A 288,358-nucleotide genomic window follows, 5' to 3' on the forward strand; every position below is an offset into this window, starting at 1 on the left:
GCCCTTTCTTTTTCCCCTCAATGCCACATGTTCCATGATTTTATTTAAATATTAGTGGATGGAGGGGATCTTAGCTAGTGAGTAATGGCCTACTATGTCGATGTGAAAATCTTCACCGAGGGCCTAGGATTATTACTGGCTGGCTAAGAACCTCCCTATGGCCATTAACAATATTAGCCCCCGAATTGAAAATCTGTGGTGTAAATGAGTTTTTATGGAGGGAAATTGGCGTCACAGTGATTGTGTGTGCCAAATTCCCTTAACAATGACAAATAAGTTGGTCACTAAGAACAAAGTAAAGGGAGCTTACAGAATAGTTCATTTTCTAATGCCATAGCATGCTGTAGCAGATGATGGTGGCCTTGGGGGAAAAAACGGTGGACAATGTGAGGAAAGTGGTTCTGAGAGGTCATTCGGTGGGTAGCAAGTGGGCACAGTGGGAGTGGTGTGGGCAGATTTGCCTGGCATGCATTCTCTTCCTGGAATCCACTCCATGAGGTTGTGCTACCAATGCCAGTCTCTTTAACACTCCAGGCCTGGCATATTCCACTCTGCTGAGTTGTTGCTTAGGAAAATGCCTTCAGTTTCTGAAACTGAATGTAGAAGGCCAAGCGGAGCATGGCATGTTTAAACTGGCCCTCATTCATGTCCCATGTCCCCACAAGCATTCTGAATGCTAACCTTCATATTCTATGGTCAACCATATGCTCAAGTAGCTCCCAAATGGCAGTGTGGGGATTATGTGAGTATTGTTGCTGCACAGAAAACCTCTGCGTTATGTGATGAATCTGATGGTGTTATCACTCCTTTCTCAATGGTTACCTCTCCCCATGTGGCCAGGGGATGGCAGCCCCTACCTGATCCTGACCCTGAGGCGGCTATATGAGGGAGGATCACATGGGGGAAGGCAACCTCTGGGAGAATATCATGGCATCATCGGATGAGACATGGTATTCCCCTTTTCCTTTTCAGGATACCACCTCCATACCCAATGCCTTAATGGCATATTGTTACACTTCCGCTCATCCTTTTAAGAAGGCAGAAGACATTTACTCAAAATCTGTATGGCAGTCTCATGAAAATACTTTTCCAAACTCTACCTGCAAGTCACACAGAGCTGACCTGCCCTTAAATAACACTTACCCAGACTCTGTATGTAAAACCTCAAGAATGGACTACCATTCCCATAACTACAAGGATACTGGGGCGAGGAAGAGGAGCTGAGTAATGCAGGAAGAAAAAGACCAAGATTACAGGCTATGCTCTAGTTGTTCAGCAGGCATACCTTAAACAGCATCCAAAGCTGACTGTGGCACACTGCTGGGAGGAAAAGAAACCGTGGGGCTGGAGAAGATGCTGCAGAGCCATCCGGCTAAAGGAGGCAGAAAAGGAATTTCATCGGCAAAGGAAGACATGCTGCAGGAATGCCAAAAGCCAACCCAGGGTTCATGGGTGTTTGCATCTTTTGGGCGACAACGCTTACTTGATTGAAGCCTGACACAGAACAGAAGAGCACAGCTGAGACTGCAGGAGGCAAAGAAACCAAAGAGCGAGGATAGCAGGATGAGAACAGATGTCAATCTCCCATTACTGGTTTGCCACAGGAAGAAGGAAATGCACTAGGAAGAACTGGTGAGTCCCTAGAAGGGAAATAGGGACAGCAGGGCATATGGGTGGCCACGCCGCATGCAAATAAACATTGAAAAAGCAAGTGAAGTGTTGAAAAGAGACAGAACCAGTGGGCATTTTTTTAAATGGGAAAACAGAAGAGAAGTAAATGACTTATTGGTCTGTGAGTATATACAATACATTCTGAAAACAAGCCCTGGCAGGATGAGAAGAGATGCCAATCTCCCATTACTGGTTTGCCACAGGAAGAAGGAAATGCACTAGGAAGAACTGGTGAGTCCCTAGAAGGGAAATAGGGACAGCAGGGCATATGGGTGGCCACGCCGCATGCAAATAAACATTGAAAAAGCAAGTGAAGTGTTGAAAAGAGACAGAACCAGTGGGCATTTTTTTTAATGGGAAAACAGAAGAGAAGTAAATGATTTATTGGTCTGTGAGTATATACAATACATTCTGAAAACAAGCCCTGGCAGGATAGTATACCAGGCAGACTGAATATTAGATACAGCAAAGACACACGAGAAAAGCCTTGACAGGAGGGTAAACCAGACAACGTAAAGCTGTAAGTGTTTTTATGAGAACGTCTTGTCAAGAGATTGTACCAGGCAATTTCAAGTGTGTGTAAGAAAGCCCTGGCAGGAGAGTGCACCAGGCAGTTACAAATGTGTTCAAGAAAGCCCTGGCAGGAAAGTATACCAGGAAATTGAAAATGTGTTCAAGAAAGCCCTGGTAAAAGAAGCATACCAGGCAGTTACAAGTGTGTATAAGAAAACCCTGGTAAGGAAACACACCAGACAAGGACAAAGTGAACAGTGCATAAGAAATACATTGCCACAAAAGGGGGTCCTGAAAAGGATATATCTGGACTAACCAAAGGCTGTGTATAACAGCAGAGAAACGGAGTTAAAACCTGGCAGGAGAGTACCGCAGTTATTCTATCAAGATAAAGATAAAGAAGTATATTGTTTTATATATCAGTTCTGTTGTGAAGGAGGGAAATCTTAAGGAACCAATATCTCTTGAATATACAACAGAGGGAAGACAAATCCAGGGGAAGGGAATCACCCTCTGGAACAAGGAACTCTATCCTTGAACTTTTGCATTGGAGTTATAAATGTTTTCTTCTGAACATTTATTAATCACTCAATGCCAAAGAAATTTCCCTATCCACCATCAAGTTTATTTTGTTAGGGCCATAATAGTACTTTGGACATGGGACGGTTTTGTTTTAGACATTCTGACATCAACAGACCCCTTAGTTTTGGTTTTAGGTAGGGAAACACCTCCAGTGCAGGGAAAGAAAGGCATTTCCCCACCCCCTTTGACTTTAATAAAAACAAGTTGCTTCCTAAGTCGCTGTTACGCTGTGACTACGTTGCTGGATTTCTACCGGATTGCTGCTGCGGAAAGGACTCCTTTGCCTCCATATGTGCTATAAATCACGCTTTACTTTCTTCTTCTTTAAAGAAACAATGAAAACTACAGGCACTAACTACAGGCACTAAAATATTACATTTTATCATCTTTTAGGTGCTTCCCGCCCTAATTACCCAGAAGCCCCATAAAAAGCGACGTCCGCGCGCTTCTGCGCGCGCGCTTCTAACAAGTCGCTTCCTAAGTCGCTGTTACGCTGATAAGCTGATAAGCTGTTCAGCTGAGTAGCCTGGCGCGAAACGCGACTTCTGGACATACATATTGGTGTCCTATTCCACTTTTTTCTGCCTTTTTTGCTAATATATTGTGCCTTCCTTCTATCTGACCAAATGTTACGCAAAGATCCGATTTTCACTTTGAAATCTGGAATGCCTTTGAACCTCATGACTTCATGCACCTCACTTCAACTGAAAGCATCTCCCATGAGACGGTCACCGAACATTGCGATTAAAAGGAAAATTTGTGGCCAGCCTCTAAAATCTGCGGAAAATAGAACTCCTACAACAGACATTCTTGAGTTTTATTTCCCATGTATTGCTACTAATGTTACCTCAGAAGACAGCTCTGCTATAACTGTACCTACACCTGCTACAATCATGAATATCATCCCTGTTGCTAATGCTTTGATACCTGAAATAACGGCAAAAAACAGTATTGCAGAAGTGCCGTTAGCACAAATTTCTGGGATAACGATTTCTGATACTCAAATTATGGCTGCTATTTCGAACGAAAATGTTGACTCTATTATTATTGACTTAACCTCACAAGTCAAATCACACAATGTTGAAAAAAGCTCCTCTACGACCTTGAACATGACATGCCTTACAAAGAAAGACGATTCTGTGGTCGAGGATGACATCTCAATAGAAAGTGTTCGTATGAACAATAGTCGATCTAACAAGTTACCTCCATGTAACAAAACTCAGTTACCAATGTTGACTTCATCCCCGACTCATGCTGATGAAATAAGCCTATACCAGTCCCCGAGCTTATTTAATCACTCAAATGACTGCTTGCCTAGCAGCCCAATTTCTTTTGTTCAGCCAACTCCGAGAAAGAAACAAATTAGTAGTCCTAATACTCACTCACCCGTAAAGCAGATTGATTTACCGGAGAAACAAAACCGTTATTAGAAAAAACTCTTAACGCTATGAGTACTACTATAATGTCATTGATGAAGCTATTTGAGTCCTTAGAAACCAAGATCACACAACAATCTATAAAAATTGATAAGATTGTTAAATGGATGAACGAGTGGGACAAAACATCTAAAGCTAAAAAAGAAGGAGATATTGTTGAAAAGTTGTGTTGCAAGTTGCAAACTAATGGAAAGTATGAAAAACCGATAACTAAAAGTGTGAATCTTACCCTTAAAACATTGGAATGTAATCCAACACCATATGTTTGTCCACTCCCAACTGTTGATAACATCATAGGTCATATGGCCTGTGGAAACATGGAAGACCTTACAAAAAAAAACCCTCCATCTACTACCTTACTTCCATCGATACCACCGGCTGAGAAGACAGGCGTTGTTTACAACTTGTTTGACCCCTCTATAAAAAAAATTGGCAATGATTTAGAGCAAATTTCTATCGTTGAAAATTCTTTGAAAAAAACGAAAAACCAAAAAAATCTGCGCCCTCTTGGTTCTACCAATGTCAAGCAATTTGTTCAACGGCTGACTTCGGTTAAAAGTTCAAAAACCATGGTAAGGAAATCTTTACAAAACAAATATAAACCACTAAACAAAAAAGAATCTCTTGTCCTTAACAAAAATGATGCCCCTCTAAATGATCTCGGAGCAATAATCACGTCTCCGAGTACCTCGCAAACCTTGATTATGAAAAACAATCGAGACAACAAAGAACCCGCTTTAGTGGCTGATGGCACTGTAAACCATTGCTCTGCTGTAGACAACATCACGCCTTGCCCAGTTGAATGTGATAATGTCTTGGTACAAACTCCTGAGGTAACAAGCAAATCCATCGGTCCCATCAAAAATGACAAATTACTACACCCGAGAATTGTGAACGAATCCCAACAATATGCAAACAAATCTCTTTTTTCAAACGAAATCCTGAAAGACATTCAAGCAGAAATTCGCAGAACGCTTGAGGAATACAAACAATTTCAAGAATCCAAAGTTACATCTGCTTGTTTAGAACCTGTATTACCTCCCAAATCGGTTGTTCCTCCAAACGTAAATATACTAGAGATGAGGAAAGACTCTAAAAAAGTAGACAAGTTTTGTCAATCTTGCCTTTTCACCAACCTTAATCCTCCCTTGACTAACTTGGTTCGTCATTTAGACATGCTAGAAGAGACCAAACATAAAGGGAGAGAAAACCCACACTCTACTATTAGGTCAGAAGTCCATCAAGCAATGGACGAATATTTTCAAAATAAAGGTTTGTTAATAAATACCCTCGAACCTAATAATGACCTGATGACCCCACACCCAAGAGAATACCAAAATAACCCTCCTTCAGATTATACCTCAGAATGTAAAAAGACACTTCATTCAAATACCCCAATTGTAACCAATAAATTGTCAAGACACACACTCGACCAAAGTGACAACCATCGGTTTATACTGAAATGCCGAGATGCTCCATTTGGCGCATCTGATTTATGTCGAGCTAGTGTATTGGCCATTTTTGAAGATATCCCTGCCTTGAGTGACATCACTTCAAAGGATTTAGTTGAATTTATAAGTGATGTAACTCTAACTATAGTGAGACTGTGGCTGAGCTCAAATGTGGTACGCAATGTTCTTTGGCAAGCTCGTATGGACCTGTTTGCGTGTGGATTTATTTTAGCAATTGATCCTACTCTTAAAACCATGGAAAAACCTCAGAATACCCAAAACATTCCATTTGTCCCGACCCGAGAACTAAAGCTTTATAATGCGCACGATAAACATTCCCAAGGAGACACACAAATAAATAACCCACGTTCAAATATCCATGATCACCCTCTATAACTAAATCCAACAAAAAATGATACAATTCTTACTATTGCAAGTTGGAATACTTGTGGGCACTTACATTTGCTGGAGGATAGTTCTCATCTCCTATCATTTAATGTAATTGCCCTTCAGGAAACATGGTTCATGTCTGCCCCGGTTTGGAATGGATATGAAATTATACTTTCTCCAGCGACCAAGGGGCTGAAGGGAAGACCCACTTCAGGGCTACTGGTTGCTGTCAAACTCGAATCAGGTTTCAGAATCTTCACCTGGGTCCATCCGAATCCCTATTTACAGTTGGTCAGAATAACCATACAAGATAACATCATTGCTCTACTGAATATCTATCGAAACCCTATTGGTCTAGCTGATAATTAGAAAAATTGTTGAACATTGAACATCATACACCTGTCTGTTGAAATAACGAACATTATTATTGCAGGTGATTTGAATCTTCATTGTATGTCGACATCTGTATCTAAAAAAAATCAATCTTGTAGTAAATGGGAAGAGATAATGAAAAACCGTAACTTTTTAATGTTAAATGGTTCCATGAAGAAAGACATTCCAGCTCATTATACTTGGCAACGAGGTCCAAATTCATCGATCATTGACTACATCTATGTTGATAGTGCCACATATAATTTAGTTTCTAACTTCGAAGTGATCCACTCTACATATAGCGACCATGAAATACTCACTGCATGCTGTCAACTCAATGGTATTTCTAGTACCTTAGATACCATACGTTATGACACTCAACTTTCGGTAAATAACAGCGGAATTAGATTCTGCTGGAATGAGGAAATGTTGGAAAATTTACATGAAGATTTTGAGAAAATTAAAACAGCTGCAAATTGGGAAGAAAAATCGTATATTTCAACATTACATTACTATAAATCGCAACCTAGCTTTACTACCCATGACAAAAAAATCTTACGATATTCTTATGACAATATAATACAACAACGCAAGACGCAATTTCGCCAAGAAAAAAGAACTGCTTTACAACTCCCTGCTTCTCAAAGATATGAAGTTTTAAGAGCTTTAAAAAATAAATATAGAAATTGGACCCGAAGCCATAAATCTTGGCTATATCAACAAAATGGTGAAACCATGTTAGCCGCCATTAATTCCAAAAATTCATCCAAAATTTGGAATCTTCTGAATGCTTCAAACAAAATTACACAATATCCAATACAGGTAAATGGAGTCCTCGAAGCTGACTGGGTGACGCACTTTACAACCCTGTATGCGAATACTTCTCTAGAAGAGAATGATATTCAAAAACGAAGCCCAAATACGAATCAGATGCAGATCCGGGAAGAGGATATTCTATACTTCATGAATCGATCAAGTAATTCTCGGGCTCCTGGACCAGATAGTCTTAGTAACTATACTCTTAAACAACATCCCTTGCTATGGTCTAGGATTCTGTGTAATGTCTTCTCCCAGTGTCATGATGCCTACCCCCGGAGCACCAGGCCAGGCCCAGCACCCCCGGGAGCAGGCATCACGCCCCCGGGTAAAAGCCCAGCGGCCCTTTATAGGGGCTCTTTGGACTCTGTCCTGGCGCCGTTGGCGCCAGGCTCATGTTGGACATCAGTCCTGGCACCATAGGCGCCAGGCTCATAAGGGGAAGTGTTTGGTGCACTTACCTGAAGCAGACCATGCTGCACACTCACCTTATTCAGACCATGCTGCATGAAGAACCAAGCCAAATGAGGCTTAGGAGGGACTATTTTTCTGAAGGAACTATTTTGTTACTTGGGTGGGGCTGTGGAAGAATACTCACCTGGAACTTCTCCCAAAGCTATTTAAGCCACGCCCGGACAGCCACACGTGCTTCGCGTTGTTCTGCATCCCAGCAGCTGAACGCTCACCGTGTCTGCTCCTGCTCCTGGACTCCAGCCACGCCTGCCTCGAACCTGGAACACCTGTAAGGGAATAAGAGAAGAGAAAGGTGAAAACCAAGAACTTATTCAACCTTCTTACCTGCATCCGGAATCTTCACGCCAGCATTCCTGAAGGAAGACTTCCATTTAAAAGCACCGTGTTGCTCGCTGCAGCGCCGCGCTTCACTCACCTGTTCCCGAGACGCCGCCCGGCTCCATCGCGGCTCTCAGCACCGGTCGCCACATCTCTGCACCTAGGGGAGAGAAGAAGAGACAAAAGGTGAGCAAGGGAACACAAGAGGAAAGCTGAATTTTCAGCCATATTACTTACCGGCTTTTCTTGGTGAAACATTCCACATCTCGGGTCGGCGCCGCATCTTTGGCAGGTACCGCACCCCGGCCCCTATGGGGAAAGGACAAAAGACATTACTGGGGAATTATAAAGACATTTAGAGGAGTCGCCCTCATCACTAACTCACCTGATTTTTACCACCGGCAATTTAACCCCTCAACGCATCGCCTTTGTTCTGCACCTGAAATAAAGGACAGAAAAGACAACATAAAAGGAGGCTCACACTTGAACTTTTGCATCTTCATACTTACGGAGTATCGCTCAGAAAAGTCAAGTGGATGTTCCAGCTCCATTCTGAAAACCAGTGAAGTAACTGGACGAACGCGCGCCCCTGCACCAGAAGCAGGATGGAGAGTTCATCCTTCCAAACCATAAGAAGGATATTCCTACGGGCCAGACAAGCAAGATTTGGGGGTCCTGTTCAATCGGTGGTCTGAATTCTGCGCATCACGCTTGAAGAGGCCACAGCAACCCAGACCAGCGCCTCCGTGGGAGCCAGGTGAGCGTTACAGAATGCAAAGACTTCCTACAAATTCCCACCCAGGCGCTATGGAAACTTCCGAGACTGACCAGTTGGCCCAACTACTGGGGGAATTACGGGCCGAAGTACACGCCGCTCGTCAAGAGACTAATGCTCTCAGGAGGGAAGTGATTGTAACAAAGGAAAGAGCTCATGACCTGGCTAGACAGCTTTTGCAAGGTCAAGCTGGACAAACTCCTTTACCCGGTTCCGGAGGGAACCCCGCTCCTATGCTTTCCAGTAACCCGGTGCAGATTAATCAACCTGGAAACATGCCGCTGGCCCCACCCGAACGCTTTGCTGGGGACCCCAAACGATTCGCCGTATTCATGAATCAGTGTCGTTTGCATTTCCTGTGCATACCTGGGGCCTTCCCTAATGACCAGACCAAGGTAGCCTTTGTATTGTCATATCTCAGCGGCAGTGCTGCTGATTGGTCAGTTCCACTGGTAACTCAAGATGACCCGATTCTTTGTGATTTTCAAGGATTTCAAGCAAGCATGGAAAGGTTATTTGCTCGTCATTCCCAGGGGCAGGCTCTAGATGACGAACTTCTATCTCTGTGACAGGGCAATCAAGACCTCCTTTTCTACATTGCAACCTTTAATAGACTAATTGTGGAAACTGGGTGGCCAGAGGATAAAAGAATCACGTTATTTTATCGAGGTCTACGCGGAGAACTTAAAGATGTCCTGGCCCAAGTTGTAAATCCGCCCCAAGAATGCTCAGAATATATAGACTTAGTGGTCCAATTGAATCACAGACTGCAAAACAGAAAAGCAGATCGGTCCAAGTTTGAGACCCGGGTGTTAGTCAAGATCCACGCTAACCTCAAGGGGGCTGAAGCCTCTGAGCCAATGCAAATCGGAGGAGTTAAAGGACCTTTAACGCAAAAGGAACGTGAAAGAAGATGGCAGATGCACTTATGTCTTTATTGTGGATCCTCTGGACACTTTCTACGAGATTGCCCGGCAAGGCCGCCCAGGCAGGTGGTAGGAGCCGCTGATAAAATCCATGAAACCTCTGTATCGGGAAACGACCCCGCCCGACAAGCGTAGGGGTCCGCTTGCCGAGCTTGAAAACGAACTCTCAGACCTCGCATTTCACTGTGCCAATGGTCCTCGTAGATCCGGAACAGCCTAAGCAGTTACATGCAATAAAGGCATACATCGATAGTGGGGCTATAGGAAACTACGTGGATCGTGAATTGGTCTCCAGGATTAACCTTCCCCTGCGTCCTAAAACCAGCAAAGATGTCATCACCACAGTTGATGGAACCGAAATTGCCTCGGGACCGGTAACACATTCCACAGCTGAGGTGACACTTGTAGGTCCGGACGGCCATCGGGAGGCAGTTGTGTTTGATGTAATCAAGGCTCCACAGTTTCAGGTTATTCTCGCAATCCCTTGGTTAGAGACACATAATCCTCGAATTGATTGGCGAGCGAAGAGAATAACCTTTCCGGAGTGTGCACGAACCTGCTACCCAGAAAATCTGAAGATCAGTCTAGCATCAGTAACCTCTGTCTCCATGCAACTACCTCCGGAATACGAAGACTTTCAGGACGTCTTCCAAAAGGAACAGGCCAACACGTTACCTCCTCACAGATCGTACGATTGCCAAATCGATCTGGTGCCCGGTGCACAACCCCCTTGTAGCAGGATTTATGCCCTTACTGAGCCGGAGAATCTGCATTTGAGACAATATTTAGATCAATACCTAGCCAATGGTTTCATTCGCCCGTCAAAGTCTCCGGCATCCTCGGCTTTGTTCTTCGTGCCAAAAAAAGAAGGTGACCTTAGAACGTGTATCGATTACCGCGCATTGAACCAGATAATTGTTAAAAATTGTTACCCTCTGCCTTTGATCCCTGAACTCCTTGACCAGGTGAAGGATGCTTGCATATACACCAAGTTAGATCTCCGGGGGGCTTATCATCTGGTACGAGTAAAAGAAGGCGACGAATGGAAAACGGCCTTCCGTACAAAATATGGACTATTCGAATACCAGGTGATGCCTTTCGGGTTGTGCAACGCGCCTGCTGCCTTCCAATTCTTCATGAACGATGTCCTTCGGGAACTCATCGATGTCTGTGCTGTCGTGTATATCGATGACATTCTGGTGTACTCCTCTTCGGAATCTGATCACAGAAAACATGTCAGGGCCGTCCTTGAGAAATTGCGCCAGCACAAACTGTTTGCAAAGCTGGAAAAATGCGTTTTCCATACCACCGAGGTTGAGTTTCTTGGATTCATCCCGACACCTAAAGGGGTCCGAATGGACTCACGGAAAGTGGATGCCATCCTCAAATGGCCATCACCTAGATCGGTGAAAGGTGTCCAAAGCATGCTTGGTTTTGCCAATTTTTATCGCAGGTTTATCCCAGAATTTTCACGGGTGGTGCAACCCATCACTGCACTCTTGCGGAAGAACAAACGTTTTGAATGGACCGAGGAAGCTGAACAGGCCTTTCAGGAATTAAAAGCTAAATTTACATCCGCACCTATTTTGAAACACCCACGTCCTGATCTCCCATATATAGTCGAAACCGACGCATCCAGCTTAGCCATGGGAGCTGTACTGTCTCAGAGAGACGCCGAAACCAACCAACTGCACCCCGTAGCATTTTGGTCCAGAAAGTTTCCGGCCGCCGGAGATAAATTATGCAATCACCGATAAGGAATTATTAGCCATTAAGTCCGCCTTTAAGGCTTGGCGGCATTATCTTCTTGGCGTCAGGCATACCATTACCGTGATCACTGATCACCGAAATTTACAATATTTAAAAACTGCCAAGGCTCAGTCTTCACGACAGCTCCGATGGGCTTTATTCTTTGCTGAGTTCGATTTTGTAATCACCTACCGTCCCGGCTGTAAGAATGGAATGGGAGAAATGGACACAAACTCAGAACCTGTGCCGATAATTCCCGAACAAAGAATCTTGGGGATAACCACTTTACAAACCCTGGAAGACATTCAAGCACGGGTAAAACTATTCCTGAACTCTTCAGCCTTGGAGGATTGGATCAAAAGGGGGTCTGCCTTTTCAATCAACGATGGCTTACCTTACTTCCAAGGACGTTTATTTTTGCCAGAAAAGGAATTGCAAGAAGTGGTTATTTCCCGTCATCACGATACTCTGATGGAAGGACATCCTGGCATTGCCAAAACAGAGGAAAAAATTAAACGACAATTCTGGTGGCCGTCCTGGCGAAAGGATATTAAATCTTTTGTGATGTCCTGTGGAGTTTGCACCCAAAACAAAGGTCAAAAAACAAAACCCGCCGGTCTTCTTCAACCCTTAGACATTCCACCAGCACCTTGGCACACCTTGTCACTAGATTTTATCACGGACCTGCCCTCTTGTAATGAATACAATCCTATTCTGGTTGTGGTGGATTTATGTTCCAAGATGGCCCATTTTATTCTGTTGAAAGGATTACCTTCAGCTTTTGTTCTTGCCAAGGAATTCCTAGAAAATATCATCCGTCTGTATGGATTCCCGTCCATACTAATCTCCGATCGGGGAAGCCAGTTTATTTCTCATTTTTGGAAAAAGTGTTGTCAACTGGCACAAATCGACGTAAGACTCTCAACCAGCCACCACCCACAGACCGATGGTCAGACGGAGAGAACGAACCAGACCCTTGAACAATATCTACGATGTATGTTGCACCAATCGGAGGGTAATTGGAAGGATATTTTATGGGTGACTGAATATGCATACAATAACTCGATACACTCTGGAACTGGTCAGAGCCCCTTTTATACCCTATATGGACATCACCCTCGTACTTCAGACTTGGTCTCAACTTTGAGCCTCCAAATGCCCGCAGTGGACCATTTGCATTCTACGATTACTCAAGCCTTCAAGGATGCTACTTCACACTTACAACATGCGAAAGGGAAATACAAAAAGAATGTGGATCTGCATCCATACCAAATAGGGGATCAAGTATGGTTGGCTACCAAACACTTATCTCTCAAGGGACCTCGGACTTTTAATCCAAGGTATTTAGGCCCTTACTCGATCAAAGCTATAATTAACCCAGTGGCAGTCAAGCTAGATCTACCAGCTAACATGCGGATTCACCCCGTTTTTCATGTGTCGCTTTTGAAACCAGTGCAACCAGGAACCAGATTAATAAAGCCACCAGAACCAATCCAGATAGATGGGGAGCCTGAATTTGAGGTGAAGAACATTTTGGACTCTAAGATCTCAAAATCAAAACTTTTCTATCTAATTGATTGGAAGGGGTACGGGCCTCAGGAAATATCTTGGGAACCCAGCGACCACGTACATGCACCTCGGCTAGTAAAAAGGTTCCATCGGAATTTCCCGAACAAACCGAAACCTCCTGGGGAAACGACCTTGGGAGTGGCCTTGGGGGGGAGTGCTGTCATGATGCCTACCCCTGGAGCACCAGGCCAGGCCCAGCAGGCATCACGCCCCCGGGTAAAAGCCCAGCAGCCCTTTATAGGGGCTCTTTGGACTCTGTCCTGGCGCCGTTGGCGCCAGGCTCATGTTGGACATCAGTCCTGGCGCCATAGGTGCCAGGCTCATAAGGGGAAGTGTTTGGTGCACTTACCTGAAGCAGACCGTGCTGCACACTCACCTGATGCAGACCATGCTGCAAGAAGAACCAAGCCAAATGAGGCTTAGGAGGGACTATTTTTCTGAAGGAACTATTTTGTTACTTGGGTGGGGCTGTGGAAGAATACTCACCTGGAACTTCTCCCAAAGCTATTTAAGCCACGCCCGGACAGCCACACGTGCTTCGCGTTGTTCTGCATCCCAGCAGCTGAACGCTCACCGTGTCTGCTCCTGCACCTGGACTCCAGCCACGCCTGCCTCGAACCTGGAACACCTGTAAGGGAATAAGAGAAGAGAAAGGTGAAAACCAAGAACTTATTCAACCTTCTTACCTGCATCCGGAATATTCACGCCAGCATTCCTGAAGGAAGACTTCCATTTAAAAGCACTGCGTTGCTCGCGGCAGCGCCGCGCTTCACTCACCTGTTCCCGAGACGCCGCCCGCCTCCATCGCGGCTCTCAGCACCGGTCGCCACATCTCTGTACCTAGGGGAGAGAAGAAGAGACAAAAGGTGAGCAAGGGAAAACAAGAGGAAAGCCGAATTTTCAGCCATATTACTTACCGGCTTTTCTTGGTGAACCATTCCACATCTCGGGTCGGCGCCGCATCTTTGGCAGGTACCGCACCCCGGCCCCTATGGGGAAAGGACAAAAGACATTACTGGGGAATTATAAAGACATTTAGAGGAGTCGCCCTCATCACTAACTCACCTGATTTTTACCACCGGCAATTTAACCCCTCAACGCATCGCCTTTGTTCTGCACCTGAAATAAAGGACAGAAAAGACAACATAAAAGGAGGCTCACACTTGAACTTTTGCATCTTCATACTTACGGCGTATCGCTCAGAGAAGTCAAGTGGATGTGCCAGCGCCATTCTGAAAACCAGTGAAGTAACTGGACGAACGCGCGCCCCTGCACCAGAAGCAGGATGGAGAGTTCATCCTTCCAAACCATAAGAAGGATATTCCTACGGGCCAGACAAGCAAGATTTGGGGGTCCTGTTCAATCGGTGGTCCGAATTCTGTGCATCACGCTTGAAGAGGCCACAGCAACCCAGACCAGACCAGCGCCTCCGTGGGAGCCAGGTGAGCGTTACACCCAGGTTCATTTGACTGATACTATTCCTCCATCTTGGCTCCAATCGGTAATCATTCCTATTTTCAAAAAGGGCAATCGATCTAAAACAACAAACTATTGACCGATCGCCCTTTTGGACGTTCCCAGGAAATTGTTTGCTCGATTTGTCTTGAGGGACTTTAACGATTGGCTAAGTTCCAGCTCACTGAGAGACCCATTCCAAACAGGGTTTGTTCCGGGTTTGGGAACCTCAATTAATTTAACAACCTTGATGGCCCTTATGAACCACCATTCAGAAAAGAAACAACCACTCTATATGGTGTTTGTTGATTTAAGAGCCGCTTTTGACTCTGTATCTAGAAAGCTCCTCTTTAAAAAACTGACAAAAACCAATTGTCCTACTTATATTATTGCTCTTATCTATGCCCTTCATAACAGAACAAACATCACAGTGAGACTGAATCTAGAAGGGCTTTTGTCGAGATCAATAAACACCTACAGAGGTTTGCGCCAGGGCTGTATTTTAGATGCTGCACTTTTTAGCTTCTTCAAAGCAGACATCTGTAAGGTTTTCATTGAGATTGAATCAGACGCACCGAAAATTGAATCGCGAAAGATTCCAGCTCTGCTTTATGCAGACGACCTGATTCTAATATCTAAAACTCCATTGGGACTACAAAGACTTCTTGATGCCTTGTCCATATATGTTGACAATAATTTGTTAACAATTAATCTTGAAAAAACTAAAGTAGTGTCGACTAATCTACTTAAGAACTCTAAATGTAAAAACTATATTTGGTCCCTACAAGGTACACATCTTGAGAAGGTCTGCGAATATATCTATCTCGGTATAGCCATCTCAGATGCTGGAGTTGGTGCTCAGTTGTCCAGGTGGACGACTAAGTTAAATACAATGATTTCACAATCTATTATAATCCAAGCGAAATTTGGGAAATTTTCAGTGACACCAGTCCTGATATATTACAAACAAAAAGTCACCTCGATTCTTCTATATGGTGCTGAGACTCTACCTATCATATCAGAATCAGTCTGGGAACAATTTGAAGCAAAATTTTTGGAAACATAATTTATGTTTACCTAGATGTACACCAATTGCACTTATTTGCAATGAACTAGGGTTGACAACATTGTACAGTCGTTCTTTATGGCAAATACTATCCTTGTTCCGTAAATGCATTTTAGAATATAACTCAAATATGCTATTAGGAATTCTAGCCTGTTATCTTTTAAAATCTAAAGATATTTTCCCGGAAAAATGGCGTCAAGAGGCTATTAACGCACTCTCCTATGCTGATGCCTCAATTGAATTGCTTTTACAAAATCCAATACGTGTAAAAACTAAGCTGTTCCAATGGGACTGGTCAAGGAACAGACTTGTTTTAAATACAAAGATTTTGATGGAAACGTCTTTTTAGATAAAAAATATAGTCTTGCTGAATCCTATATGATCAAGTCACCATCAATGCAACACAGATCTGACTTCTTAAGAATAAGATTAAATCTTTGGCCAACCCAAGAGGTACAAGTAAAACGCAAAATAGCTTTACCAAACCAAAAATTCTGTCGGTTATGTAAAAGTGACACTGAAGTTGAAACCTTAAAACATATACTGACTGAATGCAATGCGACATGTGATAAAAGATTATTACATCTAAAACCCCCACTTAAAGAACACCATGATGTCTCTAAAGAGACCCTCTGGCTCATGATTATGTCAGGTCTTTCTGTATCCTTAAGAATTGGAACTATTCGATTCTTGAGAAGTATCCCAGAGCTGAATAGACACATGGAGAACTGAAATTGCGAAATCGAATTTCAATTACAAATATGCCTTTTTGATCATATAAGATGATTTGATCAAATTTTCGATTGTTTTGGTTTGCCTTTCTTGTTGTTTTGGTTTGCCTTTCTTGTTTTGTTTTATTAATTATTTAACTAATCTGATTGTCTTGTTTTAATCCGATTGTCTAACTTGTTTTAACTCATTTGATTGATTCAAATCATTGTAGAAGTATGTATTTCTTCTTTGATGTATTTTGTACTTATGTAATAAGAATTAACAACAATTGTAAAGTTGACTTGTTTCAGCTAAAACAATACAAAAACTTTTTAAAAAATAAAAGTCTTTGACCAAAACCATGAGCCCCTTGTGTCCGATTCCTATTCCTGGTTCATCATGCTTGTGACTTCAGTTCTTCCCATACACATCCACATTCTGGCAAGATGTAAAAAACATGATGCTTAACCTCAATGTGTTAGTATTTCAGACATTGAGAAATGGTTAGTGCATCCATGTGTAAAGTTGAAAATAGCTGCCTTAAAAAATAATCTTTATAAGGAATAAACAGTGCCAAAAATAGGACAGAGGGGCAACAAGTATGATATTCCTCAAGCATAAGGACTAACACTTTGTCAAACACAAATCAGTAACTATTTAACCAGAAAACAAAGATATGTTATTTAGGCTAGCAAAATGCACCATTTAGTAACAGCACACAGTGCAGAGTGAGGGGTGGTAATGTGTCTTTACGTTAGGATTTGGGCAATTTTATTTATAATAGTTCCTTAAAAAACAAAAAGGTTCTGGAAACACTTCTGTTGTTTTGTCATAAAAGGCTGTCCTCAAGATGAAGCAACATTGACTTTATTAGGTTTTCCCTTAAGGGCAGGTTCTTTCTTTAAAAGACCCCCACTTATCCCTGATTAATGTATTTTCTGGGAGGTGGGTATATTTCGTATATCTGGGACCTACAGTCCTCGCGTCAACTTCTTTTTTAATTTCTGTTTTGTTTTTTTCTTTTGTCTTGCTGTTGTTGATATAGAACATTTTGCCTATATTTCTGTGTGTTTTATACACAGTAATGATCCTTGATCAGTCCTTATCTTCATTATGGTTGATTGTACTGTATTCTGACATATTGCGTTCAAGTATGCAGGTACAGTGTTGTGATGAGCCGACCGGTTTCAGTGGTAGGAGACCACTTTCATCAGGGCTGAAAACAGCTTAACCATTTATGTTGCTGTTGGTGTTTTTAGGGCTAGAAATAGCTTCCTTACATGCATGCGGACCAGTCTGTATGGATACAGAATGGGGAGGGGACGGAGGGGAGAAAAGTGGAGGGGAAGGAGAGAGAAGACACAACACGACGATGAGTGATATTGTGGCTACATCATTTGTCTGTTTTTCACCTGGTGTGATGAGTGTCTTACCACCCAATTATTTGGTGTCTTCTCTTCTTGGGAGGGTCCGAGATGTATGGATATAGGCTTCAGTCCTACTGCAGATGCCGCTGTGAATCAGACTTCTGCACAGGGTACCTAGATGTGGAACGAAATATGATTATGGTCATTAACTAGGTCAGGGTATCAATTTTTTGACATAACTTAAGCAGCCTCTTCAATTGCTTCAGGCAGAGTTCCCAGGGAACAGGAAGTACCAACACATGTGTGTTTATAAGGTACAGATATACCATACCCGGTAAGTGGCAGACACAGGGGTATTTTACCCTAATGCAAGTCTATACAATGAACACAACCTGCTAAACTGGTGAGTGACTGTTGATGACACTAAAAATTAAAAATGAGTGACAGCTTAACAAATGCTTTTAAGATGTGGGGCTGAACTAACCTGTTGGCCCCTTAGTTGTGCGTGCGAGTCATTTGAAAATGTTTTCGCGGCTTAGTTCAGGCGAAGAAATTCAAAAGGGGCACCACACTAGATGGAATACAATAGAAAACTGCAATAAGTATGCACACGTCAACAATGCGTTATGGGTAAGCAGGCTCTTCCTAGCCGCACAATATCCAAGGGAAGATTTGGGTATTTGACCAGCCTTATGGTCCAGTACTGAGAGGGTTACAAGGAGAGAAGCGACCTTGCCCTTTCCGATCAAGGCCCGCAAACCTTCACAGACGGTAACATAAGACCATAAAGAAAAACCAGCGTGTGTTGCAGCAGATGTCAATGGTACACAAGACCCTCCTCCGCTGATTACCAAGCCGAGGAGAGATGCTTGTCTCAGTGGTACCAACCTTGACTCCAAAGAGAAGGAAAGCCAAGTGGTTCATCACAGCCAGTGAGTCGAAAAGTTTAAAGAAACTATTGATGAAGGAGAAGATTAATGGTCTGTGCACCGTGCATAACCCATCAGATTCTCTACTGGAGAAAAATAATGTATAACCAATTGTTAACGTAATCTACAAATTGCTGGGTAACCACTAATTGGTATCAATCAAACACTTTTTCAATTGTCCTATATTATAGGTTTCATGTTTATTCCATTCTGGTGATTTTCATACTTCTGCCAACACGTGGTTCGACCTCACAATGCATAGGTCTTCATCAGGGCTGGTGAATCACCCTTATACATATCACTATTGTATTATATTTCATCACAACAATATATCAAACATTAGTTACAATTCATACACCAATGAAAAAAAATATTAAAAAACAAACACAAATAGGTATTGAATACCGACCAGGTCATGTACCAGGGGTTTGTTCCACATCAGGGGGAAGCAGAAATAAAACTAAAAAAATATAGAAGCATTGAGCAATTGGTCATCAAATTCAACTTATTTCATATTACATTATAACCTCCCAGAGCCAGTGCCATACACTTATCATTATGCACATTGTGGGTAAGTTCCTCTTAACCTGTAAACTTTATCTAGTTTGTGGGTTGACAAAGCTCACCATCTGTGCATTGGTGTGTCTGCCACCACCTTAAATGCCAGTAGTACTTCTGTCCACTTAACAGTTATACCAAACCTACCTATTCACCATATAAAATCCAATTTATATGACACCAAATCATGCGTTGATCAACCATTTCCTAATCATCATGCATTAATAATCATGCATATATCCCAAACTCTCTAATCATCTTACTCCTCTTCTTCGCAATGAGGTGCCGCCTCTGATACTGTTCTAGTATTAAGTTTATTGACTTGCTGAGCCAGTGTGCTAATCAAATAGTCTACAACAAAATATGAGTGTCAATCTACTTTCATTCAAACACCTAGAGGTGTTAGATCTATATATATACACTGGTCCTTACCTCTGCAGAAGCATTAATCGACCATAGCACAATAACCATGACTGAATCACTTCTCTTCAGTCTTTCCCGAACGATCTTCACTAGTTAGTCTGTAATTAATGATTGTATAATCACACAAAAAGTAATGTTGTGTGTTATTAACAATCGGTCTAATAGAATGACTCATAAGTCAGATTCAACATATCCAACGTATTCCCTCTACTTGTCATCAAGGTTTCCCTAATGTATTATCTTTCATAATATTCATGAGTTATATTGCGAAAGGTAAATGAAAATTCATATTCGTGTTTATCGTCTCCTTACGCTTGTGGCCATTAACTAACCTATATAGTTCTCTTGTTAGCACTATTGAACATCTCCTTCTGTTCTAAATCAACGGAAGAGCAGCAGCGCCTCTCAAATGTGTATGTAGTTGCTAAGCTACCCGTGCTGGTATGTAAAGACGTCATATGTTGTACAACTAATCACAGTGGTTATCTACCACGCGTGTGTATCTTTCTAACACTAGCTCTTAGCGCATGCGCCTCTTCAAAGTACTACCTCTTAAGTATTCTAATTCCTCATTTGCATTGTTTCTTCTTCTTCTTCTTAATTATGCCACCAGACTCCCCACATGCGCATGCGCATCGTGTCTATGCTATTATGACGGTCGTTACCATAGCTACTACTCACTCCTTACTCATTTACTTATCGTAAATATCACCCATGTCTTACCATGTTTATGTGCAAAGCAATAATCTTTAATTAAGTGCCTCAGTTGGGAAACAGTATTAATTATAACACCATTCGAGACTAAGATAACACTACTCAAGTACATTAGTAAATCAATTGAAGTCCATGCATAAAATAATATAAGGCCACACTGCTAACTGGCTATGCCAAAATGTACGACTATCTCTACCAATTTACAAAACTCATATTCACTGGTTATGGAAACACCGATGGACACGCTTCCAGATACATCTAATCATTCTCCAAATAGATTTGTTACAAAACAATGTTAATGCAATAATTTCTGAAATCATTCTACATCATGCCACGTGTCTGTTTGTCAACCAGACATCTTATATCGGCTAATATAAAGCAGTTTTTTGTTGTTAAGTGCTGATGCATAACTGTTCTTGGCATATTATTTCAAACTTTGATAGTTTGTTCAAACACTTTGTAGAGAGCAGTCAATTAAGAACATTAGTGCAATTTTAGGAACCCCCCCCATCTCGTGATCTGACCCACTGACTTTCAAAGTATTTTAGAACTTTCCCAGTACTGCAACGCAACTGGTAATGCTTTAGTGGTTTGTTAGCAGTATAAATACATTTCCCATTATTTTTTGTTCATATTTACATTTCAAAGTGGCCAGATAACTAAATACTGCAGGCTCATGTGAGTACAGTTCTCTTACATTTCTCACCATTTCACAGTGTTACATTCATCTGTTGCCTTTTGTCCTGACAGGTTCATATAAGGTTTAAAGGTTTTGTACCATGGCCGTTGAAAATGCAAAAAAGTGATCCTAGGAATAAGAGGGTGTGTGTGATATGCAGAATAATAATTCTGAAAATGGATTGCATCAGATTCGAACACCCAATTATAAGTGCAGCTGGTGGGATGGCAATGGATTGTAGGAAATCACTGTGAAGACAGGACAATGAAAACACCACAAATGAATTGATCACAGGGGCACCGCAATATGAACATGACTTGAGTGGTTCTGTTGATTCCTAGTTATGGTCTCAGCCATGAAAAATGGGAGACCGACAGAAATATTGGCTGATCTTGTGAATTCCATTTCAGAATATAAAAACACCTCTTATGCAGGGAGATTTTGTAGGAATAATCTTTGATTTTGATAATCTACTCTCTCATGAGATGTGGGCTCTTGTAAATTGTGAGATTAACGCATTTGCCAATTATGGTGCCAATTGTTGCTTAAAGTGTGACAGCCCCACTACTGAACACAAACAGGGCAGAATAACCAGTTCTATGGGTTGGTGCCCTGTGAGAAACCAGAAGGTGTCACACTCGCTAGTCCCCGGGATTTGTCATCCAGGTGGTCAGGACACAGCCATCGCTTTTGGATCCAGTTCCTGGGGGTGGACCAGTGCGGGAGGATCACCTGGGTGGGGGTCTTTGGGGAGTGGGACACCGATAGTGAGCTGCAGTATCACCTTTGCTATAACACCTTTTCCCCATCCTACCAGGTAGGACATTTACGAACATAACCCACTGCCCCCTTTCAGACATGAACACTTTCTCACTGACAGCTCACTGTGAGAGAAAATTGACTAATACCCGAGCCATATACCTGACATTTCCCAACACAAGGGTCAGGCAGAGTCAGGTAATAACTGATAATTACACACACCTGACTTCCATAACACTTCCCCACATGGATAAAAGGCAGAGGACGAAAGCACATTCTGAGCCAGGCAAAACACTGGAGGAAGCAGCAGTTCCAAGATGGCAGTTCAATACGAGGAGAAAGACGGCAAGACCAGAGATGGTTGCAAGGAGGGAAGTGCCCTTGACCTTTTTAGAGAAAAACTACTACTTTCATGAGCCCTCGAGAGTAAGAAACATAAGACCGGGAATTAAAGCTGAAGAAAGATGCATTGCGTCGAAGGTACCCGGGGCTCTCCTGCATCGATAGCCAAGGCAGGGAGGAGTGATTGCTACCATGGTACTGTCCTTGGCTCCTACAACAAAGCAGCGCCAGTAAAGTCAGCACAGCCGGTGAGTCTGGGAGACTGATAGCACACCAGTCTGTGTTGGGACCAAGATTGCAAGCAGCAACTTTGTATAAAGCGATCTGAAGAAGCAGTGTGTGAAGTGTATATGATGAGTGATGCGAATATAATTGAACATCCAAGGTGTGACTGAACTTTTGAAACCAAGCTACCACATACACAGGTCCGGTGCCATGTGTGTGCTCATTCGAAGGTCTCTGTTAGGTATCCAACTGAGATGGCAAATTGTGAAATCGAAGTGGTCCTGTAATGGGTCAAGCTAAACCCTGTGCACATGCGCAAGTCTTTGATAGCTAAAACGAACTGAAATTGGTCTGTGCCTGGCTGAGGGAGACTAATTGTGTACAAGGAAGGATCTGAGCCTGGCTGAGGGGATCCGGGGTGAACCGCGAGTCACCTGAGAAAAGATATCTATAAACATTAAAGAAGAGGATCTGAGTCCAGAGGAGGGGGGTCCAAAGTAAAGATTGTGGTATAAAAAGGATCTGAGCCTAGATGAGGGGGATCCAGGGTGAAGAGTGAATCACCTGACTTGAGTACTTGTAAAGGAACTTTTCGTTTGTTTTCATAAATCAGGCCCTCTGAATCAACAGACTTTGATAACTTAAGAGACTTGGGCACAGAAGCCCCTGATGTTGGTAATTGAACTGTGTCCTCGTGCCGAAGAAGCCAGAGAGTGTGCTATGCTCAAGTGAACTGCCTTGTCCCATGCGGAAAATGTGGGGAAGGGAGGCCAACAGCCTGAACTTCCTGATTTATCATTTTGTGAACACTTCTTTCTTTTTCATGAACACTACCCCACACTATTTGTATTTAGAGGTAGGGATTGGGAATCATTTTTTTAGTATAGGCCCTTTTATTTGTATGCGACTCCACTAGGACTGCATTATTATTATTTGATGGTCGTAGCTTGCTCCCATCTGTAGATTTAGGATTAGATAGGTGTTTATCACACCCTTGGTCAAGTTCAATAATCACCCTTGAATTGAGGTCACTTGTGTCTGTCTTACTTTGAAACCATACCATCCTTACATGCCCACACTCAAGGGTCTACACTAATGTTCTAGCTTCTTCTGTCTCAGGGGAGAAAAGTAGTCACTTGCATACAAGGCATGTTTGCACACACAAGAACAGTCCAGCAATAAATTGCCAAGGATGATTTGATTCGGACTCCAGGCTGTACATGCCGAGAGAGTCCCTGACTCACTGACATCACTGAATATGCAAAGCAAGGGAGAAATGTGTGTCTGCGGTTGCTATTGGTACTGTTGTTCAGAGAGTACATTGCTTGGCATTATGGTGCTGGTCCAATCTTGTCAGTGGGACCAGACTGATACATAAATGGCCATCTCTGATTTCGTAAGACACTGAGAGCTAAAATGTGATTGTAGGCCTTTGTGAGTGATCCTCATCCAATAGAACATGTTATACAACCTGGCTTGTTGTCAGCAGGGGAGTCTCACACATTTGGCAGATACAGTGCTAAAGCCAAACTAATTGCTGGCAGGCCTAAAGATGACTAGTGATAGTTTACTCAATACAAATAGAATAGTGGCTGTACACAAGAACAATGAAAATATTTTGCATATTGGCTTTACAATATGAAGAATGGAAACAAAAAGAATAATCTCTAACCTGCCAATCCCATACAATAAGAATACCTTCTGGCTTGAAGTAGATCAATTCCTCGTATATGTATCTCCAGTTTTACTAGCTAAGGACATTATTTTACGGCGGGGGGGTTGAATGTCAATTGCCATGGCAGTCAATATGAATTTAATCTATCATTTCCTAGAGCCTAGCATACCAAATGGAAAGTGGAACTTAAAGAGACTAGATGGACATTAAACGGGTGGTGCATGGGTGACCAAAAATGACATGTATATTTCTAATAACTATAAAACATTAATTGACTAGGGTTGTGTTATATTGGGATTTTTCCCAATCTCTATTCAGCTGAAATTTATCATGACCCAATATGTGTATGTTTTGTGGAGGATGATGATCCCCAATTTGAGGGAATCATACAAAGGATGTATAGTCTGAGCAATTAAACAAGAATTGTCTGGTCTGACAGAGTGATTAGTGTTCAGGGACAATTTCTGGAGGGCGAAACCTCATCAACAAATACATATTAAAATTAAAGGCCAGGGTGTCCTACAGGAGACTGTAAAGACTATTTAGTTTGTAGATTTGGAAAGTCTTATAGCGTTTATAGTTGCCAGGAAGGAAAGCACAGGGAAGAAGGGAGAGGCTTCTCTTAGGAGTAGAAGTGCCCTGTTGCTTGACTAAAGGTTAATGGAGCAAATATAGGGAATTTAGTAGACAATGGTGAACAATTAGGAAATCTAAGGCTCTGCCAAAGACGAAAAACATATGTGGCTAAGAATAATAAATTAAAAAAAATATATAAGACACATTTTATGGCAGCTAAGAGATGTTGGGATGCCCATAAAGCGTCCAAGCCAGGCTAAAAGGTTCAGGTTGAAGAAAAGAAAACCTATTTGAATGTAACATTGGAGGAGCAGAGTGACGTTTGTGCCACAGACAGCGCATATGTTGTTTTAGTTTGGTTTGACATATATTAGATACGCACATATAGTAACACAGAAAAAGCAACACCTGTATTAATGTTGTGAGAGGTCATAGATGGGAAGCATTATAGGCCTAGTGTTTAGGTGATGCAACTGTAGTCACATAGGGTAGCCTGATGTGTGGACAAGGATTGAAATAAGTAGAAGATGGAGTCAGTAACACAGTGTGGTAGAAGCGAGGTTGGTTTGTAAACTTGGCAGAAGTATCGCCATTTCGATGTTAAGGCCTAGCGCACGATGAGCAGAACAGAACGCAGGCCTTGGTGTGGAGCTGCGGCTCTAGTATTTAGCTCCAAAAACAAATCCCTTTTTCCATTCCCCAGGAGAGAAGCCGAGGTCAGATGCATCCATGGCTGCGCAAATAAGCACTAACTGTAATCAGCTGCTGGGTCTGAACGAGGTGGTAACGGAATGTCAGTTGGTAAAGGAGAAGTAAGGGACGCGGCCTTTGAAAATAAAATTCCTGAGCATAGGCCACAAAGTTCTGTGATGCCAATGAGCCAGGCGAAGATTTAGAACACCACTGCCCTTACAGTTGGTCGGTCACCCCATATGAATTACACCTAGACACAATCCTCAAGCAAACCAATCCTCGAAATTCAAACTTGAGACCGGTGCCCTGGTCACGTCATTCCTGGGCACCTTGGGTTTGGAGAAGATAAAGTGGGAGCTATGTCTGGAGCACCTTGTGATTTGGGACAGGAGGAGCGGAGGTGAAACCAATAAATTTAGTAAAGTTCGGGATGCAGCTCGGGTGTTCCATGGCGTCTGGGTCAATGAGGAAACCTATTGTTTTATCGAAACAGAGTTGGCCTTGCCAAATTACTTTGATCACGTCTGGAACAAGAGGGTGCACATTACGTGATGGTCCCAAATTTATGAACCTATTGATAAGAACCCACCAATCAGGTACCTGGATTTGATTGTGACGATGTAGGGGACCACGTGTTTAGCAGAAGGGGTTTAGATTAGATGTGGCCAATCGGTAAAGGGACTATAGGGGAGCATAGCAGGTTCTCTAGGTGGTAACAAATGAGGGTGCATGGATTATGCTGCACTCATTATTATGCATAGTATTGTTAATTTGTGCTTTCTCTTCTACAAAAATGTAACATCTTGAGATAAGACAAGCTCTGTGTTAGTTTGGTTCTACAAAACCGCCTGGGTCCCGTTTTGCATGTAATAAACCTTGTTTTTCTTTGTAAGGGGTGCAATGATTATTTTGCCTCCTGGAATGTTTTTATATCTTTTTTTTTAGGGTACCATCCTTTCAATTTGGTGACCCCGACGTGATCCCAGACTCTCCATAAAGTCGAGGGTGTCTCGGCCACACATTCCTGGGGTGCAACACCCATCTGCAGTGACCAGCCCCAGTGCACGATCTGAAGAGGTTTGCAGGCGCTGTGTTGACCAGAAGGCCTGCCTACTCCTTGGAGAGGGGCGATTCTCCCAGATTGTGCAGGCTGTTGATGGGACTCCGTATCAGAGGAACTCGGGAGAGCGTATAGATGTATGTGCACCATTGTGGGAGAAAAGCAATGATGGAAAAGTATATGTGTGTGGAGTGAGGTGTTGGTGAATGCGTGGATTGTAAAGACCACGTGGCAATATATAATAGGCATATATTTGTAGTGGTGGCCAGAGGGATCTTCTTTGTGACAGAAAAGATGACATCACAATATAATTGCATCCGTAAAAGAGAAGAAAGAGACCGGGACCTCCTCCATTGTGGAGGAAAGGCAGTGCTGAAAAATAAGAGGGAAAGTCCGGTAGATAGAGGACTTGGGAGCCCTCCACTCGGCACAAGGAAGTGCAAGGGGGTAAATTCCTTCTTCCTGGGGCAAGAGGAATGAGGAAGGGTCTACACCTTTGTGTAAATAGGTGTAATTTAATTGTGTATGCCCATTATATTGCGGACCTGGAATCCCTTTGGCTGGCAGAAGGGGGCATAAGGAGGTGCATGCCCTCATCTCAAGGTGGATAGTGAGGAGAGATCTAAACCATTGTGTATATATTTGTGTTCTTATTGATTCTTGGTTTAAGGTTTTATTGAATTGTGGTGTGATTGTTGAATTGTGTTTGAAGTTGTGTGTGGTGTTTAGTGTGTGTGGTTTGCTGGGTGACAAGGGAAGGGAGGGCTAATGGGAAGGGTGGGAACGGTGGAGGGTTAGGAGGATTGATACTGCTGGATCAGTGTCTAGGAAGTGGAGTTACGAGAATAGGCTTGGTTACAACAGGAGTTCCCTGTCGCCACTGAAATATATCTGTACTGCACTTCTGCCGTCCCAGGAAAAAATAATGAAGTATCACAATAAGTGGGTTTTTGATATGGGAGGGGCAATGTATAAGCCCTGGCCCAAAGAAGGAACAAATAACAGAGAGAATTTGGGTCATGACTGACCTTGACCATCACCCCCTCCAGATATATACTACGCTATCAGTGGTGCCCATTTACGCCAATCCCCTCCCCGAAGCACTTTACTACACTTTTCTCTCCACTGACCTGGACTACGGTCCCCGAGTGCATTCAACCCACAGCACTTTGGAATCATATCAATGGTAAAAGGCGCTTTACAAATGCCCAATAACATAACATGACATATGTATAATTATTTGGCAGCAAAATATAAGGGGAATAAGTTATGGAATAGGAAGCACATTTTCGAGCTTTGGAGAATGGTAGAGGATCTGGAAGATGTCCCTCAGGACTCAAAGAGTGGAGAAATAGTAGTACAAGCACCTTGTGTCACTCCTGTATCTAGTGTGCAACCCACAACACCCATAACACCCACAACCCTCACAGCCCCACCACCCCCACATGGGTGTTACCCATGCAAGCAACTGCAGGGTATTGTGAGTGGTCGGAAATGAGAGATGGACACAAGGCTGAAGTTGTTTCAAAGTTTGCCATATTTATAAAAAATAAAAAAGGGGTTGAGATAAGCACATTTCTGGTCCTATCCTAATGAGAATGTCACTACCTAGCAAAACTAAAACTAAAGAAACACAACGTTAGGTCGAAATGTATCTGACCCCCTACACTTAACATACACAATCAAAATACAAAAAGGTAAATATATTGGCTTTCAGTTCAAAACAATGTAAAAGTTCAAACTTCAGTTTCCCACAAAGTAATCCTTGTGACCAGGGTTTGTCTCCCTTCCCCTGAATGAATCCAGGAAGCCTTTTACCAAAGTTGTGTGCCAAGAATGTTCTATTCAGCTCCAGGAAAAAGGCTTCCCTCATTGAACCCTACTTCCAAATGGATAAAGAAAAGAAAATGTCTCTTCCATCAAATGGACAAAGAAAAAAATGTCTATTCCATGAAACACTTCTTTCGAAACCAAAACACATCTTTCTTCCAGCAAATGTTCTTTTCCTGTGGTAGAATGATCACTTAGTAAATTGATCACTTAGGAAATTGTCACAACCTTTCCTTTCCATACAATGGGCCTCATTACACGGTAGGCGCTAAGGGATTACCGGCACCGGTAAGGTCACCGGTGCCGGTAATCCCTTCGCGCCTTACTACGAGGTCCCTCAGCGGGTCCCATCCTTAATGCCTGGTCTGACCAGGCGTTAAGGACGGGACCCGCAGATGGACTTCAGAGATAATAACGGTACCGTAAATTGCGGTACGGTTATTAGCTCCTTCCCCATTACCATTGAGCCCTGTGGTGGCTCAAATGGGAATGGGTAATGGTATTTGGAATGGGGACTTACCGGGTCCTCCAGGGTTGGAATGACCCGGTAAGTCCCCATACCGCCTATCCGGACCCGGAATGTGGTAAGGGAGTAGCCATGCCGCTAATAGCGGCATGGTTACCTCTTACTGTGTAATGAGGCCCAATGTGTTTGTTAGAATAGCCTACCAAAGGTCTCTTGTTGCATAGTAAATTGTCAAAAGCATAAAGCAATTATAAAGTAAATATCTTCTTCCTCCAGAATTTCTTATAACAACCATGTTTTCTACTTGAAGGCAAATGTTCCCTTCCCATTTCACTTGCCTGCCAGCAATGGAATCAACTTCATTTTCTCTCTTCTTTATAACTGCAATGTTTTCTATTTAGAAATAACTTTAACTATTCCTTTCGTGGTTTACTCTCCTGCCAGGACTGTACTTCAACTTCATGCAACTGGTTTCCCTCCTGGGTTACTCACCTGCCAGGAATGGGGTTTAATTTAATACAACTCTCAAAGGTTTTCTCTCGTTGTTGTATTGGCAAAGTGGGTTCCAGGTTTCCAAACTGATGTCTCAGATGAGATTAGCAACCTTCTTGCCCTTCTTTCCATGCTTTATATGTTCTTGGCTGTTGGCAATGCAGGCTCCATGTTTCTCAAAACTGATGTCCCGGGTAAGAGGAATTGTACTCTGGTCACTGTTCTCTCTCTTGACCCTTATGGAGTGCCCCGGGGTTACCTCTCACTTCAGGTAAACTCAGCGGCTTCTTTAGGCATCTCCAGGTGATGTTACGGGTCTTCAGGGCTTATCTTCTGCAGTTGGGACCGTGGGTCACGTTCAGACACTCTCTGGTCTGCCACTCCCTAGAGAGCTGCCACTTCTCCCAGACAATCATCTCCTACCATGTCATCCTCCTGCATAATTCCACCTCAGGGTAGGGATCAGGTAGAGGCTGCCTTCCCCTCAACACATCGGAGGAGACTTTAGGCTGGGGATAAGTGATGATGCTGCAGGATTCATCGCAGTATACTGACCCGAGTATGTGCCCCATGCAACTCTGTGACAACAATTCCTCATGATCTATGAACCCACTGGTGATGGAAACAGAAAAAAGGGCACAAAGGGATTTAGAAACAGCGCTCTAAATTACAGCGAGCAATGCAGGAGAGGGGAGAAGAGGAGATGGGCAACAAATTGACAACAGTGCAATTAGAGATGTACATTTTAAAAATGAGGGATGATGGTTTCAATGACAAGAGATACGGGGAGGGTGAACGCGAACAGATAGTTTAGATTATGAATACATCAGATCAGTTGCTGATGTAGGAGTAGAGTAGGAGGAGGAAGACTGGGGAACAGATGAGGAGCAGGCAGAGGAGGTGCTGCCTAGAGCAGAACATTTGTAGCGTCCAAGTTTAAGAGAGTGAAGTTTGTATTGCAGTGGTAAAATGGAAGCAGGGGTGGAGGAAGTCACCAGCGAAGCAGGTAGGAACACAATTCCCATTACGACATAAAGGTCCCGGCAGAGCACACTATGTATAAGAATAATTTGATTAAGGCGTTGCCCTCACTCACCGCAGGAGCAGGCAAGTGGATACGTCCAATCGAGAAATAGACTTCAGGCCGTACATTGGCAGTAGGAGACATGAAAAGCTTGTTCGTCACAGTATTGGGGGACCAAGCAGATGACATTTGGAAAAAGGGACGATATCCAGGGGTAAAGATGGGTGATGACAAACATGTTTGGGGAAAATGTAATTATTGTCCGGCCGGAGTGTGGACTACATCAAGAACAGCATATGCAACACACCGGACATACATTCCATAATGGCACGTACTATGATGCAAGGTGAAGATCCAGCGCAGTACATATTACAGATTCAGGAGATGTGGAGTGCTGAGCCAGGGGAATCATGGGACAAAACAATAGCAATATTTTATCACCAAAGGAGGTGCAAAAGGATTTTGATAAGGTAGTAGGGATCGAAGCCAAGGGCTGGGCAGAGATTCAGGTGTTTATATTGCACCATTGTAAAAGGTGGCAGGAGAAGGTAAAGGAAGTAGCAGATAACGTGCAGAAGGGTGAGGAGAAGTGAGTGCAAAATTGTCAAAAATGAGTATAGAGAATGCTGTAATTATGGATTCACCCGTACAGCAGGTGGAGCAAAGGTTGGCTCCGGTAGAAGCAAGAATGGCACCGGAGTGGACCAAGTGGCTACCAAAGGTATCCAGACAACCAAATGTAACAGGGTGGGTTCCAGGGTTACCCATGGGAAAGAGGAGGGTTTAAGGGGGTCAGGAGGCAGAGGAGGATGATTTGGCAGGATGGGGCATCGATTTGGTGGGCCAGGACCGTATTGGTCATGTGGGAAAATGGGTCATTATGGGTGAGAATGTAGAAGCAGGCATGCATGTGTATAGATTCCCGAAGTGTATCCTAGTTGACTGGCAGCCCCATCTACGTATCAACAGTAGTGTGCGATGATGCCCCCAAGTATTCCATTTGGTGCGATGCCCGCACAAGCATGAAAAACAGCCCTAGTATCAATATCAAGAAGCCATACCCCAGCAGATGCATCCCCCACACCCAATAATGCATTAGTGCATGGAGAGAAGCAGACCCAACCACCAGCCCCACAAGGTTAGGACAAAAAGGCTTTTGTGCATGGTACATTGACACCATACACAGAGGCAAGTGTGTTGGATGGCAACTCTTTTGTATTCCCAGGGTCGAAAACATATCCCTATTAGGACATCCCACAGAGAACCCTGACATGCCTGGTGCTGTCAGTACTGCCGACCCGGAAGAGGAACCCCTGGCAGGTGGGGAGATAGGCAACAAATCATTCATTTTTATGCTTGACACAGGTGCAGCAAATTCATGCATAATGGAAGGGCACTTCCGCTCATCAGGTAGATTAATGGACATCCAGGGATTCTCCGGGGCAATACATTTGGTTCCATTCACAGAAGACTTAACCATCAAAGTTGGTAACCAAGAGGTATTAGCACCACTATTGTTCTCAAAGTCGACAACGGTAAACTTGTTGGGAAGGGATTTGTTAAGTAAATTGAACGTGATCATTTCATTTTCAGAAGTAGGGGTAATGCGTTCCACACCAGGAACTTGTTATTAAAGGATCTTGACGATAACAAGAGCATTGTTCAGTGATGGCGCTACTAGGGGAGTACCTGTGCACCTGGATTTGTTTATGTATGGAGTAATAGTGCTGTTGAGTTGGGTGCCAGGCGTTCAAAACAAGCCATGGAGAGTGCTGCCAGTACTTTTGTTTAGACCAGCAGTGCCACAAGACCTTGTCCCAAGTACTACTATTAGATTGGTAGGGGGTGGTGATCGCTGATTCCAAAATAGTGCTCATAGGAACTGATGAAGAGGGAGGTGAGTTGTGAACAGTTTTGTAAATTGACCGTGCTCAGCCACTGAGTGGGGTGTCTGACGGACAATTGTTTGAAGATGCTGACAACAATGGTGAAATGATCTTGGAGGTGTGCGTTTCCTGTCAAATAATGATACAGCATAGGAATGTTCCATGTCCTGTACTTATTGCTAAAAGGATGACTGCACATTTACAAGATGACCAGATACAGGTCACAAGCACTTTATGGATGGATAACCCCCATGACATAGGGCTGCTGAAGGTTATGGTAGCAGTACGTATTAAGTTGAAACAGGGAGCAGTTTTACCTATAGTGCATCAGTACCCATTGTCGAGAGAAGCAAGTCCCCTCATTTATTTTAACAGAATACTACACATGGATTTGGGTAATAAACATGTACCAAGCACGATCATCAAATATGTGGACAACCTTTTAGTATATAGTACAACAGAAGAAATGTGCGTAGCAGATTCAATCATACTATTGACATTTCATGCAGACAAAGGATGCAAAGTAGACAAGGGAAAAATGCAATATTGTCAGGTTGTGTATTTGAGGCAGATAATATCATCAGGAGGGGAAAGATTAACACTGGAAAGTGCTGATGCAGTACAGATTATACACAACCAACTACAGTTAAAGAAATGCAACAATTTCTGGCTTTGTCTAATTACTGTAGAGCATGGATTTTTTTGACTATTGTAGTTACACAAATCCTCTCCTGCATGGACTAAAAAAAGCACAGAAGAGGAATGTGTCACTGACGTGGACAGGCGAAATGGTGACATGTTTCGCAGAAATGAAAATGTTTATAAGTAATGTTCCTGTACTAGCAATCCTTGATTACATAATTTTTTTAATATATTCGAATGGACAAGTAATGACTGCTGTATTGGCCCAGCAAAATCCCTGGGACGCAAGCCCCTAGCAAATTACGGTGGGCAATTTCCCTGTGAACAGACATTGCCCGCTGCAGTTTTTGCTATCGCGAAAAGCTCAATAATCACTTTGGGATGCTCAGTGATATTATATGTAGAGCATGCTGTGTTTGCAATACTCGAATGCTCAAAATCCACATTGATCATACAGAAGGCCTGTGCGTATGAAGTGATTTTGTCCAGCCCAGCCATTCACATTGTAAGATGTTGTGTAGTAAACCCTGCCACATTTATTGCAATACCTGTTGAGAAAGCAGAGGATGCGCACGATTGCGTTACTTATGAAGGTCCTGAAGATGATTTAGTGTGGGCATGGGAGGATGCACTGGAGGAGGTGGAAGTGGGGAATAGGGTCCTGGTTTTGGGGAATACTGCGTTCTTGGGGATGTAAGTTGATCTCGATATTAGTAGTGCTGTTTGGAATATTCATAACATGCTGTTGTTGCATACACTGCCTACCGTTAGTTTGCACTGAGGTAACTGAGGGATGTACGAAGGGATGTATGCATATGATAACAAAAAGAAAACAAACTTATGGTCGGGATGACAGAGACACACATGAAATGAAAACAGTGAAAGAATTAATGGCTATAGATATTAATGAAGATGATGATGCTTATAATAGCATGCAAGATTCAGACACAAGTGCTTCAGACTTATCGTCATCAGAGGAGGATACATTAAATGAATGAGACGTTTGGCATACGGCCAAAGGAGGGTTTGTCAGTCTAGAAAAATGGATACCTCTGTTGATTGACAGCAAATGTATTTTGGTGGCCGTGGGCTAACCGTCTCATGCACGATACGATAGAAATACAAGTTTCCGAGTTTACCAATGAACGGCCATTTTGATGTAACAAGGCTCGTTATTTTGTTTTCTAACAATTGCTCATTGCTTTCTGTTCAAATTTCTACGCAGCACATTTTCTGCTTACACTGCTCGACTGTTAATATTGTTGTCTGAATGTGACAGGACAAGGCCGGAGGGCCGCAAGGCTAATCAGAGTTTGTTGAAACACAACGTAGGCAGCGCCGGGAAGGAATGCCCGGCTCCCTCCCGAATGTAGCCTTGAAGCAGAGCCGCAGGGCATTTAATCATTTCACAGCTGCCAGCCAGTCTCATTAGATGGTAGAATATGTTAGAATAAAGCAGCTAAACGCTTGAATTATGCTCTTCTTTCGGCCCCCCTTTACCGAGCCCTGTAGAGCGTGTCGGCTCCCAGAACACGAATAGCACCTCATAGATAGCAAGGTCTGGAATGTGACTCTTCCCCCGTATGTAGCTTGCTTCCAAGAACAGAAGCACTGTGTTCTGTTCAACAAGTAAAAGATGTCTCTGCACTTGCAAAATTGCATATTTTTACTAGAATAGATATTTGAAGGTTTCATATTCGTCGAAAGTGTCCATCATCAAACCGAGTTCAAAGAAACCCAATAAAGGGGGATGTTAAACATGTTACAGCTGATTGTATGATACGCATTTTGTATATATGTAACTGATGTACGTAATTCGCTCTCTTGCATCCCTCGAGGTCTAGAGATGCACGTTGCGGGGCGTGAGACCGTGTTGGCCAACTGAGACTCTTTTGCTTTGCAATAAACCCTAGCTTTGGGAATACAACCTCGTGTCTGGCGTATCTATCATGTGTGGTGACTTGCCTTGTTTCCATAGACGTGAGGGACCCTTGGGGCCCCTTTCATCACAGGTATTTGCGTGAATTACCAAGGTGTATTAAAGTTCTGTCTCGCCAGATTGCTCCTAGACAAGAGGATATGGCTGCAGCGACAGATGAACTGAATTTACCGCCGCCTCAGCTTACCACAGGGACAAAATCTGTGTGAGGAACTTTGTGCATCCTTGGAAGTAGCTGAAGCTTCAGGGTCCATACACAGTTATTTTTTTAACCCCCTTTGCTGTTCGGGTGAAGGAGTTCCAGTATTGGGTTCACCTATCCGATGTTCGCAATGCACCAGACTCCGCTCCACCTTCCCATGATACTGACCCACTTATGCATCAAAATCTAAAGGGTATCTTCCTCCTCCCCATGACAGTGATGCACTTGCTGATTAACATTAAAGTATATTTTTCACCTTCCCATGACACTGACCAGCCTAACGCTTGAAATTAAGAGAATATTTTTCAGTATGTTTTTACTACATTTTTCAGTTGTTCCATCCCTTAAAAAAGATGATGGATTTGCGGCTGTTGGCATGGATGTCTGTATTTGCTCTCCCTCTGCAAGTGCAACACCACAGACGCCATGTAATATGTATGTTATGTTGTATATGTTGTTTTTTTCTTTGCAGGCTTTATATAGTTTTATGTGATTTTTTTACATGGTGGGTGAATATAAAGGGGATAGGGTGATTAAGGAATGTTTTCGAGAACAACAACTTGGGGATAACACAAATTATATTTGACATTGTGGTCAATGTACACCATCCCAAATCAGACATTATACAATCACGTGCGTGAAGTGGGAAGAGAGACATCAAACCAGAGCTGCTATATATGCTCTTTGATACATCATGCGACGGTTACACCCAAGTTGTTTATTCCCCATGAAATGCTACCTCATATAGCCCAGTGCCTGGTACACTTAGCCCTGTGTGGAGTACAAGTCTTTTCCAAGGGCACACTGACCAAGCAGTAATTATGCACAGGGATGATGAAGAATGTGCCATGAAGAAAGAACAGGCATGCTGCAAGATGCGACCATTGTTAAATTGTTTTCCAAAAATAGATGGGTGGCAGGAGTAGTGAGCTGTGCAGCGGGGGCTTATTGTGGTTTCCTGAACACGTGGTGGCATGCGTGAATCAGAAATGTGGCAAAATATGTGTTAACTACATGCCGAAATTGACATGGATTGAGCTAAATGAAACACCAGCCAAAGTGCAAGGCCAGCAGAGTACTCTTTTTGCTTTTGGGGAAATGGCACTGTACCCACAGGAAGAAACAGTCATTGAAACAAGACCTTGTTTATCCCTGACCTAACTGAGGGCACAGCAGCGATAATCGATGTATGCTTAATGTGTGGATGATATGCCTATTCATACCTGCCACCATCATGGAGGGGTGTGTACTTGCTGACCATCCTACACTTTGCAGTTCTAGTAGCTCCTGATTCTCATCCATCAGTTATAAAAGTGCCGGCCCCAGACCCAACTAAGCCCCCAACAGTTAAACGTGTTTGTCACTCACTAAGAGGTTGTCATCAAAAGAGATCTAACAATGTGTCCAAAGACTCCTCTGAGAAACTAAAGGAGATTCTGGACCACTACTAGTTGTTCACCAAGACAGAAACTTGATCTGCCTCCCTTCTGGTCCCAGGTATCCAGACTGCAGCCACCGCAAAGTGGCTACAGATAACTAGATGGGAGAGTGCATCAGATGGAGAACCAGACAGAGGAGGGTCTCAATTCAATAAAGAGTGAGTTGAGAGCATTTAGGCTCATGACCATCCAGAACCAATATGATCTGGATTTTCTCACAGCTATGGAAGGGGCGCCTGGAAGAACATTGGACTGCCCTGCTTCACGTATATTCTCCGAAATGATGCAGACAATGCATCGTTATCCCATGCGATAGGGGCCCTTTCCAATTTGAGGATTGCTATGGAGAAAGAAGCTGGAGTGAATGCAGGTGACTGGTTTGCCTTCATGTTTTTATGGGCCCCATCGTGGTTAGTGCTAGCTGTAAAAATGCTGGTTCACACCATAGTATTTTTGATCGTCATTTTTTGTTCGCATCAGATGGTACTGAGGTGCTGCACGAAGACCTTGCCGAAGAGCGCCATGATGAGGATTTTCATAGGGGCGGGTAAAGCTCCTCCTCTCACAAAACACAAGTACACCCAGACTGATATGTGGGATGGGGTTGTCAGGCCAAGAATTTTAATAATAGAGCAGTCTTTGGAACCCCTGGGGATGGTGACCACACCCACACTAGACTTGGAGAATTAAATTGAGTGTTGGGTCGATTTGAAGGAGATGGAGGGTGATGTTCTATAATGGGCACCCCGTAAGAATATACCTGTCGGGGGGTGGGAGTTTATGTCATGTGTGTAGAGCATGGGTACCTTAGGACGACGAGTATAGAAGGAAGGAAGTAGAAGGGTTAGTTAATAGAGTATTAACTAAAGGAGGGAATGTTGGGATGCACGTACAGGGTCCCATCCAGGCAAACATTTTCAGGTTGAGGAAAATCTATCAGAATGTAACATCGGAGGAGCAGAGTGAAATTTGCGCCATAGACAGCACATGTGATGTTTTAGTTAGGTTTGAAACATATTTGATATGCACATATAGTAACACAGAAAGAGCTAGAGAATGTATTCATGTTCTGGTTGCAGAGGTCATAGATAGGACAACATTTCAGGTCTGGTGCTTAGTTGATACAACTGTAGTGACGAAGGGTAGTGCGATGTGTGGGAAGGATTGAAATAAGTAGAAGATGGAGTCAGCAAGGCAATGTGGTAGAAGTGAGCTCGATGTGTTAACTTGGCAGAAGTGTCGCCATTTTGATATTAAGGCCTGGTGCACAATGAACAGAATAGAACTGTTAGTTGGAAAAGGAGCAGGAAGGGACGTGCCCTTTGAAGGACAAATTCATGAGAATAGGGCACAAGTGTCAAGATCACGAGGGTTAAGCCCAAGAATAACCCCATAATTGTCTCTGTGGCTCCTATAGAGGTTTGTGTCAATTGCAAGGGTAAGGATAGCTGTAACACTGGGGAGGGCTGGACTATGCTGCTGGATCATGGAGACAAGACACCTTACAAGATGGCCACTATACTCTTGGTCCAACCAAGAACCCATCATGACAGCCGGACATCCCTCAACCCACTATGTGTGCATCACACTAGAGTCTACCAGGGAGTGGCCCAGGGCTATAAAATCTACCCTCTGAGGGCCACTCCCTGCTTCCGGTTTATTCAGGTCCACAGAACAGCAGCATCATGGTTACTGAGTTACTGTAGCACATTCTCCAGACCCAGGACTTTCAACACGCATCAGAAAGAAAGAAAATCATCATAGACAGTCAGAGCAAACTGGCACTCCTGCTCGAGAACACTCACCAGGTGCTCCATCCCAATTGCCAGCACTTCTTCACCACTCTGTTCAGCATCCGCTTGGCTTGGCATGCGTTCCGGGAACCAGCGCCTGTGAAAGGAAGAGGAGACACATGCTAATACCCTGGAAACCGCAAAACATTGGAAGGAGAAACAGCACAACACCAAGGACATAGCAGAAAGGTAACAAACTGTGAATCGTAGGAAGAGTCTACAAGGACAACAACATTAAGAACAAAAACACTAACAAAGGCAAGGAACTTTTGGGGAGAGGAATGCTAGTTCCGGCACCAAGCATGTCGCAGCAGGTCTGGACAAGCAACTACCAGTGAAGGAACTGGTCACTGACGAAAACCACAGCAGAACACAACAAAGCATCAATCACACAAAAAATGTGAGCCTAGCCTCCCCCAGTTGCATGTAGTAGTAAGAGAATAGTGGGGAGGGGCAGTTCCCTTTCTCCTATGAACTTGCAGTCACTGCAAAGACCCTCCATTTGGGGAACTTTTACTACATCACATCCAGCGCATCCAGCTTCTCCTTCCCTAAACATGACAGTGTTTATACATATTATTCTGTACGGTTTTAGGGTAAGAGAGGTGTGGAACACACAACCCTACTTCCGGTCCAAGCACTTCCGCAGGGCATCAGGTAAGCGTTACACCGAGGTTCTGTGATGACACCATTGCACTCATTGCGGACACCCCATATGAATTACAGAAAGGTGCACAAATCCTCGAAATTCAGACTCAAGGGCAGAGAGCTGTGTCCTGGTCACATCATCTCTGGGCACCTGTGGTCAGGAGGAGATAATGAGGGAGCTGTGTTTGGACCATCTCGTGATTTGCCACTGGAGGAACGGAGGTGATGCCAATACATTTAGTACAATGTCAGGTACAGCTTGTGTGCACCATGGTATCTGGGTTAATGAAGAAGCCTGTTGTACTATTAAAGCAGAGTTGGCCTCACCAACTTAATTTGATCATATCTGCAACAGGAGGGTGCACTTCACGTGACAGTTTCATATTTACAAATCTATTGATAAGAACCCACCAATCAGATACCTGATTTTGATTGTGACGATGTAGGGGACCAGGTCTTTAGTGGAATTAATTTATATTAGATGTGGCCAATCGGTCCAGGGACCATAGGGGTGGATTATCATGTTCTATTGGATTATTCTGTACTCCTCATTTTGCATAGTATTGTTAATTTGCAGTTTTTTCTGCTATAAAAGATGTAATGTCTTCAGAGATGAGCTTTGTGTCAGTTTGGTTCTACTGGACTGTCAGAGACCCTTTTTGCATGTAATAAACCTGGTTTGTCTTTGGAAAGAGTTGCAGTGATTATTTTGACTCCTGGAGTGTTTTTATCTCTAAGTTTTTGGGCTACCATCCTTTCAGAGACTGCCATCATATAATCACATGGAGATGAAATGATACAGAATATGGGTGTTATAGGTTTCTGGTGGTTAGTGTTGGTATTGGATGAGAGAAAATCAGCCTAAATTCAAGTGGGAAATATTGAAGTAGATTTGCTAATGAATATAATCCTGTAAAATAAGAATAAGGAGTTTTATTAGGGAGCAGCCAGCATGGGGTGTTAGATAAAATCATCTTTGAAGACGATAAGTTTACTTTATACATTGCAATGTTCAAAATCTCATAATTTGTGGGTCTGGGTGGCCTTTTCCATGAAATCTGAAGAACATAGCCACAATGGTTGACAAATGTGTTAATCACAGTGTTCACTGCAAAACAGCTTAAGTGAAAAGGCTACAGCCCAGTAAACTCAAGGGTATTAAAGTGGTTCGTATTCGTGAAGTCCCCATCCGAATGTAACAAGCAATTTGTTGAATATTCCAGGCAAATCCTTTTGCTAGGCACATGCTCTCCCATCTGACTAGATGTATGAAATAACAATAATCTCTATAGCACAGTCCAATTTGCAAAAGAGTCTTTCATATTTTCTGAGGGGTCTAGCTTTTTTCTTTGCAGGCCACTATGCCACAGATAGAAGGGGATGACTCGTCGTATATTGCATTCATTGATTTGCAAAATGAACGATGCTGTGAAAAACCAAAATGCATGGGGAAGCCCTCTCTGTTTCATTAAATTAATGAAACGCCTGCATACCAATAATTGGGTGCAAATAAGATTCAATACTGGATGCAATCCTCATAGAAGGTTGAAAAATGTGGAGGATTAAACCAAGGTTAGCTCCTGGCAGCTATAGTTTCTTATTTATATAAACGTGGGCCTTCTGTTAGCGCTACAAAAAGGTCAGATAATTTCCACAGTAGTTGAGAACTAGCAGAATCTACAGATTCTCTAATTCAGATGCTCCAATAATGTTTTATCCCTCTGCAATTTATTTCCAAAGATCTTTTGGTATCACAGAATATCTTTTTTTAAAGTAAAAAACAACAAAGGATCTTTCATAGGTGATCCCTTTATTATGCTAACTCATATTTTTCACTGCTACCATTCAGTAACACTTAGGCCTCTTCCTCAAGCAGCACACTGCCTGAAGAAGATACCCATTGTCAGCTTGCCCACATCGTTGTGTGGGCGGACCCCCGTTGGGTCCCACAGGACATGAGGTCCCAGACGTGACGTCAAGGGAAGGGGAGGGACGAGGGAGGTTCGGCAGTTCCGCCGATGCGTTTAATAAAAGAGGTTGCATCACACCCCGGCTCCCGCGTATCATTCCTGCGCAAGCAGGGCCTTCTCCGAGGGGACGCTTCGGGAAGAAGCGGCACCTCAACACTGGTGACGAGCGGGCACGGACTCCCGCTGGCACCGTGCCGAGGTCTGCGGTCGAGCAGTTCAGCGCGTCAGCGCGCCTTGGGCACGACGGCCGACTCTACACGGCCCCGCCTCCCACATGACAAAGGCCTGGATTCCGCACACGGACGCCCCAGAATTATGGGAGCACTGACTACGGGCGGCCCCGCCTCCCGCGTGACAAAGCCCACGGGCGCCCCAAAATTACGAGAGCACTGACTACGGGCGGCCCCGCCTCCCGCGTGACAAAAGCACAAACTCTTCGCACGGCGCCCGCGAGAAGCTGTGCAGGCACGCCAAGGGGCAGCAAGAAACAGGAGAGTGGCGCCAGAGGATACCTTCCTCTCGCGCCAATCACGACCTCCCTCCCACGTGCGGCGTGTGGCTGCGCAGGCCAAGACATAAGGCCACACCGCAAGGAAGCTGTGAGGTGGGGAATATAATTCACCACACACAGCAGAAGGGCTGCTGCAGCTGCCCAAGCACAGCCCCAGGTGCCACAGCATATCGACACACGAACTCTCCACTGCAACGCAGTCATGTCGGACACGGCGACCACGCCGGCATCCTCCTCGGGAGGGGTAGGATCGGCGCCTGGAAATGCTGACACAGCACAGGACAACAGCCAGCATGCACACCAGGAGGGAGCAGCCCAAGTCATGCACATGCCCAACCCATTCGAAATCAGAGATACCTCTAATCTGGGGCCCAGATGGAACATATGGCTACGGGACTTCAAGTTCTACACAGGTGCCATAGGATTGACGGACGACACGAGGCTGAAAAACACACTGTTCATGGCAGTGGGACCAGCGGTAAAAGACATTGCGGGGAGCTGCTGAATGTAGAAACAGTTACATACGGGGAGCTACACGCCAAGCTGTCTGAATACTTTGCACCACATACAAACGTGGATTATGAGCGCCACATGTTCCACACAACAAGACAGGAAAAAGGGGAATCAATAGACAATTTAGTGATGCGCCTACGCATCAAACTGAAACATTGCGAATTCCATAGATACTCCAATGAAGAGGCGCTCAAGTCCCAAGTAATAGCCGGATGCCTCTCACAGCCTTTTCGTAAGCAGCTCCCACAGAAACAACGATCGCTAGAAGAAATCCTGGTGCTGGCCCGCACGGAAGCAGCGGTGGACTCGCAATTGGACAGCCTAGGAAAAGTGTCCATACAACAACACAGCGACAACACCGAGTTGATCAATAAACTATATACCCACCCGAATCAAGGCAACAAACATCCCGATGCCACATGTTTTAAATGTGGTTATGAATACCCACACACAGGGACATGCCCGGCTGTAGGGCAAAAGTGCGCCGCATGTGGGGGAATGGACCACTACAGGGCCATGTGTAAGAACGCCCCAACCCACACAACTCCCAAACATCGCTACCAAGAAAGGCGCCGGCCCACCCCACAGAGCCCGCCCAGACCTGCAGTGGACAGCGAAAGACGGTGCGCCAGGAACGAAGACAGCGACCGCAGAAGCCGTTACACACGTGAAGACAAACGCTCGTCAGAGGACACGAGACGATCACACAGGCGGCATTTTGTAAGATACGTTGAGACCAGATCCCCCACCAGTACTGACACTCCCTCGTCAGAAGAGGATCAGAGGAGGAAAGGGTACGTGTGGGCCCTACAGGACAACACGGCGGCCACCCAACACGGCCCCATTTTGACACTTCAAGTGAATGACACCCCACTGAAGTTTCTCATGGATACCGGAGCGACGGTCAACATTATTAGTGAAAGCGCTTATCAGTCTTTGACCACACAGCCGAAGATCAGAAAGGCCCCGGTAAACATATACCCCTATGGCTCCACGACACCCCTGCCATGCAAAGGCATGATCACCGCCAGATGCACACATAAAGGGCACTCCGCAAAGATCCCGCTGTACATCCTAGACACAGAAGCTAACAGCGGATGTATACTGAGCTTCCGGACAGCAGTAGACATGGGACTAGTACACATCTTGTACCAGCTGATGGCCCACAAGTACTTTACAAAACCGGACTCAATCGAACAATCATTCCCAAAACTCTTCACCGGCCTAGGCAAGCTGCGAAACCGGAAAGTACACCTCCACATTAACCCTCAGGTCAAACCAGTGGCCCAACACTATCGAGGCATTCCGTTTAATATCCAGAGACAGGTGGAAGAGGAGTTGGACAAACTCATCAAAATGAACGTTATAGAACCTGTATCGGGCCCGACGCCATGGGTATCGCCCATTGTCCCCGTCCCCAAGGAGTCACCAGAAGGATCCATACGTTTATGCGTAGATATGCGCAGAGCCAACACAGCCATCGAAAGGGAAAGGCATCAAGCGCCCAGGATCACGGACATGATTCACCTTCTTCATGGGGCGAGAGTCTTCTCCAAGTTAGACCTCACAAAAGGATACCACCAAATTGAAATTGCACCGGAATCCCGCTACATCACCACATTCGTCACTCATCTCGGCCTGTTTCAATAGAAAAGACTCGGCATATCCTCGGCCGCCGAGATCTTTCAGGAGGAGATTCACAAGGTCATCAGACACGTCCCCAACTGTCTGAACTATTCGGACGACGTCCTAGTCTACGGCAAATCACAAGAAGAACATGACCTAGCACTACACAGGGTATGCCAAGCACTGGACGACGCAGGGCTAACCTTAAACAAATCCAAGTGCGAGTTCTCGAAAGGATCTCTGAGGTTTTTCGGGCACATCTTCTCGGATAAAGGCATGAGACCCGACCTGGAAAAAGTAGAGGCCCTTAACTCGGCCACGTCCCCCGTGAACACCACCGACCTCAGGTCGTTTCTAGGACTGGCCAGCTATTGCTCCAGATACCTGAAAGACTACGCCACAGTCAGTAATCCCCTGCGCCTACTCACCCGGAAGGACACACCATTCACATGGTCGAAGGAGTGTCAAGCAGCGTTCGAAGCGATAAGGAAGGTCATCGCACAGGCAGAACACATGGCATACTTTGACGCCAGCCACGACACCGAACTAATAGTGGATGCCAGCCCGGTGGGACTCGGCGCCATATTGACCCAGAAAGATCCCAGGGAGCCACACATCACACACGTGGTGGCATACGCCAGCCTGACGGCCACGGAACAGGCATACTCACAGGCCGAAAAAGAGAGCCTCGCGGTCGTCTGGGCTTGTGAATACTTTCATCTCTTCCTGTTTGGCAAGGAGTTCACCATCATCACGGACCACCAGGCACTACTTACCATATACGGCAGCCCGAAGGCCAGGATGCCACCGAGAATTGCCAGATGGGGCCTACGCTTACAGGACTACAGTTTCCAAATACAGCACCGGCCAGGAAAGGAAGAAAACCCAGCGGATTACCTCTCCCGGCATCCCATGTCCACGACAGCGTCTCAACCGTCCATAGCGGACGCATACATAAATTACATCATACATCACCTGCAACCACTCCCAGTAGGGTGGCTGGAACTATCGATACAATCAGAGGCAGACCCAGCGCTGCGAATCGCCCGACACTGCCTACAGATGGACAAGACGACCCTCATGAAACATCAAGCCAGAGGTGAATCGGACACTACGAGGGAAGACATCAAGTGGCTGGACCAAGTCCGGGAAGAGCTGACCGTGGTAGAGGACAACATCATACTAAAGGGTTGCAAGGTCATCATCCCGAGAACGCTCCGGGAGAGGATAGTACACCTAGCGCATGAAGGACACAGAGGCGTAGTCGCCACAAAGCGCCTCCTCCGCCAGAAAGTCTGGTTCCCTCAACTTGATCGCTTGGTAGAAACCATCGTGGGAAGTTGCCACGTGTGTGCGCAAGTGGCACCCCCGCCACACCCAAACCCATTACAATCTTCACCGTTGCCAAACAAAGTGTGGGAAGAGCTAGCAGTAGACCTATTCGGACCACTGAACAACGGGACACATGTGGTCGTACTTATGGACGAACATTCAAGATACCCGGACGCTCAAATAGTAGAGAGCAGTGCCACATCATGCGTCATTCCAGCTCTTGACAGGATGCTCTCTGCCTATGGCATCCCAAAGATCATAAAGTCCGACAACGGTCCCACATTTATAAGTCAAGACTTTCAGCAATTCGCAAAGTACATGGGGTTTCAACATCGACGCATAACCCCCCGATGGCCACAGGCCAACGGTATGGTCGAGAGGTTCATGGCCAACATAAAGAGGACCCTCCAAATAGCCCATGTGCAAAACAAGCCATTCGAACAGGCCCTCAATCAGTTACTACGAGAATACAGGCACACGCCTCACAGCACGACGGGAGTGTGCCCCGCAGACCTGATGTTCCGAAGACCGATCACCACGCGACTTCCTGAAGACCCGAGACCACAAGATCTGACACCGCTAGAACAAGAAGCGCAAGCAAATGACACCGCGAGGAAAGCAAAGACGAAAGAGATCACAGACAGGAAAAGAAGAGCTCGGGAGAACATAATGCAACCAGGAGACGAAGTATGGCTCAGGCAACCCAAAAACCGGAAAGAAGAAGCCACCTTTGCACCCACGCCTCTGGTCGTGACACACAAGAAGGGCTCCATGGTCACAACACAAAGGGATGACCGCTCAACGGTAACCAGGAACAACTCGCATTTCAAACGAGTCATACTAACTCCAGCAGGTCAATGGACCTGGGACAGAGATAGCGATGAGGACAGACCACGCGAAGAAGCGTACCAAGGAGACGGGGAACAGTCAGAAGGCGAGGCGCCACTCCCCATACTCGCCAGGGACGGACCGACCCCGATCAAGACAACACGACCGCAGAGGAGTCGCATGAAGCCGACGCGACTCATCGAGGAGATAGGGTAAGAAGGGAGCCCCTCAACTCACATGTTAAAAAGGGGGGAGATGTCAGGTTGCCCACATCGTTGTGTGGGCGGATCCCCGTTGGGTCCCACAGGACATGACGTCCCGGACGTGACGTCAGGGGAAGGGGAGGGACAAGGGAGGTTCGGCAGTTCCGCCGATGCGTTTAATAAAAGAGGTTGCATCACACCCAGGCTCCGGCGTATCATTCCTGCGCAAGCAGGGCCTTCTCCAAGGGGACGCTTCGGGAAGAAGCGGCACCTCAACACCCATATGTTTATGAAAACTAGCAGACAGAAATGTATTTGTTTTATTCTGAGGTATGTTGCTTTTTCGACTTCAGTCCAATATGCCAGTGACACAAGCGGCTGCCTTGTAGTATTTACAGGTGCTGTAGGAAAATCTGGATGCATGAGGAATTCCTCCTGGTGTATTGAAATAAATGCACGGGTTGTACTGCAATATGTGGCTATGAATAAGATTAAACACGGGGGGCAACCCATCATGGACAAATGAAATATTTGGGGGATTAAAATATGGATGTGCCCTGAAGCTATATTATGAAATCTTTAATCTCATGACCTTCCATTAGCCCTGAAAAATATAGATGATTCCCACTGAGATTGTGAACACACATACTTTCCAATGCAGATGATCCAACAATATTTGATCATACTGCAATTTTGCACCAAAGACCATTTGTATGCCTTAGGAAATTATTGCTGTTTATTAAAGATAAAAAACACACAAAATGTTGCACTTAAAATCCATGTATTATGCCAACTCCTATTCTTAACTTCCAGCTTTCAAGACCATACTGGTTTCCTCTTCAGGCAGTGTACTGCCAAGGGAAAGACCCATGTGCTTTGGAAAGCTAGCAAACATAAAATAGTCAAGCTAACAAAGGCATCAACTCCATAAGATCGTGTGTTATTTTTAGATTTTCTTTTAAAAAAAACAATAACCTGCACTATTTGTTTGACTATTTCAACTTCTCTTTTAGATAATCATATGGAATGGAACAACCTATTCATTAATACAAATCAAACCTACAAAAGAGTGGACAAGGCCAAAATGCATTTTGCATGGATTCTGGCTATGACCATGTTGTAATGCAAAAGGGATTAGCTATATCTGGGGTTCTTATTTGATAACAGGACAACATGCAGAACTCCATGGAAAGCAAAGGTGTCTCAAGCAAAATCTCCAACAAGAACCCTGATCAAATTTGCTAATAAGAATTGAGTCATGGCAGATGAATAGTTAGTGAAGCATATTAGGGTAGGGATGCTGCTCCTATCTTGCCTGAAGCTGAAGCAAATTGCCTGGAGAAATATTCTAGACGAGATGGAAGAAACATTTCAGATAAAGGCTTGGGCATTGAGATAGTTAGCATCCATTCTCTTACTATTTCAGTATAAAGGGTTTCATTTTCTGAAACTGTGTGCCATGCAAATATATCTGAATTTTATGAGAAGGTTAGAAACAATCATAGTAGAATAAATATTAGTGTATTAAGCCTAGTGTTACCTGATAGGCTAGAATTTAATTGTTGAAGCATCCTCCTTATAAGTATGATATGATATGATATGAAATTTATAATGCGCCTATACACAGGTGTTGGATTGCAAACACAATTCCGGTCTCGTATATTGATGGGAGAAATGTAGCACAAGGTAGTCTAGTATGTGCTTAAGAAGAGGGTGAAGTTGATGTTGTGACAGGAAGAAGCAGCACTTGATTTAACTTATTGAGCTAAATAAAGTTTCTTTTAAGGAGTATGTGAGGTGCCTAAAGGCAATACAGCCGTACCTAAAAAAAAAAGTGCACATAGAGACATAAGACGATCCTGTAAAGTAATTGGATTTCACCACCAGCTTCCTTTGCTGGAAATTGAAGTCGCCTGGATGTAGATGTAAAGGTGTCTGAGGCGTTGTTGGTTGTGTTGAACTGATAGTTTGGCCCTCTGATGGGGTAACATCAAATGAAGGTATGCAGCTACTAATGAATGCATCTCATGTATCTACTGGTAATACTGAGTGATTATAATTATAATTGTACTTTTCTTTTAATAGTAGTAGTAATTACACGTACTAGTAATTCAATGTACTAATGCTGTAATAGAAACACTGGGCAGAATTCATTATTGATAACAAAGAAAATTATGAAAAATCTGAATGTAATATACATGATTCATATTATTGGACCTATTGTAAATACACATGTTGTATGGATATTGTAAGGAATATCTTGAGCAATAGTGTCTAAAGTGTTATAGTTTGTGAAGTGTTAATGGTTGAGTGTGAATTGAAATACATTTGAAAAACTAACAAGTCATCCTGGGAAACCAAAGTAAATTGACGCAGTGACTGGACAGATTGCCTATCAACGGTATGATTTGATGAACATATTGCTTTTTATACATCAACTAGAGATTCTGCAAAGAAATATCCATGTTTTTGATTATTTACACAGTGCAAATGAACTATAGCAGACATGTATGGATACTAAAATGAAACCAGGTCTCCCTTATCATATTGGACATAGAGTGATGTTTAGTGCACAGGACCTCTACTGTTCTATAAGAAATTGTAACCTTGCATTGTGTCTTTTTCCATAATGAAAATTGTTAACTGTGGGGGCATGGTAATTTAGATGCTTCACCATGTGCCTCTGATGTGCGGAAGATTTGAGATTCCTAAATATGTCAGGATGTTTTGTACTAAGTGAAAAATGAATGTTTGGTATGTTATGAATGATCATTCTTGTATAATAAAATGTAACCTTTGGCATCATGACAAGGTCAGAGAATAAGGGCCTGATTTACAAAAAATGTTTTAACATGGGAACGTCCCATCGAAAATGTTTTTGTAAATTAGACCCCAAGTATTTCACCGGGACCCCATGATGCTGGAAGATAGACAGCGGGAGGAAGGCCCCTTTTCTGTAGCATGAAGGTTTTGGGGTTGTATCCGGTAAGAAGTGTGAGTTGTATTGCATCTGCATTATCCTATGATAGTATGCTCTTCTTCTTATTATTCGTGCTGGAGTTTTAGCGATGCACCTGGCATGACTGGCTGTGCTGAAAGTCCCACAGGGCTTTCTGTATTAAGGGTAGGGTGGCAGCCCTGATGCATGCTTGACTGGATGTGTCCGAATTGTAGCTTGACAGTTCTGTGGCATGAGGGGCAAACCCCACCCACATTACTCCAGGGTTTAACCTGCCTTTCTGGTCACTGCATAGCTTGTGTTCACAGCTGTTCCTGGAGCTTATGGAGGGTACATATTTATATGAAAAATATCTTCAAGCATGTGGCTTTATCGCACAGGCTCTTCTGGGAGGGTGTCTAAATCTTGAAATGTGTATAATTCGTTGGGCAGCATCTAAAGTTGTTACATGTCAGGTGCGAAATAGTCAAACATCATATTGGATTCTGGTTTTCGTATTTCTGTATGTATAAATTGTGCAGAAATGAAAAATGGCATTTGCTAAAACTGCCCAGAAATACAACAGATGGGTTGAGAGCATTGTTTGAGCATATATTAGTAGGTGGGTGAGAAATGTGGCCAGTAGCATACTAACCTTTGAATTTTCACACTGATCAGTGATTTGTTATACAGATTGTTGTTATGTGGAAGAGGAAAACGAATGTACTTATGCTCGTCTTTATGTATATAAATGCAAAACTAGCCACTGAGTATTGGAGCAGTGAGCAGAATAGGAGAATAATAGATAGGGAAAGCCCCAGTAAGTTCCAGGGGAGGGGTTGCCAATTAAAAGGTTAATTCCATTGCACCAGGTTCACTTATTAGATCTCTGGAGATCCTTTCAGAATCGGGACACACATGCTCAAATTCTGGAAGAGTTCCCTCTTTCTTTCATCCACATACAGTTGATATGATTTGCAGCATTTTAATACTCCTCCGTTATATTATGGGGAGACCTGTCCCAGGACTCAACATGGTGCAGGGCCAACATGTAGTGAAAGTCTGGCAGTGTAATCAAGTGGCGTATGCAGCTTGCTAGGCAACAAGCAGATAATTGATGTTGGCTCACACATGTAGGAATTAAACACTTGTGGTTGTCAATGAAGCAATGATTCGTTTATGACAAATCTTCTGTATTTTTTCAGTGTCATATTGTGGAAGTACTTTTGAAAAACTTGTATAACGTTTATAAAAACTTTAAGTATCAAATTACATTGCACATAAACATGTTCAATAGAATTTCCCAAATATTTCCTAATATGTGATAAAAAAGGCACATGATATTAAAAAAGTAAACACTAAGATAGAGGAGAGCATTGCTCATATCCTCAAACAACAATTTTACAATCAAACATCATGCCTTGACAGCCTCAATGGTTATTGTATTATGGTGCCTAAATACAAAAGGTAAAACACTCAGTTGTAAAAACTATTTCAGGGCCGTATTTATTTTCAGCCAAGGCCTGTGCAAATATTGCTCGGTTGCAAAGACAACACAGGAAGACACTGGTTGTCTAAGAAACCGTACTGTTTCCGCTACACAACTGACTCCTGCAGCCATAAGAGTTGGTCTCAAAATACAATTTTCTCACGGTTATTTTGCTGGGACAGATCAATAAAAAATGTGTCAGGGTTTTGCAATCTGACCCACACATGGGACACTACCCCCACCCCACCTGCATTGTTCCAAAATTTTGTGAATGAGGCTACTGGGAATATTCCCAGCCTCATTCATAAATACAGGGATCTTTCATACGCTGGGTGAATTAAATCTAGGTACCTCTGGGCCTTTGATTTGTCTCTGGCAGATTTTTTTAGATCCATAACAGACCGTTGTGAACAGGCGATAGGGTTTTCCCAGAGTTTGTTGGCTTCAAGGGCATGCAAAGTGTTCTTAACATGGACCACCCAGCTCAATCTTTTACCTCCCTCCATGGCCATTAGGTACGACAACACGCCCTGATAACTCTCCAGCCTCTCGTTCTGCCACAATTTTAACCAATACAGAACAGGTTTGAGGGCCAACTGGGATGACACTGGATCAAGATCAAGCTCTAAATATACCAGCAGTGATGGAGCACTTTCAGGAAGTATAAGCAGTTTTTTCAAAAACGTGGGTTCGCAAAGTTCCAGTTTCACAGGGGCAGCATGACCCCATTTATCCGAACCATAAAGAGCTGCGGGAAGGGCTTAGTTTTATAAAGGTTAAGGGCTGGTGAAACTGTTCCACTCTCATGCCATATGTGGAAAGATCTAATGACCCCACTATATTTCCCCAGTGTTATTCCTGACTTTTCCACCTCGGAATTCCAGCCACAAGTCTTGTGGAAGCGGACTCCCAAGTAGTCGAAGAACCTGACCTGCTGCATAGGAACACCATTCACCTCTATAGTCAAGGCACTAGTGTTTGCAAACCATGGTTTAAAAAACATTACTTTGGATTTTTCTGTATTTACCTCAAAACACAGCTCTTTGAATTTTGATAAGCAAACATTCAATAATTTGTTCAGGCCCTCGGGTGTAGTGGAAACAAGAACCGCATCATCTGCATAAACCATTGCAGGACATTTCTGATAGTTAATTTTGGGGCTGTCCTGGAATTCTCTCATCAAAACATCTTTAATTTCCTGTATATATACATTAAAAAGTAGACGAGCAAGCACAAACCCCTGTCTGGCACCTTTATTAGCCTTAAACGAGTGCGTCTCCTCACCCCCAAGGCCATAACGTATGGTTGCCAATGAGTTTGTATATAGTGTCCTAACTATCGAGACCAAGGGAGAGGGAGCTTTTCTAGCTAGCAAAAACTTCCATTAGGCTTCTCTAGAAACAGAATCGAAAGTCATACGTAGATATAAAAAAGCTGTATATAATTTTCAATTTTGCAAAACTAGGTGCTTTTGAATCAACAAATATAACATAAAACACTGATCAATCATCCTCCGATTTTTCCTGAAGCCCGCCCTGAGATCGATAATCACATTATTTAAGTCTGCCCATTCCTGGAGGTGGCTAAAATGATCTTGCTAAGCGTTTTCCGTGCTCTATCCAGCAACGATATTGGATGGTAATTGGCAAGGCTTTCCCTGCTACCCTTCTTATACACTGGTATAAAGACCACGAGGGGGGCACTGAAATAAACACAATAATTGAGTTAAAGAGTTTACAGAGGGTCAGTGACCACCCTCCTACCTAATCTTTAAACAAGTCTGATGGGATCCAGGTGCCTTCACACTTCTTTGTGCCCTAAGATATTTCTCTACTTCTTGAACAGATATAATCAGAGTTCCCTGGGATAGAGCTAAGGCCTCATCAATCTTCGGCCCCATTGTTAGATTCTCTTGTACCATTTTATACAAGTTTGAGAAGTGGAGATGCCAGTCATCTGCGCTGATACTACAGTGGGGCATTAGTTCTCCCTTAAACTCCCAGTCTGTGACCAGCTTCCAGAATAATATATTATCCCCACTCTCAAGTGTGTTGCAGCAAGCCCACCATTGGTCCTGGACAAATGCTCTTTCCTAGACTTTTATATTCTGATTTTAAAGTGCACAATTTGTATCTATCTACTCCCAGGACTGCACGGTCACAAATCATAATTTTTGTCTTTGCTTCCCTGCATGAGTGATCATACCAGCCTGATCATACCCAGCCTATCTGAATAAGTGTCTTCCTCTTTACTACCAGTGCTGGGAGTGTTATATGTGGGATCAGGTTACCCTTAAGCTTCTCAAATTCACTAAGGATCTCATTATCCAAGGTTCCTTCTCTGCTGAGGGTTGCCAAATTGGCCAAGATAGCATTATAAATAGGCTTGAGTTCCTGATCCATCTGATTGGTTTATGGGCATGACCCAAAATACTAATTGGCTGGGCATTATTAGGCTCCTGGTTATTTCCTGAACCTAACTAGCCAACTTGAATTTTTATTACTAGAGGATAATGGTCACTTTCAATTCACACCCAGACCTTAAAATCACTCACCCATGCCCAATCATTCCCCTAAATCAAGATGCAATCTATTAGAGAATCTCTGTTAATTACCCTAAATGTTTTAGACATGGGATGGTCATTCTGAAGCCACCTGTTACATGCCCTAAAATTTAAATTATACAGAGACCAGGCCATGTCTATCGCTAGAGGATGGGCCTTCCTAGTGGGGTCTGCCATTAAGACAGCAATGTCCCAGGATGTGTCCTGGTCTGCCCAGGGTCCCTCTAATGCACCTAATGGCTCAATTTGAAGATTAAGATCCCATGACAAGATAATGCTATTTTCCTCCAGGCTTCCAAAGGACCTGGAGTCAATTATTCCCTGCAGCTTCTCCAACAGTTCCATTATGCGTGGGCCTGTTGTAAACATTAAACAAATACAAGGCTTTTCTCTCTCCGGTTTTCACTGATTGGAGCTGTAGGCCCATCCAATGAATTGGCTGATTAGTGATCTTTCACCCTAGATAAACATCCACCCGTGCCAAGAGTCACCCACTTGGCCTTCCCTTGGGCCACTTTATTGCAGGGACACAAAAGGTTTTGTAGCCCTGGAGTGGAACTGAAGTGCATTCCCATGTCTCTTGTAATAGAATCACCTGGTGCCCGCGTAGATAGGAGCACTAGTCTGTATCTTCCAAGAGTCTAACCAATCCCGCTACATCCATGATAGAAGGGTGAAGTCAGACATCCTGGCTGGGATACTCAGATCTCCAGCCAGTCATCAAGCAGCCATCTTTAAAATTAAGCCCTCCCTTCTACGACCCAAAGCCATTCCCCTGGTCCTCTCCTCTTCACTTGGCCTGCCCAAAGTGTCCTGCACCCACCACTCTGAACTGTTTTGAAATGTTTCAACAGACTTCAGGGCTATCCTTATATTGTCAGGTAGGTCCTAAGGTCAATTCCTAAACTCCCCTCCACCAGATCCCAGGAACGCAAGCATACCCGGATCTAATCTAATCCAGTCAGGAGGATAGAGCCTCTGGAACACTTCACAATGTAATCTCTTATTATGTATAAACATCCCCCTACTATGCCGGAACTAATGGGTACATTTGTTTATCAAAGCCTCCTGATCTTCGTATGTTCTAAGGGTTAGTCGAGAGGCATTAACCATAACAACGGAATGACAACCTTTGCAGGCCATACCACTTCCTCCAGCCCTTTCAGACTGATGTAACAGAGAGGCTCCTAAATGGGTGAGATTTGAACCTGCCAGTGGAGGGAAATGTTCATTGTACAGCCTCCTGTCAAGAAGGGAAGGGCCCATGGGGATTCTGACACTTGGGAACAACTGCCCTGTATAGATGTTATATCCTGGTATTGGGATAGGTGTGGGGCCCCTAATGTTCTCCTTTGTCCTGTCTTTTCATTCATAAAAGGGTCTAAGTTTAAAAGCTTCTATATCCCCACCAATTTTTTGAACTTTTTCCTGCATGCTTATTGAGTCTATCCCTTCCTTAATCTCTCTGATCTCTTTTATGCTCTCTATAAAATCTTTTATGTCGGAGAACATTTCTTCTGAGGCTGGCGTCACTCTACTAGATGCAGAGCCCCAATCAATGTGAGCTGGTGGAAGAAGTCTGTGTCCCTCAGTCTCTGTATTTTTTCACAGTTAAATTGTATGTTTTTAAGGATTTGTGTCCAGGAGCTGATGATCATATTGGACCTTTACATTTTTCTTGGCTCCATTTTGCTCCCCCTGACTGGGGGAGCCTTCCCCTGTTTATATCCCAGCCCTTCTGATACAAGAGGGTCAAATCTATTTGCACGGAACAAATGGGGTTAATTTCCATTGTCCCTTTATCCTGTATATGGCCAATTTCACTTTATCTTTCTGCTTCCCCTTCATTGCCTCTTATATTCACTTTATTTGATCCCTGCTGTGATACTAATTTCGGGCCCACTGATCATACTGTGGATGGAGCTCCTGTCAGTTAGGAGTAGATCTCCACTATACTGCCACAGAACACCCTCCTCCCCTTGACCTAGGGTCCACTGCAGGGAACACATCATTTTCCCCCTCCTCACGCCCCTGTTTTTGACTGCTTTCAAAGGGTGCCAACTGGTCCTCCTTTGGGCCTCGTTATTCCCAGTTCTACCTTCTGGTACTGACAAGTCACAGGGCTCGATAAAATCTATCAAGTCCCTTTCCCCATGTGTGACAGAATCTATAACACAGTTCGAGACATTGGGTTCAATTTTAACATGTACTGCTTTTGTCGCAGTCCATACAATTCCCTCTTGGCTCCCACCTGTTATTGGTGGCACATTCTTTTTTGATTTTTTTTACCATCAATGTCAAAAGGAAAACCTTGTATTTCGGTGATCCGAGAATTCACCTTATGGATTGGTTTAAGCATCCTACCTACCTTATTTCTGCTAGACCCTGGCGACAAGGCTGTTTCTGCTTTCCGCTTTACCAAAATGAGATATAGTCAATACTGACTAAGAAAACAGTGGGCCCTACTACATCAATCAAGTCACAGAATAACAAAATGCTAAAGACAGATAGTGGCCAAAATACCTAGGCAGGCCTAGTCCCCCACTAAGCGCGGTTAATAGATTCTGTGACAAAAATATCAAAATATGGTGAGAATTGTTAAAATCAATACAGGGTTATTAAATATCCCACAAGCAGTGAACTACAAATATACAAATAACCAGCATATAAAATCCCTATATATGAATATATCGAGCATGTGGTGTAAAATGTCAAGTGCAAAAAGCATCCACAATATATCCACGTTAATTTCTAGGTGGTTTTTCAATCACCACCAGAGTCATATGGACCGTTTCTTGAAAGCACAATTTGTGGGTGGCACACCCGACCGGTTCAAGGGGCACCCCGGAGTCTGATTATCCTGAACAGAGACTCTGTTGCCCTGTTAAGAAATGCTGTCCAGACAAGCATAACTCTTTAGTGAGGTTTATTTAGTCAGCGACATGGTGACAGCAGGCACTGCCTTGAGCAGCAGGCACCAACTGACTCCATATGGAATCTCCTTAAGAAAACAACACTCTAAGAAGAACCATGACATCATAAAGGAACAGCACACACATTTGACAGTATGTAAATGATTGTACACCAAACTGGATTAATAAACCTTGTCATAGCCTGGCGCATATTAACAGAAGTAAATAGATTAATTAACTGAGTGAGACAATACCCCAACATGCCCCTAAATATACAAGAAAAACAAATAAAATTACAGAGGCGCATGCAGTTTTTGCTACGTTGGGCTGGATATTACAGAGGTTCCTCAAGCCCTCACATCAGTACCTCCTTTTTAAATTACAGGCGCCTTCACCCAAATACCAGGAGATATCCACTGTCTGCAGCAGTGTCTCAGGCTATGGCCAGCTGGCGCGTCTCCAAATGGCTGTTCAGTACGAACACCCAACGAACAGCAACAAACAGCAACTTCTGAGGCCAGATTATGCAAGATTTGCACTGGTGCTAAAAACTGAGCAAACGCTTTGATAATGCAAACAGATTTTGCCACAATCCATATTATCTAAAAACGTTTGCACTAGGGCAAAAATTAATCAGGCTATTTTTTGCAGAATACTTGCTGCATAGCATACAACAAAAGGCGTCTACTACATTTCTTTTCATGTTAAGCGGCAAACATAGCAAATAAGACCGCCTGATCCAATTTCCCCGGTGAGAACATAACGATTTGGGGCTAAACTTGTTCTCGCCATTCACTATTAGCAGAGCGGCAAAATTGGTGCTAAATTCATTTGCTCCACTTTTTTTGCGCCAGGGCAAAGCTTTGATAATCTGGCCCCAGGCTCTTCCTGCGGCACTTTGTTCTCGACACAGAGCTCGCAGAAAACCTACTCTCCGTTCAACACAACAGCCACAGGACAGCTGCAGCCCTTTCCCTGCAGAAGTATTTGGAAAGGAAGCGTGCTCAGGGCACTGCAATTTGAGACACCGTGCTGGTACAGGAACATTACATTATCTGGAATAGAACATCTTGTTGGTTATATTTGCATATCACTGTGGGCATCACAGATCCGTTGGATTGATACCCTGCTCACCCTGTGGGTGAGTTTACTGCAGATGACACATGAGTTTATTTAGCTGGAAGCTTTGCTCTGAAATTCATAAATACGTTGTAGGTTCAACTCAGGCCACAGTAACCTTCTCTTGGGTATAATTGTTTGATTTGAATTTGTGATTTGTAGTTATTTGCTGGGTTAGCCAGATTCATTGTTTTTTTCCACACGAAGTCCCTTAAGCCCCATCGTGAATGAACAAAGCCAGTGTACCAAAAAAAGGAGTGGAACTGTGACCCCAGCGGGGAACATAGTAGGCAGGAAGGGAGCCCCGTGCATCACATTTTTCAAGGGTTGCAGTCTTGAGTTGAAACAGATTTCAATTTAGATGTAACTGCCATTCGGTAGTACAATGGAGAAGTGTGCTTTAATTTCACAAAGAACATTTCCGAAATGGTGAAAATGGTTGCAAAAAGTAGTGGAACTGTTAACAGTAAAAAAATAAAAGTAGTGGAACACCGCTCCCGACCATTCCCACTCACTTCTACCACTGAACAAAGCTCTTGAAGTGTGTATTCTAGATGCCAGCTTTGGGGGGTCACCTTTAAGCTATCTGTGCATGAGCTCTGACACCAAATGGCACCCGCCTTTCATCACTACAGTAGGATTCAGCTGAAGGGGAAATACAGCTGTGCCAGGTCAGGCACCAAGGCTATGGATGCAGGGATTGTGTGGGGGCTGTGGGGGACAGAAGGGGCGGACTAACTGCTCAGGGTCCTTCTGGCTGATCGCTGGGGAATACAGCCCACATCTGCCTTCTTGATAGACACCTTGGGCAAAGTTTGCACCAGCAGACGAAGAGATGGCCTCTATTGCTTCCTGCAAAGAGGCTAACACGCTAATCAGGCCTGGAATAATAGTTGTGCACCTGACTGAGCAAAGGTGCAATATCTATGGCACTATTTCTAGCACATATCTGAGGTAATTCATTGAATTATCCAGTACATTGAAGTTTGTAATTTAAATGAAGGTATCATTGTGAAGAGTACTTTACAGAGTATGGAAGCAGAATACATGCATACATTTAACACATAAACAACTGTGAAAAACCTGAGAATGGCAGGCAATGATTTTATAACATGTTTATGCGAACATAGTGCTACTGTCTCCAGAATACAATTCTAAATGCAGGTGTTATCGTAGGTAAATGTTGCAGATGTGTTAATGGCATGCTATGCCATGCATGATTCTAGCTTTATACATTGGATAGATAGTTGCTGGTATATGCTGAAGTATTGATTTTCATTGAATTAATATAGTGATTTATGATTGACTTTGCCGAAGCTCTGAATAAGGCCATGTTCTTTGTATAGTATTTCAATGTAGACTAGTTAATGGCCAATTTGTAGCAGCGCAGACTCGTACCCCCCACCTACACCAAACATCAGTAGATTCGGCTTGAGTGTGGAAACTCATTCTAGCCTTATTTATCAATAGTTTGCTGGCCATGCATACTCTTCAAATATTCTCAGGCAGATGGTAACTGTTGAAAACGAATTGAGTTATTGATGAGTACCAGTCAACATTTTGATAAAGACACAGAACTGAGACCATCTTATTGGCTGTTTGGGATGCCACCCTTTCAAATGATGCCTGATCTCTCTGAAGCATTTTATACACTGGATCATGATGTCCCCCACTCTTGGCTTTACAACATAGTGACTGTCTCTGATTGTGCCATTGAATGGTTGTAATCATTCCTAAAGGGGAGAACTCAACAGGTGAGGCAGAGCCCTTTTTTTGTCCCCAAAGAAAATGGTGAACTGCAGAGTTCACCAGGGTTCACCACTGTCACCCTAGCTTTTTATCATTTATAGTTTACTTCTGTTGGTCATTTTGGTCAAATATGGTTCATTTTATCCTTCATATGCAGATGAACTCAGGTGATTTTAAAGTAAACAGTTCCGGCATTGATCCAAAGAATGGTATCTGCTGTGTGGGTGAAGTTGAACACTGAATGCTGGAAAATGGTCTCCAACAGAATCCAAGTAAGGCCGAGGTCATACTTCTAGGCACTAAACACAAACTACAGAAATGTGCACAAGCTTTACTCCTCCCCACCCCGCCTTCCTTCCGCTGTTCTTTTGTCATTCATCAACTTATGCAAAGAGTATTAAAAATGTGGCTTTTTTGGTAATCTTATTTGCCAAATAGTTGGTGACCAAATCGCCGTTATATACATTTTCAATTCTTTATTGTATTCTTCCATATCTTAAGAAAGGATTTTATGCTACTTTAGTTGGCTCTTTATAAATTCTAAAATTGGAAATTAGGCTTCCTGAGTATCAGCTGTTGTGCCTTCAGAAAGTACAGACTGCTGTGGTTCACCTTCTTTTGGAGATACCACCGCAAAACCCCATTTCCCCAGCTTCACAATCCGTGCATTGGCTTCTGGTCAAATGCAGATCATTTTAAAAACTCTCAACTTGGTGTTCATGTGTCTGCATGAATTGCCCCATATTATTTTGATTTAAAGATTTGCCATTATAGACAGGGTTGAGCATTACAATCTGGCACGCTGCATGTGGAATGAGCTGCCCTTTGCCTTACATTAAATGGCAAATGCCTACCTTTTTGCAAGGCACTAACATGTTTCTGTTTTGCTAATCTGGGGTTGTGACTTTTTGAATCTTGATAATTTCCTCATGACTGATCATCGCATCTTGAGGGAGTTTAGTCTACTTAATAGCATGTTACAAATCACATCAGAAATCAGAAACCAAATGGTCTGCCATTCAACACCATTGGCACTTCTGAAGAGGCAGTCCCAAGACCACCCCTCTGTGCCCCCAAGTTCTTCTCAGGGTGAAGAGCTAGAAATGCTTGCCGCCATACATTTTATGTTAGAGTAATCCAGAGTGCACCAATGATCGATGAATTCACTGAAATATATAATCTCAGTCAGCCATACAGATCAAATACAATGCAAGTCTTCCCATGTGTGGGAGAAGAGCCAGTGATTGTGGACAGGGAAACCTATATGGACAGCTTCGATTGAGCACCATGAAGCCATGGTGCTGACGTCATTAGTGACACCGCGACATAGCATTGTTGGACATGAAGCACATGTGCAGGCCGCACTGCACCACATAAAGATACACACACATACATGAAGAACATGAGAATACAGGTCTATAGCTAGAGGACAGAGATGAAAACATAATGTCAATGCTTTTATTATTTTTTCATTAGCCAAATGCAGTAATGCAGAACCGTAAGGCAAAAGAGATCCTGAGCAGGCTTGCTGATGCATGAAGATTGTGTTTGTGTGGACAAACAGGAATATATATGGAACCTGATTGAACCATGTACAGGTAACCCATAGGGAACGTAGCATAACATGGACAATGTAGAAACTGCATTATAAGGTTTAGGAAAATTACAGCAGGCCTCAAGCCATGGAGACCAGCAGAGCTGAATCAGGATGCACAGAGACCCGAACGCGTGAGACAGGCCCACAACCAAGGTCAGAGATATGACGATGCATTCCAATCCCCAGACAACAAAGGGACCAGCTGCAGAGAAACCGAATAAATCCTCATAATTAGGAGCTGCAGAGCTTGATTTTGTGGTCTCTAAACACGTGGTACAGCCGAAGAGGACAATGGATAGTCTTCCTTGGTGGGAAATGGGAGCCGATCCCAGCAAAATCAGACACGGACTGCAACACTCTCTTGTGCACCCTCTTCTCAAGAAACCCTCAGCCATCCCCTCCCTTCCGGCTAATTATCACCCAATCTCATTCACTCCTTTCCTGGGAAAACTCCTGGAAAATATGGCCATCTCCCAGCTTAATCTACACGCTGAATCTGTCTGCTGTCTTCTCCATTACTATCAGTCTGTCTTCAAAGCAGCTAGAAGTACGGAACCTGCTCTCCTCAACATCTGTGAAGACCTGCTTTCTAACCTTGATTCTAATCTCCCCTGTGTCCTCATCCTAGTTGATCTCTCCTCTGCATTTGACACAGTCAATCATGCCATCCTGCTCAACCGGCTCTGTGATAACCTAGGTATCACTGATCAGGCTCTGTCCTGGCGGACTTCTTCCATCTCTGATCGTCCCTCCCAGTTCCAACTTGAGTCCTTCCTCTCCTCTATCTATCACTCCACCTGTGGTGTTCCCCAGGGGTCTAACCTTTCTCCCTGGTTGTTCAACCAATACCTGGCACCTCTGGTCCACCGCATTGCTGCTCTCTGCTCCAACTTCCAGTGTTATGCGGTTGACAACCAGGTCATCTTCAGGCTCCCCTCTGCCGCCTCTTTGCTTTCTCTTATCCCATATTGTCTGTCTGCTATGCAAGAGTGGTGCCCCGCCAATGATCTCTGCCTGAATGCCAGCAAGACGGAGATCGTCCTCATCGGCACACCTGCACCCCTCTTTACCTCCACTTTCTGGCTGGCCTCCCTTGGCCCTCTTCCTGCTCCCACCTGTGAGGCTAAGAGCCTCTTGGTTAGTCAACTCTTCTCTCCTCACATTTGTGATGTCTCTAAGAAGTCAAACTACCAACTGAACCTCCTCAGTGGTATTCTCCCTTTACTCTCCTTCCCCCAGAAGCTCACTGTCTCTAGAGCTCTGGTTCTCTCTAGGCTTAACTCCTGTAACAGCCTCTTTCTAAATCTGCCTATCAATACTCTCTGTCCTCTGCAACTCATCCAGAACAGGACTGCGAGCCTTGTCCTTGGCCTCAAGCCCAGGGATCGTATGTTTCAAGCACTGAAATCTCCCCATTGGCTCCCAGTGGCAGCAAGGCTCAAGTTCAAGGCCCTTTGTATTGTCCACAAGGCCTTCTGGGGCCTGGGACCAAAATATCTCCAGCTTTCACTTCTGAAGTATCTTCCTACTCAAGCTCTTTGCTCCTCCTCCTCCTCTAACTCCTTGAAGGTCATTCGCTTTTCCAAGCATCAAGTTGGTGGCAGATCTCTCTCTTTGGCTGGTGCCTCCTTCTGGAACAGCCTCCATGCCTCTCTGAAACTTGAGCAGAACCATCTCCGGTTCCGGAAGCAGCTCAAGACTTTCATCTTTGCTTCGGCCTTCTCTCTTCCTCTCCTATGCTGATCTCCTGTCTGATACTGCACTGGTTACCTGGGTATCCTTTTGAACCACAGGCCTAGGTCCCTGCCCTCCCAGTTGCACACCTGCACTGCCTCCTGGCAACCCTGCACTTGGGACTGTATCTGCAACCCTACAGTCCCCCTACCTGCACTATATAACACTTGCTGCTTGCACCTAACACCTGCACTGCCACTTGCTGGCTGCACTTCTTTTTTTGATGTTTTGATGTATTATCCTATGTCTTGCACTGGCTCCTCCACCCCTCCACCCCTCCCACCAGCACTTTTTCCCCTCTCCTCTCCCCTGCAATTGCGCGATCTCAAAGTCACAGGGCCTAGTAAGATGGTTGTCTTGTCCCCCCTTTGTTCCCCTCCCCTTCCTCATCGTGCCTTGAAACATCTGTGTATAGACGCTATATAAATAAAATATCATATCAACAAGTGTTGCCACAGATGGAGAATATTCTCATAGGCAAAGGTGGTGTACACAATTTACAATACAGACATATAATATTTCACATCACCTTAAAAAGGTGCACAGCGAGCTGAGAGCACATTTGAGTCCCAGGTCTGGGGCCAGCCGCTCTGACCAATCATAGTTTAGTATTCCAGGGGTGATGGCAAGGGGCATGAACCAATGGTAAGCCCACTACTCTGCAGCGATGTAATAGTTAGTTCTCAGGGATGGGACAGGCCAGCCACCTGACATGCGAGGATCAGTAGAATAACACCTATAGGTGCTAGAGATTCTCAGTGGCCAATTCTGCACGAGGATAGGTTTTCTGGAGAAGGGCCTAAGTGATTATGCAATTTTGAAGTAAAACTGACCTGCGAGCCAGGAGACATTGAGCTGTACCTGACTCTTGCTGCGTTTGTGTACTGATCCCTGTTGATTTTATCTGTAATAAACTGCAGTTTGTATTTGCCGTCTGACTGAGTCCTCTGTTTAAGCTGGGGAGGGTGTTGTGCCCTTCGAGTCTGCGGACTTCCAACATTGTTCTGGCATACCTGGAAGTCCTTCCCAACAAGTTGGTAGCAGAGCTGATGTTGGCTACGTCAGCCTGGCACAAAGTCGTCTCTTCCGCCGCGGAACCTGAAAGACTGCAGGACCCTTGCATATTTCGGGAAAGATGAGGAACGCGTACCTGTGGAAAGGCCATCAGAAGCCAGCTTGGAGAGTATCCTGCACGAAGTCAGCGAGGAGTCCAGGCAGACCAGGACAGGGAAGTGGCAGTTTCTGGAGGACATGGCAGCCGAGCAGTGCCAGCAGACCACGAAGTGTAAGTATTTGGGTTGGGCGTTTTAGCTCAGGTCATAGATGACGGTATCCCCGTAAGGTTTAGCAAGGAGAGCTGGCCTAGATTGTGGAAGGTGAGTCGACTGGTTAAGTCTACTGGAGTGAGACATTTTGCATGTGAGGCAACGCAGCGGGTACAGTGTGACCACAAGAGAATATTGGTATACTCTGCCTGGAGGCGGGAAGATAGCTGTGGGGTTTGTGCATTGTTGGGTGTAACAGGCTGTAGCATTGTGCACGTGGTATTAGATTTCCAGCACTACAACATTAGTAAAGTGGTGATGTCACCCAAAGGTTTGTGCATAGGACACAGAGAGCACAAGACGTTGAGGAGCTAGCATTGGAAACTTGGGATTGGCAGGTGAGGTGAACAAGTGGCGGTGTGTGGAAGAAGCATGCGCAGGATTGTGGGTGAAACTGAGGAGGCAGCAAACTTGTAAGGAGGGCAGTGCGTGGAGCACGCCTGGTAAGGTGTGGAGCCAGAGAGGCGCGTACTAAAGTAACAACATTGTGATTGCAATGTGTTCCTCCCTTAACACCGGATGATCAAAACCCTCAATTTGAGGTCTGGTAAACGCAAGAGCAATATACCAAGGGAAGTGCGGTGGGGACGGACATGCCCCTCCAGAACCTGTGTAAGATGCTCCCACTGTATAAAGAAAAAATATAGTATAGAATGGTCTGAAGCATGGAAGGGAAGATAACTAAACCATGGCCACCTTGCAGAAGTTTCTCCCAGGATGTGCAGCAATCCATGCTGACACACATAGCGGGCACCTAAAACGGGAAGAAGCAAACAAGCAGCATGGCGATATTCAAATTGTGTTCGAATGTTTCAAGAGGGCAAGGGGGATGCAAAGAGGAGTCAGCAGATGCTGAGCCAGCAGGAGGCACCAGGGTCTGTGACCCCGCCTTCCGCTCCCCCACATGTACCTCTGAGTGTGGTCTCTGATGACAAAGACAATGAGCAAGGGATGTACACCACACGAGAATTAAGAGCAGCAGACGGGTATTTAAATTCGGCATTAAAACCACCACCACATACTCTGGAAGAATGGCCGAGAGGCACAGGGCAGCTGATCGCTGACAGGGGAACGAACAGTGAGGTGCAGAAGGGTGAAAAGGAGGGGCTAGGGGGAATATCAACCAGCAAATGGATATGGGACAGATCCTCCTAAAGGGAAGACAGATGGGGAAGGAGAAGGGGTACTAAGGCAATGGAAGGCTTGAAGGGGAGCGGGGAAGCTTTGGATTGGGCTTAAATAATGGGGAAAGGGACCGAAAGGAGAAGGAAAGAGAAGAGAGAATGGAAAGAGGACAGGGAGAGGAGAAGAGAGGAAGAGAAGGAACAGGTGCAGAGAGAAAGAAAAGAGAGGATAGAAAGGGATCACAGAGAAAGGAAGAGAGAAACGGGAGCAGTGGGAGAGAAGGATAAGGAAAGTAGAAGAGATGGAGAGATGGAGGGAGATAGCAGAGCTGGAAAAATGCAATCTGATGGAGAGGGAACAAAGGAAGTTGCAGGGGGACAGATTGGCAAGGGAAAACATACGCAAGGAGGCAGATGAGGAAGCAATAAGGGCGGTAAGACACAAGGGACAGCGTATAAGGGAAGCACCAGCATTGAGGGGGCAGACGAGTAGAGCCAGACGGCACAACATCATGGGACAGGAGTGCAACGGACCAGAATAGAACAGGCCTAGTGGCCTGGGGGTCGAGGCAGCAGATACAACTTGAGAGACGTAGGCATTGACTTAAAGCCTAGCATGGATACAACTACTAGGAGACTGAGCTTCATAGATGACTTTTTTAGTAACATGGGCTTGGTGTCCGACAACAAGGGCAAAACAGTGGATCTGCGAGGGGGAGCAGAGAAGGCCTCAAGCAACAGGGACAAGCACAGACAAGCGAGAGACATGGGAAATGTGCACAGGTACAGACGGCAAGGACAAGCGCATACCAAGATCATTGGGCGAGCTACGTAACATCGATGACTTAGGACCATATGTAGACAGGCTTAGGGAACTCACAGGACGAAGGAAGAGGGAGACAGCTATAGTGTGCTCAAGGGGAAGGATCCTGGAAGGACACAATGATGACCTTCGACTACCCATAACGAAACCAATAAACATATACACCGACATTAGGAACACAGACAGGCAGGTTAGGCTGATCAGGAGCATGCATGGGGAGGTTGGATTCACACAGATGCCCATGCTAGAAAATGGAGCGGGCGACCTCAGTATATACCATGGAAACACACTTACAAAGAGAACGTGAGGTGCAGGCTACCCTCGTTGAGCATGGGTGCAGAACAATTGATTTATGAGATGGAACGAATGACAGCAGGACACAGGTTAGCAGTGGGAGTCATAAAGGGACTGCTAGTGGTGATCCTCAGAGATGCTGCTAATGACGTATGGAAGAGGATGGGGTTCCCCGGACTGACAACACAGAACAGGGCACACAATGGTTCACCATTTGTAACCTGCAGAGCTGCCATATGGTGAGCACTGAGGACACAATACCCAGAATTATCTGACAATGGGGCAATTATGTCTCAGAAGATGAAGTGGGACGAAGACCCCATAGAACACTTTCAGGCAATCCAAGAGCTTTGGCCCCTTGAAACTCGAGAACCGTGGGATAAAACAGTAGCAGTGTTCTACTATATACTATGCTAGGGGCTGCCAGAACCAGTACAGAAGCAACTAAATAAGTCAACAGGTATGAAGCAAGGACTTGGCCAGAAATACAGCTCATGATCTTTCACTACTGTAGGCTGTTGCAAGAAAAAGGAGGAAGACAGAAAGATAGACGAGGCGAAGCTAGTGCAGAAAAAATGATCAATGTATGCTATAGAAGGGGCGTTGCTGATGAGTGAAAGCAAACAGGAGACACAGCAACTGCAGCAGCAGTATACACAGCCACCCATGGGGGGTTTCATAGGGCAGGGTAACATGCAGCAAGGGTTTAGGGGGAGAGAGGGGCCATCGAGAGGCCTTGGGCATGGACCACAGACACACCACAACCAAGGGGGATTTCCAGGAGGGTTTCAAGGGTACGCACAACAGGGCCCACAGGATTATGGTGTGGTTTCCAAAGTCAATGGAGGGAACCACCACAGTGTGGGTCATGTGGGCAGCTGGGACACATTTTGAGAGGGTCCAGAAACGGGGGATGGAGCAGAATTGGGGAGGACCATATCAGCTGACATGTTAGGGGGATCAGGGTGATTACTATTCACAGGACCAATCACAGATACAGCATGGACAGAGACAGGGGGGGCCCCAGCAGGCACACTAGCCCATGACACAGATACCACAGATACAAGCACCCACAGCACAGATGCAAGCACCTGTACCACAGTATTTGCAAGCATCACAGATTCAAGGAAGCACACAGCGGGTGCCACAAATACAGGACAATGTACAGCAAAACGATATCACAGGCCCACTGATTGACTCCATGGGCACCGTACCCATTAGGAAACTGGGAGGGGTCACAATGATAGGGAACAACCGATTTACGGGAAACAAAATGTCCATGTAACCTCAATAGGACAGCCTACAGACGGACTTGATGTGTTCCATCCTGTTGATCACACCCAATCCTATGGAGGAACCCTGCATAGAGGTAGCGATAGGTGACAACACTTTATCCTTTCTTGTAGACACGGGGCGACTAGGTCCTGCATTCGGGAAGGAGCATTTACATTGTCAGGCGATGCCATGAATTCTCAAGGATTCTCTAGGGCTAGGGAAGGGGTTCCTTTTACAGACGACATCTCTCTTTCTATAGGAGAACACAATTTATCTCTGCCTTTACTGTACTCTCGACAGGCACCTGTAAGTACATTGGGACGAGACATTATGAGGAGACTGAACATGACAATTTCATTCACAGACAAGGGAATAGTGTGCGCTATATGAGAAATACAAATGCTCAATGTAAGAGATATCATTCAAGCCTACTTGGGCGGAAGGTACATAGGGTGGTGCCAGTGGATGAGGATGTGTTTCAATATGGAACTGACATGGCAATTGCATGCCTCCCAGGGATTGCAGGGAAGATGTGGCGGATGCCAAATTAGTATTTGTTCAGACCAGAGATACCTATGGATGAGAAGGAAGGGACAATCGTGCCGACAGAGATCAAGGCAGTAATTCTGAGTGACGAGTGGATAGCAATATATGGGATGGATGACACAGGTCGGTCATGGTGAGCAGTGATTGTGGTGGCAGAAGGGTGCAGGCTGACCACAGTGACAGATGAGGAAGCGATCAGAACACCAGATGGTGTTTGAGATGAATGTGACATACTGGGGGAGAATACACTACAGGGAGGTGCCACAGAGGATGGCAATGGTGCTGGAAGCACCACCATCCTTCTATGAGGAGGATATGACCAAGGTACCCAGCACCCTATGGACCACAAGCCCCTATGATGTGAGGCTTCTGAAAGGAATAGTGGGAGTGAAGCTAAGGTTGAAGCCAGGGGCAATTCTACCCAGAGTAAAACAGTATCCACTTTCAAAGGAGGCAGATGAGGGCATTTATGAAACGATTGCAGCACTAGTGAAGCGAGGCATCCTAGTACCATCAAAGTTCCCATGCAACACGGCTGTGTACCCTGTCAATAAAGCAAAGGGGGGTGTTGTGGCATGTTATCCAGGACTTGAGGCCTCTTAACCACATTGTAGAAACAAAGTATCCATTGGTTTCAAACCCAGCCGCAATTTTATGCACCATTTTGGTGTAAGTCGCCTGCTTCACTGTCATAGACTTGAAAAATGCATTTTTCTCAGTACCACTACACCCAGGCTCACAATAATTCACTTCCTTTATGTATAGAAACCAGAAGTGGAAACATGCAAGGTTCCCTCCCACAGTGGATTCTGCGTGTCAACCTCTATATTCAACAGGGTCCTCCAGATGGACTTAGGCAATGTACAGATGGAAAGCATGATTTTGCAGTCTGTAGATGACATTTTGATTTGCAGCACAAGACATATGTAATGGCTCAGTGCACATACCCACAGTGTTAGCAGAAAAGGGGCACAAGCTAAACAAGGCCAAACTACAGCATTGTCAGAAAGAAGCACTATACATTGAACAGACAATTTCCCAAAATGGCTGACAGATCATGCCAAAGAGGGCATAGACAATATGCAGGACAGCCAGGCCCAAGACAGTAAGAGAAATGCGGAAGTTCTTAGGGTTGTGCAAATACTGCAGAGCATTGGTATTCAACTACAGCACATACACAAGGCCATTACCGGACGCTCTGAGGGAAGCATAGAAGGAACACAAGACAATGAACTGCATGGATGAGATGACTGAGGCATTTGATACAGTAAAGGAAGCAATATGCACAGCTCCAGTGTTAGGAATCCCAGACTACAAAAGGGAATTGTTCCTGTTCTCACACACTGACGGGATACTGATGAAGACAGTACTGACACAGAGGATGAGTTTGGGGCACAAGCCCATAGCTTACTACAGTGGAAAGATCGACCCGGTAATGAGAGGACACTATCAGTATGAACAAGCTTTGGCTGCTGCCGCATTTGCAGTAGAAAAATCAGCAGGGACTACAAAGGAGTGCACTACCAAGCTTTACGTGGAGCACACACTCTTCATGATACTGCAGAAGCCAAAGAGCACCTTGACAACTGAGAGCGAGCATCAGGATATGTGGTGATACTATCAAAAGCCTCACTTAAGATAGTGAGGTGTAGACTTGTCAATCCAGCAACTTTTCTCACAGATTTTCTGCAGGTAGGAGACTATGTACATGACTGTCCAGCAAACATACACTCGCAAAGTTTGTGAGGACGCACTTGAGGAGGGTGACGTGCTATACATTGATGGGTCTTGAACAATTGACCAGACGGATGGGATCAGGAGGATGGAACAAGCAAAGTAGTGGCGAGTGCGCGATTACCATCACATTACTCAGCACAGGCAACAGAACTAATAGCCTTAATACTAGCATTAGAAAACAGCAGGGGGAAAGAAGTGACAGTATATTCAGACTCAGCATGCGTGACATATACAGTACATTCAGGACTGTCACGATGGATCAGGAGAGGATTCAGGATGGCAGATGGGATACCAGTACAGCATGCACTTTTATTGGGCAAACTGATCAAAGTAATTGATTATCCTGCCCAGATAGCCATAGTGAAGTGCCAGGCACGTACACGAGGAGAAGATGCGATTTCAAGTGGAAGCGAAGCAGCAGACTCAGAAGCAAAGCGCGCAGCATGTTTTGGAGAGTTATTAGAGATGGCGGCAGCATCAACCATCCACCCTGCAAGAACAATGATACTAGAGGAAAGGTACAATGTACTCCCAACAGCACAGATTATGGAGTTGCAGGGAGCTGCACTCAGTGAAGAGAAGGACTTATGGACAAAAAGAGGATGCACAGTATCTCCAACAGATACACTATGGCGGAAAAACAACAAAGGGAAGGTGGTGCATGATAAAAGTTGTATGCCCATTCTCTCAGTGGATTGAGGCAGGCCCCTGCTCTCATCCTGGTGCCCTCAGGGCAGCCAGGTTTCTGATCAGGGAAGTATTCCCGTGATGGGGAGTATGTGAGGGCCTGCGGTCTCACAATGGCCCTCACTTCGCCAATGAAATGTTCAAGCACATCACCACATTGCTGGTCATTCGAACACAAGTACTCCTGTGTGTGCCACCCGCAAGTAAACGGAGGGTCTGAACGCCTGAACAGCCTCTTGAAGGAGGCCATAGCTAAAAAAAAAGCAGAGCACAAAGGAAAATTGGCTGTGCCACCTACCGCTAGCATCGTTTGTATTGCGCAACAAGCCTGGGTCCGACCACCATTTAACGCCCCATGAGCTGGTGACAGGACAGCGCATGCAACTCCCACTGGCTCCTCCCACTAGGGCATTGAAAGATGCTGAGAGGCTCAGGAGATGTATGATTACATTACTTCCTTCATTGCTAGTGCCTCTTTTATCTCTGGCCACATACAACAGTTCTGGGCAGGCCCAGAAGACAAAGGAGGAAGCAACTGCGACCATGGACAAAAAGACTATGGAGTAAAAAAAGGCCCAATGATCAGTAACAAGAAAAGCAACTGAATGATTCTGAATTTACACTGCTGAGTGGAGGACACCCAATGGTTACTCTCTCGAGGACAGCAGAGTTAGGGACTGAACTTTTGATTTATTTAGAGTGAGGATGCACTGTCTGTTATTTTATTTTCTACATACATTTGTTGAGCAAGCCGACTGTAATAATTGATGATTGTTCATGTTACCCACTGACTACGATGCAAATACTTTCTCGAACCAATTTGTCCACACTTTGAGATGACCCAATAGTTTCCGAGCACAATCACCCAGAGTGTATTATCTCACCTTCTTAGAATATTTTGCCCAAGCTTACCCACAACTCGAACAAGACGACCCTCCTATTCTTGCCACACTGAGAGACCCTGTGTCAGAATTCTGGCTGTGGAGCACTGGGCAAAGGCTATATCTCCCAGTATGCACTGTAGATTGGGGAGATTCCTGAGGCAATGCTAGCATACAACAGAAACAGGGTACACACCAAGCTGATCTGAGATGAAACAGGTTTTCACAAGAACTGAAGGGGCATAAGCTGGCTGTAAGCAAAGAGACAGAGAGAAAGCAAAGACAAGCAAATATACTGGGCAACACAGATTGATCAGAATAAAGGGTGTACTGGAATATGGTAATGGGTCTCCAGTGATTAGGGAAAGGCCTTGGGATCAGTACCAGCAGATTACTCTTAGCAGTCATACAGCAGTGTCATAAGTTAAGCATGCCGAAGAGACAGTTGTACTCAGTGGAAGGGTAAAACTGGAGACCATATACTGAGACAGGTAAGACTTCAATAGACTAGGCAAAGGCAACAGAAGTCTTTCACTTATCTGATCTGAACCCAGGGGTCACACTGTTAACAGATGCAGAGCAGAGGCACAACAGTGGACCGAGATGTAATACAGGTAGAAATCAGCTTTGAAAGAAATAACCAGGTACAGGACAGGATAGAGAAACAAAGTATAAAGCAGAAGCTGGAATATCAGAATAAACAAGTTCAAGGACTCAGACAAGACAGGTTGCTTACCAACACAGCAAATACGAGGGATTCAAGAAACTCAGAGTACTGAAAAAGAGGCACTAGGACTATGGAGTGAAGTCAGGAAAAATCGCAGGCAAGCAACAAACAGCAAAACTTCAAAAGGCTGGGTTTGCAGAAGGAAAGAGGGAAAAGCAAGGCAGAAACAAGATAAGTCTGTGAAGCAGAAATGCTTACAGAAAACAGGGTGGTTACAGAAAGTCAGAAAGGCAGAAAAGATATCAGTTAAGAACTGAATGACTAACAGCAAAACAGGACAAGGTTACAGAAGTCAAAAGTTGGAAATCAAGAAAAGGTTGAATAACAGGCAGGCTGGAAAGGTTGCTGCAAGCAGCAATCGCACACAGGATTCAAAAGCCAAAATTAGGATTTTCAGGAAAGATCAAAAACTGGTAACAGGAGCACAAACTCCCAGTGGAAGCAGTTGACTGACAACTGCTTCTGTTCAAAGTGAGCTTATAAAGGCCCTCCCAGCCAACAGACCAACAGGATGATTGCAGTCACAGGCAGCTGTGTTCAATTAAGCCCAGCCCTGGATTCAGTAGCTTGCATCAGTCGTTTCTAATGAAGGGTTACCCAGCTCTCTGCGGCCTAACCTGCGGAAGCTTGGAACAGGTGAATGCAATCAGGGCCTCTCCAGCTCTTAGTAGCTTGCTGGAAACAAGTGGACTTAGTATGCCTCCTCCAGCCCTCTTCTTTTTGGAGAGCATACATGTATCAGAATGCAGTACAAAAAAGAAGGTGGGTGAGGCGCGCACTCCCGGTCCTGGTCAATTGAACCTGTTGCAAAAAATAAGTAGCTGGGTCACATCCCAAAATGGACAAATATTCACAGGGTTAGATCCCTTCTGCTGCAAATCAGGTACTCGGTATTAACAGGGTTAGATCCCTTGCTGCAAATCAGGTACTCAGTATTAACAGGGTTAGATCCCATGCTGCAAATCAGGTACTCAGTAATAACAGGGTTAAATCCCTCAGCTGCAGTTCTGTGGTCTGTAGTTGTTCTCCTCCTAGCGCTTTCTTATCTCAAATAATCATCAGGGAGGCTGTTGAGCAGGTGTGTCTAATTAGACTCAAAGGATTCTGGTAGCTGTAGTGAAAACGTTTTTTTCTGTTCAGGTGACCAGCAACCGACACCCCTCCAAAGCACAAGTCCTTCCCAAATTTGGGGGAGGGGAGAGAACCATCTTTATGATTCTCCAAAGTGGGGCACAGTCACCCCGTGGCGCTGCCTCTGGAGCCCGGGACTCCCATATCATTCAGTACAAAAAAGAAGGTGGGTGAGGCGCGCACTCCCGGTCCTGGTCAATTGAACCTGTTGCAAAAAATAAGTAGCTGGGTCACATCCCAAAATGGACAAATATTCACAGGGTTAGATCCCTTCTGCTGCAAATCAGGTACTCGGTATTAACAGGGTTAGATCCCTTGCTGCAAATCAGGTACTCAGTATTAACAGGGTTAGATCCCATGCTGCAAATCAGGTACTCAGTAATAACAGGGTTAAATCCCTCAGCTGCAGTTCTGTGGTCTGTAGTTGTTCTCCTCCTAGCGCTTTCTTATCTCAAATAATCATCAGGGAGGCTGTTGAGCAGGTGTGTCTAATTAGACTCAAAGTATTCTGGTAGCTGTAGTGAAAACGTTTTTTTCTGTTCAGGTGACCAGCAAACGACACCCCTCCAAAGCACAAGTCCTTCCCAAATTTGGGGGAGCTCAACAGCCTCCCTGATGATTATTTGAGATAAGAAAGCGCTAGGAGGAGAAGAACTACAGACCACAGAACTGCAGCTGAGGGATCTAACCCTGTTAATACTGAGTACCTGATTTGCAGCAAGGGATCTAACCCTGTTAATACTGAGTACCTGATTTGCAGCAGAAGGGATCTAACCCTGTGAATATTTGTCCATTTTGGGATCTGACCCAGCTACTTATTTTTTGCAACAGGTTTAATTGACCAGGACCGGGAGTGCACGCCTCACCCACCTTCTTTTTTGTATTGAATGCTATGGGAGTCCCGGGCTCCAGAGGCAGCGCCACGGGGTGCCTGTGCCCCACTTTGGAGAATCATAAAGATGGTTCTCTCCCCTCCCCCAAATTTGGGAAGGACTTGTGCTTTGGAGGGGTGTCGGTTGCTGGTCACCTGAACTGAAAGAATCTTTTTCACTACAGCTACCAGAATCCTTTGAGTCTAATTAGACACACATGCTCAACAGCCTCCCTGATGATTATTTGAGATAAGAAAGCGCTAGGAGGAGAAGAACTACAGACCACAGAACTGCAGCTGAGGGATCTAACCCTGTTAATACTGAGTACCTGATTTGCAGCAAGGGATCTAACCCTGTTAATACTGAGTACCTGATTTGCAGCAGAAGGGATCTAACCCTGTGAATATTTGTCCATTTTGGGATCTGACCCAGCTACTTATTTTTTGCAACAGGTTTAATTGACCAGGACCGGGAGTGCGCGCCTCACCCACCTTCTTTTTTGTATGTATCAGAATGCATCTTCTGGTTTAACCCAAAACCCGGAAGGAAACGTGAAATTAGATTGGACCAAATATTCGGCGGTAAACCAAGTAAATGAATGCAGAGGCAGTTTGCAGGTTTTAACTTTGTAAGTATACCATAAATCGAGTCTCTGAATGTGCGTTTGTAGCAGTGATGGGTGGTAGTTGAGTAGGATTGTGACACACAGCAGTAAGGGCAGTGTGGGAGGAAGTGTTAATTTTTGCTGTCAATGATTATCTAGTTCACAGGGCTTAAAGAATGAACTAGATGCTAACCAATAACGCAGACATTTCATGCATTTTAGGTGGGCAGCTATATCTTCAAGCTACACAAGGATCAAGCAGCACAGGTAAAGATGGGTGAAATAATAAAAAATGTGATTATATTGTTGTGTCTCTTTATTCCCAGTGGAGTATTTGCCTTTATATTTTGGAGACTTTTGCTTGTTGCTAGTGCTACCGCTGTATCCTCTGCTAACATTCCTCTGACCCAAGCAGGTGGAACGACCATGTCAGGTGGAAAGGAGAGCACTGCAGACACTGTAAGGAGAGGTAAGTGCAGTACTGACACAGACATGAAAGGGGTAAATCTCTATCTCACCGACACTGCTTGAGTGTCTAACAACATGTGGTACAAACACATGACAAAGGTAGGTAAGGAAAACAACAGAGAGAGCTGTTATGTCTGTTCATTAATCCCCTATGCCATAAGTGCCTCCAGAACATACATAGCAACTGAAATACCAGCAGGAAGAGCTCAATGTTGGATGTACCTTTCGATGGTAACAACTCAAGGGAGGATTCAGGGGAAAATAGCAACGCTCCCATATGAAGATAATTACATAAAGACACTAGATATGATGAACAATTACTGGAAGTTAGATTAAGCAATACAATACATAACTGATGGGCGTGAGATGGGAGAGACAAAGACAGTAACATTGAAGGAACTGCCTGCCCAGGGATGAGAGTGAAAGAGATAGGCGAGCCTGGGTGCTGGGAGAGCCACAGATGCTCGGATATGGCCAACTCTACACAGAAGATGGATGGAAGGATGGGGTGGTGGAAAGCAAGGCCTGACACTAGCGCAATCTCCAGTGAACTAAGTATAGGAAGAAAGTGTGAAGTTGCTCACATGGGTGGAAAATGAAGCTGGACCGATGCCAATAATACTCATGAAGACACCTGCACTGTGTTACCAAAATGACGGTGACATGTCAGTGGGGGAAAACACAGTATGAAGAAGCATAGAAAAGCATGCGATGATGAAGATAGGCACTGCAGTTCTGATGGATCACTACTGTTCCTGCGGATAAAAGGCATACAAGAAGCTGCCAGCCAAATGGGGAGGAGGTTGCTCATTGTTACACATCAATATGCCATCATTGGTTGCACCGCCAAAGGACGTGAAGCTCAATGAGTTTCCAAAAATGGACACCAACAGAAGGAAGAAGAGGTCTGTAGACAAGGAACAGATAAGCAAGAGCGAAAAGCCAGCAGAATTGAAGAGAGTAAAGAGAGGAGGCAATTACTTCTCAGAAGCATAAGAAACAGCACTGGATGAAGTACCAGCCGAACACCGGCTGTTCAGCAGAACACAGATGTTCTTCGCATCATTTATCCCATTTGTACAGACATATACAAATGTAAAATGGCTGCAGACAACTTGTTGGGAACTGATGGTGACAATCAACTCCACAGTGAATGGGTTCAACACAATAAAGGAAGAGCTCTGAGCAGTGTAGTTGGTGGTGCTCCAGAACAGATGTGTTCTGGATTTACTGACTGCAATGGAAGGAGGAGTTTGTGCAAAAAATGGGAGTTCCTGTTGCACATTCATAACTGCCAATGACGAAGATTACGGGACGCTAACAGAGGTGGTAACACAGCTATTGCAAAATGGAGAAAGAGGCAGAGGGGACAGGAAAGGATCAGAGTTGAATAGCATACATATTTTCATGGATGCAGGCATGGCTATCCGATGTACTGAAGGTGATACTGGGAGTGCTGATATTGGGAGGAGTGACAATGTGCACAGTAAAGATTTGCCCCACCCAGTGCTGAAAGAGCGGAGTCGAATCTATTGGAATGAAGGTTTTGATGGATGTGAATATTGGAGGACCAAGAGACTTGCTTGTGGAAGAAACAGACAGGTTACTGGAACGTATAGTGAACTGACAATTATTTCCACACTAGGCAATGAAGTTAGACAACCTGTTCGATGTGAAGTACTATGAAGGAAAATGGTTGTGGTGCTAACCCGGAAGGAGTGTGCAGTTATATGGAATGGACGTTCGACGATCATGTGAATTACTATAGACACCTCAGAGGGATTACGAAGATATGGCAGCCAAGAGCAAAGGATTGACATATAAGGATGTGGTTGACAGGTTGATCAGAGGGTGGACCTTAGAGAGAGTCCCAAGACCACCCCTCCATGCAAGCAAGTTCTTCTCAGGACAAAAAGCTCGAAACTGTCACTGTAATTCATCCTATGTTGGGGGAATCCCCAGTGCACCAATGATTGATACGTACACTGAAAGATATCTTCTCAGCCAGCCATACAGACCGAATACAATGCAAGTGTTCCCGTGTGTGGGAAAAGAGCCAGTGATCATGGACAAGGAAACCTATATGGACAGCCTTGACTGAGCATCAAGAAGCCATGGTGCTGATGTCATTAGTGACACCACGACATAGCACTGTTAGACATGAAGCACATGTGCAGGCCGCACTATACCACATAAACACACACTTGTATACATGAAGAACATGAGTGTACAGTTCTATAGCAAGAGGACAGATACACATACATACTTTCAATGCTTTTATTATTTTGTCATTAGCCAAATGCAGTCATGCAGACCTGCAGGGCACAAAAGATTCTGAGCAAGTAGCTAACCCATAGGGAATGTAGCATAACATGGACAATTTAGAAACTGCATTATACAGTTTAGGAAAATTACAGAAAGCCTCAAGCCAAGGAGACAAGCAAAGCTGACTCAGGCTGTACAAAGAGCAAGACACGTGAGACAGACCCACAGCCAAGGTCAGAGATATGAAGACACATTGCAATCCCCAGACGACAAAGGGACCAGCTGTAGCGAAATGGAGTAAAACCTCATAATTAGGAGCTGCAGAACTTGATTTTGCAGTCTCTAAACACGTGGTACAGCCAAAGAGGACAATGGATAGTCTTCCTAGTGGGAAAGGGGAGCCGATCCCAGCAAAATCAGACACGGACTGCAACAATTGTAGGGTGGTGTAGACGCTGCTCAAATACACCTCTCTGTGGCCAAAAAACTATGAATCTGCCTCATCACACGATGAATGCATCTACACCTTCACGCGAGCATGGACATTGGGGGTCATTACGAGTTTGGAGGCAGCCATGGTGCTATTAGCGCCATGACTGCCTCCAAACTCGTGTCCGGGTAGTCGGAATGGGGACTTACCGGGTTATTCCAACCTTGGAGGACCTGGTAAATCCCCATTCCGAAAACCATTCCCCATTCCCATTCAAGCCCCCATAGGGCTCAATGAGAATGGGGAAGGAGCTAATAACGGGCCCGCAAATAGCGGGCCTGTTATTAGCTCCCTGGTCCCTTAGCGGCTCTCGCTAAGGGCGGCTGGTAAAACCAGCCGGCCTTAGTGGGACCCGCTAAGGGACCTCGGAATGTGGTGGTAGGGGGTATTCGGCACTGGCATCCTTACCAGTGCCATTAACTCCTTACCGCCGTACTCGTAATAAGGCCCATTCTCACGGTAAGTAATTGACATGACTGTTACGATTCCTCCCATCAATATATATTAATCCACCCAGTCTCTGGATATGCTCGATGGTCGCCTGCTTTACCCAAATGTCCATATGCATGCATTTTATATACCGCTCTCTGCACATGCACAAACCCATCTCAGGCCATGTAGCCCAGCCTCCACTGTTTTAGCTCATTGTGTCCTACTGGCCCACTGTGCCCATCTTGAACTAGCCTGCTGCAGCCCACTGTGCCTATCTTGAACTAGCATGCTGTAGCCCACTGTGCCTATTTTGAACTAGCCTGCTGTAGCCCACTGTGCCTATTTTGAACTTGCCTGCTGTAGCCCACTGTGCCTATTTTGAACTAGCCTGCTGTAGCCCACTGTGCCTATTTTGAACTTGCCTGCTGTAGCCCACTGTATCTATTTTGAAATAGCCTATCCCCCACCCACCTGCTGTACCCACACCCCACACTGTATACTGTGACTAAAACTATACTAGCCTATGCCTCCTAATCAAACTAGCCCACTGTGCCCAACCTATCTGTTCCTGATTGTACTAATCTACTGTGTCAGAGCAAACCACAGTGAACACCGGACCCAAACAGTCTGTTCATGGCAATCGGTTACCTAACCACTTTGACCTTGACAGCAATTCTATCCCTACTCCACCGCAACAACACATCCCTCTCCCCCAGGAACCTATTACCTCTTTCACCTCAGCCACAACGCCTCACATACGCCATAACTATGGGGTATGTCAACACTAAACAATGACCAGCCTAACTGCACTATCAGTCCATCAGAATGGATCCGCCGATTTGCTGCTCCCCCTTCACTATGGCACCCCTGCCCAGTGAAGGACAGAAACCTGAGACTTGCCACCCGGTTCTTACCTCCCAGGTCCTTTCCCAAAAAATACCCCTCTCATTCTCAACATAACCAAGTTCATGTCAGCTCCTCGCAAATCAGGGACAACACCCAAAAGGCCTCCACCTGCATACTTGAACACCCTCTGATCAAAGGTGCTCTCATCAATGCTCGATCACTGGTCGCCCATGCGCTGGACACCGCTGACCTCATATCCACTAACAACTTGCCCTTCCTGGCCATTACTGAAACCTGGCTGCATCAGGCAGTATGCCCAGCTCTATCCCTGACCATCCCAGAGGGCTATTCAATACTAAGGAACGACAGAAACTCAGGTAAAGGAGGAGGAGTCGCCTTTATCACCATGACTTCCCTTGGCCTCAGAATGACCCCTCTGTCTAGCTTCTGGTCCACTGAACTCCTGTCCGTTAAGTTCCAACTCTCTGCTTCACAAACCATCATGATGCATCTCATACACAGACCTCCAGGCCCCATCTCCTCATTTGAGGAAGAAATAGCACTCTCCCTGGAAAGCACCATTTCCCAACTAGGGCCCAAGCACAGGATCACAGCCCCAACTCATAAAGGCAGAACCCTGGACTGGCTGGCGGAGCACAATTGTTCCACCTCCATCCTCGAAAAAGAACCAATCGCATGGTCAGACCACCACGCCATCTCCTTCTCCATCCAAGGGAAGACGCAACCAAACACCCCTCCAGCTACCATCCCGCAAACCTCCACCAGGAATAACCGTAACATCACCTTGCAGAGCCTTCGCCCTCTAATCCACAACATCCTTGCTCCCTCAAACTACTCCAACCTAGATGTGGATAAACTCACTGAACTCTATAATAAAACACTCAAATCTGCAGTAGAAATATTGCTCCTATCAAACTCTCTAAAGCTAAACCAGCAGCCCACTTGAACAAATGGTTCACCCCAGAGCTTAAAATCCTGCGGAATGCTAAATGAGCGGCAGAAGCAACTTGGAGAAAAACACCCAACCAGGCCAACAAAATACTATACACGTTAGCGGCCACTACCTACAAAACCTCTATCCTCAAGGCCAAAAAAGAGACCAATGATAACAGAATTGAGAAGGCCAAATCTAGAACAAAAGAACTCTTCATCATCCTCAGGGATCTCGAGTCCCCCTCCCCATCCTCAGAAACCTGCGTGAAAGATGCAGAATGGTGTGAAAGGATCCAAAAAGCCTTGGCAGATAAAATTGCCATGCTACAATCGAAAATTGAAATGAAAAAGCTCAGCCTAGCCAAAAAAGGAAACGCTCCTCTACCACCCACCTCTAAAACTCTATCATGCCCCCTCTTCTCTTTCACCCCGGTATCCACAAAAGAAGTGGAAGGCATCATCAAAGTCCTCAAGCCATCCAGATGCCAAGGGCACTCCTGCCCAGCTCCCATTATCCAGGAAGGCGCCAACGACCTGGCTCCCTTCATAGCAACCCTATTCAATGCATCCTTCAAAACGAGCTCAGTCCCCAGCAGCCTCAAGGAGGCTCCCTGCTAAAAAAACCTGCTAAAAAAACCTAACCTAGACCCTAACATCCCACCCAACTACAGGCCAATTACCACTGTCCCTTATATCCTAGAGATTTTAGACAGAGTGGCCTGCCTGCAAATCCAGAAGCATATGGAAGGAAACAACCTCCTGGGCCTTAGACAATCTGGCATCAGAACAAAGCATAGAACAGAGACAGCCCTCCTGGAATTAAAAATCCAGATGGATGAGGCAAAGGAAAAGGGCAACCTAGCCATTCTCCTGCTGCTTGACCTCTCGGCAGCCTTTGACCTCGTCGACCATCAGATCCTCACAGAACATCTGGCGGCCTCAGCTGCCTTCTCGAGCCAGGCGACCGCCTGGGTCCAATCCTTCCTAGTCGACCAAACAACCCGGGTCTTTTCACCGGGGGCTTCATCCCACCCCATCCCCATCCTCTGTGGCGTCCCTCAAGGCGTGTGCATCTCGCTGACCTTATACAATATCTTCACATAGCTATTGTTCGACCACCTTGATAACCTGGGTGTCAGATACACCAACTATGCTGACGATAGCCTGGTTCTCATCACCCTATCAGGTTGCTATGAAGAGGATGGCATACCGATCAACAGCCTCTACTTGGAGATCCAAGCCTGGATGGCAGAACATGGCTTATGCCTCAACAATGAGAAAACTGAGCTCCTTCTCTTCGGCTCCCAACCGCGGCTAAACAAACTGGATCTCCGTTGCACATCTATCAAAATAGATGGTAACCAAATCACTATAGCCAAACAAATTAAAACCATAGGGGTCTATCTGGATTCCACACTCTTGCTCCAAAAACAGGTGAACGCTACAGCCTTCTCCACAGCTTATACAAATAAGTTAATTAATGCCTGCAAACCCTTCCTTTCGCCTTCCAGCTGCATTGCACTAGCCAGAGCACTAGTACTCTCAAAATTTGACTATTGCAGTACCCTCTTTCTTGGCACATCAGAACATAACTTGAACAAACTGCAGGTTCTGCAGAATAATGCACTCAGAGCGGCTCTGAGCATCCCACGGCACTCACACATCTCCAGCTTCAGACAAGATGCCCATTGACTCCCGGTACAAGACAGAATCATCCTTAGATCCCTCGTCATTGTCCACAAATGCCTATCTAATGAAGCCCCCAAAGATTTGGCAGACAAGTTCAACAAACACACCTCAACCAGACCAATCAGACCAACCAGAACGTTGTATTCTCACTGTCTTTCCATCCCCACATTTTCACAAAAAAAGCAGGTGGATCCAGCTTCCCGGTCCTAGCCGCCAAACAATGGAATGCCATACCACTGAACCTTAGAGCAGAACCCTCCTTTTGGACCTTCAGAGTGAAAGCGAAGGCCTGGCTCTCCAACAAGAACTCCACCTCTGTCTGACTCACCAACTAATGTACTTTTATCCTGTGTCTGCCTATCAACCACCATGTAACCCGGTCATCTGCACTTATTGTCATTATCTTGTATGTCTATTTTCTGCCTGTATGTATTTACTCTGCTGTAATCACCTTTAAGTATCCGGCGCCCAGTTCCTCAGGGTTCGACGCGTGGTATAAATAAAGAAACTAAACTAAACTAAACAAGTTACAATACAGACACATAATCATTCACACCCCCTTGGAAAGTTGCACAGCAAGCTGAGAACTTATTTGAATTCCAAGCCTGGGGGAAGCCGCTCTAACCAATCACAGTATAGTATTCCAGGGGTGGATGCATGAACCAATGGTAAGCCCACTACTCTGCAACAATGCAATAATTAGTTCTCTGGGATGGGACAGGCCAGCCACCTGACATGCGAGGACCAGGAGAATAACACCTAGAGGGTCCACTATAGGTGGTGGAGACTCAGTGGCCAATCCCTCATGAGGATAGGTTTTCCGGAGAAGGGCCCAAGTGATGATGGAGTAATGATGCAATTTTTGAGTACAACTGGCCTGCGAGCCAGGAGACGTTGAGCTGTACTTGGCTATTGCTGTGTTCGTGTACTGATCCCTTTTGGTTTTATCTGTAATAAACTACAGTTTGTATTTGCTGTCTGACTGAGTCCTCCGTTTATACTGGGGAGGGTTTTGGGCCCTCCAAGTCCACGGACTTCCAACATCGCTCTGGCATACCTGGGATTCCCTCCAAACACTTCATGTTTCATTGACCCTTGCTAATGGATGATGTGTCTGCTGTTACCACCAGCAGTGGTAGCACTTTGAAGGTAGCAGATGACGAGTACGATGACAGGAGCAAGGAAAGCAGTAGGAATACAACAACCACAGTGACAGATAAGTGTTGCAGGTAATGCATGATCAAACAAAGAAACGCAAGCAATGAATAAGTGGAAGAGAGCAGATCGAGAACTGTTTCCAGCCATTTTAGTTGATTGGTTGCTTTTTGTGTCCACAGGATTTTCCACTGAATAATGCAAATGTCGCCAGATGCAGCTGGTGAAATTGCAAAGTAATGAAAGGATCTTAGATAGAGGTACTCAATATAGATGACCTTTCTTACTATTCTTCCGCGAGGAGGAAGTAGTATTAGTAGTTAGGGATGTGTTACGATTAATAAAGGGGCAAGAAACTGGTATAGAAGTTAGCTGTAGTCTTCAAAACACATTTATTTTTATGTGCTTTTCCTCTCCCCTCCTACCCCTTGGAATAAAGCTAGTTGGGCTGTTTGTTTAGAGAAAAGGTCACAAAAAGCACGATGGAAGACAGGAAAGAATGGTTAGGACAGACTGAAGAAAAGACCCATTTGGTGATGTTCTTCTGAATTGAAAAGATCTTCTGACCAGTCTACTGTTCAAGGCACACATGTCTCACTTTTTCTCTCTCCCCATTTGTTGTAGGACTAGTGGTCTTGCTCTGCCAAAGAGAAGGAATTTCAACACAGGCCCCTTGACAAATGGGGAGGGGCAGGTGGGAGGAGTTGTGCATTTTGGGGTGGGATGGGGCCACGTGGAAGGAAAGGCCAGCAAGTATTGGCCCTGCAATTTGGTTTACTGTTCTTTTCTGCACAGTACTGGTTGCGTGCAACACACGGATGTGGGGAGTTTGAGGGGTACATTTATTTCATTTTGGTTTGCGGATGGTGCTTGCGAAGAGCATAACTGATTTGTAAGGTACACTGGGCTATTGACAGTGTGAGTAGCCTGTTGGAAAAAACTAGGCAGAGTGTTCACAACAGTTTGATGTCGAAGATGGTACACAGAACACATCTTGAATGGGTTCTGGTACAAATATGAATGCCTTTGATTTCTCCACACCTTTTATAGAATTTCAGGACCTGAACAAATTGCTACAGAAATGAAACAAAGTGCATGTGTATAGCTCAAGGTCCGCATAGCAAATACCTGCCAATTACCGATCCCACAAAACATGACCCTTTGTGCCTATCCCTGAAATCTACACGCATTTAAATCTAAAATATCCTCCTTTCAATGCTAAGGTACAGTGTCTTGCTGCATTGAGAAGCAGGAGCAAGGCTAATCTTTATGAATTCATGTATTGTATGTAAAACATTTCAGCAAAAATGCTCTTGCTTCTTACCTTGATTATAATAGCATGACCTGTCCTAATGAGTCTTAACCTAAAAGCATCTTGAAGCAGGATTGATGGCGGCATTACCATAGCCAACAGGGACCAGATTATCAAAGCTTTGCACTTGTAAAAAAAAAAAAAAGTGGCGCGAACGTATTTAGCACCAGCTGTTTCGATAATACAGAATGGAGCAAACAGGTGTAGCTCCAATCGGTATTATCAAAAAACCTTATCACAAAATTGAAGCAGGTTGTTTTATTAACTGTGTTTGCTGCATAACATGAAGAGAAATGCAGTAAACATCTTTTTGTTTTTTGTTATGCAACACGCATTGTACAAAAAGCAGTCTGGAGTGTTACAACACTAGTTTGCTCCAATTTGTATTATCAAAGCATTTGCTCACTTTTCTGCACTGGTGCAAATGTAAAATAATCTTGCCGCAAAAACTGTAGCAAATCCATTTAGAAGTGTTTTTTCTGCTTAGATAATTGGGAATGGAGCTAACAGATGTAGCTTCTGTTTGTATCATCTAAAAAAGAAAATCACAAGGGCAAAAAGGAAGCAGACTGTTTTATTTAGTATGTTTGATGAGTAACATGAAAAGAAATGCAGCAAACAGATTTATTTGTATGTTATGCAGCAAACATAGTACAAAAAACGTGTATGATTTATTTTTGCACCAGTACAAATATTTTCAGATAATACAGATTGTGCCAAAACCTGTGCGCTCCTTTCAATATTATCAAAGCATTTGCTCACTTTTTAGAACGTGTGCAAATGTTTGATAATCTGGTTCCAGGCAGGCATTCTGAAAGTGCCCACGCTAAGGTTAATTGCATGTGTTCTCCTCCAATACCTTCCAGTTTGTATTTATTCCACTTGCTAACAGGGCTCAAGTCAAGGATACACTCGGCGGGATGGAGTACACCCAGCTTTTTCAGAGGGTGGACTCAGTCCCCCTCAGCTAAAATGAGAAACATTGAATATCTTCTTAGAATTTATGCATTAAAGCCGATCACCGGGATACTGTGGTTCTATTCCTGTGAACGCCTTTAACCACAGTCGTCAGGTTTATAGGCCGGACACTTCACCACTGCAATATAACCTGATGAAAAATAACAAACTACTAAAGGTGAAATGTTCCATTTCGGTATTGCAAGTCCCAGGGAAAACATTTGTATTGGTTCTTGGAGTTTAAAACATGCACACCTTTTAACGTTTTCAAAAACACTATTAGAAGAAAATATCCTGTCTTGGTTTTGTGTGTGTTGATTTTCTGAAAGGCAATGTGGTTCGTCCTGTGCAATTTGGGTGGTTATGCAAAGCCAATTTAACAAAATGTGCATATTTCACCTTGATGTGCTAATTTCTGGTGAGGTCACATCCCATTGCATTTGTTGATGAGTCCCCCCAACTTTAATTTTTAGGACTTGACCCCTGTAAACACCGTAGCATGAAACCTCCGAGGAGGGAATACATCTTGTTCACTGGGACAGGCAACTGCGTGTGCCAAGGGGATTTAGTGATATCTGTTGCATGAGGGAGGCAGCAGTATACAACAGCAGTTTCCCAGCAGAGTAGTAGAAGATGGGGTGGCAACTGCAAGTGGATCATCGGATGGGCAGTGAAGACTGAAAGGCAGGGATGGACTGGGAAACGATGGTGCTTTTTGGAATGTTTTTCAAAGTGGCCCTATATTGAACCATGACAGCACGTCCAGAGATTGGGGTGTTCTCCCACCAGGACATTTTGGGAAATTGCTTCAAAATATGAATTTTGAAGCACATGGTCTCCTATATATGGATTCAAAAAGATTGGCATAGAACATTAGAATAAAATACTGTAAGCTGTATAACAAATCCTTTACTTCAAAGTTATGTGGGAGAGGAGGGGAGAATCTAAGGTGGGGAATGGGATGCATAGGAGAGAGGATAAGAGGAGCAGAAAATCATGTTACCCACACAAAAGGTACCCATGGTGCAGAGGCAACTGCAAAATCTCCAGAGGTCCCTGTAGGCCAGTCCTCCGTTGCTGAGAGGCGATTGAAATGCAGAAGAGCTGAGACACTGAAGTTAAAAAGCCACCATCTGAGAGCAACCGAGGACATAGTGTATAGGACAACTGGTCGGGTCTGGATTTGGCATGTATCTGAGAAATACATGCTAGCTAAGATTTTGAAGGCTTAGAAAGCAAACAGCACGCTCAAAGTGTTTACATGGGAGCAACCATTTTATGATTTCAGGCAGCCTCCTCAGCTCTGCCCTGGCGGCACTAAACAAGCAGCAAAAGCCCCATACTGGGAGCTTTTGCTTACTGCAGCCAGAGCAGACCTGAGGAGGCTGTCTTCACTTTCATTTTACGTTTTTCGGTGCTCCCCAAGCCCAGGGAAGCACAGAAAACATAAAATGAAGGCAAAAAGCTGAGGCGCACCAATTAAAAATACAACGTTGTATTTGTGATTGCGGTGGTTGGAAAACCAAAGAAATCATAAACACAACAATGTTGTTATTCTGACTGCGGCAGCTTTCGCGTGGAGTCTCCTGGGCTCCCCCAACCCTGAGGGAGTCCAGTAGACTCCAAGCGAAAGCTGCTACATTCAGAATAACAACGTTGTTGGATTTGTAAATACTGCGGCATTTACAAATACAAGACTGTTGTATTTCTCACTGTGGCAGCTTTCACTTGGAGCCTCCTAGACTCCCTTAGGGTTGGGGGAGCCCAGGAGACTCGCAACGAAAGCTGCCGCAGTCAGAAGCACTGCAGCATTTCAAAAACACCAGCGTTGTGTTTCTGCCTGCAGCGGCTTTCACTTTGGGGCTCGCGGGCTCCCATATGGGAGCCCGCGAGCCCCAAAGTGAAAGCCGTTGCAGGCAGAAACACTGCGGCATGGAAACACAACCCAAAGTGAAAGCCAAGGCAGGCAGAAACACTGCAGCGTTTTTCAAAAATGCTGCGGTTTTTCTTTCCAAGTTTCTCAGGGTCCTCCGGCTCAGGGGATCGCGAGAAACTTAGAAAGAAACCTGCCGCGTTTTTAAATACAACAACGTTGCTCCTCCAGCCCGGAAAACTTAGAAAAAAAACTGCAGCTAGTGCTTATTTAAAAATAAGAAATTAGCACTTACCGAGATGCAGCTTTCCTACCTGCAGTCTCTGGTCTCCGTCCTCCGGCACCAATGAAGCAAAAGCCACCCAGTGGTAGCTTTTGTTTACTACAGCTGGCTGGCTTTTGCTTCATTAGTGCCGCAAGGGCAAGCACAGGCGGCATCCATTTCACAAAATGGATGCCTCCTAGTGCTCCCCATTTTAAAGTTTGAGCTTCATTTGCTCAATACTTTACATAGGGACTTTTTTTTTGATATTTTTTTATTATTGGCCATCTTTTTTGCCAATAATATTTCTGAGCGCACTGTTCCTTTAATTTAGTGTTTTGCATGGATACATTCACTGCCATTCCTGATGTTGCTAGACTTCCTACGCTGGTATTGTAAAACTTGGGCAGCCAGATGCATGATGATTGGGTGCCTTCTCGGTCATGCAAGCGATTGGCCAATCTGGCCCTGGAAAATAAACCTAGGAGTCACTAGTTACCTTGCTGGACCAAGTAGCAAACCAGAGGTGCAGGGACTGACTAACTCTTCCTCTCCAGAGCTGCAATTTAACTATGGCTTGGGAAACAACAAGGTGTTTTGTACACTTTTGAGGAGGATTGAAAGTACTGGTATCCTTTGACATGAACATTTGAACTAATACAGTGACAGAAGCTGGTTTTGGTGTTGAGGGAGTGGGGTCAGCAGAAGGCTCCTCATGGGGCACCGTCCAATAGTGTATCACTACTTTCTATGTGACAGAGGGGGTGCATCAGGATCTGATAGGGCCTTCAACCCCTAGCTCTGCCACTGACCCTCCAATGTACCCAAAGGATCACTAAAAATGACAACAAATAGCCCATCTAGCCTGTCACACCACTACTACACATTCCTGAAGAAAACTGTTCCTCAAAGGAAGACAGAAATTCAGATCAACAACAGCAAAAAAAGAGTTCACAATTCAAAAAATGGAACAGTCATGAATTTGGGGCACGGAAGCAGAATTATGTTTGAGATTTGGAGTCATAACTGTTCACATATCCGGATTGTCCAATTTCACAGTGGGTCATGTTGTGCATATCACTTGACCTTTACATGCTTCATAGTTGTTGATTGACAACATGGAGAAAAAAGGTTACATGGCTGGAATATAAAACTCTTAAATTAAATTCTATTGTAGTGAGCAGTTTGTGACATAACAACAGATGTCCCTTCTTCCCTAGGGGGAGCCCCTTCCCATGAGGCCAGGGAGGTGAGACCGCTACTCCACAGTCCCCCTGGGGGTGGTAAGCAACGGGTGGATCACATGGGGAGGGAAACCCCTTATGTGACTAGTGACTACCTGGGGGAAAATGGTATTCCCATAACCCACCTTACCCTGACAAACCTTCCGACCCCCATGACAGTAACACTATCCCCAATATTCCTATATGTTTTTGTAGTTCTATCAGCATAGGAAGTACTGGGACGAGGAAGAGTGTAGGCTCTACTAAAGAAGAGTATGCTGTAAGTAAAGAGGTGAAGGAGAAAGTAATTGACACACTGGAAGATCTCCAAGTTGCTACTAAGATGAAGAAGAGGCGCAGAGCTGTGCAGATGGCCCCGCAGAACCAAAGCGAGCATTCTACCTATGTCAGAGGAGGCATGAAACAACCTGTCAACAAAAGAGAAGAGGGACAACTAATGTTGTCAAACCTGCCTTGGAGAAATCTGGAGATTCGAAGCCAGACAGACCAGAGAAGCCAGGAGAGCAGAGAGTGGATGCTTACCCGCAATCTGACATGTCTCTGAAAGGTCTGCCGTGGACAGATTGGCAAAGGGGGAGAAGCAACGGGCAACCAGCCGATCGAGGAAGCTGGTACGTGCGGTCAGTAGGAGATGCGCAGCCCGAGAACAGGGGAACGCTGCAGAGACACCGCAAACCCTGGACAAGCCTAGAGAGATCCGAACGGGAAGGGAGAGAAGCCCACATGAGCCCGAAGGACACCAGTAAGCACCCTGCAGAGCTTTGGGTGACCAGGATGGTTGGTTGGGCCCCCGAGCGGTGGAAGATTAAAGAAAGACGGGTCTGGGACGCACAACCCATAACAAGAAGTCTCCTAAGCCATCTTCCTTGCGTCGGTACCTGGCACTGCCAAACTAGGTCTGCCAAAATCCTGCGAAGAGGGACCCGTACCCAAAGAGAAGATTCTCTTAAACCATCTTCTACCTCGCAGTGCCTGGTACATGAACCAGGTCTAACCACAGCAGAGAGAGAAAGAAATAGGGGTCTGTGATCCGCACCCATGGTATTGAGAAACCAGTGAAAGATTTGCAAGTCAAAGCAAAGGGCCAGGGGAAGGGATACATTCCCCTTGGCATTGTGGGCTACCTTACAAAATCTAAGGAAGACCAGAGCAAGGGAGTCATTCCCCCAGCCTTAGTGAACTGTGGTAAAGAGCCTGGGAATGGTCCGGGAAAGATGGGCATTCCCCATATCACTGTGAAACTGCAAGTCATGTGAGATCAGGGGGAAGGATGCCATACCCCCTTGTGTTTTGTACTGTGAAGTCAGGAGAGCTAAGGGGAAGGAAGCCATACCCCCCGGATGTTGTGTATCGTGAAACCAAGCAGGAGAAGGCCCGGGGAAGGGCATCATTCCCCTGGCACTGTCAAAGTGTTGAGTTGCTAACTGGAGAAGGGAGACATGCTCCAGAAATCCAATGGTGAGTAAAACGAAGGGCAATAAGGAATGATGTTTGAGTTGCAGCATTTGAGTTTGAACTGAGAACTTTACAGCATCTCAAGCTGGAACGTTGTGTTGTATCCTGGAAAGGAACTGAGACCTAGAGAAGGGAGCCATACTCACAGGTGCAGATCCCACCTGCCAACTGGAACAATAACCCAGTGTACAGAAGAAGGGAGCCATTCTTCTGGAGCAAGAATATCCAGTATCTCTTTAGTTTAGTTGCTAGTCTAAGGGATAGAAGTAGGCATTTTGACACACGACGGAGGACTCTTTTTAAAAAAATTTTTTTCTTTTTTTAGTTTTTTTTCTCATTTATATGGACATTCGGACAGATCCCTTAGTTCATTTTAGCAGAGGCAGGGAATCCCCTCTTAGAGTTGGGGAGAGATAGGTTTCCTCTTTATTTTGAACCAATACAGGTCTATGCCAACAATCATGTTACCTGTGTGTCAGCCTCCTCCTTCTACACCCTTACAATGTATGCAGTGCTAGTGCTCATTACTCTTGAGAGGGCCTCTTATTTTAGACCTCATTTTAGACCTGATTCAAAAAACGCAGCTATATAAAGGCAGAGCCCTGACATGATGGTTAGTAACTTAGTAATAAGGAACCAAAGGGACGGAAAATTCAAACAGCCAAAAATATATTTTTTAAGGCGACAAACGAATGACGCAAAACTAATGGTAAACACTTTGGGTTTATATAGTGCTAATGAACACGATTTTCTGAATGTTAGTACTCTAAATAATGGGTGTTATTAATAATTTAGGATTTGAATCTGTTCTGTATGTTTCCCAAAGATTCTGCAGCAGGTGAATTAGCCCACTAAGCTATCCGTGCTGCTCCAAAATATGTAACACATGAATAACAAATAAAGACTGTGGCTCTGATGAACCATCCACAGCTCTGCGTACACGTGTGATAAAGCCTAAAATGCATGGTACACTGCATGCATGGAGAAATGAAAGATCGATTAGGAGGTACCTTACAATCTAATTTGTGGGAAGTTTGAGGGGGTAGGATTTGTTTTGATGCCAGGATATCAGAACTAATTCTATCGGCTGGTTTTGTAATCAATCGAGAGTGGTCACGAGCGCACCAACAGGGACTGATCCCACATTTACAATTGATCCCACATTTACAATTACTTACCTTACAATCTACTCTGGGCTAGATGGAACTCACTTTCTCATAGGGCAACAGACACCGCCTCCACTGCCCTGACTGAAAGTTGGAGGGTTGCAAAGGACAGTCAAAAAGGGATGGTTTCACTTCCAGAGGCACAATGATGGTTCCAGTTCCACAGCAACACACAATGCCAGGTCATAGCTGCTCCATTCACTCCTATTCCTTGTCTAGAATGGCCAGCATAGCACTGAGTGCTAATTGCCCATTGGAGTGTGTAACAGTGATACAGGCGGTCCTAATCTGGGCTAGAGCAAAAATGCAACATTGTATTATTTACGAGCCAGTGCAATTCCCCTTTCTGTGCCTGCCCTTGCCACAACCATGGCCCTGACCTCCTCACTGATTTCTAAATCAGTGCATCCCAACAAGCGCCAGTGAGGTCTGCCATCTCCTGACCTTCCCTCCTGCCCCAGTGTCTGGGCTGCTGGTGGGCAGCATCTATGGAATGCTGTGTGTAGGTACCACGCTCCCGAAGTATGTTTGCAGAAAGGCACAAGTCAGGAGGGGTAGTTTGGTTTTGCCAGCATATGATACTTTACAGTACTATAAATGAAGAAAAATAACAGTACTAAGGAGATTGCACCCACGTTTGTGGGTTGGGGCCTTATCAGAGGGGCTGTGGTGGAGACATAGAAGGAAGGTAAAAGGCTTGTGAATAGTGAAGAAAGCAAGGCTGGACAAAAACTCTTGAGCTATTACACTACATTGATTATGTGATTCGTGCATGTTTGAAGTAATCTATCAACCTTTTATTATATAGAGCAATCCTGCAGTAACATTTATGACACAACCAGTATAATCGTAGCTTTATTTCCCCCTCCTGAATGGAAGTTTATGTTTACCAGCATAGAACGCAATATGTGCCTAAACAAGTTGTGGTTTATGACTGTACTTTCAAGACAGTGAAAGTAAACACATCCCATGGTCACCTGCTTATGCTATGGTCCCCACAGCATTCAGCTTTATGCATCCCTGCCCCTTTCTACTCCCCCACTATTCACAACTCTGGGACATCGGACAGAGCACAACTGCCCCCTAGTGTCAGGGCTGGTACTTTCCCAGAGAGGGCAAATGGCTTGATACTCACATATTTTGTGCACCCATTCCAAGGAAGACATGGTCTACATTCTAATGGATTTCTAAGAGTCAGTGAACATTTAAAACTAATCAAGAATTCGCTATTTGCGCCATTCTTTTTAAGATAATCGAAAACAAGCAAAGAGGCGCAATGTGAGCGTAAACATGAAACTGGATTTCACACTTCTGTAGATTTATCATTTAGCTCTTTCTTTAGTGTGTATTGCTGCAGTCCCACCAAACCTCCTACAACATCACAGTTGGAGAGTCTCAACCTGACCTCTGTTGCAATGCGCACCATCATTATTGCCTTTTATGATCTCGACTAGTAAGTTATTCTTTTTTACCATCTTAAATCAAAAGCAACTCATTATTACCCTTCAGACAAACTGGCACACTATTTCAACGTTTTCACTCTCAAGGTGCACCTCATGGTGAAATGAACTGTGGCACATTCATCCTGGTCATCTGGTTTCTCTCTCTACTTCGAGCAAGGCATGCTGGTATTTGTAGCGTACCAATTGCTCATATCTTTGAGTTTCTGGATCTAATTTGTTATGGTGTATTTATGCTGTTTGAAATGTAGGGCCAATGCTGCGTCTGTATTTAAAAAAAAATTAAAAAATTGGTTAATCCTCAAAAAATCCATTGAGCTACCTTCCCTCATGGCATCCCCTTTTTGCAATTTCAATCAGGATCGATGTGCTTTCTTAACTCCTTCATCAAGATTTAGATGTCTGTAGCTGTCAATTTTTCTACCCTTAAGTATGCCATTAAAAACGACTTTTGGATTCCTAGTTCTCTACTTGTGCGTCCATTGTTATGTTAATGGAGAGTAGCTCCATAGCTGGATTCAACTAACACTGCCAATTTCTAGCTGAGCCGTTTTCTTCTTGGTCAGGAGGCTTTCACGTGAGCTCCTCCGAATTCAGTCAGCGAGTAGAGTCTCATGTCTTGACCAGCTACCAGGCTCTGCTGCGGGCACGACCACTGGCCCATTGGGTGGCAGAGAAGGGGCAAATAGGCTATCAGAGTGCAGAGGGGGCGACCAGCTTCTCCGCCCTTCCATAGCTCCGCCATGCTGTGGTATACATGTGGGTGACATTACATCTCTAAAATTAAGTACTAAAAATAGTATTGCTGCCACTCACTGGTAATGTTGCTGCATTCATATTATTTTCTTATTCTGGGTGAATTGATCCCCAGAGACGTGGGACCAGTGTGCCTTTTATGCAGTCTTTAGTCTGGCCAGGGCCAGCACAGTCCTTCAATCTTCTGAGATCGATAAATTGGGTAATATTATTAATTAGCACCCTGGAATGGGTGTACAACCAATCAGGTTGCTCAGAGTGCGGGCCGTATCTACTGATGCAAGCCTGCGTTCCGAGCCAACCAAGGGCTGCTACCCCCGCCACCATCTTCCCCTCACCCGCCCTCCTTTCTTTTTTTAAACCTCCCCCAGCCCATTTACCCGATTTTGCGCCGGCACACACCGCTGCTGCTTCCTCCCGGTGTCCTCTGTGGCCACCATGGAAATGGAAGAGGGGCTCAATGAGCCCCAGCTTTCAGATCCATGATTTATTTATTTAGGATTTATATAGCGCAGATCCACTGACCCTAAGGCATCAGGGCGCTGACAAATACACAAAACAAATAAAACAGCAAAAAAAAAAAGATGATGGCCATGTTTAGTGAGTATTTTGTTTGAATGAACCGGACACCGCGATTCAAACAAAATAATTTGCTCTCAACACTCCAGGTTACCAGATAGGCAACCCGGGGTGCTAATAATGTTACTACCCTCTCTGATGGGCCGGATCAGGTGGTATCGGCCCAGGGACCCACGTTAAACACCTTTGCTACGCTCAGGCTTTTAACTCAGGCCCTGGACCGATACCACCCGATCTGGCCAACAGGATCGGGTAGTAACGCTTAAGTAAAACTCAGACTATTGTCTCTTGAGGCTTTTATCAGGTAACTCTTGTTGCTGAATTGGAAAACCTTAGTTCCATCAGGTCATTCTAACCTGTAACAGGTCATTGTAACCTGTAAAACTAGCGGCCAGTTGCCTCAGGGCTCGGCTGCGCTTTACAAATAAATAAAATCAAATCTGTGTTTTCTTAATTGAAATAGCTATTTGAGGAAGGTCACTCGAGCATTATTACAAAATGGAATCCGTATTGTAGTAAAGTTTTGCTCGTAATTACCTCTTTTGAAACCACACTAATTAATAATCCTGATTTATCAAAAAAGCTCTTTGGGACTGGGATTGGGTTAAAACCATTGAAGCTATCTCCCAGTATATTCTGTTTAAGGTCATGGGGAAATTTGAAGAAAAAAAAACAGTCGGTGCCCCCAAGTTATCCACGGACGTTTCTCCGTAGATATCTTCGAAAAGATTTCTTGAAGCTTAGTTTGAATTTATTCATGGGTGCAAGAGCGCAGGTGTTGCATAGTGAAAGAACTTGTCACCTGTGTAAACACACTAGTAAGATTGAAACTCTGGAGCAATTTTGATAGATTGTGGTGTTCTGGAGAATTTGAGACCAGAGAATTTTTCGCAATGTGTGCATGTTTTCCTTATCTAAGCCTGATTTTTGGATACGCATGTTAGGTGGTAATCAAATTTCACTGATAATAATTTCTATTAGGTTTATTAAATTGGTTTAATCTTGTATTTAACTTTTACTGGTGTTTTTTTAATGACTTATGTTCTAATGATAGCATGTTTGTCTTGTGTGAACAGTTAAATATAAACTATATGGCACAGTAAAAATAATACATCACATTTTGTAACAATTGCACCCATTAGCTTTTAGAAGCAAGAGAATCTGGATGAAGTGCTGTATTAAAACGTGATATTATTTTGTGCTCCTGGATGCCACAGACGGACATCATGAAAGTATATAACAACATGCTTTCCCTGCTGCAAATGCCTTTCACCCAGATTGTGTGACATCACTTTACTTATCAACAATCTGAATTGTTTATTTTTTTATTTTTTTTAATCTCATCACTGTACGTTTGTGCCATTTCCCAACGTGCCTGTGCGAACATGCTCGTATTCCGTGCAGCCTCGGTGGCTAATCAAATGGAAACGCGTTCTTAGCTGCTCACTTGTTGCTCGGTGTAAAAAGTATTGCTGCCGCGCACTGCAGCGAACCTCAAGCACATGTCTACACACATCGATTAGTACCCAGCTGCCAGAAAGATTTCATGTAGCAATTAGTCTTTGAAAGAGTAAACTGCAAATGGAGCCCGTAAAAGCAGTCAGAAGTTTTAGTGCGATGCCAACAGTCCGCGAGGGTCTGTGGTCAGAGAACATTGTCAGATTGCAAATGACCCTGGTGCTTCACAAGAGGAAGTCCAGGTGAAATGCAAACATATACATGTACTGTATCTGGGCGAATTCCATATAAAAAACCATCAAAGCAACGCGCTTGTCTTGGAAGCAAGACGATGCAGAGCAACACAGGTTCGCGCTTAGAAACCTCTGGGTATTAATCACAGTTACAAAAAATCCATTATAAAAAAATATCTTTTACACATTTAAGGTAATATGCCCAAAAAACCTTTACACAACACTCAAAGCTTTTCCTAAGAATTGATGCAGAGCCCAAGCATCACTCACAGAGGGTGCAGCAAAAAATAAAAAGAAGGCAGGTTGTAATTGTTTACATTTACACTCGATCCAAATCGTGATCAGTATTGATTTTCTTATATTTGTGCTTTTTGGGTTTAAAAAAGAAGATGACATGCTGTCTCTGGGATGTGTGAAGGCAATTCCATTCCACTGAAGGAGCCTTCAGCTGATACAGACCTTAAATCCAACATATGGAGCCAGAGCCTTGTCACCATAAAACAATCATAACAGAAATGGAGAACAGATTGCATATGGTTTTATCGAATTAAATATGAATATCTTTAAAATAGAATTATTCACTATCTTTTCAAGTTCCACATTTTCTTTGCTTTGTATATTGTTTCCAGGGAGATCTGATTTTCCTTCGGTTTCCTTTTAGTTTTTGCATAGCTGAAACTATTTCATGGAGTACAGACAGGGATAAATGGCATATGAGGAGGGACACACCATTTTCAGGTGTTATTTGCCCACCCATTGACTTCCCTTGGCTATGCTAATGCTTATGGTGATTTCCCATTCATTTCCTGCCTCTACCCGCCTAAAAACACATTCTCCAGACATCTCTTTGAGCTGGCTTTATCAAGAGTTACCACCAACTTTGTGCTCAAACTGCCTGCCAGTGTTTTTACAAACCAGTCTTCTCAGAATTAACGACTGGAGCTGGAAAAGTGCTCCAGGTGTAATAAAACATGTCTAAATCAGGTCTGCCTTTGGCCACTCGATTTATAAGTACTGTGCATTTCCTTCACTGAAGTCCTCTTAAAACAATCATTGGCAAAGCCAATAGTTTTAGCTTGTGAATTGGTTTTAGGCATTTGCCAAGCACTGCTATTATGTACCCAGGTGCTCGCACCATTTTGCAGCTGCAACCATTGATGGCCAGTTACTACCACTATGGTAGTACCTGGAAAATTGGTTTCCCATGCCTACACAATAGCCCAAACTGTTGGCATTGGCAATGCGTATTTGTTATTGGAACTGCACCATCATGATTATTCATTATATTTGGTGCATTAACAGCTCTAACACCAGTAGTTACATATTTCACCCATGGACTGTTCTTAACTTTCCAGTGACATAATTGAATTTTGAAATCTATCACAGCAGCAGGGTTGCTAACAAACATCTAGAAACACTTTAGTAGGTTCCAGTTTCAGCTCAATATCTTAATATGAAAGCCCAAACCCACTATCCACCACAAGAGAAGTAGCAGATTTTAGGATTCCAAGTAGATTTTGGCAGAAACGATTGTCTAAAATCTGAAGAGTTTGATCGCTTCTTATGGCCCAAAGTCTTTGCTTTATTTACCATTGGCAAATAAAGATTAATATCTTTGAAGAAGAGAAACGATTGCCTGGATCATTTCCCCTCTTGTTTTATTATGTGATGTCTACCAGAGAGTACCTTGCCTCTTGGGGCTCCTAAATAATCATACCATGTATTTCATTTTGGTGACATCAATAATGACTTTTTTCTCTTTCCTGTGCATGTTCAAGATACTGTCATAACATATTATGTCTAGACATTCACCTTCCAACCACTCTACCTCATATTTATAATGGGACAGATGAATACACAGGCAATAATATCCACTGCCCCTACACAGATGAATATACAAGTACCAATTCCAATCCCTGCCTCTCACCAGTATCGTCCAGGTGAGAAACATTACCAACTGAGACAGCCCTACCACCCCAAGAGCCCAGGGAAAGAAGAGGAGACCAACTACAGCCACAACATTACTGTTATGAATAATTTAGATGAGTTGACTAGTATAGTGACAGATAGTGTTACTATAGAAAGATAGAAAGTAACTAGATAACTATACATATACACACAAAGTATACATAGCAGAAGTGCATGCATTAGACACGAAGAACACATGCACTCCACAGGAAGAACACGTACAATAGGTAATATATGAATTTAGACATGAAGAATACTAATATAGCATCCATAGGACATGAAGAACATTAACATGACCAATGTATAAAGTGAATGTAACATGAACGACACGTGAATATTGCTCGCTGGCATGGAAGCAAGAGTGTAATTGGGCAGATGCCAAAGCATGTCTCAGAACGAGCAAAGGTCTCAAGGCCTTGGAAAACTCAAAAAGGCTGAATCTACAGAAACACATATTCGAGCAGAACCCAAGCAGTACTACACAGCAATAGCCAAGGGCAGGTATTAGGCAGGAAGTCATGGATGAGCAGAATGCTGACACCAGATAACAGTTCCCAGGACGAGGCATGATAGACTGCTCCCTTAATCAAGTTAATAAGAGCATAATAACAAGCCTTGATGTCCATGTGTGCAAGATAAGCACGCCAAAAGTGTTCATAGAAAGTAACCAAACAGCGCCATGAGTGGTCACAAAGAACGCAACATGCATGTTAGGATGAGGTAAAACCTTAATAAATAGAAGGAAATACACTCTCTTAGCACGTGACCCATATATGAAAAACACTGCCTATTAATGATGTGCCAAACATAGATAGACCATGTGCAGAACTCCTTTACCATGCACACAGGCACCAGATGGTACACAAGGCCAAGTTCTAAGAATAAAGGAGGTCTCATCACCTTGAGATAATTAGGGGTATTCTTTAATTAGAAATATGGCAAACCGTAGAAATCTCTTCCCCCACTTGTGTCTCTCATGTATCTTGACGTCTTGTCAAAATGACCAAGGTTAGATGTCAACCAATAACAGGTCCCCTTACCACACAGCCCATGATGGGTAGCGCCAACCAATTAATAAACCCTATAATGGTGCATTAGAAATTGTATGTGTAGGGAAGATGGGCCCAGGTGGTGCCATCAGATAGATATCCATCAATTAAGTGACTAGCCTCTAAACATTCTATGTGTAGCTCGACCTACTAACCAATCCTGATTCCCCATAGGCTTAAAAAGTGATAAAGTAATGTTATGCCATTTCAGACGCAATGGTGTAACAAAACCAGCTTGTAATCTTCTGGAATATGAGAGCTACAAGAGGAGATGCTTGTATGCTGTGTCAGCTTAGATTTGTTGTTTGAATAAAGCGGGTTTTGACATGCACCCGAGTCCTCCATAATTGTGGATTTTTCCTGACTGATTGTGTGATCCTCAGCACCTCCTTAACACATGGTAGAAGAGGATGGTTCTCAAGAACCGTCTGGACAATCAAGGCTCCTCACGCATCCCCTCAGACAGTGACAGAGGTCTGTGGAGAGCAGAGATAAATATGCATCTGAGAAGAAAGGTTGGAAGGTACCATTATTGATGGCCGAGCCCTGCCCCGTCCCTGCTGGCTGACCCGCTGGGCATGAAGGGGAGCAGGCAAGTAGAGGAGACTTGACGCCTGAAATTCTCAGAGGATCTGTGGATGTGAGTATAAATGGTGCATGTTAAAGCCAGGAGTTTGGGATTTGTGTGTGTTGGTGATTTATGAGAAGTAAAAATGTGAATGGACTGTATACCTTTGACAAGCAGAGTGTTTGTGAACAGAGATAAAGAGAAGGATCACCCTCTATTTGGGAAGCTAGGTATATTTTGATTTGTATTATTATTTGCAGGCACCAGATTTGTGTTTTGGGGTTATTTAGGTGGATTTTATTTGTGTTGGTAGGAGAAGTGAATTGGCGTTGTGGACCAGGTAAAGGGGACTGGACCATAAGTGCTGTTTGTTGTGGCGCTTAAAAGAAGGATTGCGGGTTATTGAGGACTTGGTCTTAGAGAGAGACGTGGGTGTGGTAACATTGGGGAAGTTATTGTAGGGAGGGGGTCTGAAAAAAGAATGTAAATAAGGGGAGCGAGGGTTGTTGCATTTTGAATTATCAGCATGGCAGACACCCGTATTGCTCATTTATGTAAGACCCTTTCCAGATACGAAACCACCATTCTTAAAAACCATGTTGAGTGGGTTAAAAATATGGCTGGCAAAATGTTTATGCCATGGCCACAAGACGGCACTCATTCGAAATTGGTGCTGCAACATATTTGCACATATCTAGATGCCACCCATAAGGGAAAACAATGACAAAATAGATTGAGTATTCTTGAACTATGCAGAATGTTCGAGGAGAGAGTGGAGGAGGAGCTGAATAAAAAAGAATGGATGCTTAATCAGCACAATCAAATGGGTTTAGAGCCCACGGCTCCTGCCCCTCCTCTTCCTCAAACAAGTGACCCATCCACAATTGTACAGAGATTATACCCATTAAAGGCAGCTGCAGGGTATTCCAATCCCATATATGCGCCCCCAGCGTATAGTGATGAGGACAGTATGAGAGGCGAGAAAGCGAACAGGCAGAGGCCAGCGTTAATACAGAGGGAATCTGATGCGCAACACAGAGTGCAAGCAAAGTTAATGGAAGCAGATGAGGAGTGTCTGAAAGAGAAAAGCATGTAGTATGAGGGAGATGAGATAACGATTGTGTCAGGCAAATGGATAGGAGTGCAGATATTATTGAAATTTGACAGAAAGAGCATCAATGAAAGTAAAGAGACAACAAGGGGAGATAGCAATGACTAGGAGGCAGAGAAGGAGAAGAGGGCAGAGGAACAGAGAGAATAAGAAAGAGAGGAGAGGGAAAAAGGGAGTAGATGAGAGGATGACGTGGAGAGAAAAGAGACAGAAGAGAGAGGAAGAAAAGGAAAGAGATAGAGTGCAAAATGAAAAGGAGAGCAGTATAGAGAGACTCCATAAGGAAGTTGCTGACATCATGATTAAACACACGCTGTTAGTCAAGGGGAAGGGAAATGTCATAAGAAGAAAAAGGGACAGCATAACCAGCAACAGAAGAGATATTAGCGTAAGAATCACCATCCATCCAACAAGACAGTGTACCCCATAAAGAAATCACAAGGGGGGGGTTTGGAGCTTTATACAATACTTATGCCTTCTGAATAATATTGTTGAGGCTGAGTTTCCACTAGTGCCAAATCAGGCAATGATATTATGCAACATACCATCGACAGCTCAATATTTCACAGTGATTGATTTGAAGAACGCTTTTTTCTCCATTCCCTTGCATGAACAGTCGCAATATTTGACCTTGCACTTATCGCTGAATGCGATTACAACATTCCATTTACCACAGGGGTACTGTGAGTCCCCCTGTGTCTTCAATCGTGTGCTGCAAATGGACCTGGGAAATATCCAAACTGACAGCAAGGTCATAAAGTACGTGGATGATTTATTAGTTTGTAGTGCAACACAGGAAAAGTGCAGGAAAGATTCAGTGAAATTATTGACAGCTTTGGCTGAGAAATGATACAAATTGGACAAGGAAACATTGCAATATTTCCAGGAAGAAGAGTTGTACATAGGCCAGAAAATATCAAAAGAAGGCAGGAAGGTGACACCTGAAAGAGCAGAAGCAATCAGCAGGACAGCTAGACCGAATACTGTGAAGGAGATGCAACAGTTTTTGTGACTATTCAATTATTGCAGTGAGTGGGTCTTTCACTATAGCATGTATGTTAGGTCACTTTTATATGAACTAAAGGAAGCGCAGGAAGAGAATAGAGACTTGGCATGGACAAGCAAGATGGAAAATGCATTAAGTTAATTGAAAAGAGTTATCAGGCAGGCAGAGTTGTGATGACAGCCATCCTCGCAGAGAGTACATAATTTGGAAACAAACCACTGGCAAATTACAAAGGGATCCTAGACCCAGTAATGGGAAGTCATTACCCATGCGAACAAGCATTGGCTGCATCAACCTTTGCTATTGACAAGTCAGTGACTGTTATAATAGGTTGTTCAGTAACATGCTCTTTTTTCCATACTTGAGAAGCCTACAAAGCACATTGACAACCCAGAGAGCATTGGGTCATAATCTCAAATCCATTGACAATAATTGTTAGGTGTCGCAGAGTGAACTCAGCAAGGTTCATAGCGGAACCAGTGGAAGAGGGGCTAATGACCATGATTGTGTCACTGATACTGATTTTAATCACATACCCAACATCAAAGAAAAACCCCTAGGAAGGGGTGTGGTTGTTTTCATTGATGGGTCATCGACGATCAACCAGAGCAGTGGATTGTGAAATAGTGGGACAGCAGTGGTGAGGCAATAGACCATGGGAGATTCGAGGTTGTGAAGAGCACAAGATTGCCAGCACATTTTTCAACACAGGCAGCAGAATTGGTAGCCATTATTTTACTACCACTTGAGAAGCAAGAAGAGGAGGCGGTGACAGTATACTCTGACTCTACCTACATGACAACAAAATACATTCAGGGTTGTCACATTGGAAAAGGTTGCACTGGAACAGCTCCATTACCCAGTACACCAAAGAATGTCTTGCAGCAACCATTTTGGATGACTGGTTTGACCCAAATCTTAAAGAGCATGTGACAAATTTGTCATAAATTTTATGACGTGTGAAAGGTTTACTGCTGGCCATACACTGAGAATGGTGAGAAAAGCAATACCCCGTCCTACTGGACCATTTCAGCATTTGCACATTGTCTATGTAAATATGCTCCAAAATGACATCAGCTACAAATATATGATCGTAGTTGTATGCCCATTTTCCTGCTGGATCGAAGCAGGTCCATGCACACATCCAAATGCCATATCAGCTGAAAATGTCCTTGTATGAGAGATGTTTCCCAAATGGGACATGTGCGAAGTGCTGCGCTCAAATAATGGACCCTCTTTAGAAAACAATGTCTTTGAGCACATTGTGATGCTGGAAATGCATTGTAGGGACAGGGCCTCCATGTCCTTATCCTGTAGTCCTTTTATCATGTGTGTTATGTGTTATTTTCTGTGCAGGAGTCCTTATGGACTCCTGGCAATTCAGCTCTTCCTCTTTTTTGTTTGGTGAAAAGACCCTTGGGATACCCGTATGGCACCCATGGGTGGGAGTACAACCCTGAACCCCTATTGTATGTTTTTGGGCACTTGTGTGTGGCCCACAGAGCAGGGTATGGGCTTGTGGCAGATTCATGCTGAATTTGACAGGTGCACTCCATCCTCCATTTTGGGATACCCAGGCTCTGCCATTGGAATCAGTTGATTCCTGATAGGAGACAAGATGCCCCCTATGGCCTATTGCTTTTTATTGCCTGTTTCCTTGTTTTCCCAAAGTCCTGGGAATCCCTGACTCTGTCCCTTACCCTGACTGGCTGTTGGGTGAAATGTTCCATATATGGTATTGTGGGGAAGTCCAGGACAGACTGGCTGGAGCCTTCTTTGTAAAAGGAGATATATCTTGCATTATAATGTTGGGCTAAGCACATACACATTGAACATACACATTTAACTGCGCGATTGTGGTTTCCGAAAACGACCATCTTGGCTGCTTTGCCCTTATTTCCGAGTTTTCACTCTGAACGCGGTGGAAGCTCACACAGTCACCACTTCGGAAGCTTCCCTAAAACCTGCCCCCACACAGGAATGCTAAGAATCACAGAGCACGCTAAACCCTGAAACAGATAACCTTGGAGCACTGGCACGAATGTAGGTAAACTGTGAATTAGGTGCCATTCTGTCTTTCCTGACTGTCTTGCTTTCCGCAGTTAATTGTGAATGTGCCATCCAGACTGTTAAAGCGAAGCACAGTTTACAACATATTCTGTTGCTAAAATGAACAAGCTACTGAGTAGACATGCAGACTGAACTTTTAGCTTAGCATAACATAGATAAAGTAGCGCGAGGAATGTTACCTTGTACTGAACAACACAATATCTTCCTACATCCTTCTTTCTTTGCTTTTAGGCAGTAAATAGTCTGCAGGGTGACATGGAGTGTTCAACCACATGTAACCATGGAGAATTGCCCACGTACATGGGTATTTAGGTCACAAGCAATTATCACGTGATGAGCTAGCCCAAATTTGTCATGATATTGTAAAACTGTATATAACATCCGTATGCACACAAGTTGGGGCTCACTTTTCCTATGCTTTGTTAGGCAGAAACCTATGCAGTTCCCTTAGGGACCACTGCAAAAGATTTAGGACTACAGGTGGTTGGCAGTAAACCCAATTGGTAGCAGTCTGTACCACCCAGATTTACCTGGTAGTTGTGGCTGAGCAGTCAGACTTCTCTCAAGATGAGTTAGGCAGCATATAGAGTATACACAATAGGTACAGAGATACAGTAGCACAAGCAAACACTGACCAGAGCTTTGGTGTAAAAGTATATAATTATTTATTTAAAGACACACTTGTAAACTACACTAGAACAAAGAGGTAAGTAAATTCAACACACAGTCACTATTCTATATATACAACCCTAATTACTTATTAGACAAGTCTTAATGAGAAACACCACTTACTTTCAGACAGAGGTGAGCGCTTAACATAAGATGGCACTCTAATAAGTTATTAAAAAGGGAGGGAAAAAGGCAGAGTTATGAAAGCACACAAATTTCAATACTTTTCAAAGAACCACAGTGAGGCAGGTTAGGCAAAGTTTACTGGAGAGCAATGAAGTTCAAATGCCAGGCCCACTCTTAGAGAGAGCAAGCAAAATGTGTCCAGGATCACACAGTGGGGTTATGCCCAAATAGTCTTTGTAGAAAGTTACCAAAAGATTGAGATCAAGTCAGGAAAGGTTAGTTAACAGGTCCCAGGCTAACCCAGGTTAGAAAGTCGAGGATTTACTGTCACCCCGAACGATCTGTCGCAAGGGAAGCCCGGCGGGACACAGTACCTGAAAGGGGGAAGAACGCTCCAGCGGGGGCAGTTGTTCTTGGCAACGGTTGCAAGTCGGTCTTTCGTCCAGAGGAAGAGGAGGTCTCGACGTGGAGGAAAGCTGAAGGTCGTTGCGCTGCCAGGGAAGAAACCAGCCGCAGAGTTTCCCGGTTACAAGGTACCACCCTTTTCTTCACGGTAGTGGTAAACCATGGTATTCCGGTTGCTGGGGTGCTTGGCACGGGCAAGGCGGCCACGAGATGGTGCAGGAAGGCGAAAAGACGGGCAAACTGGTTATCCCCACCAGTCAAAGGAAGAAGACTCTCCGGACTGGAGATCTCCTCTGTCGTCGGGAAAAGTGGTGAGACGGTTCAGCAGGGCTCCACCGGTGGTGTCGTCGTTGCAGGTCGGCTCGGCTTCTCCCTCCTCTGATTCTTTAGGTCCTGTGGTGACTTCTGAAGTTCCAGTCCCCAAAGCCCTGCTTTTATGCAGAAAACCCCCATTCATTCAGCCTAGCTGTCACTCAAACATGCTAAGTGGTGAGCCGGGCGGCACGCCACTTGGGCCAATAACACAAGAGTGTGACTTGAGTTGCCGAGGCAACTCAGTCCAGGGTGCCTAAACCCCCTCCCACACCCTCTGTGGTACCCAGACAGAGTGGCACCACTTTTGGAGGCTTCTGTGGAGAAGCCCGCCAAAAAGTGGAACAAAGGGCTCGACTTGGGTTGGAGTCACAGAAGCGAACACAAACGCCATTTTGGAACCAAGTTTCGGCAAAAAATACCAACCGGTGAATTTATATTCATTTAATAAACCGGCGGTATGTTCGAGGCTATTTTAAAAAGTGGTAGCCTCGAACAATGGGAAAATCCCATAGGAATATATTCACGGTCGAATACAAAAAGTAGTATCCACTGCCACCAGCCAAAACTCGGACGGGGGGGACTGGACAGTGCCCCCTCGAACAACAGACCCCGGGGCAATCGAATTGCCCCGACCAGTACGTCCACAATAGGATGGTTTGTACTGGTTCTGTTCACAATTTGAGACTAGTAAAGCGAATGGTGACTTTACATGCCCTGGGAGACACTAGTCAGTCCCAGGGTATGGAGTCTATGTTTGGGGGTTGCTACGACACCCCTGTGTTACTGCACGGAGGGTGCTGTCTAACCCACATACCAAAAACACATGAAGCCCTATGGGGTAAAGGACCCCATAGCCCATAAAACACATACCAAGTCAAAGGAACACCTCAAATCATTTCTAAGAGTGGGAGGAAAAGAGTCTCACTCTTAGCAGGAGAAAGAAATAAACCCCAAAAATCCAGCAAAGCTGCTGGGGGACTCACTAGGTTTGGGAAATTAGCCTTTACATAGAATTCTCCCTAACATGCTTGTATACCATTCATATGCAAAAGTCAGTCCGTGCTCGAGGATGAATAAAATGTTGTTTATACCTTTGTTCCTCGTGACTAGCGTGTCTTCATTGTTTTACAGTAGCCTCCCATTTTCGGATTAACAGAATGGCACCCGGAACGTGGGCTCTTACGACCAGGACCCATCGCTTGGCGAGGACGGAGTGAATGTACTGAGATCGGAGTATCAGGGGCCCCTGCACATCTTGAGATGTGACTCCTCTGCAGTCTGCTGCTTACGATCTCCGGACGCCACGTTTCGCCTAGAAGTCCTGGCGGCAAGAGATTCTGTCTAGAGGCTTCTTGGGAAGACGGCCAGCCACATACGTGTTCAATTGATATGATGAGAGATCTCGCTTTGGAATCAGGTGAGTCTGTTTCAAACCGACAGTGCTCTGCCTGATGTTGTTTTGATTTCATTTCAATGCCTTCAAATATAGGCCTGGTGGAAATGCTTGTTTAGTCTGGTTTTAGTAAATTGTCATCCTGTTGGGCAACGCTTTGTTGTAGGGGAAGACAATTGAATGATTTGGAACATGCTCAACCGGCGCCACCGACAGGATCGATGGCATATGATATGTTTGTGAAATACGGTATAGGGGCTGTAGTGTTTAATACTATTTGACAAAAGTAGCAAGCGCCCCTCTCTCGGAAGAACTATTTGGCATCGTCAAACCAGACATAAATCAGAACTTCAGTGGACGAAAATGGGGAGTTTTGGGATAGCTAGATTTGGGTATCTAAAAAACTGTGCTGTTGCAAAAGAAAGCGAGACCGGCAGCATTTGACATTGTTAGGGATTGGAGGAAGGAAGCAATGCAACGTCTTAGAAGCAGAGAGAAACAGGCACACAAAAATACTACACAAGCTAGTAAAGCATTAGTGCATAACTAGCAAAAAGAGGAAGAAGCCATGAGGAAAATGGATTAGAAGTGCAGAAAATATATCCGTCACAGGATTTGCATGCATCCGACGAATAATAAGCTATTAAATGAGAGGAGAATGTCTCCTACCGCACCAAGGTGAGACCGAGGACATCGAGATCAAGATCCTCCAGAAGGTGGCATATGTCGGAAGAGTGTTTAACAGCTGAGCAAGAGTTAAGAGTGCCATTATGGAGAAGGTTGCCACCCTTGAAAAACTTCCAGGGAGCGGTACAAATCAGAGGTACAGCATGCACAGGTGTTGAAGACCCCCAAGGGTAATGTTTAACATTACTCAAAATTCTCATAAGGTAGCATTTATTATTTTACTATTGGAAATTACCAGATTAAAAATATTGTACATCTATGGTGCATGCTGCAACCATTGCTTATATGTATGCATGATTAGGTTCCTCTACTAACAACAACACTAGAATATAATGATTTGTTTACATGAGTACATTCTTTAATACATTAAGTAGTTCATGATAGGTTTCCCAATCAATCCTAACATTTTGTTTCCAACATTATAAACGCAACCCCTTGTAGGGACTGTTTATTACTAAAATTAATTTAATATGTAATGTCATCAATTGTGATGTTGTCTTTCATGTCCTAGGTGTTAGTCTTAGCAGTGCACGGTGATGGCGCAGGTTATGGTTGCTTAGCTTACCATAACTGGTGAATAGCTGGTGTTTTCGGTTTTCCTTGTAACCATAACGTCCCTTTAACAAAGATTTTTCATCGAATTTCATAGGTTTTTATTAGTGAAACTTAACCATAATGTCCCTTTAACAAAGTTATTTCAGTGAATTTCATAGGCTTTTATTAGTGCAACTTAACCATGATGTCCCTTTAACAAAGCTTTTTCAGGGAATTTCATGGGTTTTTACCAGTGCACACTCATTTCTTACAACTTACTAATAACATACTTATCCACATATAGAAATATTTTTGTCCAATTTACAAAGTTTCACCCTAACACTCTGCCATTCCCTACCTTCTAGCATCATTTTGAACACTTGTATACACTTTTTGCAACTTTTTCCACTGTTTTTGTGTTTGTCGATGTCTGTGAACGTCTGACGCCATTGTGGACTATCCGGACAGTGTCAAGTGACCACACGCTCGCGCACGGCATGATGACGCAACTTCCCAAATGGGTCTGAGCTTCGTGAACAGTTCAAAACTGCATTTTTCAGCTCATCTAGGAACTTTGAAGGTCAACATTTACCCTTGGACAGCATCTACACATATTCTTACTTATTATCCATTAACAATCTAGCACACAGCACATACTTGGAAGAATATCACCAAAAGTGATATTTATCTTAAAAATGGCATCAGCTATTGTCATCCCTCCTCCCTAAAAGCCACCAACACCAGCTAGAGGACCTACACAACAAAAAAAGTGCAGTACTTCAAAAGACAATGAAGGGGACCAAGAAGATGAGGAAGTGCCTACCTCTAGCACCCAGAGAGAATCATGGGTGTGGCAGCTTTTTACCAATGTTGGGAATGTACCAAAGGCTCAAGCTACCAAAGTGAAATGCACTGTCTCAGTCGCAGACTACCTGGACAGTACTCCTATGGGACTACCTCCTGTGTGGTAGATTTACCAGCCCAGCAGATCTCCCCTACATCACCAAACTGCATTTTCAGCAGTTACAAAAATAATGGTTGCACTGTGTCTGCTGAGCACATAATTCCCTTGCATCAAAACTGCGCTTTTAGCAGTTACGAAAATAATGGCTGCGCCGTCTCTGCTGAGCACATATGGGGTGAGATAGAACATGGAACACCCCGAGAATGGCTGCATTTATTTTCTTCATGTGCACCAAAGAAAAGAATTTGAAGGCAGCGCTGTTATGCTCCCAGCTTAAAACTTCCCACTGAAAAAGAAAATGTTCTGCGTTTAAAATGACTTTGCACTGGGGCTATTTCCATCTTTTCAACATTACACAGTTTGGTTACAGTGAAACACATTCATGCCCATCTATCTTCAGGATGAACACCATCACAGGAGGCCCATTCCTCCCTGAAAGGCATTGTGTGTCAAGTGAAATCTGTGAAAGAGCAGAGAAATTTGTTTCAGTCTGTTCAGCAAGTGTTTATTCTTGCAACAAAGTAACACAGTCAAAACTATCTCCCTTTGCATATGTTAGTTGTAAAGAAACCTTGTTTTGAACAAATTTCCTGTCTATTAGAAATTGGCCAGAGCTATGGAAATGTTCAGAATAAAGATGCGAGGAAAATCGCATTTGTAAATGACGAGGGAAAGTAAAATGAGCCTGTGTTGAACTGCTCTTCAAAGCAGTGAGTTGATATTGTACAAGCTCAATGGAAATAATACTGTAACATGCCCTGAAACAAAACTAAATATGTCGGGAAGAAAATCTGCCAAAATATAAGTAAATGGCACTCTGCGTAGTTTATTTGTTCCCACAAAAAGAACATCAACATCATGGCTAGGCCCAGAAATTGCTGTCAAACCAGTATTTGCAAAGGCAGGCACTTCTAATGTGCCAGCAGCCCCATGACAAAGGAAGTTCCTTTACACATGAAAGGCCCAGAGGTGTGAAAAGTGGCACCTTCATCAGACTGAGCAGCATTGCTGCAGCATGGGACAATGGACAGCCCTGTCACTGAAGTGTGAATTCCTCTGACACCTCTACTCAGCTTCAACTGCCTAGGATCAAATTAGAATCCATGGCAACTTCTGGGCAAATCTGACATTTGCGGGGGGTTGGGAAGACTGCCCACTTTTGAGAACAAAGCCGGCCCATGAGAATCAAAAGACATTTTGCATTAAAACATTTCGGTGATATGAAAACGCAGTAATGTGAGATTTTGACAGCTTGAATGTAAATTTTACGTCATTAAAATAAGACGATGTGGCTCTTTCTAGCATGTGGGGTGCGCAAACGGCAGTAGAGTGACATTTCTGGAAAAAGCATACATGACACGATTATGGAAGTTAAATGCAAATATGTCCTACATTGATAAGCTTCAGTGTACGCATTTGTAGATTTTTAGGGGAGATATTTGCCATAGAAATTGTGAAAGATTGCCAGAAGGACTAAACAGCATCATACAAGCTTGGAGTTTTGAATAGTATGCTCCATGTGAAATATGTTATTTGCCTATCTAATTTTTATAAGGGTGACGTTTATAAATATGAGGGATTTGTTTCATAACTGGTTTTGGCAAAAGTAACTGTGGTATACCAAATCACCTAATTAAAACACACACACTAAAACTGAGTCACTTCCTTCTGTCCAATCTGCTTACAGGGAGGCAGCGGCCACCTCAGGTGGACCTATCCGATCTTAGAGGTATGTCCAGCTTAGTCCTGCCCACATAGTAAAAATCCTCTGATGTCATGCAGCCTATATAAGGAGGAGACATTCAAAATTAACGACATTGAAAAAAAATCCAACATTCAAAAAATCCAACCCGCAAAATCCAGAGATCCAGACATTTAACATTCACCCTGCAAGATTCCAGACTCCAGAGCAAGGCCAGAACCTCTTATCCTGGCAGAGCCTCCTACAACAGGCAGAACCATCTATCCAGAATTAAAAACCCTACTAAAATCCCCAAAATTCTGAGGGCAAGGGGGAAAGGCTGCTGATACCTTTGGAAAAGTCCAGTGACCACACATTGCCCAGATGTTGTACCCCGCTGTCCACATTGACCAGACTAGGCCCAGCTGTCCCCTTCCAGGAGAGCTCGGAGCTGCGCAGTGACCAGATTTTGCCTCGCTGTACACAGACCCGGTTGCCTGTCAAAACTACCCCATTCAAGTGCTTTTTGTAAGTATCACCCTTCCCCAGTAACCAAAAAACTGCATCCAGTGCTTTGATACCTTGTATTATGTCCAATCCCATAGAAATCCTATAAATACCCTAGTAAATTCTTAAATTGTCAGAATCCTCTGTGTATCCTGTCTTTAGGAAAATCCATATTAATCTCCATGGGTTAGCGCCATTCTTTCCAAATCATTTCAGTCCGTTGTATAAGTCTATACTACTATTTGGAATTAATTAATTCCCCATATAAAGAGGCACACAGCGTGACTGGGTTAAAATTGCAAATTAATCTTTTCGCTGGCAGTTTTCTTCATTGATAATATTGCTACTTAAATATAGTCTCAGTAGAACTTGTCATTTTCCTCTTAAAACCGATTTTGCCCAGGTAACTGCTTTCATTATAAAGTCCGATTTTCTCTCCCTATCAAGAATCCCATACTGTCACCCATCCAGAGTCATCCTTTCACTGTAGTATCATACCTGTTATGTGCCTTTGTTTGTTTGTTTAATCATTTGGTATGCGCTCCAGACCCGAAGGTATCAGGGTGCAGCAATTAAGGATATGCAAGGATTAGGTACAAAGGTTACAGAGTGTAAGCAGGAATAGTACGGATACAGGAAATAGATAAATCAATGAGTACAACACGGAGAATATATGCAATAAATGGATACAGTACATAAGTCTAGAGCATACAAGTACAGTATGGGCATGGTACAGGAATGTAAGTCAAACATGAGCAGGTCTCTGTTCTCCTATGAAATCTATTCGTGAGGTTGCTAGTGGCCGCATTGTTCAGTGCTTTGTAGGTAATGGATGCAGTTTTTAGCTGGATTTTGTTGTGAGTTGAGAGCCAATTCTTTTGGCGTCTAATCACGGATATATGTGATCTTTTAGGCACACCAAGTGCCGCTCTCAGGGCATTGTTTTGGAGGATTTGTATCCTCTGGATGGTTGATTTATTGGCGCCGATGCACAGGGCATTACAATAGTCTAACCTTGAGAGTATAAGGGCTCTGGCCAGGATAATACAGTTGTCATCAGAGAGAAAGGGTTTGCCAGTTCTGATGAGCTTACAAGAGTAGGCAGTGGCAGAGGCCATTGATTTCACTTGTTTGACGAAGGAAAGAGAGGGATCAAGGTAAATCTCAAGGGTCTTTACCTCCTTGGCCACCTTGATGAGGTTACTGTCGATTAAGAAGGATGAGTACTCCTGGCCTAATTTCTTGAAGTTGGTCAGTGCACCCAGGATGATAAGCTCAGTTTATCATCATTCAGGCAGAGACCGTGGGTCGCCATCCATGCCTTGATGATGAGATACACTATTCACCAAGGCCAAATCCTTAACGTAATCCCCGGAAAGTGGGAGGAGAATCGGAGTATCATCTGCATGCTTAGTGTAGGTGATACCAAGATGGTCCAGATCATCGAAAAGGGGCTTGTTGAATATATTGTATAATGTAAGGGAGACACACGAGCCATTGGGTACTCCACACATGATGGGCATAGGGTCTGCTGCTGCAGAGGGGGAGAAGACCCTCATAGTCCTGTCGCTCAAGAAAGTCTCAATCCATAGTATGGCCTCTTTAGAAAAGTGGGCGGCTGAGTCTAGGTGGCTGCATAGACCTTGTGGTCCACGAGGTGAAATGCAGCCGACAGATCAAGCAGCAGGAGGAGGGCTGTTTTCCCTTTGTCTCTTAACTCATTGACTTGGATCTTTAGGTCGATGAGGACGGTCTCAGTTCCGTGTCGGGGGTGGTGGAAGCCTGATTGTTGCACTCTTAAGAGTTTGTGGAGTTCCAAATATTTTTGGATTTGAAGGTAGGCAACCTTGTCAAGTCACTTTAGCAGAAAGGGTACTGTTGTAATAGGACGGTAGTTGGTAGGTATGAGTGGATCGAAGGTTTGCTTTTTTAGCAGTGGGAGCACTCAAGATTGTTTGAGGTTGGTGGGTATAATGCTGGAAGCAAATGAGGCATTGATAAGTTTGGAAATGAAAGGGGCAAGATCTCTTGCAGCATCTTTTATAAGCTGGACCGGCCAGAGGTCGCCCTGGCAGTTAGAAAGCTTGAGAGAGAGAATAACTTTTTCTACCTCAACGGTAGAGGTTTTGGTGAAGTTGAATCGGGCAAGGGAGTCGGGTAGTGAGTCCTTAAGGTGGAGATCGGGAGTTGTGTTATTACGATGAGATCAGGGATTGAGGGAGCCTTTTGTTAATGCTATTTTGTTTTGAAGGGTGGTTACTTTGTTAGAGAGTGCCTGTTGTATATCTGAGCACCAGCTTTTATCTTTAGTACAGATGTCAGGAGCAGGGAGTGGAGACTCTAGTTCCTTAAGGATGATAAGTAATTCCTTCATACTTGAGTTGGCGTTGGAGATACGTTTATTGTAGGAATTCTGTTTGGCTAGGCAGATTTCCTTTTTGTTTTGGGGTGAAATTTACTTTAGTTTGGTTCTGTTAACTTCTGACGGGAGTAATCTCCAAGAGGTTTCACATCTCCTTTTTACTTGTCTTAGGTCCTTTAACTGTGGTGTGCACCACTTGTTCAAGTTAGTTTTGGGCTTGCTAGGTCTGAGTTTCATAGGGGCAATAATGTCAAGTGAAGCTTGCATAATTTTATTATACACGTTGACGAGTGTGGCTGGATTTAAGTTGTCAGCAAGCGAGTTGAGGGTGGGGAGGATGGCGGGATCACTTTGTCTGCTGTGATGCTCTTTTTGTTTCATGTAAGGCAGGGTGGGGATGTAGGCGTACCTAGTGGGAGTGGTCTTGTGGTTGAGAGTGCAAAGGACAGGAGGAAGTGGCCCATCCAGATTTGTGGAGCGATGGCCGTGATGTTGGTGGTGCAGTTGTAGTCTGCCACCCAGTCAAGGGTTCTCCCTTTGTTATGAGTGGGTTCACTAACTTTTTGGGATAGGCCAAGTTCGGACAGAATGTTGGAGGTGGCTGTGGCATATTTATCTAGTGGGTCATTAAAGCCCAGCTTAAAGTCACCTAACAGAAGTATTTGAGAAGTAGTTTTGAGATTATTGGAGAGTAAGTTGTTGATGCCCTCCTCAAACGTCCCGATTGGGCCAGGAGGTCTATAGATTAAGTGAGTAGTAAGAGTCTGGGAGTTGGCTAGTGCAAGTTTGGCTGTGAGGATTTCGCAAGATTGGGAGATTTGGGAGGGAGAGAGTCTCATGGATAGACTGGATTTTGAGATAATGGCGATACCTCCACCTCGTGCCTTTTCTCTGTCCTGTCTAAGTATTGTGTAACCGTTAGGGACTTCTAGCAATAGCATGGGTCCTGCCACTTCGTGTAGCCATGACTCGGTGATGGTGAGAAAATCCAGGTTGTCTGTCAATATCAGGTCAGAAGTGTCTGTGGCGTGGGCAACTAGGGACCTAGCATTTATTAGAGCTCCTTTGAGGGGGTGTGAGACTGTAGAGGCCATAGCATAGGTAGAGGTGGTAGCTGCGTCTACTTTCTTAGGTATGGACGCCTTATGGAGCTTCTTAGCATGATGGCATGGGCTGGTAATGATGGGGTTATCGCTAATGGCCTTCTGGCTATTAGGAAGGTTGGTTTTCTTATTTGCCATGGACATAGATCTGGGGAGGGGTTCGAAAAATTTAGTTAATCTAGATCAGAGTCTGGAATTCCTGGAGATACAAGGATTACTTGGAAGTGTGCCAAATGTGGAGTGTCTGACTTGTCCAATGGAAAGTGAGCCAGTCGACATTTTGGTCAGGCTTAAAGGGGCTCGTGCGTCAGGTAGAGAATATTCAGCTAGACACGTTAGGAGGTTGAGTATGAATAGTATGCTAAAGGTGCAAGGGTTGTGCACAGTAGTAATCATATTATGATGAGGATTTCAGTTGTGGTAATATTGGCAACCAGTACAAGTTGGGATAGTAAGCAAAGTAGGCCGGAGCACTTAGCGTAGTAGTCTAATCCAGCATTTGCTTGGATGTGGAATCTGTACCTTAGCATTTAAACCGATTTCCAATTGTTAATCCCATTTCTGAAGTTGTTTGTCTATTTTAAACCTGTAAAACCAAGAAATTGCAATGCTGACATGTGCGATTTTGCTGCACTATTTTTCCTTCCCAAAGTCGATTTTCTAAAATGTATGCCCGTTGTGTAGTAATTTGCCTTGCAGCTTGTCAGTTTTCTTGTTTCTTTAGTACAGCCACACACATTCTTCTCTTATCCGTTCAACTGCACATGTAAAATAACCATTCAGTAATTCCCAGTGCCATTTTGCTCATTTTTCAAGGAAGCTCAATCCGATTTTTGCCTCCTATTCAGGGATGGTAGGTTGGATTTTTCAATCTGATTTTTGCATAGTAAACCTGACTCCTTGCTACTCCTCTCCACCCACACAAAATATGGTTAACCGGGGTGTGAGGGAGTGTTGCAGGGGGAATGCCTAACTGTGGTGCTATTTGAAAATACTATCCGAAAAGTAATCTTGCTTTCATTCAATTCTGCATTGATGTGTCTAATGTTAGAAAGTAAATTAATTGTACCCCATCATTTTGCTGTGTAAATTATCACCCATTTGGGGATTGCTATCCGATATTAAGTCTGTTTGAATTTCATTTGAATTTAAAAATAAATAGATATTCAATTTTTACACACCGGCCTGGTTCATGGTCCATTGCGACAAAGGGGGCATGTTAAGGGGGGTGTGAGACGGGTTGGCTGCCTTCTCAAAGCTGAACCCAAATTCATAAATTCAAAAGAGTTTTTATTGTGCGCCACATCCCTTACCATTGAAGAGAGCCCTGGTCTGGAGCATGCCGTGTCTTTAAATTCCGCTACACTCCATGCGCCTCCTCACAACATCCAACCACTGCAATGCTTTCAGAAAGGTTGTTCCTTACTTAGCAAGTAGTAGGCTGTCTTCCTCCACCTCATCTTCCTCAACCAATTCTGTAACCACACAGCCTACTTCTGTGGGACGGAAACTCCCACCAGCTACCTTGCAAGCGATAAAAGAGACTGTTGATCCATATCTTTTCGATGACAACAGTACTCTGTATTTACTGCAACCCACCAGTCTGCAGGGGGGAGCAATTTTGAAGTGTTTTTGAAGCTGTAATCAAGGAGCATGAGAAACACTGTCCTACCTTAGATGTAACACATGGTCAACATCTTCCCCTTTCCACCTGTCCCTTCATATTTGTGGTTGGTGCCTCTTCACTCATTTCCATGCCCACCTTACTTTCTGACCTCTCCTGCAAAAAAAAAAAGAACAAAAAGAACAAATAAAAAAAACACCAAAAAAGGTTCCTTAAGGAACCACCTTTCACAGTTCAAAAATAGAACAAAAAAATCATCTACTTTACATTTCTTAGTAAACTAGTTAGACTCAATAAGATTCTCCAACATTCCCATTAGCATTTTCTGTTATGCTAATGGGAATAATGGACAATTGTATACAATAAGGACCATAATCGATGGACCTTTATAACTATCTGTGGTTTCCAAAGTCCCCTTTCCAGGCCATGAATCATTAAACGACCCAGATGGCACGTGCACACCATTGCACAGGGCATCCCTTCTACCCTTTTTAAATGTTATATTTGTAACACTCACTCAATGTCTGCTTTCAAACAGTCACACATCCATCCACCAATCACTTCCAAAAACTGTACATACAACACTATGACCATATTAAGCTTCCACACACCAACTGCCACTTAACAACCTTCTACAAATCTTTTGCATCTGCATTTCCCTTAATTATACAAAGAAATTGTACAAAGTGCTGCTATAAATGCACATATGCATTGTGCAGTGAGAGAACTGCATAAATAGAAGGGGCAGTATGGATGGGCAAGTGCTGATGAGAACCCAGGAGGGAAATGACAAAGGATGTCAAGGTGGCACACGACTGGATAACTACTGGAGCAGAGGAGTCCCAAGAGTGGGATGCATCTTAACCGCAACATCCCTTTAACACATTGTTTTCTGTCAATTTAGTAGGTTTTTATAAGTGAAAATGTTTCATGGTGTTACATCACTGTGCATAAGTTATTAATAATTCCTCTTTTCACATATATGAAAGAACTATAAACCTCTTTTAAGAAACATATATTTTTGCAACACATACTTATGTATGTCGCTATCAGCAGCGCATGCTGGGGATGCAAATGTTTGTTCAATTGACTATGGCATAAGGCTCAACCATGACCCCAGCCCAACCAAACCAAACCACCCCTATTATTCACTGCACCTACCCTGCATCCTACCTCAGTGTCCACTATAGCCTAATAATGTAACCAATGGCCAGTGCTCATGGCTTGCAGTCATAGCCAGTCTCCAAAGGCAGTGTCCAAATCCATTGGCCATGGGGTTTGGCCATGCCGCATTCTCCAATAAGCAAATCAGAGTATAATTTTTTTTTTAAATAACACTGTTTGTTGGATTTTATAGCAAAAACAATATAAACATGAACATGAACAAGCAGCAAGGTTCAGAAGATGTGCAATACGTATTATCAATCGTGAACGTTTCTTAATAGCACCAAAATCCTCAGCGCCGGGGCTGGGAGGGGGATTCCCCCTCAGCGAGGGTCACTGAGTTCATTTGGGAAGTTTGTTAGAGATCCGGGGTGGGCTTAACAATTGTCCACCCATTTACCCCAGATTTTCTGAAATTTTTTGGGGCAACCTCTCGCTTTGTAGATGTGTCGTTCAATGGATGCACATCTGCTTACCTTGTTGGACCATCGGTTTATGCACAATGTCTCTGCAGAGCCCCATGTAGCAGCAGTCAATCGCTTCCCTGCCCCCAGTGTCACTGCTAGGAACGATTTTTCATGTTTGGTAAAATCCATCTCTCCCCAAATACCCAGTAATATTAATTTCAGGTCTCTTGGAACCGGGGACCCCAATGTCCTTGAGACCCTGCCGATGCATTCCTCCGAGAAGGTCTGTAATACGTCACAGTCCCAGATCATGTGGAAAAAGGTGCCTTCTCTTCTTTTGCATCATAGACATTCCCCTTCATCCGTCCCACCCCATTTAGCCAACATCGTTCGGGAGTAGTATGACTGGTGTAGAATTCTAAGCTGTATCAGCCGTAGCACAGCGTCAATACCTATGTCCTGGGAAACATCAATGCATCGACCCATTCATCCGCTTCAAGCTTGCCCAGGTCCCATTTTTCGTTCAATCTAGTGAGTTCCGTGGTACCAAAGGGGATAAGGGCCTAGTAAAGCATGGAGGTAACCTTGGAAGGGATGCGGTCCGGGAGAACATTAGTCTCTAGGGGGGAGCAGGTAGGTATATCAGCTAGGTTCGGGAATTGGGCATTCATGGCGTGAGTGAGTTGTATGTGTCTAAAGCGGTCCAAGCCATATTTCCCCTTCAGAGTCGCAAAATCCAGAAGGCGCCTCTCTTGGACTATGTTTGCTAATGTGCATATGTTGTGCTTCGCCCAATTCCCAAAGTATCCCATTCTTCGTATTTCAGGGAGGTATGCGTTATGCCATAGGGGCTGACTCAGCGTTGGTTTTGCTTCCCATCCAATGTGCCGGTGTGCCTCCCCAAATAAGGCGGATATGGAGCGTCATTCTTGGTAATCCCGACACACTCATCGTCTGCGTATAGAGTCTAGAGGGGGGAGATGGAGTTCGTAACGCCCAATTCTGTGCGGATGTGCGGGAGTGTAGGGCCACTGTGTAACCAATCATTCACCACTCCCGTTTGCGAGGCCCAGTAGTAGGTGTGAATGTTTGGCAGTTCTATACCGTCCTCCCACACCAAGCGTTGCAGCTTCTTAAGAGCAATTCTGGGTTGGCCCCCCACCCCCAAAGCAGTGTCCGTAGGGTCCTGTCAATTGTTACAAAGGTTTTGAGGGGGATGGGGAGTGGAGCATTCTGTAGGATGTATAAAAGTCTTGGAAGCGTCATCATTTTAAACATCGCCGCCCTGCCCAATAAAGATAGTGGGAGGTACTGCCAGTGGGAGACATCCTTTGAAAATCTATCTACCACTGGTTGTAGGTTGAGCCGGAGGAAATCGTCCAGAGTTGGACTAATACGTATACCTAAATAATTGAAGCCCAGGATTGAAACGGCATATGGACAAGGTTTGGGGATTGCAGCGTCTGCCCCCTGGATCAGGAAGTACACTGTTTTCTGTTTGTTCACCCAGAGGCTCCCAAAGTTCTGGTATTCCTGAAGGCTTTCGGACCGAATCGGGCAGGAGACCACAGGGTTGCTGAGGTAGATGAGGAGATCGCCCGCGTATATCGAGACTCGATCCCCCCCCCTTCCCGGTCAGGTGAATCCAGACCAATTCTCATCTGTTCTAAGTCTAATCGCCAGTGGTTCAATAGCAAGAAGGAAAAATAGGGGCGAGAAGGGGCAGCCCTGTCTGGTTTCACGACCCAGCGGGAACATTCTAGATGATCTACCATTTACTTTCATGGTTGCTTCAGGAGAGTCATAGAAAAGTTTAACCCAAGATGTGAAGCCATGCCCGAAATTCATCCATCTCATGATTTCCCATAGGGCATCCCACCCCACTGAGTCGAACGCCTTTTCTAAATCTACAGCTAGAAGGGCCAGCAGATATGGGATCTTAGGTCAATAAATGAGTACCAACACAGGTTGGGTAATATTGTATGCATATTTGTTTTATATAAAAAAAGAGCTTAAGCGTAAGTGCTATACAATAACATATTATCATTTGGCCTTGGACGTCTGCTTGCATTCACAGAAATTTGACAATATGGATCTATTCACACAGATATTAATGATACATAACGTGATACATTCTTGTATGAAATGTATATCACATTAGTGAAATCATGACCATATTTTTCGTAGTGAACTTAGGAACAATGCTATTTGATGCCACTTCCTGTTTTGTCAAGGGGTGAAAGGTTGTGTTTCATCGCTTCCCGGGATGTCACTTTGGTGTGGGGTCAAAGGACATCACTTCTGGAGATCTCATCAAAGGGCAAGGGTCATGAGGTGAGGGGTGGGCCACTCTTTTTAAGGCGAGGGGTGGGACACTTTTTTTTGGGTGTCCGGCCCGATTACTTGTCCTAGTCTGACCCTGGCTATACCTCAGTCACCAAAGGTATAAGACTATTTTTTGTACCTACATTATGGCACTTTTCAAGAAATAAAACAGAGACATTTGCAAAACCATGCTTTCAGGTCCTTGCCAATGCTCCTTGCACGAGTTTGCTGCAAATCTGCCCACATTTTATTTTTTGAAAAGTGTCAAAATGTACATACATAAAATAGTCTTATAACTTAACCTCCACTTGAGACAATCCATTCAGACTTTGCACAAACATACAATTTTGGGTCTATAATCTTTCTGAAAACTCTTGACCACATTCGTCAAACGGCAACAAAGTTATAAGCCATCTAGGAATGTTGAGACCCCCCTCTAATTTTGCCCCCACTTGACAAAATCCCACCACACTTCACAAAAACATTAATATCTAGGTCTAAAATCTTTTTCCAAACCTCTGCGCAGATTCGACAAATGGCACCACATTTATAAGCCTTTACAATGTTTTGGGACCCCTTCTAATTATGTTCCCTCTTGGCAAAAAAACACCACACTTTGCAGAACCATTCAGAGTGAGGTCTAGAATGAAATTTCAAAAGTTCACGCAGTTTCATTGAGTGGTGCCAAAGTAATAAGCCATCCAAAAAACTGCTTTTCACCAACCCTCTAATGCAGAAATAGGTATAGATGACCCTGAGCAACTCGGACTGTTCGCGGACATCAGAGTTGAAAAAATGTCTGTTTTGGGGTTTTTTAAGGGCATATCCCATCCCATCATCATCACCCCTCACATCCCCAGAGATTGTTTCATTAGTTTGACAAGTGCAATGTTGTGTTTTTTAATATGTTTTCACTGCAGTGTTCGTGGACAACGGCGGCTCTCCGCGAATCCAACATGGCATGTGTTTGCAAAAATCTGACGCACCTCACGCTTTTCACCATCCAATCAGGGGGCTCATCTGATGTCTGCGGACATCACACTTCCCTCTGGACTAATTGAAGGCCGTCCGTTGACCAAACAGGGAAGTGGGTCTGCGGACCAAATCCGGCCTTTTTTAAAAAACTACTGGACGATTTACACCTAATTTACAAAAGCACGCTTTTGGGATCAAGTCGCCGGTCTCCTGCCGCAAATTTGCTGGAAATCAACCCAACAATTCTTTTTCCGTTGCGTCTATGGGAAAAACCACAAATGTTGGGAACCACCTATAACCTTGCCCTCCCCTGCACGAATCTGCACCAAACTTTGCAGAAACAATTTGACGGGGCCATACACCTTTTTTTGCATGGTTTTGTTAGGATTCGTCCAGGGGGCTGAGGTTATAAATGCTCTTCCTATGGGTTGAGCAACTTAACCATAACTACAGGGCCGTTACTGGAGGCCCTGTGATATATATATTACACGGCCACGTTAGTGGCCGTGTAGTGATGGTTAATTTGCTGTTTCCATAGGAAGAACACTTTTTGGGCGGCTTATAACTTTACTCCCCCTGGACGAATCCTCACCAAACTTTGCAAAAATAAGTATATGGACCACTCTGAATTTTTTTGCAAAGTTTGGAGATGTTTGGTCCAGGGGGTCAAAAGTTATAGGCGGGGTTCCTAAAAGATATTTTTTTCCATAGACTAAATGGGGGAAAAACTTTGTGCACGGCTACAGTTCAAACCGCTGCACGTAATTTCACCAAATTTGCGGCAGGGGTAGCGGCTTGGTCCCGAAAGCTTGCTTTTGTAAATTTGGTGACCTTCTGTGCAGTACTTTTCTTTGAAACGATCAAAAAGTAGGTCTGAAGAAATTAGTGATATCTATGTCCGCTTTGCGGTCACACTTCCCTGTTCGGTCCACGAACAAGATACCGATTGGCTAAGGGGCTGGCGTCATGACCGCGGACACGCAACGTCTCTGCCCATTGGCTGCTGCGAGACGTGTTCTGCGTCAGATTGTTTGGATGCGCCCGACATCTTGGATCCGCCGAAAGCGGAGCAACAACCAGCGTACACATGCACTATTTATAAAACTCTTTTGCTTTGTCACAGAGCGTTGGGAAAGGTTCAGACAGAAAGACATGGGTGATCAATGCATTTGTTCTGGGGGTCGGTCTTCATGATGTACTTTCTATGGACACCTTGTACACACAGAAAATGTGGGGTGTAATAACGATAGCACTTCAGTCCATGCAGTGGACAGGAAACCTTTAACTGTTGAAAACACACGCATAGTGGTAGCCAACATTGAAATTGACAACATACCGTGATTGCATTACTTTTTCCGATGTCTATTATTATATTCATTAGTACGCCGCCATGGGTGTCACATGCTACAGTGGTTGTGGTCAGGGCCTAGAGTCTTGGATGAATGGCCGTTGGCCGAAGGCCGAAAGCCTTCCTTCCAAGACCGTAGACCCTGGCCACAACCACCACAGCATGTCACACCAATGGATACACCCGTAGTATTGCGTTTCGATTGGCAAATTGTGGGGAGTGCGTACAAGACCAAAGTTATAAGTGCTAGACATGGAAGCCACTGCACACACATCCCATGTAAGATCTATGGACATCCATCTAGGAGTGAAGCCTCTGGCCAGAAGCACTGAAGGATACCACACCTATAGAAAAACCCCCACTACCACACATCACTGAGGTGGTTGTGGAGAGACCCTGCACTCTTGGGTTCATGGCCAAAGGCCATGCACCCAATAACCCAGTTATAATCTCTTTATGATGCATTTCCTATGGCCACCTTGTACGCACAGAAAATGAGGGGTCCAATAAGGGCACTACTTCAGTCCGTCCAGTGCACAGGGAACTTGTAACTGTTGTGAGGACCCGCATAGTGGCAGCAAACATTAAAATTGACAACATGCCGTTATTGCATTACTTTTTCCTACGGCTATTATTATATTTTTCAGTACGCTGCCATGGGTGCCACATGCTACAGTGGTTGTGGCCAGGGCCTAGAGTCTTGGATGCATGGCCGTCGGCCGAAGGCCTAAGGCCTTACTTCCAAAACTCTAGGCTCTGGCCACAAATTCTTCAGCATGTCACACCCATGGATACCCTCTTAGTAATGCCTTTCGATTGCCTGGTTGTGGCGAGTGTGTGCACTCTTGGGTGCAAGGCTGAAGGCCATGCCCCCAACAACAAAGCTATAACCTTTTCACTTACAAGCCCACATGGGTTTCATGTAGTGCGGTGGTTGTGGACAAGATGTGTAATTTTGAGTGCATGGTTGCAGGCTGTATGCCATACACCCAAGCATGCATCCAACAGGAAACTGGTAAGCACTGGAGTTTTAAGCCACTTCACGACCATATATTGAAATGTATGGCAATACACCTAAAATTTTAGACCCTGCCCACAAACAGTGCAGCATTTCAGACCTACACAGACATCCCTAGTATTGAACATCAGTCAGGTGGCTGTGGGGAGAGCCTGCAGTCATGAGTGCATGGCCACAGGCCATGCACCCAACAGCACAGTTTATGTAGTGTACTTACAAGGTACAGTGGGTACTATATGGTGTGTTAGTGCATCACTCTGTCGGCTATGGGGAGGGGCTGCAATCATGGGTGCATGGCCAAAGGCCATGCCCCCAAAAGTACATTTGTTCGTAGTGTAGTTATATGCCAGAATGAATGTCATATGGTGTGGTAGTAGTGGCCAGGATGTAGAGTACTTGAGCTAAGTAATAAGCACTGCAGTTGTAAGTAACTATGCATTTCAAATACAGTATACCCATACATTCATAATGCTATGGCCTCAAACTCACCTATGTAGCAAGTGGCTACAAACTACAGCAGCATATCAGAGCTATTGGTACACTTGTACTATGCAACATCATTAAAATGGTTGTGGGGAGGGCGTAGCGTTTTGGGAGCATGGCTAAAGGCCATGCTCCCAACACCAAGTGTGTATATAATAAAATGACAAGGCACCATGGTTCCGATATGCTGTGGTGTTTCTGGCCAGGACCCAGACTCTTGACTGCATGCCCAAAGGCCATGCACCCAAGACTGAAGTCATAAGCAGTGGAGTTACAAGTCAATAGGGGTGTGGTGTAATGCGCTAGTTGTGTTGACGGCCTAGTGTCTTAGCTTCATGGCTGCAGACGATGGTCCGAAAAGTAAATTTATAAGTAGCTAATTTACAAGGACCATGGTTTTGATATGCAGCGATGGTTTTGGATAGGAACTATACTCCTTGTACCTTGGTCGAAAAGCGTAGGTGGTACATTACTCACTGAAGATGCAAGGGCCAGCCTACAGGCACTGCAGAATATTAGTACCATACATTGGACGTGTAGATTCCCATGTGTAGGAAATGACTGCCAATATACTTACTCCTTAATTTGTTCAGAATCCACATACAATTTTTAAGTGGCTATCGTACTTGGCGGAAGTATCCCTTTTTCCATTTCTGTGATAAAAGAAAAAGGTGTGTTAGTGTTTGCATTTTTTGAAAATGTACTACATTGCATAATAGACAGTTTACCTTTTTTTAGCCTCCTATTTCTTTTACAAACCAGTGTACTGTGCATTGCGCTCATTTTCTGTGTTTGCTTTTGTAATCCTTGGGTCTGGGAAAAAAAAATCCTTGTCGGATTTAAAAAAAACCTTTGTTTACTATGGTACTAACTACTTCCTTGTTTCCTTTGCGTGTTTCCTTCATCTTTCTGATCAATGTTATGTTTGTTGCCTTCCTGTCGATTTTTAACAACAGTTAGATACCTGTAGGAGTATTCTACCTGTGCATTTGTTTCCAACGATCTGTGATAATAATTTATTTTGTGTCATTCTTCCATCCTCTTGGGTAGTTAGATACCTGTGGACGTATTCTAACTGTTTGTAGTCTTTCACATAATTTGTTGACAATCTTGAAGTACACATTATTTCGTAAATTTTGGCTTTAAGAACATTAAATACGCATTTGTTAGATTAGCTGGCAATCTCTGCTTTAGAGTAATGGTGCTATCATTACATTTGAACCATCCACAATTCTTTTTAATGTATGCAGTGTAGTGACCTGCATTGGTTGTAGCTCCTGCATGGTAGATTATACCTACTGTTGTAAAGGTTTTCGTTCCAAGTGACACTTGACCGTGTGTGAATCCAGTCAGTTTGTAGTTGTTTTTGGTGCCATCTGCATTATAACGTAGAAGCATAAGTATTATGTAGGAACTATGTGATTGTATCAGTAAGGTGGAGCGATTGTCTGAATTGCAAATAGTACATAATCGCCCATGGTTTGCATTTTTTACAAGTTGCTGAAATGGAATGCTCTCACAATTTGGTATGGAAACATACACAAATCGCTCATTTGGGATTTCTTCCTGTATCACTTTGCTACAGAGAGTGCATGTATGTTTCCACATGTACGAAATTTGGAAGATTTCATTTACAGGTATGCTTTTGTTTTCCAATACTAAGAGTATGTACATTAGACATTCTTGTGGATCTTCTTATGAGTTCATAGTGAATCTCACCATTCCAGCACAGTTGTCCAATTGTTGCCTTACTCCATGAACACTGTATATGTTGTCAGGATTGCTTGTTGCATTTCTATGCAGCACTAACATTTGCAAACACAATTGGTCTGTACTGTGCATGTAAATATTATTAACAATTGGTGGCAATTGAAATAGAATATTCATTGCTACATTTGCATAGCAACTTACCCCACTTTCATTTGAAAATTTGAATGGCCTAGCAAGTTCTGTATCTGAGTGCATTTTCTGGTTTTTCTGTTGCTTCTTTGCCGACGTCCCTGGTTTACATTCCCTAATAGGTTGTTCTATGTTTGCGGTAATTGATGAAACTTTAGCTTCTTTTCTTTTCTTTGCGTAATTTGCTGTTGAATCTGTTGCATTTCTGTTTCATTTACTTTTCTTTTACCACGTTTTACTTTATCTGGAACAGGGTATTGTTTCAGATGAGGTGTAAAGTGTTTCCAGGAGTAACTGTGTGGAGTGCGCTGGTCCTAACAATTACACATGTGCTGTCTATTGGCCGCTGGTTTTAAACAAATGGGGTTCCCTTGAAAAGACACCCCCAAAGATAAACAGAAACTGAGGTGCAAACCTGCACCTAGACCAGATATATAACTTAACACAATTTATCGCAACATTTACTGCCCACACGTGATAGCCACGTGAAGCCCACAATTCATTGTCTGCGCATTTTCGACCAATGTAATGTGAATATATCACAAGAAAAACTGTCCATAGGCAGTGCCTACAGATCAAAGTCCACACATTTATGTTAGTGCTCAGATGTAAACTTTAGTAGGTTCAGCTGACACGTGTTTCGACCTGTGGGTCGTTCTCAAGACCAATGTAAGTAAAATAGCATCTTTAATCAGTATGCTCATAATGGTGAAAACCAATCCACGGGTCCCAATACCCTATTGATAGTCATCGAGCCCTCTACGCAGGTTCCTGGTGTCCGGATACCAGGAACTTACGTAGAGGGCTCGATGACGATTGGGACCCGTCGATTGAAACACGTGTCGGCTAAACCTACTAAAGTTCCATCCGAGCACTAACACAAATCTGTGGACTTTGTTTTTGGGACGAGGCTGAACCAACTAAATTGTTTATCTGAGCATTAACCCAAATGTGTGGACTTTGATCTGTAGGCACTGCCTATAGACAGTTTTTCTTGTGATATATTCACATTACATTGGTCGAAAGTGCACAGACGATGAACTGTGGACTTCACGTGGATATCACGTGTGGGCAGTAAATGTTGCGATAAATTGTGTTAAGTTATATATGTGGTCTAGGCGCAGGTTTGCACCTCAGTTTTTGTTTCAGATGAGGGGTGTACAGTGAACGCTATCTACTATATTCTAGAATGCATGGAATATCAACTTTACTTGAATCAAAGTTTATTAGCAATACACTGTCACGTGTACGTAAGCGTGATAATGCTATGTAGCTCATGCCTTCCTTAAACACTGTGTTTCCTATATCTATCAATGCTTTGTCTAGGGTAAGTCCTTGGGATTTATGAATGGTAACTGCATATGCAAGAGTTAGAAAAAATTGCTATCTACGTACATATATGTTTTTGAAGAGAAGGAATCGAGCAATTGAGCGCCCTATCCTTTTCACTTCTGAAACTTTATCAAAGCGAATATATACAAACTGAATGTTCCTATCACGTGGGTATGATTGAAAGCCAACAACTGTGCCCAGTGCTCCATTAACTAGCCCTTGCTCTACGTCAAGGTTACATTTAAGCATTATTCTACAATTTTAGGATAATTTCAATATTTTTTCCAAACCAGCAGTGTTGGAGATTACATTTTCTAAACTATTTAGTCTTGTTGTGGCTTGCTCACACATGGGTACTGTCATACCATGTACGTCTAGTTTGTCTGTGGCGCTAATTTCTATTATTGGTTGCATTTCTTTCTTTAACATTGTTTCATTGAATTTGAAACAGCTTGCAAGAGTTGGCATTAAGGCCATAGAATTGACATTTTTGTGCACCATTTGTTCCATAAAATCAGTTGTACATGCATTATCACCATAAAGTGCATGTACATGCCCGTTTTTCAATACAACTTGTGCTTCTTGCGATAATACACCAACTCTAATACTTTTTAAGATGTTGGCATAAGTGAGATCTGCAGCTTGCCGCATGTTCTCAGTTAATTCTCTGTATTGGAAATGTTGCCAAAGGTTAACATTACCTATGCTACCAACAGTTTTCTGGCAGAGTTTATGGCCTAAGGTTTTAAAAATCAGTTCACCTTTCACTGGTGTCAATTGTAGAAGATCTCCGAAAACGATAATGAGTTTCCCTGCGAAGAGTTCTTCGTTGTTATTTTTAAGTACTTATTGCAATCTGAGATGAATCAAAGCCAACATTAGGTTGTAGACCATGCTCACTTCATCTATTAGTAGCATTTTCATTTGTTTCAATACTCTGCGTAATTCCATTGCAGCTTCTGCAGAAAGTTTGTAGTAGTCTAATTTATTTTAATGCTCTACTGGAAGCAGTAGTAATCAGTGTAAAGTGACACCGCCTATGTTGTAGGCAGCTAAACCTGTGGGGGCCGTTACAACAGCTGACAGTTTGTTGTTTGTCAATTGTTGAAGGAACTTGCTGATGATTTTGATTAAGAATGTTTTCCCTGATCCAGCTTCACCACTAACATACAGCAGTATAGGTTTGTAATTTTGGCAGGTACATTCTTTATTTAAGTGTTGTACACCATGCACAATTTGTTTTGTTACGTCTTCAAAAATGGTGCGCTGATCGTTGTTAAGTTTTGCTTGTTGTACAGTTAAGTCTTCTGTATCTTCTTGATACTGATACATGGTGTTTTCTACTTCTGCCATAGCTACTTCAGCCTCATTTGCTATTAGTGGTTGTTCTAGTGGTTCTTGACTTCCTGTTACAGAAGGTTGACTACTGTCGGAAGAGTCCTTATCTAGTTGGGCCTGAAGTTCTTCTTCATGTTGTTGCTCATTGTGTAACATTGTTTTGTACTGTGTAAAGTTCACATCAGTGGTAGTGCTTTCATTTGCTTTGAAAGCATCTTCATAGCAGTCATAGTTATCTAGTACGTCTTCCTCTTTTCTCCATTGTTTGAAAAGTTGTAACAGAGACATGTAATATAGTTCTTTCTGTTGAGGAGTTTTTAATGACAATTTTACATGATTAATTAAGCTTCGTTTGGTAAGTTTCACTAAGCTCACTTCACAATTGCTCACTCTATATCTACGTTTGCTTTCATCGGGTTTTATATTATTTTTGTATGCAAAGTTTTGAGCTATGTGGTATAGACACATGCTTTCCAGAGTGCTACTCCTGTTCAGATATTATGTGTCCAGTAAATTGTTTTTTAGAATGTCTTGGCTCTTGGGATCATTTCTGGCAGTTGTTTCTATGTCCTCATATGATTTTAGCATTCTTTTTCTAGATTTTGCAGGACCAAGACTGAGCCATACTATGTTGTCTGATTTTCCATACAAAGCAGTGCCGGTTAAACGATCTGCTGCTTCATAGGCCCCACATTCTCTATGAGAGAGCATTTTTATGTCTAGGCTGTACAATTTCTGTGATAATGTTTTGTCTGATGCTAGGTCATCCCAGAGGTCTTGAAGCTCTGTTTTTTTGCTTTTGTTAAATAGGCTGTAACATATCATGCAACAGCAGTTGAATTGTCTGCAATGTACTGCACATCTATGTTTGCATTCCATAAGAGGGCAATGATTGCATTGTAATCATTGATATATTTTGATTCTTCCCTTCTTTTTATGTAATACGTGTTCTTAGGTGATTTACCTTTAACACCATGTCGAACTGAAGACATGAAGTTGTTTACTTCACCTGTTTCTGTAACTGGTCTAGGGAAACAAAAGCGGCATTTGGTGTAGTATTTACCTTTGTTTTTGTATTTGCGGCGACAATATTTGCCACATTTGTGTCTTTGAAATTGTAAAATCTGCCCATGCAGCTCACTATGTGTCTGTTGTGAAAGGATTTCACATGTGACATATTTTTGGATAAACTGCAAAACAGTGCTATCACTGTTGTGTCCAAAATTCGGTGCACCTTTGATCCTTAACAGCATGTGAATATGTGGTGCTCCTCTCACTTGATATTCTTTTCTCCAAAAGAAGTGCTGCACTTCTCCAAGGGGAGGAACAGTTTTATTGCAAATAAAGTGTAGCATGGCAATGAAACAATGATGGAAATATCTTGAGACATTAACTGGATCTAGAGAGCAAAACATTCTCCAGATGTTAATATGTCTATGTTGTTTTTGTTGCTGTTTGCTATGCATAGGAACTCATGAAAATCTTCCCATGCATATTCTGCACAACTTAGCGTAACAAACCAAGTCGGTGGTCCAAGGTTTCTAATCATGCAATGCACGTCTCCGTGCTGTCTGAACCAGTATTCCTTTGTACCACACATGTTTGCAAAAAAATTTGTTATACTTGATTGTAACACCTCATTTTTTCCCTGTACTTTTTGTATTAACTGCATAGCTGACATATTTTGAAAGTGGGTTCCAGATTTAAGAATGTGTGCAACTCCATAACATAGTGTTGCTAATTCACTTTCATAGAGTAGGTGGAATATGTATTCCACATTTTGTCTAAATCTGGAATCTTGCAAATACATTCGGAATGAGCGGTATTCTGATGCCCCAATCGGAGTGGGTCTATCATCGTATCTTCCACCTTTGCCAGTAGGAAATAGCAGTGGAAAAGCACGTGCTTCTATACTTTTTTTCAAAATACTGATTGGTGACCCTTTGGTTTGTCGCATCTGGTAAGTCTATAGTGCATCATCTATGCTTTCATTGGAATGCACTGGATGAATTGTGTAATGGCCCAAAAGAGTGGATACTGTAGCTGGATCCAGAAGTTCAAATTGTCCAGTTTATGATGGCTCTTGAATTATTTCAGTTGTTTCCCTTAAGCTTTCATCAATATTTATTTCCTTGTAGTACTCATTATTGTCTTTTAGATATTGCAATGCTTGTCTAACTTTGTGTACGTCCACAAATTTTTGTGTCCTTTGTCGGTACTCCATTTACCAAGACTATTAAAGAATGCTCTATTGAACGTTCCACTCCGACAGTGTGTACATTTTCCATTAGATCTAATGGCAAATAAACTACTTTGCCACAAATACCTTTCACAAATTCAGAGGAAGGTAATTTTGCTGTTTTTGGATGAAGGCGTATAATAGCTTGAAATGGGTGAACTGTTTGAATTATTATGCTCTCATACAAATTGAGCTGTTGCAGGATTTTTGGTAATGGAAACAATTCCAAATTATTTGTAATAGCATGTGAAGGAGTGTGGTTGTTGTCTAATTTTGTAGTACAATAACTGCAACATATTATGCGTTCAGTTATTTCATATTTGTTTTCAGCTAAAAGGTACAGAGCTAATTCAAACCATTTAGAGTCTTCATTGTGTTCTATTTTGTATGCTATGTCCACATTTTTTGTGTTCCTTTTGTAATACGTTTTGCGGCAACACACACACACATGGTTTGGTACTTCAGCTGATGACCTTTTAAATGTTCTATTTCTTTTCTGTATGTGTGTAATAGAGGTTGCTATGTGCAGAATTGTTGCTACTATGTTCTAAAACTGTTGCATTTTGTAAGTGGCTTGTAGTGATACACGAAATTGCAGCCTTGCCAATCAGGGCTTTAGATGACAGCATTAGCCGCTGAAAGCCAATAGTGTATTCAAAGTATGTGCTAAAAATGCTGACAGTAGTCTGTTGTAGCACTTCCATTATGCAGTAGTGAGCTACAAGGAATATGCAGGCCTAGTATGAAATAGGTCACATTATGCATTGTTGATAGACAGGCAGGGAGAGGGCCCCTAGCTCTGTAGCTAATAGGTATTTTTGGAGTGTTTGGAACATCATGGCACCTATATAGCGCTTAGATAGCCAGTCTTAAGTGCTATAAACACTAAGCTATGAGTGCATGCCTTTTAGAGCTTGCAGATGGGGTTAATACATCCCTGCTTCCCTTAGAATATTCAGCCTCACTAACGGTAGCCCTGGCTCCAAGCTAATCTTCCTTTTCTCTGGGAAGGTACTGATAAGACATTCCTCAGCCAGCGCAGATGGGAACCAGGGAGGGGTAGGAGCGAGCAGGGTGCCTCTCAGAGAGAGTTGGGTTTTTTCCATGAGCCAGTTGCACAGGGAAAGTTCTGGAACTGTGCGTCATGGTGACTGACAGCACGAGATTATAAAATATCCATGCACACATGACTCGGTGGGAGATCGTCCTGTGGACTTGATTCATGCACGGTCAAGTGCCCGGAATTGGCTCTCACGGTGTCCTCCAGCATTGTTTTTCTGAGCGGGGCTTGTTTTTACAGCTAGCTTATGAAAAGCCAAGGTCTCCCAGTGCTGATTAAAGGGACGTAAGACTGTGTTTCTCTATGTTTCTCTATATTTCTCTATGTTTCTCTATGTTTATCTAAGTTCCATGTTTCACTATATTTTGCATTGTTCTAAGTTTATGCTTTGTAATATTCTTTAACTTGAATCCCAAATGTATATGAAATTCACTGCTTAGAATAAATATGCTAAAACTTTGAGGGTGTCATTTGTCACTAGCATGAGATCACTGCTCAGCACAATAGAACCTGTATTTTGGGCTGAATTGGGTATTTTTGCTCTCAAAGGGCTGGCCCCGAGGAAGATTTTGCCCATATCAAGACATTTGGTGGCAGCTTTGTGGGATTTGTGAAGAGCAGTGCCATGCTATGACATGACAAATGGTGTGAGAGAACACAGTGTAGAGTGGGGAGCAGGCTGTCGCATTTCCTTGGTGGTCTCACTGCAGCTCTGAGACTTCAAAAGGCAGCAATGTTGTGTCGGCTTGCCGTGGCCGATAGCTTGTGTGGTTAAGACTCCCTTCAGTAAATCAGTCGTGACTGACTTATTGCTGGGATGGTGCCAGGGAGTACAAGGCGATAAACAAGCGGGAAATGGCTTTGTTTAAAGCACTCCGATGAATGGTCAAGAAAGATGTATGCTCAATTAGAAAAGAATTTTATCATGCGGTTTCCCCAGTTTAAAGTTGTAATTTGGAATGCATAGTGAGACGGAGTTCTCATCTCTATTCTGTCATGAGGGAAAAGAGAAAAATAATTGCAAGGATTTGACATGCAAATTGTGAATAGTGATTTAACCATTGACTCAGCCCCAGTGTGCTAGCGAGTGGGGGCTGTAATGTTCGGAGGCGAAGGTTCGCTTTTTTGATGTATGCTTTTGAGTGTTGGCATTCCTGAATAATGAGGAAGGGGAATGAGCCATGCTTAGGAGAATGAGTAACATCTGTGCTGAGAGCCTAAAGAGTTTTTTTTTCTTTTGGCAACTGTAAAATTCCATGTGCTGGTGGTGGCGAATTTTGTTTAAAGGAAACACACTAAAATGGTTATATTGCATTTTAAGCTGTGCCATGCTTTTAATGGGTGAGAGACTCACTTAAAAGGAAAGTGAGTGAATGTTATTTGGATTTTCGATTTTTGTTTATTGATTTGAATTTGCAGAATCAGTTTGCAATGGTTTGGGGGGAAAAACAATTTATATTTTTCTAAATTGCCCCTGGAGTATTTTTGATCCCATGCTATGCCATGGATTTGTGCTGTTGCCTTATAAGTGATGTATGATTTGGAAATAGTGTCCTGTTGACTGTGATACATGATGAAAAAAATGTTGTTGACACATTAAACAGCCCACAAGCAATATATAGAGTGTGGGTTGCTCTTGCAGGAAAACGTGCAGGGAGCTGCACTAAACATTGGCATTTTTATTTTTTTAAATGCACTGAAATGAGTGGTTATATTTTGGCAATGGTACAACAGAATGAAATATCTGTGTGTGATAAGATAGCACAAAGATTTAGTGGGTTGTGAGTTCTCTTGAAAGATCGCACATTACAAGAAAAAAAAACGTATGCTTTTAAATGGGACATTAATCAGTTTAAAAACAGGCAAAAAGACGCTTTGACATTTTGCAAAATTACATGGAGTAGAATCTGATGACAAGAAAAGTGCCGCTTTTGAAAATAAGAGTCTTGCTGTGTGTGCAGAGCTTGTGCCTTGAAGCTGTTTTGGGCGAGGTGCGCGAAAGGAAGGCAAACAAAAGCAGAAACAGTACAAGAAAGAGTTAATCTGGATGAACTGTCTGAAACGAGTGCCTTTCCATTGAAGCCGCCACAGTGTAAGAGTTATATGCAAAAGAGATAAGCTTGCTGGCGCTGCCAGGTGCACACGAAAGATAAACACTGCCTGCATTCCTGAGGAAGGGGGAGCAAAGACAGAGAGCTGTTCAGAAGTAAAGAATTTTCCCAGTGACACTGTGGTAGGAAACAAAGGCATGCAGGATGGCAGACGGGCACATCACATCTGAACATTTACCTATGCATCTGTGAATGGGCCAAGAAAAGACAGCTGCCCATTCCAACAGACATTACTGTGCAAACCGCATTCCCATGTGATGTGATGTGAAGTGAAACGCTATTTCTGTGCAAGCTGCATTCCCATGCTCCATGTGATGTGAACTGAAGTAAAGCGCTGTGCACTGGAGAAGAAACCTCTAGGCGCTTTGAGAAGAGAAAATACACATCTGGCAAACTGCAAGCTACATTGCCAGGGATGGAGTAACTGACAAAGACATTATGGCATTCCAGATGGAAGCAAAACTGACAAAAGTGCTTAGCCGTTTTGCAAAAGACAACATGCAGAGCAGGGCTTTGAAGGACAACATGAACACTGCACATTAGCCATGATCCAGAAGCCTCATGGCTTAATGCAAGAATGAATGATTTGTTGAAGCAACAAAAGAAACTGACTTAGACTATCGCACTCAAAGGGGTGGTTCAAGAAACAGCAAACCCCCTTTGAAAAAATGACAAGTGAAAAAACCAGAGGCCTGAAAGACACTGCCTGTATGAAGAATAAACAAAGCTGCTGCTTGTGCAACTGTAAGCGGTATTGGACTGAAAGACTTTACCTTTGAAAAATGGAGTGATGCCAGCAGGGCAAACTAAATCAAGATCATGGGACACTGGAAGCAAGTTGGCGCCTGGCATTGGTGATCGCTTTGGTGAAAAAAGAAAAGCATTGTGCGACCTGGGTACTTATTATATGGCTTTGTAAAAGCACAGATCAGTCTGAGGTACCATTGACCAACTATGATTGCATTGCACAAATGAGTTTGTGATTAGGCAGTTACACCCCGTATGGTTGAGTGTAAATAAGCCCCCAGAAACATGCAGAAGGGTGATAAATAATTGCAGTAGCAATGACAAAGTGTGTAGTTACCTGATGAGACTTTTTGAAGATGGGGGTGGTATTATGGAAAGGGGTGGATAACGCTGATATTGAAGTTTTGATGACATCCTAACATGAAGAATAATGATATTGGACTTTTGATGAAATCCTAACATTTCTGTTTGTATTTTGCCTAGGCAAATAACCAAGAAATAGATTGGGGGGTAGACGTGTGCAAATGCCGGGTGACACTGATCAAGGAAACAGACGCATTCTCAGAGAAAGCGAGCCACTGCGACATGCTATTTCAACTTTAAACGTGCCCTGCACCGCACTCAATGCTGCAACCTGCGAAAAGTGTCCAACAGAGTAATAACTTTTGATGAACTGGCACGGTGCAGACTTGGCTAATTATCAAATATTTGATGCTACACATTCAAATGATTCAGTTGCTGGAAATAACTTAATTGACATGACTTGCCCTTTCTTGTTTAAAGGACTATGGACAATGAATTGTGGACTGTAACATCAGGCACCACAAACAGCTGTGTGACACAGCAATTGAATGCTAACACATTGAAAAATGGTTTTTAAATGCACTGTTGAGATGAATCTGAAAAAACGAAATGGTTTTACTCTTCCAACTGAATTGCTTTAACCAGAGATGTTTTGCTTTTTGCTTTGAAAAAAAAAAACTTCTACGTTACACGTAGGCAGGAGAATGATTTATGAATTGTTGGGGCAGCAGAATTATGCAAGCAGGAGCGTAATTTATTTTGAGATAAGATGAGTGCGCACATCAAAGTCACCTGTGCGTAGGTTAAGATTCTTAATTGAAGTAATGCTGCCAAGTGTGTGAGCTATAATTTGAAATGGTAATCTTTGAAACACTGGATACTTTTACAGCCAGCTTAAGGCAGGTAAATGAAACCATGACTGACTTGATGTTTGATTTTATGACACAGAGTGTGACACGGTTTTTGTTAAACCAACCAGTTTCATGTTTTTGTGGGGACAGCTGTCTCCAGCACACTAATGCAAAGAGTCACCTTTTGATTGTAGACATTTGGAATAATTCTTTGGAAAAGCGCTACAAATGAATATCCACATGGAATTGCTAGTGTACTGGCCTGGCACATTGTCAGGCATCTTTTGTCACTGAATGGATACGATTTGTTTAATTTGTTTAATGTGATGTTTTTCTGACCAAGAACTGCAGCGAGTGTTCTCGCCAAGATTTTATGGACTATAACTTGACTAATGCATTTTACCATGATGTGATGAAACAGCCACTGCCGGATAGTAGTATGGTGTTTGTGGCTAAAACTAATATTGTATATGGTAGATATCCCACTTGAAGAAGGGTATTCTCCAAGTCACAGAAGGTAGACACTGTGAACCTGTTAGATTTTCCAGTAGTAAGACAACATGTAAATTGTAGGCTGGTAATGCACACCTCTATTATTACAGTGATAAACTTAGACATAGATTTATCATGAGGCAATGTTTCCTTAGTACTACCAAGCTGCTACAAATGGAGTCCATTTCTATGGCCCATCACTAGAGTGCGCGTAGCTAGGGAGCTATATTCATTAATTGCAGGAGCTTTATATGCTTGTGACATAGAAACTGTGCACAATAAGCTAGCCACTATGGGTTCTGATGCCAGCTCTGCTATAGAACCTCTGGCCTAGTGGGGCCCATTGATACGCCCAACACTGCTACAAGTATTGACAACCACTGAAGATGGCAGAATTTTAGGTATGAAGACATTTTTGTCTGCCATAGGGCAGGTCAACAAGACTGCTATATACACACGATGCATTGTATGGCAAACATTGTTTGATCAGCAGGTGTTGGCTTTTTACTGGGTGGGGACGACCATCCTCCACACACTGGCACGCAGAGCTACAGTTACCAGCATACATATGGATTGAATTGCTTGCTTTTGATTGCATGAATAACACATGCCATGCTTTGATGTAAATTAGTAGAATTGTTTTTATTTAGATAACCTGGTGCCCATGGGTTCACCTTGTTCACGAAATTAGATGGTTTCTGGTTGGGTTCCACCTACCTGGGGGAAGTGTCTAGTCACACAGCCCATAGTCACGCTTGAATGCCCTGGGATCAGGGGGAGGTAGGCCCTTAGAGTGAAAGGCTGCCAGGTTTTAGAATTGGTAACCATAAATAAATGCAATAGTGCATTGTAGATTAGACTACACTGGATTGCCTTGACATTTTAACTGCATGCTGCTTTTTAACTGACAATCAGTTATACAAAATTGATTTAGGTATTTTTGTGTAGGCCAGGTTTTGGCTAGAGTAAATGTCCATGTTCACTTTGTGTAGGTATTTTTGTGTAGGCCAGGTTTTGGCAAGGGTATATGTCACTGTTCACTTTGTGTACATTTTTGTTTAGGTAGTGTTTTACCTTGCATGCCACGCTAACTAACCGCTAGAAGATAGTTTGCTTAAACCTCTTGCAAAGCCCCAAGGTCTTTATCACTGCACTAAATACTATATTGATAGGTATTAGTCAGCATTTGTCGCACAAACGTTGAATAGGGGTGGAATGTAGTGATACACGAAATTGCAGCCTTGCCAATCAGGGCTTTAGATGACAGCATTAGCCGCTGAAAGCCAATAGTGTATTCAAAGTATGTGCTAAAAATGCTGACAGTAGTCTGTTGTAGCACTTCCATTATGCAGTAGTGAGCTACAAGGAATATGCAGGCCTAGTATGAAATAGGTCACATTATGCATTGTTGATAGACAGGCAGGGAGAGGGCCCCTAGCTCTGTAGCTAATAGGTATTTTTGGAGTGTTTGGAACATCATGGCACCTATATAGCGCTTAGATAGCCAGTCTTAAGCGCTATAAACACTAAGCTATGAGTGCATGCCTTTTAGAGCTTGCAGATGGGGTTAATACATCCCTGCTTCCCTTAGAATATTCAGCCTCACTAACGGTAGCCCTGGCTCCAAGCTAATCTTCCTTTTCTCTGGGAAGGTACTGATAAGACATTCCTCAGCCAGCGCAGATGGGAACCAGGGAGGGGTAGGAGCGAGCAGGGTGCCTCTCAGAGAGAGTTGGGTTTTTTCCATGAGCCAGTTGCACAGGGAAAGTTCTGGAACTGTGCGTCATGGTGACTGACAGCACGAGATTATAAAATATCCATGCACACATGACTCGGTGGGAGATCGTCCTGTGGACTTGATTCATGCACGGTCAAGTGCCCGGAATTGGCTCTCACGGTGTCCTCCAGCATTGTTTTTCTGAGCGGGGCTTGTTTTTACAGCTAGCTTATGAAAAGCCAAGGTCTCCCAGTGCTGATTAAAGGGACGTAAGACTGTGTTTCTCTATGTTTCTCTATATTTCTCTATGTTTCTCTATGTTTATCTAAGTTCCATGTTTCACTATATTTTGCATTGTTCTAAGTTTATGCTTTGTAATATTCTTTAACTTGAATCCCAAATGTATATGAAATTCACTGCTTAGAATAAATATGCTAAAACTTTGAGGGTGTCATTTGTCACTAGCATGAGATCACTGCTCAGCACAATAGAACCTGTATTTTGGGCTGAATTGGGTATTTTTGCTCTCAAAGGGCTGGCCCCGAGGAAGATTTTGCCCATATCAAGACATGGCTCTCACTTCCAAAATACTTTTTCTGAATATGGTCAATTTCTTCTTGTATGTATTTGGGTGTAGCATGCAGAAGAGTGGTATTTAAATTGCCTAATTCTGAAGCTGGACTTTTTGCATAGTATATTTTATACACAAGATTTCTTACATTGGAATGATGTATTGATATTCTTTTGATATCATGGAAGGTACTTTTGTAAATAGGCCCAGAAATGCAGGCTAATGAATGTCCTTTTAGCAATTGTGTTTGTTTGATTTTGTTTGTATGCTTCTTCATTAAAATATTGTCTTGTGGTTGTTGTGTGACTCCATTCACCACCACAAACATGTAAGAAATTATTTTTGTTCACATTCCGTTTATTGCTGAGTTTCTTTTGTAGTTTGGTACTTAGTTTTGGTTAATGCTTTCATCCTATTTAACACTAATATAAACAACTTCCTTTTCAGAAGGGTTGCACTGTCCACGAGAGCTTGTAGGATTAACTTTCTACAGTAGGTTTTAAGGGGTGAGGATGATTTCGGTCCTCTTCTTAGAAGATTCTGAAGGACTCTGATGAAACATTTTTGATAAAACACTTTTTTTACTATGGGTTCTTGTGACACTATCAGGATTATTAGGAGCATTGTTAGCTGTACTGCTAGCCATTTTTTGCCAACATTTTTGTGTTTTGTGACACATTTTGATGGAGAGGTAAAGTTTTGGTAGTTGAGACTTCCTTTGTTTTGCTAACCAACTGCATGAGCTGGTTTGTTCCAAGATTCTCTACAAACTCTACAACAGGTGGATGCTTACATTGGGCATTTTTATTTTTATTTGCTCTACTTCTGCGTTCCTTTCTACGGAGTTGCTTTTTGGTAGGCATTCTTTGGTGTCTGTTGAAAAACAAAGGTATACTTTGGTCTGTTGTCCAGTGTATGTGTGCTGTGTGCATGTGTGCATGAGTCTGATGGGGAAGCTCTTTGTCATGGTGTGTCATTGTGCATTGAACTCTTGCAATGATTTGGTAAGGCTACTTTACTGTTTGTATACTACTACAATGTGCTTCAGATCATAGTACAAAGTGGGCTACTTGTGACGAGAACCATTATTAATAAACAAAATGCCATAAACTTGGAACACCAACTTCTTTTCTAAATCTAACCTTCTAAGGATTACGTATGTTATTTGAGTTCCAAACACACAGGGATTTGTCAGCCATTCTGCCTGTTATTCTTTGTTCAATAAATGGATATTTGTAAGTAGAATGGTTTAGAAATCAATGATTGCTTTGGTGCCCAAAATAACCAAATAACCCACGCAGTGTCTTTGAGGAGTAGTTACAATATAAAGGTAGTACTGTGCTTACTTTTTTTTGCAAGATGACCAGGTTTCTTTGGATATGTCGTCTGCAGTGTAGATGCTGTTGATTCTCAGGAGAGTAGTCTTCACTGCGATTGAAAAAAACAAAATCAATTACTTTCTGTGTTTAGAACAGTGATGATACTGCACACATTAATTGTGCTTCTTTCATCAGAGCATTTTACTTTCATATTTCAACCCAGTGCGTGTGTGCACTTCACTTCACTCTGTGCAGTGTTTGCATGGTATTTGCAATATGGTACTTGAAAGTCCTTCAAAATTGCTAACAATTTTAAGGTTATAATAATAATTCTTTAATGTGATACAGGTTGAAAATAAATTCAAACTTTACACATATTACAAATTGCACATATAAAATCAAATCATGAAATCATGAAATCAAGAATAAAACAGTAAATCATCAGCATATATAAAAATAGTAATAAAAAAGAATTAAACATTTCCCTTTGGGATTTATGTAAAATATTTCTTTTCACATGATATTAAACAATCAGCAGCACAAATAATACATCGTCATTTTAACCCGAAACCGCTTGAGTCTTAAACAAAAAAGAAATATGAGGAATGAGTGATGCAAGACCTCTTCCTAAACCAAACAATCTAATCTTTTCTTGCCTTCCCCAGTACTGAGAGAATTCAAATCAAAGTGCCAGGCTTGATTCAATTTGCTGCCAGACGTTAAACAAAGCAATGAGTAAGTGCATGTTGCGGGTTTTGGTGCAATAGAGCCAAAAGGCGGTTTCACAAATGCTAAGAGGGTCATGCACAAATTCACCCAAATAGTGCAAGATTGTCTCCTTAAGAGTCTGGCATTGCGTTAGAAGGTGTCTGGCTGTCTCTAGACATTCTGGGGATTTACATAAACGGCATACACGTTCCTTAATTGAGACATTCTCCCTGGGACCCACATTATACATGGTTGGCAATTGTTCCAATCTGAACAGAATAATAAAACGCCTAAGCCTTCTAGTGGGACAGAGATGGAAATAGGGTTGAGGTTTCATGAAATCATACAATCTGTATTTCACAAAATGGTAGCTCTTAAGGCTGCTCAAATGAGAGATGGTTTCCAACCAATCCCATAGGTCCACTTTTTTTCCGAGTGCATTTAGTATTTCCTTGGTAACAATTCCCCCCCTGTGAGTCCAGCCAATATCTATAAGGAATTTTGTCATGGCTTTCTGTAAGGGTGAGGTGGTATGTTTTTTAATCACCTCCTGGTGGATCACAGTCAATAGGGGATTACCAAAGCCGCCAATCATCTTAAGATATAACCCTGCTCTCCTTTTTAATGCCATCGCTTTCAGGGATGGCAGGCCCACTTCGAGTCTAATGAGGGCCATCGGGACACCCGGTGATAACCCCAGAATACGTCGCCAGAACTTGCCCTCCATCACTTGTAGCCATGCCAGATCGAATGAGAGCAAAGACTCAAGGCCATAGATGATCATGGGGGCAAGCACTTGAATGTATAAATGGCGAGTCCCCCAGAGGGTGAAACCACCCTGCTTATTAGTGAAGGAAGAAATTAATGAGGTGACTTGCGTTGCCCTAGTAATGCGTCCCTGTCTACACAGAGGGTAATCGCCAAGGGGCTCTATTTCAACTCCTAAATAACGATATGATGGAGCATAACGTCTGTATTTATTGTGTACCATCAATTTCACTAGAGATCCTCTTTTCCTAGTAAATCTAAGCACCTGTGTCTTCTCTAGATTAATTGTCAGTCCATTTATCCTGGCATAGTCCCATAGTGTAGATGCAGAACGCCTAAGTCCCCCTATGGTATTATCAAAAACAACCAGATTATCCGCATATGCAAGTACAGCACAGGGAGCTTCACCGATTTTAGGAGGGCAGTTGTCGGCCTCTGCCAGCACTTCAGGGATATCGTACACATACAGGTTGTAAATGAGGGGTGCTGTAACACAGCCCTGCTTTACCCCTCTGTTCTGGGTCACCTTTCTCGTCATATTGCCTTCATGATTTAGTCTAAGGTATCCAGAAGTGTTTTGGTGTAGCAGCCTTAGGTAGTATAAGAGGCCTGACAGGCATCCCAATTTTTCGAGCTTGTTCCAAAGTCTAGCTCGAGGGATGCAATCAAAGGCAGCCTTGAAGTCTATATAAAGGGCATAGAGCGGGGGCTGCCCCTTACTAAGTGCCCGTGTTCGTAGGATATCTATGACCAAAAGATTATGGGCCTGATCACGACCTCGGCGGTAACACTAACGCTATTAGCGCGGGGGCTATTAGCGCAGCCGCCATAGCCCCCGGCGCTAATAGCGCGGGATCACAAGTTGGGCAGACTTGGAAGTCCCCATTCCCCATTGAGCCCATTCGGGAATGCCCCATTCCCCATTGGGCTCAATGGGGAAAATTCGCGCTCTTACCGCCGGCGGATTTCCCGCTGGCGGTAAGAGCGCGGATTTTCAGCGGATTTCCCCCCAGCCAAGAGCTGGGGCGAAATCCGCCGAAGCCCTGATTCGGCGGACCCTTAAATCCGGCGGTAATAGCGCTACCGCCAGATTTAAGGGTTACCGCCGAGGTCGTGATCAGGCCCTATGCGAGGTGGAAAAATCCCACCTGAAGCCACATTCAATTTGCTGAGTAGTTTATTCTTATCTACCCATTTCTGCATCTCACTAAGAAGTAACGATGCAAAAAGTTTGCCTGTAATATCCAACATGGATAAAGCCTATAGTTGGAGGGGTCAGTCCGGCAACCCTTTTTAAAGACCGGAATCAGAATAGCTGTTTGCCACGTTCTAGGGATAATACCCTGTGATAAAATCTTATTGAACAGTAGAGAAAACAAGTCTGCCCAGAATACTGGGTGATACTTGATCACTACATTAGCCAGCCCGTTAGGGCCGGGGGCTCTGGAAGACTTAAGGGTAATTATTTTATTCAAAATTGCCTCCACTGAAACGTCAAAAGGTGGATGTATAGGGGCCTTCTGTGCAAAACTATGAGCAGGTTCTTCTTCCCCTAAGTTACGACCCAATAGGAATTGTACCAAAGCCTCCTCACTGATGGGGTTGACTAAGGAGCTTTTTACCTTGTCTTTGTTCTCATTCAGGAGTAACCAAATACTACGAGAATTTCTAGAGCAGATTGTCTGTATGAGCCTTTGGTTTCTATTATTCCTCTCGGCTGCCTTAATGCTCTTTATAGTAGATCTATATCTGTTTTTAGCCTTTCTTACTTTCTCGCAGTACAGGGCTCCAAGAGGGTACAAAGACTTCAGGCCTCGAATTTCAAATCTTAACCCTCTCTTGGCATCCCTAATTTCCCTATTAAAGGGGAGTATAGTACCCCCCGTTTTTACCATATGTCCCTTTTTAACCGTAGCATGATGGCCAGAGAATCTTAATATCCAATCTTCTATGTCATTCACTGACATATGATTGAAGTCAAAGAAGCCCTCAAAAGCATCAGGTTTAAGAGCTTCCGTGGCCGCTCTTATGTTCATCTCAGACCACACAATTCTTGAGCCTGTGGGATTGCTTTGGATGTTACCAATATTGAAAATACGGGGGGCCGGAGGAGGGAAGCAATGTGTTCAATGCAGCGACGCATGGTCGCTCCACTTATTGGGTGTTACTCTCATATCAACCACTCTAGTCGACATCTCGGGGGACATGAATATATAGTCTAGGGTGCTAAATGAGGGTCCGTTGGACCAAGTGTGTCCCAGGTCGATCTCCCAGTGTACGGCCATTTATCATCGTAAGATCCCAGGAATTAAACAATTGCAACCATCCTAACCCCTCGCTATCTCTCTTTCTGTGGGTCATCAGGCATCTTGCATTTAGATCAGGATAGAGGGATATTAATACCTCATCAGTCATATGACAATTAAAATCCCCCAAGACTGCCACAGCTAAATTGCCAGGTCTCGATGACCAAGATGACAACAAATCCTGTATTGCCTCTTGTAACTTGTCTCTTGCTACCACTCCCGGGGGTTGTATAGATTAATCAGAAGGAACCTCCCTGGGCCACTTTCATCATTGTATTCCACCTCAACCGCTATAAGGTTTTCCTCAGCTTTACACTGGATTTTTCTGGACATAACCGTGTTCACTACGGCCGTGAGCAATCCTCCATAGGGGCGGCCCTTATTACCCCGGTTAGACAGTGATTGATGTATGACAAAACCTTCTAGCAGCAGAGGATCTAGTGACCATGTTTCTTGGAGGCATGTGCAGCTATGTTGTGACAATAAGGCTACAGAACCCTCTGATCTCAAGAGGTGTGTAAAGCCACGGCAGTTCCATGTGACTAATGAAAAGCTTCAATGGTTCTGTATCAGTTGCGACAGAGATTCCAACAATGACTTAGGTACCTGCTGTATTTCAGCCAGGACAGAGTTAACCCCTCCCCCGGACTTAAGCTCATTTACCGCCGGGACTGGTGTGTCCATTTCCTCAGTTTCAGCACAAGGATCTTTCTCCTGCGGGTCCACGTCTATGTCAATGTCTACTGCTCTCAGTTCTTCTTTATATTTTCTAATCAGTTGGGTTGTAGACAAGAAAGTACAATGTACAACAGAGACATGGGAGTTAGGTACCTTCAGGGGTTCAATGAACAAGAAGTCCGTAGATTTTAAGACACGAAGTTGAGGTATGTGTTAAAATCTAGCTAATAACTCCAAGGGTTTTTTCCACTGGGATATAAATTCTTGATAAAACAAATGCGGTTCAAATTGTTGTCCTTAGCCGTGCTCTTCTGTTCAGGAGGTGTATGCTCCTGTGGGTCTTCCGGCGCAAGAATCTCGGAGGGATATACTGGATGTGTTGTCATACTGGATTCAAGATCCAGCTCGGAATCCCTAAATGAGACTTCAATTGGAGCCTCACAAATAGACTTCTCTTCGGGTACCAACCAGTCTGAGAGCGGACTTTTTATCGTTGCCGCCCATGCTGCTGCTCTCGCAAATCTTTTCCTGGCTTTTTTAGAACATTTTTGGGGCACCGTCCTGGGCACTGCTAGAGGCAATGGAACACTCATTGTGGGTATCCCATTTTTTAGTGCTTTCTTTGCCGCTCTGCGTTGTTTCCGTGAATGGAAGGCCATAGAGCTTAGTTCTGGGTCTTGATCATCTGCCTCTAAGGATGCTTCTTCGGATTGAATATTCCCATTTGACTCAGAACACTCCACAGCAACCTCTGCCCCAATTTCCAGCTCTTCAACCTCCTCAACAATGTGAAGGGCGTCGGACAAATTAGCTTCTGTTTCATCCCGGAAAGGGTTATTCAGGTCTATGGCCATAGAGATGGAGTTGGTCTTTGCCAGGATACGTCCTGACATTTGCAGAAGGATTTTAAGCGCAAATTGAAGGGCGGCCACAGAAGATTGAAGCTCAGCTAACTCAGTTGCACTTGCATATGTGCCGATGTTAACCTCCCCCTCATTATCTGGAGCATCCTCCATCGATGCCATTGCAAGATTCGGGGAGGCAGATAAACGACCACTGCTTCCATCCGCATTACATTCCCCCGAGGGGGTAATCCTGTTGTTTTCTTTCAGTGGCGTTATACTGCTGGATATCATCTGTGGAGGTTGTGTAGTCATCCCTCTCTGTATAGTTAAGCAAAGATCCAAGAGGGAATTATTGTCTATGTCATCGAAATTAGTGGCGTTTAAAGAGATGCAACGACTTTGCCCCGTAGCTGCAGTTTCTTCAATTATTTTGGAATTTGTTTCAGGGGGAGGATTCACAGGAAAAAACTATGTGATCGCCCCTTGTGCTACAGGTTTGGCATATTGGTCTTTCTTCTTCGATTTCCCCCCCTTCCTGTCAGTCTCCTTGGGTTCCTTGACAGGTTGAGACTTGGCTTTCCGGAGAATATAAATTGAGTGGGGAGCCCTTTTCCCCCGCTGCATGTTAGCAATGTAGCTCAGTTTCGACAAAGAGAATGTATTTATCCGGATAGCGAAAAGCTATCAATGCAACTGTAATGGGGGAAGTTGATGTCAGAAGGAAGAGGTTATTATTTCCTTCTGACATCTGGAGGACGAAGATATTAACCCACAGACTCCGGCACCCCCTGAGAGGCTCTTCTTCCCAGACTGCCCAACTCCTGCACTCCAGGTCCCAAGGCTCTGCCCGCCGGGATCAAAGGCAGACACCAACAGTCTCCGGAACGGGCTTTATGGCTCCACTTCACCCCAAGATCTAATTAGGGCAATACTCGGGCACTGGGCAGTGTATAGTACTGCGGAGACCACCTCCCGCTCAGTAGACCAGACCCGGGGGTGTTCCACTCAACCACACGGCCCAACTAAAGAGCCCTTCAGCCTTCGACCATGGCACTCACACCCCCCGCTGCTCCCTACTCACCCCTTCCTCCTAAAGGCAGACAGGGGAGCAAGCCGCCAAACGCTCTGTCTGTGATCCTAAGGGTCAGGGAGGAAGGAGGAGGGGTCAAGGAGTCAAGCCGCACCTCACCTCCAAATTCTCCTCTCTGAGGTCACTTCCGAATACGCAGTGATTCAGAACCCTGTCTTTAAAACCACCTATATGGCCACAGCTGTGCAAATACGTGCAGCTAGGTCAAGGTCAGGGGGGATAAATCAATCACCGCCACATCTCGTGAGGAAGAGCTCAAACACTCCCAGGGCTAACCGAGAGCACGACACGGTGCACAAAGCACATAAACTCCTGCTCGCCGCAGACGGCGACTCCTACAGTAGCAGGTACAGCACACATGGTGGGACCGCTCTCCAACTCCTGGGCTCGTGGAGACAGGGCACGGTCTTACCCTGATTGTTGCTCCAGGGGCCGTGGCCCGCTTCTGCACCGATCGTGCTCCCCTCCCCTGCGGGCTACCGGCTACGGGCTAAACTCGACTGGGCTAAGTTAGCTGGGGCCCCGTCCAAGTAGCCAACAGCCAACAGCTCCACTTCAGCTGCTTAACTGCTTCCGCCGCCGCCGTCGTCCCGTAGCAGCTCAGGCAGCCGCCGCCAGCAACACAATCTCTCTGTGGGAGTGAGAAGACAAGGTTAGAGGAAAGAACCTCTAGGCGTCAGGTAGCGTGACTCAAGCCGCACCTCTCTCATCTCGTCAAGGTTCTCTACAGAGGCCGCTTCCGAATCAACACTTTCTCACACACATTTTAAGATTATGGAAATGCCTTGTTTTTTACAAGGTGCACTATGCATAGGAGAGAGGTTTATAAGCGACAGGGCACAGTAGTAGATGGGGAAAAATGTTCTACTTTCAAACTAAAAGCACGATGCCGACACATCGGGAGACCCTCAGAGGGAGATGTCACCACAGCAATTGGGAGCGCTTACTTTTGTCATACGATTACATTGCAAGTAGCATTACTGCAGCCCGTACACAGTACACAACTCTGACATTTCCACATACACAATTGAGTTCCGCCCTAAATAGGCATGCTTGCAACAAATGTACAGGTTATGCGGAAGACAGTAAGCAGTCGTGCGTTTGTCAATGACAAATCGGACATCCTGCACTTAAAACGGGGAGCGTTCGTATATATTGCCTATGCACATTTAGCAGCATTATTTTGTCTAAATTAAATCATAAGGGTTGCACATGTTCTCTGATTAAAATATACATACCTGTACTCTGTACTCATGCATGTGCGCATGAATGGAGCTGTACGTAGAAATTCACAGTACTTGCACAGTAGCTTGTGAAGTAGGTGCTTTGCAATGATATGCAACTTCCATTCAGAATCATCGACAGTAATTTTGAAGTGCGCAATGTTGATGACGGAGTTAGAATTAGCGATGTTTAATGTGATCGGTGGATGGTTGTGCAACTGCTTAGTTGTGTCCAATGAGGGACTCGATTTGTTACCACTGAGGAAAGGGTGGAAGGACTGGGTAAGAGTTACGTGCCACATGTAGGCAAGGCTTGTCCGCAGGTAGGGCGCGTCGCATACGGGTTTCTACAGCTAATCCTGCATGGAAAGGGGACTGTAGGCATCAGCCAATGAGATGTTCACAATACTCTTGTGTCGAAAGATGGTGCGCACACTGAAGATGGCAGAGGTGGAGAGAGTCAGCGTTTTGGTGCTTGGAGACATTTTTGTGCATGGCTTACAACACTATGCTGAGAGTAGGCATGTGGCACACCATTTCGATGTCAGAGGAGTGGAGGTCGTGTGGAGCGCAGACACTGATGCCAATGCTGCGGCAATTCTGCAAGTTTGCAGAGACATGCGTACAATGACCACTCCTCATGTGGTAATTTTGCACTACGGTGCTTGCCATTTGGGATACGTGAGTTCACATACTTTGTTGGCAGATTTGGCACTGTTGGTTGAAGCACTCATGACCATCTTCCCAACAACGAAAGTCATTTTTTCTGCTTTACTCCGAAGAGTAAAATGGGACAACAATTCTGTTTTCTGCCTGGATCAAAGCATTGGAAGGTGCATCATCAATCGCGGCATGCGTGCATTCATGCTATGAGCTGGTATGTTTTTCTGCAGCCACAATAACATTGCTCCAAGCAATGCAGATTATTTCGAAGCAGATGGTGTTGCGCTATCTTAGTTGGGAAATGCGAAGTTCTTTTGGAACGTAAGGCTTGCTTTAGAGAAGGTTCTGTAATGGTTGTAGGAGCAACGCAAGGATACATTCATGGATACATTGGTTGAAGGTGCATGCAGAAAGCTGCCGTTTATCTGCAGATCTCGGATTTCCTCATGTGGAAGTGCACTGACATGGCGTGTGTGGCATGAGGTGGCTGGACTTGGAACCTCTCTGTGTTACTTTACTGACAGAGCGTCCTCCAGATATACTGATCATTCATTGCGGAGGAAATAGTTTAGGCCATGTCTCTGGAATTTTTTTGCAATTTGTAATGAAGAAAGGACTTGCGAAGCTCATGGACATGTTTCCAAATTCTCAAATACTTTTTTCCCGTATTGCGCAAAGACAAATATGGATGCGTTCTTCTGCTTTTGGTCCACAAATGGAGAAAGCAAGACACAATGTGAATAAGGCTGTTTGTGCCTTTTTAAGAGATGTTGGCATGTCCTCTTTCCACAATGAAAACATTTTGTTTCGCATCTCTTTCATTTTCCGCAGAGATGGAGTCCACCTCACATATGCTGGCAATCAGAGTTTTCTTTGCAATGTACAAAATGCATTGCAACCTCTTTTGAAATCACACTAACCTATCTGACAATCTGTTTTCTCCAATCCACAGTTTTTGGACCACACAACACACCACCGAAAGGCTCTTTTCAGAGCCACCAATTACTCCCAGCGTACACTTCATTGTGTTTGCTCCGCTTGCACCCTCCTTTTTTTTCCCCTACGGCTGTCCGCAAAATTTTCCACAACTCTGCGGGGGTCTACAACCGTCATTTCATAGTTCTATTGTTAAACTGAGAAAGGCGGCTCTGAAAATAGCCTTTTCTTTAATTTTTGTTGTTTTCACATTTATTGCTTCACAGCACACAACACACTAGGAGAAGAGGCCAAAGGAGGGTAAAGAAGGGACACCAGCCACGGGGCTAAGAAAGGTCAAGTGAACAGAGAAAGATATAGGGTGAGCTTCATTTAGGTAAGGAGCAGATCTTCTGGTGCTCTGTGACTGCAGCCTCAAAAGCACTTCGAAAAAACTCTCCCCCCTGCAGAGTACTGCATCACAATATGTACACACTACTGTCACCTTTGAAAGGTAAGGGTCAAGAGCATTGCAAATGGCTTGTGAGGCAGCTGGAGGGAGGCGCTCCGCCACAGGAGTGTCTCTTGTGCTGGGAGGATCGGACACAGAGGATGCTGTGGAGGAACTCAATCGACTACGCTCTTCACATGGCACCACCTTGTGAATGTCCGCAGTGTGGAACGAAGTGAGGTATCGCTTCATGGTTGTCGTACCATAGCTGTCCCGCGACTCAGCACCACCTCGCACTGGTTACACGTCACCAGGTTCACACATGCTTTTGGTACGATTCCATAAACGGAAAACAACTGCCACACCCACGACTCCTGGCGAGTGCTCCTAGTGCGGAGTTCCTCCACTTCATTCTCTTCCTCCTTTTCTTCCTCGCTCTCTACATCCTCACCCGTATATCTCTCTGCAGGTCCTTGGGGAGGTGGTGGTGGTGGCGGGTTTGGGGGTGGTGCAGAGGCTAATGACCCAACAGCAGCCATGGAAGCCATACCGAATAGTTCCCTTTTGGTCACTACAGCAGTAAAGGCAGTACACCTCAATCTGCTATAGCTAGAAGGACAATGAAGATGCGCTCGGGGGTGTGGCCATTTGTAGGAGTGGAGGGGTGTGCCTCGTGACCGTCTTCTTCCCTGCAAAGCGGTACAAAAAATGTACACACCAAGTCCTCAGGTCAGCTATTGTCTGGGATATGTGAAATTACATTTTTACACTCTACAATACTTTGCCTTGTGTCTACAAGTTCTTGTGTACTGCTGCGGAAGCACTCAAACTGTGCAAATTAGTCCACACGCTCAGCGTGGGCGCGGTCACATGATGACGTCCTCAACACATCCGCGCCAGAAATGGGACTCCGCTGGACAGCAAATGCATATTACTCAATGTGTGCATGCGCGCATGTGTCCTACGGACAGTGTTCAGGTTCTCCAACTAATTCAAAGTGCAACACACGTGACACGGACAGTTAGAGACAGGCGCAATGTTCACTATACTTACGGTTGTACTGCGCATGTGCACACGCATGTGCACACATGATATGTTTCTTTGTACAGACAGTTCCAGTGTCCGTCCTTAGGACAACTCCATTTTGTTTGCCTAAGAACTTTGCCAGCCACCGCCCCTGTTCTACAGACGGCACCATTTTGGCTGCGCCCGATACGGACAGGTACACTGTCCTTCACACACTCCCATTTTGCTCATTTATACCCATTCCGGACATCTGGTGTGTTCTATGAACATGTTTCATTCGTTTGCAAGCGGTACGGCGAGGTATAATGTCCTTAGGACGCCCCTTTCTGTTTATGTATGCACACCTTCTACAGATGGTGCAGTCAACCATCAAATCCATCTTCCTTGACATTAGTAAGGGTAGGTGTACTACCTTCTTAGCACCCACATTCCATTCCTTGCGGATAGGTCAAACAGGCGCACTGTTCGTGAACATTCGTCAGTGATGTCATCAGTGACATTTGAGATGACATCTTTCATAGTCTGGATGTTAGTGTTAGCAGTGCAGATGGGTGGTGGCAGGTTTGGGGGCTTAGTTTACCACAACTGTCTAATTTCAGGGGTTTTTCGGTTGTAAGTTGAAGCATAAAGGGGAGGGTGAAATTATTTTTTTAGTGAAGTGCAGAGGTTTTTGGTATGGCAACTTAACCAAAATGTCCCCTCAACAATGTCTTTTTTGTAGTGTGTATATATACACTGAAATAACTTTGTTAAAGGGACGTTAGGGTTAAGTTGCACTTGCATGTTCTGAACACTCAAAAGGCATAGTAGGTTTGTCTCCCCTTCCCTTTATTCTCATTATTTGTTTGTACACTATTAATGCAATTATTTATCCTTGCTGTAATTCATTGTCTACCTTCCCCTGTCCCCACCCTATTTGCCCTGTGGGCACTTTGAAACAGTTTTGCCAATTGTATAAGCGCCTAATAAATGAACAAGAAATAAATAAAATAAATAAAAACCTATGAAATTCAGTGAAAAAACTTTGTTAAAGGGGCGTTATGGTTACAAGTAAAACCAAAAAACCTCTGAAATTTGCCAGTTAGGGTAAGCTAAGCAATCCTAATTCGTGCCACCACTGTACACTGCTAAGACTAACACCCAAGCCATCAAAGATGACATCACAAATGTAATTGATGACATTACTGATGACATCACATATACAATTGATTTTAATGGAAAGTCCCTACAAGGGGTTGTATTTAGAATGTTGGTAACAAGATGTTAGGGGTGATCGGGAGACCACTCCTGGACTACTTGATGTATGAAAGAATGTACTGATCTAAACAAAACATGATATTGGAGTGTTGTTATTAATGCAGGAACGTAATCATACAGACGCACATGCAAGGGCTGCAGTATGCACCATAGAAGTACAATATTTCTAATCGGATCATTTTGGATAGTAAAATAATAAACACTACCTTATCAGAGTTTTGAACAATGTTAAGCATGGAATAAATAGGTAACAATTGAAAACTTACCACACACTTGTGTTAGTAGAAGAAATACATGTAGAAATGCACAATGCATACAAATTAGAGGCACGTACACAGAAACTAAAGTAAGGAAGAAAGAAACAACAGCACCAAAAAATGACAAGAACATTACAGTTAATCATCATGTACACAAATTAATTGGGTGTTTCAGGTGTGCTTATTGCAGCATGTATGTGCACTATGACCTCAGATTAAACTCTAAGTAAAGTACTTTAAGAACATATAAAAAGGTTAATGTTTAGATATATAGCACCTTCTAATTTTTGGAAATTATTTTTGTCAGTAAAAACAAAAAGCAAACTTAATCATGTCAGTAAAGAAAAATCAGTGCCCAGATATTTGATGTCATCAGTGATGTTATCTATTACATTTGTGATGTCATCATTGATGTCCTGGGTGTTAGTCTTAGCAGTACACAGTTTTGGTGCGAGTTATGGTTGCTTAGCTTACCATAAGTGGCACATTTCTGAGGTTGTCCAGTTTTACTTGTAACGATAACGTCCTTTAACAAAGTTTTTCATTGAATTTCATTGGTTTTTAATAGTGCAACTTAAACATGACGTCCATTTAACAACGTTTTTCCAGTGAATTTCATGGGTTTTTACCAGTGCATGCTAATTTCCTACAACTTACTAATATCATACATACCGCAATAGCAACATTTCTGTGTAACGCTCACCTGGTATGCACGGGGACGTCACTCAGCCTGTTCTGACCTCTTACGACCTCAAACCCTTCCCTGGAGTCTACTCGACTGGAGACTGGGTCTGAAACACAGGATTAGTAGTGTTTAACTCCCTATTGTCTCTGTGTGCTTGAACCCCTTCTTCCCCGGGGTCCAACCCTTCCCTTTGATCCACAGCTCACCTTGTTTTCTTGGAAAGTGTGCTCTCCGTCCTGCTTTCAGCGCAGCGGTGCATTGATTGATGCGGGCTCATTGCTGCCTAGTTACTTCACTGGCAAGAGTCCGACAGGTAAGTATAATGAGTCTTTTGAACAATTCTCTAACTTTGTTCTTTTCCTTCCTTAGATGATGGCCGGCGTCCGGGGATGGCGACGTGCTGCTGAGATGAGTAGCACTGAAGGTGAGTGAGAGCGCAATGCAACCCTTTCGTATTTGTATTGAACTGAGATCTTTTTCTGTGTCTTTTAGGTGCTGCGATGTTTTCAGCGTGGATGCCGGTTATGAAGAAGAAATGCGGTGAGTAAGCGTGGTATGCGGCGCCTCTAGATGTTTCCACGCTAACCTGGAGTGTCTTTTCCCTCTTGCAGATGGATGAGAAGTTCCGGAGACAGAGTTCCCCCAGAGCGGCTGGGATTCAGGTAAGCGTTTGAAGCTCGTAGAGTCTTTAAAGGTAAGCGGAGATTTGCTGAATGCCTACTAATGCCTTTTTTTCTGTTCTTTTCCCTTTTCCTTAGGAAGCGGTGTGCCGGGATGGGAAAGACACCGCCGAAGATGCCCGCAGAACAGAAGAAGCCGCAAGGTAAGGCTGTTCCTAACGGTGTTCTTGTTCTTGCAGGAGCTGAGCGCAGAAGAAAGATGCAGGCCTACTAGAGACCGATCCGAACGCGGTAAGTGTTACGCTGCAGGTGCAGAAAACACAAAGCATGTTTCTCAGCCTGGGCATGGCTTAAATAGTCTGTGGGTATCCCAGGTGTCTCTGGGCTGACTAGAGACTAGACTGCACATGCAGTTCTGGGAACCGAAATATGTGGGGGCATCCATCTTGTCCCCATCAAAGCACTACAAGTCCAATCCCCAATGTTATCCTATGGGAGTGAGTGAGTCTGGTGCCACAAGCGCCAAGTCTGACTCCAAGTGGGTCTTTGGAGGGATGGAGAGGCCTTTGAGGGCCATGTAGGTGATCGTGGCCTGGCTCCAGCCTGACATCTTGGAGGGCTGGGGACATGAGGGGCAGGAATCATGACATTCTGTCCACTTTACAAAGTTTCACCTTAACACTCTGCCATTCCCCACCTTCTAGCATCATTTTTATCACTTCTATACACTTTTTGCAACTTTTTCCACTGTTTTTGCATTCGTCGACCTCCACGAACATCTGACATCATCGTGACTTTTTGGGCAGTGTCATGTGACCTCGCATGCGCGTGGCATGATGATGTGTCTGCAAACGCGTCCGCTCTTCGCAATTGGCTCCGTGCTTCACGACAGTTCCGAACTGCATTCTCTACTGATCTAGGAACTTGTAAACTCAAAATGTACCCTTGCACAGTTCCTACACCTATGCTTACTCATTATTCATTAACAATCTAGCACAGAGCACATACTTGGAAGAATATTTGCAAAACTGTTATTTATCTTAAAAATGGCATCAGCTATTGCCATCCCCCTCCCCGAGAGCCACCACCACCACCAGCAGCTGGCGGACCTACACAACAACAAAAAAAAACACTGCACTTCCAAAGACAATGAAGAGGACCAAGTAGATGAGGTAGAGGAAGTGCCTACCTCTAGCACCCAGAGAGGATCATGGGTGTGCCAGTTCTTTACCACTGTTGGAAATGTATCAAAGGCTACAGCTACCAAAGTGAAATGCACTGAGTGTAACATTGTTCTCAATCGCAGACTTCCTGGACAGTACTATTGTGGGACCACCTCCATGTGCCTCCACACCGCAACACTCTTAACAAGCAGTAGGCTGTCTTCCTCCACCTCATCTTCCTCAACCAGTACTGTAACCACACAGCGTACTTCTGTGTGACAAAAAATCCCCCCAGCTACCTTGCGAGCGATAAAAGAGGCTGTTGATCCATATCTTTAGAAAACAACGATACTCTGTATTTATGTATATACTGCAACACACCGCTCTGCAGGTGGGAGACATTTTGAAGTGCTTTTGAAGCTGCAATCAAGGAGCATGAGAAACACTGCCCCCTACCTTAGATGTAACATCTTCCCCTGTGCACGTGCCTCTCCATATTAGTGCTTCGTGCCTCCTCCCTCATTTACCTCCCCACTTAACTTTTTGACCTCTCCTGTAAAAAAAATAATTAAAAAATCAACACAAATTTGTTAATTCAGATTTATGGGCTTGGGTTCTGGAGGGGATGGGTTATAATACACTATGTACGGGGGGTTGTACGCTCATAATGAATCTGGAATTTGGTTTCAGATTGTACAATGGTTTGGTATTTTTGAGGGTTTATGTTTGTGCTTTTGTGTTTTTGTTGGTCTGCTGTTGTGTATCTGTGTTTCGTTTTCTGTTGGAGATCCTCGATATGGTATGGTGGTGGGTTGGAATTGTCAGTTCTTGACAATTTATAGCATTACCTGGCTTTATTCCTTTCTTGTTTAGTAGATGGCACAGCGCTATAGGATGCTGTTTTGGATTATTGTTGGGAATTGGACATTGAGTAGGTTACTTCAATGTGATGGGTACACTAACGGCTTTGACTTGGAATGTCAAAGGACTGAATTGCCCGCGTAAATGTAGGAAAGTTATGGCGAGATTGTGGAGAGCAAAAGCAGATGTGTTTCTACAGGAGACACATTTGGTGAGTGAGAACAGTCACTTTTTACTTAGTTCAAGATTTTTTAAAGAACTTTCTAATTGTCATTTGTCTAAGTCGAGAGGAGTAAGAATTTTGTTTAGGAAAGGTTTACAATTCAGTGTTGATAAGGTGGTAATGGATGAGGAGGGCTGTATGATTTTTGTCAACATCCAATATAGTGGCAAGAAAATCACTTTGGGATGCATTTATGGTCCTTGCTCGCTGGGAAAGTTATTCTTTGATTACATGTCTCGATTGCTCAGTGAAATGCATGGGGAGATGATTATTTTAGGGGGGACTTTAACTGTGTTCACGATTACAAAATTGATCGGTCCAGCCAGTGTAGGTACACAAATTTTGGTGTATGTAAAGAGTTTGATTGTTTCTTACAGAAGTTTAGCTTGGTGGATGTTTGGAGGGAACTTCCTTCGTCTTCGAGAGAGTATACCTTTTATTATCCAGTACATGATAGATTTTCTAGAATAGATTATGTTTTTGTCACTGATAGATTGTTGGATAAAACAGTTAGGGGGGGATATTAGGGAAAGAGAGATCTCGGACCATGCTCCTGTGGACCTACATGTGGTTTTGGATAGTGACGTTTCCACATTTATGAGATGGCGTCTTAAAGTGGGGGTTCTGAATGATGAGGGAGTTCAGGAAAGCATTCAGACATTAATGGAGAGGTATTTTGGGGAGAATGAGGGGTCAGTTGACTTTAGGGTGGTGTGGGATCGCTTTAAGGCTGTAGTGAGAGGAGAATTTATATGTAAAACCGCATACCTGAGAAAGAAACATTTATGTGAATTGAAATCAATGGAGGATAGACTATCGTATTTGCAACAGAAATTTGCTCAGTCAGGTAGGGCTAAGGATAGATCGGAGTTGTTACAAACTCCCAAATTTTTGGCGAGTAAGACTGACTTATTAGCTGAGAAAGGCCTTTTCTATATGAAACAAACATTTTGGGAGTGTGGGGATAGGAGTGGGAAACTACTTGCTAGTAGATTGAATGGAATGACAGAGAAGCCATTTGTTCATAGTATTGTGAGTGAACATGGGGAAGTGGTGGTGAAAATATTGATATTTGTGAATGTTTTAAGAGATTTTATGAGAAATTGTATTCAGAAGATGTTTTCCCTTCTCAGATGGAATTGGAGGATTTCTTTGTGAATTTGGGTTTACATCGGAAGAGAGTGGGGAATTGGAAATGGAAATTGGGGTGGATGAGGTTTTACGGGCTATTGAGCAACTTGGGGTAGGTAAGTCTCCCAGAATGGATGGTATTCGTGTGGCATTTTATGGGAAGATTAAACCTTATTTAGCTCCTATTTTATGTAGGTTGTTTAATATGTTCGTGCGTGAAGGTGAGTTGTGTCAATCGATGTGTGAGGCAATGATTACCTTGATACAGAAAAGGGTAAGGATCATAAGAATTGTAGTAATTATAGGCTCATTTCGTTACTAGATGTTGATGTAAAGATATTTGCGAAGGTCATAGCGAATAGGTTGGAAACGTGTATGGGGAAACTGATTCATGAGTCTCAGGTGGGGTTTATGAAAATCAGGTTTGGATATGATAACATAAGAACGTTGGTGGACATAATGAGTTTGCAGCAGAGGGAATAATTGGATACAGCCTTGGTTTTTATGGATGCGGAACAAGCGTTTGATAGGGTGAGTTGGAGGTATTTAAAGTTTGCAATGGAAAGGATGGGGTTTGGGGATAGGTTTCTGGGGATAATTAGTTGTCTTCAGGGTGGTGCTAAGGCAAGGATTTGGGTGAATAATGTGTTATCTGACGCCTTTGGGCTGACTCGGGGGACAAGACAGGGATGTCCTTTATCGCCTTACTTGTTCAACCTCGCCTTGGAGCCATTATTGGCATATATTCGTGGAGATCGGGGTATTAGAGGTCTAATGTTTGGTCACACTGAAGTTATGGTCCTTTCATATACAAATGATATGGTGGTGGATCTTGCGAATCCTGAATGGGGTAGTATAGCTCTAAATAATATATTTGATAAAGTGGGTAAATTGTCGGGACATAAATTGGGGTAAAACTGAGGTGTTTCTGATTGCTAGTACTTGTGTAAGGGGTTATTTTTTGGATTGGAATTGTAGATGGACTGAATCTTAAGTGAAGCATCTAGGTGTTTACCTGACTAGAGATGTTAAAAAAATGGTGGAGTTCAATGTGGAGAAGATAGTGGCTACTTTGAGGAAGGATATTAGGAGATGGGAGCGCTTACTGATGGGGATTTGGGTGAAAATCAATGCAATTAAGATGTCTCTTTTGCCGAAAGTGCTTTATGTCATGCAGTCTTTCCCTTTGAAGTATTCGAAGAAGGCACTAGCTAGTATTGATCTCGTTTTTCAAAACTTTTAGTGGGGGAAAGGAATAGACCAATAATTCCAAAGTTTATTTTGATGCGTAGTATTAAATGCAGAGGTTTTGGATACCCTGACTTGGAGCATTATTATAAAGGGTTTCTATTGAAAAAGGCAGCACACTATTTTTCATTGGGGGATTGATCAGAACCCTTTTGGGTTCTAATTGAAAGATGTAAGCTAAATGGTTTTCAGTTGAATGCTATTACTTCCATGGGCAAACTGCCTGGGAGAGATAGTAAACTACCGACTATTGTTGTGACTCGGGAAATTTTGATTTGGTGGTTGAATATTTTTCAGGGGAATATGTATCTTCATTATGGAGCTTCTCTTTGGCTTAATCCAAGCTTACAAATTGCCAATAAACCTTTTACTGGAGAAGTTGGATCTTGAAGGGACTTTTGTGTATCAAGGATGTGTTAAGGGATGGTCAAATATTATCGTTTGAGGAGTTGCAAAGGATGTTTCATTTAGCCAGGAGGGAAATGAGTAGATTTGTGACATTGAAAGCGCTATTGAGTGAAAGGTTGACAATGATGGCGAGGCCATTGGAAGAGGTGTCGTTGAGTAGTAAGATTCTTATGTCGTCGCCACGTATGGTAAGCACCTATATTAACTTGATGCCAATATGTCCTGTGGTTGCTGATTCTGGGAAGAAAGTGCTGGAGAAATGGAAACAGGAATTGGAATGTGAAATTACAGCTAAGGAGTGGGAAACTATGTGGAGTGTGGGATATAGGAGTAAATTGAGATCTTAGGTTGCGATTAGTTCACTTGAAAATATTGGGACGTCTGTATTGGACTCCGTTCCGAATGTGTACATTAGGGTTAACTGATGATGATGTGTATTGAGGATGTGGGAAGCCGAAGGGGACTCCGATTCATATGTTGTGGTATTGTTCTCGGGTGTTGAACTTCTGGGTGGAATTCTTGGATAGTTTAGATGCGATTTTGTCCATAAACATTCCTAGGATGCCTATGCAGGTATTGCTTTTATCAGGAAAGGGACGATGCACGGTTGCTCGTAGATATGGGCAGTGGATTGATAAAGTGCTTGTGGTTGCGGTGAAGCAGGTGTTGATGGTGAGGAAGACAAGGAAAAAGTATAGTGTGGAGAATTGGATTAATGATACATTAGTATTATCGGACTTTGAGCTGGTGATGTTTGAGAGACAAGGCAGAGAAGATAGATATCTGGCTCTTTGGGCACCATTTAATGATTTGTATGGTGGTTGAGTATCTGGGGATTGGTTGTTTATTGAAAGGGCCCAACAGACTGGTAATGTGCATGAGCATTGATTGAGGATTCCCCATTCCTGTCGTTGTTTTGTTTTGTCCAGTCTGTGAAGTGTCTTTGTGTTTTTTTTTTTATTTTGTGTTGGAGTTTATGTACAAGGAGTTCTGATTAGGTGTTTATGCATAAGAAGGAGCAAATGTTTTGCATTACTTTTTGTTTATTTGCCTATGTAATGCAAATGTAATGTGTTATATATTCTGTTTAATTTTTGGCAATATGTTGTTTAATTATCTAAAATTCTTGAAAATAAATATTTAAATGAAAAAAAACACAACACAAAAAAGGCTCCTTTAGGAACCACCTTTCACAGTTAATAAATAGAACTAAAAAAGAAATCTTATAGACTCCATCTACTTTACATTTCTCAGAAAATTGATAGACTCAATAAGATTTTCCAACATTTCCATTAGCATTTTGTGTTATGCGAATGGGAATAATGTGGCGTTCATCCCCCATTCCAGGAGCTGGAACTGGGGATAATGGCCCTACAGCCGAAGTTATCGGGCCAAGCAAACCACGCTCCCCCGTTCCAGGCCCCGCAATGGGGATGAAGGCCTTTATAACCCCGGATTGCCAAAGCAACAACCTTGGGCGGGATTTTCCTTCCTACAGCAGGATGCGCTCGGCGTCCCACTGTATGAAGGAAAATCCTTTTCCAAAATGGCCACCATATAAAGGGAAGGCGGGGCTCTATATGGAGCCCCGCTTCGCTTTCCATGGCAGTCTGCGGGAGGCGAACAGGAGGAGTGAATGCGGCGGTGGCACCCGCTGCTGCCGAAATTAGGTAAGTAGGGAGGGGTGAAAAATAAAATGGGACGGAGAGTGGGGAGTAAGATGGCGGCAAAGAGAGCTGGCCGTCCGGTGGCTTGAAACGCAGGCTTATACCAGCGGTTCAAGCCCAAGTTCCTAGCTACCTGAATGACAGAAACAATTTTCTGTCCAAAATACTTTTTTCGCTAGCACACAATAAGGACCATAATTGATAGACCTTTATAACTATCCACAGTGACCACAGTCCCCTTTCAACGCCATGGATCATTAAAAGACCCAGATAGAATGTGCACACCACTGCACAGGGCAGCCCTTCTACCCTTTTTTATTTTATATTTGTTAACACTCCCTCAATGCCTGCTTTCAAACAGTGACTCATCCATCCAACAATCACTTCCAAAAACTGTACATAGAACCCTGTGACCATATTAAGCTTCCACACACCAACTGCCACGTAACAATCATTTGCAAATCTTTTGCATCTGCATTTTCCTTACTTATACAAAATGAATTACACAATGCTCCTATAAATGCACATAGCATTGTGCAGTAAGAGAACTGCATACATAGAAGGGCAGTACAGATGGGCAAGTGCTCATGAGAACCCAGGAGGGAAATGCCAAAGTGGGACACCACTGAGTAACTACTGGAGCAGAGGTGTCCCAAGGATGTCAAAAACAGAAAGGGTATCCTCACAGGCCGCGCTCACTTCCAGAAACAATAAACCAATTGTGTCATAAGTGCACATGGAGTGTTGAGTTCATTATTTACAATTCAGTGCACTTGCAAAAGTTGGGTGATGCATATGATATATATTCACCCTAGGAGAGGTACTTAGATTTATGTTACATGCGCAGTTGCCAAAAAGACTCTCCAATAGTCCTAACAACTCATGCTATGACATAACATGGTAGACCAACAATGGCATTGACTGCAGTGAATTATCACAAGAAAGCAATAGTATTTGGAAGTTCCCTTAACAGATCATGATATGACATAACATTGTGTACCCAGTGAATTTTCACATAGACTGAGTTGGTCATTAATGAATTAGTATTTAAAAGTCGCCAACACGTGTTTCAACCCTCTAGGGTCGTCTTCAGGGGCTATGTTGATTATTGTGACACTACATGCACAATCGTACATTTATTAGTTAGGCAAAAGTACAAAAAGATAATTGAACATATTTGAAAATACTGTTGAGACCATCAGAGAGCCATGATGAGAGAGAGGGAAGCAAGAGAGAGAGGAGACTTGAATTAGTGAATTGGTGAATAATTCAAAACCTAGCTATTTAGGACACTTTATCTGTCACTGTATTTCAGTCACTAAGGCATGAGTATTAGTTCTATCTGTGTCACCCTCATTGGTGCATAAAAAAGAGAAAAAAACTTAAATATGGCCCATACGTGTTTTCACCCAGACCACAGTGCACATTAGTCCAATTCCCATGAAAGTTAATGGTAAATACCTGCACTGTCCAAAACGTGGAAGGAGCGATTTAGGTCGTGACCAACTTGGTTGCGTTTTGCCAGGAAGCAGAGGTTCCTTCGTTTGTTGGAAACTTACACATCTGATTTTGTGAAATGTTTTTTTAAATTAGTTATTATTCAAACGCTTCCAAATGACAGGCCGATTCATGGAATAATTAGCGCGGCGCAAGTGGCCAAAAACGTGCGAATCGCAGTGGAATAGCGAAAATCGCAGTGCAAGTGCGAAAATCGCACGAAAAGCAGCGCACATCGATTCATGGAAGGCCGTGCGCGAGAAAACTATCGGATGTGCGATAAAAAAGTGCGCGGCGCACGTTGGCGCACAGGCAATCTAACTGCGTGCGCCAGGTCACAGCAAAAATCGCACAGGCCACAGCAAAAATCGCACATAGCGCGGCGCACACAACAAAAGTAGGCGGAACACGGGGCGTAACACTCGGAATGGGGAAGAACTTGCCCAAATGTGGGCGTCACGGGGGAAGTACAGGGTACAAGTGCGCGGAACGCCCACACGCTCGCCTACAACACGTATTCATGGAATAGAATAGGGCAAAAAAGCGCACGCTCAAACCAGCGCACAGGCACAAACACGACCGCCACAAGAAAGCAGGCGGTAGCGTCTCTGCGCCTGTAAGAAATGTGCGCCAAAAGGTGCGCCAACAAATAGCACCTATATACAGCCATGATGAATGTCCTATACTGTGGCCCTCCAGGACGAATGACGTGCAAAGGGCTACCCACAAACACGGACACCCGCTGACAAAAAATACGTGTGCGTGCATACCGGGGTGCGTGGGAAGTCTCACACGCGATGTCCGGGTACGTGGATTTCAGGGGTGCGCGGAAAGTTCCACACGCGATTTGTCAGGGTACGTGGATTGCAGGGGTGCGTGGGAAGTTCCACACGCGATTTGTCAGGGTACGTGGATTTCAGGGGTGCGCGGGAAGTTCCAGATGCGATTTGGCCGTGTACGTGGATTTCAGGGGTGCGCGGGAAGTACCACACGCGATTTGTCAGGGTACGTGGATTGCAGGGGTGCGCGGGAAGTTCCACACGCGATTTGGCCGTGTACGTGGATTTCAGGGGTGCGCGGAAAGTTCCACACGCGATTTGTCAGGGTACATGGATTACATGGGTGCGCGGGAAGTACCACACGCGATTTGTCAGGGTACGTGGATTGCAGGGGTGCGCGGGACGTTCCACACGCCATTTGGCCGTGTACATGGATTTCAGGGGTGCGCGGGAAGTTCCACGCGCGATTTGGCCGTGTACGTGGATTTCAGGGGTGCGCGGGAAGTACCACACGCGATTTGTCAGGGTACGTGGATTGCAGGGGTGCGCGGGAAGTTCCACACGCGATTTGTCAGGGTACGTGGATTTCAGGGGTGCGCGGGAAGTTCCACACGCGATTTGGCCGTGTACGTGGATTGCAGGGGTGCGCGGGAAGTTCCACACGCGATTTGGCCGGGTACGTGGACTTCAGGGGTGCGCGGGAAGTTCCACACGCGATTTGGCCGTGTACGTGGATTGCAGGGGTGCGCGGGAAGTTCCACACGCGATTTGGCCGGGTACGTGGATTACAGGGGTGCACGGGAAGTTCCACACGCGATTTGGCCGTGTACGTGGATTGCAGGGGTGCGCGGGAAGTTCCACACGTGATTTGGCCGGGTACGTGGATTTCAGGGGTGCGCGGGAAGTTCCACACGCGATTTGGCCGTGTACGTGGATTGCAGGGGTGCGCGGGAAGTTCCACACGCGATTTGGCCGGGTACGTGGATTACAGGGGTGCACGGGAAGTTCCACACGCGATTTGGCTGGGCACGTGTATGACAGGGGTATGCAGGAAATTCTACACGCGATTTGGCTGTGTGCTCCCAGGTATTCCCTGTACACCCTCCACGGCCCCTGCAGGCAGCACACACCACAGGGGACTACCCTGCACACCTGCTCATGTCACCCAGCACCCCCACCCCCCAGCATCCAGGGACACCCTCCACCAGGCCCCCACTCATGTCTCCCACCACCCCCACCCCCCAGCAGTGCAGGGGCAGCCCCCACCAGGCCCCCAACCATGTCTTCCACCACCCCCACCCCCCAGCCACCAGGGGCACTCTCCACCAGGCCCCCACTCATGTCCCCTATCACCCCCACCCCCCAGCAGTGCAGGGGCACCCTCCACCAGGCCCCCACTCATGTCTCCCACCACCCCCACCCCCCAGCAGTGCAGGGGCAGCCTCCACCAGGCCCCCACTCATGTCCCCTATCACCCCCACCCCCAGCAGTGCAGGGGCACCCTCCACCAGGCCCCCACCCATGTCTCCCACCACCCCCACCCCCCAGCCACCAGGGGCAGCCTCCACCAGGCCCCCACTCATGTCCCCTATCACCCCCACCCCCCAGCATCCAGGGGCACCCTCCACCAGGCCCCCACTCATGTCTACCACCACCCCCACCCCCCAGCAGTGCAGGGGCAGCCTCCACCAGGCCCCCACTCATGTCCCCTATCACCCCCACCCCCCAGCAGTGCAGGGGCACCCTCCACCAGGCCCCCACCTATGTCTCCCACCACCCCCACCCCCCAGCCACCAGGGGCACCCTCCACCAGGCCCCCACTCATGTCTCCCACCACCCCCACCCCCCAGCAGTGCAGGGGCAGCCTCCACCAGGCCCCCACTCATGTCTCCCACCACCCCCACCCCCCAGCCACCAGGGGCACCCTCCACCAGGCCCCCACCCATGTCTCCCACCACCCCCACCCCCCAGCAGTGCAGGGAAAGCCTCCACCAGGCCCCCACCCATGTCTCCCACCACCCCCACCCCCCAGCCACCAGGGGCACCCTCCACCAGGCCCCCACCCATGTCTCCCACCACCCCCACCCCTCAGCAGTGCAGGGGCAGCCTCCACCAGGCCCCCACTCATGTCTCCCACCACCCCCACCCCCCAGCCACCAGGGGCACCCTCCACCAGGCTCCCACCCATGTCTCCCACCACCCCCACCCCCCAGCAGTGCAGGGGCAGCCTCCACCAGGCCCCCACCCATGTCTCCCACCACCCCCACCCCCCAGCAGTGCAGGGGCACCCTCCACCAGGCCCCCACTCATGTCTACCACCACCCCCACCCCCCAGCAGTGCAGGGGCAGCCTCCACCAGGCCCCCACCCATGTCTCCCACCACCCCCACCCCCCAGCAGTGCAGGGGCACCCTCCACCAGGCCCCCACTCATGTCTACCACCACCCCCACCCCCCAGCAGTGCAGGGGCAGCCTCCACCAGGCCCCCACTCATGTCTCCCACCACCCCCATCCCCCAGCATCCAGGGGCACCCGCCACCAGGCCCCACTCATGTCTACCACCCCCCCCCCCCACCCCCCAGCAGTGCAGGGGCAGCCTCCACCAGGCCCCCACCCATGTCTCCCACCTCCCCCAGCCCCCAGCAGTGCAGGGGCAGCCTCCACCACGCCCCCAGCCATGTCTCCCACCACCCTCACCACCCAGCATCCAGGGGCACCCTCCACCAGGCCCCCACTCATGTCTACCACCACCCCCACCCCCCCAGCAGTGCAGGGGCAGCCTCCACCAGGCCCCCACCCATGTCTCCCACCACCCCCACCCCCCAGCAGTGCAGGGGCACCCTCCACCAGGCCCCCACTCATGTCTCCTATCACCCCCACCCCCCAGCATCCAGGGGCACCCTCCACCAGGCCCCCACCCATGTCTCCCACCACCCCCATCCCCCAGCCACCAGGGGCACCCTCCACCAGGCCCCCACCCATGTCTCCCACCACCCCCACCCCCCAGCCACCAGGGGCACCCTCCACCAGGCCCCCACCCATGTCTCCCACCACCCCCACCCCCCAGCAGTGCAGGGGCAGCCTCCACAACGCCCCCACCCATGTCTCCCACCACCCCCACCACCCAGCATCCAGGGGCACCCTCCACCAGGCCCCCACCCATGTCTCCCACCACCCCCACCCCCCGGCAGTGCAGGGGCAGCCTCCACCAGGCCCCCACCCATGTCTCCCACCACCCCCACCCCCCAGCAGTGCAGGGGCACCCTCCACCAGGCCCCCACTCATGTCTACCACCACCCCCACCCCGCAGCAGTGCAGGGACAGCCTCCACCAGGCCCCCACCCATGTCTCCCACCACCCCCACCCCCCAGCAGTGCAGGGGCACCCTCCACCAGGCCCCCACTCATGTCTACCACCACCCCCACCCCCCAGCAGTGCAGGGGCAGCCTCCACCAGGCCCCCACTCATGTCTCCCACCACCCCCACCCCCCAGCATCCAGGGGCACCCTCCACCAGGCCCCCACTCATGTCTACCACCACCCCCACCCCCCAGCAGTGCAGGGGCAGCCTCCACCAGGCCCCCACCCATGTCTCCCACCACCCCCACCACCCAGCAGTGCAGGGGCAGCCTCCACCACGCCCCCACCCATGTCTCCCACCACCCCCACCCCCCAGCCACCAGGGGCACCCTCCACCAGGCCCCCACTCATGTCCCCTATCACCCCCACCCCCCAGCATCCAGGGGCACCCTCCACCAGGCCCCCACCCATGTCTCCCACCACCCCCACCCCCCAGCCACCAGGGGCACCCTCCACCAGGCCCCCACCCATGTCTCCCACCACCCCCACCCACCAGCCACCAGGGGCACCCTCCACCAGGCCCCCACCCATGTCTCCCACCACCCCCACCCCCCAGCCACCAGGGGCACCCTCCACCAGGCCCCCACTCATGTCCCCTATCACCCCCACCCCCCAGCATCCAGGGGCACCCTCCACCAGGCCCCCACTCATGTCTCCCACCACCCCCACCCCCCAGCATCCAGGGGCACCCTCCACCAGGCCCCCACTCATGTCTACCACCACCCCCACCCCCCAGCCACCAGGGGCACCCTCCACCAGGCCCCCACCCATGTCTCCCTGCACCCAGGTCCTCACAATCACCAACCATGTGCGTAATGGTCAGCCTCCACAGCCAAAAGGCCCTACCAAGTAACCCATTCACCCACATGGAAATGGAAATTACATGTTACACCCCCAACGTACATAAAGCAAATGAACCCATGACTGTCACACACAATGGTTGCAAATGAATTTGAAAACACCCAACATGACATGCATGAAACCAATGAGATGATACCACACAGTGAAGTATGAAAACAAAATTGTATTAAAAAAATATGAATGCAAATTAAATGAAACAAACTACAATGCCAATGAAAAAAGAAAAGGTGCATGTCCGTCCAAAAAAATTAAAAACATCAAATCCAAAATAAATGTACTTCAAAGTCACATTAAAAATGAAATTAATCCGACAGAAAAAAAATTAAATCCAAACACCATTGCTACATGGAGAAGAAATAAAAAATTAAACAATAAAACAATCCAATGAAGAACTATGTACAAAATATCCAAGGGTCCATGAGCCCAACTGAACAAAGGAAACCTACAAAAAACCCTACCAAAAATGCAACTATATACAAAAAGTGGAGCTGTGTCCGTCGACTCCAAATCATAAGAATAAACAAATGAAACCTAAAACTAAAGAACTATATACAAAGCGGCGGGCAAGTCCAGCGGCTCACTCCGTAGTGTGCCGGGCCAGGGCATCATCAAACTCCTCCTCTATGTCCCGGAGGCGGTCCTGTTCCATGGCCCCGAGGGTCCGCAGGGACGACGCCATCTGCTCCTCCAACCCCCTGCGGATTGCCTCGAGGCACTCGGCCCGCCTCAGGGCCCTCCGCATGGAGTTCTCCGCCCTGACCATCGTGAGCCGCTCCTCTTCCGCCCGCCGCCGCTCCGCACCTATCTGCTGGCCCAACCGCAGCCACACGGAAGACACTTCCTGTCCTGGGTCCTCCTGCCCTCCGGCCGATGCCTGCCCCTCCGATGTTGATGGCCCCGAGCCATGATGCCTCCCACGTTGACTCTGCTGCTGCCTCCGATGCAACTGCCTCTGCCAGCACGACGGCATCCAGGCTGATGGAATCCACCGACGCCGTCGTGCACGTGCCCTGCCTGATGATGCCGGCACATCCTCCATCTGCTGGGGTACAGTTGCTGTGGTGTCCACCCCTGCTTGACCTCCGACTCCCGACTGTGGCAGGGATGGGATCCCCACCGAGCTGGCTGCATAGGTCAGGGCAGGTCAACAGGGGGCCCTGGTGGCATCTGGGCCGGAAGACGGCAAGGAGAACGACCGGCGTATAGCCTCCACAGAGGAGGAGAGGGCCGCCAGATTGGCCGACACATGCAGGAAACCCCCGAACATGGAAGATCCCAATTGGGCCACGTCGGCACGGTGCTCTTCGTGATGATGTGCGTGCTCCTCCCGGGAAGCACGCACGTCATCACGAATTGCACCCGCGCGCATCGCAACCCCAATCAGGACCTTCTCCATACGGACACGGGTCCCCTCGTCCGCAGGTGGAGGGGAGTCAGGTGACATGGACATCCCCTCTACCTGCGGACGGGCCTGGGACGGGGCATCCCTGCTGGTGCATGGTGGTGCACTCACAGGGTCAGGGACAGCGACATGCACAGGCCCCTCCATGGTGACCTGTGCTGCCTCCTGCCCCTGGCCCTGGACTGCACCACTTGCACCAGCAGGGATGCCCCCACCAGGCCCCATGTGTGCCCCTGTGGCGGCCTCTTCCTCCTCTGTGGAAACCACCAACCTGGATGGCTCCTCACCGTCTTCCACCATAGCAGGCCCCTGTGGGGGCTCACCCACCCCTTCCGCTGCAGCCGTGGGGGCATCCCCGCCGCCTTGCTCCACAGCGCCGTCTCCGCCCTCTTCTTCACTAGCCGCTGCGTAGAGGGAGAAAAAGAACACAAGCATCAGGGTACTGTACAATGGTCCCCTAGACAGGAAGCAATAGCAGATGAGTACCACTGTCAAAGTACACTTCTATCATGTCCCTCCACAACATATGGGTCAGTCCAGGCAAAACACACACAGTAACAGGCATGGTGCATGCCATGGACATTTCCATACATGTCCAATGGACTTTTGAAACATACAATGAAATGGAACTCACATGCATCATGGGTCATGCCTATCACATGCACACACTTCACCTCAGTCACATCCATCTGGCCCCATACACCCCAAACACAGCGGATACAAGGGTAACTATGCTGCATCAGTGAATCTGTGCATTGTCACACACGTGTCATGCATCCATGGCATGCACAAGTCACAGACACGCAGGTCAGGCACACATACATGGCTACCATATATGTACCTGGCATCAGCACCCATCCCTCGCCCCCACCCATGTCCAGGAACAGAGACTGGCATGCTCTCATGTTTAAAATCTGCATAGGGCTCCCCATGTGGCATTTAAACACATGCAACAACCATGTGGTTCACACATCACTGGTCGCACATGCATTACCATGATGTCCCTGCACACATACATGCATACATGGCCTATGTCACACATACAGGCAGGTATCAGAGAACCAGCACACCGCAACATGCCCTGTCTCACACAACAATGCTTGGACACTTACCGCTCAACTCCAGACGGGTCTCCCTCTCAAGGATCTGGGCGTGGAGCGCTGGGCGTACGCGTTCCAGGACCCTCATCTGGATGGAACTCATGCGGCCCCGGCCCCCCTCCACGAGGCGCCGGGCCTTCACGAGGGTCCTGGACCTCAAGTCCTCCCAGCGCTTCTTGATCTTCTGGACGTCGCGGGTTGCCACCCCCTCCGCGTTGATGGCAACCGCACAGTCGGCCCAGATCCTCTCCCGTCCTTCCTTGCTGGCGCGGGACGATCCAAAGAGGGCATCATACTGCCCCAGGACATGCTCCACCAGGACACCAACTTCGGTGGCAGTGAAGCTAGTGCCCCTCTGCCCCTCTGGCCTGGGGTTGCCACTGGTGCCAGATGTGGAAGTGCCAGACATGGCAAACCCAGAGGCAGGTGTGGGTGGGCAACTGGGTCCTGGGGCTGGGCTGTGGAGCGATGTAATCCCAGTCGGGAGTCTTCAGTTCCAGCAGGGGTGGACACAGCAACTGGACCCCTGCAGATGGCTGATGTGCAGGCACCAAATGGCAGGGCACGGTGGCAGCAGGCAGGCAGGTAGCAGCAGATGGCACGTGGGAGGCTGCTCGGGGCACTGGGGGGGCAGTAATTCGGCCTTCTGGGCAGGAGCGTGGTCTTCCGTGTGTTTTCGCGCGGCCAGCTTGATACGGAGTGATTTGGCACGTGAAAATCCTGCACGTCAGCGTGAAATTCGAGGAAAGGCCCTTAGCGCGTAAGCGCGTCAGCACGCATACGCGATTCTATTGGACCAAAGGCCCTCAGCGCGTAAGCGCGTCTGTGACGTGACCCGCACGGCTGTTTCCTACACAGCACGTGATGACAGAGCACACGTGGAAAGACTGCACGTCAGAGTGTCATCGCGTGTAATTGGACAAAAGTGCGCGTACACGCGATTGGCCTATGTACGTGTATTTCAGGGGTGCGCGGGCACTTACACACGCAAGTACGTCAGCGCACCTGTATCCCGGGGTGCGCGCTAATTTCCACACGCTATTCGACTGGGTACTGGATTTCAGGGGTGCGCGCGTCACACGCTCGCCTACAACACGCGCAACGCATAAATTTGCGCGCTAACAAAATAACAAGCTCAGACCCAGGATGAACATACCGTTCCTAGCAGCAGTGGCAGTGGGCTACCAAAGGAGGAGGAGGAGGATAGTCAGGGCCAGAATATTCACACGCAGAACCAGCCTTTTCGGGATGCCTGATGACCAGGTGTATGGGAGGTACAGGTTTCCACCACACATAATACTGGACCTGGTGAGTGAGTGGGAGGATGACCTCCCATCACCCACCCTGTGCTCCCAAGCACTCAGCCCCCTGGAGAAGGTCCTCAATGTACTGCACTTCTTAGCCACTGGATCATTTCAGAGGACAAGTGCCATAGTAGGTGGGGTATCACAGGCCACCCAGTCACGCTGCCTACACCAGGTCTTGAACATCATCACTGCACGCCCATCAGTCCGCAGGCACATATACCTGCCCAGAACACCTGCAGAAAGGCATGCTGCCGCCCTGGATTTTTACGGTGTGGCACGATTCCCCAAAGTGCTAGGTGCCATCGACTGCACCCATGTGGCTCTACGTCCCCCCAGGGCATCAGAGCACATCTATAGGAACCGCAAGCACTGGCATTCCATCAACGTGCAGGTAGTATGTAATGCCAAGGGAATCATCACCTCAGTATATGCCAACTATCCCGGGTCCACCCACGACAGCTTCATTTACCGAATGTCCACCCTAAGCCGGGACCTAGAAGCTGGGCGGCATGGCGATACATGGCTGCTTGGTGAGTATGAATGCCACTGCACATGCATGCTTGTCAGATACTGAGCAAGGTCACAACCCCACCAATGATACCAATCACCACCTCCACAGGGGACAGTGCCTACCCTCTCAGCCCCCACATGATGACGCCAATTCTGAACCCCACCACGCCACCCGAGGTAAGATATAACACAGCCCACATTACAACCCGGGGCATAGTGGAGCGCACATTCGGAGTGCTAAAGTCACGCTTTCGCTCCCTTGACCGTTCTGGCGGGCAGCTGTTATACGCTCCCCCAGTAGTGTGCAGGATCATAGTGGCAGCATGTGTCCTGCACAACGTTGCAACACGCCGGGGCCTGGCCGTGGACATGGTGGTGGCCCCACATCCCCAACCACATGCACAGCTGCTGCGCATGGGAGGGGAAAGGGCACGGGGGGAGGCAGCCCGTACACAGCTAGTGGCTAATTAATTCACATAGAAATCACACCCCTGTGGAGTGCACACTGCCCTGGCACATTCCATCTGACAATCAATGATGACTCAACCTGACACTGATCCTGAATGTCTGGAGAATCTACCGTGAAAACCATATCAGCCTGAGATTGTTCACCTGGAAGTGTTACAATGTGTGCATCCCTACCCACACAGACACCACCAAGGCAGTTTCGTGAAGAAACACATTCAAGCAGCTAAAATGAATACCCACTTGCAAAATGCAACAAGAGGACAGTGCCATGTCAGCCAACCCATCCCCAGCACCGCCACACCGTGCCATGTCATGCTATTTGCAGGTAAACAAAGTAATCCCCACAACATGACACAAGTGTCACAATGTACAGTGTCCCTAATTGAAACTTGCAACACCTGAAATGCTCACAGTAATGCAGGACCAACAACAAACTTGAGCAGGTACTACCATTAACATGACATCACAAATGTAATAAATTAGTAGTCTCACCACCTGGAAATGCCTGCACTCCCACCACTTCCAACTGTACAGTGTTGGCGCCATGTAGAGTTGTAGGTGCACTGCTGCCAACATGGACCCCATCTACAAACTAGAGGGCCTTGTGTAGACATGAGTAAGGGACCTGCAAATTGGGAGGTAGACACAGATGATGAGTTACACATCAATGCAACATGCAGTGTACAACACAACAGCAATATGCACTAGGAATGTATACACAGTATTGACTAGACTACCCATACATGTAGTGGGAGTCCAATGTCACCATGTACGTCAATGTCACTTGGGCACACCCTTTGCAAGCCCATGGAAACGGGAAGCAGGAGGGGTGTGTGTGACTCAAACCCAAGCATCTGAACCAAATACATGACAAGCCTGCATGTGCCCAGCCACAATGCAGCGTATGCCCACAGGAACCACGGAAGGCAACAAATTGTCCCAAAAAAATTGGGAAAAATAAAAATAAAAATAAAAAAAAATCAAAAATGGCCATTGATGGGCCCGGGGGGTTGGGGAGGCCACCCAGGAGGTCCGAGGACAGGGTGCACACCAAAACCCACCTGTGTGGATCCTGGGAAAAAAAAACACCTCCATGGGCTCATGGCCCACACGGCTACCCTATTGTGGGAGTATCACTGCTGTCGCTATTATCACCCTGTGCAGCTGCATCCGGAGGTGGTTGCACTATGGGAGGCAGCCCACGCAAGGGCCTAGTCTGCTCCTCCATGGCTGCAAGCATGCGGGTGTGGTAGGTCTCGTTCTGGAGGATGAGTGTGCGGAGGTCCCCATGCAACAACTCACGGGATGCCCGGACCTACGCCCTCGTTGCCTGCATCTCAGCTGAGAGCGTACGGGTGAGACGCTCCAGCTGCTGTTCTGTCCTTTGGTGTGTTGAAGCCTCAAGCTCAACAAGAGTCGTCCTGAGGTGAAGGAGCTCCTGCCTCAGGGCTTCCCTGTGGCCCTGGGACTCTATGGAGATGGCCTCCTGCAGAGTCGCCAGTGCCGCCCGCCTGTCCCTGTTGGACGCCAACATGTCCTCCCTGTGTGACTGGCAGATGGAGTTGGTTGCCTGCTGTAGTCGCTCCATCAGCCTTTCAGGGGGGACAATGGAAGTGGCCACCCTATCCATGGCCTGAGCCATCATCTCGGATGATGCTGCCTGTTGGGTTGCCATACCGTAAATGGATTGCTCCCATGCGGTATTGCCAGGTGGCGTACGGCCACCACGTCGGCGGGCACCACACCTGTCTGGGGCAAGGCGAACTGCGCCTTGCTGTGCCGGCACTGCCTGAGGCTGCAGGACTGCATTCCCCCTCTGATCTGCTGGCCCAGGAACAGGATCAGATGTCGCGGAGTGTGACCCTGCATCCGTAACCACCAAAGGCGTAGCTGCCAACACTGACATCCCCATTGAGGGTTCTGACCCTGGTGCAGGTGGGTGGGACAGAACAGAATCCCTCCCTGGAACACTCACCTGCGACGGCACGTAGGTCTCATCATCCGAATCAACACCTGAGTACAGCTCGGGGGAGGTGCAGCCAGAGACACCCCTTGAGAGCACGACCTGCAGCACTTGTGGGTTCTCACCCACCACCACACCACGTCCCTCACTGGTGGTTGGTCGGCCCTCGGACCCCTCCTGGGTCTGCACCATCTCCACAACCCCAGCAGTATCAGGTGCGTCTTCCCCTGCAAAGACATAAAAACAAAGAAATGGAAACAGGCATTAGCACCATGGCACACAATGAGGGCTGAGAAGCAAGAGAACCAGTACTTTATTGACACATGTCCCACATGACTATAACCCTCCCATGCATGCACCCTCACTGCATATGAAGGGCAGGCAAATGGCACACACTGATGACACCAAGATGGAAGATGAACACATTTTCTGCATGCTGCCTGGCAGTGGCATAACACATTGGCCTGTGATTGCCAGGTGAAACACACAAGCCATCACACAGATGGCATGTACCATTGCTATTGAGTGAAGATGGAAAGGAGGGCAGCACCTATTCATTCAGTCCAGTTCCCGCATGTAATAGCTTTTCTAATTCAAACAGGTCAGATTTTTCACCTGGAGCTGCCAGTCCAAAATGGTCCAATTGCACAGGGACATGTGTGAACAAATGATACCCAGGTAACAAAGTCACTCCACTTTACCATAGCCATGTCAGACATGTGACTAGAGGACTGAGAAATGCCTAGTAAAAGTGGTGGAATGCAAACAATCTGCCTGAATGAACAGAGAAAAATAAGCAACCATGTTGTGGCAAGGTGACACTTCAAGGGCAACTGGCGTGCTGTTGGGCTAGATGTCTACTGTTGGCAGAAGGGATACTGCTATGGCCAAATGCATCTGCGCAGGATGTATTGCATGAAGCACATGGCTGACCCATACGACTCAGGCGCACACACTCTCACCTGGCACACAAACAGAAGCCCTCAAACACACACCATGCACATGGATAACACACACATGCATGTGCACTCACCGGACAATGCCTCGTAATCAGGCAGATCTCACACGCCTTGGAACTGTTCCTCCGTGACGTAGGTCCCAGCGACTGACGCATGTGGAGTGAGTTCCATGTCCACTACTGGAGACCCACCTCCAGTCACTAGAGTTGCGGCATGACTTGAGGCCAGCTTATTCTTTGCCCTGCGCTTTAGGTCATTCCAGCGCTTATAGCAATCATTGGCTGTGCGCCTCACGATTCCAAGGGCACTTACGATGTCCGCAACGGTCTGCCAGTGTGCCTGGCATTGTGCAGGTGTGGTCTTGGATCCTGCAACAATGACCATCTCGTTATCATGTCCGGACACATACTCGACAAGTGCATTCAGTTCGTCATCCGTGAAGCTGGGCTTCCTCGACGGGCCGGACTGTGTAGCCGTGTCTGGGGCATCAGCCTGTGCCGGACAAGCACTCTTCCTCTTCTGCTTGGAAGGTGGTGGTGATCCTGAGTGTCCTGTACCGCTCTGGACACTAGGGGCAGGAGCCCTGGTGGACTCTGTATCAGGAGTGTGGGATTGCACACTCAGCATGGGAGTTGGTGCAGGCATTGGCTCAAGTGTAATGGTGTCAGGGGGAATGTCAGCATGATGGACTAGGACCGACACTGTCCTGGCTGGGTGTGTGAGAGCTGGGGTGGATGGAGCCGCAGCTGCCCCTGCAGCCTCTCCGCCCTGCCTAATTGGGGCAGCAGATGACCTTGCTGCCCCAGATCCACGTGGCATGATGACATCAACGTGCACCAGCGCACGTGTCATAGGCCTGCTGACCTGGAAGTCAGCCATGGAGTCAGCCAGGTCTGGTGCCACAATGGGCTGGTCCAACAAGGGCTGAGCATGGATGGTGTCAGCCACATCAGCCTCAACGGGAGGGGGGGATTATGGGTGCCCTTGACTGGTCCTCCACACATGGGGGGACAGGCTCACCCTGCAAGTAACGACCACGTCCCCTACCGGATCCACCACGGCCACCACTTGTGGCTCTTCCACCTTTGCCACCCTTACGGAATCCTCGCCTCCCAGCCATGGCACTGATGTTAATGTGCGTATGGGAGTGGCTGTAAACTATTGTCCTTGGCAATCGGGGGTCAAAGGGGTTGGGTACCTGATGGTAATTGTACCCTAGTGCTCTAGCAAGGCTGAATGTAACCCCTGGGGAAAGATGACGGGTCACGCTACGCACAGGAGGCCCAAAAAAGGGAGATGACGTGCACGCAACCCCTCCTAGACCACGTGTGCAGAAAGAAAAACCTGCACTACGCTGTGGCACCCAGTAACACAAGAATGAACGTATGCGTGTCACACGCAGCCTAGAATGACCTCTGAAGGGGTAGGCTACACACGGGGCAAGCACAGATGTTAGATACGTGCGTGACTCACCGTCTGCCAGGTAAAAGAGCGTGAAAAAGGAGCGTGTTTGGTTGGCAACACCCCCGCCAAAAGAAGATTTGTACGCTGTCTGAGGAGACAGGACAACAGTAGAAGGGAACACTGTTTGAGGGAACAGGCCCAGGTAAACCAGTAAAAGAGAAAAAAGAGAAAAAGTTGTCAGAGGTAACAGGGAGTACGAACTTGAAACGCTGTGAAGTAAATCGCGTGTGAAACGACAAGAAGTACAGAATTCACCCACTCGCTCTCCACGAAAAGCACATACAAGGAAATGGCGTTCTACACGTACCTTTTATACAGGCCCACACGTCCAGCGTCACTTACGCGGCGTGTACGCGCTAGGGCTATTTCCACCAATTACACGCTTTGTCACTTCTGCGTGTAGGGCCATTTCCACCAATTACACGCTTTGTCACTTCTGCGTGTAGGGCCATTTTCACCAATTACACGCTTTGTCACTGCCGCGTGTACGCGCTAGGCCCATTCCCACCAATTACACGCTTTGACACTCGGACGTGTCTTTCATTTTTTTCACACGCAACATTTTCCAACGTGTGCCCAATTCAACGTGCACGTAACTTCATAGACGCGCATACGCTGGCGACGCGTTTACGCGCTAAGGGCCTTTCCTCGAATTACACGCAGACGTGTTGGATTTTCACGTGCCAAATCACTCCGTATCAAGCTGGCCACGCGTTCTCACACGGAAGACCACGCTCCTGCCCAGAAGGCCAAATTACTGCCCCCCAGAGCCCTGAGCACGCTCCCACCTGCCATCTGCTGCTGCCTGACTGCCTGCTGTCCACGTGCCCTGCCATTTGCTGCCTGCACATCAGCCAGGGGTGCTGTTGCTGTGACCACCCCTGCTGGAACCAAAGACTCCCGACTGATTTTCCATCGCCCCACAGCCCAGCCCCAGGACCCAGTTGCCCACCCACTCCTGCCTCTGGGGTTGCCATGTCGGGCACTGCAACATCTGGCACCAGTGGCAACCCCCGGCCAAGGAGGCAGAGGGGCACCAGCTTCACTGCCACCGAAGTTGGTGTCCTGGTGGAGCATGTCCTGGGGCAGTATGATGCCCTCTTCGGAAGGTTGCGCGCCGACAAGGAAGGACGGACTCGGATCTGGATGGACATCGTGACTGCCATCAACGTGGAGGAGGTGGCAGTCCGCGACTACGAACGTGTCAGGAAGCGCTGGGAGGACTTCAGGTCCAGGACCCTCAACAAGGCCCGGCGCCTCCTGAAGGCAGCGGATGCTAAGGGGCGCCGGGGCCACTTGTCGGAAGATCAGATGAGGGTCCTGGAACGCATATCCCCAGCGCTCCACATCCAGGTCCTTGAGAAGCAGACCCGTCTGGAGTCGAGCGGTAAGTGTACATGCATACTGATTGTAAGCTGTGCGTGTGGTGGTGTGCCAGGAGTGTGCAGGTTGAACATGTATTTTTATGTGGCCAAGTAGGGGGGGTGGACAGGGCCATGAGGGTGACACATGCGAGGGGTCTCATGTGTGACACATGGATGGTGCTTGTGTGTGTGGGCTTGGCACAGGATGTGGAGGAATGATTGTCAGGTGTGACATGGATGTCGATCATGACACTGCGACAGTTGGCGGAGGTGTACACATGCATGCAAGTTTGGTGTTGTGTGTGCATGTGTAGTGTACTCCCTATGTTGCATGTGATGTGTGGATGACCTTTGGCTGCTCATGCTGTTGTATGTGAATGGATGGTGCTGGCTGTTGCATTATGGCTGTGGTATGGCTCATGTGTGCAAGTTGAAATGACATGTGTGTTGGGGATTGTGATGCCATGTCTGAGGTTTACCAATGCCACTCATGTATAACTGTCATGTGTGTATGAGTCCATTTTACAGTGCCCTGATGCCTGTGTTTTCTTTCTCCCTGTCTGCAGCGTCAACTGATGAAGAGGGCGGAGAAGGTGCTGTGGAGCACAGCGGCAGGGGTCGCATCACCAGCCGGAGACGCAAGGCCCGGATCCCCTCCCAGGTTGTGATCTCGTCGGGGAGTGAGGAGTCCGGTGCCGCGTCCCAGGCCGCAGCTGCCGAGGGGAGGTCCAAGAGGCGGAGGTTGGAGTTGGACTCCTCGGCAGCAGAAGGGGCAGCTGAGACCCCACAGGGCCCAACGGGGGAAGATGGCACGGAGTCATCCAGGTTGGTGGGGGGTTTGGTGGAGGAGGAGGCCGTGCAAGCGACAGTGGTGGGGTCTGGAGGTGGGGATTCCACTGGTGCTAGTGGTGCAGTGCAGGATCAGGGACAGGAGGCAGCACAGGCCGCCGCGGAGGTGCCTGTGTGTAATCCTGTCCCTGCTCCTGTCACTGCATCATCTTGCACCAGCGGGGATGTCTACCTCCAGACCCATTCTCAGGGAGAGGATTGGCTTACAACACCTGGCCTTCCACTCCCTGCGGATGTGGCTATCCTGCACCAGGTTGTGCCTGTCCAGGGTGGAGTGGCGTTGCGTCAACGGGCCATGCGAGCTGACCTGCAGTCTTTTCATGATGAGTCTGCACATCTTCTCGCATGGCTCGTTGACGCGTTGACCCACTGGGACAGCTCACCAGGGCTGGATTCCTCCATTTCCTGGACCTTGTTCCAACCCCCTTCTCCACAGAACCCCCTATGCCCCAGTCGTCCTCCATGCCATCTTCCCACCCATGTGTCACCTGGGTGCCCTGTGGAGCTGCCTCCGATCGTGCGGCCAGGCTGGTGGACAACAGATCCCTGCCACAGTCGGGAGTCGGACGTCCAGCAGGGGTGGCCACGTCAACGACTGCACCCCAGCTGGAGGAGGATGTGCAGGCACCATCGGACAGGGCACATGGACAGCAGCAGCTGCAGCAGCAGGAGGCTGTAGGTGGGAGCCACGATAGCTCGGGGCCTTCAACATCGGAGGGGCAGGCATCGGCCGGAGGGAGGAAGACCCTGGACGGGAAGTGTTTTCCGTGTGGCAGCGGTTGGGCCACGCCATAGATGCGGAGCGACGGCAGGCAGAAGAGGCGCGGCTCACGATGGTCAGGGCGGAGAACTCCATGCGGAGGGCCCTGAGGCGGGCCGAGTGCCTCGAGGCAATCCGCAGGGAGTTGGAGGTGAACATGTCGGCGTCCCTGCGGACCCTCGGGGCCATGGAACAGGACCGCCTCCGGGACATAGACGAGGAGTTCGATGATGACCTGGCCCGGAACACCACTAAGTGAGCCGCTGGACTGGCCTGCCTCCATTGCATATAGTTATTTAGTGATAGGTTTCCTTTGCAGTTTATTTTTCTTTGGAGTCGACAGACACTGCTCCACCTTTTGTATATAGTTCCATTTTAGATAGGTTTTTTGGTAGGTTTCATTTCTTCTCTTGGGATGATGGACCCTGAATACTTTGTACATAGTTGGACTTTGGATTTGGATATTTTTTTAACTATGAATATTTTTTGCCATGGAGCAATGGTTTTCTATTTCTTTTTTACCTTCATTTACTTTTCATGGACTTGAACTTTGGAAGATATTTTTTCATATTGTCATTTATTGATTTCATTTTGAAAAGAGACAGCCTGCTTGATTTTTTAATTATTTTACTTGTGTATTTTGGTTGATTTTAATAGCCATTGCTGTTGTTTTTAATACATTATTTTGATTTTTTCATTCTTCATTGTGTGGTTTCATCTCATTGTTTTCATGCATGTCATGATATGGGTTTTCAGGTTCACTTGCAACCATTGTGTGTGTGTGAGACACATGTGTTGATTTACATTGTTTCCATTGGAGTAGTATCATGGGCACATGTAATACTTGGTTGTGTCTTTGGGCTGTGGTGGCTGGCCATGAGGCACATGCTTGAGGATTGTCAGGGCCTGTGGGCAGGGGGATATGAGTGGGGGCCTGGTGGAGGCTGCCCCTGCACTGCTGGGGGGTGGGGTGGTGGGAGACATGAGTGGGGGCCTGGTGGAGGCTGCCCCTGCACTGCTGGGGGGTGGGGGTGGTGGGAGACATGAGTGGGGGCCTGGTGGAGGCTGCCCCTGCACTACTGGGGGGTGGGGGTGGTGGGAGACATGAGTGGGGGCCTGGTGGAGGGTGCCCCTGCACTGCTGCGGGGTGGGGGTGGTGGGAGACATGAGTGGGGGCCTGGTGGAGGGTGCCCCTGGTGGCTGGGGGGTGGGGGTGGTGGGAGACATGGGTGGGGGGCTGGTGGAGGGTGCCCCTGCACTGCTGGGGGGTGGGGGTGATAGGGGACATGAGTGGGGGCCTGGTGGAGGATGCCCCTGCACTGCTGGGGGGTGGGGGTGGTGGGAGACATGGGTGGGGGCCTGGTGGAGGGTGCCCCTGGTGGCTGGGGGTGGTGGGAGACATGAGTGGGGGCCTGGTGGAGGCTGCCCCTGCACTGCTGGGGGGTGGGGGTGGTGGGAGACATGAGTGGGGGCCTGGTGGAGGCTGCCCCTGGTGGCTGGGGGGTGGGGGTGATAGGGGACATGAGTGGGGGCCTGGTGGAGGCTGCCCCTGCACTGCTGGGGGGTGGGGGTGGTGGGAGACATGAGTGGGGGCCTGGTGGAGGGTGCCCCTGGTGGCTGGGGGGTGGGGGTGATAGGGGACATGAGTGGGGGCCTGGTGGAGGCTGCCCCTGCACTGCTGGGGGGTGGGGGTGGTGGGAGACATGAGGGGGGGCCAGGTGGAGGCTGCCCCTGGTGGCTGGGGGGTGGGGGTGGTGGGAGACATGGGTGGGGGCCTGGTGGAGGCTGCCCCTGCACTGCTGGGGGGTGGGGGTGGTGGGAGACATGGGTGGGGGCCTGGTGGAGGTTGCCCCTGCACTGCTGGGGGGTGGGGGTGGTGGGAGACTTGAGTGGGGGCCTGGTGGAGGGTGCCCCTGCACTGCTGGGGGGTGGGGGTGGTGGGAGACATGGGTGGGGGCCTGGTGGAGGGTGCCCCTGGTGGCTGGGGGGTGGGGGTGGTGGGAGACATGAGTGGGGGCCTGGTGGAGGGTGCCCCTGGTGGCTGGGGGGTGGGGGTGGTGGGAGACATGAGTGGGGGCCTGGTGGAGGCTGCCCCTGCACTGCTGGGGGGTGGGGGTGGTGGGAGACATGAGTGGGGGCCTGGTGGAGGGTGCCCCTGGTGGCTGGGGGGTGGGGGTGGTGGGAGACATGGGTGGGGGCCTGGTGGAGGGTGCCCCTGCACTGCTGGGGGGTGGGGGTGGTGGGAGACATGAGTGGGGGCCTGGTGGAGGGTGCCCCTGGTGGCTGGGGGGTGGGGGTGGTGGGAGACATGGGTGGGGGCCTGGTGGAGGGTGCCCCTGCACTGCTGGGGGGTGGGGGTGATAGGGGACATGAGTGGGGGCCTGGTGGAGGGTGCCCCTGCACTGCTGGGGGGTGGGGGTGGTGGGAGACATGGGTGGGGGCCTGGTGGAGGGTGCCCCTGGTGGCTGGGGGGTGGGGGTGGTGGGAGACATGAGTGGGGGCCTGGTGGAGGGTGCCCCTGGTGGCTGGGGGTGGTGGGAGACATGTGTGGGGGCCTGGTGGAGGCTGCCCCTGCACTGCTGGGGGGTGGGGGTGGTGGGAGACATGAGTGGGGGCCTGGTGGAGGCTGCCCCTGGTGGCTGGGGGGTGGGGGTGATAGGGGACATGAGTGGGGGCCTGGTGGAGGCTGCCCCTGCACTGCTGGGGGGTGGGGGTGGTGGGAGACATGAGTGGGGGCCTGGTGGAGGGTGCCCCTGGTGGCTGGGGGGTGGGGGTGATAGGGGACATGAGTGGGGGCCTGGTGGAGGCTGCCCCTGCACTGCTGGGGGGTGGGGGTGGTGGGAGACATGAGGGGGGGCCAGGTGGAGGCTGCCCCTGGTGGCTGGGGGGGTGGGGGTGGTGGGAGACATGGGTGGGGGCCTGGTGGAGGCTGCCCCTGCACTGCTGGGGGGTGGGGGTGGTGGGAGACATGAGTGGGGGCCTGGTGGAGGTTGCCCCTGCACTGCTGGGGGGTGGGGGTGGTGGGAGACATGAGTGGGGGCCTGGTGGAGGGTGCCCCTGCACTGCTGGGGGGTGGGGGTGGTGGGAGACATGGGTGGGGGCCTGGTGGAGGGTGCCCCTGGTGGCTGGGGGGTGGGGGTGGTGGGAGACATGAGTGGGGGCCTGGTGGAGGGTGCCCCTGGTGGCTGGGGGGTGGGGGTGGTGGGAGACATGAGTGGGGGCCTGGTGGAGGCTGCCCCTGCACTGCTGGGGGTGGGGGTAGTGGGAGACATGAGTGGGGGCCTGGTGGAGGGTGCCCCTGGTGGCTGGGGGGTGGGGGTGGTGGGAGACATGGGTGGGGGCCTGGTGGAGGGTGCCCCTGCACTGCTGGGGGGTGGGGGTGATAGGGGACATGAGTGGGGGCCTGGTGGAGGGTGCCCCTGCACTGCTGGGGGGTGGGGGTGGTGGGAGACATGAGTGGGGGCCTGGTGGAGGGTGCCCCTGGATGCTGGGGGGTGGGGGTGGTGGGAGACATGAGTGGGGGCCTGGTGGGGGCTGCCCCTGGTGGCTGGGGGGTGGGGGTGGTGGGAGACATGAGTGGGGGACTGGTGGAGGCTGCCCCTGGTGGCTGGGGGGTGGGGGTGGTGGTAGACATGAGTGGGGGCCTGGTGGAGGCTGCCCCTGCACTGCTGGGGGGTGGGGGTGGTGGGAGACATGAGTGGGGGCCTGGTGGAGGGTGCCCCTGCACTGCTGCAGGGTGGGGGTGGTGGGAGACATGAGTGGGGGCCTGGTGGAGGGTGCCCCTGGTGGCTGGGGGGTGGGGGTGGTGGGAGACATGGGTGGGGGCCTGGTGGAGGGTGCCCCTGCACTGCTGGGGGGTGGGAGTGATAGGGGACATGAGTGGGGGCCTGGTGGAGGGTGCCCCTGCACTGCTGGGGGGTGGGGGGGGGTGGGAGACATGGGTGGGGGCCTGGTGGAGGGTGCCCCTGGTGGCTGGGGGGTGGGGGTGGTGGGAGACATGAGTGGGGGCCTGGTGGAGGGTGCCCCTGGTGGCTGGGGGTGGTGGGAGACATGAGTGGGGGCCTGGTGGAGGCTGCCCCTGCACTGCTGGGGGGTGGGGGTGGTGGGAGACATGAGTGGGGGCCTGGTGGAGGCTGCCCCTGGTGGCTGGGGGGTGGGGGTGATAGGGGACACGAGTGGGGGCCTGGGGGAGGCTGCCCCTGCACTGCTGGGGGGTGGGGGTGGTGGGAGACATGAGTGGGGGCCTGGTGGAGGGTGCCCCTGGTGGCTGGGGGGTGGGGGTGATAGGGGACATGAGTGGGGGCCTGGTGGAGGCTGCCCCTGCACTGCTGGGGGGTTGGGGGTGGTGGGAGACATGAGTGGGGGCCAGGTGGAGGCTGCCCCTGCACTGCTGGGGGGTGGGGGTGGTGGGAGACATGAGTGGGGGCCTGGTGGAGGGTTCCCCTGGTGGCTGGGGGGTGGGGTGGTGGGAGACATGGGTGGGGGCCTGGTGGAGGGTGCCCCTGTACTGATGGGGGGTGGGGGTGATAGGGGACATGAGTGGGGGCCTGGTGGAGGCTGCCCCTGCACTGCTGGGGGGTGGGGGTGGTGGTAGACATGAGTGGGGGCCTGGTGGAGGGTGCCCCTGGATGCTGGGGGGTGGGGGTGATAGGGGACATGAGTGGGGGCCTGGTGGAGGCTGCCCCTGGTGGCTGGGGGGTGGGGGTGGTGGGAGACATGAGTGGGGGCCTGGTGGAGGCTGCCCCTGCACTGCTGGGGGGTGGGGGTGGTGGGAGACATGAGTGGGGGCCTGGTGGAGGCTGCCCCTGCACTGCTGGGGGGTGGGGGTGGTGGGAGACATGAGTGGGGGCCTGGTGGAGGGTGCCCCTGGTGGCTGGGGGTGATTGGGGACATGAGTGGGGGCCTGGTGGAGGCTGCCCCTGCACTGCTGGGGGGTGGGGGTGGTGGGAGACATGAGTGGGGGCCTGGTGGAGGGTGCCCCTGCACTGCTGGGGGGTGGGGGTGCAGGGGGACATGAGCAGGTGTGCAGGGTAGTCTCCTGTTTTGTGGGCTGCCTGCAGGGGCCGTGGAGGGTGTACAGGGAACACCTGTGAGGACCCACCCAGCCTAATCGCGTGTGTAACTTCCCACGCACCCCTGTAATACACGTACCAAGCCAAATCGCATGTGATAATTCCCGCGCACCCCTGTGATACACGTACCTGGCCAAATCGCGTGTGAGAATTCCCGCGCACCCCTGTAATACACGTACCCAGCCGAATCGCGTGTACAACTTCCCGTGTACCCCTGTAATACACGTACCCAGCCAAATCGCGTGTGATAATTCCCGCGTACCCCTGTGATACACGTGCCCTGGCTAATTGCGTGTAAAACTTCACGCGTACCCCTGTAATACACGTACCCTGGCCAATCGCGTGTTAAACTTCCCGCGTACTCCTGTAATACACGTACCCTGGCTAATCGCGTGTATTACTTCACGCGTACCCCTGATATGCACGTTACCCGCTTTGCGTTCCTTGTTTGGCAGCCCTGTAAACTGGTCCAGGGTTAGAGCAGCCCTTTGCGATGATTTTGCGATTTTGATGGCTTTACCTTGCACGAGGGCGTTCTTGGGCGCGTTACTGGCGCTGCTGCAGGGTCGCTGCGATACTCTGCGCCACGGCTTATTTGGGAGCCTAAAATCCATGAATACGCTGTGCGCGGAAATCGGTTTTAGCGCACGTGCCTGGCGCAGACAATCGCATGCGGACACTCTGCGCCAGCCACTTGCGACACTTTTCTGCGAAATTCTATGAATTACCCTGTTAGATTGTTAGTTATTAGTATAGATTTGGCAGAGTGGGTTTGTTTAATAGAACACCAAGGCTGTTATGGCTTACCTGCCATTTCCTGATTCTAGTGTATAGTGAAGTCACTGAAATGGTTTAAATGCAGTATTTAAAATTTCTAGGTCAACAGAGAAAATTATGCGATGTGCGGGTCCTAAAGTATCTGTGAAAATAATGAGTAAAACGAATAGTCTGTCAATTTTTATCCAGACATTAAGTTCTAAAAGTGCAGCCAGATTGTCCTGACTGCTATTTAAATAAAGTAAAAGAAGGAGAGGGTCGTTATCTGCACTCACCTAGTCTATCCTATCATTGCACGTAATTGTATCTCTGCCTGATTGCAGAGCGAGAAGCGCTGTTGCGAAGCAGGGGGCGTTGGCTCCTGCTAATACGTTGCTAAGTAACTACAGGAGTCACTTCTGGTCACGTGATGGGTCACTTGACGAGTGAGTTGCTTAGCGACTCTTCCGCGTCCATCTAATGCCGCTTTCCTGAGTAGCTCTGACTAAACTGCAGGAGCGAGAACTAAAGTGTCGAAAGGCTGAGGGAAAAATAATCAGCTCAGCTAGCTGTCGTGCACGATAAGCACATATGTGAAAAAACTAGGTGAAACCATGATGTGAGTGTCATCTAAATGTAATAAGCTTGATGGCTCTGACTAGTTTTGCAGGAGCGAGTGCTTGTGTAAAGAAAGACTGTGCGAGTAACTGTCAGTTCAACTGACTGACGTGCACGAAGTGCACGAAATTAAAGGGGGTGGGGTTTGTTATTCACAACCAATAAGAGGCTAAAGGATAAAAATGGATTAAAGCTGTGTCCGGGTGAAAAAACAGAGCTGAAAGATCTCTGAATGTAACATAAGCATTTCAAAGTATAGGAGTTACCTAGGTAGAGTAGCCTATAACAGGACTCGGGTTTGCAAATGGCCCATGCTTCTGCTGACTAGAAACCGTGTGAAATATAATGGAAGTTATTTTTGCAAAATGTGACATTTCGATAGCATGTAGGTGAGTTAATAGAAATACATTGAGCTCATGTTCCTGATTAAGGCCGAGTTGTAAACAGCATAATTTGCATATCATATGTGCTTCTTGTTGTTGCAGCGTCAGTTGTCTATCACCTCCTCTCGCATGTGGTTTGATCTGTTGTAAGCCAATGTATCTGATGTCCTTGCGAGGATCCGATTGATGATAAGTTTGGCAATGCATGGCAAATGGAAGTTTGGGATCCTGACTGTGGAGGTTAACAAAGTGTTCACGGATCCTGACTCGCAATTTGTGGATGGTACTGCCAATATATATATTCTTGCAAACACATTGGATGCCATAGATTATGAATTTGGAGTGGCAATTGTGACAGTCAATGTCATTGTTGGTCTATGAATGAGATATGTGATGCCATCTTTGATGTCATGGATGTTAGTCCTTGCAGTGCACATTGGTGGCACGAGTTATGGTTGCTTAGCTTACCATAACTGTCGAATTTTGTGGGGTTTTCGGTTTTACCTGTAACCATAACGTCCCTTTAACAACATTTTTCCATCGAATTTTATAGGTTTTTGCTAGTGCAACTTAACCATAACGTACCTTTAACAATGTTTTTGTTAGTGAATTTCATAGGTTTTTAGTAGGGTACTGTAAGCAGAACGTTGCTTTAGCATACCGTTTTCTGGGGGAGGATAGGTATTTGGTACGGCAACATAACCATAACGTCCCGTTAACAACGGTTTGTTACTGATTCCTTGCCTGCCCTCATGATAAACATGTGGAAAGGGCAAATTGGTGTATGTATCCATTTGCGCTACCCCTTACTTTTCCGAATAGAGTTGGTGTATCGTACCAATTACAGATGTACACAGTAAATGTTGTTTAGTGTGTCAGGAGGCTCTTTTTTTCTATTAACAGTGCATGATAAATCTGTACCGCACACTGCTGGCCGAGATAACTACAGATGACCAATATGGAAGCAATATGGAAGTTTCCTAGGGACACTGCACCTACTGGTCGTATGTGCAATCACACTGCAGCTGTCCGTAGGACTCCATTAGTGGCCGCATGTCCGCATCTTCGAATGTACTGGTAAGTAGTTGGGGAAGGGCACGTGTTTCTGTTCCACACCTAGACCCATGCATAGGTCATCCACTGTATGCTGGTAACGCCACCCCTGTCGCTAGCCCTTCGGATTCATGCAGTAGGCTACCACATTTAAAGTACTGCTGCTGACTTCCTGGGTGGCTCTGCAAACCTACCAATGTGTGGCTAAAGTACTCCTAACTGTATAACGGCCACTGGTAAACAAGGAACAGCAACCTGCAATGTCACGTGGGTGTGGTAAATGTCGCATTACTTTGATTTATCTGCTGGTTGCCTTTCCATGATCCATTCAAAAGATACATTGGGCCTCATTACGAGGTGGGAGGTAATCCCTTACCTCCCTACTACGAGTTCCCTTTGCGGGTCCATCCTTAACACCTGGTTTTTGCAGGCGTTAAGGACAGGACCCGCAAAGGGACTCTAGAGCTAATAACGGTACCATTATTAGCGCCTTCCCCATTCCCATTGAGCCCTATGGGGGCTCAAATGGGAATGGGGAATGGCCCTGGTGAATGGGGAATTACCGGTCCCTCCGACCTCGGAATGGACCGGTAATTGCTCCATTCACCAGCGTGGAGTCGGAAGGGTTTTGGAGGCAGCCATGGAGCTAATAGCTAATAGCTCCATGGCTACCTCCAACCTCGTAATGAGGCCCATTGTGTGTGTACTCAGCAGTGTGATTGAAAGTATCAAGAGGTTGCCTGCCGGTCGTGCAGTTGAAGAAAACATGTAACTGCAGGTGGGACAGTTTGTAATAAGTCTGCAAAATGGCAAACCTTGTGCGCCTTCCCCATTCACATACTAGTGCATGTAAAGGCAAATAAAAAACAGCAGAATTTGCAGGACGCAAACAACCTTAGTGGTGGTTAGAAAAGAGCAGTAGCTGCATGGGTCGCACACAATAAATGGCTTCTTGCTGCACGTAATGAAGCTGTGTTTCCCGTTATTGTAAACATTCTTGTATTCCGCAATGTATGCATATCCATGAATGCTACCCCTAACGCTAATGGTGTAGCATAAAGTGGTTATATTGTACGTGACGACCACTGAAATGAAAGCACAGGGGACCAGTGGGCAGGCTACCGCCCTTCCAACAATTACGTATCCTACTTTCATGTACAGCATTGTACACAACTGCTATGGGCAACAAGAGGGGCACTCCTGTAGGGCAGCAGAGCTCTAAAACAAACTTAGCAAACCATATGCCACACTACAGACCCTTACCCAGCAAAGGGCATTGTATTGTGCATCTACTGGAATGCGTTACTGTACAGAGGGAAGGTACTTCAAAGTGTGTGGGAATGGTCCTTACGGAAGCATTACAATGACTGGCGCCTATGTACGTGAGGGCCACCCAATAATTCTGTCTCCTGGCACGTCCCATATAGTATACAGGCAGGTGCTGCCCCTTCTGTACCTGACCTTTGCTGTTGTTCCTTCTGTGGCGTGTGTGAGAACAGCATGATAAATGAAAATGAACTGGGAAAGGAACAAAAGGTAAATTAAGAAAGCACCTTGCACAGATCAATAACGGAATTGCCAATGCACACATGCACGGCTAGACGTGTGGCAGTGTGGGAAACACTGCAGTGGAATCGTTTATTTTTATTTATTTATTTTATATTCATTTATTTGTTTGGTTGATAAAATCAACCTTTCAAATTTTACGAAAAGTACAAAACAAAACAATACAATACAATATAGTGTGTTTAGAAAATATAAACTCATCTTACATACTATTTACATGTGGTCATGAATATCATGACCACACAACAGAGCAGAGAATAACAACATATAAAACCATTAAACGTAATTTCACCTCCAAAATAACTTCATTCAAAAGCCAAGCAAATTAATAATAAATGATGATATTGAAAAGCAGAGTACAGTACTACTGTGAATCAGGAAAAATTGCATCCAGAAATTGTACAGTGGCTATCTTTACTGAAAGGGAAGTCGTTGTAAAGATACATTGCCACATATTTTTCTGGGTATACACATTCTGATTCTCAAAGACATTTTTGAAACATTTCTTTCGCGTAATGGATAATAGTGGGCATTAGATTAGGCAATGTTCTAATGTTTCCCTTTGGGCAGGATTTTTACAAAACCGACATTGATTGTCAACATTTGGAATTTGCTTCCTACGCGCCAAAACATCTAGGGTTGGCCAGAGGTTCAAGCGGAAGCGAAGAAACTTTTGTCGAAGCTTTGAACAAGGAGCTTTGGCCAAATAGTCAGCCATGACTCTAAAACGTTTATGACCAAATAAGCTTCGAGCAAAGTCCTTATATTTTAGGCATTGGTTTTGTGTCATACACCACTCATGTTGATGAATTTTCAGTTTTGCTCGGGCTTCATTTGATAAAAGCAAGTCTAGTTTAACAGAGGCATCAGATAAAGCATTCATAGTAAAGTCACACCATTTCTGAGAGAATGTTTGATTTTGCATAAGTAAATGTATTGCCACCTTACCCAGTATGTCTAGACTCTCCAATGATAGCAGACATTTTTGAAAGAAGGCGCAATATTTCCAGGTGACATAGGAAACCATTGAAAAAGAACCTAATTCAAAACGAATTAAAGGTAAAAGTGTACACATGGGTAGGTGTATAACTTGCTTCCAGAAAGAAGATTCTAGTTTGTCCCACCATGCTGCAGGTTTAGGAGCAAGAGCTTTAGACCCATAGGTTAGGATTGGAAGAACCTTCTGGAGGTAAAACGTTAACACATGTTTAATTGTGAATTTTCCAAATTTGCCCATGAGTACTCTTGATGGGGAACTAAAGACCGCAATTTTCCAGTGATTTCTAAGTCAACCTCAGGGCTTGAGTGAGAGTCTACAACTAGCGTTCCCAAATATTCAGTGGAATCTTATAAAAAGGGGGTCGCTGTACAACTAGGTTTGTTTACGTGTTGCAGCGCATTTTCAAGAGAGTCGCAGCATAACACTAACTACAAATAAGTATGAATAGTTTCAAGACGGGCACCAATCCAATGTAGAGGCAGTGTGCAAAAATCGGGATGGCTGGCATACTAAGATGAACGTTATAGCTGACGAAAAGTATTCGTGCTGTGAAACATCATATTCCCAGGGGCAAAGTATGTCATTGGCACATGTCAAAGAAAGGCAGATATACACTTCTTTGCAATGTATCGCGCTATCTGCATTCATGGACCAAATAGAAAATGCCGCTCCCACATCGGTGACTGCCTAATGCGGTTAAAACGTATGCAAAAGATTGGAAACAAATGCATGAACTGGGCAAGTGCCTCCTTCATTGCAAATGGCACTGAAACTTGTGTAGCACACTGTGCAATTTTCCCTGCACAATCAACAACAATAATAATCGGCATGATTGCTTGCCACCAAAGTGTCACACAGAGAAACCAAAATCAGGTCCTTAATTGTAGCTACTCCATAGCACTACACATTCACATCATAGATTGCAAAATGAGTAGCCACTGCACAGTGTTTTCCATTCACTTTCAGTCAGGGGCGTTGCTAGGGGGGGGCTAAGGGGGCTATAGCCCCTGATCTTTTGGTTGTAGCCCCGGATAGAATCTCAGGAGCTACAGCCAAAAGACTAGCTAGCCCCCAGTCCCAACAGTTCTGACATCAGCTTAGCCCCGGGTCTTTTCCAGACCTAGCAACTCCCCTGCTTTCAGTCAATGTATGTCAGACTCGCCTAAAACCTGCACCTCGTGAAACACACAGCCATAGTCGCACCCTCGGCATTTCTGTCCACAAATACACTATGTAGCACAGTCTGTCCGCACACACCACACCCACAAACTTTGTTACCCAATCCTGTAGTGTCTGCAGGCCCATGTCTATGAGCGTCATCTGTAAAAGGGGCGTATGTAACACGTGCCACCTTGCAACTATCGCAATATTCACTGACTTTTCGTGCTAGGCGCACGCAGGAGTGGGGGAATAACTTTGAATCAGGGGAGCGGACATCGTTAGTTGTGCTGGCTCTGAAAAGAACCTTCGGGGTCTTTGTGTTATTTTTTTTAGTTCTTTTTAAAGGTGCTTCCCTAGAAACATTGTTTGTGCTGTTTTTATACGTAAATGTCTGTTTTCAACGTTAGCTCACATTCTTACAATGGGCTCTTCAGTTCAGTGTGTAGATTGTGAAACAACAATTTATTGCCATTGTACGACATATTTGTATTGGTATTTGTATTTGTATTTATTTTATTTATAGAGCGCACCAGGCCCGAGGGCATCCGGGCGCATATTTAAGTTACAAACATGATAAGGCAGACAGATCAATAAGATACAGATAAATTGTAGTTAAAAATTACAGTTACAGTTATACACATATATACATGAAGCAGTTACGTGGTGAGTAGGAGGTCATAGACTATGTACATAAAGTGAGGTGGTTGGTAAGTAGGTGATGGGTCTTGGGCGGTTAGCCAGGCTTTGGCCATAATTTTGAATCTGTGGAAAGAGGGTTCAGATCTTAACAAGTTGGGAAGTGAATTCCAGAGTTTTGCCACCATTACTGGGAAGCTAGCTCCGCCAGATCTTTGAAGGTTGAAATGTGGCATATAGAGGCAGTTAGTCTGTGCGGTTCTGCGCAGTCTGTTAGTGTCGTGGAGGGCGAATCTGTTGGCAAGGTAGGGTGGTGCTTGGTTAGAAAGGCATTTGTGGGTGAGAGCAAGTGTTTTCAGAGTAATTCGTTGAGGGACGGAGAGCCAGCATAAGTGCCATCTGGTGTCTGAGATATGTTAGTTCCTAGGGATGTTGAGAGCTGCTCTAATAGCATTATTTTGGATAATTTCTAACTTGTTTAAGTTACATCTGTTGGTGCCCAGGTAGAGGGCATTACAGTAGTCAATTTTTTACCGCACAAGGGTCCTTGCAAGTGTGATAGAGTTGGCTGGTGAAAGGAAAGGTCGGCTAGCTGTAATGAGCTTGCAGGTGTATGCCGCTGCAGAGGAAGCTGCATTTGTTTGTCTGGCTAGGGATACGGTGGAATCAAGGTAAATCCCTACCGTTTTAGTGTCCTTAGAGGCCTTGATAATGTTGCCATAAATGATAAAGGCATTGAACTCAGGGGTTAGTTTGGATAGTTTTTGGGGAGAGCCTAGAATGAGGAGCTCTGTCTTCTCGTCATTCAGACAGAGTCTGTGTTGTGCCATCCAAGCTTGGATGACTTGGTAGATTGCGTTCATTGGGAAAGAGTCGGCGGCGTGGTCTCCTGAGATTGGGATGAGTATCTGGGTGTCTTCAGCATAATTAGCATATGTGACACCCAGATAGTCCAAATATCAAATAGAGGTTTTGTGAACACGTTATACAACGTGGGAGAGACAGAAGAACCTTGTGGTACACCGCAGGTGACGGTTCTGGTGAAGCAGCTGCTAGGGGAGAGAAGACACGCATCAATCTGTTTTCCAGGAATGAACTGATCCAAGCTGTGGCTTTGTCAGAAGAATGGGCAGCTAGTTTGAGGTGGCGACATAGAATTTGATGATTGACGAGATCAAAAGCCGCAGAGAGATCAAGAAGGAGTAGTAGGGCAAGTTTACCCTTGTCTCGCAAATCTTCGATCTGTGTTTTGAGGTCGATATAGACATGCCATTTGTCGTGAAAGGGTTATGTATCGTGAACCAATGTTCTCATTCTCACAGTAGAACATCCCAGCAGCACTTAAGAAGTCACACATGCTTCTGTTGATGAGACCCCTTACGACCTCTGGCTGGCGACAGGAATCATTGGAATACTTCCACACTATTCTCGGGGCATACATGAGAAAAGCACCTTGGCAGTAGGAAAAAAGTGCTGCACTGCTTTCATCATAATCTTCAGTTGACGCAACACACAGGAACAAGGCATGTAACCCATGAAGAAGGTTCCAAAGTGCACGATCACTACATGTACAGTTGACGAAGAGGTCATGCGTTTACATTCTAGAAGCAGTCCGCCGAAACAGCACGATTCGGCACTACTCCACAAAGCGTCCACTCACTTCAAACCAAAATTGCCAGACATGTTTTCTTGGAGGTTTTCTTGGAGGAAATGCAAATGAAAAGTGTTTAAAAAAATAGAATACAATTAATGTCTAAACACACACACACACACACACACACACACACACGAAATTGTACACATCACATTTATTTTATTTGACATGCTCATAGATACATCAAACAAATGCAATACTTTCAATGAGCAGTTCTGTTTAATTACCTCTCGTTCACATATCCCCTTGTATTTCACACCACATCTGAAACGCACATTAAAACTACACTCAGCACACAAATCTAATCATAATACTTTGTTTTGCATTCCTTTATTTAAAATCTGTTCCACCTGCCATATTATAGAAGCCTTGAAACCGATCAAGAATCGCAATGAAAGACAGAAAATGAGAACAAAGCGAAAAGCTCAAACAAAGGTTACAAATGATATGTTCAAGAAAATGTATCAGGAAATAATACAGTAATAAAAGGAAGTATTCAAGGAGTGTGTACATCCTGCCTTAATGCAAGCCCAAGGACGAGGTAACTGTGCTGTATATTCCACCTCCTATTCTCGCGGTAATATGAGGAGAAAGATCTGCAACTGATAGAAATGCAATCCTATTTTTCTCTGGTTTGGTGTTTTTCTGCAAGCAATTTCTCGGTGTCAATTAAAACAGACACGTTCACTATGGCAATTTCAGATTTCTCATAGCAAACAATCAAGAATGTTAAATAAATGTTTGATTTTAAATTAAGCTTCCAGCTTTTGAAATTACCTACATTTTTAAGCTTGTAAATGGGAGTCACACGGGGTACGAAGATTCAGAGAGCTGTTACGGTTGGGCTGAGGTGGCCAACCGTTCAGGAGCTGATTGTGAGGCTAACGTAGCATTTGCTTGGTAGTCCATGAGGATGCAAGATGGTGAAGCTTTTTCGGAATAGAGGGCTACACCCCGTGCCCATAGTAAGGAGACACCGGTAAAGGGGGTGGAGGGTGGTAGTCTGAGGCTGTTGAGAAGAGTTCTAGCTATACCTGGTAGCAAGAAAGTCCTGTTTCTCGGTTGAAAGCCAGGCTGAAGGGATAGGTTTTCAGGGCTATGTGGAAGGTCAATATATTTTATTTAAGTCATACTCGAAGCAACATTCTGTTCCAGAAGACAAAGCCTTAGGCACAAAGACAGCTGGTTAAGGAAGACTGATTTCTACTGGTAGTCTGCGTTCAATGACTTGGAGACTTTGGAGAGGTATAGTTGGGAAACAAACGATGCATGCTTTGTGTGAAAGAAATTAGGCCTAATTTTAACTTGTAATTTTAATAAAGGTTACCATGTGGGGTTCTCATGCGCCCAATTTGTCTGATTTCAGTTAGCAGAAATGTGAAGATTGCGCTCAATATATATATGCTTCACACAGTGTTGTTTTTTTTGAAGAAATGTAATGCCCTTTGATGATGACACGTGTTTCGGCGTATAAAACGTCTTTTTCAAATCAGGGCCAATACTTAATGTTGCATGAAATATCCTCTCAGTCTCTTCATTCAGTCATGGGATAATCTCTTCGTTATCCGCATAGTGCCGTTCTGTCCTGAGGATTATCCCATGACTGAATGAAGAGACTGAGAGGATATTTCATGCAACATTAAGTATTGGCCCTGATTTGAAAAAGATGTTTTATACGTCGAAACACGTGTCATCATCAAAGGGCATTACATTTCTTTAAAAAAAAACAACACTGTGTGAAGCATATAAATATTGAGCGCAATCTTCACATTTCTGCTAACTGAAATCAGACAAATTGGGCGCATGACAACCCCCCATGGGTAACCTTTATTAAAATTGCCATTTCCTAATGGAGTAGAGGAATCAAGGACTCCATTGTTACCCGGGCCAATGCGACCTTCTAAATCTAAGTGTTCGAATTAATACAGAGGGCACAGAGTTACACCACACAGGTACCTCAAACAGATTCCTCATTTTTTCATACACTAATTTTAACTAGGGCAAACCAGGAGATGCTTGTGAGTGTCTCTGGTATGGATCTATTACCTTTTACATGATTCATGAATCCTAAATCTGAAGCAAATATGGAGATGCTTGGAGCATCTTTGAGGCACTCATGTGTAAACCTTTGCAAATTATTAAACCTTTGCGAATTATTTTTACGTTAACAAGTAAATGACTGATCACACTCGCAGCTCCAAAGAGGGAAACATCATAATTTAATTTTAACCTAATCTAGACGCTACACTATGGTGTCAATTTAGCAACCCACAACTCTAAGGTCTTTCTCAACGTTTTCCCTAAGCTCTAATACTTGAAGTCACCAATATCATCTAGAAAACTAAAACCTCCTCAGACATAAAAAAAACTGGCTTCTGCTAGTATGAAGAAAAAGCTCATTAATACTCTAATACCAGCACTAACACGGCTCTGTACCTCACTTCTGAGCTCAGGTATCATGCCCCCATCTCTCATAGAGGCCTAAATCAAACCTCTAGTCAAAGGAACAATCATGCCCCCCACCACTATACTGTACACCAATCATTAATGGTACCTCATAGCTAAAATCATTCAACAGATGTTGACTCTTCATCTACAAGACATTATTGAGACTATCTCTTACATGACCACCAGCGAGAAGCACAGTCTATCTTGTAGATTATTCATGAAGAAATCCTGGCATCCCTTAACACAAATCATCCAGTAGTGTCAATCTTACTACAATTATTTTCTGCTTGCTATTCAGTATGCTATACAGAGACTAAAATAGTTCAGTCACCACAAAAAGAAAAAAACAGAACTATAATAAGGGGTGAAGGCACATACACCAAAATGGTACACTGAAATCCTCCAGCCACCTTAAAAAGCACCGATATCGCATGATTTCCACAACAATTCTTTGCTACTTTACCTGGAGCACATGAGCACTGCCCCATCAGAATCTTACAAATGGCCGCTTAATGCATCTTCACTACTCTGACCAGTTCAGCGCAGTATCTACATGTTCCCTGTGCTTTCACCTGATTTTTGACATTAAAAAGCAACACAATATATGTGAGCAATGCATTAGAGGGCAGGAGTAATGGTGAGATGTGCAGTGGAAGCGGTAAATTAAACCACTCTCCGGTCCCTGGGGAAGTCTCGCAAGGCTCAGCTTTGTTGCTGATGTTTTCTAATGTTTACATGAACCTCTCGCCTCCCTGAATGAATCTCTTAAGATCTGATTCCAACTTTACACCAATGGCACTCATCTCATGATCAGACTGAAGAAGGAAATGCCTAACAAAAAACACTCACACGCTCCATATCCAGTGCTAGAACTGATTGCTACAACTCTGCTCTGTGGCCAAATAGTCTTACCATCTACTTATCACATGGGCCCCTTAGTGGGTCGCGTGGCCACACCAGTGGACAAGTGAGAATCCAGGGTTTAATTCATTGACTAAAACTTGATATACTTTTTCTCAAAATCAACGACCTTACTAAAACCTTAGAATGACAGTAATGCACCCTGATTCTGAGTGATCAGATTAGTTATCCAAACAATTGAATGGAAAACAGAAGTAGTTATGAACAGTGTTTTAATTTGTACAAATGAAGGTGTTCAAGTGCCTGAGGTTAGGCATATTTATTGTTAAAAATGCCAAAAGACAAGAGATGTATTTCCCAAAAACTTCCATGTGTTTCGTCCATGTTGCGGTCCTTATCAAGGCTGGGCTTGATTCTGAGATATTTCAATTCAGATTAGTGAGATAAATATCTCATACAGCCATGGGAATAATATCTCAAAACAATCCTTGTTCTCACTGTCTTTGTTTTATCCAAATTAGCCGAATCCTCAATTTCTAGGTTGCATTACAGTATTTAGCTGGAAAGAAGCCTCACTTGTTAGAGGAGACCAAGCCTGTTGGTGTTCCGTAGTGAAGATGTTTTAAACAGAGTAAAAATAAATAAAAATAATTTGATGTCCGCAATCAATGAATACAGTGAGCACTGTGAGTTACAGGTAAAACTGACAGAGGCTGGGGAGGATATTTGGAGACAGAGGCAATAGGGAAGAGACAGTGATTGCCTCGAATGAGTTGAAAGGAGGACAAATACTACTTAAATTAGATGGAAGACATGAGGAAAGGGAAGTTGGAGAAAGACAGGTGAAAGAAGAGGAAGAGGAAAGAGAACAAGAGCAAAAGGAGCAAGAGATAAGAGAACAGGAGAAGAAAGAAAGAGAATGGGAATGAAGCTATGAGCAAAAGAAGAAGAAGGAAAGGCAACAAGAGGTAGACAGAGAGAAGGAGAGAAAACAAAAGGAGAAAAGAGAAGGGAATAAGAGGAGAAGGAAATTGAGAAAAGACATTAAGAAGAAAAAGAAAGGATGAGAAAACACAACAAAAATAGGGAAAGATGAAGAGATGGGAAGAAGAAAAGAAATCAAGAGATGGAAAGAGAAATAGAAAAGAGTAGAGAAAGGCGATGAAAAGAAATCAATGAGATTGTAAAGGGGCGTATGCTCCAAGAGAAAGAGAGAGACAATGAGCAGGGGTGGAAAGAAAGAGAAATGAGTTTAGGAAGACTTTGCAAGGAAATTGATGAAATACCCAAAAAGCATACCTTTCCAGATGAAGATGAGGGAGAAGTCATGCGAAGTAGGGTTGGTCAATTTTTAAAAAAGCAGGAGGGACAGTGGTGTCCGTAGTATAAACAAAAAGTACAGGAGGATCTCCACAGAGAAGGGAAAGGAGTGTGTTGGAAGAAGTGATGAGTGGACTGTATAGGACAATTCCCCTGAAGAGACTAGGTTTTAAGGATAGAGAAGATGATGGAATTGATTAAAGTGGTGATACAATGTTTATTGATGAAAAAGGGGGAATATGGAGAAGAGGAGGAAGAGGCTGCACAAGCCCCTTCTGCATGCCTAAGAACAGAGAGAATGTGGTTAGGTTTGGAAGGATCAGAGGGAATGCCAGAGCCTGTTCGATGCTAAGGGCTCCTGAAAATGTGATCAAAAAGCCTAGAGGACAGAACACCTTATGTGAACAGGTTTAGAAATTTAGGAAGAAAATGTATTTGACAGATGTGACACCCAAGACACAGGGACTGACTGTGGTTGGGCAGAACATAGAATTTACACAATTCCCATTGTTAGAAAAGGGGAGAGGATGGCCACTGAATAACCCATGGCCACAGATGAACAAGAATAATTGAATCTATAAGCTACCAATGCTGACATCAGGAGCAGGCAAGTGGACGAGAACGAGAAAGAATGACAGCAGGAATGATGTTAGCAGTGGGTGACAAACAACTTGCTTGCTGCCATAATAAGCGAGAAGGCAGATGACATTTGGAAACAAGCAGGCTATCCTGGAGTGACAGCCCAAAACACCACTCATGACAGAGCACCATTTAACAATTGTAGGGCTGATGTGTGGATAGCACTTAGGGTACACAGTATCCCGATTGTCTGACATGAGCGCAATCATGAAACACAAAAAGCGTGATGACGAAGACTCAGTTACTTATATTCAGGAGATTCAAGAGCAATGACAGCTGGAAACGAGCGAACCGTGGGATAAAACTATATCTATTTTTTATCACATATTGCGCCAGGGGCTGCCTGATGCAGTGCAGAGACAATAACAAAAAGATAGTGGGAAGGAAAGCAAAACCATGGCCATAGATTAATTTACGTATAGTTCACCAATGTTAGTTAAAACAAGAAAAAGCTAGAAAGAAACTTGATGAAAGAAGCTTGGAGGAAGCAAAACTTGTTCAGAAGAAATGAGCAAAATTTTCAGTAGAAAGAGCAGTGTTAACAAGTGGAGAGGGGGTGATTACACAGGAAGCACAGCAGGTAGAGCCAATAGCTAGTGGAAACTTTGCAGGAAGGGGATAATATAATTATTTCCCGCAACGAAAAGTGGGTGCACCAAGAAGCAGAGCATTTGGATATCAGGCTCCATAGGGAGGAGGATCTAATGGGGGACAACTTAGGTTTGGAGGAAAAGTCCAGCAGTGTTGGACATGTGGAAAAATGAGGCACATTTCTTGAGTGTGTAGAAGCTGGGGAGAATTAAGCAGTTCAAAGAGGGGGTCAGTATACCCCTCACCATATTGCACAGAACCACCTGAATATTATGTACAAGATCACACAAAATATCAAACACAACACAAGAGCCACAAATGCAACCTGCACAACAGGGAAGACAAATGCAACAAGCACCAATGCAAACACAGTAAACTCCCATGCAGATACAGCAAATACTGATACAACCACAAGCACACATACAGCTGAATAAAATGACATCATGGAACGCAATGCATTGTCTCAGATGCCTACACCCAGAATAGGGGGTGTGACTCTCATCGGCATAGGAATTAACTTATACCCACAAGAGGATAGCCCACAGAAATAATTAATGTGTTCTATCTTATCAGTTATACCAGACCCACACGAGGAACCACGAGTCAGGGTAACCATAGGTGACAAACCATTTTCCTTCCCTGTAGATACGGGGTCCTGTGTTAGGGAGGAAAAGTACCAAATGTCAGGCACTGCCATGAATGCACAAGGTTTTTCTGCAGTGACAAATATGGTTGCTTTCACTGATGACTTACCCATTACTACAGGAGAACACAATCTTTCCAAGGCACTACAATACACCAGTCAACACACTGGGAAGAGATTTGATGCGCAAACTGAAAATGACATGGCCATTTACTGACCAAGGAATAATATGTTCAATTCCAGGGATTCAATATGTAAATGCATAAGAATTTATATCAGCATGTTATGGCCATAAAGCACAAATGGGCATGCTATTTGACCCGGAGGTATTCCTTTACAGAGTACACATACTGTTAACTTGGCTTCCAAGAATAAAGGGCACACTGTTGCGACTGCCCTGAGAATTTTTGTTCAGACCAAAGGTACCTATGGATGAGGAAGAAGGGAAAGTGATTACAAGAGAGTTAGAAGCAGCAATAGTGAGAGGGGACAGGGTGATTCTACACAGAGTTGATGATGAGGGAATAAACCTGTGGACAGTGATAGCTCTTGACGAGGGACACGGATTGACTGATTTGACAGATGAAGACTTGCATACAGATGATGACTCAGATGATGAGGTAGTGTTTAATATAAGCCTTACCTATCAGTTAACAATTGACAACAGAGAAGTACTACAGAGAATGTAATTGGTAAAAAAAAAGATACAGTCGTTTCTCCAGGGAGATCTAGTACAAGTACCAAACATATTATGGACCATATGACATTGGCTTATAAAAATGAGTAGGGAGAGTCCAAATTAAATTGAAGTCAGGAGCTATTTTGCTGCTGGTGAAACAGTACCCGATGTCAAGAGAAGCAGATTAAGGTTGTTATGATAGCATTGCTGCTCTGGTACAACAAGGAATATTAGTGCCATCAGAATCCCCATGTAACACAGCCGTGAATCCAGAAAAAAAGGCGACGGGGGTCATGGAGATATATTCAGGATTTACGCCCCCTAAATAATATTGTTGAAGCAGAGTTCCCATTGGTTCCGAACCCAGCCACAATATTGTGTAATATCCTGTCCTGAGCGAAATAGTTCTTGGTGATCAATTTAAAGAATGTCTTCTTTTCGATCCCCCTCCATGAAGAGTCTCAAGACTTGACTTCATTTTCCTATCATGGGCCCAATTGGAAACATACAAGGCTACATCAGGGGTACTGTGAGTCCCCCTCAATCTTCAACCGAGTACTCCAGATGGACCTAGGATACACACACCTTGACATATAGTGATACATTAAGTAGACAACATTTTGGTGTCCAGCGAGACAGAGGAACAGTGCAGGAAAGATTCAATACAGTTGATGACGGTCTTGGCAGAGAAAGAGTACAAAGTAGACAAGGAGACATTACAATATTGTCAGAAAGAAGTCCTGCATATTGGTCTGTTAATATCTCAAGATGGAAGAAAAGTGACCCCCTGAGAGAGCAGAAGTGATTATAAAAACAGCCAGACCAAAACCAGTGAGGGAGATGAAGCAATTATTGGGCCTTTGCAATTATTGGAGAGCATAGGTTGTTAATTATAGTACTTATGCCATGCCACTGTTAAAAGGACTCAAGGAAGCACAGAAGGATAACAGTGTCATGGCCTGGACAAGTGAAATGATAGAGGTCTTTGGCAAGTTAAAAATGGCAATAAGCACAGCACCTGTTTTAGGGATACCTGATTACAGTGCATAATTATCTTACTCTCCCATTCAAATGGTGTAGTAATGACAGCAGTACTCACACAAAAACCTACCCTTGGACACAAACCACTAGCATTTTACAGTGGGATTCTAGATGCAGTAAAGAGAGGGCAATATCCATGTGAACAAGCATTGGCGCCAGCATGCTTTGCAATTGAAAAGTCTGCCAGTATCACAATGGGCTGTACAGTAACATTATAAGTCGAACATGCCCTGTTTGCAATCCTTGTAAAGCCTAAAAGCACATTAACTACACGCAGAGCCCCTGGTTATGAAGTAATTATATCAAATCCAGCAATCAAAATTGTCAGATGTAGAGTAGTAAATCCAGAAAGATTCATAGCAGAGCCAGTAGAGGAAGGAGACAGAATGCCCGATTGCACCACGTATACTAAATGGCATGATGAAATACCACACGTGAAAGAAAATGCCATAGGAGGGGGGACAGTCCTCTTCATTGACAGGTCATCGTCAATTGATCAAAGTACAGGCGAAAGACATACTGTGACTGCAGTGGTAAAAGCAAAATTGAATGGTAACTTTGAGACAGTGGTAAGTGTGAGTTTACCCCTGTATTTCTCTGCCCAAGCAGCAGAATTGGTAACGCTCATTTTGGCACTTGAAATACATGAGAGGAGGCAGTAACAGTGTACTCTGACTCCGCGTACATGACGTCAACAATACACTCACGACTGTCACGTTGGAAGAGGTTTGGCTTCTCAGGAGCAGACGGCATGCCGGTGCAAAATGCGCCATTGTTGGACAGGCTCATAAATGCACTACAGCTCCCATCGGCCTTCATCGTGGTGAAGTGCACAGCCCATACTAAGAGGTATAGATTTAGTTTCTCGCTGCAACAAGTCTGCTGATTTAGAAGCGAAAAAGGCAGCACATTTTCCTGAAATATTGGAATTTGATACTGCACCAAATAAATACACACAAGCACGAAACATGGTAATGAAAATAAACTTTAATACACTCCACATAGCCCAAATTACTGAACTACAGGGACGAGTCCCACCAGAGAAGCAAGAAATGAGGAAACAAAGGGGGTGCTTATTGTCCCCTACAGATGCAATGTGGTGGCAGGAGCACAGGGAAACTAGTTATGCCCCTGGGATTACTTAAGGTAGCATTAGATCAACTACATTACCCAGCATATACAACACAAGAGTGTCTTGCAGCTTTGATCTCGGAAGACTGGTTGGTACCCAATCTGGCAGAGAATGTTGTCGTCTTCATTGTGAATTGTTTGTCTTGTCAGCACTATACTGCTGCACACATGCTGTGAATAAAGAGAGAAGCAGTACCCCCACACTACTGCACCATTCCAGCATTTACATATCAACTACGTAGATATGCTCCAAGTTTGTAACAGCTACAGATATAAGTTAGTAGTCGTTTGATCTTTTTTCTGATGGATCAAAGCCGGTCTATGCAACCATCCTGATGCCACATGTGCTGTGAAGTCCCTTGTACATGAGGTCTTCCCGAGGTGGGGAGTGTGCAAAGTGCTCTGGTCAATGGACCACATTTTCAAAATAAAGTCTTTGAGCACATCACAATCCCGTTGGGTATCAAGCATAAATTCTCTTTCACCTACCACTGGCAACCAAAGGGTATTTGTGAGCACCTCAATGGCCGCCTCAAAAAATGCAATGCCAAACTAAAGGTGATCCTGAAAAAAGGATTGCCGACCCTTAGCCCTATTAGCATTAAGTAATGAGCCCAGCTCAGACCATCACCTGACCCTCCCAAGCTGGTGACTCGACAATGTATGCGTGTACCTCTTGCTCCTCGCACTCTAGCACAAACTGATGCCCATAGTGTGTCAAGCGTACTGGGAACTGACATGCATGATTATTTGACTGCTATGATGGCAACTGTTACTTTAAAGTCTCAACAGCTTCATGCACAGCAGGGGAGATTGAAGAAGACTGATGAAGAGAACGAACAAATTGATATCACAACAGTCTTAAAATCACCTGCCCTGTATGCAAGTGATAAGTTACTCTGCCAGAGCTTCACTAGGCGCTGGCATAAGCTGTGATCTGATGGACCATTTGTCGTGGAGGAAGTAAAAACAACAACTGTGAAGCTGCAAGCAAGAAAGGCGTAGCTGTATCTCTTTGACCTCAAACCCTACTTTTCTGCTGCAACCCCCTTAACCTGCAGAAGAGATGAGATGCATCCAGGCAAGATCAACCACCAAAGCCAAACAACAACCAAAAGAATAAATGAGGCACTGTTGGTGTGTTTATGTACAGCAATAGAAATGACTTAGTGGAAGAGAAGAAAAGCATATACAATAAATTCTTCCTCTACAAATCAAACTTCTGATGACCTTATCTTTTTTGGTGAATAGTTATCCTGCTATAAGAGTGTGAAATACAACCCTCACTGCTAATCTAGAACTTCAAAACGCACTTTATTTTTTAAAATATTTTTTGCTCTTTTAGCACAGTTTTTCTTGTAAACATTGACATTGTGAAGAAATGAAAAGAGACTTTCTGAAAGAGCAAAATTGGACTTTTAAATTTTGTTAGCTATTCGCTTTGTCTCATAGACAAAATAGTGGTTATTTACGAAGAGTGGACACGGCAGTAATGTGTGGATTAACATCTTTTACATTTTCCCTTAATGCAAACTGAATAACAAAATAGAGACTGTATTTTAATCTTCTCATTGCATTAATGTATCCGAACCCATTTACAGCAGCGTAACTCCTATCACCATGACAAAATTATCACCCAAGGATTTCTTGCGGTTACTCTGTTAATGTTAATGTTAAAGGATATTTGTACCGTGCACTATCACCACCAGAGTGGTCCCCTGGTGCTCTGGTGGATCTGAAACAAAGGGGGGTAGGTTAGGTTAGATGTGTTAGTAGGACAACGTTTGGAGAAGAGCAAGGGAGCTGTGAAGTACTGTTGGCAGCTTTAGTTCGGTTAACACCGTTCGCTGAGCATATTGGTGTGGTATTCAGTTCTAAGTCCATCGTGTGCTGTTTTATGGGGGTCTGTGTGGTGTGTTGGTTGTTGTGGTGTGGTGAAGTGCATGCTGGTTGCTGCAGTTTTAAGAGGTGTGGTTGTGTTTGGTTAGAGTGTGAGAGGTGTGTGAGGAGTGGTGAGGTTTTTAGTAGGTTTTTGGAGTTGGTTAGTAGCCTTGTTGTTAGGAGAAATGCACACTCCTATTGTGTCTCCTTCATGATTTAGAGAAGGTTGTTTCCTTTCGATGATTAAGTTTCAGTGTGATAAGGCTGTCTCATCTCTCTGTCATTATGCTATGTCAGCTACTCTTTGAGTTTCCATCTTTGTATTTGGCCACCCCTTTTATCCCAGTTTGTCGTTGCTGCAACCTAGTCCTTTCAGATCGATTTACTTGTGAACTACGCCTGTACCCTATGCCCTTTCTGAGTGGGTAAGGTTGTTGATAGTGTTAGGGATGATTGCTATTGTTCTGTCCTCATGGGGTTGTCACTTGCGTTTTGTTCCACCTAGCATCGTCTCTCTTGTAGGAGTTTCCCTTGGTTGGTCCTAGGTGTTGTCTGTGACATCATATATTCTGTCAGTCTGTCCTTTGTGTTTCCAGTTTGGTATTTTTAGTTGTTTCAATTTGGTTCTGAGGTGTTGAAGAGCCAGGTTTTTAGAAGTTTTCTAAATTTTAGGTGGTGTTTGGTGTTTCTTATTTCTTTCCGGAGGTTGTTCCAGGTATTTGCAGCTAGGTGGGAAATGTGACTGTGATTGCTGTACATCATTGAGGGGTGTGCGTCTTTATCTCTAAGTATGTCTTTATTTGGCAAAGCCATGCCTAACCATACACTGTCTTTCATCTTGAATCATTCTCATCTTCTGGTTGGAAACGTTGCAGCAAACAAGTAGATGTTTTGTGCGTGAATTTGAACACATACTGGTTCTGTTTGTGCCTTAAATCAGAATGGGAATCTGTCGAGGCAATGCCACATGGAGGCTGTACGGTGCATAGATTTTCATTGGAATTGTGACTCAGCTTTTCTTAAAAAATGTGATGTATGGGCTGAATTAGCAGTCCAGGTATTGGTGATTTTCAAGAGAATCCATTAAAGGGCAGCAGCGGGACAGACACGGTTACCTCTAGAGAGTGTGCATACATTACAACTGGACAGGTCAAATGTTGCCTAGCCTTCCGGACACAGGGCAGAAATGGCGCAGATGATTTGGGAGATAGCTAGCTCTGGAGCCAAGGAGGAGGAAGCCATGAGGGCTGTCAGTGTTCAAGTGGATACAATAGCGTCCCTACCATCCCCATTCTCTTCTGGAGTCATTATGCCCCCTCGCTAATTCCGTGTATAAAAACACTCAAAAGGGGTCTAACAGATTACTTTGAGCACATGAACTCTCATATGACCCATTCCGCTCAAGACACTAATAATTTGTGGTACCAGCACATGACCCGAGTGGGGAAAGAGACGTCTGATGAGAGCTGTTATGTATGCTCTCTTATCCCCTATTCCATGAGCGCATCCAGAATGTTTATATTGACATAAATACCAGCGCATAGACCACACTGCATAACCCACATAGCACTTTGCACATCTACGGTAACGTTTCAAGAGAACCGGGCTACCCTATGTTGGATGTCAAAGGAGACGGTCCTGTAAGAACATAGCTATAAGAAAACAAAATAAATGATGAAAGTCCCCCAGACGAAAGATAAGGTACTACAATACGTTTTACAGGGCCCTAATCAGGGAGAAGTTAGAGGAATAGACCATGAGTTACTGCAGTGCCTAAATACAGCAACAAAAGAGACCCCTAGGAAGCCTGCTTGTTGGGAGAGACCGCAATTTCAGATATACAGACATTTATTTACCACAGAAGGTTGGGCTGAAGGAATTATGGAGTGCAAGGCACAGGCTCCCCTGACCATACCAGTAGAAGTGGTGCAGAATGCAAATTATCTATGCATCAAGGACTGGGCTGAATGTCCCCAATTACTCACATGGTTAGAGGATGAAACAGGCCCCTTAACCATAGTACTGTGGATAGTAGGTGGGCACAACTGTATTTCAATTTTGGAAATAAGTAGATACGTCACAGTGTAGTAATAAATGTTTCAAGGAGCTGCCTGTTATTGAGGATCCTGTGACATTGGATCAAAGTACAAATGAACAGATAACCGAGTGGTCCCACTGTGTTAGCCAGGCGCTCTCAGAATGCTCTTATGAAGAAGCTGCTATATTTGTATGCTTTTGTTATCTATTAATTCATAAATTGTTAAATCAGTCCATTCGTTTTTTCCGTAAAATGCCCAAATCAAAATTTAATGTAATCATTGTTCATGGAGGAAATAAAACATTCTAAGCCTTATGAGCTTGTTGGCCAATGCATTTCGGAACCGTGTTCCATCTTCAGGGCTGAGCTCTATATAATATCAGCATGTGAATATACAAAATTACATAGTGATAAGCGTGACGTGAATAGTATACAAATGGGTTTGATGAAAGAAAACATACATACCAAAATATGTGCAGTTGCAATATGGAAAACAGAAAAAAAGGATAATGTTAATGATAGGGTAAATTTCATAAATGTGAGTGGTAGTGAGGAGAAATGAACGGTAAAAATACCTTAACATGATTCTGTATATCTGTGAATATTAAGTTGTAATTTAAAAAGAGTGGTGAGAGGTTGTCAGGAATAAAGACCAATAGGGAAGCCCTTACCTGGGCTATGTTGAATTTGGTCCACTGGTAATTTCTACGATATCCTTAATCTACAAAGAATTCCATCTTAATGTGTAAAATGGTCTATAAATGCAAGGTCTGATCAGTGCATAATTGCTTTCCAGTAGTGTGAAACTGACCTGGTGAAGATTCTGTGAACATCTCGTGCTGGTGCTGGGTACATTGTTTGTACGGTTGCCCTGGAGACTTGGGGCGTTGTGACATCACACAGAGGGGAGGGTGGTGACGTCATCAGCACCCCAGGTCCCATATTTTCTGTGGGTACAGAGTGTCCGGGAAGGGGGCAGGGCCTGTGGTTGAAGCATAGATGATAAGAAGGTAATGCTATGTAATCAATGTACCCATAAAAAATGCTACCTTGTGCTTTAAGAACACTGGTCCAGTAAAGGTGGCACAAAACAAGGGGTACACATGTGAACTTGAGGTGCCAGGCATGAAAATAGGCCCTAGTGGCTTAAGGGGCCACTACTGGGCTTGTAGTTCAAAAGCCCATATGCTATTACCTATGAATTGGGGAGGTCTATGTTCTTTAGTAGTGATAAATACACCCACTTTGGTAGTACCTCAGAACGAAGTACAAATCGGTGACTTCCCCTAATAGAATGCACACCAAAGAAGGTAATGGTCCTTTACCGTCAAATGTAGTAAAAGTGAGAACTATTTCTCCATTTAGTCGGAAGTGACCTTTCATGAAGAACCAGATTAAGACAAATTGGTCAATAGCGCCACTGCATTCTTTACATCTCTCTTTGTTCCTGGGTTGCAAGCCAGCACAATGCCAAATGGTTACAAATAAACAGGTAGAAGCTACTGCAGATGATACATGCAACTGTGAAGGGATTTAATTCCATAAAGAAAGAACTGAGAGCATTGCCTCTCATAACTCCCCAGAATAGGTATGTCCTCAATTTGATAACAGCCATAGAGGGTGGCGTGTGTGCAAAATTTGGGCCATCATGTGGCAGGTACCCTCACACAATGGTGATAATGGGACCCTCACAGTGGCCATAGCAACCTTGACAGACGTGCACACAAAGATGGTTGAAGAGGTGGATGAACCTGAAAGTGATGAGTGGTTGAGTTCTCTACTCTCATGGATACCCACTTGGTTGGCCAATGCATTCAAGATATTTTTTGCCATAGTAGTATTCATTCTACTGACCTTCTGTGTTGCAAAAGTAGCAATAAAAGGTTGCCAAAAGTCTGCTAAAGGAGCAGTCCAGTTAGAATGGTAATAGTAATAGACATACATAATTTGCCACCTGAGTATATCCAACCAGATGACCCACTTCATGCCCAAATAAGAGAAAGCCCTATTATACCTCCAGGATAATAAATGTATCATAGCCCAGACCCGCACAACTACATTGGACGCTGTGTATTTTGCAAGCCAGACAGGGAGTGCTGCTATATGACCTGGAGTGTGGATGTACATATAAGACGTGCAGGCAACCTGAGGGAGGTGACCAATATATGGACTCCCAAAATACCTTATGTGGGGGAGGGCACTAAAAGGGCGTTGGTCGAGGACTCAACCAGAGAGAGGAGAATGTAGAGAGGCAGATGAATACGTAATTCATGATTACTGTCCCTCCCCCACCTCAGTGTCGCAATGGGGGCAAACGCTAAGTGTATAGGCGACCACATCAGCCTCATCCCAGGCAGATACAGGAAGAAATGGACCTAATATAACTAGCAATAGACACAAAGCAAATATGCGCTCACCATGAAGAAACGCTGACACTAGGTCAAACGTGCATTTATACATGAAGAATATTGCTTGCAAATATAAAGACACGAAAAACATAACATAAGCAATGTATAAGCTGCAATGCAACACGAACAAAACACGTGTATAACTTGCTAACATAGAAACGCAACAGTAATAGGCAGCCATCTTTTCCAAATGGAAGTGGCAACACACATTAAAATGAACAAAGGCCTTGAGGCTTCATGGAAGCTGAAACTGCTGAATTTGCTGAAATACAGATCCGTGCAGAGCAAAGACATAGCTACGCAGACCCTGCCAAGGTTAGAGAGACATTAGGGAGTTCAGGGACGGTTCAGGAAAGAACATAGATAATAATTCCCATGGTACCTGACACATTTCTCTAAGATTAATTAAAGAACAACAAGCATTTGAAAGCCATGTGCATGATAATTACGAGCTCAAAATTCTATAAGGAATGGATCGACTAAGTCCGTAGTGGTTCGAAAAGTAATAACAATTGTGCTCACATTAGCTAAAATCTCAATAAATGCAGGGTGAAATAATTCAGAACATGGTCTTCTCACACGTGACCCATAATTCAAGAACACTTTCTATTCATAAGTCCCAGACACAGACCAGCATATGCTTTGATTCCCCACATATTCAGAGAAATGTGGTGCAGAGCAAGGCCGACTACAAAGAGGTCAGTTTGACTCATGCCCTTGGATTAAGGGTTAGCATTTTATTTTATTGAAAGGAAAGGATTCTCTCCCCCATGTACTCCTGGTTTGGCTAATGTGTTGATGACCTGTCAATTGTTCAAGGTTGGGAAGTAAGGTGCCAACCAATAGAAACTCTTAATGCTGTGTCGCCCAGTACAAGTTACATTAATTTATCAGGTAATAAAGAGATGTCATGTATTCAGAATGATCAATTTAGAGTTGGTCTCAGGTGGACCCATCAGATAGGTTATAACCAATGAAAAGACTAACCCATATACCTTCTATTTGTATACAATTCCCTCAACCTATCCCCGTACGATATAGGTTTTTGTAGCCAAGATTGTAGTATAACGTCAGTTGTGATGTATTTTTGACTTATAATCCACTGTTTTACAGGAGAAACTTTGAGTGTGATGCAAGATCCTTAATGCTTGTATAATGTCCCTGCATAGTATGGATTGTTAATAAAGCGGGTTTCGCCATTTGCTTTGACTATTTCCGTTATTGAGTTTGGGATTTCCAGGCCTATCATTTCTACTTAAACTGGGGGTTTCAGACCATCTTCACTTGCTTGAATCCTGGTCCCATGCTTACAGACTGGTTTCTAGTATTAAGTGTGCTCAGTGGCGTATTTAGGCTTTCTGCTGCCGTACGCCCAAATAAGCGCATGCACGCCCCAACTTTACTCAACCTCTGCCAGACTCTGCACTGTCAGCAGATTCTGCCCCTTCAACAAACTATGTCTGCGCTGTCCAAACTATGCCCCTTCACCCCCATTTTGTCTCCCATTTCGGCATCATAACATTATATGTACGTTTTTAAGGTTGCAGGGATTAGAATGTTATTGCTTTCTCTCCATTAATTACAGCCTGTCATCTTCTATGTTATGTTAGTTGAAATAGTGTTTTCAGATCTCTGCTGCCCAAGATTTGGAGAAGACAGTGTGTTCTACAGTTGAGTGCATCAGGGGTCATTTTTATGGCTAACTTTCTACTTTCAATTAAGTATGAAAAAAATCTTTTAGAGGAAGTGATAAGAACATATGCTGTCTGCCTACTGGACACAAGTGAGAGAAGGTTGGAGTGAGGAATTTTTGTTTCAATGCTAATATCTGGTTTCTCTCACAAATTGCCTGCTGTTACTCTATGAGAGAACACTGGTGTGTGATATTAATGCAACTAAATGTCTACATCCGGTCTTGTCAAATCGTAAAGTTTACATATGACATATATGCAAGTGTTACAGGCACCTCTTATAAAAATGTTGAATGAAAAGAACTCAACCCCTTTCTCATGGTTACAGATCAGGTGTTAGCAGGGACAAAACAGAAATAAAGCAAGTTTCCTGCTGATGCCGATGTACCTCCAATCCCTTGGGCTGGAACGCCATTACAATATGGGAAAATCACAAGTGAAATTTGTAAACTCTGCCTGGCCATAAACAACTCAGTAGAGTAAAGACAGTTGGAGAAGGTTCTTGAAATCTTTGGCTGTGCATTCTCACGATGGAGTAATCGATAAGGGCGACCCTGAACATTCATGTGTGGGAAGCAACAGCATTCCTCATAGCTGCACAATGAAGGCACCTTTTATAACAAATGAAGTGGTACATACTCTTTATTGCTGTTAGTGCAATTGTTCAAAATACCCAACACTCAAAGGGTAAAATTGAGCAATGGATCGGGCGATCCAGCACAAAATTACCTTTGTGAGCGTGGTTTAGGCAATGGGTCTTGCCAGCCTGTGTTTAAGGTACTTTAAAATGTTTGTTATCTCTGTACAGTTGGTTGGACTGTACAATACATAGAAACATTTTGAGATTTGTGGGTATAGATATAGATGTCGAGCTGTTGTTTGAAGTGCTGTTTTACAGTAAAAGTCCTACCTTGTATTTCAAACATAATCAATGTAAAGATTACTTATCAGCATCACTGTTATGCATTGTGTGACATACTTTTCAGTTGGTTCTCCTGGTAGTACTGAGCGTGCAGCAAAATGTCATCAAAAACACTTGATAAACCCAGCAGGGATGCCATTTGCCCGATTAGCTTTGAGCAGCTTCTGTAAAGATGGCTGAATGGATATCTTAATGGGACACCTTTAGAGCTGTGAAACAGTGTACCTTTGGCAGGCAATTTTTGACTCACCCTTCTATGGCTTTGGGTATCCTTGCATAGGTTTCTTGATGCACTTGTGAATTCAGATTTACTCTTGGCCATTTTCCCTTCTCTGTTTTATGCTTTCACCTTTTGGGTGGCCACAGACCTCTGAAATGTGGGCCCAGGGAGTTAAATGAGTGCTTGCTTTTGAACATCATTTTAGTGCCACCTGTGGGAACTCTGTGCTTGACTTAAGCATAAACATGTGTTTAATGTTATAAAATGATGCATCATTTTTACCTTTTACTTTTTTTAAGGGAAAACCCTCCTTTTTGCAGTGGTTCAACAAATGCATGTCATGTATTATTATACACAGCATCAACAGCCACAAGGGCAGATGCATGGAACATAACAGCAGATGCCACAAGCATAACCACAAGCACAACCACATGCACCAGCACAGCCACAGGTACAAACGCAGATACCACAGATGGCAGCCAGCACCACTACCACAGTATTTACAAGCACCACAGATTTGGGGGAGCACACAGCAGCTAGCACAAATACAGGATGATGACACACAGCACACGTGGACAGAGTGGCAAACGTACCAGTTAGACGACTGGGAGGCGTTACCATGGTGGGGAACAACCCTTTTATAGGAAACAGATTATCCATGTAACCCCAATAGGACAGCCCACAGATGAACTTGATGTGTCCCATCATGTTGATCACACCCAACCCTACAGAGGAATCTTGTATAGGGGTGGCGATAGGTGACAAAACGTTTTCCTTTCTTGTTGACAGTAGGGTGACTAGGTCATGTATTCGGGAAGGAACATTTAAGTTGACAGGCGATGCCATGAACACTCAAGGATTCTCTGGGGCTAGAGAAGTGGTTCCTTTTACTGATAATATCTAATATCTATAGGAGATCACGCCTTATTATTACCTTTGCTTGACTCTCGGCAGACACCTCTAAACATATTGGGACAAGACATCATGAGCAGACTAAACATGACCATTTCATTCACAGACAAAGGCATAGTGTGCTCGACACCAGGCATACACATGTTAAATGTAAGGCAGATCGTCCAAGCATATTGTGGACGCACAGTACAGAGGGGGGTGTCAGTGAACCCAGAGATATTTCAATATGGGCCTGACATTGCCATTGCATGGATGCCAGGCATTGCAGGGAAGGTGTGGCGAGTTCTGAGGCCGAAACATGTCTGAGGTTGCTTATGTTTCCGTGCAGAGGGGACCCGGCCTAGCAGTTCAGGCTGGGCTGCTACCATTGGTGGCAGTACCTGACTGATTTGCATATGGCTGGACCCCTTTTGCAATGTCGCAGACGGGCTAAAAAACGGTGGTGTGGAAGGTTGCCCAGAGCAATGCCAGTGGTTCAGATTCATTCAAAACCTTCCACCCATCACTTTTGTGCTTACTGTTTGTCTCACTATGTGAGAGAGGGTATGCCCAGACGTGGGTCCCTTGCTCGCTGCGCCATAGGGAACCAAGCTGCACCTCACTGAGGAGGCCCAACAAGGTCGAAACATGCATGGGGTTGCTTGTGTTTCCGTGCAGAGGGGACCTGGCCTAGCAGTTCGGGCTGGGCTGCTACCATTGGTGGCAGTACCTGACTGATTTGCATATGGCTGGACCCCTTTTGCAATGGCGCAGACAGGCTAAAAAACGGTGGTGTGGAAGGTTGCCCAGAGCAATGCCAGTGGTTCAGATTCATTCAAAACCTTCCACCCATCACTTTTGTGCTTACTGATTGTCTCACTATGTGACAGAGGGTACGCCCAGATGTGGGTCCCTTGCTCACTGCACCATAGGGAACCAAGCTGCACCTCACTGAGGAGGCCCAACAAGGCCAAAACATGTCTTGGGTTACTTGTGTTTCCGTGCAGAGGGGACCTGGCCTAGCAGTTCAGGCTGGGCTGCTACCATTGGTGGCAGTACCTGACTGATTTGCATATGGCTGGACCCCTTTTGCAATGGCGCAGACGGGCTAAAAAACGGTGCTGTGGAAGGTTGCCCAGAGCAATGCCAGTGGTTCAGATTCATTCAAAACCTTCCACCCATCACTTTTGTGCTTACTGTTTGTCTCACTATGTGAGAGAGGGTACGCCCAGACGTGGGTCCCTTGCTCGCTGTGCCATAGGGAACCAAGCTGCACCTCACTGAGGAGGCCTAACAAGGCCGAAACATGTCTGGGGTTGCTTGTGTTTCCGTGCAGAGGGGACCTGGCCTAGCAGTTCGGACTGGGCTGCTACCATTGGTGGCAGTACCTGACTGATTTGCATATGGCTGGACCCCTTTTGCAATGGCACAGACAGGCTAAAAAATGGTGGTGTAGAAGGTTGCCCAGAGCAATGCCAGTGGTTCAGATTCATTCAAAACCTTCCACCCATCACTTTTGTGCTTACTGTTTGTCTCACTATGTGAGAGAGGGTATGCCCAGACGTGGGTCCCTTGCTCGCTGTGCCACAGGGAACCAAGCTGCACCTTACTGAGGAGGCCCAACAAGGCCGAAACATGTCTGGGGTTGCTTGTGTTTCTGTGCAGAGGGGACCTGGCATAGCAGTTCGGGCTGGGCTGCTACCATTGGTGGCAGTACCTGACTGATTTGCATATGGCTGGACCCCTTTTGCAATGGCGCAGACGGGCTAAAAAACGGTGGTGTGGAAGGTTGCCCAGAGCAATGCCAGTGGTTCAGATTCATTCAAAACCTTCCATCCATCACTTTTGTGCTTAGAGTTCTAAACGAATACCTGTTTAGGCCAGAGACACCATTGGACGAGCCAGAAGGGACGATAGTGTCCATAGAAATAGAGGAAGTGTTGGCAATAGAGGATTGGATTGCAGTACATGCAATGGATGACACAGGAAGGGCATGGAGAGAAATAATTGCCGTTGCAAAAGGGTGCAGGCTGACAACAGTGACAGATGAACTATTTGGAAAAGAGACAGGAATTGGAGATGGTGTTTGAAATGAGTGCAACAGTTTGGTTACAACTACATTACAGAGACGTGCCATAGAGAATGGCAATGGCGCTGGAAGCGCCGCACTCATTCGGGGATGAGGACATGGCCAAAGTACCGGACAATTTATGGACCACAATGTCCTTATGACATGGGGTGCATAAAGAGCATAGGAGGGGTGAAGATTAAACTGAAACCGGGAGCGATTTTGCCAAGAGTAAAACAGTATCCCCTAACCAAGGAGGCAGATGAGGGCATTTATGAGACAGTTAATGCCCTCATTGAGAGAGGCATTCTGATACCATGAGAATCTCCATGCAACAAAGCAGTGCACCCCATGCAGAAGGTAAACATAGGGTCTCGTCATTTTATTCAGGATTTAAGACCTCTTAACCACATTGTAGAAGCAGAGTATCCTGTAGCAGCAAACCCAGCGACAGTATTTTGTGGCATTCCAGCGGAAGCTACCTGCTTCAGCGTCCTTGATCTAAAGAATGCATTATTTTCAGTGCTGCTACACCCAGATCCACAAGATCTAACGTTATGCAGTGATAAAATTGTGGCAAAAATGTTGCATGTACAAAAAAAATTCCTGCAAAAATGCAGTGGTTTGACCGGTTAAAGGTGAACCCCATTACATCATTTAACAGGAGCCAGGGTTGCGGGGGTGTCCCCCACCCCCTTAAATGGTATAATGGGTCCAGGGGTTGCGGGGGTGTCCCTGCATCCTTTACATGGATTGTGGCGGCAAAACCACTGCCTTTTTGCCGCGATATTTTGTGTCCACGGCCATTTTTGCCGCGATTTTAACACATTGAACCAATCTAATCAGTTTTATTTAACAAAACCAGAAGTGGAAACGCACTCGGTTACCACAAGGGTATTGCGAGTCACTGTCTATCTTTAACAGAGTGATCCAGATGGATCTAAGCAACATACAGACAGAAAGCAAAGTTTTGCAGTATGTAGACACGATTTTGATTTGCAGTGAGACAGAAGAACAGTGCAGAGATGACTCAGTACACATGCTGACAGTGTTAGCTGACAAGGGGTACAAGGTGGACAAGGCCAAACTACAGTACTGTCAGAAGGATTTACTGTACATTGGACACATGATATGTAAGGACAGCCGATACATTGCCCCAAAGAGTGTAGAGACAATACGTAACACATCCCAGCCCACGACAGTAAGGGAAATGCAGTAGTTCCTGGGGTTGTGCAATTATTGCAGAGCATGGGTCTTTGACTACGCACATAAGCAAGGCCCCTATTGGGTGCACAGAAAGAAGCACAAAGGGGAACAAAGACACTGACATGGACCACAGAGATGACTGAGACCTTTGAGGAACTGAAGGAAGCCATAAGTTAAGCTCCAGTGTTAGGGACCCCAAACTACAAAAAGGAGTTTTTCTTGTTTTCACACACTGACGGTGTAGTGATGAAGGTGGTACTGACTCAGAAGACAGGCATGGGCCATAATCCGATTGCTTACTACAGTGGACAACTTGACCCAGTGATGAAAGGACATTATCTGTGTGAACAGTCATTGGCAGCTGCGGCCTTCGCAGTGGAAAAGTCATCATCAATGACAATGGGGTGCACCACCACTCTTTACATGGAGCACGCCCTCTTTGCGATAGTGTATAAGCCAAAGAGCACATTGACCACACAGAAAGCATCACGGTATGAAGTGATACTATCAGATGTAGGACTGAAGATAGTAAGGTGCAAGACTGTAAACGCAGCACTATTTTTGGAAGACACTCTCAAGGCAGGGGACTATGCACATGACTGCACAAAGAACAGAGATGTTCAGTGAGACAACCAAAGTGGAGGAAGATGCACTTGAAGAGGGAGACGTGCTGTACATTGACGGTTCGTCAAAAACTGATCAAACTGTTCGGATCAGACGTACTGGGACTGCAGTGTTACCACTGCAAGATTGAAGGATTGCATATCCAAAACAGGTAGCACTAATGAAATGCCAGGCCCACATGAAAGAGGAAGACCCTATCTTAAGAGTGAACGAAGCAGCAGATCATGAGGCAAAGTGTGCAGTGGATTTTGGGCAACTGTGGGAGCTGGAGGAGAGACCAAAGACTCAGGGAGGAGTAAGGAACATGGTGATGAGGGAAGGTTACAATGTACTACCAGAGACACATATTATGGAAATACAGGAAGCTGCACCCCAGGAGGAGAAGGAGCTATGCATAAAGAGAGGATGCTCCATGTCTCAAACAGATGCCTTATAGCGACAAAAAAAACACAGGGAAAGTGGTCATGCCACTGGCATTGCTGAAGACAGCATTAGCACAACTGCATTATCCAACACACACAGGGAAGGAGGTAATTGCTACACGAACTGGAGAAATGTGGGTTTGCCCAAATTCGAATGAACATGTAGCTGATTTCATTAGTAATTGCTTGACCTACCAGCAATTTACAGAAGGGCATACTTTGAGAGTTGTGAAAGGAGCCATACCAAGACCTGTAGGCCCATTTCTGCATCTCCACATGGACTACATGGACATGGTTCAGGTTTGGTAAGGTTACCGCTACATATTAGTGGTTGTCTGTCCATTCTCTAGATGGATAGAGGCCAGGCCCTGTTCCCATACCGATGCCCTTAGAGCGGCTAAGTTTCTTGTCAGGGAGGTTTTTCCAAAATGGGGCGTGTGTGAGGTCCTGCAGTCTGACAATGGCCCTCACTTCGCCAATGAACTGTTTCAGCACATCACAACCCTGCTAGGCATCAAGCACAAATTCACCTGTGCATACCACCCGCAAGCAAATGGGATGTGTGAACACCTGGGTGGACTCCTATGAGTGCATAGCCAAAACTCAGTAGAGCTCCAAGAAAAACTGGCTTCATTGTTTATCATTGGCCCTGTTTGAATTGCACAATAAACCAGGGTCTGACCACCATTTAACGCCCCACGAGGTGGTGACAGGACAACGCATGCATGTTTCCATAGCTCCTCCCACAAGAGCATTGAAAGATTGTGAGAACAGTCCAGATGTGTTAGGACAAGAAATGTTTTGGTACATCACTTCTCTGGTTTTTAGTGCTTCTTTTATCTCTCACCAGATACAGCTGATCCAGGGGGGCCCAGAAGACAACAAAGACATTGAAAGCAATGACACACAAGACAATGAACTAAAGCATATAGTGAAAGTGGGAGACATTGTCCTCCTACGAAATTTTGTCAGGCACTGGAATGTGCCTAGATTCACAGGACCCCATGTTGTAGAAGGGGTCACAGACAGAGCTGTTAGGTTAGTAGGGAAAACAGTTTGCAACCACATTGAAGACGTCAAGCCCAAAAAAGCAGTGGTGTCACCTAGCAACAGAGTTTCAATGACCGACAGGGTCAATGTTCAGGACCTTGATGAACTACAAGTGCGAGCGGACCTCACTGAGTTAGGGAGACAAGGTCACCCCATGGTTCGACGATCCCAAGCAGCAGAAGCAGCAACTGAAACACTTGCACAGATTGATGAATGAAACACTGTCTGTTTGTTATTTTCCTTTTCGCACAGGCAGGTTGACGCAAATGTTGGAAGAATTGTATAGGTTGGTGTCCTGATGTTACCTCCCATCCATCACCCTGAAAGTTTCTCTAACCAGTTTGTGCATTATATAAGGAGACCCAGACGATTTAGAGCATGATCCCCTGAAGTATAGTTCCTTGTTTTTGTAGAATACTTGGCCCAAGCATACCCACAACTTGAACACAGCAAACACCCAGTTCTGCCTACATTGCGAGACCCCTCAGTAAGAAAAGTCTGGGAGGAGGTCTTTGCCTTTGCCATCAGTGACCATTTAGCTCGCCGTGCTTGATGGTACTGACAAATACTAATACTATAAAGCCTTTCTTCGCGTATTTCAGTGGGGCAACTTTATCATCAGGCTGCAAGCATCAAGCAGCGTAACTGGGTATGAAGGAAACAATAAAGAACAGTATTATTATGCTGTGTCTATTAATTCCCAGCGGCTTGATGGGATTTGTATTTTGGCAACTGTATGTCGCTGTTAGCACTACCGATGTACCCTCTACTAACTTTACCCTGACCAAAGCAGGAGGGACGACCATGTCAGGTGGATGAGAAGACACTACTGATAAGTTAAAGAGAGGTAAGCGCAGTTCTGATACAGACATGAAGGCAGTTGACATGTACCTCACTGACACAGCACGAGTATGTAACAACATGTGGTATAAACATATGACAAAAGTAGATAAGGAAACCACTGGGAGAGCTGTTATGTTTCTCTTTAATCCCATATGCCATGAGTGCTTCCAGAACATTCATAGCAACTGAAATACCCACAGCAAGAGCACAGTGCCTGGTGTATCTCGCAATGGTGCAAAAATTAGGAAGATTCCAAATGAGAACAGCAATAATGAGATGGATGTCCAACGGGACCTTCCCATACGAAGAAAATTACATAAAGACATTAGACATGATAAACAATTACTGGCAGCTAGATGTAGAATTGCAGTACATAACTGACGGACCTGATAAAGGAGAGACAAAGGCTATCACACTGAAGGAATTGCCATGTCCCTGGACAAGAGTAAAGGAGATAGGAGGAGAGACAGGATGCTGGGAAAGGCCACAGATATTAGTGTATGGATGAGTGTACACTAACGAAGGATGGCAAGATGGAGTGGTGGGATGCAAGGCGCTACCCTTAGCACAGTCGGCAGTGAACAAGGTGCTTGAAGAAAATGACAAGTGCCTGAAGGAGTGGGACGCGAATGGAAAGTTGCTGAGATGGGTAGAAAATGAAGCTGGACCAATGCCAATAATTCCCCTGAAGCTGCCAGGCTTGTGCTATCAGAGCAATGGCTAGGTTGAAGTCGGCAAGATTGTAGGATGCACAATAATTGAACAGTTTACAGCAATGAGATCAGGAATGGCAGTGCTGATGGATCACTATTAGGCATGTGGATCAAAGGCATATGAGAAGCTGCCACCTGAGTGGGGAGGAGTATGCTCACTGGTAAACATCAACATTCCTTCTTTGGGGGTACCCAAAAAGGATGTGAAGCTCAATGAGTTCCCTAAGATGGATAACAGACGAAGGAAGAGATCGGTCAAGATGGCACCAACAGCCCAGATAGAGAAGGCGGAGAAGCAGGACGGGTTGAGCAGAGTGAAAAGAGAAGGGGATTACTTCTCAGAAGCATCAGAAACAGCACTGGATGAAATCCCAGCAGAACACAGACTGTTTAGCAGAACACAAATGTTCTTTACATCAATAATACCAGGAATGCAGACATACACAAATGCCAAGTGGTTACAGATCACTCGTTGGGAGCTGATGGTAATGATGAATTCATCAGTGAATGGGTTCAATGCCATAAAAGAAGAGTTCAGAGAAATAAGGTTGGTGGCGCTCCAGAATAGATATGTTCTGGAGCTCCTCACGGCTACGGAAGAAGGAGTTTGCACAAAGATAGGGAGTTCATGTTGCACATTTATAACAGCTAACAACAAAGATAACAGATCTCTCTCAGATGCAGTTGCAGAGTTGGCACAGATGCATGCGAAAATGGAGGATGAAGCACGAGGAACAGGGAAGGACAAGGGCTGGCTAGCGTACATACGGTCTTAGATGCCATCATGGCTGTCAGATGGACTGAAGATAATAGCTGGAGCGCTCCTGCTGGGAGCAGCATCAGTGTGCGGGATCAAGATCTGCATGGAAAGATGCAAGAAAACAGCAGAAGAGGCTATTGAAATGCAAATCCTGATGGACGAACACATAGGAGGAACAAAAGATGAGATTGTTGCAGAACGGGACAAATTAAGAGCAAAGATCATACAGTGTGAACTATTTCCAGCAGGAACAATAAAACTGAACAATCCACATGATCCAAAGTTCTATGAAGGGAAGTGGGTTTGGTGCAACCCTGAAGGAGTATGCTGTTACATGCACTGGTCATTTGATGACCACAAACTATTATGAACACCTCAGAGCAATAATGAAGATATGGCAGCCCAGAGCAAAAGGACTGTCATATAAGGACGTGGTCGACAAGTTGACCCAAGGGGGGACTGAAGAGGGATGGACAAATTCACCCCCTCCTCCCCCCTCCTATAAGGTACAAGATGTGGAAGAAGGCTAGAAGATATTGTGATTGCCCATACTATTTTGGACCAATTCCTAGTGCTCCAATGATCGATAAGTATGTCGAGAGGTACCCACTCAGCCAGCCCTACAGACAGGTGCGGTGCAAGCCTTACCCAGAGAGGACGAGGAGCCTCAGGCTGGACCAAAGAGAGCTCAATTGACAGTATTGCCTAAAGTGCTGAGAAGTCATGCCACTGACGTTGTTGGAGACACCACAGCATAGCAGCATTAGACAGGAAGCACAGGTGCCATTGGGACAAACACACCCTCAAATACACAAAAAATACAAACGTACAGTTCTATTGTTAGAGGACAGATACATATACATACTGTCATTGCTTTTATTATTTTGTCATTCGCTTAACACAGCAACGCAGTAACCGCAAGAAGCAAGAGATCCTGAATAAAGCTTGCAGATGTTTATGTGCAATTAACCTTATGGAACTGCAGGAGCACCTATGGGACCCAACAGTCTAGTGTGACTAACATATGGAGAATATAGAATGGCAGGAACATATTGAAGCCACATTATGTCTTAAGACAATTACAGCACGCCACAAGCCTCTCAGCAAGAGCTGAGCTGAGGCGAATTCAAGCTGGACAAGAGCAAACGCCTGAGACAGGGCCCGCTGCCCAGGCCACCAGATACGAACGACATTCCATTCCCTGAACGACAGTAACACCAGCTGTAAAAAATGCAAATAATTCCTGTTAATTCGGAGCTGCAGATGCTCCAAATCATGGTCTTCGAGCACGTGACCCGGCCGACTCAGACAATGAATCGAAACCGGAGCTGGTAAAGAGAGTCGATTCCACGCCACCAGACAGAAGCTTGCAACAAAGATGTTACAATGAGAGACAAGTGTTGCACGAGATGAACAAGCACTCTCATAGTCTAAGGTGGTGAACACAAGTTACAATACAGACACATAGTCATTTGTATTACCTTGAGAAGGTACACCAAGAGCTGAGAACCATTGCGGATCCCAGGCCTGGGAAGATCAGCTCTAGCCAATCACAGTTCAGGCTTCTAGGGGTGGGTAGCAATGGCCAAGACCTATCACCACTGTCCCCTTCCTCCTAAAAATTCTGGACCGAGTTGCCTACCTACAAATCCAGAAACATCTGGAAGACAAAAACCTACTTGGTCTACGTCAATCAGGCTTTCGGCCCAGACACAGCACCGAGACCGCCCTCCTGGATCTGAAAATACAGATGGACGAGCTGAGAGACAAAGGCAAGCTGGCCATGCTCCTCTTGCTAGATCTCTCCGCTGCATTGGGTCGACCACCAGATTCTCACTGACCACTTAACCACTGCTGCAGCCTCCACCAAAGCCTCCTCTTGGATCAAATCTTTCCTTTCCAACCGTACCACTAGGGTTTTCTCACCTTCTGCCTCTGTTGATCCCATCCCCATCCTCTGTGGGGTTCCCCAGGGATCATGTACATCCCCAACTCTATATAACATCTTTACGAAGCTTCTCTTCGACCTCCTTGACAACTGTGTCATTTACACAAACTACACAGATGACACCCAGGTCCTCATCACTCTGTCAGGTCATTACGCCAATGACACCAAACTAATTAATAACATCTACTTGGAAATTCAGGCATGGATGGCAACATATAGCCTTTGCCTTAATGATGAAAAAACTGAGCTCCTATTTGTAGGCACCCAAGCTCGTTTGAACAGACTTGACCCTCAGTACTCGTCATTCATCATTGATGGTAACATAATCAAAGTTGTAAAAGAAATAAAGATGCTCAGCGTCTACCTAGACTCCACATTATCTCTAAAAAAACTAGTGAGTGCCATTGCCTCAAGTGCTTACACTAACAAGCTAATCAATGCCTGTAGGTCCTTCCTATCCTTCACCAGCTGTCTGACATTAGCCAGAGGCCTAGCTCTTTCCAAAATAGATTACTGCAACACACTTTTCTCAGGCACCTCTGAAACGAATCTAAACAGACTCTAGATCTTACAAAATAACTCTCTAAGATCCGCCCTAAACATCTCAAGATCCAACCACATTTCCAGCCACAGACAAAATGCTAACTGGCTCCCGGTGCGCGACAGAATCGCATTCCGCACCTTGGCAATCACCCACAAATGTATTTCACACACCACTCCTAAATACCTCTCAGACAAGTTCTCCCTACATCAAGCCTCCCGCCTCACCAGATAACCCCACACCCACTGCCTCTCAGTCCCCAAGTTCAACCTCAAAACCGCAGGAGGAGCCAGCTTCCCTGTCCAAGCGGCCAACCTCTGGAACTTGCTACCCCCGTCCATCAGACTAGAACCATCCTTCAATGCCTTCAAAACTAACATCAAACTCTGGCTTATTGATAAGCCTACCACCAACTGAGCCCAAAAGATCCAGCCTCAGAGTGATCTTACATCACTACCCCTGCCTGGCCAAGTATCCTGCTGCACCCATCCCACCCGCACCAGCCTCACTTGGTCAGACTCATTTCTGACTACTGTCGTAATGTATGTATACGTTCCTGACTTATAGGGTCAGACTAATATGTAACCCAGTCGACCTGTCATTTTGACTGCATATATCTGTACTACACTAAATGCCTGTCCAATATGTAAATTGTATCCTAGGTCGTCCCCTCCACCATTACTGTACCTATCCTTCATGTAAATATGTATGTACCTTATTTTTCTGTTTGTAACATGCTAAGTTTTCCCAGGGCCCAGTTACCGTAGGGTTAGGTGCGCGATACAAATAATAAACAAATACAAACAAACAAATATAAATACAAAGAACCAATGATAAGACCCCCACACTGCAACATTGTTTGGAGTTAGTTATTCGGGGATGTACCAGGCCAGCCACCTGAGGTTATTAGGCCCCTAACAGCCAATCCCAGATGGCGATAGGTTTTCTCTAGTAGGGCCCAGGTTGTGACATCACTGTGACACAATCAGGATACAAAATTCTCCTGAGATGTCTTTGGATTTCTTCTATCATTGTACTGATCCCTGTTGGTTTTGGCTGTAATAAACCACAGTTTGAACTTGCTGTCTGGCTGGGCCTACATTCCTTTTGGGGGAAGGTGTTGGGCCTTCCGAGAGTGCGCAAACTCTTAGTAGCCCCCAAACCTACCTGCAAGTTTGTCCTCAACAAGCCTCTCCGGACATCTCAGCTAATTTTATATTAAAGAGTTTAACCGATGCATTATAATGAGTCACTGAATTGGACCCTTTTATTGATGATGTAATTACATGTCTTTTTTATTCGTTTTTATTAATGTAAATGAACTATAAATGTTTGTCATCTTGATGTTTCTCAAAAGCGCTGTGCAGAGAAATAGTACTCATGTAAATATCTCGAATAGATTGCAGCAGTGAGTGCTTAACATGTTGCGCTATATTACTGGCAAGATTGCTTTCTAGGACATCGAAGGAAACAATCCACATTATTTGAGCGCATTGCATTCATTTTGCTTACTAACAAATAACAAGAAATACCAGACAAATAAGTCCTTGAACTCGCACACTCACACCTCAACTTTTGCGGATACATGGAGTGAGACAAATCAAAATGGAGGACAGATACTGTTGTATTCAAAGCACATTCAACAGTAAGCACTGCCGGCATACAACACGCACTCTTTAAATTTCAAGGATTATGAATGCAAGTACCCCGGAAAGAATGCCCCTTACATTTTCTTTAAATCTCTCATGGTTATTGATGCTTCACTTGTTTGGTGTGATTGCAAATCTTCTTGAAGCAAAAGCAGAGCAGATTTGTGTGTGGCACAGGGAGCTGCAGCTTCCGCTTCCCCCACAAAGGGCTCCCAAATGATTGGTTGGAAGAGTGGAACAACCTCTGCAGCGGCCGCAGACAGAAAGAAGGTTGGTATGAAACAGCTGGGTGCAAAAAGGGGCTGGCAGGAGGAAAGTGGATAGATCCAGGGCTTGGAAGTGGATAGATCGCTTACACACCAGCTGTTTGAGCCGGGCTCAACAATACAAATGTGGATATTTGTCACAGCAAAAAACAAGCCGGCAAACGCATAACAACTGGGGAATTAGAGCAAGGGCCAGACAGTGGGAGGAAGGGCGGCGATGAATAGAGAGCACAGTTTGAGCCGGGCCCTTCAAGTGTCGCGCCATTGATTTTTCAGAAAGTGCCCTCCTTTGGCGCCGAGTGGATGGAGAAGAAAAGCGGATTGTGTTGACACACTGCATTTGTTGTTTGATTGTATGTGTTCTTGCCAAATCCTCCAAAAATATTTTAGAGCAGTAATATTCGCACTGCACAGTGAGCACACATCCAAGTCTTTGCAGCATGCGTTTTGGCCTGCGGTAAAAAGGCGACATTCAAGCTCGAGAACTGGTTACATCTTCCAATTTGTATAAAATATCTTTTAAAAAAAAGAAAGGCAGCAGCAAAAGTGCACCCCTTCGCATGTTCAAGGGTCAGGATGTGGGTTTAGGGACGCTCAAAGAGTCGCTATTCTATTTATTTTCTCATTGTCATTTTATAGTGCGACACACATCCCAGAGCTCGGCTTGGATTTGAGTTTGACATCAGCGAAACAAAAGAGTTAAAACCATCTCAGATTTGCAGATACCAGACACACAAACACTTTATTTTTTTCCATTTAGGGCGAATTGGCAGTTATTCTATCACTAAAGATCACTGGCCCCTATCCTCACCCCAACATTTACCAAGCACTGATAAAGCAACATTTTGGCTTACGTGTATGTTACGTTCTGTTAGTGGGATTCATACCACACATCGCTGCCATTTGCATGGTCTTGAAGTGCTTTGGTGGACCTGAAAATAAGAGAAGGGTTGGTTTGTTAGGGGGTGTATAGGGACAGCGCGTACATGCTTTTTAAAGGGTGTTGGTAGTTTTAGTTTGGCAAAAACTGTCCGTCCCTCTGTGTGGGTTTGTTTCTAGGCAGGGTCGGACTGGTGCATACAATTGTCTCGGGCACCAACGAAAAGGTGGCCCACCGTTGCAAATGGGAATTCATTGCTTTTGTGATGCTGTTTGAATAGTACCCATGGGGAAGGTTTTTGATAAAATGTGATGCAAATTGTAAATTTTAAAGAATATTTATTCAGCAACACTGGTCAAAACTATTAGCCGCATAGTGAAGCAACTCAAACTGGCCCATATTGACCAAAAAAAGTGCCCCACTTTGACCCAAAAAACTGGCCCACACAAACATTTAGCATTTTTGGTACGGCCATGATCCTATTGCCCTATAAGATAGTCTGAGCCTGATTCTAAGTGGTCTGGGTCTATGTGGGGCAAGGCGTTTGCATCCATATAGGAGGTCTTGTGTGCCCATGGCGTGAGGATGCATTGGCCGTGATGAGGTTGTATAAGTTATTAGAAGAGGTGTGGAGTTGGAGTCAGTGTGGAGGAGGAGTGCTATAGGTGTCATGTGCGTAGGGAATATTTGTTTTGCATTATAATTGTTCATTTATAACGTGCTTAATATCAGGAGTGGTTTCTAAGCACAGGATTGCGATTCAAACCTGTGTTGCACTGAGTTGTCTTGCTTCCAACGCATTGCCCCTGAGCTCTCCTTCCTCCCCATGTGGTATGTTTGCAGTAGTATGGGTTAGTGTGGGAAAGCCAGTGCAATCCTATTAAGTTGCAATTGAGTGGGTAGCTTGTTCAGTAACTGGAACTCAGTGTGCTGTGGTCAGCTATTTTTGGTCTCCCTTTGATAATGGCTCACGGCCTTCAAATTAGCTCAGCATCTAAAACAGCAATGTTTTTACTCTTTCCTGAAGGTTAGGTGTTCCTCGATTGTGCGGATTACCTTCGGGAGGGCGTTCCAGTTTTTCATTGAGATGCTTGAAAATGCTGATCCACCATATTTCATTTTGCGAATAATGTTTGGTTTCAAAGCACACGTCATTGCTAGACCTCAGGGTTCTGTCCCGTCTGCAGATGGAGATTTCTTCTTGCAGGAATTCTGCTCCTTGGCAGTAAATTGCTCTGTGGAGAAAGCAGTGTTTTGCATGAGTGTAGTGATCTTAGTTCTCTCTTGTGAGTCTTGGAAGGAGTGTTGGTGCTGCATTCTGGATTTATTGTATTTTTTGGGTGTCGTAGTGCGGCATCTTGAGGTAGATGCAGTTGGCATAGTCGCTTCTTGACATGACAAGTGAAATAATAGCAGGTGTCCTGTGTGGATAAGTGAGAAGGTGCAATATCTGTCTAATATATTGTAAGTGGAAGAAGCATTCTTTACTACTGTGTTAACTTGTGGTTCCAGTGTTAGGATTCAGAGTTTATTTTTTAGCAGGTTGCAGACTTCTGGTCTGGGTCTCATTTCCTTAGGCCATGGTATGGGCATCATTTTTATCCGGGTTGCGTTTAAGATTGTTGCTGCTCATCCATGTTTGGCCCTACGTGTTTGCTGGTGGCTATTTTGTAGATGATGTGAGTGTCACTTGCCTAGTTGTAGCATGTAAGTCCAAGTGGTTTGATGATTTTCATTAGAGGAGCAATGTTGAAGAGTAGTGGTGAGAGGGATGAGCCTGTTGGGATACCAATGTGAGTGTGCGTGAGGTTGAGCTGAAAGGGACTAGAGCCCGGTGGCTTCCATTGTTTCTGTCAGGAAGGATTTCATCCATTGTGTGGCACAGTGTTCCTTAGCCCTGTTTCTAATATATTTCTGATCAGGGTTGTATGGTTGACTGCATAAAAAGCAGCTGAAAATTGTAATATGTTAGTGTGCAAAGGTGGTGTTGGAGTTTATTCATTTTAAGGTTGCCCCAAATAAGGAGTAGTGCTGATTCAGTCCCTCTTATAGGTGTGAAAGTGAATTGGGCATGCTCCAGTAGATGGTTGGGTTTCTGTGAGTGTTGGGGATTTGTTCAGTTATGTGCGTTTCTAGGAGTTTGGCCAGCTAAGGAATATTTGAAATAGGCTGTTAGTTGGTTCCTGTGGAATCTTTGAGAATGGGTTTAATGTAGGCATATTTGAAGCTTCAGGGAACGGTTACTGTTTCCAGTGAGTGGTTCATGAGCTTGCAGAAGGATTGCGCAGGTGTTCCTTTCCTGAGGATGCGCCTGTAGATGTCTGACAGGTGGGGGTCTGCTGGGGAGCCGAGTTTGTTGCTTTCCTTTACCGGTTTAGTAATCTCTTTTGTGAGATCGCTTTAAAACAGGTCAGCATTGAGGTTCCTACTGGTGATGAGTTGGCGGTGATATCATTATTTATGTACTTGGGCATAGTGCAAATGACTTGGTGGATGTATATGACTTGGTTTTTAAAGTGGTTTGAGAGGTTGTAATTTTCTGTGTATGGCGAGCTTTCAAGTTTTATTCATTACAGTGCATTTTCTTTGCTTTTAGGATTTCCGCTTTATTTTATTCGTATTGTTTTATTTTTTGATTTGTAGCAGCGTGCAAAGCCCCGAGGCATCTTGGCACTAGTTACAGTTACAAGATGGAAATAAGTTACATAGTTGAAAGACGGTGACAAGGTACAGAGTTACAAGACAGTTGCGATGAGGTACTTGACATTGAGAATAAAGTTTACAGAAATATGTTACAAGACATACCCTGCTTACTGGGTCCATATTAAAGCATGGTGGGTGTGCAAGATCACAGCAAGGCCAAAATGGAAAAAAGTAGTGCAATAGGTCACAGGCGCACACTGGCAAAGCCGAACCCAGTGGGGCTGGGGTCTACATTGGTTGTGCAGGGCCTTGGAGGCTGAGTTTGTAATTTATAGTTTTGTGAGAAGCGGTTACAAGACCGGAATTCTAAGGCCATTGGAGGATTGTTATGGATATAAGTTTTGTGGGGGAGCCCCTAGGTAAAGAGTACGGTTTTCACACACTTGCACACAGACCATGTTTAGGAAGTAGTTTGGGTAAAAAGGGAATACAGAATAAGGTTGATAGAGACATATTAGGAACAATTTCCCGTAGGTGCAATTTTCCCTCCATTTATGGATCCCCCAAACTTTTTGGTTTGTGTTTGGCTAACCTAACCTGACTTTTTCCAGTAGAGAACAGCCTTCAGCTGCGCTCCTCTGGGCTTTTGCTCATCTGTTATGTGGAAAATGGCATGTTGTTCCGACTGTCAGTACTGGGAAACTATGTTTACCTTAGTCTTTGACTATTTTGCCATTTCTTGGTAACTTTTTATCTATGTGGCAAGTACCTTACATTACCGCGCGTAGGGGTCCTTTGGTTTTATGGCCCTAGACATCCTCTAAGGATTTTTGGGTGATTGTACATGTGTGCCTAGGATGAACTGGTGGCAGCAGTTTACTTTTAAAGTAGTTTAACTTTTTTTTTCTTCAAAATATGCATTTTATTCAAATATTAATCAATAACAGTGAAAAGAAGGAAACAAACTGAACAGTAGACAACGGAATTAGCACAAGATTGCGATGACACAGTTCATTACAATGGAAGAATAGACATTAGAAGGTGAAGTTTAGCATGCAACTCATTCATAGCAATATTCTGGTAGGGAAGCGATGATGGAGGGGGATATTTCTATATTGGGCCAGGCTATAGCTGTGCGGAGTTCAGTTCAGCCAGCGGACACTAGGCGGTTTTTAGTGTGAGGGCTGGATAACGGTCCACATAGTCCATAAATGGTGCCCAGGTGTTCCGGAAGGGATTGAGGTTGCCCAGGCGAATTGCAGTGACTCTTTCCGCAACAACAATGTCCCAACACTTAGCCCACCATAGCGGGATAGAGGGGCCCTCATGGTGCTTCCAAAGGACGGCGAGGGCGATCTTGGCTGCAAATAGTAGATGAGTGCATAGGCGGGCTGCGTTTCCTGACATCAGCAGGTCCCCCTCCCCCGAGTCTCCCAGTAAAATTATTCCAGGGTCCCACGGGATATTGAGGCCTGTTATTGCTCGGATATGCGTCAGAACCCCCTTCCAATAGTACGCCGCTTTAGGGCAGTCCCATAGGAGATGGAAAAGCGACCCCTCTTGCTTACACCCCCTCCAGCAGTTCGGTGAGGGTCTCACGCCCGCTTTATTCAGTTGGGATGGTGTAATATAGTACCTAAAGCATACTTTATATCCCCCTACCCTATTAGTAACACACTGGGTACTCCTGTGGAGTCTTGACTAAATTTTGTCCCAGGCCTCAGGGTCCAGGGGGCACCCCAAGTCCCGCTCCCAGTTCAGCATGTACCTTTCCTTCGATTCGAGGTTGGCTTTTTCTAAGAGTTTGTAGAGGGTGAAGATCTTATCTCTTGGAGGGGATGCCGTTAATGATAGTTCAAGGGGTGTTAAGTCCCTGGAGCCTCGCTCTCTGACTGAGCGTTGCGAGATCCAGTGACGGATCTGAGTGTACCGGAATCGTTCCTCCTCGGTGATGTTGAACTTCGTCTTACAGTCCTCAAAGGAGAGCAGCTGACCATCATTTAAAAAGTCTGAGATTCTATAGAGGCCGCCCTCCGACCATTTGGCAAAGCTTCGGAAGCAAAGGCCGGGGGAGAAGCCCGGGTTGCCCCAGATCGGGGTCAGTGGGCCCAATGAGCTTTTCATTCCCCACTTTCTATTTGCAGCTTTCCAACTGTCCACTGTATTGCAAGTTGCTGGAAGCGGAGATATTGCAGGTGGGGCTTTCTGGGACTGGATGTGAGGCAAGTCTGACAAGGGGGATGTGCACCATGATTCTTCCAGTTGCAGCCAGGCTGGGCGATCCCCTGATCGAGTCCATGTGAAGGCGTGCGCGAGTTGAGCTGCGCGCCGATATCTAGCAATGTCCGGGACCCCCAGGCCTCCAAGTTGTCGGCTGCGGGTCATGATTCTCCTGGCGATGCCGGGTCTCTTACCTCCCCAGATGAATTTCATAATATCGCGCTGTAAAGCGGCAAGGTCCGCTTCCGGGATATGAGTTGGGAGCGCATGGCAATGATATAGCACTCTGGGGAGTAAGTTCATTTTTACCGCGGCAGCCCGGCCCAGCCATGAGATCTCTTGTTTATCCTACCGCTTCAGGTCTGATCGTAGCATTTTAAATAGCTGAGGAAAGTTGTGTTTGTAGATTAACAAGCTGGATTTGGGGATCTGGACGCCCAAATACTCCAACGAGGTGTGAGCCCACGGGATTGGCAGATCGGGACATAGGGTATTTCCCTGGCGCCTTGGGAGGTTAATCGGGAGGACAGAGGACTTATCATAGTTCACCCTGAACCCGGAACATGCCCTGAATGCTTCTTATTCTTCGAGTAGAGGTTGCAGCGAGCTGGATGGATCGGTGACGGTGAAAAGTACATCATCGGCATAGAGCGCCACTTTATGTTCAGTCCCGCCCACCATGATTCCCTTGATATTGGATTTGAGGCGGATTCACGTGGCAAACGGCTCCATCGATAGGGCAAACACCAAGGGAGATAGAGGGCACCCCTGGCGGGCCCCTCTGGATATAGGGATGCTCGTCGATTTCCTCCCATTGACACAGAGTTGCGTTGATGGGTGTACGTAGCATGCCATTAACCAAGTTATAAAGTTGTGACCAAAGCCCATATGAGAAAGAGTGTTCCGAATGAAGTCCCAGTTCACTAGATCAAACGCCTTATGTGCGTCGAGGGAAATTACTAGGAGCGGAATTTTCATTCTTTTCGCGGACTCGATTATGTTGAGTGTACGCCTGATATTGTCATGAGTCCCCCTGCCCCCGATAAAGCCCGTTTGATCTTTGTGAATTAGCTCGGGGAGAATCCTAGCTAGTCTAGCCGCTAGAACCTTGGAATAGATTTTCCTGTCAGTGTTCATTAGGGCAATTGGCCTATATGAGGCCGCTTGCTCAGGATCCTTTCCCGGCTTCTGCAGTAAGATGGTAGTTGATTCGGCCATGGAATGAGTACCCTTTTTTGTAGATAGGAATGAGTTAAATAGTACTGCTAATTGTGGGGTCAGGATGTGAGCGAATGATTTATAAAACTTAGGTCTGAGCCCATCCGGGCCTGGGGCGGTGTTCTTAAGCAATTTGAAGGCTTCTAGAATTTCCTCTGAGGAAATTGGTGCTTCCAGGGAGTCTAAGGGGGAAGAAATCGTGGGGGTGTGAAAAGATTCCAAATAGCTCTGCTGTTGGGCTCTAACCTCCTGAGATGTGGGTGGTCCTTGCATGACCGTTTTATAGTGGTCCAACAGGGTTTCGATTATGTCTGAGGTAGTGAATTTGCTTAGCCCATCTTACCCCTTAAGGCTAACAATGTTGTTTCTAGTGTGGGTTTTTCGCAATTTGTAAGCTAGCAACCGGTTCGCCTCATTACTTTTGTGATAATAGAATTGTTTTGTATATGCCAGAGCCTTCGCCGTGCAGTCGGCCCAGTGCATCTCCAGAGCCCTTCTCGCCTTTTTTGGCTCCCTGTCCGCCTTTCTAGAGTATTGGGTCTTAAGGTCATTTTCTAGGGAGGATAGTTTGGACTCTAGAGCTTGTGTGAGGATTTTGGAGACTCGAAATTGCTCGGAGGCCGCGCTAATAAATACCCCCCTTATGACTGGTTTCATGGCCTCCCATAACAGCCCAATTGAGGTTTCGGGGTTCTGATTTTCCTTGAAATAGTTGACCAATGCTTCTTCTGCCTTGCCCCTGATCGCCTGATTTAATAGCAAGGTGTCGTTAAGTTTCCAGGACCTAGGAGGGGGGGTCCGGGCCTCCCAAGATAGAGAGGTCTGCCGAGACGGGCGCATGGTCGGACACCATTCTTGTGTGGATTTCGATATTACTAAAGCATGGGAATAAAGTGCTGGTGGCCAGTAGTACATCAATTCGGGAGTGACCTCCGTGTGCGTTTGAGAAGAACGTGTAATCAAGAGTGTCGGGATTGGCTACCCTCCATATGTCGACCGTCCCGACTCTTTAAGAAATCTGGCAAATGCAAGGGCTTGGGAAATGTCAGGGTGGGATGGGGAAGGGACTTGTCCTTTGTGTGATCAGGGACTAAGTTAAAGTCCCCCCAACTAGGAGATACCCTGTGGTAAAAGTTAATAGCGGGGGGAGTAACTCATCTATGAATTTGTCCTGATTTGCATTCAGGGCGTAGATCCCAGCAATTGTGATTGGTTGTTCTGCAATGAGGCCTCGGATGAAAAGGTATCTGCCAGATGGGTCCTTTTTGACTGTGGGGTTGGATAGAGGGAATTTGTCGCTTAGTTGAACCGCCACCCCAACTTTATTTCACCACTAGAGTCAAAGAAGCCCTGTTTAAAGCGCTTGAATTTGATTCGGTGTTCGTCGGCTGGCAAGAGATGAGTCTCCTTGAGAATTACTATATCCCTGTTTAAAGCCGCCAGCCTGTGCTCCACCGATTTGCGCTTCCTGGGGGAGTTAAGACCTTGGACATTCCAGGTCAAGATGCGGACCTCCCTAGCGTTATTTGGGCTATTAGTTCTGCGTATGAAGCAAGTGTTGTGCGGGTGATCTATGTAAGGGCTGCAAGGCTTTGGAGTCTTCCTGAGGGAGCGCATTGGTGTGCTACAATTACCGATGTCTACGAGTAAAAGTATAACCGTTAACTTGGGCTTCTGGGGAGTTAAACAGTTCCTTTGGCTCAAGACTACCCCGCCTCCCAAAACTGTGAGAATGAAACCATAAAGCTCATTCATGGGGTTACTGGTGGACCCCGTCGTCGGGAGTTTCATCCCGCTAAATGAACAGAGAAATCGCCCAGGACGTGGGGTGGTAAACCTAGGTGCTGTGCAGAAAACAAGGGCCTGAGGCTGTGCGCCAGGGTGCGAGTCTATTGGTGGCCCCCAGGGTGCTAGGAGTTGGCACAGTACCTTCCGTGTAAGATGAGGGGAGGCTAGGGAGCTGAAGGAAATCGGAAGGTGCAGGGGATCGCCAAGTGGGAAAGACATTGATCTGGCAGGCTGGCAACAAGGAGATATGTAAGGACCTCTGATCAGTCCGGATTACGCTGCTTCCGGGGGTCCCGTGGCCTGCGCTGCCCACTAGCATGGGACCAGCGATTGGATATAGGCGAGCCGGGTTGGGACTGAGAGCAGGTGGCATGGTCAGAGTCCTCGTCTGCTGGTCTTGTTCCCAGAAATTGGCACGCCTCCTTGGGGCTCCGGATTTGCTTGTGCATACCCTCCCATTCGAAGCACAGAGATGTGGGGTGACCCCATCTGTATTGTATTTTCTTTTCTTGAAACCATTCCGTGAGGTTGCGAAGGGCTATCCTTTTCTGGAGGGTTATGCTTGCAAGGTCTTGGAACAGTGCAAGGTTTGCGCCTCTGAAAGTGATTTGTTTCGAGGACCTGGCCTCTCTCATTATTTCCTCTTTAACCCTGAAAAAGTGAATCTGGGCGAGAACATCCGGCGGAGAGGATGAGGCTTGCTTAGGCCCTGTGCGATGGACTCTGTTGATTTCCAGCGGGGCGCTGTCAGGAAGAGTTATAATGAACCTAAGTAGGTCTTTAACGAAGCTCTCAAGATCTGCATTGCTGATTGAAGTGGGGATTCCGCGGATGCAAATATTATTGCGCCGGGAGCGGTTCTCACTGTCCTCCTGCTTGGACTCGAGTGCGTCACATCTGGCTTCCAGGGTTGCTATTCTATTTAAGACGCACTCCAGTTCGAAGGTGTTGTCACATAGGCCATTCTCCACCTCCCCAGTGCGCTTTTCCACTTCCTCCACTCTTCTGTCTAGAGATGCGATCTTTTTGGTGACCTCCTCTGTGCCTTTTTGGATCTCTTTGGTGAGGGCTACTAGAAGGTCTTTTAAGTCTGTTTTGGTGGCGAAATGCTCGACCTGCGGATGCTCCGGTGAGGGGAGGGTGTTGGGGATCACTGTGGTGGTAGGGTCGGTTTTGCTCGCCTTATTCTGGCCAGAGTTGGACATCATTGCTGCGATGTCTGCTTGTTTCGCCGCTTTTCCACTCCTCTACATGGTTCTGCCGAGTGGTGGAGGCAGATGAGGGCAGCTGCCGCAGTATCATCTAATAGTTCGCACAGAGATGCCAGGCCTGGCCCAACTGAGCAGATCTGGTGCCGGGGAGGAATTGTTAAGCGTCTTCACTTCAACACTACAGCTAAGTCAATGCCTAGTCTGGGATGCTGAGGAAAACCCTTATTGATGTATTTTTATGTCCAGTTCAGTACTCTGGATGACAACCCTTGTATAACACCCCCCTCTTAGAATCCCCCTGACCCCACTGAGCCAAGAAGTAGGCTTGTTTTGCAAATTTAAAAGGTTTATTTGAGAAAAATAACAATATATATCTATCACACTTTTATAATAAATTAATATTGGATATCACACTTAAAATATGACAGTGATCAACAATGGATAATATTCTACTGGTAAACTGATTCGGTTACTTAGAAGTAGTATAGAGGATGAGGTAGCTGAAATGCTTTATGGTTTCAAGGAAATGCAAGGTGGAATAAATGCAGTACAGAAAATAAACTGATATGGTTTCACAAGAGATAATGGGCCTCATTCCGAGTACGGCGCTAACCAGTGGCGCTATTAACGCCTTGGTTGACGCCGTACCCGGACCGGCAGCGCCTTGGTGGTTGGCGGAATTACCGCCCCATTCCAAGGTTGGCGGGGCGGTAATTCCCCAATCCCCATTTACCCTTCCCCATTCCCATTCTTGCCCCATAGGGCATAATGGGAGTGGGGAAGGCGTCAATTACGCCACCGTAAATTACGGTGGCGTAATTAACATCAAGGTCCCTTAGCGCCATGGTATTTAACGCCTGCTAAAAGCAGGTGTTAAAAGCACCATGGCGCTAAGGGAACTCGGAGTATGGCGGTAAGGGATTACCGCCACCGCTCTCGTTAGCGGTGGCCGCTATCCCTTACCACCATACTCGGAATGAGGCCCAATATGTTCACTTTTTCCCTGGTGGCAATTCACCCCCCCTATAAGCAATGCAAGGAGATGGAAGTAACACACACAGTCTTCAGGAATACAATTAAATACAATACGGAATTCAGTTCCCCCCCCAGCAAGCTTAGACAACAGGTATGCTTTTTAAAACACGGGCAAGAGTGCTTTGTAATGTGGCAAGGAAGTGAAAAATGCTAAAATTGCTTTTAATTCCCTATAGGAGGTTCAGGGTGAGTGGTAGACACTTTAAATCAGTTCAGGTCAGCCCTAACAATGGTTCAGGGATGGTTATTAGGTTGCAAACGAATTTTAGCAGTTCAGGCAAAAGCAGCTATCTTTTTACAGATGACGAAATCAGGCCAAATCGCAAATCACGGTAAATTTTGCGAGTGTGTAAATCGCGATTGCGGTAAAAGTGTAAGGAGTAGGAAGTCGGTTCTTGGCTTGTTGGAAAGCTTAGATTCTAAGCCTTCAGAGGTAAGTTAAATCTCATTCCTAGGACAAACGGTTCCAGAGATACAGACGATTTTGTGAAGGTAGTTTTTCGGATTTAAAGTAAACTCAAAATGACAGGTGACAGCTTGCAGCTGCAGAATTGACAGGTGACAGTTGTGCAGCTTTAAAAATGACAGATGACACGATTTCTAGGAGGCTGTTCTAATCAGGTTAAAATAGTTTTGATTAGATTATTTTAACTAAGAGATTGGGTTCTGCACAGTTCTGGCGGATACTCACTCCTAATTTTGAAATGAATGGGCCTCGTCACGGATCTGGTCAACACGTCCAGCGGCGGTTCTCTCTGCTCAGCGGGTCAATCAGGCACCGGTTCTCCTCACAGTGATCCGGATCTCTGGTTCTGCTCACAGCGGTCTGGTCTGCGGTTCCGGCAAATGTTCTTGGCAAAGAATTCAAACAGCTCGCCCGGCTGTTGAATAGTTTGGTTAGGTTTGCTGGATTCTGAAGGCCTGCTGAGAATACTTTTGCTTGCAGTGGGCCTTCTAGGTTCAAAGTTCTGTAGTCTATGGGTCTCTGGTTCTGGTCTCTGTCTGGATGGGATGTCGGCCGTCAAAATGCTCCGCAGAAATGGAAAATGAATCTCTCTACCTGTCCCAGCAGTCTCTTTTTATGTGTTTTGGAAGTGGGTTTGTGTGTGGCATAACTGAGCCTGCCCCTCTCTACTTGTCATTGGCCCAATTCTCCCCTCTTCCATGATTGGGGGAAGGAAATGGATTGTCATCATGATGAGGTCTGTTTATGGGTCAGAGGATCCTCCCCTGGTCAATATGCCCACAAATCTATATTTGATTCAAATACATATTTCCCAGATACACAATTTGTTGAAATTACATGTACACATTACATATTCCTTATGGTCCATGCTTGTCCGCCTCTGATCTTCCTGGGGGATTGCATTCAAAAATGACAACATTTTGCGCTTTTTGACTGGTTTAATTTAATTTATACTTTATTGTGATACAATCCAAAAAATTGGATTTTACACAACTCATAAGTATATACATCCCAAAAAAAAAACATATATACATCTCAAAATACAAACAGAACATAGAAAGAGCATAAACAAGACAAATCAACTCACTCATATGAAATATAAGATATAAAAGTATAAGAAAATACAAATACATCACATAGCAGCCACGTAGAGGAGTTTGATAAGTTAAGGTAGGTGAGTTACTCTAGCAGGTGAGCACCTATAGTTATTGGGAATTCCCCAACCCAATACAGCAGTGTATAAAAGAGACCATTAGGTATCACTTTATTACTAAAGTGATAGGGTTTTCACTGAAGTAAAGGCTTCACATGGTTCCATACCCTAAAGAGAGCTAACTGAAGGCCTAAAGTGACTGGATTCAAACATCCATACCAAAAGAACTCATCTTTTATTGCCTCAAGGTTGTGGACCCATTTTTCATATGAGTTCATGTATAACGGTCCCAATTTTGGGCAAAGTTTTAGTACGTGCCGAGCAGATTCTAGTGCTCCTATTTTTTTACATATTCTACATGTTCTAGATTCACGAGGGATTTTTAGCCTTGGGCCAATTATGGTAAGCACGGGGAGCTGGTTTGTTCTTAATTGTAGCAAGAAGCGTCTAACATCAGGTGCCGGGGTGAGCAAGAGATACACCTGGGGTCTAAGATATCTATGGGTGACATGAAGTACTGCCTCATACCCTTTTAGGGTAGCTAAATGCTCCACATTCAAACACCAGTCCCACTTGTTCAGCTTATCTTGGAATGCTCTTTTCTGGTGAATAAACGGTAAATGTTTTAGCTTTTCATAGGGCCAGTCAATCTCCATAAACAGTTATGTTATGTTATGTTATTTTGCATTTATATAGCGCCTTATATACCATTGGTATGGTCTGAAGGCGCTGGTAGGTTGAACGCCCTCGGGAACCGAAGTTCGGGTCAGTAGAGAGAGAAGAGCGGGTCAAAAGTGCGTGTGTACACCAGGTATGTGTGCAGCTGGTGCGGAATTCAGATGGTAGCTGCTTCTTAGCGGTAGGTGTGGTGGTTGAGAGATCAGCAGTATGTGTTCGCTCTGGCTGGCTTTATCCAGGACGAATGTGGCTGTGTTAGGCCTGAGGAGAACGCCTGGCTGGTGGGTGTGAGACCAGCAGTGTTTACATAGAGTGTTGTGGAGTGAGCGGGAGATGTAGATATGAGAACAGTTATACCGAATGGTGTCATAGTATCTCTGTGTTCTAGTTGAGTGGTGATGTAAGGGAGAGAGTAGGCGTGAGGTGTGTTATGATAAGTACTCTTTCAAAATGTTCACTGCATTCTAAAACATATTATGTATGTCACGCAGTTCCGAGCGGGCAGGTCCGTTCTATTCATTTTGTTCATTTCAGGCGTTTGGGATTGTACTACACATTCATGCTTGCTTGACTTATTCTTCTCCAGTGTGCCTCACATATGCTCTCATGTGTTCCAGAAGTGTGCACTCCTGTCTTTCTTGTGCGTGCATTCCAGTCTACCCAGCGTAGTTTTAGGGGAAGAGCCAGGTTTTCAGTACTTTGCGGAAGGCCGTTAAGTCTTCAGTTAGGCGGATGTGGGGTGGGAGCGAGTTCCATAGGGTTGGGGCTAGCGTTGAGAATGATGATCCGCCTAACCTGGTTGAGTTTGTCTTAGGGATTACTAGGAGGCCGGCTGAGCTTGATCTTAGGGTGCGAGTGGGGTGATAAGGTATTAGCTTGTCTTGAAGATATTGCGGTCCGGTTTTATGTAGTGCTCGATGGGAGAGGCATAAGGTTTTGAAAGCTACCCTACGGGCTACTGGAAGCCAGTGCAATGTCTTAAGGGCTGGGGATACGTGGTCTCTTGGACCGAGCGCGAGTAGCATTTTGGCTGCCGCGTTTTGTGCTCTTTGGAGTTTGTTTAGTTGGTAGGCATGAATTCCGAGGTATAGGGAGTTACCGTAGTCCAGTCTTGATATGACAATTGATTGGACCGCGGAGACTCTGTTGGGGAATGAGAGATATGGAAGGATGCGCCTAAGATTTTTGAGGTGGTAGTGGCAGGATTTTGAGACATTGTTGACTTGGCGCGAGAGTGTTAGGTCGGAGTCTAGGGTGCATCCAAGATTTTTCACTGTGTTGGAGGGTGTCGGTGAGTTGCCCATGGCGGGAGGCCAGGGTATTGGGTGCGGAAGAAGATCTAGATTGCCGCAAATCATGATTTCTGTTTTGGAGGGGTTTAGTAGGAGGTGACTTTGGGTCATCCAGAGTTCTATGTTAAGGAGGCAGGATGCCAGGTCGGGTCGGGAGTCGGGTTTCGAGTTCAGGATTTTTAGAATTAGTTGAGTGTCGTCGGCGTAGTTGTAACACAGGATGTTGTGTGCACGAATTATTGGTGGGAGGGTGATCAGGTAAAGATTGAACAGGAGGGCGGATAGACATGCTCCCTGAGGGACTCCCGTGTCGACAGGTCGGGGTTGTGAGGTAAAGCTGGAGAGTGTCGTTATTTGGTGCCTGTCTTTGAGGAATGAAGCTATCCATTTAAGGGCGGTTCCGCGGATTCCTATGGAGTGGAGTCGGTCTAGGAGGATTGAGTGATTGATCGTGTCAAAGGCGGCCGATAGGTCGAGGAGGATTAGTGCGGCGCATCCGGCGGAGTCTGCTGTCATTTTAAGGTCATCCCAGATCGAGGTTAGGGTGGTTTCAGTTCCGTGGCGTGATCTGAAACCTGATTGGGCTGGGTCTAGGAGGTTGTTGGTTTCGACAAAGGAGTTTAGTTGGGAGTAGGCGGTTCGGTCAATGAGTTTGGCAAGGAACCTAGTGTTTGAGATTGGGCGGTAGTTTTTGGGCTCGAGTGGATCGAGCAATGGTTTTTTAATTAGAGGTTTGACGTGTACCGTTTTGAATGCGTCGGGGAAAGTACCGGAGGAGAGGGAGGAATTTATGATAGATCTTGCGTATTCTCCTGCGCAGGTTGAGGCAAAGATTTCTTTAAGGGTTGTGGCTGGGCAGGGGTCCAGTGGTGAACCAGAAGGTTTGTGGGCAGATAGCAGTTTGAGAAACTGTTCTGGCGATATTGGACTAAAGGATTCAAACGTTGGTTGCGTGGATGTTACGGTTGCAGGGCTGGGCGGTATGGGCGGAGGATTGCTCGGTGGCTGAAGTTGAGCCATCTTGGTGTTTAGAGTTTTTGTTCTTTCGATAGCCGTGTTGTGAAAGTGGAGGGAGAGTGAGTCGCACAGCGATTGTGTGGCGGTTGGGCTGGTTGTATTGCAAGCAGGGTTGGTGAATTCTGAGATGATTTTGTGGAGTTCTTTGCTTGGGTTTTTGCAGTTTAGGATTCGGGTGTTGTAGTGGGCTTTTTTTGCTTTCCGGATTTCGGACTTATATTGATAGAGGTGACGGGCCAAGGTGGTCCTGTTTTCGTGGGTTTTCTCTTTCTGCCATTTGCGTTCTAGGCATTTGTAAAGTCGTTTAGTGGTCTTCAGCTCGGGAGTGAACCATCTGGGGAAAGGGGCGCAGCGGGTTGATGGTTTGCATGGGGGGGTGAGTCGCAAAAGAGGTGCGTTGAGCCATGAGTCAAAGGCCTCAGGGGTTAAATTGTTGTCGGGAAGGCAGGTCGGTGGTGGAGATTGGAGGAGTGCCTCGGCTAAGTCCGGGGTGATCGTTAATTTTTTCCAGCATTTGCGTAAGATTGGAGGTTCGGGTGCAAGTACGGGAATGGGGTCAGGTGAGTGGATGGTGAACGAGAGAATGAAGTGATCTGACCAGATGATTGGGGTTGGGGGCTTTAAATGAATCAGGGTGTTGGAGCTAAAGATGGCATCGAGGGTGTGTCCTTTGTAATGGGTAGGACCGTTTATGTGGGGTTGGAGATTAATTGCATCTAAACCGTCAACCAGGGAGTGTGTCATAGGGTTGGTGGGGATGTCGAGCCATATGTTGAAGTCACCAAGGAGGGTGAGGTTGGAGTGGTTTAGTTGCATGGTGGCGATTGAGTCGCAAAGGTTGTTTGCGAATTGTCTATCGTAACCAGGGGGCCTGTAGATTATTAAGAAACTGTGAGAGAGCGATGGGGAGAGGGAAAGTTTAACGAGGAGAGATTCGCAGGAAGGGATGGAGGGTTGGTTGTCGATGATCGAGGCGCGGAAGAGAGATTTGAAGACGAATGCTACCCCGCCTCCTCTGGATGGACGGTTCAGTGGGATGAGGGAGTAGTCAGGGGGAAAGGCTTCACTAGCGATTGGGTTGAAGTCATTGGAGAACCAAGTTTCGGTTATGAAAACTAGGTCTGGTTTGACAGATGTGAGGAGGTCATAGATGCAGTGTCTGTTTTTTGCTACGGAACGGGCGTTAAAAAGGATACAGTTCACATCGGCAGGCAATTTAGGTGTGGGTGCTGGACCGGGGTGTGGCGGTGGCGGAGAGGGCTGAGGAGGGGGGTTAAAGTCGGTGATGCTAGAAGGGAATAGTGGGCGGGCTGAAAACTTGGCAGGTTCCTGGCGGGGCTGAGTGACTTGGTGTGATAAGATGATTGGATTTGGGTTGGGTGATTTGGGGAAGGGGTGTGGGCGGGGGGGAGTTTCAGTTGCAGTTGGTGAGAAATCGAGGGAGAGGGGTTTCAGGAAGGGGGAGGCCACGGGGGAAGGCGGAGAATGCGGGTGAGAGGGGGTGGGTCGGGACAGGGGAGGTGAGGAGTGCTGAATGATTGAGGGGGACCAGGCGCGTTTCCTCTTTAGTTTCTTTGCTGCGACAGGTGTGTGGGAGAGGGTAGGGGGTTCAGAGGGGGAGAGGGAGGCAGCTTCGGTTCGTGCTAGGGCTCGGCGCGCAGTTTTTAGGGAGGGGAAAGAGTGCTGTCTGGGGGGGAAGGTGGCAGGGGTATAAGGGCAGGGCGGTGGGTGGGTGATTTCCGGGTGGGGTGTGATAGGTCTGATGGAGAGGGGAGCGGGTGTGGGCCATGCTGGCGGGTCGGGGGTGGAGTTCAGGGGATGAGTGGATTTAGGGTGAGTGTTTCGCCATCGTGCTCCTCTGGCTTGGTGTTTGGACAGGGGAGTGGCTGCTTGTGTGGAGGGGGGTGGGGTGGTACGGGAGGGAGGGGTTGGGAGGGGAGGTAGATCGGAGAGTGGGGGTGGTCCCCTGCGGTCGTTTCTGGCAGGCTCAGGTGGAGTGGGTGCGCTCATGATTGGTGCTTCTAAATGTAGCTGGGAACACTTCTAGGTGCAGTTGGGAGTACTTCTAAAGTCGGCTTTCTCAGAGAGTCTATTGGGCGCAACTTCTAAATGCAATTGGAATTTAGATGCAATTTAGAATACTTCTAAAATCAATTTTGTCAGAGAGGGCGCAACTTTCTTAGAGATGCTATTGGGCGCAACTTCAAGATGCAGTTTGGAACACTTCTAGAATCAAACTTTTCTCAGAGAGGCTATTGGTCACAACCTCTAAATGCACTTGGGTACACTTCTTGACGCAATTGGGAACAGTTCTAAAGTCAGCTTTCCTCGGAGAGGCTATTGGGCGTAACTTCTAAGTGTAGTTTAGAGGTTCTAGGTGCAGTTGAGAAACACTTCTAACTTCCAAAACTTTTCAGGCGAGGCTAATGTGCGCAACTTCTGAATGCAATTGGGAACAGTTCTAAAACAACTTTTCTCCGAGAGGCTTTTGGACGCAGCTTCTAAATGCCATGGGAACACTTCTATAATCAAATTTTTCTCAGAGAGGCTGTTGGGCGTAACCTATAAGGTCCAGTTGGGAACACTTCTTTAATCAAATTTTCTTAGAGATGCTGTTGGGCGCAACTTCAAATGCAATTGGGAATACTTCTAAGATCAACTTTGTCAGAGAGGGCGCAACTTTTCTTAGAGATGCTGTTGGGCGCAACTTCAAAATGCAGTTTGGAGCACTTCTAGAATCAACTTTCTCAGAGCGGCTATTGGGAGCAACTTCAAATGCAATTGGGGACGCTTCTAAAATCAACTTTTCTCAGAGAGACTAATTGGGCGCAACTTCTAAGTGCAGCTGGGGACACTTCTAAAATCAACTTTGTCAGAGAGGCTATTGGGCGCAACTTCAGATGCAATTGGGGACGCTTCTAAAATCAACTTTTCTCAGAGAGACTAATTGGGCGCATCTTCTAAGTACAATTGGGGACACTTCTAAGATCAACTTTTTCAGAGAGGGCGCAACTTTTCTTAGAGATGCTGTTGGGCGCAACTTCAAAATGCAGTTTGGAGCACTTCTAGAATCAACTTTCTCAGAGCGGCTATTGGGAGCAACTTCAAATGCAATTGGGGACACTTCTAAAGATCAACTTTTTCAGAGAGGCTATTGGGTGCAAGGTCTAAAATCAACTTTCTCAGAGAGGCTATTGGGTGCAACGTCAGATGCAATTGGGGACACTTCTAGAATCAACTTTCTCAGAGAGGCTATTGGGTGCAACTTCAAATGCAATTGGGGACACTTCTAAAATCAACTGTCAGAGAGGGCGCAACTTTCTTAGGGATGCTATTGGGCGCAACTTCAAATGCAGTTTGGAGCACTTCAAGAATCAACTTTCTCAGAGCGGCTATTGGGAGCAACTTCAAATGCAATTGGGGACACTTCTAAAGATCAACTTTTTCAGAGAGGCTATTGGGTGCAAGGTCTAAAATCAACTTTCTCAGAGAGGCTATTGGGTGCAACGTCAGATGCAATTGGGGACACTTCTAGAATCAACTTTCTCAGAGAGGCTATTGGGTGCAACTTCAAATGCAATTGGGGACACTTCTAAAATCAACTGTCAGAGAGGGCGCAACTTTCTTAGGGATGCTATTGGGCGCAACTTCAAAATGCAGTTTGGAGCACTTCTAGAATCAACTTTCTCAGAGCGGCTATTGGGAGCAACTTCAAATGCAATTGGGGACGCTTCTAAAATCAACTTTTCTCAGAGAGACTAATTGGGCGCAACTTCTGAGTGCAGTTGGGGACACTTCTAAAATCAACTTTCTCAGAGAGGCTATTGGGTGCAACTTCAAATGCAATTGGGGACACTTCTAAAATCAACTGTCAGAGAGGGCGCAACTTTCTTAGTGATGCTATTGGGCGCAACTTCAAAATGCAGTTTGGAGCACTTCTAGAATCAACTTTCTCAGAGCGGCTATTGGGAGCAACTTCAAATGCAATTGGGGACGCTTCTAAAATCAACTTTTCTCAGAGAGACTAATTGGGCGCAACTTCTGAGTGCAGTTGGGGACACTTCTAAAATCAACTTTGTCAGAGAGGCTATTGGGGGCAACTTCAAATGCAATTGGGGACGCTTCTAAAATCAACTTTTCTCAGAGAGACTAATTGGGCGCAACTTCTAAGTGCAGTTGGGAACACTTCTAAAATCAACTGTCAGAGAGGGCGCAACTTTCTTAGAGATGCTGTTGGGCGCAACTTCAAATGCAATTGGGGACACTTCTAGAATCAACTTTCTTAGAGAGGCTATTGGGTGCAACTTCAAATGCAATTGGGAACACTTCTAAAATCAACTTTTTCAGAGAGGCTATTGGGTGCGACGTCTAAAATCAACTTTTTCAGAGAGGCTATTGGGTGCGACGTCTAAAATCAACTTTCTCAGAGAGGCTATTGGGTGCAACTTCAAATGCAATTGGGGACACTTCTAAAATCAACTTTTTCAGAGAGGCTATTGGGTGCGACGTCTAAAATCAACTTTTTCAGAGAGGCTATTGGGTGCGACGTCTAAAATCAACTTTTCAGAGAGGCTATTGGGTGCGACGTCTAAAATCAACTTTCTCAGAGAGGCTATTGGGTGCAACTTCAAATGCAATTGGGGACACTTCTAAAATCAACTTTCTCAGAGAGGCTATTGGGTGCGACGTCTAAAATCAACTTTCTCAGAGAGGCTATTGGGTGCAACTTCAAATGCAATTGGGAACACTTCTAAAATCAACTTTCTCAGAGAGGCTATTGGGCGCAACTTCAAATGCGACTTGCAATGAGCGGCTAATTGGGGACACACCAGAAAAGTAGTAGATTGAGTGGTAGGGTAGTATGGCGAGAAATAGTTGTTTCTGTCTCCGCCCTTGCCACACTTACTTGTTGGTGTCTTCTTGCTTCTCCTGCGGATACCTGCAGATACGCCTTGGAGCCGTCACTGTAGGAGCCGTCCTTTGCCTTGGGTCCTTAGCCGAGGGGCTGCCGGGCAGAGGGCTGCCCAGGAGGGACTGTGAATGAGTGCTCGATCTTCAGTGGGGACCAATCAGGGCGCAGGGGAGGGTCGGGAGGCGGGATTGAGAGGCTCCAGGAAGCGGGAGGGAACGAGGGTTGCGGGGTGGAAATCGGGGCCTGGGGCTGGAAAATGGGGTTTCCAGTGCGGATGCACTTGCGTTCCCAAATGCTCAGGCACAAATGGGGGGAGAAACTCACCGCAGCAGCACAAAGGGGCCACGGATGTTGTGGCCGTGTGTTCTTTCCCAAGGAGGGAGCGGGGGCCAATCAGGGCGCAGGGGAGGGTCGGGAGGCGGGATTGAGAGGCTCCAGGAAGCGGGAGGGAACGAGGGTTGCGGGGTGGAAATCGGGGCCTGGGGCTGGAAAATGGGGTTTTCAGTGCGGATGCACTTGCGTTCCCAAATGCTCAGGCACAAAAAAAAAAAAAAAAAACCAGTGATTCATTCAACTGTTTATAAGACCCACCGCTAGGGTGTTTTTCCAGGTCAAAGCTTTGCCCTGCCAGTTTGAGCAATTTACAACGTGGGTTGGCTAAGGCTTTCAAGTAGAAGGAACCTCTCGCGCACAATGCCATCCCTCTCAGGGAGACAAGACCCAGTTCCAATCTTAGATACTGTACTGAGCAAGAAGGTCCCAGGCCAAAGACAGAGCGCCAGTAGTGTCCCTCTAGAATGTTCAGCCACATCAAGTCTTGCATTGCTAAGGCCACCAGGCCATATAGCACAGCAGGGACAAAGCACTGCATATACAACTTCATGATACCAGCCATGCTAAAGCCAGCAGTCCCCTTAGCAAATCTACATGCCTGGAGGGTAAGCAATTTAGCTCGTCTTTTTTTGTTTCTGATAATGGCTTCATAGTCTGATAAGGCCATAAAATCCAGCCCCAGATATGGGTATTGCTTCACCACTGCAATAGTTCCCAAATTAGTATCAATGCCAGATCGTCTTGGCCCTTTTCTTGCAATAGCCATTATTTTTGTTTTTTCCAAGTTTATAACAAGACCCAATTTAGCAGAGTATTCCTGTAGTTCATTAAGTAGAGTCTTGATACCGGATAATGTCCGGTCAAATAGAATTAGATCATCTGCATATAGCATTCCCGTAAGTGGGGTATCCTTCAATTTAGGAGGGCAGTTTGATTTTAATGCCATACGTGCCAGCAGATCTGCTATATATAAATTATATAGCATAGGAGCCGTTACGCATCCCTGCTTTACTCCTATGTTGGTACAAATCTCTTTGGATACCTCCCCCCGGTCATTAAGGCGGACCCTTGTTACGGTATTACTATGCAGGGCTATCAGAATATCTACGATCCAATGTGGGCATTCCATATCTTTTAACTTGCACCACAGGGTATCCCGATCCACCAGATCGAAAGCACTTGTGAAGTCTACAAAAACAATGAAGAGTGTGGCATCCTTACAGCTCATGGTGTTATTTATTAGCATGTCTAGGACCCTGATGTTATGGGTAGTGCCTGCTCCGGGTCTAAAGCCAGTTTGGGCATAATGCAAAATCTGTCTTTCAGAAACCCAATTTTCAATCTCTTTAAGAACCAGCGTGTTAAAGATTTTACTGCTCACATCCAGCATTGAAAGTAGGCGATAATTGGCCGGTAAGGTGCGCTCCCCCTTTTTATATATAGGTATTAATACAGACTTCTTCCAAGAAGAAGGAATTTGGCTAGATCTACAGATCCTTGAATATAATGTGAGTAGTATCTGTGCCCAATTATGTGGGTCCTGTTTCAATACCGCATTAGCCAGACCATTTGGGCCGGGAGCATTGGATGATTTTAAATTCAGTATAGCCTGTTTTATACAACTATAGCTCAGGGGGAGGGGCCAAGTTAGTGCCCCCATAGTGCTTTGTGTGTTGGTCGTATTCTCTCTGAAGAATTTGTTTGAAATATAATCTACCCATTTTTCTCCCTGAATGGGGTTTAGGACCTTCAACTTCTGTTCTCCCCCGCCTTTGCCAATATTTGCCAGATCTTGCGGCTATTTTTACTGCAAAGAGCTTCAGCAAATTTTTGCCATTTACTTCTTTTTTGAGTCTGGCGGTACCTTTTTAGCCAGTTGTGATAATTACGTTTTATCTTTAAGGTCTCCGAAGTAAATATGTCCACCTCAGAGATAGAAGTTTTGTGTGTTCTTAAGAATCTTAGGGCTCTTCGCATAAGGCGTTTCTGGTCTCTGATATTAGCGTCAAATGTTCGAGTACCCCCACTCTTCCAACTTATCATTGGGGTAGGATTAGCTTTAAAGAGTGAGTGTGTTAAGTGGGTAATCCAAGATTCAATTTCCTCAGGACTCTTACCCCACATTAATTGCTTAATGGTCTTATCACTAGGGAAGGAGATAGAGGTCATTTTTTCAATATATCTGTGTGTCCATCTAATCTTGTTACCCGCAAGGTTAGAAGCCAAATCTTTACAGGAATCCACCTTTATACTATCCCCTCCACCCTCTACAACCAATGTGAGGGATCCATGATCGCTAAAGTCGTTCAACATGATGTCTAAATGCATGACATATGAGAGGATACACTCCAATACGGCCACATAGTCCAGAACAGAGCTCTTTTCCCCCACAGACCAGGAGTCTTTCCCAGGTATATCTCCCCTAGTACGACCATTTAGAATGGTCAATTTCCATTCTCTAATAATGTCCAACCAGAGGCTTCCTTTGTTCTTACTCTTCGATAGGGGCATATCACATATATTCTGGACATAACGGTAGTTCCCACACCCTTCCAAGTCAAAGCATTTTGCGTTCAGATCTCCACAAAGTATCACTGCTGGCTTATTATCCCCAGTGTACCAAGCAGACAATATAGTGTCCAATTTATCTCCTATGGATTCTGTGTTCTGCTCACCCGGCGGGTCATAGATGTTAATTATCAGGACCTCATTACAACCTGCCCAACCACCCGGCGGGTTTATTTCAATCGCCAAGGCATTTCCTCCTGGGCTGTCCTGGTAAATCAATTTCGGGTTGTATGAGGACTTTACACCAATTAGAAGACCCCCTTTCGGTCTACCCCTGTCTCCCCTTACTGCCATACATTGAAATATAATATAGCCATCGAACGCCAAGTCGAAAGTTACCCAAGTTTCTTGCAGTAGGAATATGTCCGCAGCTAAAAGGATATTACAGGAGGCTCCCTCATTTATCCAATGGCTATGTCCCCTCGTATTCCAACTGATGATGGTAAAAGTTCATTCCCTTTTCTTCTGGTCAAACATTCCTTGCAGCCATTCCCACCCTTGTTCATCGCTGAGTCTTTGCGCAGCCTTTGATGTTGTTGATCCAGCTGCACCAGGGGTACAAGCGCAAGAGCATTTCAGACACTTTTCCTCCATCGAAACAGTAGGTATGGGTACGTCTAATTTGTATCCCAGATATTCTAGGGACGACCAGTTTGCCCTTATCATGGCAGCTGTCTCTGGTAAGCAGCAGTGAATTGTAGTTAATTTTACTCCCTTTTGGAGCGAGGGTTCAACAAAGCTGACATCGCTATTATTTAGTATCCTCAGCGATAGAATTTTTGAGAGAAGAGCAAAGAGTGCAGATCTATTTAATTGAGTGCCCATTTTTTCGCCCTCAATGGGCGCTATAGTAACGTTTTTGATGTCCAGTTTAATGTCCAGTTTTTCAATACTTGAGGGCTCCCTGTTCTCCACACAAGGAATTTTGGTAGGAATGTGTTGGGGGAAAGAAGGGGTCGGTACGGCAGCCTCAGTTGCCTGCCTGGGTATAGATACAGAGTTTTGTAGCCCTTCTCCTAATTCAGAGCAATTTGGCGTCTGGGCTTCCGAGTGCTGACTGGGTTGTCCCAGTTGTTCCTCCATTAACCAGCTGGTTAATGTGCCCACTGTTTGGGCCGATCTTCGTTTCCTTCTGGCCACCCGTTTACGTTGTTTTTTAGATAGATTTTTAACTGGTGGCCGCGGGGTAGAGTTTCGGGGCGGGGGGGAATTGTTGGTTTTTTCCTCAGCTTTCTTTGCCTGTCTTCTCTGTTTTCTGGAGGGCTGTGTTCTATTTTCCACCACCCCCTCCCCCGTAAGAGGAGGTCCATGTTCCTCCTCCATCGTGGTTTCTTTGTCTAATGTTGGTCTTGGGATTGTCTTTCCCCGACCCTTTGGAGGTATAGCAGTGGGTGGTAGTTCCCGCAAATCAATGCAGGGGATGATTGGTGATTTGATAGAGACACTCAGCAGTTTGTAGAGAGCCAGGACCACTCTCCCCTGAGCTTTTTGATCTTCATGGATCCTACCACAGAGTTTTAGCAATATTTTGATGGCAAAGTTAAGTGTTGAGTTCTCAGATTGTGATGTTTCGTGAGTACTATAATCTGGTGGTGCAAGGTCATGTACAGAATTTCCAGAGTCAAAGGCCATATTTGGACTAGCCGATAAACGTGGATCCATTGATGAGGGTATAGGGATAATAGTTGGTGAGGGGGAGGACAGGGGAGGGTCTGTTTGCGAGGCAGAGGATACAAGAATGGGGTGTTCCTCATCCCCCAACAATGGGGTTTTAGCCAATTTCTCCAAGATCGGCAACGTAGTTCCTCTTGGCGCCGGGGTGTCTGGTATAAAATCTCTGAGGACAGGGGACCCTCCGGCTTTTTCCTCCATTTGTTTCCCCTCTTGTGTACCCACTCGCTCCTGAAGGGCATAGCACAACTGTAACAGGGAGTCATTATCAAGATCCAATGGTAGGTAACTACCTTCTCCCTCTATTTGAGGCGTGTACCCTTTTTTTGGGCCAATCGCGTGCCTTCCCTCCTGTGGTTTACTGGGAAAATATGCATCCAGAGGGCCCTTTAGGGGGACCACCTCTTTGCCTCCTGCGGCGTTCATATCTCCATTTTCCGCCATAGGAGTTTTACTCAAGTCCAATATAGGTCCTTTATTAGATCGTAGGCCATAAGGTTTCCTCCCCCTTGCCATTTTATTTCGATTTGTTGCCTTACCCGGCATTCTCTTAGCCAAGATAGATCTAGTTACAACTCCTTTCTTAGCTCTGTTCAAGTCCAAGGAAGGGAATAGATAAGGAGCCGCCTTTTTGAGCAGCACCGCTACCTTGGGCTGAGGCAGTTTATTGCCACGCTCCCAAAAGGTTTGCCTAGAGTAGCGAGCGGATTGCAGTGATAGTGTAGGCAATAAGAAGGTTAGGGAGAGTTTAGGGCTTTTAGCTTTCCCAAAGTACCTTGGCCTTTTGGCACTAAGGCAATGCCTAGTTCTGATCAGTCACCTTCGCCTTCCTCACTCTCCCGTTTTATAAAAGCAATTTTTCAATGATCACATAGAGATAGTGTGGGCTGGTTACCTGTACGTGCACCGTGATGTTTGAGTCCGCACTTGATGTTTTGGCTTGATTGAGAATCCTGGAGGGATCAAAGAGGGAATTACCTCCGCAGTCTCCCTCAGTGCACCACCAGTGCCTAACAGCTGCACAACAGCCAGTGCCCTTTACCCCTGTCGGGCTTAACGCCGCAAGGGTGGCTGTGTGCAGGATAAGAGCCTCCTTACGAGGTCACGTGATGTGGTCACGTGAAGAGAAGCTCCGCCTTCCTTCCCTCGGAGCAGCAAGAGCAGGGGGCTCGCAGTGCTGCCTTAGAGCGTGTGCAAGTTCACAGGCCGAAAGCAAGTAAATGTCGCCAGCGCTAAAGAAATGCTCCTTCTCAACGCCGCACGGGCGGCTGTGTGCAGGATAAGAGCCTCCTTACGAGGTCACGTGATGCGGTCACGTGAAGAGAAGCTCCGCCTTCCTTCCCTCGGAGCAGCAAGAGCAGGGGGCTCGCAGTGCTGCCTTAGAGCGTGTGCAAGTTCACAGGCCGAAAGCAAGTAAATGTCGCCAGCGCTAAATAAATACTCCTTCTCAACGCCGCACGGGCGGCTGTGTGCAGGATAAGAGCCTCCTTACGAGGTCACGTGATGCGGTCACGTGAAGAGAAGCTCCGTCTTCCTTCCCTCGGAGCAGCAAGAGCAGGGGGCTCGCAGTGCTGCCTTAGAGCGTGTGCAAGTTCACAGGCCGAAAGCAAGTAAATGTCGCCAGCGCTAAAGAAATGCTCCTTTTCAACGCCGCACGGGCGGCTGTGTGCAGGATAAGAGCCTCCTTACGAGGTCACGTGATGCGGTCACGTGAAGAGAAGCTCCGCCTTCCTTCCCTCGGAGCAGCAACTGGTTTACCAATATCGGACATTTACCAAAAATTAGACACATGTGCGCAAGGAGTATGGACATTAATTGATGAAGTGTCAGATTTTTGACTGGTTTACCAGTATCGGACATTTACCAAAAATTACACACATGTGCGCAAGGAGTATGGACATTAATTGATGAAGTGTCAGATTTTTAACATGCGGACATTTGGAGTAAGACCCTATTTTCCGCTAGCAACCCCCCAGAAGACACCACAGGGTCCTATCACCTCTCAAAATGTGCATGGAAAAATCCCAAGAATAATTATATTATTTATATAATTTTGACCAGTCCGCACTATGAGTTATCTATCTTTTTAAAATTATGCCCTGGTCAAAAAGGGGTGTGGCTTCCCACATCACATGGTGGAATAACTGGTTTATCCATTTCCCCCAAGCTCAGCTTGCTAGCAGAGGCACTGCCCCTCCCAGTTTCCCCCAAGAGGAAGCCACTTTACGACCCCCCCAATATAACATTTGCCTGAGTCCAGGACAGGGCTTTGTTCAACCTCCTGCAGGTGCCCCTCCCTTAATCTAATCAGAGAGGTGTCATCTCCTTTTGGTGGGGAAGCAGGATGCAGCTAGGCTTGGGAAGAGTGGCTGAGCAGGTTTCTCCTGTCGGGGGTAGTTGTCAGGCAGAATTCAGCTAAATGTCACTTTAGTTCCCAGTTTAAATCAAAACTTACAATTTTTACATATACATTAAATAATTACTTCCTTCAAGTCATTTCAGAACATAGTTTTACATTGTATTCAGCTCTTAGCAAGTCTTTCCTTGGCATGGTTTGGGTTCCTCTGTTCAGTTTTACACAAAAGTCTGGTGGTTTTAAAATGCCGGCTTTCTGATAGTGGTGAGTACCGGTATTGCATCCATTTTTGGGATCTGTCTTGAATTACTGCATTTCAATAGAGTGGTCTTTTGCTTGATAGTATAGGACCCTTGCTTAATATTGTTTTGATGGCATGCTTACAGTAGAGTGGTGATGTGGAACCCCCCACAAGAAGGTTCTATCTTTGGAGTGGTCTTGTGCCAACTGCGCAGTTCTCCTGGATTCTGGCGTGAATGTGGGCGGTGACAGCTCATCCCCACATCCACCCAGTCTATTGATTTAGTTTGTTCTGGGATAAAATAATGGGCGGCGACAGCTCATCCCCACATCTACCCAGTCTAAGGATTCAACATGAGTCAAAACCCTTGACAAACCCCCCCGCCCGACTGCGCTTTGATTCGAGTCGAGGGGAAGTCGGGTGCCAAGGATGTTTTGAGCCCTGTGCTGGTATGTCCGCATTATCTTCTTCCAATTCTGTAGATGGCACAGTTCAGCATCTTTTCCTCCACCCAGTTGGATCGATCGGTTCTCCTCGCCGGTCCTGATGGGAATATTGGGCGGTACCCCAGGCCCCTCGGATCTCTGCTCTCGGTCCCCGGTCATCCTCCTTGGTCAGTCTCCAGGTTTTCTTTCTCCTAGGACGACAAAGGAAAGCGGCAATACCTATTCATAGACATTTCTCCCCCACTATTGATATAGTGGGGCGACATATACATTTTATACTTTAATAGACATAGCATTCCAATTTTGAAAAACAAGATATAATTCAGAGACAGTGGCTTACAAGCGTCATAATATTTTAGAGACTATATGTGGGATATTTTAGGGTTGGAACTGAATTAATCTGGAGCGGTCCCCTCTGGTATTGCAGAGGACTCCTTCAGTTGCTGCAGCGTGTGCCTGGGATGGCAACACTTTAGCTGATTTATATGTACCCACTTGTCTTCCCCTTCCGCCAAACTGCCTTTGGGGATGCTGATCTTGTATGCAACAGGGGAGATTTTGTCTATAATTTCAAAGGGTCCCTTCCATGTAGGCAAAAATTTTCGCTGTTTGGCCTGGTTCCTTTGGAAATTGTATAGATAGACCCGGTCCCCCATCTTGTATACTTTCCTGGTGGTTTTCAGGTCGTAGTGGGTCTTCATGCTATCATCTGATCTTTCTAGATTCCGCTGAGCATAGGCAAAAGCATGCTGAAGGTGTTTCCTTAAATTCTCCACATACTCATGAGTTGTGGAGGCATTTATCAGTGTCTGCTCTTGGGTCCTGTAGAGCAGATGCTGGGGAAGCACCATCTTGCGTCCAGTCATCAACTCAAATGGTGACATTTTAGTTGCAGATGAAGGGGTAGATCTGATGGCCATTAGGACCAAAGGTAATCGGGTATCCCAACTTGGCCCAGCTTCTGCCACAAATTTTTTTAATATGCTCACAATGGTTCGGTTGTATCTCTCCACTGCTCCAGAAGAAGCTGGCCTGTAAGCAATGTGTAGCTTCCTTTTGACCCCAAGTATCTCCCACATCTTTGTCATTACCTCGCTGGTGAAATGGCTACCTCTGTCTGACTCAATCCTTTGAGGTAGACCAAAACGGGAAAAGATGTGGTTAATCATCAGGGCAGCTGCTGTTTCTGCCTTGCAGTTTGGGGCCGGGAGACATTCCACCCACTTGGTAAACAAGCATGTAACGGTCAACATGTACTTGTTTCCTCTAGATGAGCGAATTACAGGGCGTACAAAGTCGATTTGCAAATCTGACCATGGCAGTGCCATCCCCCTCTTTTGGAGAGGCGCACGGTGTGTGAGGGATGATGGCTGAAACTGTGCACACACAAGGCACCCCTTCAAGTATTGGTCGAGGTCCTGCCCCATGTGTGGCCATTATGCAACCTCTCTTAAGATTTCCAGTGTTGTGTGAAACCCCCTATGACCGGCGGTGGCCGCATCATGGGCGTGACTTAACATCAGGCTTCGGAATGAGGTAGGAACCACCCACTGATCGTGGCCAGCTTTGGATTTCCTTACCAGCAAACCGTCTTGGATTCGGAACATTTTTGGACATTTCATCAACACTCTTAGGTCCTCTTTCCCAATGTAATCGGTATCCGTCAGGGGAAAGTTCTCAGGGTCCTCAAGGTGTTGGTAAAACTTACCAATAATTGGATCCCCCTTCTGAGCTGTAATTAAATCAGCATCAGGGGTCTCCTTACTCCATTGTGCAGTTGAAAGATCATTGTGAGCATTGGTCTGGGACCTAGTGATGGCAGTGACCTGGATTTCCCCCAACAGGGACTCTATTTCTATTAGATCCCCTTGGATGGCCCCGGTTTTGGCCAGCTGATCAGCTAAGTCATTTCCAGTTTTGTCTGGTCCCTCTACTTTGGAATGACCCTTGATCTTTTTCCAGTAGATGGTCATCCCATTCGATGTGACCAGATCATCAATATTTTGGATTAACTTCCCATGTTTCAAGGGTTTGTTATTAGCACATAACATGCCTCTGGTTTTCCAATTAACCAGGTGCCCCACGAACACGTTCCGTACATAATCCAACTCTGTGATTATGAGCAGTTCGTGGAGTTGATGTTGGACAGCAGTGAGGATGGCCTGATGGACAGCCATCAATTCTGCCACCTGACTACTTCGGGGACCAATTTTGTATCCAACGGAGGGTTCTGGGGACTCATTCACCCATGCATTACCTACGCCGGCCACCAGTTCTTTCTCCCCGTTGTTGTCAACATGGTAAGAGCATCCATCCATCCACATAGACAGTGGGCATTCCCTCACACTTGTCTTCTTCAAAGACTTTGTGTGGGGAATTGAGGTATGCCTCCATGTTTGTCATGATGCCTACCCCGGAGCATCAGGCCAGGCCCAGCACCCCCGGAAGCAGGCATCATGCCCTCGGGTAAAAGCCCAGCGGCCCCTTATAGGGACTCTTTGGACTCAGTCCTGGCGCCTTTGGCGCCAGGCTCATGTTGGACATCAGTCCTGGCGCCATAGGCCCCAGGTTCATAAAGGGAGGTGTTTTGTGCACTTACCTGATGCAGACCATGCTGCACGCTTCAGGCCTCCCTGAGACCTGAAAGGGACTATTTTTTCATAGGGACTATTTTTTCACTCGGGCATGGCCAGGCAAAGGATACATACCTAGTTGGGGAAGGATACATACCTGGGACTTCTTTGGAGGCTATTTAAGCCACGCCCAGACAGCAGCTCATGCTTCGCGTTGTTCTGCTTCCTGCAGCTTAACGCTCACCGTGTCTGCTCCTGCTCCTGGACTACAGCCACGCCCGTCTTGAACCTGGAAGACCTGCAAGGAAGGAAGAGAAGAGAAAGGTGAAAACCAAGGATTATTTCAAGCTTCTTACCTGCATCCGGAATCTTCTCGCCAGCATCCCTGAAGGAAGACTTCAATTTAAAAGCATCGCGTTGCTTGCTGCAGCGCCACGCTTCACTCACCTGTCCTGTCCTCGAGACATCTCCCGGCTCCATCGCGGCTGTCAGCATCGGACGCCACATCTCTGCACCTAGGGGAGAGAGGAAGAAACAAAAGGTGAGCAGAAGGACACACAGAAGGAAAGCCTGATTAACAGCCATAATACTTACCGGCTTTTCTTCCACATTTCGGGTCGGCGCCACCCCGTTGGCAGGTACTGTACCCCGGCCCCTATGGGGAAAGGACTAGAGACATTTCAGAGGAATGATAAGGACATCTAGAGGGATCGCCCTCATTACTACTCACCTCGGCAGGTTAACCCCTCGACGCATCACCTTCATTCTGCACCTGAAATAAAGGACAGATCACAGGTGAGAAAGACAGCATAAAGGGGGCCTCACTTGAACTTTGAACTTTCATAATTACGGCGCATCGCTCAGGAAAGTCAAGTGGATTTTGCCAGCGCCATTCTGAAAACCAGTGAAGTAACTGGACGAACGCGGACCCCTGCACCAGAAGCAGGATGGAGAGTTCAACCTTCCAAACCATAAGGTGAGCTTAAACCGGGTTTGGAGGAATAGAGAGGAACGTAGGGGGGAAGGTGGGAGCTAGCACACCATTCTGCAGACTGTTAATCCCCTTTCTCATCTGCAGAAGGATATTCCTACGGGCCAAGGAAGCACGATTTGGAGGTCCTGTCCAATCGGTGTTCCGGGTCGTGCGCATCAAGCTAGAAGAGGCCGCAGTAATCCAGACTAGATCAGCGCCCCCGTGGGAACCAGGTGGGCGTTACAGAACGCAAAGCCTCCCTACAAATTCCCACCCAGGCGCTATGGAAACTTCTGAGACTGACCAACTGGCCTAACTACTGGGGGAATTACGGGCCGAGGTACACGCCGCTCGTCAAGAGACTAATGCCCTCACAAGAGAAGTGATTGTAACAAGGGAAAGGACTGATGACCTGGCTAGACAGCTTTTGCAAGGTCAAGCTGGACAAACTCCTTTACCCGGCTCCGGGGGGAACCCCACTCCTGTGGTTTCCAGTAACCCTGTGCTGATTAATCTACCTGCAAACATGCCCCTGGCCCCACCCGAACGCTTTGCTGGGGACCCCAAACGATTCGCCGTATTCATGAATCAGTGTCGTTTGCACTTCCTATGCAGACCTGGGGCCTTCCCTAATGATCAGACCAAGGTAGCCTTTGTGTTGTCATATCTCAGCGGCTGTGCTTCCGATTGGTCAGTCCCACTGGTAACTCAAGATGACCCGATTCTTCGTGATTTTCAAGGATTTCAAACAAGCATGGAAACGTTATTTGCTCGACATTCCCAGGGACAGGCTCTGGATGACGAACTTCTATCTCTGCGACAGGGCAATCAAGACCTTCTATCCTACATTGCAACCTTCAATAGACTAATTGTGGAAACTGGTTGGCCAGAGGATAAAAGAATCACGTTATTCTATCGAGGTCTACGCGGAGAACTTAAAGATGTCCTGGCACAAGTTGTAAATCCGCCCCAAGAATGCACTGAATATATAGACTTAGTGGTCCAGTTGGATCACAGGCTGCAAAACAGAAAAGCAGATCGGTCCAAGTTTGAAACCCGGGTGTGGGCCAAAACCCACGCTAACCCCAAGGGGGCTGATGCCTCGGAGCCTATGCAAATCAGAGGAGTTAAAGGACCCCTAACTCAAAAAGAACGGGAAAGAAGACGACAGATGCAATTATGCCTTTATTGTGGGTCCTCAGGACACTTTCTACGAGATTGCCCATTTAAGCCGCCCAAGAAGGTGGTAGGAGCCGTTGATAAAATCCATGGAAACTCTGTATCGGGAAACGACCACGCCCGGCAAGCGTAGGGGTCCGCTTGCCGAGCTTAAAAAACTAACTCTCAGACCTTGCATTTCATTGTGCCTATGGTCCTCATAGATCCGGAACAGCCAAAACGGTTGCATGCTATAAAGGCATACATCGATAGCGGGGCTATATGAAACTATGTGGATCGAGAATTGGTCTCTAGGATAAACCTCCCTCTGCGTCCTAAAACCAGCAAAGATGTCATCACCACTGTAGATGGAACCGAAATTGCCTCTGGACCGGTAACACATTCCACAGCTGAGGTGACACTTGTAGGTCCGGATGGCCATCGGGAGGCAGTTGTGTTTGATGTGATCAAGGCTCCACAGTTTCAGCTTATTCTCGGAGTCTCTTGGTTAGAGACACATAATCCTCAAATTGATTGGCGAGCGAAGAGAATGACCTTCCCGGATTGTGCAAAAACCTGCTCCCCAGAAAATCCAAAGATTAATCTAGCATCAGTAACCTCTGTCCCCGTGCAACTACCTCCAGAGTACCAAGACTCTCAGGACGTCTTCCAAAAGGAACAGGCCAACACGTTACCTCCCCACAGATCGTACGATTGCCAAATCGATCTGGTGCCCGGTGCACAACCCCCTTGTAGCAGGATTTATGCCCTTACTGAACCTGAGAATCTGCATTTGAGACAATATTTAGATCAATACCTCGCCAATGGTTTCATTCGCCCGTCAAAGTCCCCGGCATCTTCAGCTTTGTTCTTCGTGCCTAAAAAAGAGGGCGACCTTAGGACTTGTATCGATTACCGCGCATTGAACCAGATAACTGTTAAAAATCGTTACCCTCTGCCTCTGATCCCTGAACTCCTTGACCAGGTGAAGGACGCTTGCGTATACACCAAGTTAGATCTCCGGGGGGCTTATCATCTGGTACGAGTAAAAGAAGGCGACGAATGGAAAACGGCCTTCCGTACAAAATATGGACTATTCGAATACCAGGTGATGCCTTTCGGGTTGTGCAACGCGCCTGCTGCCTTCCAATTCTTCATGAATGATGTCCTTTGGGAATTCATCGATGTCTGTGTTATCGTGTATATCGATGACATTCTTGTGTACTCCTCTTCGGAATCTGATCACAGAAAACATGTCAGGGCCGTCCTAGAGAAACTGCGCCAGCACAAACTGTTTGCCAAGCTGGAAAAATGTGGTTTCCATACCACCGAGGTTGAGTTTCTCGGATTCATCCTGACACCTAAAGGGGTCCGAATGGATTCACGGAAAGTGGATGCCATCCTCAAATGGCCATCACCTAGTTCAGTGAAAGGTGTCCAAAGCATGCTTGGTTTTGCCAACTTTTATCGCAGGTTTATCCCAGAGTTTTCACGTGTGGTGCAACCCATCACTGCACTCTTGCGAAAAAATAAACGTTTTGAATGGACCGAGGAAGCCGAACAGGCCTTTCAGGAGTTGAAAGCTAAGTTCACGTCCGCACCTATTTTGAAGCACCCGCGTCCTGATCTCCCATATATAGTCAAAACCGACACGTCCAGCTTAGCCATGGGAGCTGTCCTGTCTCAGAGAGACCCTGAAACCAACCAACTGCACCCCGTAGCATTTTGGTCCAGAAAGTTCTCACCGCCGGAGATAAATTATGTGATTACCGATAAGGAACTATTAGCCATTAAGTCCGCCTTTAAGGCTTGGCGGCATTATCTCCTCGGCGCCCGGCATACCATCACCATGATCACTGAAATTTACAATATTTAAAAACTGCCAAGGCCCAATCGTCTCGACAGCTCCGATGGGCTTTGTTCTTTGCTGAGTTCGATTTTGTAATCACCTACCGCCCCGGTTCTAAGAATGGTAAGGCGGACGCTCTATCCCGAATTGGAATGGAAGAAATAGACACAAACTCAGAACCTGTGCCGATAATTCCCAAACAAAGAATTTTGGGAATAACCACTTTACAAACCCTTGAAGACATTCAAGCACGAGTAAAACAAGTCCTGGACTCTTCAGCCTTGCAGGATTGGATCAAAAAGGGGTCTAACTTTTCAGTCAAGGATGGCTTACCTTACTTCCAAGGACGCTTATTTTTGCCAGAAAAGGAATTGCAAGAACTGGTTATTTCCTGTCATCATGACACCCTGATGGAAGGACATCCTGGCATTGCCAAAACTGAGGAAAAGGTTAGACGACAATTCTGGTGGCCTTCCTGGCGAAAGGATATTAAATCTTTCGTGATGTCCTGTGGAGTTTGTGCCCAAAACAAAGGTCAAAAGACAAGACCCGCCGGTCTTCTTCGGCCCTTAGACATTCCACCAGCACCTTGGAACACCCTGTCACTAGATTTTATCACGGACCTGCCCTCTTGTAATGGTTACAATACTATTCTGGTCGTGGTGGATTTATTTTCCAAAATGGCCCACTTTATTCCATTGAAAGGATTACCTTCAGCCTTTGTTCTTGCCAAGGAATATCATCCGTTTGCATGGATTCCTGTCCATACTAGTCTCCGATCGGGGAAGCCAGTTTATTTCTCATTTTTGGAAAAAGTGTTGTCAGCTGGCACAAATCGACATAAGACTCTCGACCAGCCACCACCCACAGACCGATGGTCAGACGGAGAGAACGAACCAGACCCTTGAACAATTTCTACAATGTATGTTGCACCAATCAGAGGGTAATTGGAAGGGTATTCTGTGGGTGGCTGAATATGCTTATAATAACTCGATACACTCTGGAACGGGTCAAAGCCCCTTTTTTACCCTATATGGACATCACCCTCGTACTTCAGACTTGGACTCACCTTCGAGCCTTGAAATGCCTGCAGTGGATCATTTGCATTCTACGATAACTCAAGCCTTCAAGGATGCAACTGCACATTTGCAACATGCGAAAGAGAAATACAAAAAGAATGCGGATCTACATCGAAAGGAGGCGCCTCCGTACCAAATTGGGGATCAAGTATGGTTGGCTACCAAACACTTATCGCTCAAGGGACCTCGAACTTTTAATCCAAGATATTTAGGCCCTTACTCAATCAAAGCTATAATTAACCCAGTAGCAGTCAAGCTCGATCTACCAGCCAACATGCGGATTCACCCCGTTTTTCATGTGTCACTTTTGAAACCAGTACAACCAGGAACCAGATTAATAAAGCCACCAGATCCAATCCTGATAGATGGAGAGCCAGAATTCGAAGTAAAGAACATTTTGGATTCCAAAATCTTAAAATCAAAGCTTTTCTATCTAATTGATTGGAAAGGGTACGGGCCTCAGGAAAGGTCTTGGGAACCCAGTGATCACGTACATGCACCTCGGCTGGTAAAAAGGTTCCATCGAAATTTCCCAAACAAACCGAAACCTCCAGAAGGAACGACCTTGGGAGGGGCCTTGGGGGGGAGTGCTGTCATGATGCCTACCCCCGGAGCATCAGGCCAGGCCCAGCACCCCCGGAAGCAGGCATCATGCCCTCGTGTAAAAGCCCAGCGGCCCCTTATAGGGACTCTTTTGACTCAGTCCTGGCGCCTTTGGCGCCAGGCTCATGTTGGACATCAGTCCTGGCGCCATAGGCGCCAGGCTCATAAAGGGAGGTGTTTTGTGCACTTACCTGATGCAGACCATGCTGCACGCTTCAGGCCTCCCTGAGACCTGAAAGGGACTATTTTTTCATAGGGACTATTTTTTCACTCGGGCGTGGCCAGGGAAGGATACATACCTAGTTGAGGAAGGATACATACCTGGGACTTCTTTAGAGGCTATTTAAGCCACGCCCAGACAGCAGCTCATGCTTTGCGTTGTTCTGCTTCCTGCAGCTTAACGCTCAACGTGTCTGCTCCTGCTCCTGGACTACAGCCACGCCCGTTTTGAACCTGGAAGACTTGCAAGGAAGGAAGAGAAGAGAAAGGTGAAAACCAAGGATTATTTCAAGCTTCTTACCTGCATCCGGAATCTTCTCGCCAGCATCCCTGAAGGAAGACTTCAATTTAAAAGCATCGCGTTGCTTGCTGCAGCGCCACGCTTCACTCACCTGTCCTGTCCTCGAGACATCTCCCGGCTCCATCGCGGCTGTCAGCATCGGACGCCACATCTCTGCACCTAGGGGAGAGAGGAAGAAACAAAAGGTGAGCAGAAGGACACACAGAAGGAAAGCCTGATTAACAGCCATAATACTTACCGGCTTTTCTTCCACATTTCGGGTCGGCGCCGCCCCGTTGGCAGGTACTGTACCCCGGCCCCTATGGTGAAAGGACTAGAGACATTTCAGAGGAATGATAAGGACATCTAGAGGGATCGCCCTCATTACTACTCACCTCGGCAGGTTAACCCCTCGACGCATCGCCTTCATTCTGCACCTGAAATAAAGGACAGATCACAGGTGAGAAAGACAGCATAAAGGGGGCCTCACTTGAACTTTGAACTTTCATAATTACGGCGCATCGCTCAGGAAATGCAAGTGGATTTTGCCAGCGCCATTCTGAAAACCAGTGAAGTAACTGGACGAACGCGCACCCCTGCACCAGAAGCAGGATGGAGAGTTCAACCTTCCAAACCATAAGGTGAGCTTAAACCGGGTTTGGAGGAATACAGAGGAACGTAGGGGGAAGGGGGGAGCTAGCACACCATTCTGCAGACTGTTAATCCCCTTTCTCATCTGCAGAAGGATATTCCTACGGGCCAAGGAAGCACGATTTGGAGGTCCTGTCCAATCGGTGTTCCAGGTCCTGCGCATCACGCTAGAAGAGGCCACAGTAATCCAGACTAGATCAGCGCCCCCGTGGGAACCAGGTGGGCGTTACAATGTTGTCCTTGATTTTTAGACTTTCGTCCTCGAGACAGTTTTCTCTGGCACAATCATGCAAGTCAGCCAGACCTTGCGCGAGGGGACTCTTCTTGTTTTGGCCATATCTGACCACCACAGGAAAGCCTTGCATTGACAGAATCCAGGAAGTAATTCGGGAATTACTCACATTTCCGGCCCGGATTCTGTCACTTTGGAGATATTGCAGAGGCTGGTGTGGAGTCTCCACTATGATGTGTTCCCCCTGGATAAACGGGCGGTAATTCTTAAACGCCCACACCGTTGCCAGGAGTGCCTTCTCACAATCATTGAATTTTTCCTCCACAGAGGATAAAGTTTTGCTCGCATAGGAGATTACTTTATTGACCTTGTCATGCTTTTGGTATAATACTGCCGTCAAGCACGTATTAGAGAACCCTGTCTCCAGGAAGAACTCCTTGTTTCTGACAGGGTAAGCTAGGCAAGGCGCTTGTGAGAGGCTTCTCTTGAGTTGTCTTACTGCCTCGGATTGTTCTGGACCCCATTCCCACTTGACCCCCCCCTTCAAGAGATGAATCAGGGGTCTAGTGATCTCTGCATAGCCCTCAATGAACTTTCTGCTGTAATTAGTCAGTCCAAGGAGGCTCCTTAGTTCCAGCAGAGTTGTGGGATCCTCCAGTTTCTGGAGTGCTTCCACTTTCTTGGGGACAGAGACCCTGAGGAGTAATCTCATACCCCAAGAAATTAACACGGGTTCTACACCACTGTGCTTTCTGAAAGGAAAGTTTTGCTCCGGCGGCCCTCAACTGTGTCAGAACATAACGGATCTCCGCTATGTGTTCCTCCACAGATGAACTTTTGATGAGGACATCATCTACATAAGCCAGGTTACCCCTCGCACCCAGGTCGGGCATGGCCTTATGTAGGAAAATGTTGAATTCATTGCCGGAGTTGTGGTATCCGAAGGGAGTCCGGGTCCATGTGTACTGCTGGCCCCCAAAGGTAAAAGCCAGTTTGTATTGGTCCTCCCTACTGACAGGCACGGTCCGGTATCCATTGGTCAGGTCTATTGCAGTGAATACCTGTGACCCCTGAATCTGGGCCAGCCCTTGGTCAATGTAGGGCAGAGGCCATCGGGAAGTATGGACCCGTTTGTTGAGTTCCCTAAGGTCGGCGCAGAGTCTCCACTGGCCGTTTGGCTTCAATATTCCCAGCACCGGATTATTGAAGGTGCTGTGTACTGGACAGATTATTCCCCGGGACTCAAGGTTCTTAATTATTTCAGTAAGGGACTCCATGGATGCGAGAGGCAAGCGATATTGCTTCACAAACACTGGAGTCATGCCAGGGTCCGTGGGAATTGTTGTCGTGTGGATGTCGGTGCGACCAGTCATATGAGTCTACCGCAAAGAGATCTTGGAAATCCAAGAAAACTTGTTTCAACTTTTGCTTCTGTTCCAGAGTCACACAGGCATCAGCTAGGTTCACTCTCTCTTCCACCATCTGCCTGAAGCCTGGAAAGACTTCTGGTTTGGCTATCTCAGCGGCCTCCTCCAGCTGGGTGAAGAAGTCCCTGGTCAGAGTGCTGATTTGGACTGGAGGCCTCAGGTGGGAAAGGCAGACTTCATGGACCTGAAAAATCACCTCATCCCTCCTGAAGTCACAAGTCACATCTTTCTTACCATAAGGGCAGGAAGTGTACACCAGGAAGTTCCCCCCATGCCGGGTGAAGATCCTGTCTGGTGTTGTATTGTCCTCACTGTCACTGTCAAAACAGTCCTTGGGGATTTGTCCTATCAGTTCATTCCCTAAGTCAATGGAGAAATGTCGGTCATCAACCGCCATTGCAATAATGGTGCCTGCGGCTAGAGTAATACTCTGTAAGTCGCTGTTATCCACCTCTATTGGAATGGTGTCATGTTCTATGTTGACTAATGGTGTTGGGTTTACCCCCAACCCTTGCTGTTGGAGAGAAGCATTTAGATGTATGTAAGCATCAGGGTTTTTCAATTTTTGTCCTCTTTTAACTTTCACTTCCAAGGAGAATTGTCGGGTCCTTTCTGGGATGGTGACTTCCTCTTTAAGCTGAATTTCAACTGCATAAGGTAGCAATTGAGCTGACCTAAATGCTTTTTTCTGGATCATCAAAGCCCATGGGTTTATCCGCTAACCGGGACCAAGTTTTGAAGTTTATTAGGTCCAAACTAATGGCAAAGCGATTGAGAATGTCACTGCCTAAGTAAAAGGCGGCAGTGACGTCTCGCACGACCCAACAATTATGGACTATGCTCTTGTTGCCAATGGAGATTTTGAGCATACACCTGCTTGGCAGGAGATGTTTCGAATTGGGTGCTTCCAGGTCCATTTCCCATTTGTCTATCAGTTTGAATGTGGGAATGGTTGGATCTTTTGGGAGTTGGCGGAACATGGCTTCGCTGATGAAGCTCTTACCGTTGTTCACACACACTTGAGCGAGAACAGAGTCCTTCCCATCATTTAACTGAACAGGGATGAACAACTGCTCTCCAAATTGCTGAATATCAGCCAGGCTCTGAGCTGATTTCACATTTTTCTGGACTATAGGAGTGGGAGTGTCTGATTGTGGATTGGTAAAGAATTTCAGAGTGTTTCCTTCCAGTGTGGAATACCACCTTAAACTGGAAGGAAGATTGATTTTCAGAAATAGAGAGGACCCCCCCTCACCAGTCTGTTGTCCTACTGCTATTACTGTCACGTCTGGAATTTGGTTGTTCTGGAAGTGAAATTCTACTTGGTCAGATTTTTGTTCAACCATGTGGCAGGTGCCGTTTAAACTAAAATGGTTGACAGTCTGTTTTAATTTTATTGGTCGGCTAGTCTGGGTCCAGAGGACCTTGTTTACACAATCTATTAGCGGTGACAACCTTCTCAGGAGGTCATTCCCTAGTAAACAAGGGGTGCCCTCTGGAGTCACTACTATGACGGGTGTTTCACCTTGTGTCGCCCAATTTTGATGTCCAAATCTGCAGTCCCCTTGACAGGAATTTCCTTCCCGTCAAAGTTCTGCAGTTGTCCAGGAAGAGAGGTGAGAGGAATACAGTAATTCTCCCCCTTCCTGCATTTAGTTCATCAAAGGCCCTTTTGGACAGAAAGGTAGCTTGGGATCCAGTGTCCACCAGTGCCACAATTGTACCCTGCCCCTGTACTTGTACCGGGGCATAATATCTTCCCTCCTTCTCCTCAAGGGGGCACAGATAATGCACATTTTTGGGCAACTGGTGGGCTAACTTTCTAGTTTTGGACATTGCTAGCGAAGAGATTTGGGCAGAATTCTGTGAAGAGCCTGGGGATTCTGAAAGAAAAAGTTGGCAACTGGAAATGGTTTCGGGTTCTGGGCCGCCCCCCCCTTTTTGGAGGCAGTCATCAGGATGGGTTTGACCCATGGGATTTTGGTATTGTCGGTTCTGGGATGAGATGATGGGCGGCGGTAGCTCAGTCTCCACATCTCCCCAGTCTGAATTGGCACCCCTTGGGACCCATTTTTCCTTGGGAGGAGTTCCCCCATCTCTGAAGGAGAAGATCCTTTTCCCAGGATCCTCTGAGGATCCCTCTCCCTCAAATTGGAAGACCTGTACCTCCTCCACAAAGTGGGTCTGTTTGGGTCCTTTGTTTCTCCTACCCCCCCTCTGCTCCTTGGGAGGCAGGCTTTCAGGGACAGGAGATTTTGTTTCCGGTTCCTGGTTTTCCAGGGGCTGTTTACAAATTGGGAAGGAAGCTTCGTCCAAAGCTTTACACCCCCCTTCCCCTTGTGCCTCCTCCCTGGGAACCGGTGGGTTATCGGGGTGCTGCCCCCGTCATTGTTCTGGAGCACCAGGTCCAGAGTATGGGGCATTCTGCGGTGGCATGCTCATCTGAGGATTCTGTTGAGCCCTTAGTATGTGACCCAGATCTCGTGCCATATTTTGGACCTGGCGCTCAAGTTGTGAAACCCGCTCAGGCTGATACGGGGCTCTATTTTCTCCCCTGGGCTGATCCCAGGAAGGGAAGCTATCCCTTCTCTGGTAATACCCCGGATTGGGAAGATTTGGGTACCCCTCCACCCTTGGCCTCCCCTCTCCCGGATTAGGTGGTCTGGGCTCAGGGAATTGGGGAAAGAAGGATGGATGATTTTGGGGCTGGAAATTGGGTGGATACCTGGGGAAAAAGTTCTGCCCAGGATTTGGAGAATTTCTGCCCTCCTGTGGGAAGTTGGGAGGGAAGTTCCCTGGTTTAGGTGCTTGGCTGGATCCCCCCCTTGGGCTGGAGGAGTCCACACATAACCCAGGATGGGTCGGTTTCCCTTGTAGCGGGGACTGACATAATCAGTGGAGTGAGTGACCCCATTTGTGAGACTACCTCCTTGGCTCCCTGTCTGTGACTGGCCCGAGGGCCTTCTGGGCTTGGCATTATTAGGTGCAGGTAGGTTTTTAGGCCCCCCATCTCCAAATCCAAAACGAGGGTGACCTTTATCTCTGCCACCTTGGCAGCAGCAGGGGTGCTGTTGGTTTTAGGGTTTTTCTGCACATTATTTTTATTTTCGATGGGCTTCTGCACCTCATAGATCCGGGTAGCCTGTTCAATGACCCAGTCTAAAGATCTTTTCTCATGAAAATCTCTCACGAGCTGGGTCATTATGTATTTGGGTAAGGCATGGAAAAACATATTGATAAATTCTCTGCTATCCGTGCGCACCCTTCTGGTGGTCTGCGCAAAAGCACGCTTTAATTCTTGCACACACTCTTGTGGGGCCTGATCCTCCTCACATTGCAAATTGTAGGCTGCCTTGCGAGCCTCTTGAGGATTTCTGTGCACAGAAAAATGTTTCAAGATGGCCACCCTGTATGTGGACCACCTTGAATGGTTTTGATCCTCCAGCCCTGCAAAGAAACTGGAGTATTCTGATGAGAAGGTCCATTTGACGTACTGGATGCAGCTACTGCTGTCCTTCAAATGGAAAGTCTCCATCATTTGCTCATAGAGCTCCAAGTGTTCCCAAACAGAATACTTGGCGTTCTTATGATAAGGCGTGATGACACTCCTTATTGCCTTTATTTGTTTCAATGGGTCCTTAAGCAAGGCCCTTTTTGCCTTATTGGCCTTTTTGGTTCGGGTAACCCTGGTCCATTCATCCTCTGACTCAGAAGCACTGCTCCCAGAGGTGCCCGTCTGATCTTCCAGGTTTTCCCGGATTCTGCGAGCCTGGGAATGGCTAGCAGAATGTGGGGACCTGATCTCCTGTGTCCTGTAATGCTCAGAGGAGTATTCAGATCCCTCCTTGCTGCCAGGATTTGATGGGTACCCCCCCAATGACTTAACTGGGCAGAGGTTTTCAGGATGCCCTTAATGGGCCTACTCTCCTGGGGTTCCCCACTAAATTGCACTGTGCTTGGATGCCCATACCCGGATGCCCGCCCATCCATTCCTGGGAGGTACTGGCCTATGAGCCCCATACTTCTAGCTGGATAGTAATCTGCCATCCCCGTGGCCCTGGGCTTATGTGCGCGTGGGAACATGGGGGTGGCAGAGTCCAGGGACTGGGAGAGATGAAGGCCTCTGGTACTAGGGCTCCTGACGTTATGCTCAAGAGTTTCTCTTTCCCAGCGAACCTCATCTCTATCCGCCCCTGCTCCCTGTTGCAATGCAAGAGCCTGCGCTTTCAGTTCCTCAGTTAAGGCCTTACTAGACTCTATCAGTCTCTCCTGCATCACTACCTGTTGCTGGAGCCTATCATTGTGCTGGCAGAGAGCCTCATTCTCTCTGTGTGCCTCCTGATTGGTCCTAGAGTACTGGGCCAGTCTTTTCTGCAGGAGGGTTACCTCCTGAGCTGTGTCCCTATTGGCCTGCTCCTTTCTTGCCAGAGCATCCTCCACCCTCCTGGTGTGCTCTAACAAGTTCTGGTGTTCTTTTTGGAGGTCAACCAGTCCCTGGAGGGCCAGGTGATTTTCTTCCATTTTCCTTTTTAAGTGGCAGACTTCCTGGCCTAAGGTATCCCTTTCCTGACTAAGAGCCTGCATCTGTGCCGCCAGGTCGTCTCTTTGCCTTTGGAAGGCACCAGCTTTCTGGCGCTCCTGGTCAAACTCTGCCTGGGTATCCAGGTCTTTCAAAATCAGTTTATTGCTCTCTGCCTTCTCCCTATCTAGGTGGCTTTGCAGGGTGACTACCTGCTCAGCACATGCCCTATTGAAGTCTAACTGTTGCTCCAGCTTTTTCTGGCTCTGCAGTAGGGAGTCCAAACCTTCTTGGTACTCCTTCTGCAAGGCCAGAAATCTGGTATCCTGGTCAGCCTTTTCCTGTTGCAGCACATCCATATCCTCCTTTATTTTAGTGATGTACTGTCTGCTGTCCTTTTCTGACTCCTGGCTCCTGAGCAGCCTCTGCTCAGAAGAGTCCAGATCAGATTGGGCCTTCTCTAACGCCATCTGTTGCCTATTTGCCAGATCTTGGCCTTCAGCACATTTGTCCTGCATGGCTCCCATATATAGGTACCAATATGCCGCTATCTTGGTAATCTTATTGTGTTCATCTTTGGCCTTAGAAGCCATATATAGTTCACTCAGGGCCACATGTAAGGGACCCTGATCTCTTCACATATCTGACCCAGTTGTAGTGACCTGTTGTGTGATCGCCTGCAACCATACATTTTGGTCCTGCTCAGACCATTCACCTCTCGCAAACAGTTAATGTAGGAGGTGCTCCCTAGCTATCTTCATATCTACCAAGGTCGTCATTCTGGAATTTAAGTTCCTTCCTCACTTACAGAAGTTTGTATTTTATTTTGCAAAACAGACCGTTTCCTTAGAGCGTTCCTTTGAGGAGTGCTTTACAGCGTACCACAGCGTGGGGATCCGACCGTATATATGTATCCCGTCAGTTAGCACACTGCATTAAGCTGCACAAGTGCTAAATCTAACCCAGAAGATCCCGGACGAGCCCCCACTTTGTTAAGCAGCTTCACTTCAACACTACAGCTAAGTCAATGCCTAGTCTGGGATGCTGAGGAAAACCCTTATTGATGTATTTTTATGTCCAGTTCAGTACTCTGGATGACAACCCTTGTATAACACCCCCCTCTTAGAATCCCCCTGACCCCACTGAACCAAGAAGTAGGTTTGTTTTGCAAATTTAAAAGGTTTATTTGAGAAAAATAACAATATATATCTATCACACTTTTATAATAAATTAATATTGGATATCACACTTAAAATATGACAGTGATCAACAATGGATAATGTTCTACTGGTAAACTGATTTGGTTACTTAGAAGTAGTATAGAGGATGAGGTAGCTGAAATGCTTTATGGTTTCAAGGAAATGCAAGGTGGAATAAATGCAGTACAGAAAATAAACTGATATGGTTTCACAAGAGATAATACATTCACTTTTCCCCTGGTGGCAATTCACCCCCCCACTATAAGAAATGCAAGGAGATGGAAGTAACACACCCAGTCTTCAGGAATACAATCAAATACAATACGGAATTCAGTTCCCCCCCAGCAAGCTTAGACAACAGGTATGCTTTTTAAAACATGGGCAAGAGTGCTTTGTAATGTGGTGGTAAGGAAGTGAAAAATGCTAAAATTGCTTTTAATTCCCTATAGGAGGTTCAGGGTGAGTGGTAGACACTTTAAATCAGTTCAGGTCAGCCCTAAATGGTTCAGGGATGGTTATTAGGTTGCAAACGAATTTTAGCAGTTCAGGCAAAAGCGGCTATCTTTTTACAGATGACGAAATCAGGCCAAATCGCGGTAAATTTTGTGAGTGCGTAAACTGTGATTCCTGTAAAAGTATAAGGAGTAGTAAGTCGCTTCTAGGCTTTTCGGAAAGCTTAGATTCTGAGCTTTCAGAGGAAAGTTAAATCTCGTTCCTAGGACAAACGGTTCCAGAGATACGGACGATTTTGTGAAGGTAGTTTTTCAGATTTAAAGTAAACTCAAAATGACAGGTGACAGCTTGCAGCTGCAGAATTGACAGGTGACAGTTGTGCAGCTGTAAAAATGACAGATGACACGATTTCTAGGAGGCTGTTCTAATCAGGTTAAAATAGTTTGGATTAGATTATTTTAACTAAGAGATTGGGTTCTGCACAGTTCTGGCAGTTACTCACTCCTAATTTTGAAATGAATGGGCCTCGTCACGGATCTGGTCAACACGTCCAGTGGCTGTTCTCTCTGCTCGGCGGGTCAATCAGGCACCAGTTCTCCACACAGCGATCCGGATCTCTGGTTCTGCTCACAGCGGTCTGGGTCTGGCCTGCGGTTCCGGCAAAAGTTCTTGGCAAAGAATTCAAACAGCTCGCCCGACTGTTGAATAGTTTGGTTAGGTTTGCTGGATTCTGAAGGCCTGCTGAGAATACTTTTGCTTGCAGTGGGCCTTCTAGGTTCAAAGTTCTGTAGTCTATGGGTCTCTGGTTCTGGTCTCTGTCTGGATGGGATGTCGGCCGTCAAAATGCTCCGCAGAAATGGAAAATGAATCTCTCTACCTGTCCCAGCAGTCTCTTTTTATGTGTTTTGTAAGTGGGTGTGTGCGTGGCATAACTGAGCCTGCCCCTCTCTACTTGTCATTGGCCCAATTCTCCCCTCTCCCATGATTGGGGGAAGGAAATGGATTGTCATCATGATGAGGTCTGTTTATGGGTCAGAGGATCCTCCCCTGGTCAATTTGCCCACAAATCTATATTTGATTCAAATACATATTTCCCAGATAAACAATTTGTTGAAATTACATGTACACATTATATATTCCTTATGGTCCATGCTTGTCCGCCTCTGATCTTCCTGGGGACTTGCATTCAAAAATGACAACATTTTGCACTTTTTGACTGTTTTACCAATATCGGATATTTACCAAAAATTACACACATGTGGGCAAGGAGTATGGACATTAATTGATGAAGTGTCAGATTTTTAACATGCAGACATTTGGAGTAAGACCCTATTTTCCGCTAGCAAGCCCCCACAAGACACCACAGGGTCCTAACACCTCTCAAAATGTGCACGGAAAAATCCCAAGAATAATGATATTATTTATATAATTTTGACCAGTCTGCACTATGAGTTATCTATCTTTTTAAAATTATGCCCTGGTCAAAAAGGGGTGTGGCTTCCCACATCACATGGTGGAATAACTGGTTTATCCACTTCCCCCAAGCTCAGCTTGCTAGCAGAGGAACTGCCCCTCCCAGTTTCCCCCAAGAGGAAGCTACTTTACGACCCCCCCAATATAACATTTGCCTGAGCCCAGGACAGGGCTTTGTTCAACCTCCTGCAGGTGCCCCTCCCCTAATCTAATCAGAGAGGTGTCATCTCCTTTTGGTGCGGAAGCAGGATGCAGTTAGGCCTGGGAAGAGTGGCTGAGCAGGTTTCTCCTGTCGGGGGTAGTTGTCAGGCAGAATTTCGCTAAATGTCACTTTAGTTCCCAGTTTAAATCAAAACTTACAATTTTTACATATACATTAAATAATTACTTCCTTCAAGTCATTTCAGAATATAGTTTTACATTGTATCCACCTCTTAGCAAGTCTTTCCTTGGCCTGGTTTGGGTTCCTCTGTTCAGTTTTACACAAAAGTCTGGTGGTTTTAAAACGCCGGCTTTCTGATAGTGGTGAGTACCGGTATTGCATCCATTTTTGGGATCTGTCTTGAATTACTGCATTTCAATAGAGTGGTCTTTTGCTTGATAGTATACGACCCTTGCTTAACATTGGTTTGATGGCATCCTTATAGTAGAGTGGTGATGTGGAACCCCCCACAAGAAGGTTGTATCTTTGGAGTGGTCTTGTGCCAACTGCGCAGTTCTCCTGGATTCTGGCGTGAATGTGGGCGGCGACACCTCATCCCCACATCCACCCAGTCTATTGATTTAGTTTGTTCTGGGATAGAATAATGGGCGGCGACAGCTCATCCCCACATCTACCCAGTTTAAGGATTCAACATGGGTCAAAACCCTTGACAGAATGGTAGGCCCCACTTCGCTGAAGGTCAGTTCAACAAGTGCGGGCGATGGGGATGAGCGCAAAATGGTTTTGTGGGCTGCCCAGCGACCTGTTGTTCTTTGCGGCGCTGATGGGAGGACCCGGGAGGTCAGGCTTCGCAGGTGAAGAGGAAAAGTGATTGGCGGAGTAAATGGAGTTGAGACGGTGTGCAGTCATAATGTCGACATCAATAATGTCGACAGTCAAAATGTCGACAAATTAATGTCGAAAATCAATAATGTCGACATACAAAAATGTCGACATTTTACATTAATGTCGACATTTTTTCGAAATGTTGTATAAATAAATAAATATATATTTATTGTTGTGTTGTATGTGTTGAGTATGAGGGGTGGGGGGTGGCAGGGGGTATTGGGTGAGAGGGGTTGGGGGGGACATCCCCATAGTAAATGATATTCTTTTTATTTATTTGTTTATTTATTTATTGAATAATAAATAAATAAATATATAATTACTATGTGTTGGGAATGAGGGTGAGAGGGTGGTTGGGGGGGGTGTGGGGGGTGTCAGGGGGGTGTTGGGTGAGGGGGGGTTGGGGGGGGACCCCCCCATAGTAAATTAGACTCGTTTTGGTTATTTATTTATTGAAAAAATAAATAAATAAATAAATAAATAATTAGATTGTGTTGAGTATGAGGGGTGAGAGGGTGGTTAGGGGGTGTGGTGGGGTGGCAGGGGGGTGTTGGGTGAGGGGGGGTTGGGGGGGGACCCCCCCATAGTAAATGATACTTTTTGTTGGTTATTTATTTATTGAAAAAAAAAATAAATAAATATATAAATAATTAGAATGTGTTGCATATGAGGGGTGGGAGGGTGGTGGTGTGGGGTGTGGGGGGGTTGCAGGAGGGTGTTGGGTGAGGTGTTGATAGTGTTAAGGGTTTATAGTCATATTGTCGAAAAAAAAATGTCGACATTTTTTTTTCGACATTATGACTTTTTACATTAAAAGTATAGAATGTCGACATTATTATTTTCGACATTATTTTTTCGACATTTTTGTCTGTCGACATTTTTTTGTCGACATTATGACTATAAACCAGTTGAGACACCTTGGCCCCCTGGCTGGAGGCGCAGGCGACGGGGATTAGCAGGTCCGGAGCAGAGTGGAGATGGTCCAGGTGAGCTTTGATTTGCCCGCCAGAGGCGGAGATAGCTATGCCAGGCGCTACCCCGTGGATCTCCAGTGCAGGGCAGGGTGCGCAGGTGTTGCTGCCCCCAGCTTGAGGGGGCTGCTGATGTTAGGCTGTGTGCTCGTAGGCGAGGGTGCTGCTTTAGGCGATAATGCTCCCCCTGGAGTAGATTTAGGCTTAGGGGCTCTCCACGTGGGCCCCGGCTCCTGCACTGTCCATGGGGTCCACTGCGGCGATGCGCAGAGTCCAGATGGGAGGTTGGAGTGACAGGGCCGCCTCAATGCTGGGAAGATCTCCTGCAGGTAAGCACCCAAGCCTCTGAATCGCAGTCCTCAAGAGCAGGGATTAAGCGTATAGGGAGATGCTGCATTCGAGTCTGGCTAGCGCAGGAAAGATGATCGTTGTTCGTGGGCAGGCGACCCCCCACAGCAGGAGCCACGCTGACCCAGAGCGGGCGCCCTCCGAATCCAACCCGGCTCGCACTCAACTGCGTGCGGAGGCGGGAGGCGCAGCGCCGGGTACACTTACCTGGAGATGAAGCTCGCGCGGGAGGCCCCGCTCCACAGCCCGGTGGAAGCTCGAGGCTGCGGGCCAGGTCCCGCTACACAGCTGTGCCCAGGGTCTCGTTGGTTGTCGCTGGGAGTCCGCCGCAGGTCAGCGATGCGTCCGGGCCGCTGTGGAGGCTCCAGCCGATGGGTCCTGCAGAGCTTCTCCTGGTGCCATACATGGGGAACAGATGTCGGTGTTGCCCGGCAGGGGCTGGGGGCGAGGGTTCCCCCAGGCCTGCGGGCCGCGCAGGGTGCTGGAGATGAGAGCGGAGGGACACCCCTCCCCCACCGAGGCCTCGAATGTTACGGGCACCCGCTCGCCATCTTGGATTTCTAACACAGGTCCGGCGGGAGCAAACACGGCTCGATTGATGCAGCAGGGTTTCATAGTGCTATAGGATCGAAGATCAGCGCAGCGGGAGCTTCAGTCTTTGGGGAATTTACTCTGACAACGGGGCCATCAGGAGCACTTAAGGAGCCATGCCACACGGTCGGATCCCGGCCACGCCCCCTTTTTTACTTCTTTTTAATGAACCATATCGTGTTTACCGCGTTTGGCTTAAGACTGTGGCTAGTACCGAAAATGGCCATGCCACAAAGTCTCTTGTTCAATCCTCTGGCCGTTTTGTCCCTTTGCCTTCCCTCAGGTCGAGTAAATGTGGGAATTCCTTATTTGGGCATGCAGCCTCCAGAGAAAACTGCAACATTCGCGGGCTACTGCATGTCACGGGAGCTAGTGCCCAGGAAGAGGATTGGGACTGCCTGGTCCCACTCCAGACTATTGGTGCCAGTATGTCTGGTATGCCTGAATACACCAACACATTTAGAGATTCCAGGGACTTTTGTTCAAGCAGTACTCAGGTTATCCTTAGACAATGAACCTTAACAACACTTGAAACCTGGGTGGACTGCTAAAGATAGGATGGAGTAACAATTATTTTAAGTTCATTTAAATTTTTAATTAATACATCACTAAATTCAACAATTTGCTAAAACATACAAGTATCCTAAGGTGCGTCAAAAAAGCAGTATAAAAAATGTATTTCACCAATCACAATATCTAGTACATATCCTAAAACCAATGCTGAAGTGCAACGTACTTCAATCAATCAACAGTTAACCATTACTGTTCTATCATCATGCATATGTCCAACATTTTGCCCAAATGACCCTTCCGCAAGTATAGCACAATAACCAAATCCGTGTTTTATGGGTCTGTTTAAGCAACAACTATGCCCAACATGTTTTGTTCTCTCATATTTGGCAAACATCCATAGAACTTCTTCAGGGGCTACTTCTCCTTCATCACCCTCACATACAATCTATGTTTTTTGCCACATTTGAGTGGTATTTCCTACGCTGCTAGGAACTTTACAGTATTGTATGGTTCCCTTCCTAGCAATCCATCTGAACAGCTAACTCTGTTATCCCATCTAATCAAGGATTATTTATTCACCCTCTGTTTTTAGTTCAAATGGATAGACAGTCTTAATTGCAACAGTACTCGTCTTCCTTTTTTGGCTCTCTGAATCAGCCCGACAACTTCGGGTGACGCCTTGCTTTGTGCTTTATGTCTCCCTTATTTCATTACAGAAAAAGTAACATCCTGTTACTCCCACCCTTTATTGTAGTAACAACATACTCAAAGTTTGCACGTAGCAGATATTCGTTCACTTACCCGTATATTTTGTAGACTATTGCGAGGAATCTATGTTCTGACTCTGGTGTACTTTCTTGTCGCTATTGCTCATACGTCCGTTATGCTTGAATAGATATCTACAGAATGGGGAAAAATACCAAACATACCTTTTTCGCCCCTGTGACTCTTGCATGTCTTGTGCACAAGCAAGAGGCATGATTAACGCCCATTACTTACTTTACGTATGGTGGCATTGCATTTTTAATAGTAAAGCGATAAGATAGCTCAGCAGCTCGAGCACTCTTGCTGCTGCGATCTGGGTGTGATCTGCAGGTCATAGGTTCAAATCCTGGCATGGCTGAACTCAGCCTTTAATTCTTCCGACGTTGACAAATGAGTACAAACTTCGGTTGGGATGATAATTGTATGTAAATATGAGCTATGTACAGTGCTTTGGTGAAAGCGCTAAATAACAAATCATTATCATGAAAGCATTAATGCTCCTGTACACTGAAAGTGACTTGCATCTATTGGATTTTTTTATGCTGTATTATTGCAGAAACTGGCAATGTGGGATCTACTTTTCATATAATCACAATACTCGACATGCAGCTATAATTGGCATAATACTTGAACACATTGTTAATCATATACTTCACAACTCTTAGTTCATTACAAATGGAAATAAATTACTTCTGGCACAACATTCTAAAACAAATATTACAGACATTAATTCATTCAACACCATTTGCGGCCCGAGCCGCACGGTAAGGCTGGAGCCTTACCCCCACCATCCTGCGCCCATCCGCCTCCAGAGAAGCAAGCTGATTCAGCCTTCTGTTTTACCATGCATGCCTGATATAGGTATGATCTTATCTGCAGAACCGTTCTTAAATGCCAGGTTCTGCAACTCTGCACACGCATCTATTGCAGTGTCTTAACCTGCCTGCTTGATTCAACGTTCCCGCCGCGTGTGCCAGGAAAAGGCTGCCGCATTGTTGTAGCCGGCGTCCAGTTGCTAAGCAACCTTATCCTGCCAGCTGATTTGCAGCCGACATAGATTTCTCCAGGCCAGCCCCACCTGAAGGCAAGAGCCGGCCTACCCCCGAAGCGCCTCCCCAAAAGGGCCTGTTTGCGCCTGTCCGTGACGTCTCACGGCCGATCGAGCTGACCCCCTGCTCCTCTTGCATCATTGTAAGTACACTTTCATAATCTATCCCTGTGTCTTTATCTGAGGCCCGAACACTGCAATTCACTAGCTGTGCCCTCATGCCATCCTCACTTGCTGATATCTAACGAACACTGGTGCACGTGCCCAGCAACCGCGATTGCAGCACATGTCCATAAGAAGTTCCACGAGTCACTGTAACTACTCGCACAATCTACAAGAACTATGAATATGCCACATGCTCAGTAATCATCACCTCGTCTCATCTCATCATATGTGCATTTGTAATCTCTGAACTATGCAGTATGATATTACGCCCTTTTATCCTCTGTCACGTTAAAACGCTGACTGAGCACAGCACTGTTATCTACTCACTGCAAGTCCTCGCCCACCTTTGGCCACATTGTTTGTTTCCTAAACCGCCGTATCTAGCTTAACCTTGCATATTATGCTTTTGTGAATACTGTATCCAGTCTACCCAGCCAAACTATGTGTGATGATCAATTACATTTAGCCGAGCCTACCTCACTGTACTCTGTTGTATAATTGCAGCCAGCCTACCGTGCCACATAATACTACTGTCGGTATGCTTTGTCTGAACTGATTACCTTAGTAATGATTTATCCCCCACAGTGCATCCTACCATATTATTGTGCCTTAGCCTTCTTAGGCTGACCATATCTCACAGATTACACCTGACTGTTAGCTGCCTACCCCACTGTTGATCTCTTATGCTACTGTTGGTCCAGCCCTTTCCGTTGTGTATCGGACTAGCCTAACCTGTTGTCTAGAACCAGTCTATATCCACTCCACTGATTATACTTGCCTATGCTAATGTCGGACTAGCCCATTCTGTTGCTTAGAACAAGCCCAGGCACACACATTTTATCTGCCTATGCTAATGTCGGACAAGCCTATCCTGCTGTCTAGAACCAGCCTAGGTCCACTACACTGATTGTATTTGCCTATGCCTTCGGACTAGCCTATCCTTCTGTCTAGAACCAGCCCAGGTCCACCCCACACTGTGACCAAATTTGCTAGCTTGACCATACCTACCCAACAAGCTGCCCTGATCGACCAGCTAACTACAGTCACCACTGTTGCCAGTACTAATTATGCACACCAGAAAGACTCTGTTGAACCATTTGTAGTTTATCGCTTTCTGTCTCTACACAACCATGCCCCAAACTAAGCTCTCACCCTGTCCCCTACGAGACCGAAACAGGTTCTGATCCAGATTACCCCGTCTCTACGAGCCCAGACCTAACGGCAACATGAATCTAAATTCCCACTTTAATCACAATACTACTGCCCCATGTCATGTATCGATATCCAGATTAGACCAGGAGGCCTTACCTAAAATACTGGACCTTGCCCACATCCCTCCTCTGAATTCTCACATCAGAACTAATCAAGTCAGATCGAGTCCCACCAGACCGCAAGAGCCAAAAAACACGACTACTATCTCTGGAGTCCTTATCAATGCAAGATCTCTTGTGGCACATGCCACTGAAATAGCAGACCTCCTATCATCTGAGAACTTGGATATCCTAGCGGTCACTGAATCATGACTACATGACGCAGCAGGCCCTGCCCTTATGCTAGCAATACCAGACAATTATCAGATACTCAGAATGGACAGACCCAACGCCAGAGGGGGTGGCTTAGCTATTAGAGCTAAAACTAACCTCTCCATAAGACTCCTGACTCCATCACCACTCAAGTCCTGTGAAATACTCATAGCCAAACTACCCATATCTTGTAATCGCACGTTAACTATCTACCTGCTTTATAGACCTCCAGAACCTATCAGCACCTTTGAGGAGGACCTATCTAGTCTGCTGGCCAACAACACTAAAGACTCCTCACAGATACTAATATTGGGCGATTTCAATTTGGGATTTAATGACCCCGAGGACAAACATGCTCAGACAATAGCAGCTATCCTTTCTGATCACAGACTCACCCAAATAGTCCTCGCCCCTACCCATGTCAAAGGCAGAACCCTTGACTGGGTAGCGGACCTGAATTGCACCACCTTATTACCAAAATAACCCTGCAACCATGGACCGACCACCACCTAATTGACTTCTCATTGGTAATAGACAAACAAATCTCTAAAGTTATAGTGATGGCACCACCCCTCCCTACCAGAAGCAGAAAAAACATCACATCAGACAAACTACTCCCGCATCTTCTCCCATCCCTTAACGCCCTGCCTAGCAATTCTGATCCCAACTTCCTCGTGGAGGTCTTTAATAACACCATTACCACGGCCCTTGACATCATTGTGCCCTCTAAACTTTGCAAATGTAATCAGAAAGCTCACCTTAATGCCTGGTTTACACCCCAATTTAAAGAACTAAGACTCCAAAAAAAGAAAATTACAATCCATTTGGCGACACACCCTCTTGGATGAAAACAAAATACAACTAAATCAACTTGCTAACAATTACAAAAAAGAAATAATACACACTAAAAAAGTCCTCTTCAATGAAAGAATATCCAAGGATATCTCCAACACCAAAGAGCTTTTTGTGATCCTCTGGGAATTGGAATCCCCCATTCCCCCTCTTGACAATGCACCAAAAGACAAACAATGGTGCACCAGCATTCAGAATAGTCTGAACAGCAAAATAACATCACTCCAAATTAAAATTGCAAAAAAAGCCTCCTTGCTACCCACTGAGACGCAAACCACCACCCTTACTGAAGCTACCAGTACCTCAACACCATTCAGATTCACTAAAGTCTCCATCCAAGAAACCGAGAAAATCATCCTATTGCTAAAGCCATCGAATTGTCAGGGCGACAATTGCCCTGCACAAATAATCAAAGATGCCACGAGAGACGTAGTGCCTTTCATTTCAAAATTAATTCATGCATCGTTCAAGACTAACACTATCTCTAGTAATCTAAAAGAGTCCTGGGTCCTGCCTTTGCTTAAGAAAGGGACCCTAGACCCTTCCATCCCCACTTATTACAGACCTATCACCACAGTACCATTCCAACTTAAAATAATTGACCGAGTAGTGTACCTGCAAATTCAGCACTACCTTGAAGCAAACCACCTACTGGGCTCTCGCCAATCCAGATTCAGACCTCAACATGGCACAGAAACGGCTTAAATTGACCTAAAAACACAAATTGATGAGCTCAAGGACAAAGTTAAAACGACCATGCTACTCCTCCTCGACTTATTGGCGGCCTTCCACTTGGTGGACCATGTTGTTTTGGTTAAGCACTTAGCGTCGGCAGCCCACTTTTCGAGTGATGCAATAGCCTTGGTCCAGTCCTTCCTAGAAAACAGGACGATGCAAGTCTTTTCCCCCTCGGCATTAGCAGACCCGATACAGAAAACCTGTGGCGCCCCACAAGGATCATGTGTCTCGCCCACGTTGTATAACATATTTACCAAGCCCCTATTTGATAAACTGGACTGACTGGGTGCCACCTACATGAATTATGGGGATGACACCCAGATCCTCTTCCCCCTTTCCGGCAATTCTGACAAAGAAATGGCCTTGGTAGATAAAATATTCCTCCTCATTCAGGCATGGATGGCAATCCATGGCCTCTGCCTGAATGACGATAAAACTGAGATTCTGATTCTCGGTTCTGATGCCAACCTAAGAAAAACTAAGCTCCAACTATGCCCCATTTAACATAGACGGTAATACAATTAAAGTAGTGTCTGAGGTAAAAACGCTTGGTTTTTACCTCGATTCCACCCTAATATTAAGGAAACAGGTTAACTCCATGGCATCGTCCACAGCCTACACCTGCAAACTCATCAGGGCCTGCAGACCATTCCTAACCAAAGCCAGCTTCATCACCCTCGCCAATGCCTTAATATGGTCAAAACTGGATTACTGCAAAACCCTATACTTAGGAGCTAACAAACATATCCTCGACAAAATATAAACATTACAAAATAACACCCTGAGAGCTGCCCTAAACATACCCAACAGAGAGCATATCTCCAACATTAGAAGAGATCACCATTGGCTAAAGAAAAGCGACAGGGACCTACTATAACAGTATCACTTACCTTCAAGTGTCTGAACAACGCAGCACCCCCATAACTCAAAGAGAGAATGATTAGGAAAATTTCAACCTGCCCTTCCAGAGCAGCAAACTCCCACTGCCCAGAGATACCTAGATTTAAGTTAACCGAATTGGGGGGGGAAGTAGTTTCCCGATAAAAGCAGAGCATGCCTGGAACGTATAACCTTTAGCCCTCAGAACTGACCAGTCCTATCTTAGCTTCAGACACAATACTCTAAATTGGCTACGATCCAACGACAGATGATTCCCTGGATTTTACACCTTATATTCCTATGTTCTCACCATATGTATGCAAACAACCCACTGCATTATTTCAATGTACCCTGTTCATTTTGAATGTATTCACTGTATTACTCTATGTTTTGTAACTAAGCTTCAAGTATCCTTGTATCTGCTGCACCCAGCTACCTAAGGGTTTGGTGCGCATTGCCAAATAAATAAACAAACAAACAATACAATATAATATTTACTAATATGTCTCTAAACCCCAAGATTGCATTTTCCATCTATCTGACAAATGACTCCCTTCCCTACTTTATTATGGTGGGCTAATCAAGAACAACATTTTTCCCCAACTTTTTGTTTATCACTAAAGCAATTATCATTGAGATTGAGTATGCATACAAGAGCCTAGCCCACTTCACTTCACTGTTTAAATCTTCTAATCTCCTTATGAACTTTCCCAACCACATTTTCCTTGGCCCTAGTGTTGCTGCCTACCACGGCTTTATACAGAGCGGACAATTTCTTTCTTGCGAAGGTATCCCTCTTATGGCACCCCATCTTTGTAGGGAGCCTAGTAAGTTAAGACGAAAGCACATATAAATTTAACAATATTTCGGTCCCGGGAATTTCATCAAGTAGGACTGCATTTCCTTATATTTCCTCAGTTGTGTGGTTAGCTCCCTTTGTAGTTTATACAATAACAATCTCTGTATATCTTGCCCCATTTTACAATGTTCATTCTGTTGTACATCTCCAGTGTGCTTTCCATCAATGTAAGCTTGTCTGAGACCATTTAAGCAAGAATCAGGTCACAGCACTCCCCAAAATTGCTCAATACTTTGTCATAGTTATTTCTTAAAGATATATTCAAATCTTCAAATAGCGATCCTGATGGTGGTACCAATATTGCTTTGGCCTGTGTTGTACTATTGGGTCTAACCTTTATCATGACCCTACCATGGCATATGAGGGCAGCACCTTTGTTCAAATGCAGTTGGTATCTAAAATATTGTTGTCTGCTTCAGTATGTATTTTAAAATATTTACGTTTATGTACTTTTTTCACTCCCGCAAGCCACTTTCGCTAATGTCACCAGGGTTAATAAAGAGGAAATGATGCCATCTGGATCAAAGGTCAAGTGACATCACTTACTGTGATGTCATCGGGTCTGTGATGTCACTTCCGCTACCCCTGGCATTTTGGTGAATCAACGTCCCTGCCACCTGACCTGATAATTTTCAACAGACATATCCAATTTCTTAATGATTTTCTAAGACCCACAAGGTCCAACAATTATTTAGAGTGCATTACCTACAATAAGAACATGCAGTCGTGCACAAAGGTTCAGTGCTTGCTACACACCTGCCCCCACTATCTCTTTCTCTCTCTCTGAGGAACATCTTGAGTCTACTGCCTGCCTTCAGAAAACACTATGTATCACTCTTCCATAGCGATTGTGCTGCTGAAGTGCTCTTTAACTGCTTCTTTATTGAGAAATCACACAAACAAGAACAAGGACCCAGATAATGGTAGCCTAGTACACTGACACTCCAGTTGCTTCCCACTTATACACGGCAACCTACTCACCTCCATCATGAACCTCTGTTGGCTTATATCTAGCAGCAGAAATCCATGAGGGCAGTTGACAAATTCAATCATAAGCACATCCAGACAGAAAAAGTCTCTATAAAAACAAAATACTCTTAATAAGGTGATTTCTTAATAGAACCACATGTTAGGAGAGGATCAATATGTCCTTCAGCTTTACCTGTTAAACTGCACAAGCATGGCTAGGGAATTAGCATTCCTAAACTCAATGTAAACACTAGTATCCTCACCTGGCTTGTTAACAACACCCCCTGAGTGTTCAGCAGGGTGTGGGCTCTTGCTTACTTATATATAACTCCATAGCAGCCATTGTGTCCTGTTTCATATGCGATACCTCGAGCCAGAACAGTTTTTCCCTTGCATACTTGGACAAGCATGCAGTGGGAAAAACCAGGTCTGGTCGGGGTGTCACATATGACACAGGGCAACTTGCCAGCAATGCAACACGACAGCCTTACTATGCGTGAGACTCGTACCCTCTATCTCTGCTTTCACACTTCCAGAGAAAGATGCTAGAACATTTGTACTATTTGTAATGCAGAAACCCCTTGGAATTTTGTGGCAATATGCACAACCTCTGCACAGTGGCATGTCCGAGAATCAAATGTAGGTAGTTAGGGGGGCACAGAAGGGGCCATAGGCAAATGTAGGGGGTGCCTATAAAAGGGCTATTAGTATGCTTTCCCAAATTGACGCAAGTTCCATACCAGACATTCTCTCCTCCCTCCTCCCAGAACCCAGGCTCTATACGTGCCATCCTGCCTCCCCTCTATCAGAGCCCAGGTCCCATACCCGGCATCCAGCCTCCCCAGAGCCCAAACCCCATATTTGGCATCCTTCCACCCCCACCACTCAGATCCTAGGGCCCATACCTGGCTACCAGCCTTCCCAGAGCCCAGGCCCCACACCTGGCATCCTTTCCCACCCTCAACACCCAGAGTCCAGGCCCCACACCTGGAATCCTGTGTTCCCACCACCAGAGTCCAGGCCCTACACCTCGCATCCTGCCGCCTCACCACCACAGCCCAGGCCTCATACCTAGCATCCTGCCACCTCAACAGCCAGAGGCCAGAACACAAGCTCCATACCTGGCATCCGGCCTCATTCCACCATAGCCCTGGCCCCATACCTGGCATCCTGCCTCCCTCCACCATAGCCCAGGCCCCAAAGCTGGCATCCTACTTCCCCATCACCAGAGCCCAAGTCCCATATCTTTCATCCTTCCCCCCAACTGCCAGAAACCAAGCCCCATACCAGGTGCCATATCTCCCCACCACCAGAGCCCAAGTCCCGTAATTTGCATCCAATCATCTCAACAACCAGACGCCAGAATGCAAGCCCCATACCTTCCATCCTGCCTGTCCACCACCAGAGCCTAAGCACCATACCTGCCATCCTTCCTCCTGAATAGCCAGAGGGCAGAGTACAAGCCCCATACCTGGCATTCTGCCTCCCCACCACCATAGCCCAGGCCCTATACCTCCCATTCTGCCTCCCCAACACCAGAACCAAGCCTCATACCTGCATCTTACTTCCCCAACACCAAAGCCCAAGCCCCATTCCTGGCATCCTGCCTTCTCATCAGCCAGAGGCCAGAACACAAGCCCCATACCTGGCATGCTGTATCCCCACCACCAGAGACAAATTCCCACACCTTGCATCCTGCCACCCCCACCAGAGCCCATGCCCTAGATCTGGCACCCTGCCTCCCCACCACCAGAGCCCAAGCCCCATATCAGGCATTTTACCTCCCCACCACAAAAGCCCCATACCTGGCATTGTGGCTCCTCAACAGATAGAGGCCCACACGCAAGCCATATACCTGGCATCCCGCCTCCCCACCACCATAGCTCAGGCCCCATACCTGGCCTCCTGCCTCCCCAATAGCCAGAGGACAGAGCACAATCCCATAACTGGTATCCTACCTCCCCACCACCAGGGTCCAGGCCCCAAACCTGGCATCCTTGTCCCACTGCCCCAAACACCCAGAACCCAGAACCCAAGCCCCATAGCTGGCATCCTGCCTTCTCAGCAACCGAGGCCCGAATGCAATCCCCAAACCTGTCACCACCCCCAAACACCCAGAACTGAAGCCCCATACCAGCCATCCTAACTCCCCACCACCAGAGCCCAAGCTCCACAATAATGTTTTACATTGACATAAGCAAATAAATATGACTAGCTGCAATGTTTCCAAAGAGAAAATCTTGCTCCCCGTTTTTATCAGGTTTTCTGTTGATCAATCTATGGTAACAGTAACTACCTGAAAATCTTTCTAATTGAAGTCGCAGAATATGAATTAATGCAAGACTGAAAAATGCCTTCATATTACACACTGCACTTTTATCACTTCAAGAATCACTAAATACGTTTTGTAGTAAAGTAACTAGGCTAAAGATTACATTTGTCACAAACTTCCAGCTTGTTTCTGTGCAACTTATTAAGAATGTTTGAGTATCTCTATCAAGCAATCTGATTTTTCCAGGTTAAATTAGTTGACTTAATGACTAATTTTGAAAAGGGAAGCTTTCTTGTCTAACTTTAAATTTTGTGTAAGTGGAACCCACATACAAGCTGTCAGGTGTCTCTCAGATGGAATACAGAATCCATCCATGCCAAATGCTTAAACAAAAAAAGGTCATGCTGATAAGAAACAGGAGTAATTGCAAGTTATTAAGGCCACATTGCATGTTGTTAAAGGGCTGCCTGCAGGCTAATCAGGCAGTTCTGTTCAGCCGCAAGGTGTAATTGGCTTTGCTGCAAAGTCAACACGCCCACTTTAAGAGGACTTGGCAACACTCCCCGGGCAGTGTTCACCTGCTGCATAGGTTGGGGGGCACAACATTTTGAAGGGGAGGCCAGTGCCCCGGCCCTACCCTAGCAATGCCACTGCTTCTGCATTATATTAGTGAGCACATGGAGGCCTTACTAAGGCTTTATTGTACAACGTACAAAAGCAAAGGTACCATCTTGAAGTGGTACATGTCTTATGTTGTATAATATTTCTCCTGCATCTGGGAGCAATGACTTGTTCCTAAATTGAAAGGAAATATATCATTGTGATACATTGTGCCATTTCCAGGTTTACTGTTGGTACATCAACTTTCTACCATATAAAGAGACGTTCAGATAGTGCAGATCCAACATTATTTAGTAATACCTCTGCATTTTAAACGTATTGGCTTTTTCTCATGTCTTATGCTAGCCCACTTTTTTCTTCAGGCTAGCTTGAGAAATAATATTTATATTTCACTGTAGTAAATAATCATTTCTCTTTGGGATGCAATTGCAAAGGGCAATTGTAGCCCAATATTCCAGAAAGGTCTACAGAGGTAGATAATCATTTACCTAGGATGCAGTCACAAAGGATACATGTAGCTGAATACTTCAGAAAGGTAAAACATGCCCCTCTAAATTATAGTATCCTCCAATAGTGAATATTTATATGGCTATCACGCTATACCACTCTATCCCATCATTGAGGCCTTCCTTTTCCTGTTTCAAATGGTAAATCCAAGTTGTTTTTTCTTGGTTAAAGTTTTTTTTCAGCATGTCTTCATGCACGCATTTAATGTCTTTATTGGGGTCCATCTTATGTCCATTTCTATATTTTGAAACATAGTGTAATGTGTTACCTGAGGTGCAGTTCCAACTTTATTTTGACCACAGGACATTTGCTTTAGTATTCTGGTTTTCATCTTTCTCTTGGTGCTCACCTCATGTCTTTTACCATGGGGGCCGGTGATCAAACACATTAAACCCGTAATATTACAATTTGGATGAGCCCTTTGTTCCCATATTTTGCACAGGCTAATATCACGCTCCATAGCATGACCTGCTAAGAGACCTGCCCAGCCCATATGCAAGGAGCATTTCCTTTCACCAGATCCATATCCCACATATTCCAACAAATGGCTACTGTCTGACTAAAGGCCATTGTCTTCGTTCTCACATTGTATCCTTTTTGTGCGATAAGTGGAAGGTCTAGTTTATGGGTCCTCATATTAAATGTGTGTCAGTGTTTCTTGATACTTTAATACATTCTGTTGTTCAGGTTTGAGAACACCGTAACACGTTTTTGATACTTTTTTCTTTGCACAGTCGATCCTTTTGGTGTTTCATTCCTAATAGGGCACCTTTAGTACAAGTGTTTTGGGGGAGATATAAACTTCCTTCATTACTCTCTGGCCCATCGGGCCATTTCAGCCACCCACTCAACATTAGTAAAGAAGGAATCTGGGTGCTCTCCAGACAGATACCTTGTAGAATAATGGGGATGGTAGCTGGGAGGTCTGTACGGGATTAACCATAGCACATTTTAATTCTTTGAGGGTTTCATTGTGGCATTTATCCACATCTACCTGGTTACCCATCAAATCTTTCAGGAGTTTTTCAATCTCCATACCTGAATTGAGCTTTTTTGCCTAAGTCTGCTAAATGGTTCTTGGCTCAGCAAAGATGGCCTAAGTTAAAGATTCCTCTGGGGAGTCAACGGGCAGGGAATTGCTACTCCTCTTAGGGTTGGGATGGTTGATCAATTCTTTTTTTACCTCTTTATGGGGCTGGCTAGCAGAGAAGTTTGCATCCAATCAGGATTAAGGATGTCTTAATGAGACTGGGCTTTGGCCTGCATCTGAGGGAACGTCTGCTGTGATTTCTCCTGTTTCAGTTGACTTTGAGCCTTGGGATGCAGCACTTGTATGGGTGAGGTTACCGTAAACCAGGAATTCCTGTGGATCGTAGGTGGGTTCTCTTCTATCTAAAAGTGGCTCCCATAATCCACCAAACAACACTTTCCCTTAGATAGACAGTGGACCTGGACTATGCTCTTGGGTGCTGTTCATTTCCCACAATCTTATTTTGCATTCCGAGTACATAGTGTGTGGGAGGAAGCTTGTGTGATAGGTTCTGTTAATTTCACATCTGAGACCACTTGTCTTCATCTCAGAGGAACAGAACACACAACAAACCTTGTAAAGTAGTTCAAAAGCAGCAGGCAACTCTCCAATCACTTGATGATTGGAGGGGTTGCCTATTTTGCAAAAGGGGGGGATGCAATTGAATAGGATAGCTGTGACAAAATGACTACTGCTCTGCAGGAGAACAGGGATGGGTAGTGGCTACAACACTGACTGCGCACCACACTGAGTGGTCGAAGTGTATGAAAAGAAGTAGTGGAACTATGTTCCTTACTGGCCTGCTCCTGTGCCGCAAAAAAAAAACATCACCATGCCCACACACACACACACACACACAGAATACAAACAAATCCCCAAACAGATGCGCCTGCATAAGGGAATGTTCAGTGCAGTGCATTGAAGTGCAACTTTCAACTGCTTCCTACAATTTTATTTTAAAACAAAACCATTCTGGAATGGTTCCTTTTTAAAATAAAAGTATAGGAACAGTAAAACGTAATAAAAAAAGTAGAGGAGCACTGCTCCCAACTGCTCCTGCCGACTTCGACCACTGACCACACTACTTCTAAACCAGCAGTGATTCCACTCATAAAGGTGAAACAGGCACAGACTGAAAGGTAGAACTTCTTCACCTCTTTTAGTAGCATACACCCAGAGCAGGCTTTTTTCAGGAGGGTTGTGTGCTGATGACAGAACCAAATTAAATTAAGTACAATGGTTAAAAATAAAAGGAAATCCTTTCAGTGTTCTATATAAATATAGACTTTTAACCAAACAATTAAATACAATCGCCTAATTAGAAAACACTAGAAAAACCCACCCCTGTAAAAGAAACCGAGAATGCAGACTTTTGTGAAAAAGTCAGTCTGGGTAGATGAGCTCGGGTTTTCAGGCAATAGATTGGCAACAATGTCATTGTTCTAGAATAAAGTAGTCTAACAGAAATATTATATTGCACAGGAAAGCTAAGAGGTCCAGGGAGCAGGCTTCGCATAGGAACCCATGTCATGAAACCAGGTAAGTATATCAACTGGCGGTAGCAACCTAAAAGAAGGCAATACTTCAAGCAAAAAGGGAGGACTACGATCAGAGAATCTTGGGTGCAAAATCTGGGCATTGGGAATTATTTTCCATCCTAAAAGAGTTGGAAGTCAGCAAACAGCAAGGCAATGAATGCCAGAAGAGTGATACGTAGCGTGAAACCATACAATTCATTAAAAATGTTGAGACACATCAATAGAATATTAGGAGTTGTCAGCTAGAATTGCATGGTGTCATGCTACTGTTTGAAGAGGAGGATTTGCATAATAATCATATTCGTCCTACAAAATATAATCTTCAGGGGGTTTCTGTGGAGATGTTCGCAAGATCGTCTGAAGTCTCAAACTTACATCATGCAAAGTTGATGCTTGCCCCACCAGTGTCATTCAGGGAACGATTGATAACCTTTTACCTTTAATTGCTCGTATAGTCAACTCCTCCTTTTCTACCTCATATACACCCATGGGTCCGAAGGAGGTATGAGTCACATGCTGGAATCAAAGGTTACGGGGGAATTACCGTCCCCTCACTAATGTCCCCTTCTTATTGAAAATCTTGGACTTTTACTTTACTTTAATACATTCATAATGCGCAAACCTTGACCTATGGGCATCAGGGTGCAGACAGACAAAAAAGCAAAGCATAGACAGTGATATTTAGATGAACTTCAAAGTTTTCAGCGTTCTCTTGAAAGATTCCATAGTAATCTGATATCTGAGATCTAACGGGAGATTGCTCCAGGCTTTAGGAGCTGCAGTGTAAAAAGCTCCTTTTTCTGCCTTCGTGGTTCTGCACCTAGGGAGTGTCAGGTATTTCTGATTGCTAGATCTGAGGGATCTGTTGTGGACTTTTTCCGTGATGAGATCCTGCAAGTTAAGTGGGCATTATACCTTGTTTACATTTAAAGGTAATCACTAAAAAGCGGTAATGAACACGTGCCTCTACAGGGAGCCAATGCAGTGCTCGTCTGGCATTCGAGACGTGGTCTCGGCAGGATAGTCCCATGACCACTCTCCCTGCCCCATTTTGGACCACTTGCAGTCTATTCCCATCTGTTTTCCTAAGCCCGACTAGGTGGTTACAGCAATAGTCTATTTTGGACAGAACGGTCTACTTGCAACTCATGGGTCATATTGAAGATAATCGGATGTTGGGCCAGAACTAATCTGGGTTCAGGAAGTGTCATGGAACTGAGACCACCTTGATTGATCCGAGGGCCAATCTCACAGAATCATAGAAGGAGGTCATAGTGCCATGCTCATGCTGCTTGACTTGTCAGTGACCTTTGATCTCATTTACCACTCGCTACTACTGAAAAGGCCCGCAGCACTTACAAACTGCTTTGCTGCTGCCACCGCATGGATCAGGTCTTTCCTTGGTCCTAGACTCTCCCGGGTAACATCAGCTGACTTT

At 45.7% G+C, this 288,358-nt stretch overlaps 1 long non-coding RNA gene across 1 annotated transcript; it reads right to left on the reverse strand.

Moving 5' to 3' along the window:
- Nucleotides 1-38,005: 38,005 nt before the first annotated feature.
- On the reverse strand, nt 38,006-183,671 carry LOC138504770 (uncharacterized). Its single transcript, XR_011279959.1, has 3 exons — nt 183,599-183,671; nt 114,990-115,097; nt 38,006-38,084 (listed from the first exon to the last, which is right to left on the reverse strand). It is a non-coding gene; the product is annotated as an uncharacterized lncRNA (long non-coding RNA).
- Nucleotides 183,672-288,358: the final 104,687 nt, after the last annotated feature.

Source organism: Ambystoma mexicanum, chromosome 11, assembly GCF_040938575.1.
Source record: "Ambystoma mexicanum isolate Mex_15411 chromosome 11, UKY_AmexF1_1, whole genome shotgun sequence".
NCBI classification, from domain to species: Eukaryota; Metazoa; Chordata; class Amphibia; order Caudata; family Ambystomatidae; genus Ambystoma; species Ambystoma mexicanum.